The sequence below is a fragment of the Canis lupus genome, chromosome 20, assembly GCF_011100685.1.
Source record: "Canis lupus familiaris isolate Mischka breed German Shepherd chromosome 20, alternate assembly UU_Cfam_GSD_1.0, whole genome shotgun sequence".
In the NCBI taxonomy this organism is placed as follows: domain Eukaryota; kingdom Metazoa; phylum Chordata; class Mammalia; order Carnivora; family Canidae; genus Canis; species Canis lupus.
In genome coordinates, this window is record NC_049241.1 from 16,906,799 (window position 1) to 17,195,156 (window position 288,358).

The 288,358-nt window shown below is 36.6% G+C and overlaps 1 protein-coding gene, 1 long non-coding RNA gene, 1 other non-coding gene and 3 pseudogenes across 6 annotated transcripts; 3 read left to right on the top strand and 3 right to left on the bottom strand.

The window, feature by feature from the left end:
* Positions 1-6,123: 6,123 nt before the first annotated feature.
* On the bottom strand, positions 6,124-201,097 carry CHL1 (cell adhesion molecule L1 like). 3 transcript variants are annotated; one of them, XM_038565829.1, is made up of 29 exons: positions 200,891-201,097; positions 153,939-154,018; positions 96,389-96,430; positions 83,803-83,989; positions 79,595-79,700; positions 76,219-76,406; positions 64,111-64,233; positions 62,921-63,091; positions 61,925-61,972; positions 60,059-60,179; positions 54,510-54,694; positions 48,350-48,481; positions 43,476-43,616; positions 42,796-42,907; positions 40,866-41,032; positions 38,204-38,369; positions 35,421-35,545; positions 30,875-30,976; positions 30,487-30,684; positions 28,948-29,018; positions 25,276-25,498; positions 23,806-23,921; positions 23,465-23,669; positions 23,160-23,282; positions 19,316-19,495; positions 15,882-16,043; positions 15,098-15,229; positions 12,586-12,658; positions 6,124-9,787 (listed from the first exon to the last, which is right to left on the bottom strand). In XM_038565829.1, the coding sequence occupies exons 4-29, from the start codon at positions 83,819-83,821 to the stop codon at positions 9,571-9,573; spliced, it is 3,606 nt and encodes a 1,201-aa protein (XP_038421757.1). In that variant the 5' UTR covers positions 83,822-83,989; positions 96,389-96,430; positions 153,939-154,018; positions 200,891-201,097; the 3' UTR covers positions 6,124-9,570. The 3 variants fall into 3 exon arrangements, with proteins under 3 accessions (XP_038421757.1, XP_038421755.1, XP_038421756.1); XM_038565827.1 differs by lacking the exon at positions 96,389-96,430; XM_038565828.1 differs by lacking the exons at positions 96,389-96,430; positions 200,891-201,097 and adding an exon at positions 199,784-200,055.
* LOC119864824 lies at positions 116,824-116,930 on the top strand. Its single transcript, XR_005375309.1, has one exon. It is a non-coding gene; the product is annotated as a U6 spliceosomal RNA (small nuclear RNA).
* LOC100686968 lies at positions 160,776-161,345 on the top strand (annotated as a pseudogene).
* On the bottom strand, positions 189,096-189,481 carry LOC111091263 (annotated as a pseudogene).
* LOC102154165 lies at positions 199,744-232,626 on the top strand. 2 transcript variants are annotated; one of them, XR_005374710.1, is made up of 3 exons: positions 199,744-199,886; positions 226,059-226,266; positions 232,300-232,626. It is a non-coding gene; the product is annotated as an uncharacterized LOC102154165 (long non-coding RNA). The 2 variants fall into 2 exon arrangements; XR_005374709.1 differs by lacking the exon at positions 199,744-199,886 and adding an exon at positions 225,743-225,804.
* On the bottom strand, positions 226,813-227,172 carry LOC100687133 (annotated as a pseudogene).
* Positions 232,627-288,358: the final 55,732 nt, after the last annotated feature.

The window sequence follows — 288,358 nt, forward strand, 5'->3', positions numbered from 1 at the left end:
ATGAACACTAGGTATCCCCATTAACACAAGAAACATCCGAAAGATTTTGTGAAACAGAAGCTCAGAGAATCCTGGGAAGTAGGATAATTAAGAAGGGGTTTACATGAATCTCTTATAAGCATGCACTTCAACAGCTGCTGGGGGGATAAAGAAATAGCAGATGCACTGAGGTAGGAACTGATTAAGGGTACTGAAGGGTTTAAGAAAGTTCTACGTTGCTTATCCCAGTGCAGAGGGACTTTCTACTCAGATCAAGAGAGAACCCGGGAGCAAATATGAGATTGCTCTGCCACAGAACCATAATGGGTGCTGAAGCAATTTTTCAACCATTTTATAACTTCTTGGAGTCTGTCAAGATGAGCTGTTTCATTTGCTTAATTGAAAAAAAAATCTAATACAACAGGGAGTTGAGCAATTTTTCTTAGACCAGCATTTCTTGGGGTTAAAAAATAAAACATCTGTCAGATATTATGAAACATTGAAACCAGATATTACTGTGTTGTGGATTTTAGCGCATAAATCATGAAGGCAATATGATATTACCTTTCATTCTGAAAGTCAGTATGCTACTTCTCTGAAAAGAATATCCAGAAAGCTGAAGGAACATGTCATTCTTTTTGAATCTTTCTCAAATTTAACTGATTGTTTTCAAATCTCTGCTTTGTTGTAGGTTGGTGGTTCTCAAAGTGCCATCTCAGAACCAGCAGGGCAAGCAACACATCTGGGAACTTTTTAAAAATGCAAAGTCTTGGGGCCTATCCCAAATCTACAGAACCTCGAACTGTAAGGATGGAATCTAGCATTAATGCTGTAACAAGCCCTTCAGGGGATGCTGATGCCTGCTGAAGTTTGGGACTATTAATTTGAGAGGTGCTAATTATGGAAAGGTATTTAACTTTTATGTACTGAAGTTCAAGTTGACTTAGATATTAACACTTCTTTGGTTATATGTCCACTCAGATTTCACCTAATGACCTTTCTTGACAAAATAGTTTATTTCAAATGACACCTTATCTTTATTGCAGAATTATCAACATGAATATAACTATCGCTTCTCAGTTAACAGTAGTTTTATAAAAATATTTAATTACTACATCATAATATGTAATTAGCTTTTTCTAATTTTCTAACTTTTCACAGAGGTATTTACATATTTGAACTCATTTTTATCTTTACAGTAGTCCTATATATGGGTACTACTATTAATATTTAGCTACATGTGTATTCATCAGAAATTATTTTATCATTCACTGTACCTGGGTTATCCATATATTAAAGAAAAGAACTGCAAAATATCAATTTGTTTAGAAATAGATAACAATATAAATCATTTAGAGTTCACTTTTATCTGTTCCTACCAGAAAGAAAAAGGTTAAACTAAGAAACTACTTTTCTTGTTATCCTAAGTATTGTAATTTATCACACTTGGTTAAGATTTGAAAAATACTGATCCCTTCAAAATTAGGAGAGACCTGTATAACTCACAAAACTTGAATTAATGAAGGCCAATAATAATTATAATGAGATCACAATTTAGAAGTGAAGGATGAAGTGCAAAATCCCTAAGTAATACACATGTAATTCATGCTTAAATCTTGAAAACTGCCAAGATAAAAAACGCCTTGGTGATAGGGCGCTTTCTGTACACACAGCTTATATTACTTTGAAACACTCCCATCTAGTGGTTGAGTCTTTTCATTACAGATTTCATTAGAGTAGTACAATTGCAATATGCTTCCACTGTTTAATTTCACGGAAGAGGCATGTTATTTTGTAATTCGTTTTAAAACATAGTTAACTTTCATACTCTACATAGTAATTTATCATTTCATAACATAAACATCTTCCCCATGGAATTACAAACATACAATTTAAATATTTTAATCATCATAACTACCCTAATATATACAGTACTGCAGTTAACTTCTTGATATGGAACTTATTGAAGTTTACCCAAAAGGAAATTTGTACTGATTCTTACAACTGAAATGACTAAATGAATTACTAAGTTACATAACTGCTTTACAAAACGATTAAAAACTTCCTTTCCTCAAAGCAGAAGAAAGGAGGGCTTGGTATCAGCTTTGAAACAATTTTTTTTTTCTTCTATGATCAGACCTTCTGTATACAGCTTTGTGTTTTTGTTGAGGTAGTTGCATTTTTTAGGTATAACTGACATATAACATTTTATTAGCTTCAATTGTACAACATAATGATTTGATATTTCTATATATTTCAAAATGATCAGCCCAATAAGTCTAGTATATTCTAAGTATATGAATATTTTTAAAATATGAAGCTCAGCTCACTATATTTTAATAAGCAGATTAGTTTTCCCATATTATTATTCATTGTCTTGTTTCCCATTTGGTGCTTTAGTTCATTCATTTACCCGACAAATATTTATTTAGAATCTATTAAATGCTGGGGCCGATTCTGGGTGTCAGAGCAATGAAGAAGACAAACAGGGTTGCTGTTCTCAAGGGGCTTACACAGTAGTGGGAGCAGGGATGGAAAAAAAAATCACATGAGTATAAATTAATACGGTAACGATTGATACAAAGGAATAACATAAACACCTGACTACATTACAGCTGACAATCACAAACTTCTTTTCTGAAGAAGTGACATTTAATTAGAACAAAAACCAGTTTATATGAGATTTAGGAGAACATTCCAGGCAGAAAGAACAGCAATTGCAGATATCTTTAGGCAGGAATCAGTTTTAGTGGGCTCTAGAAACACAGAGATGGGTAGAATGGCCTAAGCATAACCTTGGTAGGAACACTGTATGGGATATAGTCAGTAAGGTGGCCGGGGCAGCTCCTACATGGTCATCTGGTTAGGAATTAGGAATTTTAGATAAATTTATTGAGAAACTATTGTTATAATCTGATTTCTATGTTATCAAGTTCCCTGTGATTGTTTTATAGATTGGAGATGAGGAGAGAAAAGGGGGAAATATACATAAATATGTTTTTTATTGCACACATAAATAAAACATATATATATAAATTAAATATATATCTTGAAGTTAGGACTGATAGGAGGTGATGTAGAACAATAAGAGAAAGATGTATCCAAGAATGATTCTAAGTGCTTTGGCTTGAGTAACTGAGTGGATAGTGGGTCATTAAGATGAAGAACACTGGAAAAAATTTGTTTAGGGGTGCAGACGGAGACTTCTTTCAGTATCTGGACTACAAATTGTCTTAAATGCAGTCATTATGTGGACATCTCCTCTTTGTGACTCTCATTCTTCTATTTAATAAATGTTCATCGAATGCCAGACACTACACTAGATGGCTGGTATTTCTAGTAAAAATGAAGATGCATCTCATTCCCCTATAGAATTTCTAGACTAATTGGGGAAATACAGACAGTAATCAAATAACCATACAATAGAGCAAAATTGCAACAGTGTTTGGCACAAAAATGAGAGGTACATAATATTATGACCCACTAAAATAGAGTGATTTGACCTAGTTATGGAAGTCTTAGGAGATTTCCCTGAAGCAACATTAAACTTGATAGCAAATCAGTGATCCTGTGAAGAAGAATCTTCAGGGGCTCCTAACAAGAAGAAATTTGCCAAATACTTGGACCTGACAAAAGATTAAGAGCCGGCCTGGAGTCCTTATCAGCCAAGCCTGCAGTACTCAGCCTACGGGCTATTAACTTATTAGGTTGTGCAATCTTAATAAGTTAGGATTAGGTATGAGGAAAAGAGAGTGATGCAGACAAACAGGAAGAACCAACAGAAGGTGCATTATTGGATTGGCCACTGTTATGTGCAAATGACTGCTTTGATCCATGGGGCCATCCAATATAAGAGAGTGGAGAGAGGCCATGGGAGAGGGCTGGAACTTATCCACTAGCTCCCTTCTCTCATTGGATAAACATCTGCTCCACTGTTGATTCCTCCATGTTTCCATGCTGAGTATGAACAGGCATCAAGCAGGGTCTCCTGGCACCTCATGCCATGGTGTTAAGCGAAAAGCCTCTCAGCAAGAGGTGCATAATGAGCACTACTGTTAATTTCTGTCTGCAGTTATTCTGTAGTAGTCTGTGTGGAGCTCCTCGTGCCACCGGTGGGAACTGACAGTAGAGAGGCCTGGAGAATCTGAGGTATTTGGTACAATTATTATGACAGGATTGGAGAGAGGAAGGGGAGAATGATGAATCATGGGATTCGGAGCTTGGTAAGGGTCTGACCATGAAGAACATTGAAGACTAATTGAAGATTTTTGTCATTATCTTCAGAGCAGTGGAAAGTCATTGGTGGAGGGGGCGGTAAGGGGAGTGGGTTCATCATAGGGACACAGCATGAACCAATACGCACTTCAAATATTGCCCTGCCTGTAGGCTGGTCAGAAGTTTGGAGAGGGAGCCAATGGGACACGGAAAGACCAGTTAGCATGAAAGTGGTCCAGCCAAATGATCACAGTATAGAGTAGTGGGTAGATCCAGGAGATACACAGGCAGTAGTATCGACAGAATTTAGTCATGGATTGAGCATGGGGAAAGGGAGAAAGCTTGGTAAGGAAGATAGGTTTATGGCTTGAGTACTTGGATGAATAGTATTGCTGAAAATCACTTAACTCTCGGTCCTGTTGAGGGGCGGGGCAGGGCGTTGGACAGATTTGGAAGGGGAAAGTTACTTGTTCACCTTTTAAACATTGAGTTTGAAATAGCCTTCAAACATTAGGAGAAGAGAAGTCAAGTAGGAAGCAATAAATGAAAAGCATCAGATATATGGGGAATTCTGGGCTAAACATACCTTGAAGTCATGTGTTTGCATGTGACAATCAAAGTCTGCTGGGTAAGACATGTTTGAGGAGCAGCAGAGTAGGACAGAAACTGGAGATTGAGTCTGCAAAGAACTCCAGGTCCAGTAAGTTCAGATGCCTCTTGACAGAATTGTCAGGTGACACATTTCCAATTACTTCAATTACTACTTTTTAGTTTACACATATTCAGTTGTTTCATACATATAATATTGTTTTCCCCTTTAAAAAAAAAGATTTTATTCATTTATTCATGAGAGACAGAAAGAGAGAGAGAGAGAGGCAGAGATTTAGGTAGAGGGAGAAGCAGGCTCCATGCAGGAGCCCAACGTGGGACTCGATCCCAGGACTCCAGGATCACGCCCTGAGCTGAAGGCAGACGCTCAGCTGCTGAGCCACCCAGGCATCCCACCCCTTTCATATGTTTGATCACATATCTCAAAACCAAGAAGTTTCTAAACATGATCACTAAGTCCACATTAAACTCAAACTTACCTTTCTTTAGCATTTCTAAGCTAATGGGGAGGAGTGAGAGAATAAAAAATATATATACTAATATAACAGTCTAATATACTAAGATAGATTCTGTGTCTGAGTTTTGGAGCCAGACAGCACTGGGTATAATTTCCAGCTCTAGCCCATGCTGGTTACACTCACCACATTATTTAACCATGTTGTGCCTTAACTCTATAAACAGAAGATTGTTTCAGAGGTTAAATGTGATAATGTATGTAAAGTGCTTACTACACATAAAACACTTTTCAAAGATCACAATTTTCAATAGATTGGGTGTCCCAGTTACTCACTAGCCTTATTTGAAACTATAATATACTGGGCATTTTTTAAAATTGACATTTTTACATTGTTCTAAAACCAAATGAATACATATTCATCTTAATTTTACATTTATCATAAGTGCTGAATTTATTGGCATATTACATTTTGTAGATGTGACTATTAAATGGTCTATTTGTAAGTATAGTCATTCAAATCAAAATGTCTGTTTATGTGTCATTTATACTTTATTAATTTATACTTCATTTAGGGATCCCTGGGTGGCGCAGCGGTTTGGTGCCTGCCTTTGGCCCAGGGCGCGATCCTGGAGACCCGGGATCGAATCCCACATCGGGCTCCCGGTGCATGGAGCCTGCTTCTCCCTCTGCCTGTGTCTCTGCCTCTCTCTCTCTCTCTCTCTGTGACTATCATAAATAAATAAAAATTAAAAAAAATTTAAAAAAAAAAAAAAATTTATACTTCATTTATAAGTATTCCACTGGAGGTGAGGTGTATATATAAATTCTTATTCTTCTTATCTGGATACAAAAGAATACAAACATTTTTAGAGTACATGAAGTTGAACTTTTATTTGGAAAGTTGAATTTCTTGTATAATGAAAATATTTTTAAACCATACATATCCATAAGCATAATACAAACACCACCTACAACACAAACACATTTTAATAAAGTTCTGCTATGAGTATTAATCTAAGCCAAAAAAAAAAATAGTAATCAGGTAAACCAGTTCTACATACCTTTTATCTCTTTTGATGATGTAGTCAAACAATTTAAGACACAAAACAAAGTAAGCTTTGGCTCAACCCTACTTATTTCACTATGGGAACACTACAATATATACTACCACAGATTACAAATCCAATCCCTTTATAATCAATTTAAAATTGTTACAAGAATCATATCTTAATGGCATGTAAACATATTTAGGGCTTCAATTGGCAATTATGTTTTAAATGCTTAGAAAAACACACCAACATTTCTCATTATTGTTCTCTCTTTATCTCATCTCTTCCATGAATATAAAATAGGAAAAAATATTATTTGAGACTTCCAGCATAATTTCATTGTGCTTTACACTTTTATAAACATGGGTACATCTAAAATATCAGATGCCTTTATACCAATAGAATAATCCACCAAATTCACATTTTCTTACAAATACACATGCAAAATCAGTGAAAAACACTTCCGTATAGCAAAGACCCTGCTTAGTTGTTTTCTGATTAATAATTGTTGATGGCATGTGCAAATCATACTGCTCACTGAACAGTAGATTTTTCTTTCCTGTAGATTTGTTTTTCTATAAAAATATATTTATGTGTTCACAGGAAAAAAGTTGAGTTGGTATGTGTGGGGTGACTTTTGATACATCATTCGATTAAAGGTTAGTTTATGAAGTTAAAAGGCATCTTAGCTTTTATTGTTTTCAAATTTTTCTTCATAAAAAAGAACACCCTGTGACAAAGATAAGGTAACTGAGATCATCATTAGCACTTTATAGTTCAGACAGTCTGAAGCAAAGGGGTCAACGTGCCTAAGGTTTATGTACAAAATCAGTGCTGGAACCAGGAAGAGAACTTAGATTTTCCCAACCCTTGGACAGTTCTCTAGGAACTCATCCCCACCAACAATCCTTGAGATTATATACAACCTATTACATTAAAATAATATTGACAGTTAACAGAGAAAATTAGTAATGAACCAATTTCTTCTGCACTGAAGATTCCCAGTAGAAGCCAGAGACTATTAAGAAAGGGTACGAAGAATAAAAGCAAAAGGCAGTCATAACTCAGTGTCATTTTTTATATCTGTTAAGTTTTGGTCATTGAGAAAATATGAGCAGGAACATCTGTGTTTCTCAGTCTGCTAAAGGGAAACACCAAGGTCTAGGAAAACCAAACACTTCAGTATATGCATAAACTTCAAACTTAAAGATTATCAAACTTATAATAAATCAACACCTGATGCTTTTTGGAGATTATTTCCAACCTTCATGATTCTCTTCAAACCTTGTTGGCTGATGACAAAGAAGAGGAACTAGAATAACAGCAGAACTAAACTCAAAAGTCCCAACCTTGGCCTCATCGGTAGCTGAGTACCAGAAACTCCTCCCAGAGAAGTCAAAACTTGATTATTCTTCCTTCAGAAAAGTGCTTTAGAAATCAGATGGGATGAAGCTCAAGGTGCGCCGAGGGGTGTGTGGATCCTCACACAGGGTGAGGACCATGATACCATCCCCTTGGGAAGCTCTTACTTCTGGGAGTTTGGTCAGATCCTGAGCCCATGACGCATTGTTTTAAATAAGACATTCTTTTGCTGCTTATGTATTTTGGAGGACACACAAGGTTTAAAATGACAGATACTCCATATAGATTACTGCGTTGACCATTATAAAAACATTCCTAATTTTGGTTCACAAGAAACACAGTGGGCTGCATAAATCAAAGTCCAGATTTAACAATATATGACTGATAGCTACAGTTCAAAAAATAAAGTAAAATCTGTGAGTCACTTTCACTCAGACATAATTAAGAGTTTTGTGGTAAAGTTAACAAATGCTTCCATAAAGTGAGAAGTTGAACACTGAATTTTATTGGCATGCATACACAGTCCTTCATAATATTTTTAAACCATTTTCATGTACAATTTTAGAAGGACTAGTAGCCCACACGCCAGGAAATGAATTCCCTGAATTTGTACTGACTTTGATAGAACAGAGAGATCCCACTCTGAAGATGTCTAAAATGTGAAAGGCAAACATATGTATAGAAATTTCTACTGTAAACAGTTTTTCTTTTGGGGGCTGGGGTAAGAATACACTCAACAATAAAAACTTATTTTGAAAAATATGAAAACATTTCCCTCAATATTTATATGATATTTTATTTTGAGACTGTTGGAAAAAGCAATATAAGAACAAAATGCAAATGCTTTATACAAAGTCTTCATGTTATTGGTTGCAGCTCTGGAACGATGAAAAATGTTATCTTACTATATATTCTAGCTGTACAGACATGCCTGTTAATGTTCTTTTTCTCACTTTAAAATAAAACACATCTATATTTTAAACTGTGTAAATATTAACACAATATGTACAATGCATTCATGAAATATATGCGAGCATACCATTATATAAACATAGAAAAAAGGTAGAAGCAGTCAATTTAGAAATGGGAAATATTAAATAGGTATAGCTATTAGACTCCAGCATCATGGATACCTTGGCCTATTCTTTCATAAGATAACCTTCTGACCACCACTTCCTCTGCAGCTGAATTTAGTCCAAGAAAAAACAAAAAAACAAAGATGGTTTTGATAGACATAAAAAAATTCATGTTGAAACTGAAAAAGTTAGAATTCTATTTAAACATGACCATCTCTGGGCAAATAGTTAGGTGCTCAATAAATACTAGCTGACTGTTCACCTAAGACTCCTGCTACTAAAAATTTAAATAATAGATTTAAGACTGTATAGATTTAATGAACTGCTTTAATAAGACATTCATATCCTTCTTTACATTTTAAATAACCAGTTTGCTTACCATCTTTTTACCTGTTGTGAAGCAAAGTCACTAAGACAGTTCTCAGAGACTGAATACAAATGTGCACACAGAGAAAAACCCACAAGGTAGCAACAACTATGCAAACACAGTGAACAGTAAAATCAGGCAAAAATGGAGTACACAGAATGGATACTTTGGATTCAGTTGAGGTGAATCTAAATACAGGATTTGTTTTGTGTTCTGAATTTTCAGCACCTGAAAAACAAAACAAAACAAAACAAAAAACAACATAGGCCTGTAGTGCTTGGTATTTTATTTTTTCAAGGCAGTGCTATTTTTCTCAACATAATTGCAAGATGTTCGAATTCTGGATGAAATCTTTTGTCAATACATTTCTATTCCTATGTCAAAGTTCTTGCTCCCTTGAACAGATAAATATGGAAGGTTGGTGTGAACCACTGATGTTGTTTACATGTGATACATTTACGCTCGGAGTGGAAACGTTGCCGTAGAACTTCCATTGCTTTCAACAGATCCTTTCTCCTTAGATCCAGCATAAGCGCCAATAAATGATCCATCTTCATTGAACAGACCATGGTCACCTTCTCCATACTGGACTAAGCTGTCAGCGCTTTCTGTGGCCTGCATTTCCCTGGTAAGGGATCGAAGGCTACCTTTGAGAGGTTTTTCATCACTGTCACTACAAAACAAAGAATAGTTCAACAAAATCTAATATGGGATATTCACAGAAAACAAGATGCATTCATAAGTGTTAATAGGTCTTATAAATTTCAAGACATTCACATTAGCAGTGCAGACATATAAACCCTAAATGACCCCTTCACAAATAAATGTTTAAAAAGTAATAACCAATTTGTGTCATACTGAGTAATTGAGAAACTCTTTTCTATTATTCACGATACTTCAGCCTCCCTTTAAAATTGGGAGTTTTGAGACATACAGACACTCAATATGCTAACATACATAGAGGATAATTTTACTCCCTTTGATTTCATGAACTTTTAAGACTCACAGTCATCGAGTCTTGATCTTTTGTCTTTACCTTTGATCCTGTACATACTGCTAAATCCTTCCCCAAATTTCTCGTTTGATTAATCAGTCAAATTCTTTTTTCTGGTAACTGAAGAACTTCCTTTAATATAGTTTATAAACTCAAGTTTGTTGAATTTTTTAAAAGTTGGCTGGCATTTTTAGAACAGAAATACTACAAGTATGCTAAATATATAGCTTGGGTTTTATTCTGCAACAAAAATAACTCTTGAGTTAGTAAAATGTCTATAAAATGATATGGTCTTCTAAATTTCTGGATCTGTATTTTTTTTAAGTACTAACTACTATCACACTATAAAGCTGTACACCAAATTAAATGTTTTTATACAATTTGAAAAAAGAAGAATTTGATCAAAAAAATGCATGACTAGAATGTGATTAGCATTGTATAATTTGGTAATCAGTGTTGTTCATCAAATAGGTCCATCTCTCGGTTCTCTGGGAGCAGAGCAGCGTGGCACTTCCCTGACTTTCCTGAGTTACACATTTTTATATGACTTCCTTTGGCCCAAGAAAAGTGAACAAAGGTAGCACGTGTCACCCTAGAGCCAGTGCTCAATTTGCTATGTTCTATTTCCTCTGCTGTGGTGATCCCAGATGCTCATTTACCAGCCAGTGCTCCTAAATGATCAAGAAGAACAGAGCCATCTGTGTTGGACACATAGTTCGAGAAAGAAAAAGATTTCGGAGCTGTTTTTGACAGCAGCATAACCCAGGCTATCCTGATTCCTACAGTAATTGGTTCCAGAAGTGGGATGCTTACAGTTACAAAAACAAAAACAAAAATGTGGCATTAGTTTAGAGACCAGGCAACAAGTAGTGAAAAAACTATTGCCAGAAGCTGGAAAAGTGACAATTTATGTCATGCGTGAGAGCAGCATCCAGTAAAACTGTATCCTGGGATAGCTTGGAGACTAGATAATTTTCTGGATGAACATGTAGTTTTGGGAAAAGATGATGGAAAACATTAAGGTATTAAATAAATTTAATTAAGCTATTGATAATTATATTAATGGGATGCCAGGTGAAATAGAGCAGGGGCTTATTTTTATCTTTTTAAAGAGGCAGCAGAGTCTGAGGGAATGAGTTTTTGAACAAGGCATTATCATAGTTTTCTTGCCTATAAAACTGAACTATTAATATCTGTCTTTCAAATATATTTTAAACAGTTGCCAAAGCCCCTAATGATTTCTGCCTCATAGAAGTTCAGCTACAATTTGTAAATTCGTGAAGTTATAAGTATCTCTCTCTCCCAGTCTCCTTTCTTTCCTTTTTCCTTATCTCCCTCCCTCTCTTCCCTTTCTCCTTTCTTCTTCTTCAATGATCCTTATTCTGGAAAGAACTTAACATGATTAGTAAAGAAATATTAAAAGAGCTTTTAACCAGTGGAAAAAAAAGAAGAATTAATATAGAGCAAAGTAGAGCCTATAATGAGGCTCAGATGCACATCAGTTAATTCAGGACAGCTAATATAATGCTGCTCCAAGTCACTAATTATAGTAATGGATCCAGAGATGGGCCAGTCAGCGTCAATCAGGTCTCTTTTCCAATATGAATTCTGGCCTCCTGGGTGCTAAAGGCTGTATAAGCCCAGGTATTGCAAACTTTCTTGGCTGCAATATGCATAGGACCTGATGGAAAACATGGACATCCCAAACAGGAAGGGCTAAGAAATGGAGAGGGTAGTGGAAGGGGGAAGATGGTGAGCAAAAACAAGGAGAATGGGATATTGAACGTAACCTCCAGAGCTACCTCCCTCATACCAGATACCTCGCAATTTCTCCCAGGTCGGGTATGGCACACTTCCCTATCTTAAGTCTGGCCATGCTCCATACAGTCGTTAACAGTTACACAACCCATTTGGTTCTTCAAAGCCTATCTAAGCTCTTTGTTTGATCCTTTATCAGCATCCCTTCCCCTTTATGCTCTCTTATTCTCTTTATCTAATTGTAGTGATTTGCAGAGATAAGTTTTTTCCTCTGCAGACTAAGTTCCTCTTGAGGACAGGATCTGAAACCTATTCACCTTTGTATGTCTACATAGTAGGTGCAGAGAATACATGTTTATGTATTCAACCTGGGTTCATGATGTCCATGCTGAGGACTTCAAGATGTTTTAATACTCCAAATAGATACTTTAAATAAAAATAGTGAAATTGTGTACTTTGCATAGCACACAGAGCTTTAAGAAAAGTCTCCTAGCACGCACACATCTACCTAGAGTATAGTTACACACATCCTTGCACCCAGAGGTCGGTTGCTATTTCTTAAGTAGGCCCTATTTTTATAAACTATTCCTTAAAAATGTATTATAATAGAGTAGTGTAATCTTTATTTTAAGAATAAATACTTGTTTGTTTTTGTATTTTTAAGCTTATAATCTGATGAATACATGTTTTGATATGTTTTAAAATGGAACACTGTTTACCTGTATTCACCAAAGGTTTCATCTTTTACGGACTGAACTTCTGGATCTGGATGCAGATCTTCCTTTTCTTTCACTGAAAAACAAATAGCAGTGAAAGTGATATAAATAATTTTTAAAGATATATTAATGGTGTTAAAGATGGATAATCAATGAGAACAGCATTCCTCCAATTTTTTGATACTACTAAGTGTGGGTTGTTTTTTGTTTTTGTTTTCGTTTTTTGCTTTGGTTTGTTTTTTGTGATTGTATCTACAACCCATCGGTTACCTCTTTAAGGAAAAAAGGGAAAAGGATCTCCTGGATTCTCCCGATTTATCATCAAAATTACAGCATATTGCAAATCTTCGTGTGGCTAGTCAGTATTGTGTGGGTAATAAATCTTACTGCAAGAGTCACACTTAGGTATGGTTTCTCAATGGAGACCAAATTACTAGGTACACATTTTACTATCCAAAACTTTTTGAAGATGTCACAGGTTCACACCAGATATATGTCACTAAAGCCAAAGTGATTAAGAGTCAACTCCTTGGTTGTTCTGGTCTCTCTCTTACTCATAATTGCCTCAATAATCAGAATATTCAGGTCTGTAGTGACATTTTAAATTTGATTTATTCCAGAGTGGGTGGGACATAGGACAAGGAGGCTCTTTTGTTTCACTTTACTAGGAAAACTCAAAAATGTTTTCCTGATGTGGGAAACAAAGGCAAAAGAAATGTAGCTTACGTTAAAATCTTTTTACAGCTTGCAGCCCGCTGATAGATCCCTGAAACATGCAGAGAGTGACCCTCTACAAGGAACATGTGGCTGCCCTAGTGCCTTCATGTTTCAAAGTAAATTTATCTTAGCAGTAGCTGGCCCCTCATGGTTCTGAGAGCCTTGCTTTCAGATTCCTTGGAGAACTGAGCTATCCCTCACCCCCACCAATTAAAAAATATTTAATCAGTCACTCCTCACAATCCCAGTACAGCTCTTTCTGCCCACAGATCCTGTCCCATGAGTAGGGAAGGAATGAAAGTCTAGGCAGGAGAGATAGGAGGCCCCTGACTCCCCTGAGCAGGCTCCAAAACTATTCCTGGCACATGGAGACACCGGGACAGAGCCAAACAAGAGATAAGGGATCAAACCAAGATGCCACAAGAGTCTGAAGGCCATGAGCTTCCCAGTCAGTTCTCAATAAAAGACTGCCAGTAAAAGCCCTAAGTGGCAACCCATTCAGACACTTCTCACTCTAGAGTGCTTTTTTCCTTCCTTTCTGCTTTCCTCTTCACTTCATAAATTTTCACTTCACCCATTTGTGACTGCAAGATTCATTCTTTGACTCTGTGAGGCAAGAACCCAGGAACCCTGTAACAATCCTTTTTCATGGCATCTTTTACTACTTCTTACAGAGACATAAGAGATTCTTTTACTTGTCCTACAATGTGAAATGCTGGCATTTTTTCTTTTCCATCATTAGAATTTCAATAGGGCCACACTTCACAAGTGACTGTTTGTTGGGGATACTGAAAAGGAAATGCTGCATGTTTTTAAATTTTCCAGTTAATTAACTAGGACATTCATTAATAATTGAAAATCTAATTCATAATAATTCAGTCCTTATAGGAAAAAAAAAATGAAAAAAAAAAATGAGATCTACGACTGCATAAATTTCCATGCATAAATTGCATAGATGTTATAAAAATTTAGAAATTATGCTTTTTTTGTTCAAAATACATATAGGTTCCCAATAAATATTCGATGAATGAATAATAAGCCAGTAAAAGAATTTCTCACTAATCTGAACATCATCAAACTAATAGCAGTGGGATCTAAATCTTTCCCCTTATATAAAAGCATCCTGAACACTAGGCAATAACAACAATAATAATAGCAAAAACACAATATGTATATCTAAAAGAGATAAAATAAATTAGGAAATTGAATTCAATTAAAGCCAACCGTTATACTAACTATGATGATTTTTATTTACATTTTAAGTACATTAACTCAGGAGACAGTGTATCTAATATATGTCATGGTAATAAATGCACTCCCAGCAATGGTTGACTCTAGCAAAGCTGACTAGTGGAGCCAGTACTGTTAGAATGTACTAGTGCAAATATTCTCTGGATCACAAATGCATGACAAGCCATGCTGTAAATATGTCCTTTCCTCTTAAGATGTTAAAATATGCATGTGTGGTTTAGTGATTAGTGTTCTTCACATCTCTGATATTTTACAGACAGAAAAATAGAAACTTGGAAGTATTATAAGCCTCATTAGAGACTATTTAAGTACTAGAAAGTAGAAAACAAGTAGCCACCTGGAAATAATATTCCAGACCACAAATCCTTTAGTTAGCTAATATAGAATTCTTTTTCCTCTCAGTACATTCATTGCATGTCTATTGTGCTCACATAAATTTAACTTAAATGTGTAATTTAAAAAACAAAAGATGTTTCTGAAGACTGCCTCCTAGAAAATACTATTTAATAAAGTGAAAGTATATTACTATATTAAGAAACAGCTTTACCTGAGTACTTTCCACCTCTGTTCCTCTTGACAAAGCAAACAGTTAACAATATTAGTGTGAGAAGAGCAATCGCACACATCAATCCAATAAACCAGCCTTGAGTGGAGATGTCATCATATAAACCAGCGTATTCTGTTATACGAAGAGAAGTCACACATTGAATGCTGGAAATAGTTTTGGGGATTATGCCCCTTTTGGGAAAATGAAACATAATTTTTAAACATACAGAATAGTATCAGTTTTATTTTTCATTTCAGTGACCCTAGAGGCAATGTGATTTAAAGGACATTTCGTTGGAAGAATACTGATAGATCATTCATTCTTTATTTAGAAAGGGCTCCTCAAGTTGCATTTGACTCTGAGAATGAAAACCAAGGGACAGTGGAGGCAGATCAAGTTAAATACAGAAGCAGCACAAGCAAGCAAAAGCACAAGCTGCCTTGGTTATATGCAGATGTCCATGGAGATTCTGTGGGTTTTCTTTTGTTTTTCTTTTTAGTTTTTGTTATTAACATGTGTTAATTGACAGGAGTTTTTTTGTTTTGTTTTGTTTTGTTTTTTTTTAGTCAACTACTCTGATAAAAACAATAAGGGATATGTTGGATCCTTGTGGAACATTTTTCATTTTGATAATTTTAAAATGCTAAGCCAAAACAAACTGAAACTATTATCTTTATAATGTACTATGTATTTTTCTTTAATACAAGAAGTATGTAAAATTAAATAATCTACAAAACATAGATTTATTGTCTAAGAATGCCCCCAATACAATCTCATGTCTCACCTCTCCCTCTTGTCTCAATTACATCTTCAAAAATGCTATTGTTATCAACCCAATTCTTAGTCAATAGGCGAACTATATGTTCCGCTCCCGGCTCAAATACCTCTACTGAGTGAGTCTTTTGAGTAAGATTAACTCCTTCTGATATCTTCCCGATACTTTTACCTAAGAAATGTACACAGTTAAATCATATAAATTGTAATCATTGAAAAGCAGGACATGAAAAGTAAATAAAATAAAATAAAATAAATTAAATAATGTTATTTGAGAGGAGAGCCATTTGTAGCATATTTTTCCTCATATAGTTTTTGAATTATCAGGACATCAAGAAAAGCAACATTTCAAGATTTTCTTTCTTAATATACTGAAATTGCGGAAATGAAATGAACTTATTTCATGTCCTTTAAAGATGATGTACTTCTTGATGAAATGATACTATAAATCTGCTCAGTCATATGAATGGTTAAAAACCAAACACAGCTTCAAAAATTATGCAATGTCATTTTGTGCAATTTGAACTTTTACAGACCCAGCAGGAAGCTGAACGTGGCCATTTTAGCTTATTTTTGAAAGCAAATATCATTATAATTTTAAATATATTTTACTTTTTTTTTTGCCTTGGTCTTCCCTACAAATATTGATGGAAAAGTATCATAATATGGTCATATATTAAATACTTGAAATTTGTAGAAATATAAGCAGGTTTATAGGTAAATTAAGTACAGGTTTCGAGGCACATTTAAATAAAATGCACTGAGATTTTTAAAATGTTATGAGACATTAATACTTTAAAAAAGAAACATGAATATGCCAATATATTAACTCTAGAATCTCATAGTAGCAGATACAAATAAGTCAAGTGTAATTAAATATACATTTAATTTCTGATGTTGCAACAAAATCTGTAAAATATTTTTGTATTTGATCCATAGTTTTGCTAAGAATCAATTCAACATAATAAATGTAAGCCATAAAATGTTAATAATTTACACTGAAAATAAAATAATACATGCCATGTTGAGAATATTAAAAGTTACAAAACCCTGTTTCAAATGGGTATATGTCACACATTATCATTTGATTATAACTTTCAACCCTAGACTAGAAATTGATGATATAATTACTGGTAACAAAAGGGCTTCATTAAAAAATGTTACCATGGGAGAAATATAGCCAGTTATATTAGTTGAGCAAAGCCTTTAAGATTGAGCACCACTGAAATAGAATACAATTAGTTTTGACTTTGAAAAACAGAAATATTAGTATAACATTAAGTAGTGCAAGCTTTTGAAAAATAGAGCAAATCAAGTGTTTTGTCCACACTGGCAATGACACAAATATTTTTTATTAGCTCCATCATCTCCCCCACCCTTTACTATGGAATGTGAGCCACCTAAAAATCAGAGTGACAACTAAAAACAATCAGAGAGAAAAAAAAAAAAAAAAAAAAGCTTGTGTATCAAATCCTGTTCTCTGAATAAATGCCAGATGACCTTAAAGAGTGCCATTCAGGCAGAGCAAAGAGAAGAAAGACACACAGAAATAGATTCCAATTTGCACAAAAGTTAGAGTGTCTTGTGATATCAAGATCTATCTCCTTAGTGGAATATACATTTTTCCTTTCTCAAAGATCATTGCTGAAATCCAGTGGCAAAAGAGATTATAGTTTCTTTCCTGTAAATACAGCGAGATATGCCTACAGAAGAGAAATCAGTGTCAAGTGGGAAAGGGGCAGAAGCTGAAAATGCAGAATCCTGAAAAAGAACACAAACATACTAGTAAGGAACAGTTTCAAATTACTGAGACACAGGGCAGTGAAGAAATATACTGTAAGACACTCAAGCACATTAGCTGCATCTTTAATTTGCAAAGAAGATGCAGCATCATTTATCAAATCACACAAACAGCATTTCTCATCTGCTAAAAACATTTTTTCAAACACGAAAGTGACTAAACCCAGATTTTCTAAATACTTCCATATACATATATGGTAGCTACTACTATTGTAAGAGAATTTTGTGAATATTTTTTTCTTATCAGCTCCAAATTAGCAATAATGGGATTAGCATTTCTCATGCATATTATGGTCTTGGTTCTAACAAAATAGAAACCCTCTCCATGCCTCAAACTCTGTTTTGAAAAAAAGGTAAGTTCTATATTTACATTGCTACTATTCTAACTTCTTTTCTTTGTATCGAACACCTGATGCCACTTTGAACTCTTGAGAAATAAGATTCTTGTAGTTACTAAAAAGTTTTCAATCATCATCTTTAAATCTCTCTTTTGAGTAGGTAAATGAGTCTTCATCTCACTTGGTGCCTCATTTGTTCTTGGGAGTAATTTGTGGGTTTCTTGGGAGAAACTCTTTGAATATACATAGTTTTCCCATAAGAGGGAGTTTTGAGTATTTAGGGTATTTGAGGACTACAGAAATTCTTCATTATGTAGATACAGGAAGGACAATAAGTAAAAACAAACCATAAAGATCAGAGCATATCCATTCGCACACAAACACTGATTTTACAGTGATTCACATACACTTGAATATATTTTATAATAATATTTTATGAGTGATGACTTAGTTTTTCTCATTACTACTTTCTTTTGCCATTGATTCTATCTTTTTTCTAATCTAAAATATGGAAACACATCCAGAGCAGTGTTTGACATATAGTACAAGATAAGCAAATGATTTGATTTGCCTTCCTGCCATCTCACTTTTCCTTGTCCCCTTCCTCAAATATCCTTCTGATCAACCTGCATCCAGCACAAAGCCCTCCTTTTTTTTTTAACTTATGAGTGTGTGCAGCGGTTCCTCTGATTCATTTACCTTTTTAGGCTCTACCTTCTTAATTTCTCTCCTTTTAAGTTGAGCAAGAACACTGCTAAAATCATAATTGTCAAAAAATTTGGGGAAGGAAAATCGGTCTAGGTTTGAAAAAAAAAAAAACACAGAGAAATGCAGATGAATTTGGAGAATTATACGAACTAAACCAGAGATTGATGGGCCATCTCCAAGCCAGTATGGAGTCAAGACATGGAAGTGAAATGTATTAGATTATTGTTATAAAATGTCTACCAGGGCAAGAAGCAAATATTTTTTTCCATGTGAAAACATTTCCAAAAGAAAAATATCCCTCTAGGAACCTTATGAATAACTTCATGACCTTATGTACTCCAATTTTAATTAAGTAAAATTATAGTTCCTGACCTTCTATACACTGAGGCTATAGTTTCATTGCTGTTGTGTAGTAATCCATAAATTGAGTCAACGTGAACTTTACAAACAAGAGAAATAAATTCTGTATCTATATCAATGAAGAACAAAAGGTCAGACAGATTGAGATCACAGTCATTTCTAATTTACAGCGACTAGTATGGTAAAATCCCTTCAGAGCGGTTTAAAAAAACAGCATGCGAGAGCACCCTGCACTTACTCCCTTCTCCTAACGTGGAGCTTTCTTCTGTGATTGGTTTTCCACAGCCCTTCGAAGTGCAAGCCCTCAAGTAGAATTTGTACTTGGTAGTTGCATTGAGGTTTGAGAGACGCCAGCTGGGCTTTGATGGAGTGGTTATGTTGATATCATTTAGTTCTCCAAGTTCATAGGTGTCATTTACTAAAGAAATAAACATGAACAACAGTGCTTCAGATTTCATACCCTTAGCAATTCAAGTTACATTGGCCCCTTACTTTTGATTCTGTGTATGCTTGTGGTATGCAAGGTACTGTCTTAATTATTCATTGCCATCAATTTCTTCAGTTCTATGACATAAATGGAATTTTAGTACAATAGCATACATGGGAAAATTGAAGTCTAGCAAGAATAAACACTCTGCCTAGATTTAGAGCCAGTATAAATGGCCAACCAAAATTTGAATCCTAACTACAGTTTTTCCACTCCAGAGCCCATGCTCTTAATCACTATGCCATCACCTATTAAAACTGATGGACTTTTCCCCATATTATGTTTTCATTGTATCCTTCATTTAAGCACTTTTTATCTTTTTTTAAAATTTCATTTATTCATTTATGAGAGATACAGAGAGAAAGACAGAGACACAAGCAGAGGGAGAAGCAGGCTCCCCACTGGGAGACCAATGTAGGACTTGCTCCCAGGACCCCAGGACCACACCCTGAGCCAAAGGCAGATGTTCAACCACTGAGCCACCCAGGTGCCCCAGCACTTTAAATCTTTTAGTGTAATAAGTTTGGACAACAATTTGTGTCTTCTATGGTTTCTGATTTAATATGAGGCACCAAATAACTACTTATTATATGTAGGATCAATAAACTAATTAATGCATTACATATTTTAATATATCTACTATATATTAAGCACTATGGCAGGCACTAATCAGAAAAAAAGATAAATTAGACAGTGGCTTTCAATGAACTTGCAGCCAGCAAAATCACGGGATTTGTGCAAGAGCACAACATATTGTAAGATTACCATAAGAATAGTCCAAGAAATGAAACATGTCTCAAAATTGTACAACTTTTAGTGACAAGGGAAGGGCTAGAATAAATCCTCTTGACTCTCAATCTAAGATATCATACAGCTGAAAAACTATATATATATATATATATATATATATATATATATATATAACTATATATATATAGTTTTATTATACACACACACACACTCACATAAAAATGCCTTCCTTGGTCTATATAATGCAATTACATCACAAATGAAAAATGAACAAATGATCCAAATGTTGGAAATTAGAAAATTAGAAAGATATATCACTCTTGGGCACCTGGGTGGTGCAGTCAGTTAAGCATCTGCGTTCAGCTCAGGTTATGATCCTACAGTCCCAGGATCAAGCCCCGCATCAGGCTCCTTGCTCAATAGGGAGTCTGCTTCTCCCTCTGCCCCTCACTCTACTCATGCTCTCTCTCACTCTTTCTCTCTCTCTCTCTCAAATAAATAAAAACTTTTAAAAAGAAGGAAGGAAGGAAGGAAGGAAGGAAGGAAGGAAGGAAGGAAGGAAGGAAGGAAGGAAGGAAGGAAGGAAAGAAGGAAGAAAGAAAGAAAGAAAGAAAGAAAGAAGAAAGAAAGAAAGAAAGAAAGAAAGAAAGAAAGAAAGAAAGAAAGAAAGGAAGGAAGACCACTCTTTATAGATTTGAGAGCATTCCTATAAAATACCACAAAGTCAACTGAAAAACTATAATAATTTATAAATTGAGAGAAATACACATACACATACTCAACAACTATTTAGAATATACCAAGCAACAAAAGAGAGATAGATTATTGGGGTGCCTGGGTGGCTCAGTCGGTTAAGCATCTGCCATCAGCTCAGGTCTTGATCCCAGGGCCCTGGGTTCTAGCCCCATGCTGGGCTCTCTGCCCAGCAGGGAGTCTGCTTCTCCCTCTCCCTCTGACCCTCCCGCCCTGCTCATGTTCTCTCTCTCTCTCTCGTACTCTTATGTGCTCACTCTCAAAAAAAAAAATTTTAAATCTTAAAAAAAGAGATAAACTACCTAAAAATATTTCAATCACTTAATAGAAAGCAAAGTAAGTATATGATTATATGATTTCATTTAAAAATCCATATATTATGCATATATTAAGCAGTACAATAATCACTGCAGTTGTTATTTCCCAGACTTTTCTCTCTATATTCTAAGAACTTGTTTTTAAAATAAATTTAAATCTTACATACAGATCAACACAAAGGTTGGAATTTAATTAATGCTAAGTTTCTTTACTATTAGGATAAAGATAAATCAGCTTACCAAACAAATTAACATTTAAAGAGTCTTCAAATATTTCTTCAGTGCTTTCTACATATTTGAAAACCACTTCATGGAATACTGTAGGCTTAAGAGCTCAGCATGGAGAATAAAACTGATTTAGGTTTGAATCTTGCTTAATACTTACTTTACTGCATGGCTCTAGGTAAGTAAATTCTGTATGCCTCAATTCTCACATCCATGAAATAGTGAAAATACATCCCTCCTAGCTTTTCTATTTTAATGAAAAAATATAGGGCTAGCACTTAGTACTGATCCTGCTACATAGCAAACACTCAAAAAATGCTAAAGTGCCACCTCTATTGGGATTATGCCTGTATCTATTTAATCATATGGCCCAACTCAGAACAAGCCATCAGAAGCTAAAACTCATACATAACCTGAATTGTGACAAGCTCTGAACTACCTGGAGGCAGAGTAGCCCATCAAGGTGGCTTTTGCAAGCAGCATAGCCCTAATGTTTCTGTTGTTTGGAACTCATGTCCTCAAAGTCTAAAACTTTCTATGGTTTTAGTTCCCTAATTTCCATTTTGAGATGATGCCTAGATGTGAAGACTGTTAGACATGGAAGGCACTATGATGAAAAATGACCTGATTTTCCCTAAACATGTTATTTTCAACCAAATGGCACAGCAGCACAAAGCAAAGTCCATTCCAAGTAATGGTCCAAAGACAACTCTTTAATGCTCTCGAAGCAACCTGCCTACACCAGTGGGCTAACCATAGAGGATTCTATAAGCAGAAGTACATTTAGGGTTGAGACTAGAAGCACTTGCTGGAGACAAAAGAGGCAATGTAGTGTGGAAGTTATGCACGCTTTGAATCACTGTTACATCATTTATCTACTCTTTTCTTTGGCGTGTTTCTTAATTTTCAAGGCCTCTTATATATAAGAATCAAACACATGTCTTCTGGTACCTACTGACTTTTCTTCTAAAACAGGGATTGGCAAACCATCCTTTTAAAAAGAACTAGATTATAAATATTTCAGCCTTTGTAAGCCACAGAGTCTCTGTCACAGCTACTCAACTAGGCCACTGTAGTGAGAAGACAGCTATAGACAAATGTAAATAACATGTGTGGCCTTTTAATGAAAACAAGCAGCAGGCTGGATTTGGTCTGCAAGCCGGTTTACAGACCCCTTTGTTGTAAGGAAATATGCCAGCTTATAAACTGTGATCATTAGATTCTCAGCATAGCAAATCAAATACTCAATAGAAAATGAAATATTAATAGTAGATCCAGGGATGCCTAGGTGACTCAGCTGGTTAAGCATTTGACTCTTGGTTTCGGCTCAGGTTGTGATCTCATGGGTCATAGGATCAAACTCCACATTGAGCTCCATGCTTGGTGTGGAGTCTGCTTGGGATTCTCTCTCCCTTTCCCTCTGCCTCTCCTGCTCATTCTCTCTTTCTCTCTCTCTCTTGTTCTCTCTCTCTCTCTCTCTCTCAAATAAACAAATAAACAAATAAACCTTTAAAAATAAATAGGTGGATCCAATTCAAATTTCTACTTACTTATCTGATACTGTAATAGATAGCCAGTTAGGTTTCCATTCAATTTCTTAGGCAGTCCCCAGGTTAAAGTGGCAGTGTCTTTATCAACTTTGATGACTTTGAGAAAAGCTGGTTGTTCAGGTACTAGAAAGCAAAAGACCAAGAAGACATACCCATAAATTGGTAAATTTCTTTAAAAAAAAGCTCCATTAGATTCCAGTTTTTCATAGAAATTGAGAAGCTAACTCATATGAAGTAAATATTAATTAACTGCTAATAAGAAGGGAAATGTTTAATTTGGCATTATTCTTCACTATTATTCTTACCTCCTTCTGGTGTTTGAAATATATAAGGCTCACTCTCTGGACCAGCTCCTTTGGAATTATAGGCTAAGACTGTTAAGTGAAATTCACTAAAGGCATCCAGAGAAGGAACCATTCCATAGTTTCTTTGTCCTGAAAATCTCAGAATGTTTACTTCTTTGGGATGTGTTCTTCCATCTAACAGACTTTTTGTTTTCCACCAATTTATCTGTAAAGGAAATAGAAAGAAACCCTGTAACAGATCAATCACAGTGGCAGATTCTCTTCTAGCTTCTTCTGAGATCAGTTCTTATTTGTATTTAAGATATTAATGCAGCAACAACAAGAAAATCTATGATAAAAACCTGGTAGCCTTTCAGATGTCCGTGTACTCTGTCCTTTGGAATCGTTGACCAGGTAACTTTAACTAATGTGCTGTTTATAACGTCCACCCCATGGATCACTGGAGCTGTATCAGGATCTGTTAAGTACATAAAAACGATGAGCTTTCAATAACCCCCAAATGTGATTATTAGGATCATTTTCAAAGGTGATTTTTTTTCCTATTGCTTAATCTGAGCAAAGCACTCTTTTGAAATCAATTCCAAATGTAACCAAGAGAGTTTCTCATTACAGAGGAGTTCTCAGAGCCCAAAGAGGTTTCTAGAAGAGGATAGCTTGCACCACACTGAGAAATGCAGCTCTCCAGGTGGATATAGTCCGGGCAATGGAACTGTAGCCAAGGGCCAGTGAAACATACTGTGGGTAACTTGCCTTTAGAAGCAAATGAACTAAATAATGTAACTATAATTACTTGAGAGTTTGATCAATCTATTAATAACAGCAGCTAACATTAACTGAGCATATGCTGTGTGTAGGCACTGTTCTGAGGGACTGGCTCACATAATCCTTAGAACAACCCTAAAAAGTGGTATTATTATCCCCATTCTACAGGGGATCTAACTGCAAAAGAATGTACCAAATGCAGAGCAGCCAAGATTAATAATATCTCAACTCACAGTAATATGCCCTGTGTAATTTTATTTGGGTAGAAAAATTTAGATAGTTGATGAATAAGGAGGTTGAGAATTTCAGATTCTTAACCTTTTTCCATTCTTGGATCAAAATATTCCTTTGGATATGGGAAAAACAATGAGAATAACTCCTGTGTAGTGACATGGAATACAGCATATTTCCTTCCTTTAATAATCTATTTGTAATAGTTCTTATGGGATAAGAGTCTAATAATGGGCATATCACTAATACCTCAAAACAGTGTGTGTGTGTGTGTGTGTGTGTGTGTGTGTGTGTTTGTGTGTGTATGAGTCTGTGTAATTCTATAGACAAATCTTGGTCTGTATCTTGTCTGCATTAGGAAGGTTCTAGACCAAAAAAAAAAGGAAGGTTCCAGACCTACAACTGAGGCCAGGGCATGACAGCAGGAGGCTGTTGGGAAGTCTTTGACAAGTAAGGACAAATGTAACCAGAAACCTTATGACAGTTATGCTGCTTAACTAATTGCAGTGATGAGTACCGGCCTTTGATTTTTTAATATAGAAATAGTTTTCTTTTTTTTTTTTTTTTAAGAAATAGCTTTACTGGGAAACTGAATAAAATTAAAACTAACATAATTCCTTACCACTTTATAGTGATTGGCCATCCTGCTGTCAACCTTAAGAGTAGGAACCACGTGTTAAATTTCTTTTTATTTCCCACAGCTAGTACATCCTCTTTGCATGCAGTAGTTGCTCAAAAATGATCATCAACAGAAATGCAATGTATACTTGAAAGAAATTGCTCTTGGAGTGCTTAGCAGTTTCAAGTGCATCACTTACAGTCTTCTCCAGAATAGAGAATCACTGACTGAGGCTCAGGGCCAGAGCCAAGATGATTGATGGCTTGGACTTGGACATCATAAGGAGCATAGACAGTAGGTGTCATCACTCTCAAGGTGTGGTTTGTGACTGTTTCTTCTTCCCATTCCACAGGGGCTCCCTGTGGCTTCCAGGTCACCCTGTACTCCAGTCCAGGTCCATTCTGCTCCATGGATTTCAAAGGCTAAGACAGAAGGCAAGTCTCATCTAGTGTGATCATGAATACATTGACTCAGAGATAGTGGCAAACCACTCTAAATGGCAATAAGAAACACTGCAATAGAGGGATGGTGTTTGGAAGATTTTAAATCCCCCTCTTCGGTTTTGAAATACTTGTGAAAATTTTTGTCATTCTCTAAGTACAAGTTTGAAAGTTAGTTCCTCACATCCCTAAGTCATAAGAAGCCCACAATTTAGATGCCTTGATTATTCCCTTGAGTCTCACTGTTCACACATGAAAGAATTTTACTAAGAAATTCCACAGAGGATTTTTGTTTTTGTCTACATTTTCCTCTATACTCTACTTTTTCACTCTCAAAAAACTGGAAGATATAAAAAAGACATGTTGTAAGTTGTGAAAGGGATTTCATATCCATGACTTTTCAGTCAGAACTCTTTCCACGTGACTCTATCCATCTTTTCCACCTGCCTTCTAAGAGAAGAGAGAGATCGAGTAAATCTATATTTCTCAATAATATGCATGTTTATACATTTGTGCCTAAAAGATGTAGCTCTTCTCTCTAATAAAATAATTTCCCAGCTTCTTGACTACTTCTTTAAAAGAGAGTGCCCCCACCCAATCCCATCCCCAGCTTCCACTGTATTTTTCTGTATAGGAAAATTTAGTGGAGGAATTTCTACTAGAGGGAATTGGTTACTTCCACTCTAGTTTTTTTTTAATCAAGCAGTACTTTAATTTAAAAAAGAAAGCATTAAGGTGATTTAAACCACTTGTTTCGTTTCAAAAATAGGAATATGCATTTAAATGAATCAATTATATAGAATACATAAAAACTGTGACGTTAGCCCTAGATTATAATGTTTGCTTATATAAACAGTAATTTTGTCTGTATATATGAGAGATTTAATTATGCCATATATATGAGGGTGCCTGGGTGGCTTAGTCGGTAAGTGTGGTGAAGCGTGGTTAAGTGTCAAACTCTTGATTTTGGCTCAGGTCATGATCTCAGGATTGTGAGATCAAGCCCCGCATTGGGCTCTGTGCTGGGGACATGAAACCAGTCTAAGATTCTCTATCTCCCTCTGCCCCTTCTCCCACTGCTTGTATGCTTGCTCTCTCAAAAAATGAATAAAATAATACATTAATGAATATATTAATGAATTAGTGTCATATACAGTGTTTTCTTACAGAATTTGCAATGCATCTTGAGTCAGTCTAAGTTACTAAAATACTCTTTAGATGGATTAGTTGGAATTAAGTTGAAACTAGTGCTGTATCAGCAAAATGATTTCAAGTTCAAGCCAATGCCAAGGTAAATATTTAAATCAGCTTCGGTAAAATAAATGAAAATAAAACAAAACCTTCCTGAGATTTCACAATCATTGTTTATACTCTGCATTCTAAGTTTTGCAACCAAGATAATTTTTACTACCATAAGGATATAAATTCACCAGGGGCTTTAGCAGTGCCCAGATGACTCAGGCCACAAGCTTTTAGTTTCATACTGCAATCTGGAATTACAATTTCCTTCAGCCTCCACTAACAATAAATGAGTACAAATAAAATTATCCATTTGTTCCTTTGTTCCAAGGAAAATAACTACATTTGATAAAGTTCTTTGGCAAATTTTAAAATAAACTGCCACCATATTTAACACTTTTTAAGAAAAATCTTATCTAAACTACCATGCTCTTTGGTGTCTAGACCCCTGAAGAAACAGAAGGAGTATTTTGTATTTGGTTTTCAGACAACTGGCAACAAAACCAATAGCAACTTTTTAAATAGGCCCCCAACAAAGATAGCAGACCAGAGGAGCAAAAGCAGAGGTGTGGGTGGGAGTCCTCTTTTCATCACTGACATAGTGCATGACATCTGGGTAAGGTCATTAAAATGAGACTCCCAGCGTCTCTATATGAACTGTACGGTTGATACTCTAGCTACTGTTGCCCTTCAGAAGGCTGGTGAGGATTATTGAGCTGATGTTGAACATGGTGTGCTTCTGAGGAACTGACCTGATAATTACACACTATTATTTTCATCTAACCAGTTATGTCATCTATCTTATGGAAATTGCTATGGAACTTAAGAGAGAAAAAGACATATTCTACAAGTTTAAAATATTACCATAATTTAAGAATACAAATTAAGTAATTATGAAGACAGTGTGGTAGCAAATATGTACGGCCACCGATTCAAGGAAAGAAATAATATTCTTAAACATACTTCGATTCTGTCATTACCAATTTTTTTTCAAATTTTAAATTTGCAAAACTTAATTTCACTGAAATAGGAATAATGGGTTAGTTTTTTGTTTTGCTTTGGTTTGTTTTAAAGATTTTACTTATTTATTCATGAGAGACACAGAGAGAGAGGCAGAGACATAGGCAGAAGGAGAAGCAGGCTCCATGCAGGGAGCCCAATGCGGGACTTGATCCTGGACCCCAAGATCATGACCTGAACCACTGAGCCACCCAGGCATCCCAATGGGTTAGTTTTGATATAGAAATATTGATTTAAAATTCAAACTAAATACATCTTAAAATTTTTCCCAAAATCATATTGGGAAAGAGGTTTAGAAGTAAATTAGTACATTCCAGTGTACATTAAAAAATGTTCTACATTTACATAAAATTCAATGAATTTAATGTGAGAAGTATATTATTAATCAGAATTTCTGAATGCTAATCTGCTTTCAAGTAGGTTAAATAATTTGTTCATGAATATGTCCAAACAGAGATGGGGAAATGTTATCTACTGTTACAGAAGTAACTTAGAAATGATAATCAAAACAATGAAAGTCCTCTGAGCAGATGTAAAATTTTACACAAAATTCAAAGACAAAAGTCTATTTTATAATCTTTAATAGAAATATGTAAAGGGGTGAAAAGTGCAATTTGAAGTCCAAAGATATCTATGCAGGTTTGTTGATTTCTAGTGGTATTCCAATGGTATGGTGACCGGCAAAACTGCCCATCATCCTGACCTCAGTTTCTATATCTAGAAAAAAAGTGTTAATGACAAGGGTATTCTCAGAAAGAGTATACAAAATGCTTAATAGTGCTTAACTAGTGGCTATTGTTTGGCAGACATCCTTTTGATATGCAAAATTTATTAGACCATGTACTAACATTTAGGAAAGTTTTTTGGTATTTTTGAACAAGAGAGGATTTAGAATATTAGCTATAAAAATAATAGGAATCTGAAACTTTTGATAATGGATTGCAACTAAATTAGCCTGCATAACCCTCCTTACATTATTTACCAGTGTTTAACTCTATCTCACAACATTCTAATCCCAATGACCTATGAGATATACAACTGAAATATATTTATAAAACATATGTCTTATATCTTTGTTCTTAAAAAATATTTCTCTATCATTACACTTAGCATATAGACCTAAAAGAAAAAAAGAACACAGAGTAGTGTATAACACATTAAAGAATACACACCTCCCATTTTATAATCATTTCCTTGGGTTGAGAGGCTTGAACCCTTATGTTTTGTGGATTCTTGTCGGGAGCTGAAAAATCATAAGTATTAAAATTACTTTTTCAAATTTTATGGTCCATAGGCAAATCAGCATATCATCCCACCTCCCTTTTAAATCAGATTTTTAAAGAACTTTGATTGTATTTATTTCTCTCTGGCCTGGTTTGTAAGAGGACTTATTAACGCAGTTATTTTTTCCCCAGGTTTATTGAGATATAATTGACATATACACTGTGTAAGTTTAAGGTATGCAATGTAATAATTTCATATGTATGCATATCTGTATATATATATATATATCTCCATTATATAGATACATATTTTATATTTATCTGTTATATTTATATTTATGTTTATATATATTATAAAATGATTACCATCATAAGGCTAGTTAACACATCCATGACCTCACATAAGGCAGGTTTTAAATATATAATTTATTTAAAGGAGTAAAATCATTTGCTTGAAGTGATACAATTATTATTCAGTGGAAAGTAGATGATTTATTTTAGATATCTTCATTTTAAACCTGCTCTTTAAATTTTTCAAGCTGTATTTTTAAAAAACCTAAACCTACTTTTAAATATGTATCTTAATTTTAAATCTGCTTTCCTTTTTCTATTAGAATTGTTGTTAGAAATGTGTGTTGTGAATATCTGCCTCTAAGCTAATAAAATTAAACATCACGTATTAATTTCAACAGCCAACTGTTAGGGACAACAAATAGGTAATAGCAGGTAATGTGCTCATGAAATATATTCAAATGAATCCATGTAATAAGAAAGGACTAAGCATGGTTTTAGCGCCAAGTGCAACTTACACTTCAGTCACACAAGTATCTGATTCATTTACGATCCCTTCTTGTTTTTTCCTCAATCCAAAAAGGAAATTATACCCTAGCCTATTTATTTTGCCCGAGAGGAAAAAAAAATACCATGCTATGACCACATTGTTGACCAATGACAATTAAAGTAACACAAATTTTAGTATTATAATTCTTGAGATGAAAAAAAATCCTGGAAATTTAGATATCAGATATCTATTTAGATATTGAGAGACAACAAATATACTAAATGTAAAAAATTAATGACATTAAATATTTTAAAGTGTTAACAAGGTGCCTACAATGAATAAAGTGTTTTATTTTGGGAAGTTGAAATAGAAAAATAAAAGGAGAAAGCTGACCTTCTATATATTGAACCTCAGTTTATAACCTACTCGATATCTGTTAAACATATTTAGTTATCACAAATCACACAAAGTAATGTTTGCTCATATACCTCCCTGTTATTTCCTGCTCTCTATCAAACATTTGTATACGACTTATGAATCTGATGTACTTTGACTATTTGTGTGCTGTCAATTCACAGAACTTTTCAGGTGCTATATTAGGAGAAATCTAAAATCCTACACCATACTATCAATTTTTTTAAAGATGTTGAAAGATGAAGCAAAACTAAAATATTTTTTTCAGAAACCTGGTGTGAGAAGCCACATACCTGCTGGAGGTGTCTCATGATGGTCTGATGGCTGGCTAGGTTGGCTTCTCCCTACTTCATTTACAGCTATGACCCTGAACTGGTATCTCACATATGGAGCCAAGGATAACATAACTGTTGTTTCTTTTCCTTGGACCCTAGTCAATTCTTCCCATCTTCCAGGTTCTTCTTTGTTTCCTTCAAATTCAACAATATACTCTGGCAATAGAAGCATATAAAAACATTAGAAAGGATTTAGTATGTTTAAGTTATACTAACACACACAGTACAAAAAGTTTTAAAGAATGTTTTAAAAAGGATAATCTAGGAATTGTATTTTTTTAAAAGGCTTTAATATTAATTTTGACTCAAGAGTATAAGAAACATAGTTATCCCAAGTCCTCCCTACCGCTAATATGGCTATTGTGGTCATCTCCAGCTTCCCATGTCAGCCGAACACTCCTGTTTTGTCTTTCAGACAAGTGTAGGTTTTCTGGTGGATCCGGAACATCTAAGTAATAATAAAAAAATAAAGGTAAGGAGAATGCACACCATGCCTTTGTCTACCTAATTTCCTCACTGAGGCCCAGTACCATCCCCCTTTCTCTCTGGGCCCTGGTCTCCATGCCCAATTGTCCACATTTCAGCAGCCTTTCTGATTCTATTTCAAGTATAGCTTTCTGAACATCTACTCTCTCCTGTAAGTATTCTCTTCCTCTACTCTGATTCCAGTTCTCAAAGGGCATCTTTAACCATGCTTATCAAAATTCTTTTAGGAGTAGAACATGGGTGGTGCAGTCATTTGGGCAGCTGACTTGGTTTCGGCTCAGGTTGTGATCTCAGGATAGTGAGATTGAGCTAGGGCTCCATGCTCAGCTTGGAGTCTCCCTCTCCTTTGCCCTTCCCCCTACTTTCTCTCTCTCTCTCTCTCTCTCTCTCTTTCTCTCTCAAAAATAAATAAATAAATAAATCTTTTTTTAAAAATTGAGGATTTATTTCTGGGCCCTATCCTCTCTGGCATACTAATGGAGTGGGGCCCAGGAATCTGCATTTCTAAACAATTGCCCTGGGTAATAATTAGGCACAATTTTGAGAAACATTATCTATCTCAAGTGGATCAGTATCTTTCAGCTCATATGCTTATTTATATGCCTGATTCATTTCCTGTATATGACAGATCTTTAAGAATAGGGACTACATTTTATTAACATTTGCATCACGCACAGTGCTTTGCATATAAATGTTTTGTGATTAAATGAATAAGTGAAAAGTATATTATCACTTTAATCATGCATGTAATTAACATATTAAGGTAATAAAATTAGGTCCTCTGACTGTAGGAAAATAAGATAAAGAACATGAACTCAGTTTCTTTTCTGCATGCTCTGGATTTTTATTATAATTTCTAACAATGATTTCTCAGTATATTATAGCAACTTCTACACTCTTGGCTTAGAGTTCTGAAAAAGAGTAGGAAGGCAGTTTATTTGGGAAGAGGAAAAAAATGGTGCTGATAAATCTTATGTCAGAAACTAGAAAATTGAGTAGGTGATAACATTTTTTTTTAAGTTTTTATTTGAATTCCAGTTAGTTAACATTTTTAGCCACTCTGACAGATATGAGGTGATATCTCATTGTGGTTTTGATTTGCATTTCCCTGATAAGTGATGTTGAACATCCTTTCATTTGTCTGTTGGCCAACTGCATGTCTTCTTTGGAAAAATGTATATTTGTGTCTTCTGCTCATTTTTAAGTGGATTATTCATTTTTGGTTGTTGAGTTTTGTAAGTTCTTTAGATATTCTGGATGCTAAGAGTAGGTAATGACTTTAAGAGTGTTAAATTCCATGGAAATTTTTATTAAAATCAAAGCAACGGTAAAACAAAATAAAGAAAGAAATAAAACTTATCCCTAATGGTCTTTACTTCCAAAATTTGGTTTGAATTCTCTCTTGTATTCAGGACATTTATCTTTTCTCAGAGGAGACAAATAATATCTCATTGGGCCTTCCCAGGGCTCTTTATTCTCCAAGTGGGAAACAACATCTATCATCCATGCTGGAAATTTACATTGGCAAAAAAAAAATAAATATATTTTTGATTCAAAAGAGACTTATTTTTAAGATGTGGTCACTGCCAGTGCATAAAACTTATGTGAAATATAAGAAATAGCAAAAGGGATTATAAGGGAAAGGAGGAAAACTGGTGAAAAATTAGAGAGAAAGACAAACCATGAGAGCACCTAACTCTGGGAAACAAAGGGTTGCAGAAGGGGAGGTGAGTAGGCGGATGGGATAACTGGGTGACGGGCTTTAAGAAGGGCACTTGATAGGATGAGCACTGGGTATTTTTTGTTTTTTGTTTTTTGTTTTTTTTTATGATAGTCACACACAGAGAGAGAGAGAGAGGCAGAAACACAGGCAGAGGGAGAAGCAGGCTCCATGCACCGGGAGCCCGACGTGGAATTTGATCCCGGGTCTCCAGGATCGCGCCCTGGGCCAAAGGCAGGCGCTAAACCGCTGCGCCACCCAGGGATCCCAAGCACTGGGTATTATACTATATGCTGGCAAATTGAATTTAAATTAAAAATTAAAAAAAAAACTTTAGGGCCTTAAATAAGAAATGATTTCCTCAACTGTTTTCACATCTGTGAGCTCAGAGAATTTACATTTGTCTTCAGCACTTATAAACAGATCACTTATTTTTAAAGTTACCTGAAGGAACCAATACAGCCTGTGGCATCTGACATTAAAATCTGCTCTCAGAATCATATGGAACTAGAACTGATGGGCTGCAGTTGCTACTTAAAAGACTGATACTCTTAAAAGGTAGTTATGTCAAGGATAGTTACTTGGAATTGAAGTCAGTCAAGCACATGTTTGCAAAAATTGTTTTCCGGGGAAAAGCCATTTTTAAAAGAAACTACACAGGGATATATTTATTATTGTCCATTAGTGAGATAGCGGTTCTTAAGACTGGGGTTGGCCTAAAAAATTAGAAGATAAGCTGCAAGAATTGGTTAAGAAGATGAACTATGTGTCACAGAATATTTTTAAATTAATTTATTTTTATTCTTAAAAAAACTGGTAAAAAAGAACTTCACATGTGAATATTACATATAATTATAGCAACTATTTCTTTAAAATTGTCAAAATTTAATGGTTCTAGAAGATGGCAGCCTAATCACCAAGACTGAAATATTAAATTTTACAAGGAAATTTGACAGCTTGTACCAAGTGGTAAGGTGTCCAATCCCTTTGCTTGGCTCCATGGCTCAAAATACTTAGGGACAAAATCCATGGATCCTAGACTTACCCCTATACTTGTGCTGCCTGGGATAAACTCTACATTATCTGAAGCTCTATTACTTTATTTGATGAGTTACTAGTGAAATAATTATTAGAGGGTTGAACCTTCCTGCTTGTAGTCCATTGAAGCAGCTGAATTCCTAAGGCTATACATCTCACCCAAAGGTACAATTCTACTGAACCAAGTTGATACCCTCTACTACCTGGGAATCTCCTTGTGCGCGCATGCACACGTGTGTAAATGTGTGTAAAGAACCCAGTCTGGTGACCATTTGCTTCATTTGAATACGGTGGTCATTTATTTTCCTTGAAATACAGTGGCCATTTGCTTCACTTGAAGAGCTCCAGCCTGTTTACTCATTTTTTACATCCTACCTCCAAAGAAATGGAATTATTTCCTTTCAGTCTGTACCCTCTGTTAGCAACCTACCTGTGGATCCCAGCAACCAGAGAGCTAAAGATACAAATGCTTGTTAACAATAATGATTAATCTACAATCTAATAAAGGAATTTAGGCAAAATCAAACTATCAGAAAACTAAAAGAAAGACTAAATGGTGTCCATGGAGACACGGTTATTATAAGAGAAAACTATTTAAAAAATATACCAGTCAGGGTCCCAGCAGAAATTAAATAGTTTACACAATTTGGATCGTACCAAGAGTTTAAAAACAAAACAAACAAAAACCTCTTTCAAAAGATCATTGGCAGAATTTCTGGGGTTGAGGGTGGAAGGAGCAGTTAACAGAATCTTATCAGAGAGGATTTTGTGAAGAGAGCCTCCCTGGGAGAAATCAATGACTTTGTACACAGCCTGTCAGGAGGGAATATGGAGAATAAACACACCACACGCATCCTCCTCTACTGCCAGGCTCCCCACTGGCTCAATCAAATGGAAGTTTGAGAGTAAGCGGTTTGTTGATGTTGCCCACATTGGCCAGGTTTCCATATCAGATAGCTTGTGGAGAGTGAATCTGGCAAGGAAACCGGAGGAGAGATGGTCTAGGAGATGGTTCAAGAGCTAATAGTGGCCTTAGAGATGCTCCAGGATGGTCTAAGCACATTAAACAAGAGTGATTGCAGGGCTAACCATGTTGATTACATTGATTACACTAGTGAAGTATGACATTATTTTCTCATTAGCATTATCATTAAAAAAAAATCAAAGGCATTCCTTTGCAGAACTCTTGAGGTTCCTTCGCGCCCTTCCTCGAATGCTGAGAACTTCATCCGTGCCTCTGGTTTAGAACATGAGCACTGAACCACCCCCACAGGACGCCTCACCTGCTCCCCCCATGCTAACCCACCTCCATTCCTTAGCTCTATTTCTCCACGTGCTAGGAAAGGGCAGCTCAGGTGCCCTGACAACTGAAGCATGCTCTAGTTTTCGTTCTGCTAATACATCGCCTACCTCCCACAGCTACTGGCAACATTACCCATGCAGGAAAAGAAATTAAGCATTAATTAATTTCTTTAAAGCCAGAAGAGAAGAGAACGTTTAAAAGTGGAGTAACTATTTAAATGAAAAATTCAAACAAACAGTCTATGTGCAGGGGCTCAAATAATTGTTGATTTAATGGTCCAAGAACAATGGAATTTAATCCATAATGGGAAAGAGATGAACAGAGATTTTTCATTAGCGCACTTACCGAGAACAGTTACTTGAGTTACATCAGTAACACTATCCAGAGCCGTTTGAGCCAAACAGGAGTAAATACCTTGGTCCTCTGAGGTGACATTAGATATAGTCAAATTAGCTCCATCGATAATGATCCTACCAGTAAAAAAAAAAAAAAAAAAGAGAGTATGATGAGGATGAAAACAACAGAAACACATATTCAAAAATTATATTCCCCATAGGAAAAAATATTCAAGAAAGAGTTTTTAAAAAAAGGAAACAAAACACAGCTTTACATAATGGAAATTTTATGAGGGGGTACCATGGTTGAAACTGGAGATGAAGTGCTACTTGAGCATACACAACTGTCTATACAGCCAAGAAAGCTAACAGTTTGTTTAGCTTTGTTTTAAATACCAAGTGCAACCATCCATGATGCATGGGTCAGTGATAGAACTGTGCTGCCTGGTGTTTCTAAAGACTGTACTATACATTATAAGAGTTAAGGCACATTTGGATAATTCTTCTGGTTTAAGGGAATCCCCTACATAGGATCAGCTGGGGTGCTTCTTACAAAGAGACATTCCTGAATCACACTCCAGATAGCAGAGCCAGACTGTCTGACCTGGAGTCTGATAATCTGTCTTCTTGACAAGAGTCCTTTTTCTCCACACCTTTACTTCACAAGTAGGATGCACATTCAATAGATCTGATAATAACTACACTGTGATTTATTTGAACAGCAGAGGGCAGACTAGTACCTCTATTTTTGCAAATTCTTTGCCACTAGCTTTTTATCATTTGTTCTATTTTGCCAATTTGTAATCCGGTTGAGTACATGAAAATTTCTTTACTATAAATTATACCTTTTTACCCTACCCCTATGTATTGTCAACTTAACTATTTAAGCACTTTTAGGAAAATTCAGTTCCACTAAATTTGAAATATATTTACAACAGTTGGCTATTTAGTCAAAATAAATAGTGTCCTTGCAGAAAGGGAGAGAAACTCTTATATAATTGACATCTCTGATGTAAAACTCACTAAAACTCTTCCTATGTAAAAGCCTCTGGCCCCCACCCTACCTACCAATAAGAAGGTGTACCAGCAGGAGGTGAGAGATGGGAGCTTACTAATGGTTCCCTAGAAATTTAGCAGATTCCTGTGATCTTAGCTCTGGACCTCAGTCAACCCCAGCAGCAAGAATTATTCCCAGACTTCCCAACTCCTGAGATCTCTTCTAAGAGAGGGTAAGATTGCTGTTCCTCACCCCTACCCTAAGGAAAACTTGCACTTGCAAGTATCACTTGCTTAGTTTACTAAGATAGCCAGAGGCTCATTTGAGTGTCAGCCTCAGTATCCTACAGAAACTATTCAACTGGGCCACACAGAGGATGTTTGGAGTTTCTGGGATCAGGACCTAAATATACAGGTCATATCACCAACTAGGCACCAGTCTGATTCGCTTTTTGGCTGTAGCCCAGAGACCATATGCAAGACCTAAGGCAACTAGGCAGTAGTGACAAAAGAGGGAGGATATGGAGAGATCTGAGCAGTTGATAAATCAACTAAGAACTAACCAAAGGGTGAAGATCTTTGTTACAATGTGTAGTCTTTTAGGGCCATAATTAATCTCTTCACGTTTCAGTGACAACTGGTTGTAATACATATGTCCCTTTCCACAAACTCTTATGTATATAAAAGGGATAAGATGGAATAAATTCAGTACCAAGCCGAAACCAATGCCTCTGTATAGAGGTGGTGCAAGCACACACATGGCGTGCACACACACACAAACATACCATAGGGTCCACACAGATAAGAGAAATGAGATAAGCCATTAAAAATTTGGAGAAATTAGTACAAATCATGAGACCGAAATTGGACTGAGGACTTAGTATTTTTTGAGCGCTTGGTATATTAACTCATAATAACCCTATGAAGGTGTCTTAGGAGTGTAAAATTAAGGTACAGAGAAGGTAAGCAGCTTGTCTAACATCATAGACAAGATAAGTGATCACGTTGGGAGTTAAATCCAGGCCATTGGACTCAAGTCCATGCTCTTAATTATCACCCTGTCACAGTCTCACCAAGCAATGCATGTCCTACCTTCAGATTTACTTTTTCAGAATGATGAATAACAACATAAAACTAGAGGAGAGATTTGGCTAAGGACGGTCTAACTCCTACTAGTCACAATGCAAAAGACAGGAGAGCTAACCTCTGTACGTTTTCAAAAAATAGCGTAAGCATTCAGTAAATACTGATTCTTTTTCTTTGATGTACTTAATACTGTCTAATGCTATTCAGCTTCTTTTCACACTTCCTTCTACCTTCTCTCTTCTGTATTTTTTTTTTTTGTATTTTTTTTCTGTATTCTCCATACAGAGATGAGGAGGCTTAAAAGTGTAGTTGCCAAAGCTTTCTAACTAGAAGGACAGTAGGTATGACTCAGGTTCTGTCTATTCATGATACAGACTCATCTGAGTTTGGGATGTAAAAGGGTGATAGGCAGGCTCCCCTCTGGGGCCATGTGAGCAGATATGCCTCACATACCTGGAGTAGGGTCTGTTTCATGTACTAACAGGATGATACACATTCTGTAAAAAGTCAGCAGCAAAAAGAAGATAACCATGCAAGAGAAAACTGAAACAGTGCTTTGTACCACCTTTTAAATCCTGCCTTAAAGACTGAAATGTATTAATCACTTTTTGTATTTTTAATTCAGTGCAAATACTTTTACAACTATTTTTTTTCAAGTGCTAGGTGTTCATCCCAAGCAAACATGATGACATAGCATAATACTTTTCCTACCTGCCATCCTCTGTGGCATTAATTTCAAAGGCTTCTCCATTTTTACTCCAGGACAACTTCAAACTATGCCTCAAATGTGGGTCACATGTGCTTTCACAATGTAATTCAAGTGTATGCAATTTGGGGACACGAGGATTCTTGGGAGAAACTTGAAGTTTTGTAGCATCTGTTTTTACCAAACATAGAGACTAGTTAGAAGCATAAATCACAGCTTATTCTGCAATCAAGGGTCTGCAATTTAATCAACCCAAATTGTCGATGGAATAGTCATATCTTCATGCAATGCTTGTTGCACTATAATTTCTTAATATCATATTTCATTACTATGTTCTTTCCATCAGGCCTGGACCTCTGAGAAATTAGGTTGGAAGTACTAATTAATATCTTAGAAATTCCCCCTTACTACTTCTTAGGCAAAAGGAATAAGAAGAGTGGGAGCAAACAAATGTCTCTAGATATTGAGAAAAATATAATTTCTTTCTAGTACTTCTGGCCCTGTGATCAAACCACTGTAAGGAGGGGGGGGGAATTAATTGACTTTCTATTAATGTGTTTATTAATAATTCAGGAGCCAGAGGTTAAATTGTAAAGCCCATGTATATGTGATTTATTAACATGAAAGTGGGAATTAGAACATAAGCTTCATGAAGAAGAGGCTGTGTCTATTTTTTTCTTTTTTACATGAAGTATCCCCACAGCCCAGAAAGGACCCTATACACCGCAAGCACTCAACATATATTTGTTGGATTTCTTGTTGAATGAGATATGGTAAGTGATATTATAAAAGTAAATTAGTAAAGTTGGAAAATTTAGCTTCAAATTAAAATATATCAAATAAATAAAATTTAATTTCCATTCAAATAAAAAGAATCGTATTTGGCTGTCTTAAAAGTGTTTGCTCAGTATGACTATTTCAAAACATAGGATCCTTACTCTTAGAGGCCATATTAAGGGTAGATATACTTTATTTACCCTGCTATGCCATTTGGTGACCCTCTCAGAGACCAAATCTCATGAGCTGACCTCCAATTCCACAAGACATTTTAATATTCACTATCTACATGTCACTCCATGAATGGATTAAAAATTGAAAGTAATAAAAAAAATTGATCATTCAGTATCCCAGGCATGAATCTTGAAGATTATTTAATTGAATTAATTATAAGTGAATTATTAAACATCTACTCCTATCTCTAAATTTAAAACCAGATGTCTCCCTAATAATAACAGATACCACTTAATAAAGCACTTATCCTATTGACCAGGACCTCTGCTAAGAAGCTCACAGTCACATACTTTATAATTATAATTCTACAAATATTAGTATTTTCACCTTATAGAGAATATAGGGCTAAAATGAAATTAAGTAATACTGTGTCCTAACCAACAAAGGGTTTGAGCTGGAATCTGAACCTAAATTTGGTAGAGACCAAAGCTCTTTCCTTCAAACACTGTACTATATAACTTCTTAATCCATTCTACTTTCAATGTTTCTTTTTTATATGCAACAATTGTGTTCTTATCCTTCACTGATAACATTTCTATATGTCTTACACATAAAGTAGGTGTTCACAGCAGATGAAAAGTTCATGACCTTGTCCATCTCTTTGTCAAATGGCAGTTCTGAGGTCCACTCTGGGCCAAGAACTGAGTAGGGCAATAGGAATGTTAAGGTTCATTTGGATTCCAGACTTCCCCCTCTTTGACTTTGAATCTGAATTGCTAAACTTTGATATAGGTTGATTTTATAAAGTATAAAAAGAATCATCTTCACGGACTTCACAATGGCATTTTGAAAATTGTATATGACACATAAATGTGCAGGCAGACATGAGAGTTAAGAGAATATTTATGTACTTTAAAAAATGCAGTCCATAGGTTTGGCGTGTTGGATAACTTAAGGTACAGAAAGAAACAAATACTGTAAAAGAATATAAGACAGAAGAAAAACAAGGAAGGGAGAGTATGTGTGAAGTGTGTGAAGAGGAGAGAAATATCAGTATATCCATGAAAATGGTGATTAAACAAACACACTTGTCATCTCAGTAGTAGTACTAGTAGGCTATGATAATGACAGGTCACCAGTAACATAGATCCTCTCTGCACTTACTGTAGGGTCTCTCTATTATGTTTTCCTGAAAAGGATTCTCAGAGAAATTTTAAAATCAAAATATTAGTGAAACCCAGAACTTTGTTCTGAGGAGAGAAAAAAATAACAAAGCTGTTTATGATGTAAAAAGAAGACAAAAAAAAAAAAATCTCCTGTCCTATAATGCCCTAGTCTTTATGAAGCTGAACTTTAAAGGGTTTGTGAAATTTTTAGCTCACAGAATTGACTGCTGCTGACACTATGTTGAGTTTGTTATTGAAATAAAATACAGTTACGGAAATATCCCCAAATAGAGCATTTTAAATCATTCCCAGCCATCCCCCAAAATACCCAAGTCCCTCTTAAAATTGTAAAAAGCCATGAACACATTGTCAGCACATCCTATAATTTTTGTGATGGTCTTTTCAATGGAACACAACCTGGGAGGTTTGAAATACGATCTAAAATCTTTAACGGACCCTGAAACTTAGATCATATTGTGTCATTTGGGAAAATGAAGACAAACTGAACCCATGTGAAAATTCATGCAAAGTAAAAACAAAATAAAAATACTTCTAATATCCAAGTTGGCTGTGACTGCGGTTTTTCCCTTAGCGTTTTCTACCCAACAAGAGTATGAGCCAGCATCATCTTCTGTGGTTTTATTGATCTGCAGTGTGCCATTTTCATGAATATGGTACCGTCTGCCTTCAAGGGGTTTCGCTTCATCCACCTTCTGCCTATGAACACAGAAAGCATAAATCCATTTAAGAAGTGAAAGAATTGTATCCTCTTTCTGAAGTTGGTTGCTGATGGCATTCAGGCTCCCCCTTTCTTCAGGAGCTCCATAGACCTTATGAAATGTTCCATTGGGGCTTATAGTTCTCCCAGAATGGGTGTTTATCTTATCTACCTTGGTGTTTACCTTATCTACCCAAATAGATTGTGGCTAGAGGAAATCTCGGTCCATGCTCTATGCTTCTGCTGTATTTCTCGTAGCTACAAGGGCCGTTTTTGCATCTATCCTCACAGCTTAATAAATATTATCTGGTATACTGATGGTGAACTCTTTAGCTAATGATTGCTTCAGGGTACCAAATGGGAAAGCTAGTAATTGAAAGAGATAATGAACCTTCTGAACCTCCTGCCGTCCTGGGGGAACATTGGTCATTCAGAAATATTATAGGCCAGGAAGTAGTTCCTGTCCTGTGGACATGGATTACATTTGCCCTGATCAACCAATGTGAGTCATTTTCTCACATTCATCCATTTTCTAAGCTTTTGCTGCCAAAGCTTGATTTACCCGGTACATTTCACAATAAGAGGCTCTGCTGGAGAAAAAAAAAAAAAAAATTCAAAGGGTAAACTCTGGCTGCTGTTCACATAGGATTTTTCAGAGCTGGGACTAGGGTAACGCCAGCAAGGCTCTTGCCTCCGAGACAAAATGTAAGGATTGCCAAAAAATCTCAGGGCTCAAGATAAATACTATTTTAACAGAGTATTTTTAAAAATAAAAACACAAAAAAATCCACAATGAGCAAAATATCCTATTTTTAAATAAAGACAGGATCTAACCCTGCACTTGCGTGACCCTGGCTCTCACTTGTCACTCTAATTTTGGCCCTGCAGAATCACAGCAGACTTACTTAAGAATAGTTCATCTGAGTTTTTCTGGTGAAGTAACAAATATGGCAGATCCACACAAGGCATCTGGACTTACTACACCAACTGATACATTGAAATTAAATTCAAAATACATGTTGGAAAAGTTTTAAGCATATATGTTTGGAATCGAATGCATGCTTAGATTATTATTTAGAAAAGACCCCAAACAACAAGAAAGTATAGTTAAGTATGAACAACATGGGTTTGAACTGTGTGGGTCCAACTACATATGAATTGTTTTCAATAAATATATCCAAGAAATTTTTGGAAATATGCAACAACTTAAAAGAACTCATAACCTGTGTGGCCTAGAAATACAGAAAAACATTTAAGAAAACGTTAGCTATTGTTTTAAGAATACAGTATATGATACAGATAACATACCAAATGTGTGTTAATCAACTGTTTATGATAGGTAAGGTTTCTGGTCACCTGTAGGCTATTAGTAGTTAGTTTAGGGAGAGACAAAAGAAATATACGTTGATTTTCAATTGCATGGGGAATCAGCCCTGACCTCCACAATGTCCAAGGGTCAACTGCAATATATGACTTTCGATCCACTCATAATGAAAACCCAAATTTATCTATAAAATTGTCTTAGTAATCAACTTCAGTTCTTTGCTTTCCTTTGTAAGCAGAAATGGCTCTCCCTAATCTCCTCATGAGAGAAAATTCCACATATCTAGTCAACAGTTCTGGAAGAGGTAGGTAATCAAATTTGCTACCTTATTTCTCAGAGGTCTTGGCTACATATAACAACAGCCTGTCAAATGATGGATGAAGACACAGGTGAAATCTACCACTGACATTCTTTTAAGAAAACCTGGTACTGGCTTACCAGGACACCACTGGGTCAGGTGAAGCAAAGAACTCGCAGTGTAGGAAAGCGCTGTACCCAACCACCGTAGCATAGTGCTCTTCATCTTCTGTTTGTATCAGTGGACGAACATCTGTTTGAAAATAACATAAATACAACTGTAAATGTTCGTGTAAAACATAATATGCACACCCTAGATGTTTCTATATCCTAGTCATATTAACAAAAACAAGAGACAGCTAAATATTGCAGTACATATTCTTGAAGTAGAAAAATATCCAAATTCAATACATTTTTGAAAGTATAATTTTAGGGGTACCTGGGTGGCTCAGTTGGTTAAGCGTCCAACTCTTGATATTAGCTCAGGTCATGATCTCAGGGTTTTAAGATTGAGCCCACAGGGGGCTCCATGCTGAGTGTGGAGCCTGCTTGAGATTCTCTCTCTCCCTCTCCCTCTGCCCCTCTGCACTCCACCGCTCATGCACTTTTGCTCACTCTCTCTCTCTCTCTCAAATAAATAAGTAAATAAATAAACAAATAAAAAAGAAGGCATAGTTTTACTATGAAGGCTAATGCCCAAATGTTAGGTGAAAGGTACTTGGATGTTCCCCCCATGTTTTACCTATCTGGAATTCAATCTACTTGTGTATATGACCTTGAACATCTTCCTTTAGGAAACAGAAGATAAACAGTCTGCTCACCTACAACATCAATATTGGCATTGGCAAGGATAGTACCGTGGACATTTGAAGCTTCACATTGGTACACAGCAGTGTGATTGGGTTGTAGGTTGGTAAAACTGATTTCCCCGGGGGAGACAACATCACCAGCAAATGGATTTTCTGCAAGAGATTAAAGAATGTCAGTTTGATAAAAAATAGGACATAAAATATTTATATACCATTTATTAAATGTGTCACACAGTATTTATATTTTAAGACCAGTTTAGGGTGAATAATAGTTCACTGAAGCAAATTTGTAGAATTTCTTTTCATCAACCATGGGTTTTTCTTTCCAGACCCTTCTCCAATTTCAATCTTTCTTCAAATTAATATTTATTGCTAAAATATTTGTTGATGTCTAGCTCACTGCCTTTCCCTTTTCACACCCATAAATAAAATTTCAGATTTTCTTTTCAGCATTCAAGTCACACTAGAACTAAACCTCACTTATTCTCATAAATTTAGGTCCTGATACTGCCAACACAAATGACATGATCATCATGGAGTGATCCCCCCAATCCACCAACACTGGCTCCTGTGTTCCCCATTTGACAATTTTGTTCCTCTATTTGATTTCTCTGCCCTTGTTCAATTTTCTGATCTATACCATTCATTTCAATTTTCTTGCTTTGCTATTTAACAGCTCATATATTTTGTTTTCACGGTAAGAGTAAACCCTTCTTGAGATCAAGGACTAAATTTTCTACTTTTTGGCAATAAATCTGAGCTTACTCCTGATTCAGGTATAATTCTGGAAATATATTTGGGAAATGAGAAAATCTAACATTTCTGGTGCATTTATTAAGGGCCAGAGAACTCTGTTGGAAGTGGCACATGTGTTGTCTCATTAATGCTGCTCAGAACCTGCTAGATCAGTAGTAATATGTCTATTGTGGAAGGAGGTACTGGATTTTGGAGAAGTGAATGACACATGCCACAGCATTTGGCCATATGCCAAACCTTGTGGCCTTGCTATGACAATACAACCAAGCAGTGTAAAGGAAATATATTAGCCAGGAATGTCCAGTGAGGGGCACAAATGTTAAAGTTTTTAGTTTAAATGACATTACAAGGGGCACCTGGGTGGCCCAATCAGTTGAGTGACTCTTGATTTTGGCTCAAGTCATGATCTCGGGGTCTTGAGGTAGAGCCCTACATTGGGCTCTGCACTGAGTGTGGAGCCTGCTTAAGATTCTCTTTCCTTTTCTCTCTGCCCCTCCCTGCTCACACTGTCTCTTTCTAAAGACAAGCAAACAAATGAAAAAATAAATAAAATCCTTTAAAAAATGACATTACAAGATTACCAATAAAACCATTTTTTTCTTATTTTTTTATTTATTTCTTGTATCTCTATTATACAAAACAGTGACTATACTAAGTTTTGGTTTATAGAAAACACTGAGTACCACTTATTAAAATAGAAGATTTTAAAAAATAAAATAAAATAGAAGATTTTCCCTATACTTTTTTTCTTCTCACAGTCAAAAATGAACATATTTTTACACCTGACTGTGAGCTCCATATAGGCAGGACCTTGTCTGCACGTTGTACACTGGTCTCCAGTGCCTGCTTTTCAGGCACAGAGGAGGTAGTCGGTAAATATTTCCTGAAATGTCTGAAAACCGTTTATGTTGGGTGGCATTTTATTCATAGAAGATCTCTGTGGTAGGCCCCCAATAGATACCCATGTTCTAATCTCTACCACTAGAACATATTTTACCTTCAATGGCAAAAGGGACTTTGTTGAGGTGATTAAAGTTAAGGACCTTGAGATGGAGGGATTATCCTAGATTATCTAAGTGGGCCTAATGTAATCACAGGCTCCTTAATATCAGAGAACCTTCCCTGGCTATGGTTAGTGGAAGGGAGATGGGACTAGGAAAGAATGGTCAAATATGCAATGATGTTGACTTTGAAGATGGAGAGTCATATGCCAAGGAATGTGGGCTCTCTAGGAACTGGAAAAGACACGGAAAGGGGTCCATCCTACTCCCTCCAGAAAGGAACACAGCATGGCTGACACCCTGATTTCAGCCCAGCCCAAAGAGGCTTGGTTGCACTTTTAACACATAGAATTGTAAAATAATTAATGTAGACAGTTTTAAGCCACTAAATTAGTGATAATTTGATAGCAAACAGCAGAAAATTAATACAATCTTGTAGGGGAGTTTATCTCTTCAGAATGCTCAGGATGAGTTGCTCTTTGAAGTTCTTTAAGGCTGCAAAGGACTGAATCAGATATATAAATATTACATAGAATGGAAATGGAGTTGCTAAAACTACAAGCTCAGAGAAAGACTTCAGAACCTTTAGTCAGCCTACTGTCATCAAACATCCCAACCTATGAATGTCTACAATCCATCTGCAGGGGAGCAAGGAGAGCTATGGTCAAGAGCTGTGGAAGGAACACTGAGCTCAGACTCCAGGGATATGGCTTTGGTTCTACACCTGCCATGATTCAGCTGTGCTCTCTTTTGTAAGTTTATTTTCACATCTCCTTATCCATGAACAAACCTATGGCTCTACTTTGAGAATACATCCAGAACCTAATCATTACCACTACCAACGTAGACCTAGGTTCCCAGGTCTTCCAGGTGGCTTTTAGCAGTAGTAGAAGTAGAAGTAATAGAAGTAGTAGAAGTAGTCATTCAGTTGATTCCCCATTCAGAGGTCAGAAAATCCTTGTTAATAGGTTATATCATGTCATTCTTCTGCTCCAAAATCTCCAAGCGCTGCCCGTCTTATTTACAATAAAATCCCAAGTCTCCAGTCTGACTTTCACCTTTATATATAATGTGGCCCTGCACCTGCTGATTGATCGTGTGTCTAGCACTGCCAACTCACTCAGCTTCAACCACACTGGACTCCTTGCTTGACATCAACACTCCAAACATAGCCCAGGGTTCTTGCACTCACTGACCTGTCTACCTTGAAAGCTCTTCCACACATATTTACATGGCTACCTCCCTCACCTCCTCCAGGTATTCTACTTAAAAGTAAATTACTGCGAGAAGCTTACTATTATTATCTTAAAATCAAATAGTAACTCTAGGTCCTGAACTTCATTATACTAAGCCCTTACTCAGCTATTTTTCATTTACCACACTACAGCACAGGTTTATGTGCTTATTCGCCTATTGATTGACTCTCCCTACTGGGTTCATTTTATTCACTGCTACCTCCCATGCAATAAGGCCAGTCAATGTCTGGCACAAAGAAGGCATTCAATAAATATTACTGAAAGAATCAATCTGTTAAATATGAATAATCGTACCTGCATTAAAAATGTTCATTTGGGGATTCAAAGCAATATGCGAATGTCCTTCATAAACTGCCAGGTGCCATTCAGATATACAATTTTATGATTTTATGTTTCAGAGAATCTTCATTCCTTATTTTAGCGTCCTTAACATTCTTTATAAACAACAATTGTTTTCATTTCCTTTGGATCTACCTGAAAACTCATCTTTCATTTCTTAGTCTGCTCTCTAAAGAGATGACAAAAAAACCTTCAAAATTGAGGATATCAATAATGCGGGCTAAGGTTTCCTGAATGCTTGCTATGTGACAATAATAATAAACAATAATTTAGGACTGTCTTGAGCATTCTCTGCATGGTGTTTTCTTTAACCTACATAATAACCCAAGAGTTGGTATAATTCTTCCTCCCATTTCACTGATGAAGCAGGTTTTAAAAGAGTCATTAACAGGCCCAATCACACAACTAGTAAATGGGAGAGCCTAGATGCAAACATCAGCATTCTCACCCCAGAGTTTGTAAACTACCACAGTGTTCTACAGATAAGCCTCTATTCTGGGTGGTTGACCACATTTACCTCATTCAATCTCAACCAACTACCATTAGCTCCCTTGTGCTGTTAAAAAAGTAAAGCTTTGGGAGATTTAGTAAACAGATCAAGATCATACACCTGAGAAGGTGGCATAGCCTAGATGGAACCTTAAGTCTATGGACCACTAGCATGTCTATCCTTGACATGAGTGGGTTCAGGACAAAAGAGACTTATGAAACCAACATATAATGTAAATGTAAACCAACAATAATGTAAATGCTCAAAATTAAGCTAATCTGTCAACAAATAAAATTTGTTTTACCCTACTTTCACAAAAACATTCAAAATGACCAGACCTCTACATTAAAATTGAGGATTTTTGGACTTCTCAGAGTTCTGTGCTGGAACATGGCAGAGTAGGGAAAATCAGCCTCAGCCTTTGTGCATCCTGATCCTTCCATGCTCAGCCCATTTGGGAGGGCTCACAGTTGACTAGACAGAGATTTTTCTAGTTTGGGGTACTTTTAGAGCTCTGTTGAGAACATGTAGGGAGCCAGGGGTAAGGGGCATGGGCCCAAGCTCTACAGGTCTCATCAGACCTATGAATTTCTCAAATAATGGGGGCAGGCATGCCAGAGCAGGTCCTTATAAAGAGCAGAACTCAGGGCTAGGGTCTCTGCTGCCTGGGTCTATGGTAAGTCCTACCTTCCAACCCACACTCTCAACCACTAGGTTGCTGCACCTATTTCTTCTCAGGGAGAAAGAGAATTCTTCCCTGGATTCTCTTTCTCATTCAGTTGCTTTATTTTTTAACCATATTTTTATATACAATTAATGTAATGACCCAACAAATACAAATATCATTTATGGCTTTCCCATAAATCTAAGCATAAATCGAACTGCTTAGAAAGATGCAATTCTGGATTTCTTGGCTGGATCTGTCCTGATTGTCCAGCCACTTCCCAAATGCATTTTACATAAAACCAGGTGTCTGAACATCAAGTGTCCTTGCACACCACTGCCTTCAGCACTGCATCTATCACAAGTGGTGTTTTCACTCACTGTCAATTGGAGAGCCATTGACTCTCCACTTGATTGTGGGTTCAGGTTCTCCTTCTGCCTCACATAACAAGATACCACTGCTTCCGGTGCTATACACACCACTCTGAGGCTTCTTCGTCCAGTGAGGAGGCTCTGGAAGTAAAATGAAGATTATGAGTAATTTTATCCATGTCAGAAGTTCCAAAAATGTTAAGGCCTGTATTTCTATACTGCACCAGCAGATGGCAGACACAATAAGTGTTTCCCTTAGCTCTTTTCCTACTTGTTCTATAAGGCAAGGTGGGCACTGTTTTTGTGTTATATATAGGGTGTGTGTGAGTGTGTGTGTGTGATCTAATTTGGACTCTTAGCATGTATAATAAAATAAACATATATACAATCACTTTATTCAGAAACACACATATCTATCTCATTAACAGAAAATGAAGGAGGGATAAGCAGATGGTTATGTTTATTTAGTGCTGGCTACAGCTTATTTTCAAGCTGCAGCAATACACCTAAAAAGACTGATACTTGATAAATACATTTTGAGAATTTTTTAATGAAATTAAGAGGTTCAGCATTTATTTTAAATATTTCTTAATTAGTAACTTTGTGGCATTTATATATCTCTATATCTACTTATTTACCTTAAAATTTTGGGAAACATTATTTTCCTAAAGATTATTTTTTATAAGGTGGGGAGAAGGAAGCCTAAAAACAACATTTAGCTTCATGTTCTCAAAACAATGGAGGAAAAAATGTATTTAAATTACTTGCATCTTTACATGTCCTAATGTTCCAATATTATAATTCTAAATGGTGTTTCAGTACAGAATGAGACATTTGTCTTTAGTGCAAATATTACTCCCATATCTTGTCACCCTAAGTATATTACAATGTCAGGAGTGAATAAAAGATTTAGATTAAAGTGTGGATGGTTTGGATAATTTGATTCCAAGAAAATTGCACAATATCTGCAGGTAATAATTCCCATCAAGTGTTGCTTGGTTATTTCCCTCAAGACATTTTTGGATTTCCATTTTTGCCAAAAGAGAAACTCTTTTAAAGATACACATATGTGTAAAATGAAAAAAATGTCATTTAAACTGCTTTTTTTTAAGAAAATGGGAAACAAAGGATTATGTGAAAAGAAAATGCTTAAAAATTCACCAAGAAAAGGTACAAATATACAAATATACAAAAATATACAAATAACCCTGGCAAATTCAAGTGCCCTAGTAATTTTTCCATAGAATGGGAGTTTAGTTACTAAATCTGAAATTAAATATGTGTATTAATAATCTACAGTCTGTAAATATTTAGTCGTTTAGGTTAAAATGCAATCGTCCAAATTATAAACTACATAGGACTCTGAGATATGTGTATATGTGCATGTATACGCACATTTCTGATGTTATTGTTACTTTTTTTCTCTTTTCACACAACAACAATCAAATTAAGCAGTTGAGTTAGAAAGAAAAGTTCCATGAACATGAAAATTTCCATGTTTACTATAGTACACTATTGTTTTTCAGTAAACTGCTTTCAGAGCAAAAATTAAATGTAAAATCATAAATCATAGGGATATAATGTACAGCATGTTGACTATAGTCAATAATTCTGTATTGCATATTTGAAAGTTGTTAAGAGAGTAGATCTTAAAAGTTCTCATAAGAAAAAAAAAAAACATTTGTCACTATGTGGCCATGGATATTAACTAGACTTAATCTGGTGATCATTTTGCAATACATACAAATATTGAATTATTATGTTGTATACCTGAAATTAATGTTATCAATGATATCTTAATAAAAATAATAAAATAGATCATGTGATAATGACATTTTTCTAAATATACATGCATAATAAAATCAGGATTTTATTTCTATTCTCATCTTACAAAATTTATTAACTGCTAAGTATCTGCATTAAGCTTAAGTTATCACCCCATTCAACTCTCTCCTTGCAGACCAAGGACTGAGCCTCGGAGATGCCATCTAACTTGCTCAGTGTCAACAAGAAAAAAAGCCCCATTCTGTGTTCTTGCCATTCCATGTAATCTGCAGACCTGTAAAGTGAACAGAACTGAGACTCCAATGTAAATGTGATGTTATTCCTAGTTAATTACTATTTTATTAATTTGGGCCACTGATAGAAACCAGGGCCATATCAATTTACCAACTTTCACTTTGTGCTTCTAAATCCAACCTTTGCCAACTCTATCCACTGGAGGTTGATATCAAGAGATTTTGTATATTCACTAGGAATCATCATTAAACTTGCCCTTAGCCCTTATGGATAAACTATATATATATACACACACACACACACACACACACACACAACGCCTGGACATTTGTTTTTATGCTTCTCAGACAAATAAAGAGCCAAGGCTGAAACTTACTCTTCCTTACATCATCTCCTTATATGAGATCAGACACAGGTGGAGTAATATGAGTTGAGTTGAAATGACTGATCCCCAAGACTCCAGTGAGAAAGGCATGGGGAGTAAAGAAGGAACCATAGATAGAGGCACTCACTGACTTCTAGTAACTCACTATCTCATAATTTCATGTCTTGGTTGAACATATTTATCTACCTGCTACTTTGTTTACAAAAGAACATACTGGGAGCCTGAAAACAGGATATGGATCAGGATAGTTTTGGTAAGTGAACTTAGGCTAGGGACAGGCAGGAACAGAGAACAACAATTTTTTCCAAAGCTTAGAACATGTAACTCTACTCCTGAAGGGTAAGATCTCGTGGAAAGGATGAAAAAAAGCTCAAGAGAAAGGGAAAAAAAAATGGCTAAAATGCAAAATTCTGAGAGACAACTTTATCACTGAATCCCATTCTTTTATCTATTAACCTAACATATATGGTAACTGATGAAAACTACTTACCTTGAAACTTTACTCATTTTGTCATAATTGTAATAAAAAAGATAATTTCTCTATGCTGTTTAAAAGTGAGATGCAAATTACTGAACATTTAGAATATGATAAGCAAGTTAATTAGAGACATTTATCACTGGAAGGAAAATGAAATAAAATAGGAAATTTGGTACCTCTAAAACAACACAAAGGCTATTTTCTAGTAATAGATGCATGCTAAATATCTATATTCTATTAAATCAAAATTGTTAGGTTCATCAAACTTGGATTTACTTGTAACTTTTTAGAAATAACAGATTATTTGAAAATGAAGCTTTCTTAAGTATATCAATGAATTGCATTTGAGTTCATGATATCTTTTTAAACTACAAGACAATTATGGGCATATAATTACATATAAATATTTTACTAGCATATTAAAATTCAAAAGTCTTAAATGATTCAAAAGTTTACTACATGAATGCTGTTGGTGGGAGTTAATTTTTAAATAATTAGCTGAAATGTGATTGTGGTTATATTTTGGTTTTTGGAATTAGAATATTTTAGATGCTATTTTAATATAATTCCTTATTGAATGTATATTATTTATATCATAGACACCTAGAAAGGATAGCTGTGCTTAGTCAAGACATCCTGGCTATTTTGCTTACATGTATTACAGAATTTGAAAATGCACATGGTTTTCATATTTAGGATGCTGTAACTTAAATTACAGAATTTGACTGTGCTTAGTAATAAGAAAGAAATATCACATAGAGAATATAACATGCTTTTACTTAAACACAAATGAGTGTTTTCAGAATGGACTTAATTTTCAAATTTCATAGTAGCATTGCTCTGTGATCATATGGTATTCCTTGTTATTTGAGTTTCTAAACAAGAGACAGAAAAGGGGAAGAAGGTGCAGGAAAGCAGAAGACAATTGAATAAAAGTAAGCTTATGCATTAATGAGGGTTATATTTACTGCTTTCACACTTAAAAAAAACTGGAATCAGAGGAGACAAATCATAAGAAATTCTTTTTTTTTTCTTTTTCTTTTTTTTAAGAGATTCTTAATCATAGGAAACAAACTGAAGGTCGCTGGACGGGAGTTGGGGTGGGTGGGGCAGGGTAACTGAGTGACAGGTATTAAGGAGGGAACGCGATAGAATGAGCACTGGATGTTATATATATAAGACTGATGAATCATGGATCTCTACCTCTGAAACCAATAATATTTATATGTTAATTAATTGAATTTAAGTAAAATTAAAAATATCAAAAAAAAAAGGAAATATTAAGTATAACTTTATGCCAGTAAATTAGAAACTGTGTTCCCAGGAAAAAAAAGAAAAAGAAAAACTGACTTCTTGGGCCCAGTTTGCTTTTCACTTGTATGTGTGAAGAGAAACTCCTAAAACATACAACTGAGGGCACATTTAGTAGCTTCTCATTAAGAAGAAAAGATTAAATGTTCCTAATAAAAACATAATTTACATCTCAATAGTGCTAATAGCTGTTTTATGAATAGTGAGGACAATACCTTCAGGAAACCTATATTCCTTTGGAGTCCTACAGTCAACATTTTAAATTGCATAATTAAGTTTACATCCTTGATTTTTCTTTTTTTTTTTTTCTTGCAACCCTTGCAATTCTTTTGAAAGCTTCAGTCTTACAGTCAAGAAAACCGTGGCCAGATTGTTAAAATATTCAGCTACCGTAGCAATGTTCCAGCCATCTGGAAGGATTTCTAATAGTCAGCAACTTGGATCAGTTAACAATTAGACATGTCTGGTTTGTGGGGATGTGTTTGCACTGGGGCAAGGGGGTAAAAGTTTACAGAAAAATATCCCTGTTGCATGGTGTAGTCGAATTATACAGCAGCATCAAATAATGACGAAAAATACATATGTAAACCTCTCAAACCCTTCCTCTCCGAATTCCTTTGTGAATAATTTAAAGTCAGAGGAATATATCACTTTTGGCTGTTGATATTTATGCATAATATTGGTGATATGAGTAATATTTCTCTCCTAACTAGGTTTTGCTTCTTTTGAATCAAGGAAAATGATATTCTCATCTTTGGTTTTCTGTTCTTCTAACTACTTAACTAATCATATACGTGGTGGGCGAGGTCTTGGAAACGCAGTGTTATTCCAAACTGCAGCATGGCTGAAACAATTACATCGACATTTACTTGTAAGTGGAATTTGTGTCTGAGTCTTCATTTTTCTTTTCCCATTAATTAAAAGTCAGACTTTCGCTTAGGTGTTCCTTACACAAACAGAAGGCTTAAGAGGTAAACTTTATTGGAATATAAATAGAAACCCTAGAGTATCAGTTCACTAAATGGGACCTTGGAAAAGACCATTCTTTTCCCTAGTTAAGCTCGCACATTACTAAATAAGTACAAATGCAGTAATCAATCCATTAATTTGATCAATACACCCAACCAAACCATAGATAGGAGACCTCAATGTAATCAGACCCACAGAAAACGTCTGCATCAATCAGATTCATGAGATGCCTGGATAACCTTTACTTGCAGGGCAGGTATACCTCCAATAATGACCTTGTGTGATACCTAGATTTTTTTTTTAATGATGACATCATGGCCTACTTATTTCTGTGAATACAAGATATAATAGCTAATCTTCTATTGATGAAAAGGCTTGGGTGTACAGAGATGACTTGAATATAATGTGTATTTTGCATATTTGGATAGAAAATTAGTATTTATAGCACCTAGTCTACTCTTTCCTCACAAGTGACATATTGAATGAAGATCATGTGAACCCAAGATATGGACCAAAAAAAAAAAATGTATCTAGGAGAGAACTAAGATAATTTGTCCAACACCCTCATTTCTTTGAGGAAGAAACTGAGGTACAGAAAGGTAAAGTAAATTGATCAAAGACACAGCAAGTTAATGTAGGCTTGGGAAACAAGCTCATGATAATACTCATGATAATTATTCCTTCTTTTGTGATGCTTACTTCTTCTATGATTTAATATTATGCAGCATCATACGTTTATTATAATAAAAATTATGTTGAAGTCATCCGTGTCTAATCTCTGACATGAGATCTTTTCTTACCACTTGTCCCTTTTATAAGGTTTTGTGGTATAAATGACAAATCTGGTTTATTGAAGTATAATATAACCCAGTACCCACTCTAAAATTAAGTTTAAATGGCTTACCTGTTTTAACGTATATGCTTTAGAAGTGTAGGTCTACTACATACAGCAAGTCACCTTTTTTTTTTTTTAATAGAAGAAAAATAAATCAACATGGGGAATGTACCTTCTACTATAACGTGAAAATCATGAGTGGTTGATCCTAAGAAATTGTTGGCTGTACAGCGATAATTCCCTCTGTCCCGGTAGGAGACATTCTCTATCTTCAAAGTCTTGCCATAATTTTCTTTTGTTTCTCTTCCTTTTGGTAAATCACCACCTATTTTGTTCCAATCAACCTGTGGAGTTGGTCTACAAAACAATAATGAATGATAAACATTTTTTAAAGTGCAAAACTAAATTCAAAGAGACTTATAGGACATATCCCTTAACACATTGCTTTTATGTATGCACTTGGAGCTGCGGTAAATAAAATTTAGTCTTCCCAGTGCACAGACCTGCACACCACCCTCAATGGTGAATATCAGATTGGATCAGATCTCCTTTACTGAAAGCCCCTTTAATAATCTGCTTCTGTGGAAATCTTCTGTGGAAATCATGTTTTTTCTACTAAGAGGACTAACTACTTGTAATAGCTGAATAGGTGTGCCTAGGTAAAAGGGTAGATAATTGGACCCACAGAAATATCACAAGATAGTTTTTAAATTTTTAATGTATACAAGACATATTTCAAGGGTTAAATCTCCTTGTGGGTTATTTGAAGTGGCTAATAATAAGTGCCCTCCTCCCTGTATGAGTTTAAAAACAAGATACAGTAGGACACAACAGAAAGCAGAGGGAAGCCTCTTAATCCTAATAAAGCTGATAGTGGCGAACGTGGCTAAGACATGACACCCAAATGTGCTGGCCGGATCTAGGAACAGCCTGATTTAGGGCAAGGTGGGTTCTGCACAGACACAGCTACCCAGATGGCTTTCTGCCTCTGTTGAGGAGCAGAGGAAAGAGGGAATGAACCACATCTACCTTGTTTAGAAGGATGAGATCACCTAATTAAAACAAAGAAAAAAGCAAAAACAAAACAAAATGAAAATAAAACTTAAAACTTGTCACACATTAAAAGAATAACTTTCTCCACCTTAGAGAGGAAAATGGGAGTGGGAATCAACCCAGCTGGGTTTAAGAAAAATCCCAGTACAGGAAAACTAGACAAATGAAGGATGGGTACTTTCTATGACTCTTGTGATTGAAAAACTACGTGGAGGGGTATCTGAGTGGCTCAGTTGGTTGAGTGTCCAACTCTTGGTTTCAGCTCAGGTCATGATCTCAGGTTGTGGGATCAAGCCTCCTGTTGGGCTCCACACTTAGCAGGAAGTCTACTTGAGATTCTCTCTCTCTACGTACCCCTACCACCTGTGTCTCTCTCCCTCTCTCTCTCTAAAATAAACAAATAAAACCTTTTTAAAAATTATATGGAAAGCACTGATGGCTGATTTTAACTGATAATTTGTTTTCTCCTCTTCAGTTGGCTATATGGATGTAATAAACTTTATTTTGCTATTTTTATTGATGCTGCTTTTTCTTCCTCACTCTATTTTTATTATTAATAGCTACAAGAAACTGATATATTCCAAAGACAGACATTATTATCATCACTTTACCAATGAGGATTCTGAGGCTCCAAGAAGTTAGTTCATGTGCTTAATGTCAGTAGGGTAATAAATGACATGTTAAAACTTAAGTCTGCCTAACACTAAACTTGTTCTTTTTACCACTGTGTTCTATTTTATTTGTGAATTTTGTGTTTTTTTCCATCTCCTTTTCCTTCCTGTGTATTCTTGGAATATATGCTTGTAGCCAAATTAATTAGCTACTAGTTGATAACTGAACGATTACCTCAGATTGTTTCTGTCAATTATCTCAGATTGTTTGTATTGATAAGGCAACAGGTAAAATAATTCCATTATTATGCAAATAAATATACTGGAGGTAAAGCTGCAGATCCTTTAATTTACACAGATTTGCTCTCTTCCCCTTGTCCACTCAAGGCTTGAGTGCTTAACTGCCTTATAGATTGGGAACCACTACTTTATATCTGACCAGCCTGCGAGCACAGGGCACACTTCTGTGGGAAACAAAAATGATGCTCAGACAGGCAGCTGTGAGAGGATATTAGCTGCCGGCTCCTGAGCACACCACCTAACAGGATGCAGGGCTCAAGTCTCCTAACTGCTTGCTTTCTACACCATCTGTCAAAATGGCAGTTTGCCAAATAACAGGCTGCTCTGGACCTCGGTTCCTCCAAATCAGTTTTTCCATGAGTCCAGGCTTTAATAGTGCAAGCATCTCACTTTTCGTAGGATTTTTTTTTTCCCTTTGGCCAGGCCTTGAAAACTAGTCTAATCCTCTCTACCTATCCCCTGAAGAAACAATAAAATGATTACCTATTAGTATCAGGTGAACATGAGACCTAATTTACTTAGGACGTACATATCCCATTCCAAGAATGTCTAGTTATATTCTTGTCAAATTTTTTCTTTCCATTTTTAAAGAAAATTAAGGTATATTTACTAACAGTATTTGAGTAATGAAATTTTGAGGGAAAATATACTGCTTAATCCCTTTTAATATACAAATATTAAATACACTACCTCATAATCTCAAATTTTTGTTCAGGTCCTTGTCCAGCCAATTTTTGTTTGTATACTTCCTTATATACTTCCTACATTTTTAGAATGTAACATCTTGCAACAGAATCATACCTAGCTTAAACTCATGACTTTACAAAACACAAAGGAAAGAGAGAGACAAAATAGTTTTAGCCCAATAATCAAAAGAGGGAAGTGACACTATCCCCCTCTAATCCTAATGAAGATTTTACAGGGTGGGGGTGAGTATGAACTAGCACATTAATGTGCACTTTTCACTCACTGCATCTTCTTCTGAATGAGATTCACAGAGTCATTTTAATGATTCAAAATTTCTGCCTTGTTCACAGAATCTATAGAATAGAAACTCTGTTTAGTATTTCCTGTTTTAATTAATAGTATCAACATACTCATTATGACTAACCATTTACTGAAATATCTACTACAGTCTACTTCTTCAGATTCAGAAACAATACCAATCTTTGCTCCCCCCCAACCCCTTACCTCCCTTAACTGAACAAAACAGTTCATTTGGTTGAAATATACTGAAATCGTTAAATTTAGAGGTAGTTTAGGTCTGGAGGAAGACAGGATTGAATTCCAGCTCCACTTTACACTGAGTTTGAAGAAGTGAATCCAAGCCTCTGGGTTTTACTTACCTAACCTGCAAATGGGAATAATGATAGCCCTGACATGTGGTGAGGGTAAAATGAGCTAATGCATGCAAAGTACAAATTACAGTGCCTAACACATAATGAAGAGTACAACATCCAGGTTATAATGACTTTTGTTACTACAGAATATTTATGGCTTAAAACTTCTTAGAAAACAATTTCTAAAGAACTCTAAAAATTTTATATGTAAAATCTTAAAGAGGACCAGGTAAGATAGATTACTCAACACAAACCCAGTGTAAGAAGAAATCAGTTCAGGTGAAAACTCTAACAATCCATCAGGAATCATTCCATCCCAAGAACAACAGACATTTACGTCCTCTTCCTTTTTATATATTGCTTCATGACACTGCATTTTATAAAAAAGCTCACGAGAACATTTCTGTTATTTTGAAAATCCATGCAGTTCCCAGCTAACTTAAGAGGTAATTTAAGGCATGTGTAGGAAAAAGAAAAAAGAATCACTGAAATGTTCAGACTGCCCAAAGAGTCAACCAAGAATAGTGATGAATCCTGAAAGAACTGAATTGCTACTACTGTAAACACTTATAAATAAGAACGACAGAGCAGGTGGTTATCATCATGATTCAACTGAACCTGAGGCTTTCATCTTCTCACATAATACAGAGATCAAACTTTCCCAACAGAAGCCATTATCATAAAGAACATCTAACTAATTAACATCAAATACACTTTGGCAATTTCAAGCAAGTAAGGAAACTGTATCTTTTTTTAAAAAGATTTATTTATGATTTGAGAGAGAGAAAGCAAGCAAGGGGAGGGGTGGAGGATGAGGGAGAGAGAGAAAATCCCAAGCATACTCCCTAATCAGAGGGGAGCTGTATGATGCTGGCTCAATCTCATGACCCTGAGATCATGACTTGAGCCAAAATCACAAGTTGGGTGCTTAACCAACTGAGCCACCCAAGTGCCCTGCAACGTGTATATTTTTGCTAGATGGAAAGAGACATTTGCAAAGCTTAGGGGTTGCAAAACCATTAAAATTGACTCTTTTTCTTCAAAAACCAACTTAAAATCACTCATTGAGAATATATGCTGAATTATGAATGAATACAATTTTTAACATTTCAAATTCTTCACTAACCAGGCACCCAGCTATAAGAAGCCCTTAGCCTCCAAGCTAATTATGTAAACTCGGGTATTGGGATGGTGGAATGTATTTTGCCATGATATTCCCAATGGTAATGGCAAAGGATATGTGGTGGTGGTAAACATATAGGGATGGTGGCAGGGAAGAGGCAACCTTTCATGACTAAGAATTAAATAAGATGGCCCAGGCAGCCCAGGTGGCTAGGCGGTTTAGCGCCGCCTTCAGCCCAGGGCCTGATCCTGGAGACCCAGGATTGAGTCCCATGTCGGGCTCCCTGCATGGAGCCTGCTTCTCCCTCTGCCTGTGTCTCTGCCTCTCTCTAATAAATAAATCTTTAAAAAAAATTTAAAAAATAAATAAATAAATAAATAAATAAATAAAGATGGCCCTTATTTGCATAGACTTAAATACTTATTCAACAAACATAACAATTTTCAAGAGATGATCAAGTGAAATTTCCTTAGTATTTTTTTTGGAGGTTTTGGTAATATGCATTGATTTTTCAGATATGAAAATGTTGAGTTAGTTATATAATTAAGTGAAGCTCTCTAAAATTACATGGTCCAGAGACACCTGGGTGGCTCAATGGTTGAGTGTCTGCCTTCAGCTCAGGGCCTGATCCCGGAGTCCTGGGATCTAGTCCTGCATCGGGTTTCTTGCATGGAGCCTGCTTCTCCCTCTGCCTGTGTCTCTGCCTCTCTCTCTCTCTCTCCCTCTCTCTCTCTCTCTCTGTGTGTGTGTGTGTGTGTGTGTGTCTCTGTGTGTGTGTGTTCTCTCATGAATAAATAAATAAATAAAATCTTTAAAAAAATACATGGTCAGGGCCTCCTTGTATGGAAAGGTCAGCAGGGTGGAATAATAGATAAATAAGGCTCATTGGAAGCTGAAAAGGAATCAGAGCTCATAGCTCAACAAGAAAGAGTGGGGCAAAATGTGAGAGCAGAGAGACAAAAACCGAGCACCAACAGTAAGAGGCTGACAACTAACAACCTTGGGCTCCAAGGATGGCATCTCCCCACTGACTTAGGTAAGGAGAATGTTGTCATTGTCACCTCCATTCACACTATCACAAACTGACAGAGCAATCTAATTATAAATCAATCTCAATCACAGCCTGAAGTCTGTAGAAGTCAAGTGTAAATTACTTTCTCCAGAAATGTAGTAACAGAATTTTTTTTTAAAGAAATCATTTAAAAACGTGTACAGAGGATTAACTGCTTAACTGATGCATTCTTCTTTACAGAAATGGATGGACAAAGTCATGAATAGGGGTCAAGTTACTCACAGGCCTTCGGCAAAACACTCAAGCAGCAGGGTGTCCCCTTTGAGGATGGTGACTGTAGACTCACTGCCACTTTCAACAGGAGGCAATAGCAGTCTGGGTTTTCTTTGCTTGATCGAATTTGCTATAATACAGAAAAAAAAGTCACATATTTGTTCCAAACAAAGAGCGTTCCAAACAAAATCTTGTGGCACTCAATCTTCCTTAAAACATACTTAAACATATTGTACCTCTGTATCTATACGTAGATATATTTTTTAATATATTACCACTTAAATAGTCTCCATTCTTACCATGAAGCATGGGTCATCCCTCAGATGCATTAACTTAAGGTAGCACCAAGTTTTAAGAAGGTTATGACTTACACCACATCTTCAAATTTCGGAAGTTCAAGATAATTGGTTTCTTGATGAAGACCCTTAAAAGTTAACTGATAGCCCATGATTTATAGTCTACGCTTGAATCATACCTAGCCATGTTTGATGGCTGTATATGTATTTTTATTTAATTTAATGTACCTAAGTATTTGATAAGATTCTTGTTATGATACATCTAATTTCCAAGGCCTTGCTCCCAGAAATTCTGATGCAGGAAGTGTGTAGTGGACACCATGTACTTATGAAGGTATCAAGTTCTGTGAAGTGCCTCTATTTATATTCTTAGCTCCTCAAAGAAAAACACTGTTTTAGGGAATGATTAGGGAGCACTCTCACTAACTACATGTTGAAATGTTCCATTTGTTACTTTCTCAAGAATACTTTTCAAATACAACGGCAAATGACAATTTGATTTTTCAATGTAAATTTTAACAATATTTCCAAATGTTCACTCAGATTGTTTTTTTCCATCCAATGTGGATGTGATTTGACATAATATGGAAAGTGTAAACAGCTGACATTCAGAGTAGAGAAATGAAAGGCATAGGTAGCAAGGTACACGTGCTCTGGTCCTTACAAGTATGTTTATTGAAAAATAATTGTTGAACATACACTTGATGCAATTATTTTTACTGAATGGTAAAAAATATAACATACATGACTGGGTTATTGACCTCAATGGTAATGAAGTTGGGGATGTATAATCAGTCTACCGTCAAACAGAGGGCGCAAGCAAAAAAGACCCCGATTCAGCCCTTGTGATGTTGCCAGTATGTATATCAGTTATCTAGATTAAACCACTCGTCCCAGTGATATAAAGGACATGTGTTGCATTCAAGTAAAGGGTTCTTCTCAGCGTGGAAAACTAGCTTACTATATAACTCAGGTTTACTCAGGCATCTTCCATTAAACACTAGTTCTAGTAGATGTTCTGTTGGGGGGGGGGAATGAAGCATTTCACAGACAAATGAGTTTGGAAAATGTTGCAGACTGTATTCTTTCTCAAAGTCACAATGGACAGTCCCATGTTCAGTATTCTGAGAAGTCTTACTAGAAAATAACCACTTCACTTTCTTAAGTCTAGTGTTTCTCTACTTCTGTTGATACACAACCATTTCTTTTTTCTTTCTGCACATAACAGCTATCCATCAAAATGTCACCCGACAATGACAGACATTTTGGGAGATGCAAAATAATTACTCAATTAAAAATATGCATAATGTATGTGAGAGTATGTATATTTATCTATATGAATTATATTATAGTTATAGTTATACATTTACATAGTGATGAATTTATAATATCACTCTTTGCTTAAGTATAAGGAAGGAGGGGATAATAGAAACCTCTATGCTAAGGAGTTTTCCATTACAGAAATATTAGTATTTTAATATGCTAATGAAAGTATTAAAGGAAAAATTTAAATTCTGAGATGACAATGAGCTACTAGAGGTAAAAATAAATGCTAACACTCGTCATGTGATCAACTTACCCTTGGAACCAATTTCTGTGGATGAACTTGAGTCATTAGCATGCCTTACTGAAATAAAAAAAATGAAAGAAAAAACTCACAAACATAATGGTAGATGCTGATATCAATAATGAATGAAAAGTCACAGTTTTCTCTTAGAAAGATTACAAAATGAGATATAGCCATGCTTCACTAGAACATCATCTTAGAGGATATATTGGAAAAAAATTCTAATGAACTTAATCTTGAACTACCACAGATGAATCCAGGTCAAGTGAACATACATTACAGCTTTGTTAAAGAGAATTGAGGCTGCTAAAAGGGATGCTATAGTGAAGCCCTGGCATAGTGTATCTACACATAACAATGGAAAAAACCATGAACCAAATTAGACAATGGAATGGTAATGCCAACTTCCAACTCTACTGGAGCCAATTTTTCAGTCAGTGAACTGTTGGGGATTATCTCTGCCCTTTGAATCTTACAGTTCTTTCTCCCACTAATGACTTTTTCCCATTTGGGAACCCAGACTGGCATCTGCAGAATCAAGTTGGGAAGAGAAGCAATTCAAATAACTTTGCCAATTTGGGAAGGACAACAAAGCTTGATGTGATAAAAATTGTAATAGTTATTCTTTTTATTTTTGACTCTGATTTTCTTCCACATTTGCAGCATGCTGGTTACTCAAGATCACAATGCATCAAAGCCTGAGACTCGTTTCAGAAACCCCGGAATATTGCTGTGTATTTCACCCACTGCAAAGGACCAGATCCTGAAGACGTCAAATGAAATATATACTTGTGCTGTGAATTGAGATTTGATTTTCTGGCTCCGAGAGGCAGAGCTACTGTAGATCTGCAGCTGCAGATGTCTCTTTCATCTGGATGAAGTCTCTAGAGTTGAACTAAACAATGGTGGAAAATATCAACCCAGCTTTAACTGGCTTCAGCCAGAATGAAATTACAGGCACATTTGTATTCAGCATTCACAATGGAACGATAAATTATTTGGACTTACAACTGTTAACTGTGAGTTTCATTGGCATTTTCTGCACAATAGTCCTCAATCTTGGGAATGCGGCAAAACAACAGTAATCATTCCGACTGTCTTTTTCTTCCACATTTGCAAAGTACAGATCTCCCTTTTGACTCATGTATACTCTTTCATCTTGTTCAATGTGTTCTAATTCTGGAAAGAAAGATCTTGTCATTAATAGGGGCAATGGTCCTTTATTGTGCCTCATCCTCCTCCTCCATTTTCCTTTCTTCCCTATTATTTCACTTCATTTTCTTTTTCATGCTTGCTCTTCCTATTCCTCACAAATCTGGTCTTACAATAAAAACAATGAGTGAGAAGTAAAAACAAAACAATAAAACAACAAACCCCCTGGGAGCATGCTTTCCACCATTAACCAAAGAAGTCCACTGGTGGACAACCAGCTCTACAATCTACCTCTCCTTGCCATCGAAGCCTCTGCTTCTGTAATGGCTTATCTGAAAACTGGTTCAATTGGTCCAATCAAACAGATCTACCCAAAAGTTGTGCTTGAGATACTAATCTGTCTTTCCTCGATGCAATCTGGAGAGTTCTAGGGTGATTGGAGTCTGGAATGTCTGGCTGCAGCCAAGAATAGTTTCTTTCAGTTTCTTCCAAGTATTGCACAAATATTATCATTTTCTCCACGGGCCACAGTGAGAAAACATTTACGACACATTGTGAAGGCACATGCCAGAAGGATTTTATAAGAAGCTGGAATTTCAACTCGAGAGTTAATAAATTTTTTTTTGGTGAATTAAACACAAAGGTTAATGCTAGTTTCTCGGTGGGTCACTGTATGTAGCAGGTAGAGCATTATTAAAATAGAAATATAAAGCTAGTAACACAGACCCAGGCCATCCTCAACTTTGACATAATATCCCAAAATTAAGTTATTTGGAATATAGAAAGTATTTTTTTCATAGACATACTTTACCACATCAATAGCTTCTCTCTTTCAGATATGATAAAATCAAGAGATATATTTAAGAGTTTTCTAGTGTTTTCACATATATCCTTAACAGTATAGTTAAAACTTATTCCATATTGATAATGTTTTTCTTTTTTTCCACTTTCATAATCTTACATTATTTTTTAATCTTTGTTCACCTATGCTATCTGACATGATGCATGAAATTAAAATCCTATCGATGGAACAGAATGTTACTTACCAATATTCATCCAGTAAATGTGTAAAGGTGGAAGACCTTTGGGAGGGTTGCATTGGAGGACAATTGGATCTCCCTCCTCCACTTCAAGAGGGTCAATTTTTTCTTTTGGGAATTTTGGAACATCTAGTATAAAAAATAATTTGGGACAATATTTTAAAAATTAACTTTTAATGTTACAAGTAATATATTAAAACCTTCTTTTTTAAAAATAGAGTATTTTTAATAAATTCAATGCCCCAAATCTTGGTTTTCATATCTCCCCTGCAGAAGAAAATATTGTTAAGAGTCTAGGGTACAACCTTATGTAATTTTCAAAGTGCTCCAACAGTGACACCTGAGTTGCTCAGTGGTTGAGTGTCTGCCTTCAGCTTAAGTCGTGATCCTAGAATCCTTGTATCAAGTCCCATATTCAGCTCCCCTCAGGGAGCCTGCTTCTCTCTCTGCCTATGTCTCTACCTCTCTCTGTGTCTCTCATGAATAAATAAATAAAATCTTTAAAAAATAGATAAGTAAAAGTGCTCCTACATTTTACAAATGTAGACAACAAATATTTTTGCTGTGTTACATTGATTGGGAACAATATGCTTGTTCATGTTTCTCTACATGGAGATAAAAAGTGAGTTTAAATTCTGATAGATATCATATCTTTTTTTCTTCAAACACTGTGATTTATTTTCTAGGCAGATATATCTTCTCTGTCTCTGGCTTTATTGTGGAGACTTGAATGTGATGGGCAAATATTCCATTCAAAATATAACCAAGCTAAATTAAAATTCAAAGCCCACAGAAGGAAAATGGTACAAATAACAATGAAAAGACAAACATGATCAGTTTAAGTTTCTAAGAGAAACTTCCACATTGGAATCACTCCCAGGAAATGAAATTTCAAATGAAATGGAATTGATGAAGGAAAGGAGACTTTGCAATATTTTAACATATTGTTTCCCATGCTGGAGACACTTTCCTAAAAAAGCAACACAATTGCAATAGGAATATAAGTCACAATATGCAGAATTTGAAATCCAGCATAAATGTGTGATTATTTTTATGAAATTATTTACAAGGTAGTTTTAAGAATATTCAAAATGGGGCACTTCTGGTGGCTCAGCGGTTTAGCGCCGCCTTCAGCCCAGGGCCTGATCCTGGACACCCAGAATGGAATCCCATGTCGGGCTCCCTGCATGGAGCCTGCTTCTCCTTCTGCCTGTGTCTCTGCCTCTCTCTCTCTCCCTGTGCCTCTCATGAGTAAATGAATAAAATCTTAAAAAAAAAAAAGAATATCCAAAATGTATTCTGCTTTAACACTCTATTGATATGTTTAGATTTTATTAGGGGACTTTGAGTGATAGAATTACTGAGGCTCTTATAGAAGATGAGGACCTTAAGGTATTTATAACATTGCTGGCTTGAAGGAATTTATTATGGGGTATTCTGTCTTTGCATTTCATTCCTAAATGGTGGTTCACAAAAGATTATCATTATTCTTGGAAGTCTAAAGATATATACTCATTTATTATCAAATTCTTCTTGAGGAGCTTTGTGCATTTCGGATGTATTTGTTCTCTTGACCCTCAACCCTGACCCCAATTCCTTAGTGGTTGAAGGAATTTGCTGACATTTCTCTTATCGATGCACCAGCTAGTTACAATGCATTGCTTTTTGTCTAAATTCAAGGACTCTTCAAGGCTTAGCACTGCAAGGACAGTGGGTTATACACAGTGCCTTTGCCAACTTAGAAGGCAGGCTTCAGTAATGTCACAGTCCTCAGTGGATTCCCTCTTTGCCAATCCATTGAAGCAGATTTCTCTTGGCAAGGCTGGAAACATATTTGAAATGGCAAATATCTTGGAATCAGGCTTTCGCTCCAGGTAGCATGAAATTTCCACCAAAAGACTGGAAAAAAAGCAAGTTTAGGGCATTCACTATGGTAAGATCTTATAGATAAAATATCCATGCCACCTATTTGGTAATGCCTTAGCTTTGACTGAGAACAAATGCTATACAAATCATTTTGTACAAAGTATACCTCATTGAAAGTATTGTGCAGAACCTTACAAAACTGTTATGTGCCCAAAGCTCTAAATTCAAATCACTTTTTAGTGTAACTTGCTATAATTGAAGCCCCATGTTCTTTGGTATTGAAGCTAACAGTGGTGTTGGATAGCTACTGAATCTGTTTATACTCAGATACAAGAGGCAACAGAGGAGAGAAACGTAGAACAGACAAAGAAAGGAGCCTGTAATCCTGTTTTATAACAAGCAAACTTTACAATGTCTTATAGGAATACATAGTTCCCTGGGTGATATCTATTGTAAAGTAGCTAATTAATAAGATATATAAAGCCTTAATTGGAGAGCTGCCCCCTCAGAGTATTCAGAAAGATCTAATGATTCAAACAGATAGTACTGCCAGTGAAGCACTATCATCCATGCATTAATTAAATCTGGATTATAAAATTCTAATTCCAAAGACGTAAATATGTAATTCAACTGACTTCCGAGGCATCAATAATAAAAATAAATAAAATAAAATTTATAACTCTATCAAACCCTTTATCACATACCATCAATCTTTGGAATAGTGTTTGACCAAAGATGAAATGAATATCAGGAAACAAGGGAAGGATATTTATATGTTTAATAATTTAAGGTCTGAAATAGATTTATAAAAGACATTAATTTGTCAGTATTTTTTTATGGTCTTCTTTGACTTTGAAACTATTTAGTAAGTCTGATTCCATGCTAGAAAGTGAACAATTTAATGGCGACAGATAAATGTGGAATTTAATTACTGTAACTCAACAGCAGGCATAAAGTTTATCTTAATTCAAATAAAGAAATGACTCCATTTAAAAATAACTCCAGCCAATGACTTTGGCTAATTGTGTTTCTCTAGTGATAAACATTAGCATTGTTGAGTTTGAACAGATGCAATACTTTTAAAAGTGAATTGTAAACATTCATCTTTCTTTTGTGTAAGGTAACTACATTGCTTTAGCTTGCCAACATATTTTAAATGAATTTTCCATCAACAATAAAAACACAATCACTTAATTATGTTTAACTAACGCTGGACTTGACCATGATATGGCCTTTCCACAAAGAAATCAGAATCCATTTGTCCATCAGTATCTACCTAAGCAAAAGTTTAAGAATGTTTGGAAATCCCATAATAACCAAGTCTACATGGAGTCAGTTTCCTTTATGTATAATCTCCCTACCTATCTATCTGCATTAGGAAATCAAGTAATTGATAATACTCATCTTTTTTTTTTTTACTATTCTCCAATAGGCTTTCACAGTTATTATTTAGTGTTGTAGACAAATTTGTAGTAACAACTCCAATGGCATAAGTTTCTAAAAATCCAGCCAGAATCCAGCATGAAAAAACTCTTTCAGAAACCAGTTAGATGGATAGCAGTCTTCTTACTGGAACCATCAATATAAAGTAAAACAGCAAATATAAAATTTCTAGTACCTCTGCAAGTTGAAATGCTGACTGACAATGAGTTTTGAAAGTCACCATTCAATTCTTTTAACCTAAGATATTGAAAAAGTAACATTTTTGTACTTGAAATGCAAATGACTCCTAAAAAATATATTTTGTATTTATAGTACAGTATAAACTAGGTTCTGGCCCAGGCACTAAAACTAACTGGCTATGTAGCTTCAGACCAGTATTTTTCCCCTTCTGTGTCCCCATTTACTTTTTTCTGGGATCCTAGAGTCCTCTGAAACCATCACTCTAGACTCCTCAAAAGTCTCACTAGATTAGAAGTTTCTCAAGGGCAAGGATATTATAAAACCTAAGTTGTAGAGTCTTACCATGCCAATATGCTTAATAGTGAAGGGTAGTCATGAAATAACATCAGGATAATTTAACTTAATACAAATAGTGCCAACTAAACCACTTAAATGAAAAAGGTACAGGCAACTTAACCACTAACAAGTCTATTGCCAAGGTATTTCCAACAAAAAAGTACAATATATCTCAGCTCATTTAGAGGATGTATTACCTGAATTATCAAAGTACAGGCAGCACTGTATGGCATCAGGGTTATACACATAAAACCTGGAGCCAGCTGCTTGAGGATGAAATCAGGTTTCATCACTTACTATGTGATCTGAACCTGTTACTTAATATGCTTCCATTTCATTACTCAAACTGTAAGGACACCTCATTTACTGATTTGTGTCAAAGTTTAAATAAACCATTTCATATAAATCAATTAAATAGCATGGGGCACTTAAAACTCACTCAATATATGTTGGCTATTATTCAAGTATTTCCACTTCGCATGGTATACCCAGTATACCCATGGTATCACCATATAGAGATAAGACGGGCAAAGGGCATAGAACGTTCTTCTGCTGCACCTTCTAATTTTTCTTGTAGTTTACACTGTAACAACTTCTGTAATTTTATGTAAATATCTGGAATTAGCTTTTACAGAGGAGGAAAGGAGGAGGCCAGAAGGAAGAAATAGTATGTTTTTTTCATATAGAAACTATGGTTTAATGATACCCTTCCCCATTATTGGGCAAATCTTCCCATGCCACAGAACTTTATCTATTTTGACTTATCTCTCTATTTACAACACTGGACTGGTGAGCTTTCTGCGTTCCTTACATTTCCACTGAATGTGTTTGGGGAACTGCTTACAGTCTGACAACATTATCATGAATGTATGCCACTGAGCTCACATGTTGTATCATCACCAAGTCTAGTTTCCATCTGTAAAGAAATTTAATTGATTTCCATTTCCTGTAGAGTACCCTATTAATCCATTTAGGACTACAGAAAAATAACATTGCCTTTCAGTGTATAAGCTCGTAATGAATCCACGCTAAGGAAGGACACCCAATCCAGCCCATTTCATTCTAGTCATTCACACAATCTGACAGATGAGAGGAAAATCCTCAGTCTTAATTAAACCTGTAAAACTCAAACTTGTACTCCCAACACTAATATCAACACTAACAAATTGATCTTCTTTAGTTAATTTGCATATATGAGTAAACAAAATTAGCATATGCTACCAGATTCTGCTTCTGCTATCCTACCCCTCCCAAATCTGAGCAGTAAATAGCCAGAGTATGTCTTAAGGGAATTGTCCTGAGGAATCTGAGGAAACTATACAAATGTAGAACCCAGCAGACCAGAAATTCTAATTGGTTTCCATTAAGACTGTATATAGAGGATTGCATCCCTAAGCCTGCCATTTCCTAGATTATTTTAATAGTGTGTGGAAATTGCTTTTGGTACTCTTATTCATTCTTTTATTCTTTGGTCTATGAATCAATAAATCAGTCACTGATAATATGCATTCAAAGCAGCATCTGGAAGCATGCAAGGAAGGGAGAATAGCATAGCACATCTTTACCATTCTTAAGCATCACAATTAGTACACATGACAACCAGAAGACTCCCAAATAGTATATAACTAAATATTTCAAAAAAAACTCTAGAGAATTTACATATGGATTTCCTGATAGCACTATTTGTAACAGCCAAAAGTTGGAAACAGTCCAAATGGACATCTACTAGTGGTTGTGAATGGATAAACAAAGAGTGGTACATCCATATGATATAATATTATTTAGCTATAAGAAGGAGCAAATTACTGATATATGCTAAAACATGAATAAATTACAAAAACTCGCTAGGTGAAAGGAGATAGATGGAAAAAATCATGGTATGATTCCATTTATTTGAAATGTTCAGAAAAAAATTACTGAGTCAGAAAGCAGATTTGTGACTGTCTGAGGCTAATGGGGATGGGAAGAGAGAGTACCTACAAATGGGGATAAGGAATCTTTGGAGGATGATGAAAATGTCCTAATATTGAATTTTGATGATGGTCATACTAAAAATTTATTTTAGAAACTCACTGATATTATATTCAAAACTGATAAAATTTATATCTATATGATGCCTCAAAAAGTTGGTTTAAAATTTCAGAAAGAAAAATCACTACAGGCTGAAACAGAGTAGGGATGCTAAGTGGAAAAGGCTGATTTGTGCTCGGAAGGACAGGCAGTACTGAATAGCCCAAACAGAATCATTTATATCATCATTTTAACTCTGCTGATGGTTGTCAAAATGAAGGCTAGAAAGACCTCCCTGCTCCCCAAACTCACTTGCCACATTCACGGGATAGAAATTTTTTTAGGACAGTCTTTGTTTTGTTCACTGCTATCTCTCAAATTACTAGAAAAGTGGCTGGCACATGAGAGGAGCTTAATAAAGATTTGTTGAATAATTCACTAACTCTCCATGCCATATTGTGGAAAATCCATTTAGTTAAATGATTTTTTTCCATGTTTGAAAACAGTACATTTTGTTTGTTTGGTTGGTGTTTCTTTTACTCTTTCATTTCCTAGCAAACTCAACTGCAGTCTTATTGAAAGCAGAAAGCTGAACATCGGGTATAAAGGTTTCCATTTGTAGGGAGTAATAACAGGATTTTCAGTTATTGTCCTCAGGTGAAAACTTAGGTGCCTAAAGCCATTAAGGCTGGTCTAATGAAAACTTTAAGAAATCAGAAGAAACTCTAAAATTCTAATCACAAATTTTCTATCGATGTAGAAGAAGAATAGACTCTCTATAGCTTAAGAAAAGAATCGATTGATAAAGGTTGTAGGAAGCTTTAAACAGTCTCTGATTTACAAACCCCTAAGAACTAGGGTAGCAGTCTTATTCAACATAGAAATGATTGCAGGAAGCTGTTAGATGATGAAGTAATTTCAGGAGAGACTGGAAATGATGCATAAGAAACCTAATTTATTTTGCTCTTTTCTACAGCAGCAGAAAAACAGGGTAATTACCTACTACATAGCTCACATGTAACTCTCATCTCTTCACTGCAATGCTAGCAGATTCAGGCCAGAATTATCCTCACATTGTTCACCCCTTTACTTGGTCTGCTTAGATAATGAGAGAAAATATTTTTTAAAACACTTTAATTGCAGAATCTTCTACTAACATGTGCCATTTGCTTCTCTGCAAAGCTACTGCCTTTTCCTTTGTGTCTCCATAGCAACCATCAGAGTTCAGGTTAGGGATCACGCTAATGCCTTGCCTTCTACAACAGATTTTTAATATTGCTCTCTCACATACGTATCTTATTTCAGTTCTTTTAGTTAATTAGATGGTAGATTATATGGTTATAGTTAGACTACAATATATAGTTTTATAAAATAAACTATATATATGGATAATTATATCTGTCTAGTTTTATGATCACGACCACAAATTTCATGGTAATGCTTTCTGATCCTGAATTCATGAACATTTCCTAGTGAATATCACTTCAAACCTAAATTCCTGAGTCCAGTTTCCAAGTTTATATGTCAATACTTTATCCATTACCATACTATAATGTCTTATTTTATAACCCAGTTTATCTAATTCAGATAAATAAGTATGTTACTTGTTAATTTTGCATATCTAACAAGGCCATTTGTAAAAAATAAAAAGAAACAAAGAGATACAGCACTCTTTTATCTACCACCCATTATACAAAAAATATAGTATCACTATTACCTTTCTGTCTGCTGCAAAATCCATCCCCTCAATCCATTAGTAGTAACTATTATCCTTAATTTTGTTTCCATCACTCTTGTTTTTATAATAGTTTTCATTATAATTTTACCACATACAACCTTACCCCTAAATAGTTTATCTTTACATATTTGAACCTGTATTAATAAAATCATACTGTATGTATTCTTCCAAGATTTGTTTTTATTGTTCAACAAATTCCTAGGATTCATCAACTTCCACTGCTGAGTAACATTTTTTGTATGACTATACCACAATAGATTTATTCATTCTTACCATGGATAGACGCATGTTTATCCCAATATACTTTTAATTAAAGCAATGGTACCACAAATACGCCTGATGGACATGGATCAGTGGCACACATGCATGATGAAGGAAATGGAATAGCTAGGTTACAGGTGAGAGCATCCCCAGTTAAGGAGGCAATGAAAAATATTTTCCACAGACCAGATAGAAAAGTACACCTGCCACAGTGGTAGATACATATTATAGTAGTTGCACATTCCCACCTAACACTTCATAGTATTTCCCAATTTTGTGAAAATAAGTGCTTTTAGTATTTGGGGCTATAGTTAATCTATTTCTGATTACTAATGATGTTGAGCACATTCTCACTGGCCATTCCAGTCTGAGGAACAAGTTTATATCTTTTGCCATTTCACTTTTTTCTTATAAAATTATTCTTTATTATTTTCTTATAAAATTATTTATAAATACATAAATTTTTATTTTTAAAAATATTTTAGTATATTTTTTATTGGAGTTCGATTTGCCAACATATAGTATAACACCCAGTGCTCATCCCAGCAGGTGCCCCCATCAGTGCCCGTCACCCAGTCACTCCATCCCCTTGCCCACTTCCCCTTCCATTACCCCTTGTTAATTTCTCAGAGCATAACATTATTTTTAGTTATAGTCATTGGCAATGATTTTTTTCCCCTCTAGGTTGTAGCTTATCTCTTCTTCCTGAGGTCTTTTGATAAAAAGGGCTCTAAAAATCAAATGTAGTGAAACAATCCTTAGTGATTTCCTTAACAGAGCATCAATATGTCTTATTTAAGAAAACTTCTCTACTATAAATACACTATTCAAATCATTTTCTAATTTTTTAAAAAAGATTTTATTTATTTTTTGACAGAGAGCAGAAACAGGGAGAATAGCAGACAGAAGGAGAAGCTGACTCCCCATTGAGCAAGGAGTCTGATATAAGGAAGCTCAACCCTGAAACTCTGGGATCATGACCTGAGCTGAAGGCAGATGCTTAAAGGACTGAGCCACCCAGGCACTCCCATTTTCTAATTTTTAAAAAACATTTTTTGCCTTTCAAAGTTCAATCCACTTGAAATGGATTTTTTTTTATATTATGTGGTATAAGACTCCAAATAAATGTGTCTTTACATGGACAATCAGTTGTTCCACCCCATTTTGTTTGGAAGGAAGGAAGGAAGGCAGACAGGCAGAGGGAAGGAGGGAGGGAAAGAGAAGAAGAGAGAAAGAGGGAGGAAAAGAGAGAGTGAAGGAGCAAGAGAGGGGAAGGAATCTACACTAGTGTTTCCATAGTGCTTTCATATGAACAAGGGTTTGTTTCTGGCTTCTATGCTGTTCTATCTATCTAACCCTGTGTAAAGCCATAGTGGCTTAATTACTAAAGTTTTACATTGAGCCTTGTCATCTGATAAGGAAGTTTCTACGAAATTCTGCCCTCTGCTCCTCAAATATATTGTGAATCAGCTGGTTACATTCCACAAACAGATCAAAAACAAATTAAAGATTTGGATTTCAATTATTCTATATATCAAGTCTTGGAGACTTGGCATTTTAGCTTTACTGAGTCTTCAAATTCAAGAAAAAGATATTTTTTCTATTTATCTAGATCTTTTAAAATATTTTTCAATAAATGTGTGTATTTTTCAACTACAAAGGTTTCACATCTGCTTGTTGGATTTATTTTCTGCTTCTGTTATTATTTTATCCCTTCAATCTCTTTTGAATTTATCATGTTACCTTAAGTTAGCTCATGCATTTTCTTTTTTTTTTATTTTTTAGAGTTATTTATTTCTTTTTTTTAATTCATGAGAGACATAGAAGGATAAGCAGGCTCCTCCCTGGGAGCCCGATGTGGGACTCCATTCCAGGGACCGGGACCACGCTCCAAGCCAAAGACAGGAGCTCAACTGCTAAACCACTCAGGCATCCCAGCTCATGCATTTTCATCTTAAAAGCATGTTACCTAAAAAGCTTAGATCATTAATTTTCATCATTTCTCATTTTCTATTGTATGTTTCTAGGATGAAAAATATCCCTCTAAATAATGCTTTACCTGCTTCAAGCATGTTCTGTTATGTAGAATTTCAACTACTGTCACTTCAAAATAATGTTCTATTTTCTTTTGCCATTTCTTATTTGACCTATGAGTTACTTAGACATCTATTTATTAATTTTCAAGGATATAAGACTTCTCTAATTTTGTTTTTATTATTGATTTCTAATTTAAATGCCCTTGGGTCATATTTACTTCATAGCTAACATGTCATCAAGTATTGAAAAAAAAGCATTCTGCAGGTTTAGGTACAATGTTCTCTATATGTTCATTAAATGGACCTTATATGTAGGTTCTTTAAATCTTCCACAGACCTACAGTTGTTTTCTCTGCTTAAACTACCAAAATATGAAATACATTTGTTAATATCTCTCATTATTATGATAGATGTGTCCACTTCCACTTGTAATTTATTTTTGTTTTATATATTTCAATATTACATATGCCTAGGGAATTAATCTTCAAGAAGCCTTTTAAAAATAAATTGTTTTGACTGATAATTAATTCAGATATTCCTATTTTGTTCTGAATCTCATTTATCTAGAACATCTTTTCCATTGTTTAGTCTCAACAATTCTGTAGCTTTATGATTTAGATGTGTTATGCAGTAAACAATTTATATCTTTCTCAAAAAACAAAACAAAACAAAAAACACTTGAAGCATTTAGTCTATTTACTTTCATCTTCAATTAATCATATATTTGTATTTGCATAGTTTTTTTTCTTTCTTTTTCTCACATTTCTTACTTTTTTTCTTTTTCTCCCTCAAACAACACAGTCTGTTAATCATTCATCTCTTATTCTACACTTTTAATGTAATTGCTTTATGAATCTTAAGATGCAGACTTTACTTGTAATACTCTAAATTTGATCTATCTTCTCTCTCCTAGAATAATGTGAGAATTTTATATTGTAATTTCACTCCAGTTACCTGTCCCAATTTTTAGGATAAGACACACATATTTTTCAGTATGTGTTTTTCTAAGATTTGTGTATATACTGACCGGCCCCAGCCACCCCCAGCATAAAGCATCCACATCCTGGAAGGTCTGTGACTTTGAGACTCTCCAGTGTCTACAAGTATACAGGAAGAAATTGCCAAAGAGAAGCTGTTGGCAGTGTTCTACATAAGAATTTACTCAGTAAAGATTTTAGTTAGTCATGTAATCCTGGATATGTTAAGATTAGGGAAAATAAGAGACCAAAAGTGGAATCTGGTCACCAGAGATCCCATGCTACACAGGCAATATATGCTAATGAGGAATTCTCTTAATCTTCATCATAGTTACTGATAAAAAACACCCTTCACAGTAAATCATTTATAGTTTTCCATGATTATTTATGGAAAACATTGCTAATATATACTAATTGCTGGTTCTCCTCTCCTAATGGGCACTTCGTATTACTGAAGTTAAGTAGGGCTACACACAATTTGCTTTGCCCCCCACAAAACAAACTATGAGTAGAAATTGCCTGTACAGTTTCTTGTTGGAAGTAATTTTTCATGCTCTCTGCCTCAAACTCTGACCCATGTGGCATCAGTTGCTACATGCATGCTACAGCTACAAGATGATGCCATCTTCATCAGCCTGGACCTCTAAGAGGCTGCATAGAGAACAGAACATCTGTCCTGCAAAGCTGCCAGGCCCAAAGTCAACTGCGTGATCAGGGAACAAACACAGGGGCCTGGAAAATACTTGTTACTGAACTATAATTTAGCCACATCCAACCAATGTATTTAACTTAATTCTCATCCTATAAGGCAAAGCAGATGCTGGTTTCCCCTCTCCACCCTATGTTAGATATAAGAATACTGAAACACAGCAAAATTAGGTAGCTTTCAAAGATCATTCACTTTTGAGGTGCCTGGGTGGTTCAGTTGAGCATCTGACTCTTGGTTTCAGCTCAGGGTATGAACACAGGGTCATGAGATCAGTCTTCTAGTTGGGCTCCACACAGTCTGGAGTCTACTTGATATTCTCTTCTTCTGCCAATCCTCTCACTTAAGCTCTCACTCTCTCTCTCTCGCTCTCTCTCTCTCAAACAAATAAATAAATCTTTTTAAAAAATCATCCACTTTTAAATATCAAGATCTACAGGATAATTTCACTTATAAGTGAAATATAAGGCATATATAAGCTGGTAATTAACATAAGAATGTGTCATTATTGTGCTCAACCCTGAAACATCTGTAGAGTGAAATCTCCATTGCAACACTTACTTGGAACTATAAATTCTATTTCTTCTGACATAGCAACTCCCAGTTTATTAGAAGCAAAGCAGCGATATTTCCCTTGAAAGTGAGATATGTGCCCCTCATTTGGGATCTTAAAGGTTCCTGAGTTGTTAGACACAATTATCCGAGAGTCAGAGAGATCAAAAGGCTTGTCATCCTTAGTCCATGCAAACCTGTAAGATAAAACTCAAGTCAACAACCCTGAAAAATCAGAATGTATCTCTTAATTTTAAAGCGGTGACAACAAAATGCACAACAAAAATGTCATTTTTGACAAAACCAAGACATTTGATGGTAAAAAACTATATTTTTAATTGACTATATAATAGACAAAAAAGTCTCAGTAGAGTCTGAGAAAGCTTACAAGTTGTTACAGACTGAATGTTCATGTCTCCTTCGAATTCATATGTTGAAGCCCAATCCCTAAAGTAAGATTAGCTGGAGGTGTAGAACTGGGGAGGTGATCAGATCAGGAGGGTGGGGTTCCCACGAATGGGGTTAGCATCCTCATGAAGGAGAGCATTTTTGTCCTTTTCTGCCATGTTAAGTTACAGGCAGAAAACAGCTGTCTATGAACCAGGAAACAGGTCCTCCTCATCAGACACCAAATCAACCCGGGCCTTGATCTTGGTCAGCCCAGCCTCCAGAACTGTGTGACAAATGTACATTTGTTGTTTAAACCACCAAGTCTGTGCCATTTTTGTTATAGCACACTGAACTAAGACCAAGCCATAAAGAAACTGTAATAACTGAGAAAACAAATTGAAGATAGGTTCTGTTCTAAGTTTTTTAACTTTTTAATTGGAAAGGTATTTTACTAATACTTTGAAGATTACTAAATCTAAAAACATATAACATGTCATCACATCATGTATGTATGTGAAGAGCTTGTTCAAAATTATAAAACAAACAAGAACTATTAAATGTGGTCATATTTCCTACCTACATTTTTAGACAATAATGGATTTGAGATCACAAAAAAATATAAAATTTTGAAAATTGAGTTTTTCCAATTGTTACAATGCTACTAAAGACAGTTTCTATGACAACATTATCTTCTGTCATATGATTATTGTTTAAGTTACTTAATGATTTGCATTTTTCCCCTTTTACAAACAAATTGTGGTAAACAACCTTAACATATTTATTTTTTGGTACTTATCCAAATATTTCATTAGATCAAGCTATTAAAAGTAAGACTGATAGACCAATAACATAAGAAAATTTTTATAGATGTTGATAAATGTTGCAGAATTGTATTACAGAAAAAAATACGTGTAGTTAAATTCCCACCCCAGTATGCCACCATATCATTTCTGTGAATGAGGCTGTAAAAAGCATTTAAAAAAAATCTTATCAATCCAGTAATGACTTTCCAATTTGATTTTATTCAGCATTTCATATATGAATTATCAATGAAAATTGTGGAATGTGTTAGGACACCATATTCTTATACTAAACTGAACATTATTTCACCAGGAATAACAAACCTTTATGGGACACATATTTTTGTTAGGAACATGCCTGCCTTCCCCTCACACTATTTCTTTTGTCTTCTCTTTCCATGTGTTTTATATTGTATCAGCTTTACTTACAAAGAACACAGAGAATCTATTCTTTCAAATTCCAGTATGTTGACTGGGATCAATTCACCTATACAGAATTAAACATTTCCACTTGGCAATATGTTATGTCTTTTCATTCATTTAAATCTTCTTTCCTGATTCTAGGTAGAATTTTATAAACACCACCCCCGATTTAAATACTACATAGTTCTTGTTACATAGTATCTGACACTGTTTTTGTTGATGTTGCTAATACTAATTGGTAAGACTGAGGACTTTTTTCCTCTTGCTATTATGATGGGATATTTTCTTCTTCTTGATTCCCAATTATTTTCTAACTGCCTATATGGCCATCCAATTACGTTTTATTGAATTTATTTTTTAATTTTTAAATTAATTTATAATCAACAACTTCAATGTAACCCTCTGTATTTATCAAATCTTGTTTTTGCATAGTGGACAGAATAACAAATTATATAATAATAATCATCATCATCATCATATTAATCATATTTTCTCATATATATATAGATTTTATTTTCTTACATAATTATATTGGACATGGCTCTACTAAAATAAGTAACAGTGATACCAGAAGGCATTCTATCTTTTTTTCTGAATTTATTGTAAATGCTAGCAGTTATTTCATAATTAAATTTGTACTGGTTACAGACATAAGAGATATTTTTGATCATTAATCATCCCTGATGATTGTAGGGTATTATCTTTTGATATAATAATTCAGTTCATTACTATTAATATATATATTATTGATCCAGCCATAATAATTGACTAAATCTTCTTCTTATAATTCTATCCACATTTATATATACTAACTCAACATATTCCATTTGGTAAAATACAGATAATATTGATAATTTAACATGTCAACATGTTAAACATGAATCATTAACATGATTCACTAAGGGTGATTTTTTATTTTTTTAAAGAATGATTTTTAAAATATCAAATTATCAAGCAATAATGTCAGCCACAGTAAAATTCCAAGTAATTAATTTTCATTAAATATATATCTTCTTAGTAAATATAAAAGAATTAAGTGAATCAGTACAAGTATGTAGCTTAGCTGCCCATTTTAGGATCACCTACATTAAAATCTAGACTTCTCCCTACAGCTTCTTTCTCCTCATTCCCAATGCACACACATTTCTTTCTCCCTTCCAAAGTATTGGAAGAATTTTGAAAATACTTCATCACTGATCGTGATCACCCCAGTAACAATTATTTAATTAGTAAAATACTAGATAACAAAATATCATGCAGATAGCATTCAGGATGACTAAATATTTCTATGATAATTTTAAAAATATCAACTAATAACCTATTCACTGAATAAGATATGTGTCACATTAAAAATATGTGTCACATTTTAGACCTGAAATAATACATATGTATTGAATGTCATTTATCAATGTATTAAATTTTGGATTAACAAATGCTAACTTTCATTAAGTAGAACTAAGGATCTTCTGGGTTTTGGCTATGTTGTTCACTTGTAATGTAAGGAATTATTGAATATTTCCACAGTGCCAAAACCTATGCTAAGTATTTAACATAAGGCAATCTATTTTATGATAAAAATAATTTCGACCTGTAGAAGAACATATGGAAAATAACCAAACTTTATTTTCATTAACATTGCTAACATGCTATCATTCTTTTGGCAAGTCTTAACCTTCAAGATTTATAGTTCCACAAGCTTATAATAGAGTACAAAGAAATTTTTAAAAGATTACATATATTTAAACAATTATTTCATTTGAAAGAATACTCACGTTGGTTCTGGATTTCCTTTAGCTTCACATTCAATTTGAAAATATTCATCAAAGGGAAAGGCAACTTGCACTTTTGACTGTTTTACAATTGTTGGAACCTGCTGAACTAAATATCAAAATATGTATTTAAAGAATATGATCTACAAAAACTAGGTGAGTTTAATTTAGCCATAATAGAAACACTTGAAACATGCTCTCTATATTGATACATAAAAGAACTATAAAAAAGTGAAAATTACAGAACAAATCTGACTTTGTCTTTGAAAAATGTATTTTATTAATTAATTTTTGAGGTTTGCCCTTGGGTCATGTTTTTTATGCCAGTGTAGTCAACATACAGTGCTTATTAGTTTCAGGTGTACAATATAATGATTCAACAATTCTTTGCAATACTCAGTGTTCGTGATAAGTGTACTCTTAATTCTTTTCATCTATTTTACTCATCCCCCCACCCACCACTCATCTGGTAACCATTCATTTGTTCTCTATGGTTAAGAGTCTATGTTTTGGTTTGTCTCTTTTTTTCTTTGTTTTCTTTCTTAAATTCTACATATGTGTGATATCATATGGTATTTGTTTTTCTCTGATTGACTTCTTTCACTTAGCCTATAACCTCTAGAACCATCTATGTCATTATAAATGGCAAGATTTCACTCTTTTTGGCTGAATAATATACTATTGTGTATGTGTGTGTGTGTGTGTGTATACAATATATATACATAAATTCTTCATTCACCTATCAATGGACACTTTGGGGTGTTTCCATAATTTGGCAGCAATAAACACAGGGGTGCATATATCTTTTCTAATTAGTGTTATTGTACTTTTTGGGTAAATACCCAATAGTGGAGTTGCTGGATCATATAGTAATTATATTTTTGACTTTTTTGAGGAAACTCCATACTGTTTTCCACAGTGGCTGCATAAGGTTGCATTCCCAACAATCACATACAAGGGTTCTTTTTTCTCCGCAGCCAACATGTGTTGTTTCTTCAGTTTTGAATTTTAGCCATTCTGACAGATATGAAGTGATAACTCATTGTGGTTTTAATTTGCATTTCCCCAATAATTAGTGATGTTGAGCACTGTTTTATGTGTCTGTTGGCCATCTCTAAGTCTTTGGAGAATGTTCATGTCTTCCACCCATTTTTTAATTGAATTGTGCAAAAACTGAGAAACCTTCAAAAAACATGTAATAATCCATTTTAAATAGCCTTCTTTGTTAAAATATCTATTTTATCAAGAACACAAAATATGAGAACAGTGGCATTTTTTTACATCATAGCAAATTTCTAATATCTTCATAGAAGGCAGCTGGATTCTCACATCTACACATTTAATCTGTTCCAAAAGTTGTTCTTCTTAAATATATGAAGAAAATCTAGCTTTACACAGGTATGTATTTGAAAAAGGGTGAGATATTTTATCATCCTTTCTGATGATACACCAAAACTCAACAAGTGGTAGTTTCTCAAACTATAATAGCAGTAGTTTCTTTATTACAGTTTGGAATCTGAAATCATATCAATGAATTTTTCATATTCTATTTTACTAAAATGTTTTACCCATAGTGTTATTTTTAAAGATCTTATTTTGGGGCACCTGGGGGGCTCAGTGGTTGAGCATCTGCTTTTGGCTCAGGGCGTGATCCTGAGGTCTTGGGATCCAGACCCACATCGGGTTCCCCACAGAGAGCCTGCTTCTCCCTCTGCTTATGTCTCTGCCTTTCTCTCGGTATTTCTTATGAATAAATAAAATCTTTTTTAAGACATAAAATAAATAATTTCTTTAAGTAATCATTACCATGCAATGCAGGGCTCAAACTCAATCCTGAAATCAAGAGTTGCTCTACCAACTAAGCCAGCTAGGTGCTCCTATCCATGGCTTCTTTTTAACCATGTATAATTTTGTAACATATAATAATCATTTAGAAAAAAAATACTGTTTCATGGACCCTGAGAGGTCCATGGTCACATTTTAAGCATTGATAGCCAGAATAGTAACTTAAAGCTCTTTCCAATTCTAAAAAAAAAAATTGGCTTGATGAATCTGATCATTGAGTTTTCCTAGTTTAGGTACATTAGTCCAAGTTCAGTCTTTATCCATGGGATATTCATAAACACTTTAAGAACATGCATAGAACACATCCATACCTTCATGCACATTTACCTTATTTCTGATATCTACATTTCTAAGTACAGCAAGTCTTGAGCTTATTGCAAATTCATGTTATTTAAATTTTATTACAGTTATAAAAGGTGAAGGATAATGCACAATAGCAACAGTCCCTAGGATATCAGCTAATAACTTGTGAACAACTTGTTTATTAGAACATTACTCTTCCTTAAATTTGCTAAGGTTGTAAAGTCTCGGCAATAACTAATTACTCAGGGAATGGAACTAATAACCTTTGAGTGTTTATAAGAATATATATTCTACATTATAAATCTTTTCCTCCATAATTAGGCCAATTACTAACACACCAGACTCCTTGACATTCAAATTGGATACCTGCCTTAGTTGCATTTGCTAGTGAGTGCTCCAGAGTACTGAAATAAATGGATAATATTCAGTTGTTCTGAAAACATGTCATTAATATTTCATAACAATTGTTGTCTAAGGACATTGCAGCATGAAAGTACATAAGTAATTGAGACAGCCAGAATAAAAATGTGTGCCATGGATTAATATAAACTTTCAAATTCTTTACCACTGATGACCTAAATGAGAAAAGATGGAAAGAAAACGTATATTCTAAGAGAATATGGTCAGGAATCAGATCAGGAATCCCAGTGCATCTTTGTTGCTATGGGAGGGGGAATGTAAGATTATTAGCCCCTTTTCCACAAGTATCACCAAGAACTTTGCTCTTAATTTGGTACTGCACACTCAAACCAAAAGAATCTACTGAAGATGAATTATTTCCAGCTCTTGACCTGAATGTCTACAATCTAGGTTGATCTATATTGTGGGTAGGCTAGGAGATTTCAGCTTGATTTAAAGAGAACTTTAAATCTGTACATCTACAAATAAGATAGAATTCCTTAAGAAGTAAAAATATTCAAAGAGTAACATGACTATCTGTCAAGGACAATGGAAAGGGATTCTCACTTAGGGCTGAACTAAAGGGCAGGGCTGCCCAAAGTGTATGATGTGAAACTGCTATGTGAAGTAATTTAAGGTGGCCCTCAGAATAATGGCTTAAAAACACATTATACTATATAGTCAGAGACTTAACTGCCTTTTCTATTCACATTCAGATAAAGTACTTCAGAAGAATTATTTAAGTTCAGAGTTAGCACTTCTCTTAATGTTTATTTAACTTGCTAAGCTCAAGTCTAATTGTCTAGAGCCTAGATAATGTGCAAAGGTCATTTCCAGTGCTAAGATTCAAATAAACAAGCAATGCCTCTTGTATTATAAGTTTCCAAATTACATATGATAAAGACAGCAGGGATAATAGAGGAAGCATATGGAAAAAAATATCTAAATAACGTTTCAAGGGTATTTTACATCCCCTCTCCTTATAACACAAATTCTCCAAATCTACATTACAAAGCTGGTGCAGTATTACATAAACTGCATTTGTAAATGTATCATTTTTTGTCTGTTATTTTTTAGGTATGTAAAGATATATACTTCCATCAAACCATTGAATAGCCTCTTGATATAAACTCATGCTATGGAATGCTTAGATTTTCAGAATAGTTATCTTATATTTCAGTTGTATAATAATGGTTTTTTAATATTTTCTTAATTCATTGTTTTCATTCTTAAATATACAATCATTTTGAAAAAGATACAAAATTATTCAGTTCCTTTTTATCATAATTGGTTTAAACTATTAATTTCTGAATCATAACACTTCATAAAATAAGCCAATGAAGTACATAAAAGTAACAGCTGTTGGTAATACTGAAGAATATTTTATATGGCAAAACACCTGATCTATAGGTCATGTTTCCTGTTATATGTTCAGTTTGCATAAGAGGCAAAAAGCCTGAGCTGCAAAATAATTATAGCAAGTAGTCAAATAGAAGACATCCACATTTTTTAAAAGGCAATCATGAATTCTGATGATAGACTGCTGGAAAATAAATAGAAATATGGTAGAAAAATCACATCCTCAATCTACAAGTATTCTACTTAAAAATTAAAACACATATATGAAATTCCATAAAGTAGGTATTAAATGCTGTCATTTTTACCTGAAAGTGGTATTTCCATGGCTGTGGAGAATTTTAACAAGGAAACAAATTAGAGATAAGATTAATCCTCTTCCACCCAACAGCATCTCCATTGCTCTTCAGTATGGAGGCAACTCAGGAAGAATAAATTGTAATGTCTCCTCCTACTTTTGGTTTAAAGCTGAGAAGAACGTAGTACACCTGGAAACTAAAAAAAAAAAAAAAGAAAGAAAAAAAGAAAGAAAAACAAAATGACATATACTTTAAGTTCATATACTCTGAACTTCAACTTTTATTTGGAGAGATTATGCTTTGGCATTTTTCATATATGTATAAAATACTATACATTTAAAAATAGTAACTAAGCCTGCTGTTCTGCTATTTTTTATAATATTGAGAATATAAAGAGACAAAAATGCTATTTATATTTTATTTTGAGAAAAGTTCTGTATGGATCATAAAGAAAAATAATCCCATTCCCTGCTTCTTCCCCCACAAAATGTTGAATTAGAGCAATGGCTTTACTCTGCTTTCTCTGATCTCAATTGACTCATCTATAAAAAATGGGAATTGGGAAAAAATTATCTTTGTGTGGCTTAGAAAATTTCCCTAAATGAAAAATAACTTACGTTGGTAATTAAAAATATTTTCAAATGTACCATTGCGTTGACACATATTTTCTTGATAAAATAAATTATTTGAATCAACAAAACAAAGTGTGGAAAAATTACTTATAAAAATCAGAACATTGCTTAACTACAGTAATTGAATTTTGCACATTTATACACAGTTGGGAGATACTGAACCATAAAGAGAATTCTAAGATGAAAAATCAGAAGAAAATATTAATATCTTTCCTTTGAACTTTCTTTTTCCTTCTCTTTCTCTCTTTTAAAGATTTTATTTATTTCATTTGAGAGAGAGAAAGAAAGAGAAAAAGACACGAGCCAGGAGGGGTAGAGAGGGAGAAGCAGATTCTCTGCTGAACAGCGAGGCTGAGGCAAGGCTTGATCCCAGGACCCTGAGATCATCACCTGAGCCAAAGGCAGATGCTTAACCAACTGAACCACCTAGGAGTTCCCCTTCTCTGTTCTTGAAACACTTTGATAATAGTCATTTCAATTCATTATTTATAGTTATATGTCATCCTTTACCTGTAATCTATTACTTAATATTCTGTCCCATTGATATTTAATACTGATTTCTTTAAGGGCATTTCATAAATTTGTTTAATGATCCTGTCTTCTATTTGTTAGGAGAAAGACTTTGAAAAATACGATGCTTTTAGGTGACCATATTTCCAGATTCATACATCAAACTATAGTGAAATAGAAAATACAAACACTAGATAGCTCAGTAAGTGACTACAGACTCAATTAAAATTAATCTCTTGATTTAGGCTAGTGATTCAATGGTTACTACAATTGCCATAGTAAAATAGCTTGCAGACATGAATTGTTCAATAGTGATGATCTGACTTAGGAATTTTAATGGTCTTAACTACATGGTCTTGATGAGAGAAATTCTTTCCCATAAAAGGATGCCACATTGAACCCCTGGCTTAAAATAAGGTTATAAATTAAGAGACATAACATTGATGACACCAACAATTTCCAGAATATGGAATGGTTAATTCTATGTCTGACCTATTCTCCTGCAGGGATTAGCTTCAATTTACCTGAGACTTATATGTTAGGAGGCTGTTACATAAAAGTCACTGGAAGTTAAAATGTGACTCCTTGCAAGCAAGACTCCATTAGGTGATGTTGATAGCTCCAAAATAGCTTTCATATTAAAAAGGGAATGTCAGTCATAATTTCATTGTCAGAATGCAAAAGGGCATACTGTTTAGTAATTCTATTTTGCAACAGTAAGGTAGCAATAAAATTATATTCCCATTTATCTTTCTTCAAAGAATACGAATATAATGCCTCACACCAGACCTCAAAGATAAAAGCAATTATCGGAACTTAGGATGGAAATGACAGCAAGGCAAGTACAAAATAACACTAAAATATTTTGAGACCTAGTCACATAAAGCTGATGTCTGATTGCTTATGTTAATGACATTAACTCAGATTAAAAAAAGAATCAATGAATTTTCATGGATTTAATCTTCCTTCTATCCTAGCTCATCCTTGGAAAGAAGAAAACCATCTGTGACATCTAACTCAAAAGAAAACAGATAGTATCATATACAATTGACCCTTTCCAATTGACCCAAGCCTTAGCTTGTCTAGTGTGATAGTATGGTAAGGATTAGGAACACACTGCTTCTGAGACACAACAGAAACATGGACAGGCATGTATGTTATTCTCCCAAATAATATTGTCTAATATGCATATATCACTAATACTATAAAATGACCTCAAAGATCCCTCTGATGTTTTGAAAATAGCTCTGCTGGAGTAAGTCTAGAAACAATGTATTCCCTTAACTTAAATTCATCTTCTGCTTTAAGAAATAGAAAAGAGAGTTGGCTTATCCTTCATCTATTTTACCTGGACTTCCAAGTGCATGCAAAGATGCTAGAGCCCACAGGTCAGCGAACAGAAGACAGTGATACATAACGCATAAGAACATGAAAAATAAAACAGAATATCATAGGTTCAAAGCCATCACTTACTACCATGCGGCCTTGGGAAGTTTATCCAACCTCTCTTGCTCATTTCTACAAAGGAATAGAGTAGTTCAGTCCTATAGTGCACTTAAGAAGGTTAAGCACAGAAGAAGAAATGAAATTTACTACTAATAGTGACAGTGATGATGATTTTGTTGTTACTGATAAATAAGTAGAGTAAAGCCTCCAGTAATAATATTCTGATCAAAAGAATATGGTTAATTTGTACGTATTCTAATATAGTTACAGAATCCAATGAAAAATAAAAGCTAGTTCACTATTTAGTGGTGAAATGATACTGTTTTAAAATACTCTATTTTTTTAAAGGTGGGGGATGTGTAGATTGATGACAAAAGTCTTCACTTCTTCTCACCTCTTTGTCTCCATGTGCTTTGCATATAACTTTACAGGTTCTCCCACTAAGAAGCAATTTCCTCACTTCTGGAATCTGGCTGGACTTTGATCAACAAAATGATGTCTGAGCTTAGGCCTCAAGAATTGCACATTTTTGCTCTCTGTCTCTCTTTCTCTTTCTAAAACCCTGCTCAGTTTTCACTCAGCTAGCCTGCTGAAAGATGAGAGACATTACTTCATCACCGCCTATAATCCAGTAGGCAAGCAACCACCAAACATTAAAGGGCAGCCATTCTAGAAGAGCCAGTCCCAGACAACCTGCCAGCTGAACACAGGCGTAAGAGCCAGCCTGACCCACATTAGTCCAGACTGCTTAGAATCAGCAGAACCATCTGACAAGTTTCAGGGTCACCACCCCCAAACACCATGCCATGGTATATGATATATGTTAAGCTGGGGAAATTTTAGAAATGGCAGGCACTAGAAGGACCCTGACCTTCTTCTGAAGTAGGTCTAAAATCCTCCTGTGATAGATGCTTTCCTTAGACCAGAGATAAGGAGCATTCTTATCTCTGAAGATGGAAGGACACTGAGATGCATCCAAAAAAGCAGGTCTTTCTAGGGTTTCCATGCTGAGTAAACTTAGCCCAGGCCCCTTTTGTTCTATTACATTTTCCACAACTTTCTGCTCTTCATAAAATCCAGCATAAAAATGCTTCTTCGGGTCTTCATTTCCTTCTGAAGACTACTGTGTCACATAAAACTTACATTAAATAGATTTGTATGGTTTTCTCACACCATCCTATCTTCTGCTACAGAGACCCAGCTAAGAACCTAGAAGGATAGAAGGAGAAAAGATATTTTTCCTACTCTATGCACCTAAAAACACAGTAGACTTAGGAACAACAGTAAATGTTTCTTGTGTTAAAGCAATCTGCTTTAGTATGATTCGAAATGTAGAAATAGCTAAATGATATAGGAAGAAAAGAATAAAAGCATTCCTACCATATTGATAATTGTGGTAGCTGTATAATAGATACATATGGAGATTCTTTATACTACCGTCTGTATCTTCAGTTATGTTTGAACATTTTCATAAGAAAGACATTTATAATGTAGCAATTCAGTCTACTGAAATCAGAAAAAAGCCTAAATAATCCAGTAAGATAAGGAGACTCCTTTAGCAAAAGGTGGACAGCACCTCCTGGTATACCTTTAATAAAAAACAGAAGGTCTCTCTTAAGGCTACCATGCTATCAGACCTCTTCTGTTTAAACTATATTCAGAAAATTTGAGGTCCCTTTGAATGTAAAGTGTATGTGTTCTACATATCCAGCACAAGTCCATAATTAAATGCAATATTTGTTCCTTTATGTTTTTGGAAGAAATATAAGCCCAACTTACAGTAATTACTTAAACCTGGGTAGCCATAGTACATCCTCTGGATGGCATGCTTTGATACTTAATTCACTGATTTTATACAATGTTTTCATTAGATTCTGTTAAATTCCATTAATTGAGTACAGAAAGGCAAAAAAGCATAAAATACGGTAAGAGTACACAGTCACTTTGGACTATTATTTATATTTATGTATACATGCTGTGCCTCTAAATCGAACAGAAACACACATTATTTTAAAGTAAGTGTAAAGGTCTCCTGCTATTGTTGATATATTCTGGATAATAATCATTCCTAATAACCACTTGTTTTTTATACTTGACAGTAATGCTGTCATAGTGACTCAAAACATTTGACACTATGGTTTTCTAATGGTTTCATTGTATTACAAATCTTTTTTTTTCCCTTTAAGTAATTTGTAGATTACCACAAATACATTATTTCTGAATTCAAAAATAAAGAGAGTATTACTTTTCTGTAAAAAGAATAAAATTTGATGGTGTAGTGAATGGACCAAAAGCAGCTTAAAAAGGTAGATAGTCTGGGATAGTAAATTTCATCTTAGTGATATTTTTCACACCCTTGGCATCTTCTGTCAATAATTATTCACAAACATTTTGAAGTCAAATTTCTCAAGAGAAAATATAACAAGGCAACTCTAAAGAAAAAAAAAAAAAAAAGCAACTCTTAGGATCACTATTTTTAAAACTCTCATTTCCATGGCAGCAGCTTACACAAAGTAGCCATGTCAGCGACAGGCCATCTGCCATTTCTAAAGAAGGCATGGAATGTAAACAGCCCCCCAAAAAGTGCTGTGTTGACATTCCTGTTCAGTAAGAAACAGCATTAAGTTGTTTCAGCCACTATGAATTCTAGAGATTGGAATTAACTTCATGCGTGCTAAATCATTAAACAACATTTTTCTACTCAGGAAGCTTGAAATAGATCAGCAACTTTTATTATAGTCAGCAGGAAAGGATATATTATGACACTGACATCCAAATTGTAGTTTTAAAAATAACTCAATGGATTTGTGTAATAGTCTGGGACAGTGCTATAACTTGAAATTGTTTAAATTTTATTTTCTCTTCACACTAAAATGACTTAAGAATCACTAAGCTGCAAAGAGCAAGTGTCTTATATAAGGCTATTTGACATTTTCATGATGGGATAGATGTCACCTTCACTTCCCTCTGACCTCGGCTGTCCCTTTATAAAACTCCTTTTCATGCGATTGTCAAGCTAGTGTAAACTATTCCCTTGATTCAAGAATTAGGTCTTATGGGGAGGAAGTCCAGCACATTTCCATAAGCCTGAAGTGTGATCTGAATCACTCAACACCTGGAAACTGAGAAAGGATAAACACAAAGAAATTCAAAGGCTTTTGTTCAATCGTCTACTTGGCTAATACCATAAATCAATTTACAAGTGTCATAAACACAGTAATCCTGAAATAACTGTTAATGGCTTTTCCCTCTGAAAACAAAGGAAATATTGTATGTTATGGCCATATCCATTAAAACTCTGTTTCATGTCACCAAGTGACAAGACAAAAGAATTGCTTAGAGTGTTAATTTATCCTCCCTGCAGAAGATCAAAGAAATGTAGATTTTTATTATAAGCAAATTGATTTTATTGGGAAAATGTCAGCTTTAATTAATAATTATGTTAGATAAAGTAATATTATTAATAATACCATTTATTTAACTAAATAGCACAATATAGTGTGGTTGAGCTCTGATAGGAATATAACTGAATATAATCAATATTTTGTTTGTTTTGCCCTTCATTTACCTATGAATCTTAAATTCTTACCAAGTAGCAAGCTGCAATGACATCTAATTCGAATTATTTTATAATGGAGAGAAAGAAAGAAAGAAAAAAAACACACCAAAACTCAAGATCACTTGACTGCAGGGATGAAGAAAATGATCTCACATCCCAACATATAAGGCAAATTCTGAATCATTTCTAACACACCTTACATACCAATGATGGTCATCCAAGGAATTTTTTTTTAATTGAGGAAAACACAGATGTACAAAACACACAAAATTTACGTGAAGTTAATTTTTACATATATATAAATCTGTTTAATCACCTTTCAAATCTTTTATGGAGTTTTTGGTCACCAAAAGCATTCCATCAGCTTCATTCTTAGAGAACTCCAGATGACCAGTTAACAAGAAAGCAAAACCTGTTTGCATTCTCCCAAACCACTGGATCCCAACGAGGGTAGTATCTCTCCCCATAGCTGATGTTTGTATTATGTGGGGGCAGTTTGTGTTGTCTTAATGTCTAGAGAGTGCTACTAGCATTTGCTATGCAGGAATGCAGGAACCAGAGACCCTAAATGACCCCGAGTGTTCAGCACAGTCCTGCCCAATGAAGAAGTGCCCTACCTGAAGGGTCTCCACTACTCAACTGTAAGTTAAAAAAGGCTGTGTGGTCAATAAGCCAGGGATAGGCTATACACACTATTCTATGCAGCTTTGAAAAATTTTCAGTGCACACTAGCATATAAAGGCAGACAAATTTACTTAATTTAGGATTTCATAAACTTTTCTGACTATGAAATTCTCTGTGTGTTTGTGTGTGTGTAACTTTTACCAAAATTCACATGTGGAAGAAACTTCTTTATGAGTCATCATCAACAAATAACAACTGAAATATCAACAGTGATAGTTATCAGCCTTTAACATTTATTGAGCTATTTCTATGTGCCATAATTGCTTTTCATTGTGAAAAATTTGTTTAATTCTCACATCTTCATGATGTAGGTTTAATATCATAACAATTGAGATCCATTTAAATATAGGGAAACTGGGACACAAAATGCCCAAAGTCTTACAAATAAAATGTTGAGTTGAACTTAAATGGAATGGAAGTCAATCTAGAAACAATGGAATCTGTTTCTGGAATCACTGTTCTTAATTATTATAATGATAACTATTTGGAAAAAAAAATAATTTTCAAGATTTAAAGATGTGTATTGACCATCAGAATAAAACTATAATAAAATACATCAAATTAATCAAATAAGAAATATATGAAGCAACTATGGAAAATTTTCTACTGATTAATTCCATCAGATCTTAATGAATATTTCCTAGGAAAATAAGTTAAAATACTCTAATGGAACATTATTTTCAGGGATAAAAAAAATCCTGAGACTAAATAATCTAAAACTTTACCATTCAAAATTGTCTCAACCAGGAAGGTCCCATCACTTCTAATTTGAAAGAAAGGATTCACGGATTACATTCTCATCTAAAATTATCAAACAACAAACTGTCTAAAACTTAAGAACTGCAATATATGGGAGAAAGAGACTATAAGAGATTTCTGAAGTATAATCAAAGATTAACTTCAGGAAATGAGTTCTTACAGAAAGCATCCTCTTGGATCCTTTTTCTTTTTCTTGTTCCCAGCCCCACTTCATAATACCTATAATTACAGAAGATTGTGAACAGTTTTGACAAATAAACTATTGATATCCAGCTGGCAATTAGATCAAAGCTCAATTTGTAGAATTTCTTTTCTCATTCTCTACTTTTCTCCTGTCATTAAGTAATATTCCCTCTATTTACTTCCTCTTTATTTATTCCTTATATATTTCAACTTGGCTCAGTATAAAAAAATTCAAAAAGGAAATGGAGTACTTCCAGACAAATTAAAAGCTCTTTTCTTTATTCCTTTTAATAGACCAGTAATACAAACACATGTGAAAATGTTTCATTGAGTTTGGAAATCAATGATAAAAATTAAAAGCAAGAAATTTGGAATTTTTTTAAAAAGCATAATAAATTATATATAATGTTTGTTTACAACAACTACGTTTTTTTTAATTTGACCTCATGTAAAATTTTTAAGGCCATGTCATTTTTTAAATTTCAATTCAATTAATTAACATATAATTTATTATTAGTTCCAGAGGTAGAAGTGATTCATTAGTCTTAATATAATAACCCAGTGCTCATTACATCACATGCCCTCCTTAATGTCCATCACCCAGTTACCCCGTTCCCCCCACTCCCCTCCCCTCCAGCACCCTCAGTTTGTTTCTTATGATTAAGAGTCTCTTATGGTTTGTCTCCCTCTCTGATTTCATCTTGTTTTATTTTTCCCTCTCTTCCCCTAAAATCCTGTTTTGTTTCTTAAATTCCACATACAAGTGAGGTCATATGATAATTGCCTTTCTCTGACTTATTTCACTTAGCCTAATACCCCCTAGTTTCATCCATGTCATTGCAAATGGCAAGATTTAATTTTTTTGATGGCTTTGTGTATATATATATATATATATATATATATATATCTCCATTCATCTGTCAATGTACATCATGGCTCCTCCCACAGTTTGGCTATTGTGGACATTGCTGCTATGAACCCTGGGATGCAGGTGTCCGTTGTTTCACTACATCTGTATCTTTAGGGTAAATAACCAGTAGTACAATTGCTGGGTCATAGGGTAGCTCTATTTTTAACTTCTTGAGGAACCTCCACACTGTTTTCCAGAGTAGCTGCACCAGCTTGCATTCTCATCAACAGTATAAGAAGGTTCCCCTTTTCCCACATCCTTGCCAGTACATGTTGTTTCCTAAGTTGTTAATTTTAGCCATTATGACCGGTGAGAGAATTCTATATACAAATCAAAATAACAATTAAGTTTTAAAAAAATAGAAAACTCATTTTTAAAATATACCTAAGTTTGGGGTGATTTTAATGAAGTTTTCCACTTTTCTCTATTAACCAAATGCTTTTAATGAGCACACAGTAATTATAACACTAAAATGAGGGCTCAAGAGTTGTTTTTGCACCTGCTTATACACATATATGTAAGAGATTGTCCACTTCCTGAGGCAGGATCCAGATCTTATTTACCCTTACTGTGCCTGCCTAAAATATATGAGATACTTGCTAAATTTTTCTGAATATGTGAATTTCATACATATGTTCACAAAAGAATATACTCTGCAAAAATGTAGAAAGTAAATAAAACTTTAAAAACCACTTCCCCCCCCCCAAAAAAAAAACACTTTCCCCCTTGTTCACCCAAAGATAACTCAGAAATTAAATTTTCTGCCATACTTATTAAAGAAAATGTGGGTCTGAATATGTAAAACATTGATCTGAATATTGCTAGGCTTGTTGCAATAATGAAGGATAACAGAAAAAGAACTTTCAATAAATCTCATTAATTTTATCAGTGTCTATTTGAAGCCAGCTATATTCACAGGTTTTAGTGGTTCCAACAAGTGCCAATGGAAGCAAAGCATTACATTTTCTAAAATTTACTTTAGAATACTTACATCATAAACTGTGTGAGTTATGTAGGTGTGACTGAATTTTATTCCACCACATAGTGTAGTTAGGTAATATTTGAAAGGTTTTAATTAGGACTTTGCTAAACTTCCCATTAAATGTAGCAGAACCGGCTACCTCAAGTGCTTCAGCTATCTTTATGTTTCAAAATATCAGGTGGCTTGTTAATGTTAGAATTTTTCACAGACAAACCAGTGGTATCCAGTATATAGGTGGATTCACTAAAAATGTTTGTCCACACGCAAATACCCTTTCATGAATAGGGTATAATAATCAAGCAAGCCCTACACCTACAGACACTTCCATTGCAAATCTAGGCTTAGGATTCCACTCATTCACACAATGAGACTTTTTTTTATTGTTTTTTTCCTGATTCCGGTTGGAAGGATAGTGAATCCTGTAGCTAGAACACCACATCTGCCACTAGAGAAACTTTCTTACAGAGTTCTATCACAGAACCTCAACATTTTAATGTCTGGGACTCCAGTGAGCTGAAAGAATAGAGTATAAATGTGTGTATACTGTCTGCATGTGTGTGCACCCACATGTGTATAAGCACATGTGTACACTTAATGGCTACTAAATTTTTGTTCATCTAGGGGAACGTCAGCCTAAGACTGTCCTTGTCAGATAACACCTGTGTGGGTTATGAGCAAGAACTAAAATGTTCATATTCGGGGGTAGCCCGGGTGGCTCAGTGGTTGAGCATCTGCCTTTGGCCCAGGGCGTGATCCTGTAGACCCGGGATTGAGTCCCACGTCGGGCTCCCTGTATGAAGCCTGCTTCTCCCTCTGCCTGTGTCTCTGTCTCTGTCTCTCTCTCTGTGTCTCTCATGAATAAATAAATAAAATATTTTTAAAAACTGAAAATAATAAAATAAAATAAAATAAAATAAAATAAATGTTCATCTTCCTCTGAGTCTTAGAAACTACCAATATTTACAAAAAGCACCTAATGATGGAAAAAAATGAACAAATGAGATTAGGTTGTGATCCAATAAACATCAAGAAATCATTACATGCTATATAAACTCCTGTTTGGAGGCCTTGTCTCATAAAAGATAACTTTTTAAATCTGAAAAAGTGACACACCATTAACCTTAAACCTAGTCATTGGGGCGCCTGGGGGGCTTAGTCATTAAGAGTCTGATTCTTGATTTTGGCTCAGTTCATGATCTCAGGGTGGTGAGATCAAGCCCCGAGATGGTCTCCATGCAAACTATGAAGCCTGCTTGGGATTTGTTCTCTCCCTAGCCCGCTGCCCGCTCCCAACCTACACACATGCTCTCTCTCGCTCTCTCGCTCTCTTGCTCTCTCTCTCAACAATTGGTACTGGATGGTCCTTGAGTGTGGTTTTATTTTTCTTTAATCATCATAGGCACTTAAGGATCTTATCATAACTAGGAGGGCCAGCATCATTAACGATTTCTAGTGAATATTAAACACATGAACCAGAGACACTGATGTATTCCTTCAGGGAAGACAAAGCTGTATTATGAAGATAACCAGTTCAAGGTTTGGGGTATCTCATTTTTTATTTCTATCATTATACTATTTTACAACCATTTACTATTTTTTTAAGTTCTTCTGTTTCATCCTCACATTTTCTTTTTCAGTTTTTGAGGCAAAATCCAAAGCAATTTATCAGTTAAAAATGCTAAAGCTTGTATACTAAATTTCAGACTTCTTTTTTCCTTTGAAATTTGGAGTTTATAAAAATATCTCTCATCAATTCAAAACTTTAAGGTGAAACATAATGAAGGAAATCAACTGTAATCAATGAAATATAGGGCATATGAAAGAAATAGAATTCATGCATAATTGCAGTCTAAGTATTGTCCAAGTGGTATGTCTTTACTCAAACTCAAAAGAAAGGCATAAGCAGTTTTGTTATAAATAATCTAATTGATACATGAATACCTCAGAATGTTAGAAATTTTAAGCTTGACACTATACAAATCCTAAAAAGCAATCCTATTCTTTTAAAATCATAAAATACAAAGTGATATTTCTAGGTAGAGAAATTTATAAATAGCTTATAATTTCCTTTAGCTCATCATCACTTTGATGATGGCATTAGACCTGACAAAGTTGATTGATCATCCTTATACTTTTATGAGATGAATTAATGCAAAATCCTAAACCAATGACCTAGATGCTAAACTGTTCAGATCTCGTACTTGTTTCCCATGAATAGGAAATAAGAATAAGAAAGCAGAATCAGCCTTATATGTCATTCTGAACTGTCTTCTTTTATTTGTATAATAACCAGTTGGATACAATTTTCTGGGGTAAAGTTATACAGCTTACCTAAATTCATGTGTTAACAGTAGAAAATAATCTTACAACTTCTGATTCCTTTTTTAAAAGATTTTATTTATTTACCTGACACACACAGAGAGACAGAGAGAGCGTGCACAAGCAGGAGGAGCAGCAGGGAGACAGAGAAGCAGACTCCTTGCCAAGCAGGGAGCCTGATATGGGGCTCAATCCCAAGACCCTGGGATCATGACAGGAGCCAAAGGCAGATGCTTAACCAACTGAGTCACCCAGTGCCCGTGACTTTTGATTCCGATACACACTTATTTTTTTAGAAATTGTACTAAATTTTTATCACATACCATTTTTAAATTAGTTTTTATTTTATAATAAAAACACATCCCTGTAAAAGTCCAAAGGAAAGTAATGAAACTTATTACTATATAGAACTTTAATTATAATTTAGCTTGTTAATTAAAAACAATAATTAAAGATTACACATTTCCCCTCTTCCTTCGCACTCTGGATAACAAGTCCAGAAACTTTTCTGTAGAAATATATATAATATATAATACAGTGTACAATTTATCATTACTACATAAATGCTACCATATATGTATGATATTCTGTTAAGTAAAAAGGCAACTTACAGAGTGATATTCATTGAGCAGGTAAGGTTTATGGGGCTCTTCCTGGGAAAGACAGAATTTATTAGTCATTCTAATTTCAGCTGAGGAAAAAATCATTGAAAGAAAACTATTGAGCAGCCCAGGTGGCTCAGTGGTTTAGCGCCACCTTCAGCCCAAGAGCGTGATCCTGGAGATCTGGGATAGAGTCCCGTGTGGGGCACCCTGCATGGAGCCTGCTTCTCCCTCTGCCTGTGTCTCTGCCTCTCTTTCTCTCTCTCTCTCTCTCTGTCTCTCATGAATAAATAAATAAAATCATTAAAGAAAAAAAGAAAGAAAGATAACTGTGAAAGATTTCAAACTTATCTGGCTATACAATTACAATTTGGATGGAGATCACTGCCAGTGTTATGAATGTTCTTAAGTTCATCAACATTTCACCATTAATTCATTTATCCTGACTTTTTTTTAAGTACCAAAATGGAGTCACTTGGACTAAGCCTCACATCAACAAAAAAAGACTTAATACCTAACAAAACTGTAGTTTCAATCTCTTCCAGGATTGTAATCTTAAAGCAGTTATTTTGGAAATTCCTGGTCAGCAGTAGTGAGGCAATTGGCCTGATAGACCCATTCTAAACCACATAGATGAGATCCATCCACTTTTCCCTTGTTCCTGCACTCTTCTGCCTGAGGTTACCATTTTGTACGGCATTTCAGAGCTCCTTTCTACTTGGTAGATGGGATGTCGCCCCATTCACGAATCATTAAATAAAACCAATTTGATCTTTAAATTTCCTAAACTAAATTTTGTTTGCTTAAAATTTATTGCCCTGAGTACAAAGAATATTCACTCTGGAACAATTTTCTTTTACATTATATTTTATAATTCTAAAGACACTACTATGTTCATTGATATATCTGGAGTCACTAATAAGTGACAGTGACCCCCCAAAAAAGGGTTATGTGTTTGGATCAAACTTCATGTGAACTACAAGTGACTTTTTAGCCCCTCAGTACTTGTTCCTTGTTCTAGAGCTCCTTCTCCTAAATGAGAGAACTCAAACTATCATTCTTTGCTACTAAAATACTATTAATAAATGACAGCTGCATATATACTGTTTTCATAAATATTGTGGTTTGTCAGGCAACCTGAATTCAATATAGCCAACAGAGTCAAAAAGGAAGTAAAGTGAATCCATGACCAGGTGTAATTACAGTACAATGTATTATAGAATAATTTGATAAATAAAAACTGCCACCCAGTCACCCAAAGTGATTTCTTTTTGGAAGAAGATCCCCAGGCAGGAAGGCAATTTCCAAATAGTAGAAGCATAGCAATGACAACTATTTTACGGCAATGAAGCACTTCTTTAGAAGAAGTGATTTTCACAGCAAGAATTTTGCATTTTGTTCCTTATACTTTTAACTAGACAAGGCTGAGTCTCAGCAAAGTGCTATGTAATTGCAGAAGAATCCCTTCTCTGAGCAAACAAAAATCACCTCCATTAAGTGTTGAATCATTCCATGGAGGATAATGGTACTCAAAAGGTAACTGCTGGTTCTAACAAGTCACTTTTGCTTGTTTATCAGGTTTGAATTGCCAGTAGGAGGTTGGCTATGAATTCTCTTAAGCAGGAAAAAAAGTGTTTGTTTGTTTGTTTGTTGTTTGTTTTTGCATTCTCTTGATTTAAAAAAAAAAAATTCTCCAGAGATGAGTCGTCTGCCATCTGAAGCAATAGGTGATACCAAAAAAAGTGGTCTGGAGACCAAGCAAGCCATGTGTATTTGTGCATGAAGGAAAAGCTATGCAGAGGCCTTCTTGAGGCTCAGCCCATTCCTAACACACATCCTCCAGGGAGATGATGAATCCCATCTGTTCATGATCTGGTTCCTCAGCACTCCCTATCTGGGCTGTATTATCTAGGTGTGAAAATTAATAAAGGGAAGCCCCACTAGAATTAAGTCAAGAGGTTTGGCAGGGGGAACTCTCATGTCCTATCATTTTTTGTCAATTGCAGACCCAATTGAGACAGACTTTGCACACTTGGGTGCACACTTGGATTTACTCTCTCAGCAGGAGGAAGAAAGGCTGGCAATAGTGTAGCCAACAAGAAACAATCATAACTTAGCTAATTAAAAACCACTATACTTTAAACTTCCAGTTTACTCCAGTGGACTTTTTGATTATAACAGCCTTCCCAGCTCCCCTTTTCTTTTTTCTTTTTTTTTTTTTTTCCAGCTCCCCTTTTCTTACATAAAAAAGCCTTCCTTTCCTTTGTTCCTCAGACTATGGTTTTGCCATCGCTTGGTTTTACTGGAGGGCCATTCTCTGCTCCTCCTGAGTAAGTTCAACTTTTTTTTTTTTTAAGATTTTATTTATTTATTCATGAGAGACACAGAGAGAAAGAGAGAGAGAGGCAGAGACACAGGCAGAGGGAGAAGCAAGCTCCTTGCAGGGAGCCCGATGCAGGACTGGATCCCGGGACTCCAAGATCATGCCCTGGGCCAAAGGCAGGCACTAAACCGTTAAGCCGCCCAGGGATCCCATGTCCCTGAGTAAGTTCATCTTTTGCTGGTAAAATAACTAACAGTTTTGGGACACTTGGCTGGCTCAGCGGTTGAGCGTTTGCCTTCAGCTCAGGGCATGATCCTGGAGTCCAGGGAACAGGTCCCACATCCGGCTCCCTGCATGAAGCCTGCTTCTCCCTCTGCCTCTCTCTCTCTCATGAATAAATAAACGAAATCTTTTTAAAGAATAACTAGCAGTTTTATTTTAAGGTTAACATAGGTAAAGAAGATCTAGGCCAATAATCTTTTAAAAAGGAAAATCTTCAGGGGTGCCTGGGTGACTCAGTCAGTTAAGTAGCTGCTGAGGTTATGATCCTGCAATCCTGGGATCAAGCCTCATGTTAGGATTCCTGATGAGCAGAGAGTCTGTTTTCTCCCTCTCTTTCTGCCCCTCCCCCCGGCTCATGCATGCTCTCTCTCTTTCTCTCTCAAATACATAAATATATTCTTTAAAAAAATAAATAAATAAAAAGGAAAGTGTCAAAGGCACTGTAAGAGTCAAGGGCAGGCCACTCTAAGATGAGCCACTTTGAAATGAAGATTATTTTATGTTAAAAAGCAACCAAACCCCAGTCGATTCAGGAAAAGCTCTTTACCTCTCCACTTGACTACCTAATCTAGACAGAGGACTTGCTCCAAGAAGAGAGCTATCATTGATAACTGCATTATGATATGAACTTGGTACAGTAGACAAGGGCAGAGTCTTGGTCAAAGTCCTCTGTGTCCATTGTTTCTGAATGGCTCACAAACATTTCTTTACCAAATATTTACTCGTTTTCATCTTCTTGAGGATTGCATTCATTCCCTTTAAGGTCTCAGACCTCTTCTTAGATCAGAATAAGGTATATACCTCATTTTGCCTCATTTTGTTTGGAATTTGCACATTTCTGTGGATTCTCCATACTCACAAAATTAAATTGGACTTTGTCCTATTAATCTGTCTCATGTCAATTTGATTCTTAGTCCAGCTAGAAGGGCCTTAAAGGGCAAGGTAGGTTTTTCTTCCCTGACAGCATCTCACTACTTTTAGAATACAAATCAAAAACGTTCTATGTCCCACAAATTCTGAATGGTCTTGGCCCTGCGCACGTCTCCCTCTCTCTCCTCCTTGCTCATAACTGCCCTCAAACTCTTCACTATCTCTTGCCACATGATTTCCCTCAATCGAAAGCACTGTTTACTCCCTTCGCTTTTTGCCTAGATAACTTTTTTATGTTTCAGGTCTCAACCCAATTTTACTTCTTTTATTTTTATTTTTTTATTTTTTCCCCCAGTTTTACTTCCTTAAGAAGCCTTCTAATATCACAGGGTTTGGGTTATATTGTTTGTTTTTTTCCAGTTTGGAACACTTGACCAATATCTCCCCATTGCCTCCATCCCCAACCCCTGGTAATCACTATTCTACTGGATCTCTGAGTTTAGGCTTTTTTAGGTTCCACATGTACGTGAGAATATACACACAAAGGTTGGAACAGCATTTGTCTTTCTCTAACTTATTTCACTTAACATGATGCTACAGTGTATTATTTGTTTACCTAGCTGTGTCTCCTCCAAGACTGAAAGCTCACAGGATGCAGGAATGTTCCCTCTTACTTATCCTTATGTAGTATCTCACACATGAACAATTGTTTGGTAAATGTCAGCAGAATGGATAAACTTGAAACTTGTACCGATTATATTATATACTAAGATTTTACCTTTCTCATAATATTAAACTATGTTATAGCTTCACTATTGCCTTGAAAATACTATTTTTTTAAATATTACCATCTATGAAGAGACTTATGTGCCATGTACCATGCTCATAGTTTCAGATTCATGATCTGTGGTATTGATTTTGTGTTCCTCTCCTTAGACTATAAAAAAATATGTGAGGGCAAGGGATTTTTTTTTTTTTTTTGGAAAGATTTTATTTATTTATTAGAGACAAAGAGAGAGGCAGAGAGAGAAGCAGGCCCCATGCAAGGAGCCCGACCTGGGACTCAATCCCAGGTCTCCAGGATCACGCCTGGGCTTAGGCAGCGCTAAACCACTAAGCCCCTGGGGTTGCCCGAGGGCAAGGGATTTTTTTAACTACTCTCTGCATCCACATCACCAAGAAAACATGTAGAAAAAATATGGTTATCCAGCAAGACTGCCATTCATTCTATCCCTTTACCAAGGTACCACTCCTCCTGAAATGTAAGGTAATGGCACTGACTGACGGGAAAGTTCTTTTTTTATGAAATGTTGACTGTCTAGCTTTGTCTATGGCAAACAAATTTGGAATCTATGGTTTATGGGGCATGGTGATTTGGAGAAGTTATGCAATTATCTGAATATAAAATTGAGATTTTTATAATCTAAACTCCATTTGTGCAAATAATGAAAATGTCACACATCACTTACAGATCTCCTCTGTAAAAATGGGCCCAGCACATGCTCTGATGCAGCAAGAAAGAACTTGGAAGCTTCATTCACCGGAATTCAAGGACTTCTCCTTTAGGTAATCATATGGCACAGGAAAAACAGGAAGACATTCTTGACCTCCAGTGAATAAAATTCTCAGGTCCTCTCTTGTCAGACCATGCATTGGGACCAGTTTTATAGGGCTTCCTGTGCCTCATGATTAAAATTTTAGCAAATCTAGATATTTGGTCAGATTCTTAATTTACAGGAGGCTGTTTGTAATGTTTTTTTTACTGGAGTTTAATTTTGTTTGTAATAATTTGACCCATTGTATTACCTCAGCCTCCAATAGGTATTTCTTAAAAGAACACATTTTTTAATGTCTATTTAACATAATGGGCTGAAATTCTGAGTTAGACCTCATTGGATATATCTTTTCTTTTAAGATTTTATTTATTTATTTATTCATGAGAAACACAGAGAGAAAGGCAGAAACATAGGCAGAGGGAGAAGCAGGCTCCCTGTAGGGAGCCTGATGTGATACTCAATCCCAGGACCCCAGGATCATGACCTGAGCCAAAGGTAGATGCTCAACCACTGAGGCACTCAGGTGTCCCTCATTGGATATATCTGATGGACATTCATATGTTGTCCCTTTCCAGAATTATATATTGATAATTATATTATTGATATAGTCTCCCTTTCCAGAATTATAACTACTGAAAATAGCAAAGAAGACAAGTTATATACATTGAAATGGAAGTAACAAGTCCACTCAGGAGGTTTACTAACATAATCACAGGTAACTGTCAAGAAGCCATCTAATATACTCTACCTCTGGACCTTATACCTATACCAGATCTACAGAGTTGATTTGTATTTTTTTTAAGATTTTATTTATTTTTTCATGAGAGACATAGAGAGAGAGAGAGGCAGAGACACAGGCAGAGGGAGAAGCAGGCTCCTTGCAGGGAGCCCGATGTGGGACTTGATCCCTGGACCCCGGGATCATGCCCTGAGCTGAAGGCAGATGCTCAACTGCTGAGCCACCCAGGTATCCCAAGAGTTGATTTGTATTTTGAACTCTAATGCAACCCTATAATCACTAAACCACAGAGATGGCCCAGATAACATTTCCTGCATCAGAGTAAAGAATTCACAATATTACAATCAATTTGATTCCTGTTGTTAGCCAAGGGTCTGTTTCTCCAGTCCCGCAGAGATGAGGCAAGAATGGAGCTCTCTTTGAAGCTAACAAAAGCTTAAGGTCAGATCATCTCCATGGGATATAAAGCAAACCAGGGAGAAATGACAGCCAAATGGTATTTGAAGTGTTCCATCAGAACAAGGACTTCCATAATACAGATCATTCATGCATTATTGGATGGCTTTGTTCTCTCACCACAACGTTTGAAGTATTGTATGGTTTCAAAATATATGATGCCTTCCTTCCATTGGCTGAAAATAGCACTATTCTTTGAGAATTGTTATTTTATTTGTTCATACCATATTGAAAGGCACTTACAAATCTAAAATTAATTTTACTCACAATTCTCAAATTACAATATGCCTCCTTATAAAGCCAAAATGTTCTACATGGCAAAAAAAAAAAAAAAAAAAAGCAAATGCAAATATAACATTAATAGTATTATAATAATGATAGTAATATCACTTTAATTTTCTTACCACAAATTACACTTTTCTGATCTCTTCTCTTCCTCTCTTCTTTTTTTTAATTTTTTTTCTTCCTCTCTTCTTGTACTCATGTCATGCTTTGATTCTTTTATCTCATTATCTCTGTCTCTCTACCTCATATTTATTTCCCCATCCTCTAACTAGGACTCGGTTATAGTCCTTTCACTTGGTACCTTTCCAATCCATGTCTTACATATTAATTTCCAGATTCCCACATATCTTTTCATTTTTCTCTAATACACATTTTCTCCTCTACATGCTTCCTATCACTTCACCATATTCCCCTGAATTCACTATCAATTCTACTGTTGTAATTATACACATATGTATTTCAAGAAATGTAAAAAGAGATCTCATGTACATTGGTTTAACTGCTCTGCTCTAATTTAAGTCTGTATTATCTGTATTTTGTTCTTGACAGGATAGACAACCATTATGTCTAATAATATTTTTATGTCTAATAATATTATATATTTTTATTATATGTCCACCTCTTCTCATTTTTTTTAATAGGTTCTAACAGATTTTGTCCCAGGTGTGTGCTCATAGTCTAAAAAAGCACTTAGACTCTCTGACCTCTTCAGGTTACTGTGACAGGTGTAAGAGATGAACCTGTGACTCAAGGGTGGGCAGTGAAAACAATTCCCTAAGAATTTCTATACCTTCTTTTCCTTTGTGGTCATGAATCTATGAAAGAATGAGTCAGAAACTACCAATGACCATGGTTCTACACTCACAGAGAAGTAAATGAGAAAAGAAGGGAGAAGATAAGAAAAGAGAAAAGGAAAAAAAGAAAGAAAAGAAATGTACACAAATGAAAGAGGACTTTAACCACTTCCATTTTGACCTCAGTCTGTATGTTCTAAGTTCTTCTTTCCAGCTTCTTGTTTAAATCTGGCAAAACCCGAGAGAAAATCATTCCATGATGGGAACCCAAACTACCCTTTGTTGAGTTACCTACATGATTGACCTCAAAACAATGATTAACCTGATCTTTACGACCCAGCTGCAGTATCCACCGACCTTTCACCCACATTTTCCTTAACAAATCTAGAAGTACTTTCAGCACCTTGGAGACAGCCTTTAACACATTAGTCCAACTGTCTTCCCAGTGTTGGTTTCACTAAAATAATCCCTTTCTTGCTTCACCACCACTTACTTGTCTCTCTGCCTTTGAATTTTGTCAGTGGTGCATGACGGAGTTTGTCTGTTTGGGACCTCTGGAGCCAGGTGCTCTTAGGCCCTCAGGCCTGAGTCACACAAAGAGAAGCAGAGATGGGTATGAGAGAGGTTAAAAGCATGTGAGTCCTAGTATTAGGTATCTCTAAGGCCAGGTCCACCCATATTTTCACATAGTTTTCATATATGATGAAATGAATTCTGAATTTAGTATTAAGTACTTAAGTTTTGGTCACTTGCAATATCTATAAAAGATACAAAAATCTGTATATTTGAGTACAGAGCGTAACTCAGTGATAGGCCAGGAATAATTTCCAATTTGGAAAAAAACAGGTAAGTATTTATCAATTAAGTAATTGATTGCATAATGGGATATTAAAGTAGAAATTTCAGCTGAGACAACAGAAGCTCAAGAAATAAATTCCAAATAATATGCTACATAAATCTCAGCATTCACCAAAAAGAGGCGAAACTCCTTCCCAAATCAAAGACTTTTAAAAAAAAAGAGATGAAATGTTGAATGGAAATTAGAGGAGTATTTCCTTGGGGAGAGTTGTACTGTGATTCTGATTCCTACCCTCCCCCAGGAAGGAGACATGATATGGCTCCATCTTCTAAACTCAAATCAAATGAGAATTAAGAGTTAGTGATGATTTTATGACCAATCTACAATCATTTCTTAAAACATAAGCCTGGGATCAATGGAACAGAACATACTTCATTCACTAGATAAGTGGCCTGATATTTGGTAAGTAGCAAATAATTAATAGTAAAGGAAGTACAAAAGAAAAGCCAAAGTCATTGCTTTGCTTTATCAGCCTTTTTCATTTGCACAGCAAATTGTGCTTCATTGACATTATAATACTTCCAATTCAAACTGCACATTTAAAGGCAGATAATTTATTTTTCATTGTTTTAGAATAGGACTAACATTTCCCTTTACATTTTTATTTAGGGACCCTTCTAGAAGTGGATGATTCAGAACAGGAAAAAAAAAATTACTTTTGAAGAGAAGTAGAATTTGCCAGCTAATATGCCTCAGTGGCGTAAGGATTATTTTAGGCTTATTATCTTTAAGAAACAGCAGGCAAATGAGAAACTTGGGAGTTATCCTTTTGTAACAGACATTTACATTTATAAGGGAAATCTCCATTTGTAAGGGTGTCGTTTTGGCTGTACCAGGAAGAGGGGGAGGACTCTAAATCTAGAAGCTCTTATCAATATGAAGGCAACAACTTAAATCTGCATAACAACCTGACCTTTGTTTACTGTGTTTTTCCTGGTAAACTTCCAAACAGGCATCCCCTTCCCCCCAACATCTTCTTTTGCTTTAGCTGAAAGAAGGTATTTAAGGTGATGGCTTGGGCTATTTGGGAGAGTTATTCAGTTTTCCTGAGGTATCTCACATATATATATAGAAGGTATACAGGTTATTAAACTTATGTTTGTTTTTTTCTCCTGTTAATCTGTCTTTTATTACAGGGCTTTTCAATCAAGAACCTAGGAGAGTAGAGGGAAACTATTTTACTACACTCACACTTTCAAGGAACAAAACAATAGAAAATTCTGCATCCATAATCTCTTATTATAACTTCAAGCTACTTTTTAATATGGTTTTTGATAGTAGTCGTGGTGATGGTGGTATTACTTTTGTTTAACTTTTACCCACATAAGTCCCATTTAGTGCTTTTGCCCATTAGTAAAAGGGCAAGTGATGTTTAAGCAGCTGCTCCTTTTGCACTTTTGCAGTAGTAGAAACTCTCGCAAATTAAATGCTGTTTGCTCTTTGCCTTCTCTAACCTTCTTGGTGTGGTAATTGTTTATGTAAGGAAAGGAATTCTGCATGGACCTTTAGCTCCTTATTATTCTAATAGACCCTCCCCAAATATGTGTTGAAGTCCAGCTTTGTTTCTCCACTCTGATAGATGCAGAATGGGGATTGGAAGGCAAATTGTGTCCTATCAACAGAAATGAATTGGTGGAATCATATTTATGGCAAACACGAAAGAAAAAAGAAAGAAAGAAAGAAAGAAAGAGAGAGAGAGAGAGACAGATGGGAAGAAAAGGAAAGAGAAAAGGAAAGAAAAGAGTAAGAAAAGAGGGAGGGAGAGAAAAAAAAGGGAGAGAGGACTGGAAGGAAGGAGAAAAAAAGCCAAAGTTCCATTTATCTATAAATTATCATTTTAATAAGTATAATTACAATAATACATAATCTAAAATATCTTAGAATGGCATGACAGTGGCACACAGCAAGCATTCTATAAATGTTTATTAAATCAGTAAAAATGAATAAATTAATGACTTGTAATTTTATGCCAATTAGGCATATATTGTCATGCATTTTCACAGTGAGTAGTCTGAAAGCTTAATTCTGGTTAACTTCACTTCTGAAGGTAAAAATACATTCCATCCTGGGATGTGGTGAATCCAACTTAGTAATTATGATGATTATGTTAGTTTTCACTGTGGTGTACTTTTGTTAATATAATAATTTTGTTTTCAGAAAAAAAGAATAATATATGTACCCCCTTGTTCACTGCAGTGTTATTTACAATGGCCAAGACACAGAAGCACCCCAACTATATATCAATGAATGAAATAAATTGTAGTACATGCACACACATACTCTCTCTCTCTCTCTTTCTCTCCCTGGAATATTATTCAGCCATATAAAAGAATGAAAATGTGCCATTTTCAACAACAAATTGTCTTTTGTACACGGTCATTATTTTTCAAATATCACTCAAAATGTAACCCTAGTTTGTTTTTCTAAGCTCCTACAAATAAATATTATGTAATATGAGTTCTGATTAATTTATATTTATAGTTAAGATAAAAAATAGCCTGCTTGATTCCAACCATTATTGTTAATTCTTTTATAGCCTTTCCCCATATTAGCATCAGGAAGCATAATGTAACACACGTAAATATATTCAATGACATCTTCAAGTCATAGTGGCTCAGAATCATTTGTAACCTTTGACAGCAGCACAAGAGTGAAAGATGTAGGAAATTCACCAGCATCTCAACAAACATTAGAACACATTCTGTTTGACCTTTGATTTCTGAATAAATATTCCACATTGGGGGGGGGGGGGGGTTTGTTTTACATTTGTTTGTTGTTGTTGTTGTTGTTGTTGTTTTTGTTTTGTTTTGTTTTGTTTTTTCAGAAAAACAGGGAAGGATCCAACTGGTTGAAAATACAATCTATTTCTTTCCCAGCCAGTCAAGTTTTCTTTTATAGTTTCTACCTCACCATTTCTAAACATTAACAACTGTATAATAGTTCATTGTTTAAAGGAAGTAAAATTATTTACTTTCTTTTTCAATTATTTACGTTCTAAACTAATCTGAAGTACTGTGCTGTATCTATATATTTATATCCAAATGCAATCAATAAACATTTATTTGGTCTTACTATAAGCCCACAAATCAGGTTGATAATAATCATTAAGAAGCATTGGTACTTCATTTAGATAAGAACATTAATTTTTTCCCCCCTAACAAGATTTACCTCCTGGGGCTTGGGGAATCCAACTTACTAATTATGTTGGCTATATTAATTTCCACTGTGGTGCTGTAGACAGTGTTTCTCATGTAATAATTTTATACTTAGAAAATAATTATTTTAAAAGGATATACTAAATGCTTATACAAGCTGACTCTTGATCTCCACAAGTAAAATAGCAAATTAAATAAGTCTTCAGTAAAGGCAAGCAAAGCTTTGTGATTCAATATGTGCACTTACCACAGATAGTCCCTCAGTGTCTAAAAGATTAGACCCCCATTCAAGCAACAGCTGCCCTGTTTGCACTACCACAACAACCTTTATGGTCCTGACTTAAAGCACTTTTAATAAAAATGATATGTCTGCCACTTAGATATGTTTCCAGCACTTAAAATACAGAGTCAGCATTTCTGGAATGTGAATTTGTAAGGAACGCCTTTATCATTTCCAGAGCTTATACACAGTAGCAAATGCAATAGAGAATGAGACATTGATAACAGATAGTTTTAACATAATGATAAGTGCAAGGTGAATCACTGTCAGCTCTTCCTTCTCCTGTTTAACACTGATATCAAAATAAGCACTTGGATTCAAGGCATAAGTATAAATCCTGCCTCAGAAGGAGTATTTCCAAACATGTAAAGGTTATATTCATAAGCTGAGCTGCAAAAGACAACTTTCCTGCTGTGAGGCTCCACAGGACCAGCACAGTCAGCAGGATGTTAAAAGTCCTGCTGCAGACATATGTTAGCAAAGCTATTGGATGGGTCCAAGGCTCATTATGTTTGCTGACAATCATTTTGAAAAAGCACAGACCAAACACTTCTAAGGCAGCCAGTACAAATATGGATCAGTCAAAATTTCTAAAAGGAGGAAAAAGGTGTTCTTTAAAACTTTCTTATTTGAAGAGTAATTATACGTTAGTAATTGCATTTATCAATGTTCAGAATTTTTTCTCACATAAGACTGCTTATATGAACCAGATTATTTTTATTGTAAGTTTATATTGATGGTCTTAAAACTGCTGTTACAAGAAAACCAACTGTATGGCCACACGGTAGGGCTTCTTTCCACTGCTGGGTATTTAATTCCCTCTGAGGAACAAAGAATAAAAAACAAAACCAAAATCAACATGAGGAAAACTGTATAGTTTACTTATTCAATTTATTTTGCAAGTGACCGCATAAAATGAAAAGATGAAGGTAAACATATCCATAAAAATAAGGAAATAGCATTAGTTATTTCCTTATACTGTTAAAAGCTTACATTTTATATTTCCAGGGGATGAAGCTATTCAAAACTCATTTGTCTTTGCTAACTTCAAAATTAACAGTTTCATTTGTTAACAAATCTTTTCTTTTGCCCTTGCCTTAAGAGAGTCACTAGTTCATTATTATATTTTAAACATGTATTAAACACGCAATTCTCCTCTTATGAAAAATCCTATATTAATGCATTAAACCATATAAATGTCATCTATAAATTAATACAAATGAGAATTACTGTTATTAAAAATAATTACAACTATCTTCATAGCTAACATTTTTGTGTGTGCTTACAGCTGTACTCATCTTAGTGGCATTTGAAGTTCACAGTGATTCCACAAAATTCCCCTTACAAATGAGGGAAGGGGTCCATACAATCCTTGAAAAGATTTAACTGAATGCCTACTATATTCCAGGTACAAGCCAGCGGCTGGAAGTAGAGAATCTGGAGGGCATGGCTCCTTCCCCAATTATATTAGGAATAACTAATTAGAATTTGACACTGAAATAAACCACTTAGAAATCAAGAGAAGAAAGGAAATACTAAACCAAGGTCTTTGATAATTTACTCATTAAGTGACTAAGAGCAACTAATTTTCTTTTCTAACTTAAAATACTTGTACAGCTGGCCCTCATTATTTGCAGATGCTATATGTATAAATTTACCTAGTTGCTAAAGTTAACTTGTTCCCCCTGAATCAGTACTCATGGCACTTTTAAGGTCATGTACAAACATGTACAGAGTACAGGAAAATTCAAGTTACCTAGCACATCTGTTTCAGTTGAAGTTGAACAGGACGATTTTCCATCTTCTTCCAATTCTCGTATTGTACTTGAGTGCCCTTTTCATGGCCTATTTTATTTTTCTTATTTTTATGCTTTTCACTGGTGATTTTGTTATTTAAAATGGCTTGTTTGGGGTGCCTGGGTGGCTCAGTGGGTTAAGCAGCTGCCTTTCTGGCTCAGGTCATGACCCCAGGGTCCCGGAATGGAGCCCCACAGAGGGCTCCCTGCTTAGTGGGGAGCCTGTTTCTCCCTCTCCCTTTGCCCCTCCTCCCTGCTTGTGCTCTCTCTCTCTCTCAAATAAATAAATAAAATCTCTAAAAATAAATAAATAAATAAATAAATAAATAAATAAATAAATAAATAAATAAACAGCAAGCTGTTTTATTGTATTTTTAAGAGATTTTATTTATTTATTCATGAGAGATAAAGAGAGAGAGACAGAGACAGAGACATAGGCAGAGGGAGAAGCAGGCTCCATGCAGGGAGCCTGACGTGGGACTCGATCCTGGGACCCCTGGATCACACCCTGGGCCAAAGGCAGATATGCTCAACCGCTGAGCCCCGCAGGCATCACAAAGGTTTGCTGTTTGAAAGCATATTGCTGAAGCTCTGCCTGGTGTTCCCAAGTCCAAGAAGGTTGTGATATGTCTTGTGGGGAAAATAGTTACACTGAGTCTTATTCAGAAATGAGTTATAGTGTTGTTGGCACCAAGTCCGATGTTAATGAATAAAACAGTATTTACTAAATAAGGTGTCATTAAACAAAACCATACTTAAAACAAGGTTATGAATTGATTACTTGACTAAAACGTTGTGCCCAGGAGCTAACAGAAACCTAACTTTGTATTTCCCCTAGGAGCCAGGGTTCAACATTCACTTTGTATTTGTGACAACTTTATAGAATATAACTACCACGAATAATGAGAATCAGCTGCCAGTGTTTTGGTTTTTAGTTAGATTTCATAACATCTCTTATATTCTGAATGAGTTTCAGAATAAAACCACTTATCTTAATCTGTAAAATATTAAACAAAAAAATTCAAATATTAAATAGCATTCTTAATAAGTACATTTACAGAATTAAACAGGATACTAAGTTTTCATGTCTTTAGGAAAAAAAGAAACAAGTTTTGCAGCAAGTGCATTTTTAATCCCCAAAGTACTATATATGCATTTGTTCCAAAACTCCCTTTTAAAGGAAGAATATGGGAACCCCGGGTGGCTCAGCGGTTTAGCACCGCCTTCAGCCCAGTGCATGATCCTGGAGACCCAGAATCAGAGTCCCACGCCAGGCTTCCTGCATGGAGCCTGCTTCTCCCTCTGCCTGTGTCTCTGCCAGTCTCTCTCTCTCTCTCTCTCTCTCTGTTTCTCTCATGAATAAATAAAATCTTAATAAAAAATAAAGAAAGAATAGTGTTTTCTTAGAGAAGACTAAAAAAATAAAGCAAAAATAAATGTCTATCTATCATTTATCTATTTGTGTTTTTTGAGGTTTTTGTTTGTTTGTTTTGCTTGAATCCTAAGCTTCTAATTCACACATTTTCCCCTAGATCACACCTCACTGTGTCATTTGATCTGTTTTCTGATGGAAGAGATAGTGATTAAAGGTTTTGAAAAGGATGAAATGTAGTAAACCTGATTAAATACTTATCAGTCTCACAATCAAGCTTGACTCTAGCCATGTTGAATGATAAGCTGTTTTCTCTATCTAAAGATGCTGTTCCTGGTCCTGTTGATTTAAAAAAAATTTTTTAATGTCCATTCCTGTGGACAAAGCCTGACATAAGGAGAATACAAAGTTAAAACAGAACACATGCATGCCATTTGTCAGGAAAATGCTGAAAGCCTTAACCAGTAGAAGTGTGGGGTTGGCAGGGAATCACTCACATCCTCCTACATGGCCCCCCAGTGACAAACAGCATTTGTGAAACAGCAGGCCAGGGGTCAGGGTAAAATCTGTAGAAATGGAACTGGGCCAAAAAATAGAGGAACCTTAAATCTGTACCCTTGACCTCATTAGCAACAAACTGTAACCAATTGCTAATTACCTTATGGCTGTATCATAAACTGTGTATGTGTATATGTATGTAAATTGTGTATGTAAATCCTACATCCTTTTGGCACTTAAAATTTCCAAGACAAGATGATGGGACTTAGGGAAAGGAGATACTAGATAAACCATCACCCTTTAATGGAAAATGAAGGTTTAAACTTGAAGAAGTAACCAACTTTCTGGTGGAAAATATACTAAATTGTATTAAATGTATTGACTTGGGCACAATAACAAACCAAAAGTTTGTTTTGTCCTGTATACTGAGGAGGAGATAATTCCAATTAGAATCCAAATTTGTTAAAAAAAAAAAAAAAAGAATCCAAATTTGTTTGTTTTTTAAACTTACTAAAGAACACCAATAAGGGCTCAATAAGAAATCCAGTTAATTCCACATGTAATCAATAAAATGTAAAGGGTTAATTATATCAAATCAAAGATTGGCACTTATAATCTCTGTAGGTGAAATTTTAGGATTGATTCTAAGATCACAAAGAGATGGCTCCCTCATCTCCGAAACACATTTCCATTGCAACAAATTACTACAACACATGCCTTTAGCAACTTGCACAAGTATATACAAGAGAACATGAGAAGGCAATTCAAGATGTAAGTTTGCCAGGGGAGAATTATGGTTTGAAGGAAAAGAAGATCATCAACATCTACCATAAACTGAGTGTCTATATGTGCCTGGCAGATAGCTAGCCAGAGCCAGAGTGATGAGTGAGATAGACTTTATCAATGACCTTTAAAATTTACATTTCAGTTATGGGAGAGAGAAAAGACAAAAAAAAAAAAAAAAAGTGGTTGTGGTAAGTGCCAAGCAGAAGACCAACTGGGTACTATGATCCAGCGTTGGGTGTGCATGGCTATCTCACAAACGGGGCTCAGGAAGGCCTTCCTTTGATGGAAATATCTAATTTGGAACCAAAATTATTAAAAAGGAAGCAAATAACTCTATAAATTATCTTCACTATAAATTTTGTTGTTGGGGATCCCTGGGTGGCGCAGCGGTTTAGCGCCTGCCTTTGACCCAGGGCCCCATCCTGGAGACCCGGGACCGAATCCCACGTCAGGCTCCCGGTGCATGGAGCCTGCTTCTCCCTCTGCCTGTGTCTCTGCCTCTCTCTCTCTCTCTCTCTCTCTCTCACTGTGTGCCTATCATAAATTTTAAAAAAAAATTTTTTGTTGTTTATTCTAATTATTTTCAGTTATGAAAATGGAAGGAAAAACCTACCAGAGACAATGTTACTGGGGAGAACTTAATGAAAGCACCATGAGACCCAAAACTTAGCTCCCCTCTCACGGCAACTGTTTTCCTTTCCTACCTCAAGCACTAATGCAGAGAGTCACATATATAATTAGTAGTGACTACAGAAGCAAGGAAAGATCCTGGGATTTCTGTTGTTGTCATTGTTTTAAAGCCACTTTTGGAGGAAATAAACATTGCTAATAATAAAGCCATTGTTTATCAAGCAATGGCTATGTTATATGTATGTTACATATACTATTGCATTTATTCCTCACAACAACCATAGAAGACAAGGGTTATTATCTACATTTTACAGCTGAGTAAACAGGCAGGATGTAAATAACTTGTCTAAGATTACATAGCTGTGGGGGAGTCAGGCTTGCACTCCAGAGCACAGTTGGCACCTTTGAGATTTTCTACTACCATGACCATGTTAGAAAGGAAAATGAAGAAAAGAATTGAAATGATCACCTTCTCTGGCTCCCTGTACTCTTCTGATTGTACTGAATTTTGCACTCAATTACTTAATAGCAGTATAAAAATATACTTTGGTTTCTCTGGTGACACTACTTTTTAAAGGTCAATGATATTTGTAGAGAAAATGGTGGTACTTCTTCAAAGTTCACCGAAATGCCCAAGCCACTCAGCTGTAATGATGTCTTCATCAAATGAGGACTACCTTATTTTGTATTTAATCTCTTTCCTTTACAGAATTATGCCTTTCATCAAGATGCATGACTTGCAGCTGAGGTTTTGACTTGATCCAGCATCTAGCATAAAAGGTGAAGATCTGATAATGAAACCATTATTCTAATTAATATTTCAATCATGCTTGCAAACAGCCTTTTACTTCCAGTAGGTAAGTCTGCTTTTAAAATGCAAGCATATGCCAAATGGTTTACTCAGGATTTCTATTTATACAGAAAACATCCATGAGCATAAAAATCAAACTATTATTATTACTGGTCAAAGAATGACAGTATGCGTCCTGCTGTATTTTATATTTAATTTAATTATCTACTACCAATGAAATTATAAATGAATCTACATACTCAGAAGTTTATAGGGTTAGCCCCCCCCCCCATTACCACAAAGGCATATAATTATCCATAATGCAAATCAACTTATCTATTATTATGTCCACCTTAAAATGGGTATCTCAATCCAATTTAAATGTATAGAAAAGTTGGAAAGGTCTGAGTAATGGCTTTGAATCTACTAAAGATAGAGAGGATCCATTCTTTTTTTTTTTTTAATTTACTTGAGAGAGAGAGAGAGAGAGAGAGAAAGAGAGGGAGAGTGAGCAAGCATACCTATATACTTATTATACCTATTAGAGTGAGGGAGAGAATCTCAGTCATACTCTGCATTGAGCACAGAGCCTGAAGTGGGGCTTGATCTCAAGACGCATGAGATCATGATCTGAGCCAAAACCAAGAGCTGGACATTAAACTGACTAAGCCATCCCAGTGCCCTGAGAGGTGCCATTGTAAAGATAAACATCATTTCTCTTCTTTATTTTAAATATATCAGAACAGGACTTTCCTTTGAGTAACTTTCTCTGGTTATTTCCAACTCCAGTGATATATTATGAAGGTAGAAATGATATTAGTTGCGTTCTTTTAATAATTACTCATTCTTGACACATGGGATATTTAAAGGTCTGTATACCTCACATTTCATTTTGTTTCTATGGTCCACTTTTCAGGATCCTTAAAGCAGTGAACAGTATTACCTTGGTGGGACTAAGGTTTTGCAAGTAGTATGGAACAGTTTCTAAAGATTCCCACACAAGCACTTCAATGTTGTTCACATATATAGATAAGTACGTCAATATGCCAGAAATTCCTCATCTCTTTATACTCCTAACAAAGTTTGTGTGCCACAAAAAATAAGCAATATGAATAATCCATTCACTTCTTTGCTTTGGTGCTCACATTGAATGCCACCTTAGAGTCCTTGCTAGAGTACTAATCCAGTGTAGCCCCAGTCATTCCCTCACACTTTCGTGCTTGATTATCAACAAAACACTTGTCAGTGTTATCTTTTGTTTAGTTATTTGTTCTTTCTCCACCCACCCTCCACCCCACCATCTGGTTCTTCCCAAAGTTGGTAAGCCCTGTAAGGACAGGGACTTCTATTTCCCTAATGTAGCCTCACTCCTAGTGAGGTATATAATAAGTGCTTACTGAATGATATTAGATGAATCAATGAGTGAGAGAGTGAATGAATACCTGGAAAACACAGATGTAGATACATTAATTCATCAAAGAAATAGCCCATCATCAGTCATTGTTAAAAAGTGATTTTCATGAATATGCATATTACGATAAAAGAAGGAAGGAAAATGCCTTTCTACCAGGAATCCTCCACTGGATGAGGGAGAAAGGGATGTTCCCTCCACAGGGTATTTCACAGTATCTAGACTGTGAAACGGTTTTCACAGACTATGTTTTGTGGTTGTCACAACTGGGAGGGTAATATAGATATCTACTGGGAGGTCAGGGATGCTGCACTAAAGACCTAACATTGCACAAGATAGTGTGCAAGGAAAAAAAAATTACTGAGCCTAACATTTAATAATGGCAATGCTTTCTACTATTGTTTACTCCTTATATGTATTTAATACATATTACATATTACACAACTACCACATGCTAATATTGAATTCCTGTGAAGAAAAATACATGTTCTGAATGGATTACAAACAGATTGACTAATAGATGGTTGGCTGGCTAGACTGATAGATAGATGATAGATGAAAGGAGAGATTAATGGACTTAATAGACATATATACACATACATGAATAGAAAGTAACCCCAGCACTGTGTAAGACTAAAACCATGTGATGGCTTAATTGCAAGAAACTTATACTCTTGCTATCATCTAATCATGTATCCACAGATTTTGTTCTTTTTAAATAATAAAATATTGGACTGTGTAATAAGATACAATTAACAATGGGTAGAAACTATATGGTAATTTTGGAATTAAATGCTAATAACTTTCTAAAATTGAAATTCAATTAATTAACATATAGTATATTATTAGTTTCAGAAGTAGAATTCAGGGATGCCTGGGTGGCTCAGCAGTTGAGCATCTGTCTTTTGCCCAAGGCGTGATCCCAGGGTCCAGGGATTGAATCCTGCATCAGGCTCCCTGCGAGGGGCCTGCTTCTCCCCCTGCCTGTGTCTCTGCCTCTCTCAGTGCATCTCTCATGAATAAATAAATAAAATCTTTAAAAAAGTAGAATTCAGTGATTCATCAGTTATATATAACACCCAGTTCTCATTACATCACATGCCCTCCTTAATGCTAATGACATTTGTGAATAGAAGGCTATAAGTAAGACCTAGTCACCAGTGTTTAGTTAAGTGTGTCACAAAATAAATATTATAATGCCTTCCTTCAAATGAAAGGCATGTGTCTCATTCTCATAAATGAAAATTACTGTTCAAGTGAGATCTGTGTTAACTATGTGGAAGGAATGGTTCTGTAGTATGTAAGGAAGAATAAAACAGAAATTCAAAGAGAGTTTGAGTAGATGCTGTTACAAAACAATCAGAGGCCCAAAGAGTGGGGCTTATACTTAGATCACTGGACAGAAAATAAAGATCTTCTGTTTCCTTAGAGAGATGCTGCATTCTATATAGCATGTTCTATGAAGTAAGTGAGAAGTAGCAAAGGTAGGAATTATATTGAAAGAAGAGAGGTTGCTTCCTCCAAGTCTTTTTCATTTCTACTGTAGTAAGGAGGCATCCAAAGTGCTTGCTTTACCAGCACATATACTTAAATTGGAATGATTCAGAGAAGAATACCATAGCCCCTGTATAAGGATGACATGCAAATCCATAAAGTCTTCTATATTTTTCAGTGGGATAACATATTCAAAGCAGACAGTAATAGAAAAATAGAAAAACAAAAATGTAGACATATAGAAAAAACAGCAAAGTAATAGATGTCAATTCCTCCATACCAATAATTACATTAAATGTAAGTGGATTTAATACTCTAAATAAAAGGAGAGATTCCCAGAATAGTTTAAATAAAATGATCCAACTACATGCTGTCTAGAAGTGAAAAACTTAGGGTTCAAAGATGATGTTATAGGGTGAAAGTAAAAGGATGGAAAAAATACATATGCCTTGGAAAAAGCAACCAAAACAGATATGGGGTGCTAATGTCTAATGGTATCCTACCATTAGACAAAATAGACTTTAAGAAAAAAAATGTTACTAGAGACAACAAGGGATGTTTTATAATGGTAAACAGTCAGTCAGGAGCATATAATGATTTACAAACATAAATATACCTAAAAACAAAGCCCCCAACTACCAAGACAAAAACTGACAAAATTGAAGGGAGAGATAGGCAACTCAACAATAATAGTTGAAGACCAAGATTTCCTTTGCAATAATGGAGAGAACTATGCAGAAGATCAACAAGGAAATGGAAGGCATGGACAGGTCCAAAAATGTCCATGGACTTCTGTGGGAGGGCCCAGGAATTACTGAATATAAAAGCCTCAGGGTCACTGCACCAAGATGAAACAGACCTTTATTAGTAAGAATTCTCCAAAGAGGGGATCCCTGGATGGCTCAGCAGTTTAGTGCCTGTCTTTGGCCCAGGGCGTGGTCCTGGAGTTTCAGGATGGAGTCCCACATTGGGCTCCCTGCATGGAGCCTGCTTTTCCCTCTGCCTGTGTCTCTACCTCTGTGTGTGTGTGTGTGTGTGTGTCTCTCATGAATAAATAAACAAAATCTTAAAAAAAAAAATTCTCCACAGAAACAACAGCAGGTTGACTAGCAGGCTGGAGAATCAGTGTAGAATGACAATTTTTTTTTAATTCTTTTGTTTTTAAAGATTTTATTTATTTATTCATAGAGACAGAGAGAGAGAGGCAGAGACACAGGCAGAGGGAGAAGCAGGCTCCATGCAGGGAGCCCGGCGTGGGACTCAATCCAGGGTCTCCAGGATCACGCCCTGGGCTGCAGACAGCGCTAAAGCGCTGCGCCACCGGGGCTGCCCTAGAATGACAATTTGATTCCAAGGCCATCTGCTCGAATATTTCTTCTTCCCCTGGGGAGGTCATACTCTTCTGTTAGGGCCTCTACTGATAGGATGAGGCCCACCCATATCACAGAGGGAGATCTGCTTTTCTCAAAGTCCAGTAATCTAAAAGTTAATCTCATCCAAAAAAATACCGTGAACAGTATTCAAATTTTAGATCAAATAAATTTTTGTCGTGAGAAGACATTCTGTGCCTTGTAGGATTTTTCGGAGGAACACTGACGTCTATCCAGGACAGGCCAGTGGCACCCCATCCCCCAAGTCATGACAACCAAAAATATCTCTATACATTGTCAGGTATTGGAGGGGATGTGCAAAAGCAACCCAGATAAGAACAACTGGATAGAGATTGTGATACTGTTAATTAGAAACTTACCTAGCCAATAGTGTGTGTGTATGTGTGTGTGTGTGTGTGTGTGTGTGTGTGTGTGTTGATAGGGGTACTTGCTAATAGTTAACTCATAAAACCAGGGAGGAAGGGTTTCCATTCTAGTACTCGTAAGAAAAGATTATTTATTAAGTTTACGTATTAAACTAAATATCCAACCAACAAACAGAAGTTCTAATTCATCTCTTTACCCTTCACTGACTCCTCATATCAAAAAAAAAATTATTTGATTGTAGTCAAGATGATGTTTATGGTGGCACAGCCTCCTGACTATTGACTCCAGTGCCCATTCTTAAATGCTTGCCTTTAAACAGATTCAGGTGTCTTTGTCAGATCCTGCTTACATGTAGTAAAAATACAAGAAGTAGCTATGAATCAGCTTCATCAGTAATAAAAATGTTTCAGTATTTTAAAGCTTACCTAAATTATTTTATAGGTCCTCAGTTTGCTCTTAATAATAAAATTATTTGTCACAAATTGCTCTTTTTTTTTTTTAAGAATGCTTTTCAATTTTCTTGACAAATTTTGTTGGAAAATAATTTAGATACCAGCCATACCAACATCACAGTCTCTTGAAAATCCCCTGAAAAATCTCCCACACTTTTAGGTATAAACTGCCATCACTGTTTTTGGCTTTAAAATAAATACCTTTAGGGCAGCCCAGGTAGCTCAGCGGTTTAGCGCTGCCTTCAGGCCAGGGGGTGATCCTGAAGACCCAGAATCAAGTCCCACATCAGGCTTTCCGCATGGAGCCTGCTTCTCCCTCTGCCTGTGTCTCTGCTTCTCTCTCTCTCTCTCTCTCTCTCTCTCTCTCTCTCTGTCTTTCATGAATAAATAAATAAAATCTTTTAAAAAAATAAAATAAATACCGTTAGTTTACCAATAACATTTTAAACATGTGTTTTATATTTTTACATTTTATCTTTACCTTGACTTATCAAAGATCTGCCTTATGACCAACATAGTATCAGTATAGACCTTTTTTTTTTCTTTTTGTCTAGCAGAAACCTGATTTTATCCCAACATAACCATAATAAGCACTTAAAAAAATAACAATAGCCAATGTGGAAAAAAAATCTATATTTTCATGCAATGATTTTATACTCAGTATGGGGGAAAAAAGAAAAAAAAATGCTTGCCAAGTAAAGGCATTAACACATTTTCAAGGGACTTTTCAAGTGCATTTTTTCCCCTTGGCTCAGCATTTCATTTTTACAGCATCTATTAATCAAGTCTAAGCAGGCTTTAAATCCCCAATCCCTACTTCAGATTATTTTACAATTGCTGTGCTCTTCTCTCTTTGTCTTTAGTACCATCTTCCTCTGATTCCATTGTTTTAGTTCAGCTCTTTGCTCTGCACTTTCAATCATCCCAAGTCCACCATCCTTTGAGAACAGCAGCCATCAATTTCTAAGGCCATACAACAAGGACTAATGTTTATACTTTCAAAGGGAATTCACTGAATAATAAAGACCATTTAAGAAATGCCAGGAAAAATTGATTACTCCAGAATACAGAGCAACCGATCCAAATTGGAGAACGCCATTTAGTCTTGAGAATTGGTAAAGAGAAAAAAAAAAAAAAAGGGAGAAAATGACTAAAATTCATCTTTGTTCTTTATTGTATTTGGATATGAAACTCTCAGAATCTAAGCAGCATTTAACTTAATCAAGAAGAGGGAAAGACACCAGCTATACCTTTTGAGAAGTTAAAGATGTAAGAAGATAAAAAATATGGTAATGCACAGAACCAGATACTTTCTCTGTAGATAAAATAATTTTATCAGAAGGGTTTTACTGTTTCAGTGAGGTGGAAAGGCACAGATAAGTGGTTGCCTATTTTCTTCTCTGTCTTATCCTTAAAAGTAACTGATAAATTGCTAAGGATCTAAAGGCTAAACATCATTAATCTAGTTTTCTCAGATATCTGTCATAATTCTAAATGTTGTTATTCTACAGGTCCATTTTATGCATGCCTCCATAACAATAGTAAGATCTGGGCATGAAAAATGTAGAGAGAAATCAGAGGACTCTCAAGGTGCGTGAAACCATTGAAAACCAGGGCAAACACATATCTGAAACCCAAGCTTCCTGCATTTTTCTTCTACAACAAGATTCAAAATAATATCATTTCTTGCTTTATTCCAATCCTTGATGAAGTTCAAATACTGAAACATTAATCTTAAATTTGCAGACTGCCATTCAGAACTTCATAGAATATGACCTTGTTTGAATAACTGTGTGTGTACCTCTGCAAGGAAATGGTCTGTCTATTCATTAGATCCAGTATCCCAAATCTACCATTATGCTTCTTGAAAGTGGCAATAAATTGCTTCCAAATACAATTTCTTCTCATCTTATTTATGGATATTATTTAAAAAGCAGCAAATCAATGAGTAAAACAGGTTAATTTTATGCCAATCACAAAAACTGGTGACAGGTGTCGCCATGTGTTGCGACAAGATCTCTTGGCCATGGGTCATTGCTTTGAAAGGAACTAACGAATGGCTTGCAGTACTGTGACACACTGAAAAGCCCCCTGGGATCTCATGCAAAGATCGCATGACAGGTATGAAATTAACTCGTGGCATCATGGTATTTTCCAGACATGACAGCTTCCAGAATAGTTGCCACTTAGCACAGTGGGGATTGTGGGAGGAACTGCGACATCTAGTAAATGATTTCAGTGGGATCTCCTAAGGGCCATAAGACAAATCATCCCCCAAGAAAATGTGTAGAAAGTTAAAATTATAGAGGGTGGGGCTCAAATAAGTAGCAGTTAAGCAAAAAATAATTCCGTTTTGGATACTCTTGTAATTTTAATTTGCTTCCTGGACTAATTTCCACAGAGAAGATGAATAAAGTATCCATTATTATAATTTTGAAGAGCTCTTTATTTCTTCCTTGAATTAGAACAAGAGTTTCAGTCATGAGCTGAGGAAGTACTGGAGCAACCATGCCTTTTCACATCACGTGTGCACAGGCACGCACACGCACACACACACACAACAGCCGTGCCATGCAAAATAAAACACAAACATTCATTCTGTAATTAAATCTTATAATTAGGTTACATGCAAAAATGTAAAATCTGGAAACAGTAACCGTAAGACTCTTTGTTATAGAAAAGATGATGTTAAAAGAGCAAAGCAAAACATTTGCATCATATAATAAATAAATATGTCACCAGCTTACTTTACTGACTTCTGAGTTAATTGCCTTTTCTATATCAATTCCAAATGTCACGTCAAAGATAATATGAGGAAAGGAGCAAAGAGAGAAAAGGGAGAATAGGCAAATTTAGCATTCAGAAATAAAGTCATGTAAACATGGTATTTATTTTCTTTGAATTCCTAATTATAAAAACAACATGCAAGTTATGAATGCCACTTTTTTTGCATAATTTTCAAAGTATAAGGTAAGAGAAATAAAACACAAGTACAGTGATTACAGCTTGAAATGCAAGCAATTGTTAGTCCTGAAAAGGATAAAAGGAACATGTGACTATAAATGTGGTAGAGAACCAGAAATTACATGGGATTCAATGTTATGTTCTTCTGCCAACAGACAAATTAAGTGTATTAATGTTATGTGTGTATACAGATATAGACCATTAACTCTGGTTTCACAATCTGGGCACTAGTTGCTAGCTCCTGATTCTTTATTTTGCTTTTTTAATATAAATTTTCCCCAGAATTCCTTTATGATCCTAGCACATGACATTATCATTTATTTCTAGGACTGTGAATATCTTAACTACCAAATAATACCCTTAAATTTCCAAGCAGATGTTCAAAACATTCTTTAAGATCAGTAAACAATTAGCATATATAGTAAGCGATTTCCTAAAATGACTATGTATGTAACCAACAGTATATAACAAATAGCATGTGCCAAGCAATATTCTAGGAACTTTATAAGTAACTCATTTAATCTTAATAATAGCAACCCTATAAGGTAGGTACTATTAATATCTTCAACTTTGAGATGAGATAATGCAGGTACAAAGATGATAAGTCATTTTAACAAGTCTACAGCTGATATGTGGGATACTCTGGAATTGGACCAGAGTCCATAATCATTAACCTCCATGCCATGATGCTTTAGAAGTCCTTTCCAGATCACTGTACAACAACCTTTCTAATCATGAGGTTTCCCTTGGGACTTCCATTCTTCTTGCTATTATCTTATTTAAAACTCATGGTCAAAGAAAATGTAGTCACTAGATTCCAGTAGTTGTAACGACACCATCAACCTTATAAAACTCACGTGTCTTCTAAGCAAGCTAAACTCTGCCCTTTTCTACCCCCAGCATCCTAGGAAATTTCTGAAGGAAGGCTATAAAAATATTAGTATTTTGATGACTTCAGCCTTCAAAACTCAATATATTTAATTCAACGTATTTTCTTGAGTATCTATGAAGTATAAACATCATATATACTATATATGTTAAAAACAGTGGTGAATTAAAGACACATAATCTTTACCTTCACAACACTTTAGATTAGTGGAGGAAAGTTTATAACAGTAGTCATGTCAATGGAAATGTAATTATTCATTTTAAATATTGTTTAAAAGAATGGTATAGGGCAGCCCAGGTGGCTCAGTGGTTTAGTGTTGCCTTCGGCCCAGGGCCTGATCCTGGGGACCCGGGATCAAGTCCCACGTCGGGCTCCCTGCATGGAGCCTGCTTCTCCCTCTGCCTGTGTCTCTGCCTCTCTCTCTCTGTGTGTCTCTCATGAATAAATAAATAAAATCTTTTAAAAACAAAAGAATTACATAAAATATTTAGAAAACTGCCTGGAATACAATAAATACATTCAATTAATAGTATCCTTATAATTGCTCACTGTGTTTATATTTTACATGTTTCCTTTTACATGAGTTTGTCTCTATACTAGTGTTCTTTTCAGATTAGGAACTATCCTTTAAAAAAAATGTTTGAGAGAGTGAGTGTATGAGCCAAAGGGAAATGCAGAGGGAGTGGGAGAAGCTCGGCAGGGAGTCTGACGTGGGGCTCCATCCCAGGAACCTGAGCTGAGCTAAAGGCAGACACTTAACCAACTGAGCCTCCCAGATGCGCCCCCCCACCCCGACTAAACTATGCTTTTGAATAACAGTAATGGCCTTTTTTTCAATTACAGCAAATAAAGATTATTCATTACAGAATGGTAGTAAGCTTATCAAATTTCTATTCAATATTTTCATGAATACATAAAAAATTAGAGTATTTGAAAAAGGCAATACACCTGGTCTTTAAGTGCCAATGTTCCCTGCTCATGACATCAAAGAAACCATCTGCTAGTTCTCTCTGCAGCAAAGTACCAAATATTTCACTATGGTGGCAAAATTTTGTCATTCTACATAGCAACTAACACAATTCATAAGATACGGTTTTTTTTAGAGATGATTTTTTTCATAAACCACTATTGCCATCAATACACATCAACAGAAATAATACAGAAGTTAAAAAGCACCTATATATAACCGGAAAACAAGTAGGACATTTGCTTCTGTCCTGCAGATTATAGATTTATTTTTCAACCTGACAATGGAAATCCGACCAGTGACAAGAAAGTTTAAATAACAAATCATTTGTATAGAATCATATATCCATAATATGTTAGTATGATACTAGATAATGAGTCACACAATGATAAAGAGCTTGGCCAGCCCCACAACTTAATAGCTATGTAAACTTGGGCAGTCACTGATCCCCACACCCTCTCCAATCTCAGGGGCAGTTTCATCATTAGTAAATTGGTAGAATAATTCCAACCCACTGTTGTAAGACTTTAGCACCTACTATAAGCCTGGTCCCATGCTAGGCACTGAAGATACAGTGGTGAACAGGACCAGGCTAGAGTCCATGCTAACAGAATTTACTGTCTATATTGCTTAGTTAGAAAAGGAAGATATTGGGCAGCCCCGGTGGCGCAGCGGTTTGGCGCCGCCTGCAGCCCAGGGCGTGATCCTGGAGACCCAGGATCGAGTCCCACGTCGGGCTCCCTGCATGGAGCCTGCTTCTCCCTCTGCCTGTGTCTCTGCCTCTCTCTCTCTGTGTCTGTGGATAAATAAAATCTTTAAAGAAAAAAGAAAAGGAAGATATTGCTTCTTATTTCTTTTTTTTATATATATTTTTTTTTAATTTTTATTTATTTATGAGTCATAGAGAGAGAGAGAGAGAGGCAGAGACACAGGCAGAGGGAGAAGCAGGCTCCATGTACCGGGAGCCCGACGTGGGATTCGATCCAGGGTCTCCAGGATCACGCCCTGGGCCAAAGGCAGGTGCCAAACCACCGCGCCACCCAGGGATCCCATATTGCTTCTTATTTCATAAAAATGTTGAGGGTAAGCAATATGGTCCACCAGAATGATAAATGAAGACACTGCAAAGATCACAGTGGTTTATATATGGAAAGCATAAAAATTCAATAGAGCATTAATAATATCTCTTGTACATTTTCAATTGGGTAAATCCTCATATAAATAAAAGAAACAAAGAAAAAATGTGCATTGATTAAGGCAGAATATCATCTTGTCCTTCATAAACTGTGGGAAGCAATTTTCAATTGCAGATGTCTTAGCTGTTTCTGAAAATGGTCAAAATTATTCTACTTAAATTTTGAAAATCATAAAAAAATTTTGAAAATCATGCTGGGAGAAACCAATGTGCTGCTTATGATGCAAGGGAACTACTGGTAACATAAACATCAATCCATCTCACACTAGAGTAAAAAATTGTACCAAACAATATACCAGAAAATTCTAGTGCAGTATCTGGGCTTAGAAGATTGTAATAGATTAACTTGAAAGACATATCTTTTCTTATTTAACCTGTCTGGGTAGTGGGCACATTTATTCTCTTTAAAGACAGTTTTAGGGATCCCTGGGTGGCGCAGCAGTTTAGCACCTGCCTTTGGTCCAGGGCGCGATCCTGGAGACCCAGGATCGAGTCCCACATCGGGCTCCCTGCATGGAGCCTGCTTCTCTCTCTGCCTTTGTCTCTGCCTCTCTCTCTCTCTGTGTGACTATCATGAATAAATAAATAAAATCTTAAAAAAAAATAAAATAAAGACAGTTCTAGTTGGCTTAATAGTTTTGAATGTCCTAATTTGAGGATGGTTTATCTTAGGAAACATACTTATACTAAAATAGTAATATGTTTTAATATTAACATAAATGTGTGTGTGTGAATGCAAAATGTTTTACAGGGTTTAGAAATTGTATGTGAGGGGGGATCCCTGGGTGGCGTAGCGGTTTGGCGCCTGCCTTTGGCCCAGGGCGCGATCCTGGAGACCTGCCTCTCTCTCTCTCTCTCTCTCTCTCTCTCTCTCTGTGACTATCATAAATAAATAAGTTGAAAAAAAAAGAAATTGTATGTGATATCATACTCTTTCTAGATTTGCTCTTTACGATATGGTAGCCACTGACCACATATGGCTAATTTTTTAAAAGAGTTATTATGATAGAATACAAGCTTGACCTCAATCTTAGGGATCTGATAATTTCATAACATATGTAATTTTTTTTTCTATCCACAGAAGCAATGGGAGAAGGAATAGACAGGGAAGAATGTGAATATGCTGAATTCACCTACAAACCAATATTGATGACACTTAATGGCAAAACAATAAAAGTCTAGAGAACCCAGCTCTCGAATAACATTAAAAGAGATAACAGGGGCACCTGAGTGACTCAGTTAAGTATCCAACTCTTGGTTTGGATCAGGTCATGCTGTCAGAGCTCCATAGCAATTCACTCAGTAAGGAGTCTGCTTGGGATTCTTTCCCTCTTCCTCTCCCAGGAGAGGAAGAATGAGGAAATGTGCACTGCACATTCTCTCTCTCTCTCAAATAAACAAATAAAATATTTTTTTAAAAAAAACAGGAGATAACAGAGGCTAAGAGGGAAATAATTAAGTTTGGGAATGACAATTATCTCTAAGAAATTAAAGAGCTTAAACATTTGTGGAAAAAAGACAGCTAAACTAAAGCACATTGATTTAGGTTCCTGGATGAGAAACTCTCCCTTGGCCAGGGTCATGCAAAGTAACCACTTTCAGAGGGTGCAGTAACATGGTCACAGGAGGGGCAAACTTCTTTATCGGTCATGAAAAACCCAGTGAGCAAATTCTAGCTATTTTATACCCAGTAAAACAAAAACAAAACTAAAAAAAAACTAAGATAAAAAAGCACAAAACTATAAATTCCTCTCTGCTACTACAATATTTGCTAAGCTTCTGCTTTCCTTTAGCTTTGAACCTACTGCTCCCTACATTTGACTGGCTCCTTCCCAGATATTCACAGAGCTACCCTTCATTCAAATCTCTGGTCCAATGTCACCACTTGAGCGAGGCTTTCCTCAACTAGCCTGTGTAACAGTGGCCCATGTCCTCACTTTTACTTAATAGGAAGTATCACCACCTGGCACCTCATTACCTCTTTATTGACTTGGCTGTTTGTTACCTCCTGATATTAGACTGTAACTCCTACAAAGACAGAACCTTGTCTTACTCATCTCTATCTCCCCAGCACCAAATGCCTGACAATTATTGGAATTCAACAAGTAATGGATATAAGGATGATGGAACGAATAACAGGATGGATCAAGTTGGGAGTAGGAGACCAGCAGTCAGTCATCTTTGGAACTTATGCTACAACATGTGTTGATTGCTGCTTTGAACCATTTCAATATAAACTCTTACCTGATCTTGTAATTTATTTCCACAATAAATAACTCCATAGTCTTTCTAGTTGTGAGACCTAAAATTCTCTTTTGCCTAGAGCTACCTGACATTGAAAGTGCCATGACTAATGCGCTCACTATATAAGCTACATGAGGGAAGAATCTATGTCCAATTTATCTTCCATATTTCCACAGAACGGAAAAAAAAATATTGCCTTGTAACAAAAGAAGCCTGTGTTTTTAAAATGTCTCTGAGAGAAATGAGGAAAAGGGTAATTATTTAAAAAAAACGAAAAGGGGATCCCTGGGTGGCGCAGCGGTTTAGTGCTTGCCTTTGGCCCAGGGCACGATCCTGGAGACCCGGGATCGAATCCCACATCAGGCTCCCGGTGCATGGAGCCTGCTTCTCCCTCTGCCTATGTCTCTGCCTCTCTCTCTCTCTGTGTGTGTGTGTGACTATCATAAATAAATCAAAAAATTTAAAAAAAAAAGATCTAAAAAAAAAAAACGAAAAGGATAATGAAAGAAGGCTTGAGATTTATGAACTAGAATTGCACATATTACTAAACCCAACACTTGGAAGATCATAAAGCCCGTTCAGAAATGACAAAGAACAGTGCGTTGATAAGAATAAAAACAAACAAATTAAGAATTGGAAATACATCTGTCAGTACCCTAAGACTTGGAAGGGTATGGAAGAGTCTGTGCAAACCTCGCAAAGAACTAGATAATAAAAGAATTATAGCAACAACTATAACAGAAATGTAGATGCACTCTAAGACTTTCAAAAGGATAAATAATTTCCCTCATATTTTTGGTAGTGCTTACATATGCTTGGTTAAATGAAACATGTGTTAAATAACAGTAGCAATATTATGGTAAAGCATCAAAACAATGAAAAATTTAAAACAATTAATGGATATAAGAACTTCCTGTATTCATAGCTATTGCTAAAACTATTTACATGCATCTTACTCAGGAGTATAAAAATTTCATTTACCCAATTCTGTTAAAATCCTGCTACATTGCAGAAAACATCTACCATATGACTTCAGTCAGCACATATCAAAACTGTTTTATCACAATGCTATTTTTAATAGCTAGAGATATGACTACCAAGTAGAAATGTCACCAAAACATGATCTCAACTTAACATGAAAGATGACTTTTCATAAGAGGGCTTCAAACACAGCATGTGTATTAAAAGGAAATCAGGATGCATGCTCAAGTACAATAATCCTCCCCACATTCATCAATGTTCACTTCGATTTCCTTTTCCTCTCCCATTGCTCCTCTGAATCTATTTGTCAGATAACCATATCGCACATTTCCTGGTTTCCACAGCTTAGCATGAATACATCAGCTTTTGCAGCTCTGCATCCCTGGCTTCCTATTGATGCCAATGTCCATTCAAAATTAAAAATTGTTGACAGTTTTTCTCCATCTTCACAAATTTCCCCTCATTTCATCTCATGAGAATTTCCCATGTGTTAAATGTATCGAGCAGGTTTGTGTAATCTCCCTGACAACCTCACTGCTTAGGACTGACAAGAAATAATTAGTGGACAGAAGGGTCAACATTCGGGGAAAATAAGATGGGAGGCCTCATGGAGTTCTACAATCTAGCTGAAATTGGTTGATCAAAGATCCTCACCTCAGGTGGAGCATTAGCCTGAAATGATTCCATTTTTCCCCTCAAACGCTGCTTTCAACACGATTTTGCCAAATTCCCCTTTCCTGTCACTCTATGATATCTTGTCATTCCATAAGCTTCATGTCACTTTTTATCACTAAAATTCAGGCTGATTCAAAATGCTCCCTCCTCATTTCTGGCCAGAACTAAGGCTAGATGGGGATTATTAAATGAGGAGAGGAATGCAGTTTCCTCTTGTATTCTTCCTCTTTCTACAGCATCTTGGAATTATAACTGTCAATTCTAGCCTGATTGTGTGTTGGGTCAGCCCCTGCACCAGTCTCAGGCACTTCCACCTCCACTCCCACCCCTCCCCCTTTCCACCACTCCAGATCTGAGCCTCCTGCCTGTGGTGTCAAAGTACTCTTAGCAACCACCTAAGGTAAGGTACCCTCAAGACCGCTCAAACCCAGCCACTTACCACCAGGTCTACTTGATCTATGGGACATTCACGCACCCTTGCTGGGCCCAAAGGTAAAAGTAGGCACTGCTCTACTGGCCCATCCTATGACATCTCCACAAACGTCTCCTGCCCTGCCCACATCGGCACAGGTACAGACCAGGAAGTCCACCACGGATTCAGGTAACCAAACAGGGAAGACATCTCTCAGGCACATCAAGCTGTTCAAATGATGACATTGGACCCCTTGATTTGGCACGTGGCTTTGCAAAAGTTAGAGTGCTACAGAGGGAGCAGAGCCCCTCTTATCACAAACAATGCACAATTTGCACAATTTCAATTTCACTCTCATCTTCCTGCCTCCAAATTCTTCTCTGTACACAGGCAGGAGAGCTGGTGATATTGGGGAACTTTGGCTTCTTTTGGCTCTTAGGAAAACTCTGAGGAAGATTCTAGCCCTAAAATTTTATTTCTCTCTTTACTAGCACTTTATTTCTCTCTTACTAAAGATTAACTGGGCTAATCTGTTTTCAGCTGTGAATTCTAATTAGCCATTTGGCCTCAACAATAATTGAAATACGAAGTCCCACTTAACATCCTTTTAACACTCATCATTAGGAAAGAAGTCTAAATTAAGCTAATACTTTGGCCACCACCTGAATCAGTTTCTTGTCTTCAGACCCTAAATCTGAGAGCATGACAAAAGGGGTAGCATGAACGGTTTCCTAAAACCAACTACCAATAACAGACACAAAATTTAAATTCAAATCTAATTCCAAAGATTGTTTTTTAATTGTTTTTGGTGTGCTAAATGACACTGTAAGATTTATGGCTGCCTCTAATTATATAATTATTAAATTTTGCAACTTATGTTTATGGCATGTCTAATAATCTTAAGGTAAAAGAAAAGGAACCTATATGAACATAGTTCATATAATAATGGAATCATTAACTATGGAACTGAATTCAAAGTAAGTACTGACGGCACAAGATAGTCGTCATTTCTTAATGTATTTTTCATGTCACCACTAGATCTTCCATAAAATCTTATGCTTTATTATTCCAAATTATTTTCCTCACCATTTGAAATTAATATAATATGGAAGCTTGAGAAACCTGCTTTTTTCATGCAAAAGATTATATCTACTGAACATATGCTAGGGCAAAACACATTCAAAGCGTGAGTAAACATACAATGTGATAAGACAACAAATAGGAATTCAATAAGCTACGAGCTGTGATAGAAAACTGAAGCAAGGTTTTTCATAGGAAAGATATCATTTCAGAATTGACCGACAACAGATTTAATCAAACTCATGCCCAAAAATGACAGTAGCAAGGCAAATCCACTTCTATGATAACTCTTACATTTTCTCCAAAAAAAGTACTCAATTTGCTTTTAATTGTTTCTCAGAAATAATTTACATTTTAAATATATTTTCTTAACAAGATAACTCAAATCATAGGGAGGATATTTGTTACCAAAAGCTATATAACATTTAGCATTTTTCTTGAGTTTTATGTAACAGTATAACAAAGGAAATCAGCATGATCCCAACCTTGACTCTGACATACATGGAAGTGTTTAATTAGGTGTTTAATGCTAAACTGATAATGATCATGAGATACAATGGATAAGGTAATTTTAGATCCTCAAAAAAAGAGATTTTACAGATCTTGCTTTCAGTTTTAACTTTCTTGCAAAATAATAACAAAAAAATTTTCATGATTTTAAGGTAATATCGGCCACCAGAAACATCTCAATAACTAAAAATTTCTTAAGAGGTGTACGCAATATTAAGAAGAAGTAAAAACGAACTAAAATATGAACATAAAATAGAGGAAAATGAATAACCCCAACTCGCCCTAAGGCCTAAATCACCTCACAATGGTTAATTTAGATCTTATGCAAAGGAAGTTGCTACCAGGGCAAGGAAACAAATTCTCATTATATTCGGTGCCCAGAGATCACCAGGGAAATAATGATGGCAAGATAGTCCTTCTCAGTGTAATTTCAAAAAGAGATCTTGCTGCCAAGTAAAATGGCCTTAACAAAAATGGTATCACTTGGTTGTTCAGTTAGTCAATAGCCATTTATTTGAATCTTGCCATATACACTGGAAGAACACAAAGTAACAGAGCACAGGGTCCTTAGCTGTAAAATACAAGATACATACTGGAATTAACACAGGAATGAATGCAAGGAACCAGATGTACCAATATGAAAAATAATAAGGACAAATTATTCAGGTGAATGCTATGGGGCTGCTCACACATGCTTTGTGATCAGATAGGTCCCAGTAGACTCAGTTCCTACCATTTCAAGTAGGGGAAGGGTGAGATCCTCTCCTGGATGTCTTAGTCTGCTTAGGCTGCTATAACAAAGTACCATAGAGTAGATGTCTTATAAGCCACAGAAATTTACTTCTCACAGTTCTGGAGGCTGGGCAGCCCAAGATCAAGGCACAAGCAGATGGAAGTGTCTGGTAAGAACTGGCTTCCTGGTTCACAGAGAGCTGTCTTTTTGCTGTTTCCGCACGTGGCAGAAAGGGCAAGAGAGCTCTCTAATGTCTTTCTTGTAAGGACACTAATCTCATTTATGGGGGCTCCCCCACCTTAGGACTTAATCATCTCCCAGAATCCCCACTTTCAAATATTATCACACTGGGGATTAAACTTCAGCATATGAATTTGGTGGGGGGGGTATAAATTTGATACCACTAAATCCTAAAATAATTAGAGAACAACTCGGATTAATAACTATTGCTTTAATACCTATTGTTTTAAATACATACTTAGTTTTAAACTAAAACTCTGGAGGCATTGACTTACTGATTTAGAGCACCTCCATGCCCACCTGACAGGTTAAAGAATCTACATCTAGCTCACATGGTTTCAAAGACTATCCCAATGGCTCTTACCTTACTTGTTTTTTTTTTTTTTTTTTTAAGAATTTGTTTATTTATTCATGAGAGACAGAGAGAGAGAGAGAGAGAGGCAGAGACACAGGCAGAGGGAGAAGCAGGCTCCATGCAGGGAGCCCAAAGTGGGACTCTCCAGGATCAGGCCCTGGGCTGAAGGTGGCACTAAACCACTAGGCCACCTGGGCTGCCCTCTACTTAACTCTTTTTTCTTTTTTAAGATTTTATTTATTTATTCATAGAGACACACAGAGACAGAATGAGAGGCAGAGACACGGGCAGAGGGAGAAGCAGGCTCCATGCAGAGAGCCTGATGTGGGACTCGATCCAGGGTCTCCAGGATCACGCCCTGGGCTGCAGGTGGTGCTAAACCGCTGCACCACCAGGGCTGCCCCGCTGTACCACCAGGGCTGCCCTACCTTACTTGTTCTAAATGATAATAAAGCTTTATCTCATCCTAACCTCCTGATGCAGGAACATCACACAGTCTCTATCACATAGGTTGCCACTGAGGGGCAGCAGCCTGTACTATCCTAAAATGTACCATGTTGGCATGTGGATTATTTTGAGCTAAATGCCATTAAGACCCAGCAGCCTCAGGAAAAGTTTTTTGCCTCTCTCTTAACCGCTGCCTAAAAGAACTTTTCTTTTTTTTTTTTTTAAGATTGTATTTGTTTATTTGAGAGAGAGAGAGAGAGAGAGAGAGAGAGGGCCCATGTGCACAGGCACGCCCACAAGGGGAAGAGGTAGAGGGAGAGTAGAAGCAGACTGCCTGCTGAGCAGAGAAAGCCCCCACATGGGGATCCAATCCAGGACCCTGAGATCTTTACCTGAGCCAAAGGCAGACACTTAACCCTTACAGCCACCCAGGGGCCCCCATGCTTAAAAGAATTTAGATAGAGGGTCTATACCAGGAAGACAGAGCTATTATCAGAGACACTTTTAATATCAGAAAGACTTACCTGCATGGCAGGGCAAACATCTATTTGCCAAACATTTGTTCTTCTCATCTTCCCGTGAATTGTCTTCCTCCCTTTTGAAGTCTGGAACCCTACTCCCTTCTCAACTCAAGGTGGTATACAAGCCTTAATTACCTGACTGCCTGTGAGTCTCATATTTTCATGAATATTTCATGTTCTCATATTTTCATTTTCACACACACATATATATACATTTATATATACATATAAAATATATATAAACCACTGGTCAATTAAATAATTGTTTATTATGCAAATAAGAGAAAAACACAGTTCTTGGCACAAGGTAAATGAATCCAGAAAATAGCTGTCATAGAAGCAGCAGCAGCAGCAGCAACAGTAGTAGTAGCAGTAGCAAGAGTGAACATTAGATATTATGCTTCCATTACATGGCATGACTTCATTAGTAGCAAATTACTAAATAACAACTACCAAAAGCTGTATCTCCCTTGTAGTTCTTTCCTAAAATCCAAACTAAAGGCCTTTCAAAGTGGTTAGGATTGCTGACCAGGAAGCAATGACTGGAAAGGAATGTTTATACAGAGTTGTAGATGTGTATTTCACTTAGCATTCTGCTCTTTTTTGCAAATGGTCCTTTACGAAAAGAGACAGAAGTCTTTGTTTTCTAGAATGACACATTTTTCCTACAACCCAAGACTATTTTATTAATCAGTGTCCCTTGTTAAAAGACCAAGGATCATTCATTCTGAGAGTCAAATAATGACCACTGACTTTGAGCTTCCCAAATAGCCCCTGAGTCTGAGTATCTCAGACAGGAAGTGAGAATTTACCTTGGCAATCTTAATGTACAGCACGTATTAGGTCCATAGCATACATCTATACCATGCACAAATGATACAGGCCAGGAACATTTGTTATTTTGATATGCCTGCATTATTAAAGATGTAAATTGCCAGCAAGCATTCTCATTGTTGTTCCATTCATTTTTTTTTTTTTTAAATTTATTTATGATAGGCACACAGTGAGAGAGAGAGAGGCAGAGACACAGGCAGAGGGAGAAGCAGGCTCCATGCACCGGGAGCCCGATGTGGGATTCGATCCCGGGTCTCCAGGATCGCGCCCTGGGCCAAAGGCAGGCGCCAAACCGCTGTGCCACCCAGGGATCCCCCTTGTTGTTCCATTCAAATACTGTTTTCAAGACTACTTTTCCCTTCCTGTATATTTGAAAAACTATACATTCTTATTAGTACTGAGTTCTTTCTTCTACTGCAATACAAATAGGAGCTCTACAAGTTCATTTTCAGAATGATTCCCAGGGTATAGTAAAGAGCAATAAAGGCAAGGGTTATGAACGGTATCATTTACTGTGTAGGCTTGTTTTAAAAGTACATAAAGAAATAATTCTTGTCCTATTCATGTGGCAATGAATTTAGTGCCATTTGAATAGAGTACATAAAAAGACTCATTCAACTCATTTAACTACTAATTGGTTATCCTTATAGTTAAGTCTGAATGACAGAACTAGAGCAAAGCACCCAAGGGAGAAAAAACTAAAATAAAAAACTGTGGGATATTTTTGCAAGTCTATCCTAAGGCATTGATAGTGCAGCCTATTGATATTATCTATCTTAGATAAGCTGGTTGCTTGGGAAGAAACACATAAGAAAAGCTCATTCTTTTCAAATCAATATTAGCACTTTGTGTTACCACCATCTAGCAGTGCATATGGATCCATTCAAAAGATGTACCTTACATGATTGTGTGTAGCTAAGAACAAAGGAAAAAATATGTGGCATCATTAAAATCACTCTTTCAACATCCACTAAGCCAATACAAATGTGGTGCATGTTCTCTATATGTTCCAAGGGCAGCAAACATTTAAAAGATGCAGAAAAGCAAACACATGCATAAATCAAAAATGTAATATAATTCTCATCTTTGAGAAAATGGACTCAATAAACCAGTTATGTGAATAAATCTTGGCTAGAGAGAAAAACAAATACATAGATATGTGAGTGATTTGGAGCAGTGACAAATGCAAGTTGGAGGCAAGGGACCTCTTATGATGTGCTATGTAGTACATCCTATTATTGGAAGTTTCCAGTAACAAATGAACATTTCCTTTCTCTAACATTATTCTTCCTTAAAAGAAAACAAAATAACAAAAAAGAAAGATGACACAATGGTACAAAGAAGTAGCTGGCAAAATTCAGAATCATCATGGGATAAATGAGAAATTTCCAGTGAAGTATTCAGCAAGTCTATTACACTTTTTTTTTTTTTATTAACTACTCCAAGAGCCATAACCTCTTAATGCATCAATATCACCCTGGGGATGAGTCTGAATTAGCTCTTTCAGATGGCTAGGAGTTCATTTGATGAATTACCATTAGTCTCAGGGCACTAGAGTGGACAGAAGCAGGTTAATGGAACAGCTCATTCCTGTTCCAAGGAGCTTTGGTACTGGGGCTTCTGGATTCTGCTTGGGAGCAACTCATTTAACAGTGAAATCGACAAAAACATTTATTCTCCAAACTTCCTTCACTTTGCATGACACTTATCTTCATGTTTCAGCCATTCTGAATTCCTCAGGGAAGGCCAATATTTAAATATCCAAATGAGATCATTAAAACTTTGTCATTACGGTTTGACAACTGACTGTAGTTTACCTGGTAGCTGAATGAGTAGAAGGCACCTCCAAAGACCCTAGAACCAAAGGCGACAAACTGCTCATAGGTATGTTTTATGTAGCTCGCACAGTGGCTTTTGTGGAGGTTTAAATTAGCTTTCCTCCCTACCTCCCTTTCTTCCTTTCTTCCTGTTTATTTATTTATTTAAGTAATCTGTACACCCCACATGGGGCTTGGGCTCATAACAGCGAGATCAAGAGCCCCATGTTCTTCTGAGTGAGCCAGCCGAGCGCCCTATTAGCTTCTCTTTCCCTTTCTTTCTCTTTCTTTTCTTTCCTTTTTCTCTTTTTCTTTCTTTTTTTCTCTCTTTCTTTCAGAGAATGTGAGAGAGAGACAAAGAGACAGTGTGAGCATGGGATGGGGGAGAAGGAGAGAAAGAAAATCTCAAGCAGGCTCCATGCCCAGCACAGAACCCAACGTGGGAGCTCTATCACATGACCCTGAGATCACGACCTAAGCAGATATCAAGAGTCAGATGCTTAACCAACTGAGCCACTCAGGCACACCAGCTTCCATTTCTCAAACATAAGGAATTTTAACAATAAAATTCAGGTTTCTGTCCTTTTAAAAAATATATAGAAAGTCTGACAGGACAGTCCTGCTTTAGCACTTGGCAATGAGCTGAGTAGTCTCTTTAGAAGAGACTGTTCTTTCCGGTGCTCCAGTCTCCACCACTCCCTATTACCTTGTATTTCTTCTGATGCCTCACTCCTTTGCATTTAAATGTGTGATACCAGCCCCATATCTACCATAGATCATGGCTGTGAATATACTCAAGCTGTTAAAACTCTCAAACTAAATTGCTGACTTAAAGAATGTATTAACATATATTTCTTAATTTCTTAAGAAAATATTAAAGATTGAATTTTAGTCCAGCAATAATTGTACTTCACAATTATCACTTTATTCAAAGTTCTTTTCTCCTCATAAATACTGATTTAGCTCTTTTATAGCCAACTCTTAACTTTGTGACTTATATTTTTAAATATTCTATTTGTTGTGTTCCAAATTTGACAGATATATTAAAAATCAAAGAGCTATACCACTTTAAGGCTGGAATGTTTCTTCAATATCACTGACCTCCAAATCATATATTTTACAAGTAAGAAATCAATAAATTTGTGAACTTTTGAGGACACACAGGTAGTGAATATGAAATTCAAGGATGGAATATGATTTTTTAACCCCAGTTCAATGCTTACTTTTAGTAGTGACTGGCCTTTCCTATTGCATGATGTTTCATGAAGGAAAAATAATACCATTTTTTAAATATAGCATTCTTCTTCTTCTTTCTCGTTCTCTCCTTCCCTTCCTACTTACTTTCCTCTCCTTCCTCTGTCTTTCTCCCCGCTTCTCTTTCTCCCTCCTTCTCTTAAGGCCCAATAGTTTACTTGAAGGTAAGAATTATATAAACACCATGTAAACAGACAGTGTTTCAGTGGACAGCTGCACTGAGTAATTTCGGAGACAATTTTTTTCATTATGCTTATCTTATGTAATATTGGACTTTCTTTTTGTACAATGATCAAAGGTAAAAACATAGAGTATACCCATGTCCAGCTAGCTGAGGGGCAAAACTAAGTGACCAACCAATCGTGGAATTTAACAGCTTAGCTCATCATTCTGATGATCCTCCTTTACTTCTGAAAAACAAATTAAGTATAATTAATTTAATAAGTAAAATATGGGGCAGACAGAATGGCCTCTCAAACTGTCTCAAACTAAAAAACTAGGCTGACTTCCAATAAACTGGTGGTTGCAGAGCTGCTGATGTCTCATAGAAAAGTCTGAGAAGAATAATTTAATTTAAAAACCATTTTGGCTTTCCTAATCTTATTTTTTCCTATTGCTCTTATCCCTTATTTTATTAGTAATGAAGTTTATAGGAAAATAAGAATTTCTCCTTCCATGGAAAGGCTTTATGTAGATTTTTTCTTCCTACTATGCATTGAATTTCTGAGATCAGCATTTTGAACAAGTTTCACAAACTGTAGCCCCACTTTGTCAGTGAGGTAACTTTTTAAAATGATCTGCTGGGGTCTTGTCTAGTAAGCTACAGTAAGTAGTCTGCTAGTTCCCATGTATATACACATCTCTGCTGTCATAATGGCAATGGAACAGGATTTAGGAAGTGGGAGTGAATGCACAAGCTATGATGGCATCATAGTCAAAACAGCATTTTATAGTGATCCTTAACTGGTCACTAATGTGCAAATGCCTTAAATTCTAAGATCTAAATACTTATGCCTTGATATACACGTCTTTTTTATTTTTTTAAGATTTTATTTATTTATTCATGAAAGCACAGAGAGAGAGAGAGAGAGAGAGAGGCAGAGACACAGGCAGAGGGAGAAGTACGTTCTATGCAGGAAGCCTGATGCAGGACTTGATCCCGGGACCCGGGGATCACGCCCTGAGCCAAAGGCAGATGCTCAACCACTGAGCCACCCAGGCATCCCACACATGTCTTCTTTTAAGAATGTAAAGGTAGATGGGCAGTTTACAGTATTTCAAAAATGTGCTCTTCATACTTTGTTTTTGGTTTTGGTGTACTGAACATTGGTGTGCACTTATGCAAAAAGAGCCATGTTAAAATTTTAGAACAGAGATGAATCCCTACAGTCCTGGGCCCCACTGTCAGAAATACTAATTTAGCGGGTACAGCGGGGGGTCTAGGAATCTGCATATGTAATCAACATCCCAAATTATTCTTTTATTTATTCAGTTATTCATTTATTATGCTGCGTGCTAAGTAGTATGCATACAGTAGTGAAAAAAACAAAGTCCCTGGTTTCATAAATTGTTTTAACCCATAAATAAAAATATATAAAATATAGGTAGTGATAAGAGCTATGAATAGAAATCAAATAGGGTAGAGCAACTTGTCAAGCAATGATGGACGAGAGAGTATGGTGGCCTCTCTGATAAGATGCTGCTAATATAAGTGACTCAGAGACCAAACCTAGAGAAATACTCTCTCTAAATGGGCTAAGGAAAAATAATAACCGTGCCTTGCTTTGCAGCTTGAACTTGGTATCAGATATTTCACGTTTTCAAATTTCCCATTTCTCTTGGTACTTAGCAGTTTACTCGTATGTGCCTGCAATTCCTATCCCCGCCCTTTCCATCCGCCCCCCAGCCACCACACAACATAAATCAAACATTTTTATTAGAAAGCTGTTGCCAAAAATTTAAAACAAAGAAAGTTTGTAATAACTAGTATAAAGAGTTTGTTAATAAACAATGTGAAGAAATTGCCAAAAAGTTGGTGATCCTAGGTAAAAGAGGTAGGTACCTAGAATAAAGAATGCGGTTGTAACACTTTGTTTTATTCCATTCAAGAAACTCCTGATAAGTTGTGTCCAGGTCAGGCTTTTATTTAAAATTGATTCAGACGAAGTGAGCTTGTTCAGAGGCAAGCTCCCAAGATGGGAGGAGGAAGCACTATCTCATGGATAGAAAAGTTGAAAGAGCTGAGGATGTTTCTTACTAGAAAACAGATGATGCACATGAGACATAAAATCACTCTTCACACGTCTGAAGGTTGTAGGAAAAGGATGAGATTTTTGTTGTCTGTGGTCCCACAAGGCAGAAGTGAGAGAAACAGATGTAAATCCCTAATTCCAGGTTTGCAATTATACAAATATGGACTCAAAAGCCTCAGGAGGAAGACCCCTTATTAGAAAAGAAGAAGTAGAAGTTGGTGACCACACATGGGGGGAGGGATGCAAAGGTCTTCAAGACCCAAAAGCACAGTGGCATCAAAGGGCCACTGAGGTTTACTAAGGAAACCTGTGACGCACGATTCTTGTTCCATGACTCATAATAGCATGATTGATTTCCCCTATGAAACAATACTCTCTCTCACTCCCAGAGGCCTCTCAAACCAGAAGTGACGTTGATGTTGCCTGGACAGTCAGCCATGTGGGAGGAAAGGAATGCTGTGACCAGAGGCAGGTGGCCTTTACAAGGGTTCCACATGTCTTTTCAGGGCTTTCTCCCTCCCGTGGGGCTTCCCCCTTCTAGCATCCCTTATCATCTCCCACATGGCCCCCACTAATCTGTCAACACATCCCCAGAGCAAGCTGCCTCTTTCAGAGCCACCCAGGCAAGTGTTTCCAAGATTCCATCTTTACCAAGATACCACAATTAATGAAATAAACAACTCCAATGTATCTCAACTCATTCAAATGATATGTTCATGATGTGTTCCATAAGAATGCATTACTTGTGTGTATTTTTAATTAATTTTCCTATTTAAATTAAAATGTCTTCACTGGTTCTCTCACTACTCTAAATGGAAAATCAGCATCATTTTACATGAGAATAAACACACCTGAAACCTAACCAAGTAAGTTCTAAAGAGATATTGTGGCCAGTGGACTCCTGGATTTTGAGGTCTGGATTCTTTTATGAAAAAGAGATGGTAAAAAGTGTTAAAAATATGTAAAATTATGCTAGCACAAAACTAACCTTTGACTTAATCTGAAGTACCAGAAGAAAATTTAAAAGAAAAAACTGTTTGGTTCACATTAAGTCTATTATTTAATCATATTTAATCTTAGATTACCTCTGGTCATCTTCTATCCCATCAGTGGTATTCCATAATTTGGGATATACTGATCAAAGTTAGTATCCCCATGTTGCAAGTGACATGAAGCCTCAAGCCACTGAAATTACCCAGGTGGGCCAAACTTCAAGGAAAAATAAACCAAAGAATGGCAGGCACCACAGGAAATCCATGGAGACATCTTTAATCACCTACCTATGAGGCTCCCCTTGAACTGGAATTTCCACGTTAGAACAACCACAGAATTAGGCAGGACTCGTTCCTAATGTAGTTCCCACTTGCCTAGATTCTAGGGCAGCAATACAAGGTTGTCCAGTTCAAACAGTTCACTCATTCAGTCATCCAAAAAAGATACCCAGCAACTACTGTGTACCATGTACTGTTCTAGATACTGGAAACACAAAGCAAAAAAAAAAAAAAGAGAGAGAGAGAGAGAGAGAGAGACAAGGTTCCTGCCCTTACTTCCAAATGTACACAGTATCATGGAGGGCAAGATAGCTAGTACAAATAGGCCAGGGTTTCTTAACCTGAGTTATGATGGACATTTTGAGAAGGATAATTCTTGTTTTGTAGGAAACTGTCCTGTGCACTTAAAATGGGACTGTAATCACTAGATGTCCATAGCAACAATCTCACTTCCCCCAGCCCCATCCCAGTCGTGACAACAACTAAAAATGTTCTCTAGATATCCCCGGAAGGACAGAATCACCCTTGGTTGAAAATCACTGCTCTGATGCCTTCTTCCCCTACATTTAAAGGCAGACTGCCGCACTGTACCGCTCTGGGGAATACCATTCATTTGTATTCTGTGTGAAGTTACCGCTCAGAGTTGTGCAACAACTGTACACCACTCAAAAGCAGCAGTTCTCCTTTTCTGTGCTATGGGTGGATTTACATGCTCTAGGAGTGATATACGTTGATTCGGAAGTTTAATAAAAAGCTAGGGTAGAGAATACTTATCAAAGTTCTACTGTATTTTTTTTAATTAATTAATTAATTATGAGAGACACAGAGAGAGAGGCAGAGACACAAGCAGAGGGAGAAGCAGGCTCCATGCAGGGAGCCCAATGCGGGACTTGATCTTGGGACCCCAGGATCATGCCCTGAGCTGAAGGCAGACACTTAACCACTGAGCCACCCAGGCGTCTCAGTTCTTCTGTATTTTTAAATTGCATTCATGAATACTGCTTCTCTTTGGTGTTTGCTTTTCTCCGTGATGCATACAGAGACACATACAGAGGCCCAGAACCCTCTTTCTTTGTTTAACATGTGCTTGGTTCTAAGCAGCAGCCCAAAGAAAGCAGCAAAGCAAAAGTATTATTGAATGGTTGCTGTAGAATTCTAGATAATTCACTGTTCTTTTGGAAATGAGAACATGTAGATATTAGAACAGACCAATGCTTCTCAACCCTGGCTGTCCAAAAGAATCACAGGTATAAGCTGAAAAGAACAACCACCACACCACCACCACCAAAACAGCTATGTGGGCTCTAGCTACAGTTTTAGATGATCTTCCCAGAGAACCTCAGATCTAAAAAGTGCCACAGGTGATTATTATAAGCAGTCAAAGGTGAGAACCATTGTTCTAAGTTGTCAAGATACACTGGGGAAAAATAAGGCAGGAAAATAAGGCCTGCAGTACACATATGACCCATTTAATCTCTGTATCTTCCAGACTGCAGATACCACACTGCTTCTTCCAAGCATTGATATTTGTTTCAAATAGATGAAAACCCTTAGCATTTATTTTTTTAAAGATTTTATTTATTTATTCATGAGAGACACAGAGAGAGAGAGAGGCAGAGACACAGGCAGAGAGGGAAAAGCAGGCTCCACTCAGGGAGCCCGATGCGGAACTCAATCCCGGGTCCCCAGGATCACACCCCGGGCTGTAGGCAGCACTAAACCGCTGCACCACCAGGGCTGCCCAACCCTTAGCATTTAGACCTCATCCAGACAGTATACCAAGATAGTGTAGTGTGTGTATGTGTCTGTGTGTGTGTGTGTTATGCCTGTATCTCTCACTCACACACACACACACACACAACCTATCAGTTACCAAACACAAAGATGGTATGGTGCTCATCTGTGCTTCTCTGTGACCTAGAAGTTACTGAATTCCAAGGGTCACTTGAATGACCCCACACTGTAAATCAATGTGGTATAAACCATGATCACTGAAAATTTCTGAAAAGGTTTCTATAATCACATGAATCTCTAGGAAATCTTCCCTGTTGCCTTTGAATCAAAACAACTGGAATCAAGTCTGTTCAAGTGGCTAAAGAAAGTTTTAAACTAGAGACAACTAAGTCACAATGAGTAGCTCAAAACATCCTTTTTTTCCCAGAAAACAACTGCTTTTTGAGACTGTAATTACAGTAGGAAGCCAGTGAGAAGGTTAAAAATGAAAGAGTCTAAAAAAAAATGAGTCTATAAATAGCATTCTGAAAGAAAAATTAAATTCTAGTAAAATTTCATAGGGCAGAAATGGGCCCCAAAGGGCAGATTCATTGTAGCTAGAGACAGTAGTAGGCAGATCCTGGTGCATGAGTATAAAGAAGGACATAAACAATTAAAAATAAAAGTCTAACTTCTTTGCATGCTTTACACAGCCCTGCATGGTCAGGTGCCCACTACCTTCTCAAGCCTCTTCCCTCCCAGCTCCCTGTGTTCCAGCTAAAATTGTCATCTTTAAGATCCTAGAGAATGCCTAGCCTAGCCCTTCCTCCACTCAGACTTAGAGATAAACTTCTTCTAGCAAGTGCAGCTCTAAGCCCGCTCTATCTCCTCAAAGAGGCCTCCTCACTAGCTGGGGCAGAGAGCTTCACAAGTCACCACAGCAGGCTGGTTTTCCTGAAAAGCAGACTCTGGTCTATTAATGAGAGATTAGAAATGAAAGCATAGTGAACAATATGAAGGAAGGTGAACTGGATGAAGTGAGAAGTGGTGCTGTAATACAGGGTGAAGATAGGCCTCAGCCTACCTTACAGGGAGTTCTGGAGTGGGCATGATCCTTAGAGCTGTCCTGAGTTGGGCCTTTGTCCTCCACATGAGGCCTTAGATACGGGCTGCCCTGGAAAGGAGACATGACCTTGAGCAAGGGAGTACTCTCTTCAGCTGAGGCAGCCTAATGGGTCGGGAGGTGACATGTAAGGGCTGGTTGCTGGCAGCACTCCAAGCAGGATGGAGAGCAACTGGTTCTCAAAGGCTGATTAGGGCAGGGCATTACAGAATCTACCACTGTGGCTTTATCTCACTGTCCCTCTATTTCCTCATTTGTAAAATGGGGAGGATACTAATAATCTTAAAAGGTGTACAATACCTAACATGATGACTAGCTCAAAGTAAAGTTCTCAATACATGTTAAATATCCATCTTTACCTAATCTACTTGGGAAAGATTATGGGTGCCATTTTGATCATGAAGCATCTTTTTTTAAAGACTATTCCTTCCTTTCTCCCTTCATCCATTCACTCACCTAATATTTACTGAGTGCCTGTTAGGTGGTAGGGATTTTCTACTACCTGAGGAAAACTGTTGCAAGTTCTTGTCCAAACAGAGCTTACATTTTAGTAATGGGAAGAGAGAAAATAAGCATGTAAATAAATAAGTAATAAGACATTTTTGGGAATATTAAATGTTAACTGAAGGATGAAGAAATGTGTTCCTTAAGATACTACATTATCGGATTCCATTAGTGGGTCACGAAAATCTAAAACAAACTAACTTAATTAAGTGGAATTTATTGGCCTATAAACAAAAACTAGAGAAAAGCCAGTGAAAGAATTAGCCCCAGGGACCTCTGGACTCTGGAATCCAAACACCATCAATGCTGTCTTGCTTTACTATTGTTTCTGTCTTGCTTATATACAGCATTATTTGTTGTGACCAGCTTGTTATTCCAGCTTGAGTTTAATAAATCCTCAGCGAAGAACTCATTACGACCAAATTTGCATTACCTTCCCACCTCTAAAACTGTGGTGCTATGGGAACATGACTGTCTCATAATTTTATGTGTGTGAGTGTGTGTGTGTGTGTGTGTCTCCTTATGACTAGGGCAATAAAATTAATGTTAGTAATAACTATGGAGCTTTTATCATGTATAAAATATAATAAGTTAAATAACTTATCTATTAAAAAACAAACTCTAAGTACTATCATCTCTTTACTGATGAAAAAACTAAGGCTCAAGGAGATTAACTTGCATGAGCACACATTAATAGTACATACTGAAGGTCAAATTCAAGCTCACTTTAATCAGATATCCAAACCACATGCTCATAACCACTAGATAATTAGGTCATACTAATGGTGGTTACTATATAGTTATATCATAATAAGTATAATTATTTCATTACCTTAATTAATGCATGCTAATCAGTCTTCCATCCAACATGAAGGCATAATTGGACACTCACAAATGAAAAGCATATCAATACAGAGGCTGACTAAATGGGAAATATTGTAAGAAAAAATAGCAAGGGAAATCAACGTGAAATACTATTTAATGCTACAATCATTGAGGCCAATCAGATAATGATTGACCAATTTAACCAGATCTGATTCATGTCAGGGTTTGCATGCTTCCATTCAATTGAGTAGGGTCTTAGAGAACATTTGAAAATCAGTGAGGTACTGTGAAGTATGTACTACTCCAAAAGTTGGGAGGTAGAAAATGTAATTCTCATTCAATAAATATGTAGTTGACCTTGAGTCAGTTAACATCTCAGTTCTCTAACTTGTAGATACAGTAGCATCTGGGCTACTTAGTTAATGCATTTAATATGTATCCCTTAAGGGTAAAGATATAAACATGAAAACAGACTGTTTATCAATCAAAGCACAGCAATGAAGTTTTAAAATACTACATGGAAAAAAATACGTATCTGTGATGCTACAAAAAAATTAAATATTTAACAAAATATAGTCAAAAGTAAACTTTGTAAAGAGCTGAAAGAATTGTAATTTTAGTGCCTTCACTCAAGAAGATACCCCAATCAAGCCAAATATTTACAGATTTTAATAATTAACAAGGTATAGAATAAACCATTTTCCCCTTTCTAGATTTAAAAATGTTATGAAATTTCATTTGACCAAAATAACTTTAGAAGTACTCTTATGCATTTAATAAGATAAAAAGAACAGTTTCCTAGTGGTCTATCTAGATGTGATGGTTGAAAACTTTGGCTTGAAGCCTCATTTTTTATCATTTGATTTTACAGTCCTTGGGTTTCAATTTCCAACTCAGCTTGATATTTTTAGTTGGAAAACTAAATTCATTTTAAATAGGACTGTAAAAATGTGACAATTACAAAGGGAATGATTTGAGAAACCAGCCGTAATGGGAAATTAAATGTCCCACCGAAACACTTTAAAGGCCTTTTAGCAGAAGAAATGTGTGCTATAACATTTAATCTAAGATAATAGAAATTTCTAAAATGTGTATTAAAGAAATGTAAGTAAAGTTGCTAAAAAGTGGGATTGTGTTTCCTTTCAAAGTCTACTTCCACAATACAAATCAAAACCACAATAAGATACCACCTCACACCATTCAGAATGGCTAAAATTAACAAGTCAGGAAATGACAGATGTTGGCAAGGATGCAGAGAAGGGGGAACCCTCGTACACTGTTGGTGGGAATGCAAGCTGGTACAGCCACTCTGGAGAACAGTATGGAGGTTCCTCAAAAAGTTGAAAATAGAGCTACCTATGACCCAGCAATTGTCACTGCTAGGTATTTACCTCAAAGGTACAAATGTAGGGATCTGAAGGGGCATCTGCATGCCAATGTTCATAGCAGCAATGTCCACAAAAGCCAAACTATGGAAAGAGCTTAGATGTCCACTGACAGATGAGCAGATAAAAAAGATGTGGTATATATATATTTATATATAAATATATATATATTTTTATTATATATATATATATAAAATAAAATACTACTCAGCCCTCAGAAAGAAAAGAAAAAAAAAATCTTGCCATTTGTAATGATGTGGATGGAACTAGAGGGTATTACGCTAAGTGAAATAATTCAATCAAAGAAAGATGATTATCATATGAATTCACTCATGTGGAATCTAAGAAACAAAACTGGATCATATAAAGAAGATGTGGTCTATGTATACAATGGACTATTACTCAGCCATTAGAAACGACAAATACCCACCATTTGCTTCAACGTGGATGGAACTGGAGGGTATTATGGTAAGTGAAATAAGTCAATCAGAAAAGGACAAACATTATATGGTCTCCTTCATTTGGGGAATATAAAAATTAGTGAAAGGGAATAAAGGGAAAGGAGAGAAAATGAGTGAAAATATCAGTGAGGGTGACAAAACATGAGACACACCTAACTCTGGGAAATGAACAAGGGGTAATGGAAAGGGAGGTGGGTAGGGGGTTGGGGTGACTGGGTGATGGGCACTGAGGAGGGCACTTGGTGGGATGAGCACTGGGTGTTATGCTAAATGTTGGCAAATTGAACTCCAATTAAAAAAAAAAAAAAACAAGATCATAGAGGAAGGGAGGGAAAAAATAAAACAAGATGAAATCAGAGAGAGAGACCATCAGAGACTCTTAATCATATGAAACAACCTGAGAGCTGCTAGGGATGGAGGGGTGTCAGAGGGATGGGGTAACTGGGTGATGGACATTAAGAAGGGCATGTGATGTAATGAGCACTAAGTGTATTATATAAGACTGATGAATTACCGACCTCTACCTCTGAAACTAATAATACACTGTATGTTAATTGAATTTTTTTAAAAAAGTCTGCTTTTAAACAAAGTCTAATTTTCCTAACCTGCCAGGTTATAAGCTTCCCATATATGGACTGAAATTTCCAGCTGTAGATTCGCATGGGAAATGCAAGAAGGAATCTTTAAACCATTTAATCCAACATCCCCCTTTTTATGGAAGTATGAAGTTGAAACTCAAAGTAATGAAATGATATGCCTAAAATCATACCACAAATCTGTGCTAATCCCCCAGGTAAGAACGGTAGTGGTGATGATGATGACGACAACGACGATGATGGTGATGATAGCTAACATTTATTAAGACAATTCTGAGACAAGGATTATGATCAGCAGCTGAGGTTCAGAAACGTTGACTAATATGTCAAAAATATTCAACTGAGATGTTGAATTAGGGCTAGAACTCAAATTCTTTTGGCACTAAAATCCATTTTTTTAAGCAGTAATATTTAAGCACTATTCTCAGCACCGTAGCTGGACTGACTCTCCACTGCCATCACCAGCAACACCCCCCACCCCCGCAGATAAATGAAAGCACATTAATAAAGTTCTCTAACAAAATGCATCCTTCTTACCTTACCTTCTTTCCCAGTTTACTTTCTACGTCTGATCAGACACCAATTCCTCAAAGAATCACTCTCTAACCATAGGCCAAATCTATCTTTGACTCCTTTCTAGGTCTCAGAGCAACAATTTTACATTTGTTTGCATAATAACCTGATTAATATCTGCTTACCTTAGTGGATTGTAAGCTTCATGAGAGTAAAAACTGTGTCTGTTTTAGTTTGCTACTGTATCCTCAACTGGCTTTCAACAGTTAAACAAAAGTAATTGTTGAATGAATGAATGCTGTAAAAAATGTCTAATTCCTACAAATGAATGAAGCATCTTTTATTAGATAATGGAAAAGCAATTGATAAGATTTATTTTACTTTCACTGTCAATTTACACATGGAACAGTAGCAGCTACTCACTATTTCAAAAGTAGAACACAAACATACCATAAAAAATGAGCCAGATTCATTTTCATTTTTCAAAATAATGCATGCTGTACTGAGAAAGGGAGATTATATTGCACGGGATTCTTAGAATGCTTTGATGTATTTCTTCTTTCCCCTTCCTTCTCGTGCTTTCTCTTGCCCCTTTGCAGAGAATGTTGTGGCGTGTGTAGTGGCACTAATCTTTGATCTCTGTGCATGAGGCTTCCTTCCACTGTAGGATCATTTATGCCAGACTAAATTAGCCTTTGATCAGAAGCTTTGATTTACTTCTTAATTCCCTGCTTCATCACTAGGCTCTGAAATGTGTCTGCTCCTGTCGCCCTCCCTAGTTTCAGGTGGTGATAGCAGTGATGTATTTCATTGGTTTGTTTCTTCTCTAAGGCCTCAAATTTTCGCACATGTGTGCAGTTCAATAAAAAATGCTGTTTACGGGAGATGCCTATGATTTGTGTCAATGTTATACAGGATATTTTCCCCCAATATGAAATGCCTTAGGGCAAAAATGGCATTTTGTTGAGAAAACACAATTTCCTCTCCTCAGTGGATTTCACTGTAAGTCATTTATTTGGTTGTGCTATATAATTCCATTGATATCTTATTTGTGCAGTGCGTCACATTGCTACTTGAAAAGTCCTTTTAAATAACAATATAGGATTCAAAGTATCCATTTATTTTAAAAAATCACACAAGTTTCCCTGGGTTTCAGTGTCTCTTTGCCTTGAATATTTTAATGGTTATTTTACTTCAGTCTTCTCTCTGCAATGAAATAGCAACTGTTTTCCTACTGATAAAGGACTCTGCCTTCTGAAATTACCAAGAAAGAAAAAATAAATTAAAAAATTAGGAAATGGGGACACCTGGGTGGCTCAGATAGTTAAGCATCTGCTTTCAGCTCAGGTCATGATCCCAGGGTCCTAGGATCAGAGCCCCACATTGGTCTCTCTGCTCAGTGGGGAGCAGAGCCTGCTTCCCTCTTTCCCTCTACCCTTGCCCCCTGGCTTGTGCTCTCTCCCTTTCTCTCTTTCTGTCAGATAAATACATAAAATCTTTTTTAAAAAGATACTATGTTTTTTAATTAGGAAATGGCTGTAAGACTGAATCTAACCCTACTATAGTCTTAAAAAACAACAGACGGGCAGTTACAACAAAAATCTGCAAAACAACACAGACCTGGACTTACAAACAGAATTTTTCACACACTGCTCATTCCTGATCATTTGATTTTGAGATGCCATTTCCTCATTCACTTAAAATCTTCCTATAGTATTTTAACAGCATGTCTATATATCCTAGCTTCTCTTTGGAGTCCTTACTGAGTTTTCATGGCTTAGAGATCACATTTATTTGTGTACATAATTTGAGTGAAAGCAAATCCAATAAGACTCCAGTTGAAACAAACGTATTTTTGGCACCTCAATACCAAAATTATGTATGCAAATTGGAGGTGGTCCAAAGAACAGCCAAGAGAATGATGAAGGGAATGGAGTGCTTGGCTAAGGAGGAAATGTAAGGCTTTTAAATGTCCCAGAGTGGGTAAACAACAATAAAGGAACACAACAACCCATAAATATTTAAAAGGTGTAAACATCAAATATGGATAGGAATGATTAATTCTGGACAAGGGCACAGAGTTAGTTCTGATGTGCTTATATCATTGAAAAGAAAGGGATAAAAGGAAAAGAAACAGGATACTGTTTAGTATCATCATTTTGAAATATGAAAATTATTTATGCAAAATATTCTAGCATCTAAAGAAATCTTATTACTTTTGAATATCTCATTTCAAAAGATGCTGAAAAATTAACAATTATGCAAAAGAAGAAGAACTTTTTCTGAGGAGGTTGATTTTACTTATCTTCCACTTAGGCTTTCTTTTTTTTTTTTTTCCCCCTAAGATTTAATTAATTAATTAATTAAGAGAGAGTGCAAACAGGGGGGAGGGGCAGAAGGAGAAGGAGAGATAAGATCAATCATGCTGAGATGCCCAAACTGAGACTTGATTTCATGAACCTGAGATAATGACCTGTCCCAAAATCAAGAGTTAGATGCTTAACCAACTGAGCCACTCAGGCGCCCCACCACTTAGGCTTTCTTGAGAGAGATTTCCCTGCTTTTACTTCTACTTCCTAATTGTCCTGAAGTGAATTAGCTATATGCTAATAACAGACCAGGTAGGGATATCAGAGAGATAAGAGTTAAGGGAAAATTAAAATTCATCAGAAATCATGTTTAGGGGTGCTTGGGTGTCTGCCTTCAGCTTGGGTTGTTATCCCAGGGTCCTGGAATGGAGCCCCATGTTGGGCTGGGGGTGGGGGGAGGGTCCCTGCTCAGTGGGGAGTCTGCTTCTCCCTCTCCCTCTGTGCATTATCTCTCTCTCATTCTTCCTCAAATAAATAAATAAAATCTTAAAAAAAAAATGAAACCAAGTTTGAGACTAGAAACTCCTAAGAATATTGTCTAGATTATAGAACCTAGAAAAGCAACTCTGGAATTTAGCATAGAAAGTTTCCAAGGAGTGATCTCTCAGGATAATGTTCCCCTCCCTTCATTCTTTTTTCTTTCTGCCCCCATCTTTATAAAGCATCTAGTGTGTGCTAGGTTCTACACCCAGGGTTGACAGTAAAAATATGTATTTGAACTGGGCATTGCCCTCAAAGATATATTCATAAGACAGATATGTGAACAATTAATTGCAATTGAGTTGAGGGCATATAAACACAAAACAAGAAAGAGGTAGGATCAGCCAAGTAAGCTGCGCTTGTGCAGGGTAATAGGATTTCCAGAGAATCGCAATGAACAGGATATACAGATAAATATAAAGAGATTTATTGTAGGAGTTGGCTCATATGATATTATGAAAGCTGAAAAATCCCATGATCTGCTGTCTACAATCCAGAGAACCAGCAAAGCCAGTGGTGCAATTCAGTATAATTCCAAAGGCTTGGGAACCAATATTGGACAGAATATGGCCATCCCAGCTCAAATACAGAACAAATAGATCCACACTTCTGCTTTTTTTTTTTGTTCTATTCAGGTCCCTCAATGAATTGGATGATGCCCACAGATATTGGTGAGGGAGATCTTCTCTATTCAATCTACCAATTCAAATGCTAATAATGTCTTCTGGAAACAGATTCACAGACACACCCAGAAATAATATTTTACCAGCTGTCTGGGCATCCCTTAGCCCTCGTTAAGCTGACACAAAAAATTCACCATCATATGCAGTGTATATGGCACATTGCACTGAGAACATTTCAAAAACAAAAGGTCATTATATCTTGTCCTCTACAGAGTATAGGAGCCAAGTCGTGACATAACTGAACATGTGAGTGGTCTCTGACAGTGGATCTGGACGTCACTGGAAAATAATCAACACCTTTATGAAAACTTCACAGGCCAGCAAGAGTTGGCAGCTCTAATCTTCTCTCACATAATAGCACTTTGCTAGGACTTAAATTAAAATACTACTCTCCCTTACTTCCCAGGGCATGCAGCCTAGTCTTTGATATAATAGGACCCACCTGAGCCCATAAATCAGTAGGAGGAGCGGTGTGTAGAGATAAGTACCATCAACCAGTCTCAGCAGGTGACCCAAGATGACACACCATATTTAACAAAGCCCATATATTTTATGTGACCTTCTACTGTAAAAATATAGTCTCTGTCATTCAACTACTTAAGGCTTCTGTTAAGATGTATGGATAATATCATCTTTAGATAAATTATACATAGATATGATAACAATTGAAATGTATAGGTGGACTTAATCTGCTATGTACAAACTCAAGCTCATAAAATTTCTAACACTTAAACACAGATTGGGCTGTGAACCAGTTCAGATAAATCTGGGTGTTAGAAAACAGCAAAAAGAGCAAAATTAGAACTCATATATTATAGTCTAATCAGGGCCTTGGAAATCATTTCACTACTTTTTTTTTTTTTTAATTTTTGAGAGGGTCTCTGGAAGGGGAGGGACTCCAAATAAAAATTTTTCAAAAGAAAATTGATACTTGAATGTCTGTGCAGGGGGAGAGAATACATGTCCAAGGACTATGATTTCATAAATACTTCCTGGAAGACACAAAAGCTAAATTTCTCAAGCACTACAATGAAAACTGATGGCAAGAGAACTGATTTTGTAGAACAAAGTAATAATGTGATCATTCATCAAGGAAAACAAGGAAATGAACATATTTCAATAAAATAGAGGGAAGGGTGAATTGTTTTTAATGAATAGCTGTTTTGCAGGCTGCCAACCATTTTCAGGATGTCAAAAGACACAATTATTAAGACATCATCATGATACAACCACAATTAAGGTTTCCCATGGTAGTGTGATAACAACTTTCTAAAAATTTAATACCCTGGACATTGTATTTCATCCTTTAATTTCTGAAATGATTTACATAAGGTTTCTTATAAATTAGAAATTTATTTAGGATGAGATCATACAGTGTTTTAACACAATAAACGTACCCCTCATTACCAGTAATCATCAAAGGATTTGATTAATTAGATTTCAGGAAGGGTTTTCTCCAAGAATATGAGTGTATGTCACAGATGCTTTTTAATCATCCAGTAGACCTGTAAACAGAATCGGAAACCCTGTGCAGGATAGCCCTCTTGAAGCCAGCTCCAAAGGAAGGATCTAAATATGGTAGAGGAACAATGCCACTCCAGTACATGAGACAAAGAGACCAAATTTATTCAAAACACACATACATACGATTTCCTCACTTATTCTCAAAGACAATAAAAAATAATATTATTGTTAGTTTCTCAAGAGCACATTTCATTACCAACAAACTATGTACTCCTGAAGAACTAAGATACTATCTGGTGTATGCAGAATCTTTCTATATGCTGGTTATAAACTAGGATCTTAGTAACTATAAAATAATGAAGAAGCAGTTGAAAATAAAGTGGAAAGGGATGAAACACCTTGATTCTGAGTCCTTTCCCCCAATAATTGGGGAAAAGATACCACTTTTTTCTTAAATCACTTTGTCTTTAAAAACTAATAACGATATTAATTGTTAACATTTATCAAACAATGTTATGGACTACTCACAGCGCTAATAAGTTTATCAAAATAATCCAACTTAACCTGTATCTATAGGCAATTACAATTAATATTATTTCAATTTTATGAACTAGGAAATAGAGGTTTAAAAGGGCTGAAATAGCTTCCCCATAACCACATCACTGTGTGTCTGGCCCTGGAAAGTGGATTTTTCTCACTCTTCCAAGCTCTTTGAAATTAGTTACTATTCAGCCTGGTACTGCACAAAGAATTTGAAAAAACTCCAAAGGAGGATTCAGGTCAGATTTCACATTGATCCAAATCCAAGGGACAGTTACTGAAGCTGAAAGCCCTTCAGACCATAAAGGGGTGAGCTCTGTTTGACCAGTGAAAACACAGGTTTTCTCACTAAAACTCTTAAGAAGCCAACCTTCTCAGATCCCAATGTTGAAATTAATATTCTATAAAAAAATGATGTTTGGATAAATACCAGGATGCAACCTTCAAATATGCCAAAAGGTCAGCTAACAGAAAAGTATTTTTTAGTTAAGAATTTTGTCCTTTCAAAAATAAGCCGGCATTTTAATGAAACTTAACAACCACTACCATCTTTACATGTCATATATCTGGTCTATTCTTTGTGTCACTCCCTCTGGCTACACTCTTCTACCATGCATTGCAATGATTAAATGCTTTCAAAAATGCTTAAGGCAAATAATTAAGAAAAATATTCTTACCAGTAAGTTAAGTTCCTCTTAGTTCTACTACGATACGTCTGCAGTATTAAGATGGGATCATTGTTTGTAGTTTACAGCACCTGGAGATAGATTTGAAAGTTATAGTTATGGAGACAATTTTCATCTAACAAAACACTTTTAGGGGCACCTGGGTGGCTCAGTCAGTTAAGTGGCTGACTCTTAATTTTGGCTCAGGTCATGATCTCAGGGTTGTGAGAGTGAGCCCTGCATAGGGTTCCATGCTCAGCTGGGAGTCAGCTGAGGATCCTCTCTCTCCTACTCCCTCTCCTCCCCTGCTGCCTCCCACTTGCACACATGCACGCTTTCTATCTTTTTAAAATAAATCTTAAAAAATTTAAAAACACTTTTAAATTCATGTTTATCTTTTCCCTGTTAAAAAATATGGGTTTAATTTTTCTTTCTCAAAAAAAAAATAATAATAATAATAATAATTTTTCTTTCTCTCCACTCTCCCCCCCAAATCCCCAAATTCCTAAATCATAACACTGTTCTGTTACTATAGAAAACATCCTATAGATTCCTATCTATGAATAAATGAAGCAGAGAGGGCAGACTCACAGAAAACAGCCACATAATTATACTTCTCATTGAAAAAATTATTGACATGTCTTCTCTCACAAATCCAAGTATTTTGCAACAGACCACAGTTTGTAGGAATTTCTACTTGGCAGTCCTCTATGAACTGTTCTTTACAATATCCACTTGCTTTTGTCTGAGGCTGTGACCAATGTGTCAACATAAAACAGTATAGACCGAACTGATGAGAGCTCTCTCAGGAAGCACTCTCTAAGACCAGAACTCTATGAATTACACAGTTAACATAAGCCTTCAATTCAAGAGACTAGCTCTCACCTAGCTCTACTTCCAAGGCTCCCCTCTTAAAAAGAAAAGAAAGGAGAAAGAAAGAAAGAAGAAAGAAGAAAAGAAAGAAAGAAAGAAGAAAGAAAGAAAGAAAGAAAGAAAGAAAGAAAGAAAGAAAGAAAGAAAGAAAGAAAGAAAAAGAAAGAGAGAGAGAGAAAGAAAGAAAGAAAGAAAGAAAGAAAGAAAGAAAGAAAGAAAGAAAGAAAGAGAATTTCAACCAATATACACAATCCTTTTACTGTTAATTCTTGGATAATTTGAGGATTGGCTCCCAATCCCTCAAAGATTGCTTATAAGCCTTTTTTTTTCAGATGCTGTCCCATAAGTACACCTTTGAAGAGCTAAGATTTTCTGTTGAGCATAAGGATAGTCAAAAAAAGTCAAAGAACTGGTTTTGCATACCAGTTGTCATAACTTCATGAGCATAATTCAGATGAGCTAAATTCCATCTAGTAAGTCTAACTCATTCTCGTAGACATTACTAATTAAAGATAGTTATAAAACTACATTTTTTGGCCCTAGGAAAGAGAAGAATGGTTAAAATATTCAAGCAATTCATTTCCGTTTCTTTGCATTATTTGACAGTATCTTTGGCCTTATTCCAAAAGCTGTTGCCAAAAAGTTATAAACAGATTGCAATGCCTTCCAGAGAACTTCACACCAATACACTGAAGAACAAATTTTACCCTGGCATATATAAAAATAGTCCCTACTGCTGTCCAATTGACCAAGTGGCACACTGCACAGACTGTGCCCAATATACTTTTTGTTTAGTGGCCTCATTTCAAACCCTTTAGGCCTACTTTTGACACCATTATTATTCTGTATTATTATAACACACAGGATTGTTTATGGAAGACTAACAATGCATAAAACATTTAATATGGCTCCCAATCAGTGGATCCATAGTACACATTGCTAGAGTATTTCTGTGTTTATTGAGTTCTACAGACTAATAGAAGAGATTGACCAAACTGGAGGAGCACAGAAAATTTCCATCTTTTTGTTGTGTCCAGCATCTTCAATGTGTTACAACAGTCATTCAACAGGGACAAGAAGAAATGAAATATTTGCATGTTGATTCCAAATGGAATCTGCTGATGTCCTGCCCTATTGACTGAAGCTGAACTTAAATGATGTGATATAGGATATCCTCTATTAGGATGCCTGGGTGGCTCAGCGGTTGAGCAACTGCCTTCAGCTCAGGGTGAGATTCTGGGTCAGGGGATTGATTCCCACATCGGGCTCCCTGCAAAGAGCCTGCTTCTCCCTCTATGTCTCTGTCTCTCTCTCTGTGTGTTTCTCATGAATAAATAAAATCTTAAAAAAAAAAAGATGTCCTCTATTTATCCCAGTGATAAAGAATGTCACAAGTCAGGTACATTCTATAGTCAGTGAGCCACTTTGATAGTTCCAATATTAAATCTCTCTGAGACATCTCTCCAAAACCCATCCATGTCATATACCTACCACAGGTGGCTCTTTCTAGTGGCTCCCATCTTCTTAACACTGTCAATAACATCCATGACAACAGGGACCAGTGCCCATGCTGAATTATCCACACTCTTGCTTAGCATTTTCAAGACTGTTTGGCATTAGGCATGAAGACTGTAGCTACTGATCAAACTTATTTGTATGCTCACAGCAGCAGCATATGCCTGCTGAGGTCTCATCTGCTTCATTCAACTTTGGTTGAGAAAGCATTGCCATTAATCATGGATATAAGTTCTTTGCAACTAATCCAGTTCTTTGCAACTGTGTGTGTGTGTGTGTGTGTGTGTGTGTATGGCATTGGTGTATATATAAAGGATTACTTATTATTAGGTCTTTCATTACTTCATGTTGTAGGTATGATCTCTAAAATGGGCTACATGGACAAACCTTTAGAATGCAACAATTATACATATATTTGAAATTATAATATATACTAAAACTTTTATGTTGATATCACAATATCTATATATACATATGTGTATACACATTATTTTAAAATAATCTTATTCTAATTCTTGTTTTCTGTTTTCTTATAGTAATATTTAGCATACTATGTATCTATACAATTGGGATATATATATATATGTATACACACACACACACACACACACACACACTGGAGATACAGGCTCAAACATTTTTAATGATAAGGGTATGCACACACACACACAAGAATACAGTAGTCCAAGAAAATGTCTTTCTCATTTTACTTCTATGGTATTTATCAGGGTATATAATCCTTTGAATTATTTAATCTATAAGCCTTTACCCTTTCTTCCACCATCACTGATACAGATACCAATATCTTATTTTCTATTCTTAGTGTGTAGTTGTTTCTTCTTCCAAAGTCCCCAAGTCTTCTTTACTTAAGAGATCTGAATAAATATACCTACCAAATGCAAAGGGAGGAATAATAGAAATACTAACAGGAAAATCTAAAGAATTTTGAAGTATATTAAAGCAAAATGGGCCTTTGGGTCCTTGTTTGTTGTTTGCTTTTTTGCTGGGTGAAGAAAGAATCATGAGTGAAAAAAACATAAATACGTAGTGTAGGTATATTGAATGAAACTAGACTCACTTAAGGAAACAAAACACAGAAGGTGAGAGAAAGCACACTAGAGGGAGAAACGAAACTTGCTCAAAAGCAGGAGGTATTAAAGGCGTGTGAGACTTGTCCACTCAATGTACAGCACACCTACAGCAGCTGTTCAGAATGAGGTAAACTCAGGTCCTCAGGCCTTCCTAATACAGACATCTTATGCTCAGGTTATTTAGCATTTGAAAATAATATTTTTCACACAATGTGGCCCCTAAAAGCAAACCTATGACTTCAGTAGGTGCTTAGCAAAGGAAGTAGTGATCTTTTCCAATCCTGGAGGAAAAGTTGGCTGCATAAGAATTATTTAGAGATAATATGTCACAGTGTCATTGGTAAATAAGGGATAATGGTATCTACCTTGCAGGATAGGTTTGAAGGATAAGGAGTAACACGTATAAAATGCTTAGTTCAGGATCAGGATCTAGAAGGTGTTCAGTAACCGGAGGGGCAGCGCAGATCCATCAACATTACCAACCAGAAGCAGTCAACAAGGCCAGGAAGAGCACTTACTTGATCAGACATCACTCAAACTCAGCCAACAGGAAGAAACCACATCACCCCAATGGTGACATAGGAAACTTGACAACTGCTATATAAGCTGCATGTGTGAGCAGTTATATGTCTTATTCTCACAAGACAGGAAAGGATTTCTTTAATAATGTTTTTTTGCAAGCTTGTAAGTTCCTTAAGGCCAAGAAAAAAAAAATCTTAAATTTTTGCATCCCTGGGACCCAAGCACAGTGGCTGTCAAATTGTCAAATACTGGTTGCTTAATAAATGCACATTGAGTGAAAATACCTATTTGATATGTTTGTGTTGTGTGTTTGTCTGTCTATGTGAAGTATATGTATTTGGAATCAAGAGTGGCTATTTTTTGTTTTTGTTTTATTTTATTTTAAAAATGTACCTAATCTCAATGAATCTTCAAACAGTAGAAATTTTTTAGTGATTTTAAAAACAGAATGAGAGCATCTCAGCTTTCTGCCAATATTTGGGTCAATACTCTTAAAAAAATGGGAGAGAAAATATCTCTCTTTCTGTCATCAACTAGCATTTGCCTGGCAGGAATGAGTTCTTGATTCAAATTACTGAAGTCTTTACACTCAAAATGTGTACAAGATGCTCAATTCAATTTTTTTTAAATGAATATAATATCTTTTAAAAAGAAAATGATATATGATGTATATAATATTCCCTAGAATACAAGCTGGTACCACAATGAAAATGAGCACACAACAGAAATTCTTCAATATGCTTAACATAAAATGATGCACAATAAAATGACTATTGGGAAAACTATGATCAATAGAAAAGTTGCTTTGGGAAATTATTTATAAGCAAAACCTTATATAAGCAATATGAAAATGTTGAATTTTGCACTACATGTTAACTAGAATTTAAATAAAAAATTTGGGAAAATATTGAATTTGTTCCTTTTAATATATTTGAAAGAATACTCTGAAGAAAATAGTCTCTATTTCTGACCACTAGTTTCAGTATGTGTTTACTCAAAAACAATTGCTGACCCCCTACTAAAGGTCATATATGATTTTTCTTCTAACATTAATTGAAGACATAATTTGTGCTGCATGTTGCACTAAACAATTTATCTGTTATTCACAAGTGCCCTCTAATTAAGGTACTACTGACCCTAATTTTATAAAAGATGCAAAGAATTCAAATAGATTTAGGTGCCTGTACAATATCACAATGAGAAAAAAAAAAAAAAAAAAAACAAGATCACAATGAGAATGAGTGGCACAGCCATGATGTGAACATGTCCATGTAACTGGAAGCCCATAGCTTAATGTACACTAGCCAGACTTCCTTATTCCATCATTCATATAATATACCTTGAGTTAGAGATATAACTACCATGTAGTCCTTTTCTCAATCTCCTACTATTTTTAAAAGTCATACAACCAACTGTTGAAAGGAGCCTAATAGCATCATGTGAAGAAATTTAGAAAGAATATTCCAGGGCAAGTCAGAAGACCATCTGAATTTTATTGCTAGCTCTATCATTAATTTTGCTTATTAACAGCAAGTTTCTTAACCAATTTTGGTCTCAGGAGCCTCATTTACAATATGAAAATTATAATAATTTCTTTTTGCCTTAAAAGTTTATAATTACAGGAGAGGGGTGCCTGGGTGGCTCAGTTGGTTAAGCAGCCAACTCTTGATTTTGGCTCAGGTCAGGATCTCAGGGTCCTGGGATGGAGCCTTGTGTTGGGCTCCATGCTCTGTAGGGACTCTGCTTGAGATTCTCTCTCTCACTCTCCCTCTTCCCAGCAGATGTGTGTTACATGCATATTCTCTCTCTTTCAAATAAATAAATAAATAATTTTAAAAAGTGTATGATTACAGGAAAATATTGCTCTAATAATGGAGCTGAAGAGAGAAAGAAAATGACAAAATATTTGAAAGGCTGGCATCACAAATTTTTATACAAGATTAAACGATTAGAAATCTATACTGTGGGGCAGCCCCAGTGGCTCAGTGGTTTAGTGCCTGCCTTTGGCCCGGGGCCTGATCTTGGAGACCCTGGATCGAGTCCCACGTCGGGCTCCCTGCATGGAGCCTGCTTCTCCCTCTGCCTGTGTCTCCACCTCTCTCTCTCTCTCTCTCTCTGTGTCTCTCATGAATAAATAAATAAAATATTTTAAAAAAAAGAAATCTATACTGTGGAAAGATAAATACACAGAACAGATAGATCAAAATGAATAAAATCTTGAAAGATACACGAGAGGTGACTGTAGTTATGTTTTCTATAATCTTGGACTTTTATAACTTGAAAGAGGAGAGATTCCTCAGAAATAAATTGAGAGTAAATCATATACAATAGAATTATATTACTAAGCCTAGCTTCCAGAAACATCGTGACCTATTTTTGGCAAGCACACTCAAAGTTTATAAACAGAAAGCAGGGTTTATATCCTACTTTCAGAGTATTTGAGACTCCACCATTTGAGAACATTGTGGAGAACACCTGTCAAGAACCCTTCCCTACTCTATGGATGGCTGACCTACAATGACCTGGATCTGACCAATGCTATCAATTACACTCAGGAACTTTGGGGTTTTGAGCCAGTCCAGCATGTAGCACACAGCAGGTGGTCAATAATTATTTAAATGAATGAGCTCTGCTACTTCCTGGCTGTGTCACCTTGGGGGAAATTATGCAACTCCTCGTTTTCTCTGCAATCAAATGTGGCCAGGATTTATTCTGTTGCTATCTGAGAGGTAAGGATCAACATGACTGATACCCTACAGGATACCCTACAAGATAAACCAAAGGGAGCCAAAACCCCCACAGGATTTTCTTTTCCTGCTTTCCCCCGCTGCCTTCCAGGCTAAGCTCGAGCCAGTGGCCTTCTGGCCTAGCACAGCTTTGGCCATGGCCCTCAGTGATGCTGACGTGCAGAAGCAGATTAAGCATATGATGGCTTTTATTGAACAAGAAGCCAATGAGAAAGCAGAGGAAATAGATGCGAAGGCAGAGGAAGGGTTCAACATTGAGAAAGGTCGTCTTGTGCAAACCCAAAGACTGAAGATTATGGAATACTATGAGAAGAAAGAAAAGCAAATTGAGCAGCAGAAGAAAATTCAGATGTCTAATTTGATGAATCATGCAAGGAGCAAGAGATGACCTTATTATAGACCTACTAAATTAAGCAAAAAGGAGACTCAGCAATGTGGTAAAAGATACAGCCAGGTACCAAGTGCTGCTGGATGGACTGGTCCTCCAGGGTTTGTACCAACTGCTGGAGCCTAGAATGATTGTTTGTTGCGGGAAACAGGATTTCCCTCTGGTAAAGGCTGCAGTGCCAAAAGTGATTCCTGTGTACAAAACTGCCACCAAAAAAGATGTTGATGTCCAAATTGTTCAGGAATCCTACCTGCCTGAGGAAAGAGCTGGTGGGGTGATTTAAATGTGATTTAAATGTGATTTAAAACCTAAGCCATGAATATGTCTTATTTATTAAAACAAAAGGTTTGGGGATCCCTGGGTGGCTCAGAGGTTTAGCACCTGCCTTCTGCTCAGGATGTGATCCCAGGGTCTCGGGATCGAGTCCCACGTCAGGCTCCCTGCGTGGAGCCTGCTCCTCCCTCTGCCTATGTCTCTGCCTCTCTCTCTTTCTCTCTCTCTGTCTCTCATAAATAAATAAATAAATAAATAAATAAATAAATAAATAAATAAATAAATAAAATTTTTTAAAAAATAAATAAAACAAAAGGTTTATGTGGAAAAAAAAAAAAGGATCCCCTACAAGAATCCCTCTCAGAGAAGAAGCTTCCTTATACCAGGGTGGTAGAGCAGGAAGAGAGGTCACATGCCACATTTACAAGGCACAGGACCCTCATGGCACCACCTGTCATCTTCCAACCATGAACACGAAGGTAGCGGAACCATCCCGGAATCCAAGATTCAACCACATTACCTAGTCAAATCACAAAGCTTGGATTAGACCTCCATGACACCAAGGAAGAAGCTGCTATTTTTCCCAATCATACAACTTAATAGTCCTATATATCAGAGGCCGAAGTGCCTTTTATGGACCTTACCCATTCCCTGTTTGTCATCTTGCTGTATGCTGAAGAGAGGCATTGTTTATTTTCTCAATTCTGTCAATTATACTATATCAAATGAAACCATGTTTGAAATGGTTTTGAAAGTAATAAGCAAAAATGTCAATGTTTTATGTTAAGAAATTGAATAATCTTTTGGATCTCAAACAGGATCTAGCTCTGATTTTATATTACTTTCTACTACAATTGTAGATTGTCTCCCTAGGAAGTACAAATGTCACTAACAAATCTGCAATTCTGAACACAATTGACGGAGGAGCACTTTGCTTTTGTATATGATCCAAAATGTATGGGATAATAATCTCATATATAAGAAAAGCAAAGCTCCTTTGACTAAAGACTGATCAAGTCAGGTGGTTGTGGTCAAGTTAATACCAAGGTCAGGCTCATTCAGTAATGATAATAGGATAATTTATGTGGGGCTTGCTGTATGTCACACACTGTTCTGTTTTGTATTATATGAATTCATTTTATCCTTACAACCCTATGAGACAGGCACTTCACTTTTTGCTTTTAAGTTCCTCATTTTAATGATAAGGCAACTGAAGCACAAAGAATTTACATAATTACAAAACCATTTCTCCAGGATACAGCCTTATAATCATGATAGTCTCAAATACTACCAAAGGTATTGTCATAGCCATAGAACATTTTCAAACCAGACTATTGTTCTTTAGGGCTGCAAGCCTAGTGAGCACATATATTTTCAGTCATGACTAAAGAATGAAATTCCAAGTCATTAAAAGTCATACTAAAGTATATATGAAAACTAGCCTGAAAGTCTTTCAGGCACATTTAAGTATGAAAACAAGTCAATATCGCTATTATTAGGACTTTCTGAAAGCATTATACAAGGGCATCTTTGTTCATTCACTCAAAGTATTCATTACTTGACTGCTCTGGAGTCCGGCACTGTGGTCAAGGCACACCCATGAATGGAGAGCCCTATGTCCCTGAATAGGAACTTGTCTAAACAAATCCAATCCCAGGATATTATTCCCAATTTCCTGCTTGAGCCATTCCACCTGTTGCTTTGGTCAGAGTATTTGCTCAAACAGCTTTCAACCCCTGATCAGCCCCCACTGTTCTTGCACCATTGGCCTATGAGGCTCAGAATCTCTGCTTCCCCCTCATCATCCCCAAAGCACACCTAGGGCTATACTCTCCCTCAAAAGAAAACTAAGTTTTAGTACTCTATCCACATTCCCAATATTTTTCAGTACTGTCTGTATTTTAGTATTGATAGTTATTTAAGGTCTCACACCATAGTGAACTTTAGGATACAAATAATTTTCAAGTGATTTTACATGCCAGCCATGAGAAACTCATTTTTTTAACCTATGATTTCATGTTGGAAAGGCTCCGAAGGACATGGGAGTTGGTTAAGGTGGATAACTTGTGGGTTATGTTTTTGTTTCCTTTCTTTCTTTTTTTTCTTTATTTTAAGAGTAATAAATGTCCACTGTAGAGATCTAGTAAAATACAAAGTTATGTACATACATACACACATATGTATGTATGTATGTGTAAATACACACAAACACATATGCATATATACAATAAAATAAAAATCATCTGTCAAAAACTAAGTGCATTCCCCCCAGTTAATATATCAATATTCAGCTACTGTTATACTCACATATGCACATATACATACAAATAGGTAAAAAAAAAATAAATAGGTAAACATCATATACTGTGTATCTTCATATAACATTATAAACATTTTACCTTATTGAAAAATCTAACACACCATTTTATGTTCTTCTGCTTAAGCCAATCTTCGCATAAATAGAAAACTTCCTTGTGTTTAGATAACATATTGATATATGCTCAAACATTAATGTAAAATCATTTTATTTATAACAATAAAATTTTGGTAACAATCTAAATGCTCAGTAATAGAGAAATAATTAAGTACCTAGAATAGACTGTGTATTAGATGACTTTGTAGATCAAAAAACTGTATTTTATTTTTTTTTAAGATTTTATTTATTTACTCATGAGAGACACAGAGAGTAGAGACAGAGAAAGAGAGAGAAAGGGGCAGAGGGAGAAGCAGGCTCCATGCAGGGAGCCTGATGTGGGAGTCGATCCCCAGTCTACAGGATCAGGCCCTGGGCTGAAGGTGGCGCTAAACCGTTGAGCCACCCGGGCTGCCCAGAAAACTGTATTTTTGAGGAATATCACATGCTGAGAGAAATGTCTTATGTTACAGAATTAGATGAAACAAAGCACTACAAAATTTTGGATGGAATATGAGCTCAGTTTTGCCCCCCAAAAAATATGTATCTACAACTTAATGGGAAGTTAACACTAGAAGAGACAAGGAGAGATTAAAGATGATCTAATTTAATAAATATTTTTTAATGATCATGAGTTATTTTTTGCATCAAAATAAACATGCATAAATAAAGCTGCACAATTATTTGAGCTAGGTAAATAAATGGGGCTCAGTTGATGAAGCTATAAAGAATGGCATTCATGGTGGGGGGACTCACTATGGAATATCTGGAGAGAAACTGAGAAGCCTAGGAAATCAGGACATAGTCAATAAGATATGTGAAGTTTCAGAGGCTGAACATGGGGGCTGAGAGCAGGTAAAACAGACAGGAGGCTGAAAAGTTGGATTACAATGACAGTGTGAAGAGCCTTGGGTGCCATGACTAGATAATTAAATTTCATCTTGGAACAGAAGACTATTGTGGATTTTTAGTAGGAAACTCATGTGTCAGGATGGTAATTCCAGTTCATATTTTTGTATTTCTCATAAAACTCAGGTTTCCAAGGATGCTGGATGTCTTGGTTCATTGGGAAGTAAAGAAAAAGGGGAGAAAAGAAGTGAGAAGAGAAAAATTCTTCCTCTAAGGTAAAGGGCTCAACTCAACATCTTAGACAAAATCAGTTGAGTTGAGCCCTTTACCTTAGAGGAGGAATTTTAAGTGTTCCTTAGTTCCTTTCAGAGAAGGTCTTTGAGTGGAGAAGGGAGTAAAATAGCTCAGAAAATTCTAGATATGATGTAAAGTTAAATGATAGGGAACACAAACACCAACTGTGGTACTCACTAGCTGTATCCTTGAGTAGGTCACAACCATCATGAACTTCTGCATCTTCCTTTTTTTTAATTGGTGCTAACAAAATCTGCCTCATCACCTTCACAGAGTGGCAATAAGATTTTATAAATGGTAAACCACATAACAGAGATAATGTCAATGAAATCAGTATGTCAAAGCAATATGTGCATTCCTATGTTAATTGAGGCATTATTCACAATAAGCAAGCTCTAAACTACCTAAGTGTCGCACACACACACACACACACACACTGAAATATGATTCAGCCATAAAAAAGAAAGAAATGACAGATGCATGGGTGGCTCAGCAGTTGAGGGACTGCCTCTGGCTCAGGGCATGATCCCAGAGTCCCTGGATGGAGTCCCACATCAGGCTCCCTGCATGGAGTCTGCTTCTCTCTCCGTCTGTGTCTCTGCCTCTCTCTCTGTGTCTCTCATGAATAAATAAATAAAATCTTTAAAAAAGAGAGAGAAATAAGGAAATGCTGCCATTTGCAACAACATGGATGAACCCAGAGGATGTTATGCTATTGAAATAAGTCAGACATTAAAGGACAAAAATAAATAAATAAATAAGAAATAAAGGACAAATACTGTAATCTCATTTATATGTGGAATCTGAAAAAGTCAAATTTACAGACGCATAGAGTAGAGTGCTGGCTGCCAGGGACTTGGGTGGAGGTGCTTATAAGGAGATGCTGGTCAAAGAGTGCAAAATTTCAGTTATAAAATGATTAAGTTCTGGGAAGCTAATGTACAGCATGGTGACTACAGTTAATAATACTTTATTGTGTACTTGAAATTTGCTAGGAGAGTAGATCCTAAATATTTCTACCACACACACACACACAATGTAACTACGTGGGGTGGTGAATATGTTAATTAGCTTGGTTGTGGTAGTCATTGGCAATGTATACGTAAACAAAATCATACTGCACACTTCAAATATACACAATTTTTATATGTCAATTATACCTCAATAAAGCTAAAAAATAAAACATTTTAATTAAACATAGATAATGTCTAACATAACCATTATTTTATATACACTCACTAGTAAATGGAGTTTGTTGTATAAAAAAAAATCTAAGTACAAAACCTAATTTGTAAAACTATGAAAATAAATAGGTAAGCAGCAGAACATGACTAAGTTACTCAATAACTAAAAAAAAATCTAGAGGCATCTGGCTGCCTCAGTCAGAAGAATACCAACTCCTGATCTTGGCGTTGTAAGTTCGAGCTCCACACTGGGTAGAGAGATGACTAAAAAATAAACTTAAAAGAATCTAAAACTGCTTCAAAAAGATGTAATAAGATGTCTAAAAATTGAAGGAGGCTAGTTATTGATAGACTCTAAGTGTTAACTATTTAACTTCTAACTTACTACAATAAAATGCTAATTCCTATTAAAGGTAATGCAGAACACAATATGCAAATTCAATGACAACTCTCAAAATATCTTTAATGTGGATCAAATTGATACTGTAAGAAGAGCTCTAGGAAACTGTGTGCAAATGGAATGATATACAAACATAATGGTGTTACTCCAAAGACCAAATTAATAATTTGCAACATCCTGCCAATATGTGGGCTGAGACCATGACTCTCCAGTGCCTCCACCAATGAGTTCAGTACAGGATAGATGCCAACTACTCTTGGTTATAGAGATGAGTATGTGAATTCTAAGCATAACTTTCTGGTCAGCCAGTAGAGGTTACCAGGTCTTTCACTCCTGCCAAGAAAGTCAATCAGAAATATAACGAGATTCAAAAATTTTTGACATAAAGAGTAGAATATCATTAGTGGCACTTTGGAAAGTATTTATTAAAATACAATTCCTAATGGGTTAGGTAAGTTGAAAGAATAGTTGAGGATGACACCAACACATTTGTGATGAGATACATTTGAGGTGATAGAGAATAAAAAATTAAAGATACACTGCGAGTTGAAAATTTTAATTAAAAATTTTTTTAGATACTAAAAGTCAACATTTAGAAAAATATTATATTTAATGCAGTCCTATTTCATAAAATGTAGAAGTTCACCTGTGGGGTAGGTCTATTTCAGTTTTCCATAAATGTGCATCTGCAATTATCTACACATTTCAAGCAAAAGAGGAATAGACGGTGGTGGTAGTGGTGGTGGTGATGGTGAGGAAAGAAAAAAAGTATCTGCCTTAATTATGGGAAATAACAAAAATATATTTTTTAAAAATATTGGGGAAAGTTATTCAGATCTCCAATCTGCATTGATTTTCTTCCCCAGTAGAATTTCCATTAGACAAAAACTCTTAAATATAAACCAATAAATGAAACTCACTCTTCAGGTACCCAATTCTACAGTACCAGTGCTAGCAATTAATGCAAAATGGAAATTGGTGATGATTTACCTAGGTAAGGGGTTCTTACCCCCATGAAGGTCACTGATGCATTTGAGAATCTGGAGAAAGCTAAGGACTCTATCCAGAAGCATACACACATCTTCATGCATAAGCTGTATTGAACAGAATTACAATGGTTTCAAAAATTACCTCTGATCTGGATTACTGGAACTATTCAATATAAAAATGAATATTCATCCTCAAAACTGAGAACTATAATCAGTTCTAATTGTCTAATTGAATTTTATTGCAAACTACCTATATTTTAATATAAAACCTTACTTTTTATAACACTCTAACAAAGATTTGTTTCATTTAATCCTTAAAACAAGTTTGTGTTAATTTGTTAGATTCATGTAAAAAGGAGGGAAAATAAAATGTAGAGGGTTAAGTTACTTCTTGAATATCACTCACAGCAAGTGACAAAGGTCAAGTGTAGAACCCAGTATTGTGATTCCAATTCCAGTCCTTTCTCAACGATGTCAAGACCTGATTTCTATGTCAAAAAAACAAGTGGTGTATATACTTTGTGAAGGTGCATAGTTTAAAATGACACAAAACAAACTCAGTCCTTCACTAAGAAAGGAAATCTTTATCCTTTCTCTTTTCTTTTTTCTTTCCTTCCTTCCTTCTTTCTTTCTTTTTCTTTCTTTCTTTCTTTCTTTCTTTCTTTCTTTCTTTCTTTCTTTCTTTCTCTCTTTCTTTTCTTTTTTTGCAAATCATCAGCTGGTGGTTTGTTATGAACCAGTGAAGGAGCTGTGGACCAGAGCTTCCCTACTCAGGATTTTGTCAGTTTTAAGCGTTTGCTTTCATCTATTTCTGTTTAACAGGACACAAAAGCCTGAGAGAACCACCACTTCCTTAGTCTCTCCACATAATCCGGGCATCATACAGGAGCTTAAAAGACATTTTATTCTCTTCATTTTAGAGTGAATGCTCCAAATTTATTATACAAGAGATCCTTTGATCCTTCAGCAGCAAGCCCCTTTTTGAAGTTCTGGTAACAGTGTTTAAGAGGGTTCTTCCAGGAGGGGCCGGTTGGTCACTCAGCACACACTTTAAGTACTCACTTTGTACAGCTCCTTATTGGGCCTTTATAATGCTGCAGAAACTCCCGGTGGGGGAGAAGGGAGAGGGAGGATCCACCCAAAGCAAAGCAAAACAAAACAAAAGCAGCAAAAACTAAGAGGTGTTCAACTCCTTTTATTGGAGGAACCACAGTGATATGAAGGGAGGAAAATTTTATCTAATGGAGTCTTGGATGGGGGTAGTAGCTATGGCCTAGGCAGGTAATTGATTTGCAAGTTCAAGACAAGAAAAGTGTAAGGATTAAGGCCTAAATTGCATGCAATCAACATCACTTTCTGTTTTCTCAACAATGCATATTTTGAATCCAGCTATAATGATCCCACTGAAATCCTAATAGGCATTTCATACCCACAAAGGGTGGGTAAACTGTAGTAGTTAAAGAGCTGACCTAATTACCTGGAAAATTCAAGCAAAAAACCCTTTTCTCTATTTGTTCCGTATAGACAAATATTTCAGGAAATATGAGGTTCTAGAGATCTACATTTTCTAGAAACTAGACTCTGTTCTGAGTAGCCTGCTTGTCTTTGTACACTCACATTTTTGGCTTTGAGAAATGTAATATCCTCAGGTTACTTCTCGCATGAATCATTCACAGTATAGCTGGAATAGATGCAACTGAATTGCCTGAATTGCTTCTCTATTCTAAGGAAAGATTTGGGCAACTTATGGATGGAGGCGTGGGGAAATTGGCCAGTCAGAAAATGTTTTGTGAAAGGCATTTTCTCCTGCCACTTTGTTTCACATCAGTGCTCAAAATTATGAAGTTTCTGGAGGACATAGCAATTGGAAAAAAAATTAGGTAAAACTTATAATAAATTATATCAGGCATAAAACATGTCGGTAGAAATTATAATTAATAAAAAGTGAAATGTTACACTACCTTAAAATAGAAAGCAGAATCTCTCTTACCAACAACACATGGGACTAATACAAAAATCAATGTTCACTGTGCTGGTTGGACGCAAAATTACACAATTAATCCTGTGTAAACTAACCTATCAGCCATGTGCACTGCAGGATTCCTGATAACTATTAGGCTGCACAATCTATTAAAGAAAGAGAACTTTAATGAGATCCCATGAGAATCTAAAAATTTAAATCACTTTTTTTTCCTCTCTAAAAGAACATTTTTACTCCATTTAATGGACATTACTTTCCATATCTGATACACATATGGTCAAATCCACCATTAAAACAATCATCGGGAACCAGAAAGGCAGCCTATCTTGATTTTAAAATATGCTACTGAGGTGATTTCAAAGTAATAGAGGATTTAGAGCTCTCCATGAAAGAGATGCCACCTTATCTTCCTCTTGGCTTTGATAGCAATCTATTGCTATACTGTATCACCGGGCCTCACAAGGGCTAATGAGCCAGTCTAAAATTGTATTACCACACAATATACTATGTGAAGATATGGAGTCCCATGTGCATTTAGTTATGTAAATTATAATCTGCTTAATTCCACTACAAAAATAAATAGAAATAAGGCAACTATTTAGGTATGATCATTTTAAAAATACTGTCCCTGTTACACAGGTACATATATTTATACAACTGAGTATATGTAAAAATGTCTTATTCATGTGTAGGTATCCCACTGAATATTAAACATCTAAATAGACAATTATGCACAATTTAAGCAGAAATATAGTTGAAATATTTTTCTGGTGGGATGCCTAGGTGGTTCAGTTGGTAAAGTGCCTGACTCTGGATTTTGGCTCAGATCATGATCTCAGGATCATGAGGTGGAGCCCCATAATGGGCTCAGTGCTAACGGTGGAACATGCTTAAGGTTCTCTCTCCCTCTTCCTCTATGCCCTACCCCAGCTCACATATTCTCTCTCTCTCTCTCTCTCTCTCTATATATATATATATATATATACATGAGATAAATATAATATATATGATACATAAGATATATAAAGATAAATAAATATATGTTGCATATATATTTATATATATATATAGTATATACACACACACACAGACAGACATACATATTTTTTAAGTGATTGTGGTAAGTCTTCAAGGGCCTTTTTTTTTTTTTTTCAATTCTTAGATTGTATGTAATTCCATCCAAAAGCATGCCACCTAGATGGAGACTAAATGATTCTTCAAACACTCCTCTGTGCTTTCTTTTTTTTTTTTTTTCCTCTGTGCTTTCATTACATACTTAGTTGAATTGAAATTCCTTTGAAGAAAGCATATCATTATTAAAACTACACATTCCAAAAACATCATTAAACTTGGTCTCAACTTCTTCTGAGTCCTGATTCTTTCATCTTAATAGCAGTCTTGATTTATCAAATCCGTTCAGGCATTGTTTATCTTGATTGCAAAGCTGCATGCCAAAATAAATAGATGCACGGCTTAGATCAATCTATCAATTGATAGATGGATAGATACATCAGGGCATTAGCTGCAATAAATCTAAGAGAGAAAATAAGAAGTCCCGTCAATCATCTTCCTTGACCCAGTATGATTTGCTGAAAGAACCTCAACCTGAGCCCACAACTTCCCCTGATGAGCACTGGCTGGTTTCCTTCCCTTTGCCTCACTGCTGGAAGCAAATATGACAAAATGCAGATACTGCAATAAAATCACTAACGGGAAGCCCAAAATAATGAGTGCAGGTATCAATAGTAGACAAATAGTAAAAAGTAGACAGTGAGACCAAAAAAAAAAAAAAAAACTCAGGGGAGAAAACAATGTAGATGCGCAAAGGAGAACAGTGTGTCTAAAAGGCTGGAAAGCCCCTAAACACTAGAAAACAAGCTGACATTTCTGGTGTGATTTGTCTATATGGTAACTGTAGTCCGTGTCCACACATGCTATTGTCACCACAATTCGCTCTGCTTCTGAAAGCTTTTGATTTCAATTCATGCCTTTTGTTTCCTCTCTCCATTCATATTATCACCTACTACATTTCAAAGTGATGTGAACTTTTTGGTCTTTATTTCCATATAAAGCAATTAAGAATGTTAGAGAAAAGACAGGGGTTTTGTTTGTTTTTCTTCACTTAGCTCAGAAGCATAATATTCTCCCAGTCAGTCCTGGGAGCATGGCTCACTATTGCACACACAGTGCTATTCTGGACGCGAGCTCCAGGTCTACCTTTGAGGGACTAATACATCATTTCCTGTTTCCCCATTTCCTTCTCATATAACTTTTCTGTAAAAAGTGAGACAGAAAAAATATTTTTTAAAATGAGTTACAAGACAACTTCCTGCTTTGATTTAATAGACGGACATTCATATGTAGTGGTTATTAAAGTAAAAGTAAGGTGGGCATGGGTAGGAGGAGATAAAGAACATTTATATATTCTCAACCCTGGTAATAACTACATGTGCTACTTTCTTGTGTGACATAAACACTGATTTTTTTTAAAAGATTTTATTTATTTATTCATGAGAGATGCACAGAGAGAGGCAGAGACACAGGCAATGGGGGAAGCAGGCTCCCTGCAGGGAGCCAGACATGGGACTTGATCCCAGATCCTGGAATCATGTCCGGAGCCAAAGGCAGAAGCTCAACCACCGAGCCACCCAAGCATCCCCATAAACACTGATTTTACTAATGAAGAATTCCTGGTGAAATTATTTACCTGAAATGATAGGCATGAATTAAACTGACATACATTTCAGCTTTCACAAAAATTTTCTCTATTTTCAACAAGAAAATATTTTGGACAAGGACTAAGACACCCTTCTTGTTATGTTTTCAAAACTCTCCTATGTGAAATCTATCAGAAAGTACCTACTTGTACTGGATTGTCTACTAAACACTGGGGAAAGGAGGAAACATTTTGGAAAATGGGGGGAAAGAAAAACTACTAGTACTATAAGGTAATTTTTTTTTTCTCTAACAAGTCATAGAAATATTTCCACTTTAAGAAAGGGCATAAAAGTACTATTTATCTCCCTCATTACCTATTTCGCAATCACTCTCTTGATTTTAGATATCAAGAGAAGCACAATCACTGCTGAGTTTCCAGATAATGGTGGTGGCAAAAAATATGGATGTTTGTGTGAGTGTGGGACTATCAGTGTGTGCAGGTGCATAAGGAACTGAACTGTTTTATATTTGAGCCAGCTTTCACTTTGGCTTTATGAGCTTCTTACAAACGAAAAAAAAAAAAGATATGCTTTAAGAATTAATTTAGACTCCGTCTACTGGGCAAATTTCTTACATTCATTTTCAGATTTCTAAAAATGTCAAATTTGGCTTAACTCTAAGAATCGAATAAAAGACAATTTGATACCCTGTACAACTTCCATCCCAATTCTTATTATTCCTCTGTTAACAATCTTCCTGAGTTAGACTGTAGGCTAAGGGTAAGTACCACTCCAGTTGCTCACCATTGTTCCTGAAGTTAATAGACAATGGGGTATCTTAAGTGCCCAATACTGCTTATTGAAAGAATAAAGGGTTTATGATCTTAATCCTCTAGTTAATTAGTACCTCACACAGTCCTTTTGAGTTATTTTAATCCATTTTTTGCACTTTTCTCTTTCATTAAATTTTATTACTTAATGTAGCCAATAGGATTTTTGATAATTCAGTGAATCTAGTAATATTAACAAATGCCACAAGCATATATTTAGCAAAAGCTACATGCCAGTCACCATTTTAACAGTTTTAAAAATAACTCATTTAGTAATTGCAACAATCTTCTGAGATATGTCCTATTCATTATCCATGATACAATGTAGTTACAGTACAAAAATACCACATTCTAAATAGACTACTCCTTTAAAAACAAAAGATAGTATAGTGTCCCTACAAAAGTTATTTTAGCTCTATGGGCCAATACTTACAGAGGTTTACTGTATAATATTAACATCATAATGCAGATTTGCATTCCCATAACACTTAAGTATCACTATGTTATACAGTGATCACCAAAATGTGTTGATGGACCAAAACTTTTTGCCAAAAGTTCATTTAATTTCATGCATATTTCACCAGAAAATAGTTTAAAGGGTGTTGTAATTGTTTGAATAATGGCTTCACAAAATACCTACATCCTAATCCCCGGAACCTGTGAGAATGTTGCCTTACATGGTAAATGGGATTTAGCAGATGTGATTACATTAAGGACCTTGAGACTAAGAGATTATCCCAGATTATGTGAATGGGTCTAATATAATCATAGATTCCTTGTAGGAAGAAGACAGAGGGTGCGAGTCAGAACAGGTAACAAAGGCAGAGCAGAGAAAGAAAAATTGGAAGATGCTACACTGTTGCCTTTGTAGATGAAGAATAGGGCCATAAACTGAGGCATGAAGGTGGATTCTCTAAAACCCAGGCAAAGAAACAGATTCTCCCCCTAGAAGCTCTAAAGGAAAATAGCTCTGCTGACACATAGATTTTGGAGTTCTAACATTCAGAACTGCAAGAAAACAAGTTTGTGTTATTTTAAGCCACTAACCTGGTGGTAATTGTTGACAGCAACAACAGGAAATTAATACAGGTTGAGTAACGCAGATGTGTGTAGATAAGAACTTAGATTTTGATTTTGGGAGCCAATTTTTGGTACTTCTTAGGTTCATACATAATATATGATGCCTTCTAATTATTTTGCAAGGAGATGAAATAATATTATATTCATATACCTAAGTTAAAATTATGCTGCTTCTTATAGAAACCTAAATTTTTAAATAAGATTTGTCACATATGTAGTCATATCATTATTGAGCACATAAAATATTTTCATAAATTAAATAAATAAATAAATATTTAGGTACACTAGACTAGTATCTTGCATAAGTTTAGTATCTTCAGTCTCATTAACTTAATATTAAACACAATTTAAACTCACTCTTCAATGGTGTGCTCATCTATATTCCAATGGTAAGCACACTTACAGAATCAACATAATCCTTGGGAAGATTACCTGATATACCAAGTACTACTCATACATAAATAAATCTTTGAATGGATGTTAAGTACTGAAGTGTGACTATGTGGTTTATCTCTACTCTTGCGAAGATTGAGTTGACTTTTTGTCCAGTCTTTCACAACTACCATGAAATTAAAAATGAAAGGCATGAGATTCCTCTTAGATCTAAGCAAGTTAACCTTTGTTTTTATTTTTAAGATTTTATTTATTTATTCCAAGAGAGAGAGGGGCAGAGACACAGGCAGAGGGAGAAACAGGCTCCATGCAGGGAGCCCCATGAGGGACTCGATCCTGGGTCTCCAGGATCACACCCCGGGCTGCAGGCAGCGCTAAACCGCTGGGCCACTGGGGCTGTCCTACAAGTTAACCTTTGAATGAGGTTAGGGTCTGTTACCTTTAAACACTCTGATAGGCCTATATTGCAGTAAAGAGCTAAGACCATCTTACTTACCTATCTTCAGTGATAATGTTTACACTTGAGGATCAAAAAACACATAATTTATGTTCATAATTTTGCAATGTAGCTTAGGAGTGGTTTTATTTTATAAAGAAATGTAGATACAGAAAATATAATTAAAAATTTTTATATAATTGCCATTTAGAATTTTTAAATATTAACATTTTATCATATTTGCCTTAGAATTCACTTTTTATTTTTACTTATTTTTTTAAAGATTTTATTTATTTATTCATGAGAGACACAGAGAGAGAGAGAGAGGCAGAGACACAGGCAGAGGGAGAAGCAGGCTCCATGCAGGCATCCCGATGAGGGACTTGATCTCAGGACTCCAGGATCACACCCTGGGCCAAAGGCAGGCACTAAACCGCTGAACCACCCAGGGATCCCCTACTTATTTATTTTTTCAGTAGGCTTTACACCCAATAAGAGGCTCACACTCACAACCCAGAGATCACAGAGTCACATGCTTTACCAACTGAACTAGTCAGGCCTCCCCAGAAATCACTGTTTAAATAAAGAAAATACAAGAAATTAAATTGAAAGCTCCTTAAATTTCTCTTCTAAATTCCATTACCCTTTACTCCTACAAAGAACCAATATATTTAATTTAATGTGTAAGCAACACATTTTTATACTATTCTACAAAGATAATATAATGTTGCATGAGTATTTTTTAAGTCACATAATTGATATTGTTAACACTGAGACAATAGGCCCCAAATGGAGTTGCTTATGTTGAGTCTAAACACACCAAGATTTAACTTAGTCTGTCCCAAAAATGGAATCTTACACCAGTCAATCAAGAATTATCTGATCAGCACTCTTGAGGTAATCTGCCAAATAGACCTCCTACTGCCTTCTAAAGGAAAATGACCTTCCCTGAAATAATTCACTTTTTGCTACTACTCCTTGTATGTGTTCCTTTCTGCCTCTAGAAGTCTTTCATTTTGTATAGCTTCTCAGAGCTCCCTTCTATTTGCTAGATGGGATACTGCCTGAGTCAAGAATCATTGAATAAAGCCCATAAGATTTTAAAGACTTACTCAGGTGAGTTTTATTTTTTTAACAGCATCATATACAAGTTATCATTCTGACACTTGCTTTTTATTTCACATAAACTGTTTTCAAAATCTACATTCATCTTTAGTTCACTTGAACTGCTCTCTAGAAGTCAACAGGCATATATTAAATATTTTATATTTTTCAAGCTATTTATCCCCTCTTGATAGACATGTAGGTTGTTTCCATTTTTTAATTCCTACAAATGGTTGCACAAAGGAGCACTTGGCTGGCTCAATCAGGACAGCATGCAATTCTTGATCTTGGGGTCATGAGTTCAAGCCCCACATAGGGAGTAGAGCCTACTAAAAAAAACAAAGAAAACAAATGGTTGCACAGAAGATGCTTGTATTGTAGGGGATAAAGGCAGGCTGCCCTAGGAGGGACCACTTTGGTATGAGGATTATTTTCGAGTTAAAAGCAGTCAAACCAGGCAGCCTGGGTGGCTCCGCGGTTTAGCGCTGCCTTCAGCCCAGGGCATGATCCTGGAGACCCGGGATTGAGTCCCACTTCAGGCTCCCTGCATGGAGCCTGCTTCTCCCCTGCCTGTGTCTCTGCCTCTCTCTCTCTCTCTCTGTCTCTCTGTCTCTCATGAATAAATAAATAAAATCTTTAAAATTAAAAAAATTAAAGCAGTCAAACCCCAGCAGATTCAGGAAAAGATCTTTATTTCCCTCAACTACCTAAGAATAAATCAGATAGAGGATCTGCTCCAAGAGGAGAGCTATCATCATAGATAACTACATTATGTTTGAATTATTATAATAGACAAGGGGGAAACTAGCATGGTCTGTTTGATCAAAGTTCTCTAGGTCCACTGTTATTGAGTGGCTCAGAAACAGTTTTCTAAGCATTTATTCTTTTTCATCTTCCTGAGGACTGCATGCATTCCCTCTGAAGTCGTGGACCCCTAACCCCTTCTCCTTAGTCAGAAGGACATACATGTCTCACTTTGCTATTTCCATGTTTGTGTGGATTTCTCATGTATATGAAATTAAATCTGATTTCCCTATTATTCTCTGTCTTATGCCAATTTGATTCTCTTTTTTTTTTTTTGAAAGATTTTATTTATTCATGAGAAACATAGAGGAAAAAGTAGGCTCCCTGTGAGGAGCCTGCATACAGGACTTGATCCAATGACCCTGGGATCACAATCTGCGCCAAAGCCAGAGGCACAACCACTGAGCCATTCAGGGGCCCCTATCAACTTGATTTTTAGCCCAGCTTTTAGAAAGACCTTAAATAGTAGAGGCCATTCTTCCTCCCTGGTAGCATAGTTCCACTTGAGCACATGTGTGAGTACTTCTCTTGGGTAATCATGCAGGTGCAGAACAGCTGAGGTATCCCAGGGTATAAATGTTTTTAATCTTCCTAGCTACTGTGAATTCCTTCTCCCAAAGGGGGTTCTGATACTTTTTACTCACACCAGCAGAGTATGAATGCTCCCATTTCCTGATAACTTTACAACATTCAGTCCTAGATATTTTCTTTTTTTTTTTAGTCCTAGATATTTTCACTGTTACAGCCCAAAATGTAGCCCAATTACACAGATCCTCAATGCGTTCAACTTAGCTTCACTAAGATATAATTTATATACAATAAAATTAACAAGTGTAAAATGTACAATCCAGTATTAACAAAAGTATAGAGCTGTTTAAACATAACTACAACCGGGGCACCTGGGTGACTCAGTTGGTTAAGCATCTGCCTTTAGCTCAGATTATGATTCTGGGATCCTGGGATCGAGCTCTACATAAGGCTCCCTGCCCAGAAAAGCCTGCTTTTCTCCTTCAGCCTCTGCCATTTCCACTGTTTGGGTTCTCTCTCAAACAAATAAGACATTAAAAAAAATGACTACAATCAAGTTATAAAATATTCCATCACTTCAGCTCCCAACCCCACCCACTAGTCCCTGAAATCAGTGATTTTTTTTTTTTTTGAAATCAGTGATTTTATTTCTGTCTCTCCAGTTTACCTTTTCCAGAATATCCTAATAAATGAAACACAGTATTTGACCTTTTGTGTTTGGCTTCTTTTACTCAGCATGATGCTTTTGAGAATCATTCATGCTATTGCATATGGTCCATTCTTTGTAATTGCTGAGTAGCATTCCATGATGTGGATGAACTACAATTTATTTTCACTCAGATTTTAATTTGCACTGACCTAATTATTATGAGGTTGAGTATCTTTACATGTATTTTTGGCCACCTGAGTTTCTTTTTTCTAAAATGTGTTCTTTCTTTTTGCTTGTTTTTCCATTGTGTTGTCTTTTTTCTTAAAATTTAAAAATTATTCTTTGTTCTCTGTCATTAACTGCATAACTAATAGATTATATCTTTTCCACATAAATATGAAAATAAACATTCAAAGGCTAAACTTTAATCCTCCTAAAAGAACACATTTAGAAGCATTTCATATTATTAATGTATATGACAAAAAATAGGGTGGGAATTTGGGTTAAAAACAACGTAATTGGGGCACCTGGGTGAATAAGTCAGTTAATCATCTGCCTCCAGCTCTGATCATGATCCTGGAGTCGGGAGACTGAGCCCCACAACAGCTCCCTGCTCAGCGGAGAGTCTGCTTCTCCCTCGCCCTCTGTTCCTCTCATTGCTCTCGCTCTCTCTCAAATAAATAAAATCTTTTAAAAATTAAATTTAAAAAATAAAATCAACATAATTTACTTGCTATTCAATAACCCTTTTAATGATAGGTTGGTTCCTTCCTTGGAAAGGGGGAGCTGGGTACTGTGTTCTCTACTTATCTGGGTAAACAAATACATGTTAAAATACAGCTAGGGAAAAAAACGTAATCAAATTCTATTTGATACAATTATCTTGCCATTTTAATCAACACATATCATGCCTGTGATCAATAATTGAATGGAAAATGTCTTTCATCTTCTATACCCAACACAAAACTGCTATAAGAATTAATGAGCAGGTTCCCCCAGTGCAGTGTATCATATTCTTTCAGCAGTGCATGCCCTCCTTCAGACCAGAAGCTCACTAAATGTCATTCACTCCAGCCCTGAGCCCTCCTGGGGCTCATCCAAACCCCTCTGCTAGCAGGCAGCATGGAAACACATATCTCAAACCTCCTTGTCTCACAACTCCATGTTCTGTGGTTGTTTCCTACGTGGGTTTCTGCCTTCAAGGGCTGTGTGCTATTTCTCACAACAATCCCCAAACCACCCATATCATCTTATTAAAAGTACAATAAACAGTCTCACAAATCCCCTTTATCGCACCCTAGCTCAAGTCCGAGTTGTACTCATTCCCCATGTGGAATAGCAACTGATCCTGCTCCCTGTTGCAATCCACTCTTCACACAACAGCTAAAGTGATTTTTTTTTACAAACATAAATCAGATCAACTTGCTTTAACTGCTTGGATTCCTTTGAAGTTCCTATATGGCAATTTAAATTCATATTCTCATCTGTGACCTGTAAGGCCTCACAAGATCTGCCCTAATCTTTCCTGTGCCAATCTCTCCCAAGCTTCCTACGCTCCAGGTTCTAGCCTTCTGTCAGCACCAGACCATGCCAAATCCCTGTCTTCCACAGTGCCTTTCCGCTTGCTGCCCCTCTGCCTGGAACCCTGCTCTTCTGGCTTTCTTCCTGTTTGCCTTCTTCCCTTTCTGGCTTGCCTTGAAAGTCACCTTCTCAGAAAACCCTTTCTAAAAGTAAATTCTTTCATTTTTCTCTCTCATAGCCCTTTGTTTCTTTCCTGTAATGATTTTGTTTACTTATTTCTTGGCTGACATTCTCAGTAATGGTAAACTCCGGAAGGCAGGGAATTTGTCTTCATCTTAGTGCTTAGCACAGTGCCTGGGATTTCTAAACAGCTCGATAAATATTTGATGAATGAATGAATGATTCCTTGGAATCAGAGCTACACACACACACACACACACACACACACACTTCACGTGGAGCCACTGGCTCTTCTGTTTTGTATCTGGAAGCACAGCTACAGACACGTAGGTAAATTTTTTCTGATACTGTTCTTTTCCAGCATGAATCTGGTCAACCAAATTATTCAGGAGTTGCACAGAGGGTAATTCCTTCCCCAGTGAACACAGGACTAAAGAGGAAAAAGAAAAGAACCTACTGAAAATTCCCTTCCTCTGCAGACTTTTAAACTGCTAATCAGCACAAACAGCTTGTAGTAGATTGAGCACAAAAGGCTGCTGAAATGGCACATAACTAATTCCAGGTGATTTAATATCTTACATTGCCCTAGTGAAAATATTGACAAAAAAGAAGAATATGATTTGGAGGCTTTCTGCACTGCTGAATTTGGTGTTAGCTTTTGAGCCTCTATCAGAGCATTTTCATAAATCAACATTGCTAAAGAAAGAAAGTCTGGGTGTGGCATTCAGGAACCACTGTCAAATTAGAAAAATGCTAGCAAACGGGAAAAGGCTAGCTCTTTGGGTGTGAAAGGCCATATGTAGCAGCCCTTTCCCAAATGTATGTTCCACTTTGACAATGTTAAAGGTCACCTCCACAAGGCTCTTTGAGCGTCCAATGGCATCTTAAACCTAAGGAGGAAACAAGCTTCCCAAATATATTGCCAATATCTATGGTTAGGTAGCAATCATAGGGAAGTATGAAATTCAAATACTTCTGATAAATCCACATCTTATACAAGGTATCTATAAACACAAACTAGGGCAGCCCGGGTGGCTCAGTGGTTTAGAGCCATCTTCAGCTCAGGGCGAGATCCCAGAGTCCCAGGATCGAGTCCCGCATTGGGCTCCCTGTGAGAAGCCTGCTTCTCCCTCTGCCTGTGTCTCAGCCTTTCTCTCTCTCTCTCTCTCTCTACTTGCTCTCATGAGCAAATAAATAAAATCTTTAATATATATATATATATAAGCACAAACTATTTTATGGGTTTTTTTATAGACAGGTCTGGTATATGTTGACTATCTTAGGGTTCCAAGGCTATTCTTTCACTCATAAGAGCATTCTCCGGTACATTATTTCAGAATTAATTCCCAATTGCTTTATGAAAGAGAGTATTCATTTTAATCCTTCTCCTGACCACATTAAAAAGAATACACAAGAAGTAAGAAGATTCTTTTCAACTGTCATATAGGAAAGTTGGCTTTAGATTCACAAGAAATCAAAAGAAAACAAAGCAAAAAAAAAAAAAAAAAAAAAACAAACAACTGTAGTATCTAGAATTATTCTGCCATATATTTTCAAAGAGCCAAAACTTTAAATTCTAGTAATATTTTCCCCACAATACCTCAATTCAAATTGTATCATCAGACATTGGTATGTATGTATGCATGTATTTTAAAAATTTTGTTTTTAAATAATCTCTACACCCAACATGAATTCACAACCCCAAGATCAAGAGTCACATGCTCCACTGGCTGAGCCAGTCAGGTGGCTGAGTTTTTAAATATTTTCTGATTAGTATTGTTCCTCTAAACTACAGTAGTGCTTTTTTAAACATCATTTTTGGTTTTTTTAAAGATTTTATTTATTTATCCATGAGAGATAGAAAGAGAGAGGCAGAGACACAGGCAGAGGGAGAAGCAGGCTCCATGCAGGGAGCCTGATGTGGGACTCGATCCCAGGTCTCCAGGATCACGCCCTGGGCTGAAGGCAGGTACCCAATCGCTAAACCAATCAGGCATCCCAAAACATCATTTTTTTTTAACAAAACATCATTTTTGTTTACATTTTCCGCCATATCTGGGCAGGCAGGTCTCAGATCCCACATTCTTGGGTTTAAAATATCTCTAAAGACTTTCATCATACCAATTTCCAAAGCTTTTAGAATGGCAGTTGACAAATTTGATGACACTGACTGATTCATGGAGCCAACAAATAAAAAAAAAAAAAATGAGTGGAAATGCTGAAAGTCAAAAAAAATTCATAATTCATAAAATGGTCACCTCAAGTAAATTTCACTATCATATCATTCAACAGATGGCAATGGCATCCTTGTCAAAAGTCAGATTGTAAAGCTTTTGAGAGATGTGCTTCAATGCACAATACAGTTTTATAATTAGTCACCTAGTATGTGGCCAAGAAATAAAAGTCACTTTTTGCACTGAACATATAGTAGTATAAGCAAATCCATGACAGTTTTCAGAGGTTTCCATTTTGCTGATAAATGCTTGATGAGAAAGCAGAGCCTGAGAGTGAATTCAGCATAAGTAAGGTTATGTAGATTTACCAAAGAGCAGTTATGTATATGTATGTGTATGCCCACACATGCTATGTGTTCAAATTCTCAATTTTATGGTCTCAAAATTATGCCTTGTCAGTATTATTTATTACGTGCACATGATTAATATGTGCAAGGAATAAGTTCAGAAGATAAAGCTAGAATATTTCACATCCCTGCAACTAATGTTTTATCAACTCTACTAACACACAAGTTCTTCCTATTGAACTTTAAGAAGCTCTATTTTCCGTATTTTCTAGGTATTAATGAAATATCTACAGTAATCAAGAGAGGGATGCATTATTCAAGGTGCTATCAGAAGCAAGAATATCCATTACCAATCAATCAATACTGTGGATATTCATTTTCCTATTTTTTAAATAAATTACTGATGTAATTAAAATGCAATGTATAAAAAGATTTAACAAGTCAATTGTTATGTGATGGCCAATAAGAAAGTGATATCCCCCCCAAAAAAGGAGTGCCTAGATAGTTCAGATGGAAGAGCATGTGACTCTTGATCTCAGGGTCATGAGTTCAAGCCCCACACTTGGTATAGAGATTACCTAAATAAATAAAGCTTGACATTTTTTTAAATAAATAAAATAAAATAAGATAAAACTAAAAAAAAATAGTGACATTGATAATGTAGCACATGACTTCAATGTCTCTAAGAAAAAAAAGGCACAAAATATTTTCACTTGAAAAAATGTGTAAATATACAAACATACACAACAAATAAGAAAATCCTGGTATTTCATGGTTAATTCTTAGTATTTAATGACCTTATCATTATTTTACCTTTTTTTTTCTTCTTTTCATTTCACAAGCATATTAAGTGTAGGGAACCAAACACACAGTAGCCTTATCTGCATTATCTAAGCTTCTAGAACTGAGAACCAGGTCCTAGAAAGGGACCACAGAACACAGAGTCAGCAGTACTCTGAGACATAAAGAAGAAATTAACTCACCTGAAAAACACAAAAGGTGCTGTGTTTTTCTGCTGGAGACATCTGATTTCCTGGCCATCTCAGAATTGGAAAGCACCTTCCAAGGTCATAGAACTCAAACATCCTTATGATGGCTCTGGATGTCCACACTTCCTGACTTATCAATCAAGTAGGAATTAGGTTGGCTTCCCATCTTTCACCTAGATTTGGCTTTCTCTAAGCCCACACCATATTAGGAAGGGCTCCTATTTTACAATTTGTGGAAAAGCATTTTGGAACTTGAGAAAAGTAATCAAATCACATTTTATCACCCAAGAAGTTTAACAGCACTAACCTACAGTGTGATAAATAGTGCTAAAAATTAATTGCTCATTAAATAGGGCTTGCATGTTTATTTTGCTTCAGAGAAAATGGTAATTGCAATGGAATTTCTTCCTTGACATTCAAATTCTACCTCTTTCCTGACAATTTTATCTCATTTTTAAAAAGATTTTATTTATTTATTTATTTATTTATTTAAGAGAGAAAGAGAGAGAGTACAAGTGGTGAGGAGGAGCAGAGGAAGGAAGAGGGAGAAGCAGACTCCCTGATGAGCAGGGAGCCCGATGACAATAATGGGCTTGATCCCAGGACCCTGAGATCATGACCCAAGCTGAAGGCAGATGCTTAACCAACTGAGCAACCTGGTGCCCCTTGAGTACCTTAATTAAACTGGAGGTTTAGAATACTTCAGGACTGTCAGGCCCAGAAAATGCATAGATAGATCAATCGATCGGCATGTGTTTGGTGGTAGCTGTAAGCATCTTCAGGCCATTCTGTGTCTAATTCATCTTGGACTTTATCCAGCCAGTATAATGATTTTCACACAGCAAGAACTTCACAAATTTTCATTTAAGGACTAAATGCAGGAACTTAATAGGACAAAGGCAGAGAAGTGTGATGAGTTTTTCTAAAGGATGTCTTCATCCCTTGAAGTTGGGCTGCATGTCCTAGAGCACTATTCTTAGTACCGCGATCATCTTAGGAAGTACTTTGGGCATGACCTAAGTCAACAACCCCTTTGAGTTTTCTTGCAGTCCTTCTCACTGTAAACAAAAAGTGGAAGTCTCAGGTAGGTCCTAATATATCACTAACAACACTTTAACTTTACTAATCTTGCTATTTATTTTATAGAGGGAGACAGGAAGCAGGACTTCAAACTGGAGCCTTCGGCAGCTAATAGTATCCAGCTAGTATTAATGATCTTAGATTGTTTTCATTGTATTATGTTTGTAGTTACCTTTCATTGTTTCTCACTGACGCTAGTGTTTCATTCACAGTAATGAAATAAAATCTCCATTTTACAGCAAAACTTTTTTTTTAATGTGCTATTAAAAATGTAAGTACATTATGAAAAAAAATAATGAAGATGTTGTATTTGGGGGAGTCTTAGAAAATAGAAGATGATCGAGTGACCAGTTGTTTTAAGAAGAAAGAACAGCAGGAAATGTGTCTGAGAAGACAGGAGCTCTAAGAAGGGTGGAACAGCCAGCAGTTGAGTAAAAGGAGAGGGTCTCTAAGGATACAGGGAAGTAGAAGGGAATAATGAAGGCTGAATCTGGCTGAATGTGGAAACGAAGTGTGACAGTTACTTGGCCTGCAAAGCAATGGAGAGCCAGGGGAAATTTTCGGGAAGTAAGTGACATCATGGTCAAAGTGACAAGCGAGAAAAGGGATTTTAACAGTGACATTTAGACCTTAGTGGATAAGAGTGGTTACAAAAAGCAGAAATCCAGTAAGGGGAAGGTTGCAGTGATCTAGTGATTAAAAGACTGAACAAGGAATTATCCAGAATGGCTCATGAGAAATAAATTTCAGTGTGTCAAAGAGAACGTTAGAACAGGCTTTGTGGTCACTTAAAAGTCAAGAAAGGATGCATAAGACAGAAGATGGACAATCGCTAAAACAAAACTACCCAAAAAGTGCTCTCTGCTATAGTAAAAATGTATTTTGCTCTAACAAAAGAAACCATGGGGGAAAAAAATCTGAGGATTGCTTGTGTTTCAACAGTCTCAACAGTTTTTTATATGGGTTTATAGGTTGTATCGCCTAAAAATGAAATCTATTCTGTAAATGTAAGTTTTCTGAACAAGGGAACATTTTATCAACTGCTAAATGGTTTGCCATGAAACAACTTAAGACCAAATCAGACAATCTGATTTCCAGTTCCACTCTCACATAAATGGTGCCATGAGTTCCCTTAACCTCCCTGAATAGGATTAATACCTACCTTGTTTAAACACCCAGTTTTTATTGATTTTATTCATTTATTTAACACCTGGTTTTTATAAGCATCACATTAAATGATATGTGTGTGTGTCTCTTAAAGGTGATTTTCAGCATTACCATTATAGAATTAAATTTGCCACAACAGAGCATTTTAGGGTTACATATATGGCATTTTGCCTGCTGAATTAGTTTTGAAATATGAAACATAGAGTGCAATGCTCTGCACATGCGTTTTGCAAGACTGCAGGAGAAAAACATCTACTCCTGTTTATCAGAAGGGTGGGAAAATGTAACAGAGGAATAAGAATGATAGTGCGTATGGTTCCCAAGCACAAAGAGAAAAATGGCATGCCACAGAAGAATAGGATGGGAAGGTGTGAGGAAATAGAGAAGTAGAGGCAATGAGGGGTTCACAGACTGAACCCCTATCAGACATGGCAGCGGTTGTTCTTCATCCATTACCAGGGAGAATTTGAAGAGAAAACAAACAGCCCAGGACAGCTCCCCTGCTGTATATTCTTGACCTGCTTCTTGTTCTGTGCTTGACAACACTGCAGGAAGACAGGAGAATAATGTTGGTACTCGATCCCCCCCACCCCGCCCCTTCAGTCCCCTTCCTTTATAATCCTGTTTCTGAAAATTACAGGTAAAGAAAGACTGAAGCCAACTGCACAATCATCATTTTGGTGCAAGAAGCCTGCTTCTTTATGTGCTTTTGGCTGTGACAGATCAATAGAAGGACATGAAGCAGCTCTTTCCTCCACCCCCCCCCCCAAGACTGGTGCCTGTGCAATCTGAGTAGTCAATTCCTGCTTCCTGGCATTTGAGTTTTGCCATGGTCCTTCTGACTCAGCTAGGGTACCCCTAGTTCTCCCAAGGCCAAGCCACTTCCAAGTTACATGGTCGAGTAAGGATAAATGCAAATGGATGAGAGGTACAGAGCATCCAAAAAACCCATCCTGCTACGGAATCTCAGCCTGAAGGGTCCTCAGCTGTCCATTCTCTCCTTCTAGCCTCCCTCGCCACACAGCTGCCTTCGGCTATCCAAAGTTCACTGTCCTGTCACACTCCCTTCTCAAAGTCGTGTGTTCTCCTGGGCCCAAGAGATCTAGGAAGTAGGAAGAGAAAGGAGTGTCCCTGTGGGGCACAGGGTTGTTCTACCTGTGTTCCATGTTTTCTTCCACTTTGTAATCAGTCATATGGTGAGTAAATGGTATCATGGCAGGTTTGATAATCCTCTTTATTAGCATGTCCATTTCTTCCTTCCCTGTCTACTAGAATCCTCCAGCACAGCAGGGTAGCTGCACGAATGCTCCTTTTGTATCTGGACTGGTGTTTTATGCTTTGGACTACAGTGGAAGGGACGCTGAACTTGTTCCAGGTCTAGTCTTTACGAGAACTGACAATATTCTAAATTGGACTCTTGGAATCCTTAGCCATCATGTAAGAAGTTCAACAACCTACCTACTGGGTTCAGCCTTTTTTGCATGTGCACAGCACCAGACATGCAAATGAAGCTATCCTGGGGACACTAGCTCAGCCCAGCTACAATCTGCACACTACCATGTCACCTTAGTTGTCACCAGGTGGGGCTGAAGAAAGCATCCATCTTAGCCCTGCCTGAATTCCTGACACACAAAAGCATGAGATTTCATAAAATGGCTGTTTTAAAGTTATGCATTAGTAATGTGGCAACAGATAACCGAACAGTGCCCCTTTACTCACATTTTACATAAATTGCTACATAGTCACAATTCAAACTAATTTTTCATCATTTCCTCTCTTAGCTACACGTAAGTCTCCAGGTACTTATCTTCCAAACGATACACGACTTGTGTATTTCCCCCAAGAATCTGATATGCAAAACACATTCCTACTGAGGTCTTAAACAGTTTAAAGCCATATGGTGAATTCCCCATGCACAATTCAACAAAATAAATGATGAAAATAGCGCGAGCTCAATTTCAGAAGTCAATGGAATGGTGATAGTATTTACAAAGCATGGCCTCCCTAAGTGATAGTAATAAAAAGATACACTGCAATACACTTGCACCGCAAAATCTTATCTGCAAACAATAGCACCTTGGGTAGTTATGAATGTGTTGCTTCTAGAAGGACATCTTGTAAAAGGTTTGGGGATTGTAATATTGCTGTTGTGTATCTGTATGTAACATTCTTAGGTAGATCACCAGGAAAGATGATTTCACTTGATTTTCAGATTAATGAACTATATGCCTATGGGTGAAATACCAAAATCTTTTTTAGTTTAAACTATTTCATAATTTCTTAATGGACCACCCATAGGTCATCATGATTTCTGAGTTGTCTCTTTCTAGCCTTTCCATTCTCTTCCCTTGCTGAAGAGATGCTAGCTATAATTTCTTTTGTCTGTGAACAAATCTGCAAATTTTCCATCGTCTGTTCTAACTTGCAGTTTATACTCAGTCATCCACTAAAATAAAACAGTTATGCTTATTAGAATGGTTCTAAATTAAGAGTGAGCAGTCACTGGATGAGGAAGATCTTTCCATACCAAAATGCTCACAGTGAATTCAATGAATTCACATTGCTATGTGGACTCTTTTGTTCAACTTTTAGATACTGGTTTAGGATTTAGAGACTGGAGGTAGCTAGTGAATTGACTTCAGATTTACTTGTTCTGATTACAGCCATTGATTTATTTTATATTTTTTACTGTTATTTGCAGTAGTAAAATAGCATAAGGGGAAACCTGTTTTGGAAACAGGTGAGAAATATCTATGCTACCTGTATCATGGATTATTTAGGGACATCTACTTAAATAAAAATAAATTAGGATTTATAACACCACATTAATTACAGATTTATTCAAGACCTTCACTTTCATATTTTAATATTTGTGGACTGGAAGTGGCTGAAATAATTCCTTCTGTTTTCTACTTCATGTTTAGCATGAGTTCTAAACAGTGCACACCTGCCCCAGTTTAAACATGTACATAAAACACCATACAACCACCCACATAAACTTGTGTCATTGATGGAGCCAGCCTGAACTATAAAGACACTGGAATACAATCTTCAAAGGCAGTAAATGTGAAGTAAATCCAGTTGAATAAAAATCTAGAACTGGTCATTCCATTCCCTTCATAGAACACAGAAGCAAATGTGTAGTAGCCACATTAGCCTCCCATTAAGGACATAGTCTAGTTTTCAGCAGAAACAATCAAACTACTCTCCACTATAAGCATCCAGTCTGTTAAACCCATTATTTAAATGAACTTGGGAAATGATGACACACACCTTTCTATCCCTCCTCATCAGCTCTGAATTTTGAGGGGCAAAGGAAGTGGAATGCATGCTTAATTGAGGCAGTAAATACAAGGCTGTAGCAGATTGTTTTACTGTTAAATACAGTAATGAGTTTTTAATGGCTGCTGTCCAAAATTACACTGGAGAAAAATGGTTTATTAGTAATAATAATAGCTGGCACTTTTATCTTCAAAGCACTTTACAAATATTAGGTCATTAATCCTCCAACTGCCACTGGGAGGCAGTGGTAAATGTTTCTATCCTTAGTTTACAGCTGGTGAAACAGGAAAATAGAGGTAGTAACCAAGTTTTCAAAAGTAGGTTTTGGGGATAGAGGTCAATTTCCAATTCAAACAACTCATATCTTTTTTTTTTTGTAGTTTTATGATTTTTATTAAAACAACTACAATATGCTCAGAAGCTATCTGTCTATTCATTTTCTTTACTGTGCGGCCTGGCATTGAGATTGGAGATTCCGATGGCCAGCTCTTTCCACAACGGCTTTGTGGTTCTTGGAGGAGACATTGTGAGCAATCTCTGCACGATAAGATTTGTCGCACCGCAGCAGTCCTTCAAGCTCCCTGGCGCTGTGGACTAGGAACTTCTGGAAATCACTGGGCAGCATGTGCTTTGTTTCCTTGTTCCTACCACAGTCAGCGCTGGGCATCAAGATCTGGCCCTTGAATGTTCTGTGCATCTTCTTGTCAATGCCCCTGGGTTTTGGCCAGTTGTGCTTAATTTTGCATTATTGGTCTGGTTGGTGCTGGATAAATTTCTTGGTTCTTGGGCTTCACCAAAGGTCTGAGGGCAGCCATGATGCCAAGTGGAAGATGGCTGCCATCTCCGCAGGAAGAGAGGACTCATATCAATTTTTATACATAATTGGATGGCATTCACTGTGATGACTGCCAGTCCTTCTTTGAGGGGTTAGTGGTTAAGGTCAAATCCTGTTTATCTAAACCTGATTCACAAAGGCATACAGGGGTTGTATCCGAATTGCTCAATAGTGGTCCTTTAGTATTATTTCAAGCAAGTCAACTGTGTTAAAAAATTCAGCCCAAATCAATTACATGCAGAAGCTTCTATGCATGGAAAACGTGATCTGTTGCGACCCTTTGAAATCTATCCCCACTGAGAATTAATTGCTAGAGGTTGCAAAGCAAAATGGAATCAAGGTCAAATTTAAACATATTTATTTGGGTTTTCTATTTTTATTCGTTCATTCAGAACTCCTTTACGGAAAATAGTATACATCTCAAATTAGTGCACAATAATAAGTAATCCAAATAGTCTATTATCCATTCTGATGTACTCTGTAGATTTTAAAATTGTTATTATTTTTGTTTGTTTGCTTACCACTGTGGGCAATGTTTTCAATTTCTGCCCATTGTATAACATCTGAAATATTTTAATCTAATAAATGAATTCTCCACAGTGTCATCAGATGCATCTTACAGAACAGGTTTTAGAAAGTCTCCGGATTTATAACACCAAAACAAATGTATTTCTTGAGAAGCCAAGTACTGTACTCTAAAGAAGCAGACATGGGCCACATAAAAGTCCTATAGCAAATCCATTCCATAAGAACCACGGAAAGGGGATCGGCTGTCTAGCCAAAGTAGAAAGCAAACATTTTTGCCTCTGTTCTAGAAAAAGGGTTGGAATTCCTCAGCATCTGAGAATGCTACTTATATTTTGCATATTAAAAGATAACAGTAATACTTGATTCTAAATACCCCAAACCAAAACATCAAAGACCATACTGGCCATGCCTAGAATTGCATTGATTTTTTTTTCTTCAAAGCCTTATCTTAATTGACAGCTGTTAATAAAGATAGTGCCATCATGACGATAGATGTCATTTTCAAGAACAGTCAGGCTGGCATATGACATCTGTCATTGCCAACTATTTCTATCTTAATCTGGGGTGGCAGATACTCACACCTTTGTGGAAATGCCAACCGTGTAATGCAATTGGTTATATATAACACCCAGACGTGAGGGAAACCCATGCATACTGATATGACAGCATCAGGAACATATCTGCCAAGAAATAAGAAATGGTAATGAAGGCAAGTGAAAGCTTTGGGGAGGGTAAAGGTTGAATTTTACATACACTGGTGCCGAGGGACAGGATAGGACAGTATGCTTTCATGACAAGATTTCGGAGAGAACACAAATGTCCTCCTCTCCCAATGTACTTCCCACATGGAAGTCCCTCACCATTAATCCTTTGCATTAAGGCTTTTAAACAGTCTTTTTAAATGCTGCCATTCTGGGGCACCTTCTGGGGCACCTGGGTGGTTCAGTGGTTAAGCATCTGCCTTTGGCTCAGGGTGTGATTCCAGGGTCCTGGGATCAAGTCCTGCATCAGGCTCTCCAAAGGGAGCCTGCTTCTCCCTCTGCCTATCTCTGTATTTCTCATGAATAAATAAGTAAATAAAATCTTTTTAAAAAAATGCTGCCATTCCTGGGATAAGTATGCATTTTCATGTAATACCTTAAAAGGAATCCTTTATATCTACTTTTCTACATGTTTAACTGAGATAATGAGACACAGAACAGGTAAATCTGGATAAACAACAGGGACAAGTACGAGGCCTTGATGAAGACTATAGTTAGAGAATCCTGCTAATCAACGGGGCACTGATGGATGCTGCACACCTGGGAAATTAAGTCCAATACAGAAGAGAAAGAATGTGCAAAGGACTAAATGTTTGAGTCTCCCCCAAAATTCATACATTGGGACCCAAATTCCAACGTGATGATATTTGGAGCTATGGCCTTTGGTAGATAATTAAGTCATGGGGTGAAGCCCTCATGAATGGGATTAGTTCCCTGAGAAGAGAGACCCCACATACCTCTCTTGTGCTCCTTCTGCCATTCTTGTTGTGAAGATACAAAGAAAAGTCAACCCAGAAGGAGGTCTCACAAGCAGATCATGCTGGCACCCTGATCTCAGACTTCCAGTCTCCAGAACTATAGGAAATAAATCTGTTGTTTCTAAGCCACTCCGCTCTGGTACTTTGTTATAGCACCCTGAATTGACACAGGGTGCTGAAGTTGTATGAGAGACTCAAAGGGTAGCATTTAGGGATTTGGGACAGGAACTCAGATTTTACTTTACTTCTCAGTGTGAGTCCTGGTAAGTCCTAGCTCTGCCACTTCTAAGCCAAACAAGATGACCTTGCACAAAAAGCCCCCTATGTCTATGTCATCCAGCTTAAAACAGGTATTATAACAATAGCACTACACAAATCACTGATGCAGAGAGTGCAAAATATATCAAATAGTCAGTAAATAATATAAGTATCAGCCTGGCACAGCCTTAGTCCTGTCTCTCATATAAAATAATTATTCAGTAAAAGCTCTTTCAATGACTGGTCAACATCTCATAGGACCTACAATCAATCAATCAAACCATCGATCAATACTGTACAATTACAGAAGCTATGGAAAAATCACATCAGGGACGCCTGGGTGGCTCAGTGGCTGAGCGCCTCCCTTCAGCCCAAGGCATGATCCTGCAGTCCCGGGATCGAGTCCCACATCAGGCTCCATGCAGGCATGGAGCCTGCTTTTCCCTCTGCCTGTGTCTCTGCCTCTCTGTGTCTCTCTCATGAATGAATGAATGAATGAATGAATGAATAAATAAATAAAATCTTTAAAAAGAAAAAAAAGAAAAATCACATCTCCCTAACTTTGGGCAGGGCTACATTCAGCCTTGGAAATATATAACTGGTAACATTTTCAATATTTCCCCTAGACTCATTACTTCCTTCAGTATACACATTAACTCTGATTTTTAAAATTTCATCAACTATAGGGATCCCTGGGTGGCTCAGCAGTTTAACACCTGCCTTCAGCCCAGGGCATGATCCTGGAGTCCTGGGTTCGATTCCTGCGTCGGGCTCCCTACATGAAGCCTGCTTCTCCCTCTGCCTATGTCTCTGCCTCTCTCTCTCTCTCTCTCTCTGTCTCTCATGAATAAATAAATCAAACCTTTAAAAAATAATAAAATAAAATTTCATCAACTATAATATATTTGTTTTGCTTTAAATAAGAAAATCTAGGGGCACCTGGGTGGTACAGTCAGTTAGGTGGCTGACTTGGTTTCAGCTCAGGTCATGGGATCAAGCCCCACTCTGGGCTCTGCGCTCAGTACAGAGTCAGCTTAGGACTCTCTCTCACTCTCACCATCACTCCCACTGTCCTCTCCCTCTCTCTTAAATAAATAAATAAATAAATAAATAAATAAATAAATAAAATCTAAAAGCAGTAGTGTGGGCCATGAACTAGATCACAAACAGGATATCTGAGCCTTAATTTTGATTTCACTATTAGACCTTGCTTGTTTTTCATCTATAAAATGGCCTAACAACTTGTCCCTTTTTGTTCATCATGTCACTGTAAAAGGCAAACAAAGCTGATATGGAAAAAAAAAAAAAAATCTCCAAAATGCTGAAAGCATCCAAATAATGCAAGACATTACAATTTTTTAAATAGAAATCTTGAAAAGTAACCTGAATGGATGGAAATGTAGTGTTGAGTGTGTCAAAAAAAGGTCTTCACCATGAAATCTTGCATGTATGAGGTGTGTTTTTTCCTTTGAACACCTCAGCACACAAAACATTCTATAGTAAGCCGATTCTATCACTTTACATTCTTTAGCAAAGGTCTTCGATGTAATAATAAACAATTCACAATCAACTCTAACTGCATCAAATGATCAAAAATCACCACATTTTTCTTACCCACTTACCTTCCATTACGCTGTGGATTACATCCCATAGCCCCAGGGAACACAGATGCCTCATAACACTGTGCTACCCATGCATCTCTGATTATTGCTTCATCCTTCACCCTGCTACCACTACACCAAAGAGGGAGATCCCTCCAGAGATTCAAATGTCCAGGTTACAGTGACTTTAAGCTGTTAAGACTGTTGTTATTTGAGGGCATCTCCACTTTGCAGGCATAACATCTGCAATCTCTGGCATCAGATTTACCCCTTACAGCAAAAGCTTTTGTTAGGGAAGAGCGTCTGCTAAAAATGCAAACCTGTTACCACAGTGGCTTTAATATGCCTTTTCCTTCAGACTCTGCCATCGGCTCTCATCTTGGAAAGAGGATATTATATAGAAGAACATACAAAATTGTCTGGAAGTTTGGAGACTGCAGCTGAAACCACCTCTGAATGGGGACTTGCCCACCTAGGGCAATGAAAGAAGAGAATGATAGAGAATGACAAAGCAAAGTAGAAGAGGACCCTGAATACAAATTTAATGATTTTCCATTTTGTTCCACATTTGGCAATTCAAAGGTTCTCCTTCCTCATTGCTTGTGTTCCATAAATTTTAAGGCTCCAGGTGTGCTAGGTATTCTTCATTAACCTACCAGATTCCAATCTGTTCTCCACAGTCTTCCAACCTACTGTGGGCAGAGGGAGTCAATCTCTGCATACCATCTTTTACCAGGCTCCCCTGCCATCTGACTCCTGGTTACTTTGGCCACTCTAAGGAAGGAGCAGAAGATCTGCATCTGCCACTTGACTACAGGTCCTGGCTGGCAGCCTTTCCGGGAGCTGCTGCTCTCACCTCCTCAGTAACTTCTCTTACCTACTGTCCTACTGGATGAGGGGCAGTAACAGCTCTTCAGCCTGCCCAAAAAGATGTGGTCCCTTCTCGAAACTCCCTTCAATTGTCTCTTTGAGTATGCTTAAAAAATAAAAGCAAGAGGAGACCAAGTGTTACTCAGAGAAGACACAAAACTCTGGGTCCTTGAAGACTGCCAAGGGGACATGTTCTTCACGTTCAGCCAATGGCACTCTGAACACTCAGGTTCAATATTGTGAGAATATCAAGTTTTTAAACATAAGTAAGAAATATGAATTTTTATGTGAAATCCTTGGTATTTATTTATTTATTTATTTATTTAAATCCTTCGTTTTTAAATATTGGCTGAAATACTTCTTAAACATTCCTTGGGCCAAATAAAACACCTATGTAGGCTAGGTTCAGTCCAAAGGATGTTAGTTTAGATCCTACCTAGACTATGCTGCCTCTTCTTTAGAAGAAAAAAAAAAATCTGTTTTTCATTGCAGTGCCTGATTACAAGAAAGAAATTACAAGAAAGATGGAAATTCACATCTATACAACTTTTCTTACACAGTTATTTAGTCCTAAAAAAATAATTCTCTCTCATTTGAAATCTCAAGGCAAAACAGAGAAACATCCGGACTCGAAAGTCACAGGAATCTGGATCTGTTCTAAATGTATGAATCTAATCAAATTATTTAATTCCAGTATGGCTCACTCCATTCATCTGCAAAATCAGGATAATGACTTCTTGCCTACCATCTTCACAGAGACATTTGGCTGAGAAATGAAATCATACACAGTAAATGAAAAGTGCATTTGAGCTCTTCAGAGACTAAAATGCTTTTTAAACCAGAGGGATTAGTAAGAAAAACCTCAGGGGTTTGCTGAAGCTTTTTTTTTTTCTTTTTTTTTTTTTTCTATTCCAACCACGTTTCATGACACCGAGGTAACTGCAAGTCAGTGCCTTAGGCCAACATGACCTTAAAGACTACCCCAACCTAAGTTGGTGGTACTCAACCCTCCAGTGCATTATTCTCACCAAAGCTTCCAAAAAACCCAAAGTCTTTCTTAGTCACCATCCCCAGGGATTATGATTATTAATCATCTGAGTTGGTAGTTTTAAGAATCTCTCCAGGTGATTCTCATGTCAGTCAATCCTGAGAACGAGTACTCTTAGGATCTTTCAAATATGTGTAACAATCACTGTGAGTATATGTGTGTATAATTGATGTAGGTATCAACAATTTTCCATTCAACTGTGCCATGATGACAGTTCACACTTATTCACATACAAAGGGATACACACACACATCTATCTATCTTTATACATTCATATACTGAATATGGAATACATAGATAATTACTGTAATTAAAAGCCAGAATTTATTGAGTGCTCAGTAAGTTCTACTAAGCTGTCTATAAAGATTGCCCCATATTATGCTCACAATAATGCATGCAAGCTGGCATGGATATCAACCTCCATTCCACAGAAGAAATCAGCGTTGGATTAAAATGACTTAGCCAAGGTCACATACCAAGGAGTTAGTCGACTTTGATCTTGAACCCAGGCAGCCTGATTACTATAGCCAGTGCACCAGTTTGTTTCCCACTGTGCCAGACAATATAAGGTTTATGAGATACATAAAATGGAACGTGTGTCCCCAAGAATGTTAAGATATGAGAAAGGAATTTTGATGAGCACTAAAATTCACAGGCTGCATAGGAAAGTGGTACTGTGTAGTCCCTAGAGTTAGGGAAAGTTGGATTAGAAGATGGGCAGCTGATGGTTTTGCTTAGCTCCTACTTTGCAACTATGGAGAAAATGAGATGTACCCAAACATCAGAAGAGAGAACAGTTAAGATCACCAGGAAAGGAAATTCTGTTTAAAGAAGAGAGTACATTTATATAGTTGCCAAATTCAACACATTTATTATTACCATCATCTGGCAGCATCATTTGGATTGGATATTTATGCCTTCTTAAATTTACCTCTATTTTCAGTTTAACCAGCAAACTACAATTTTTGAAGAATTCATCTCAGTTCAAACTCTATCTCTGATTCTTACTGAAAAATTGTGTATAAATATACACATAAACACACATACGTATTCCTAATAATTTCATTTTCAAAGAGATAAACAAGCTATTATAAAAATGAAAATAATACTTTTTTCACAGAAAATTTCAAAAATTGAAAACAGAATATGCATTTTCTTTGTATTTGTATTATCTAAACACAATAGGAAGGTAAGCAGAATCATTTTTTATACACAATACATAAAATCTCAATTAGTTATGGTCTATTTGTGCACTGACTAAAAACATTCGTTAACAAAACAGAATTTTCTAGTTTACTGGATAAATATACCAGAAGAAATTGTAGAATAATGTTAGGTTGCCAAGCAACCACAGCTCTACTCCCTCTTGTTTGTGATCAATCCAACTCATTCATCAAGCTTCCTATCCCAGTGCTAGAGAATTCCAACCAATTTGTTTCTTGGGAAAATTATAGTGACTTTCGGTAACACAATAACACTTTTATTCTCAGAAGATAAACTTAGATGTTCTTTCGATCAAAGGGATGTGTTAATTCATTATTCTCTACATGGTGCTAATGAGAAAGCTATAATTAACTAACTACACTATTGCGACACACATAAAATAAACTGCAGTAATTAGTAATGTTTAAGGTGTTAACCAGCCTCCAAAATTAGAAAATACAGAATCTTTCCTCCAATAAAGATGTAGAGAAAGGAGAAAGCACCATATCTAATTAAATTGGGAATTGTTTCCATTCTCCCTGGCATCCCAAAGAGGGGGAGAGGCATGGTCGCCAAAACATGAGAGATTTTACTTCAATAGCAGAGAAAATGGCTCAATGCCAATTCTACTTGTAGGTAGACATAAAATACTGGCGAATAATGTAATCCTTTCTTTAAAAGAATGCTTAGCACAATATTTTTCCAGGAATGAATAGAAAGAATATTATGCTTTCACTCATTAGCTGTGTTAACTTAGCATATTGTATGTAAATCACCATAATAATTGCATTCTCTTCAGACTGAATTAGTTAGTTACAATGAAGCTGTAATCAAAATGTTCATAATTGAAAATATAGTATTCTCGGTCTCGGTTTGAAAAAATAACAAGCAACGCTGATTAAATCAGATAATACAGCACATCATTGAAAACAGTCTTAGTATAGAGACAACTTCCTCCTCTAGCTTATATCGTTGCATGTCAATTAGCTCCCCAAATTCAGGACTCAATACCTCCAGATCTGTCATGGTTTTCTATGTGTCACCCTTTGTCTTTGGCCTAACTTAAGCTTTCCATGTGCATTACTGCTTAGATTTTCGGGGGAAAATACAAAATGGTAAAAAGCTAAATTTTTGTTTCTCAAATGCATTAGACTCCATGGCACTGTAGGCGGTCATAAATCAAAGTGCAAAGTAATTTCCAACAAATGAAACATTTAATGCCAATGCTCCTGGGAAACAATATGTAAATGATCATATGAATTTCAGGCAAGCTGTCACACTAATTCCTCAAGGTACCTTTTAAAGATGACATATTCACTGTGAAGAAGGGGGTGTTGTCATGCAAAAGTCAAACTTAAAGCAATACTCTACTATCTGAATTGATATTCCTTGGGCTTCCTGACACTCATTCCTTCAAATACGATGCCATCCAGCCCCCTCTATCACTTAATTTTCCTTTATGAGATTAAAACAAACAAACAACAATAAAACCCCCCAAAACCCCTAGCAGAATCACAAATCAGTCTTGATCATTATCCTTATTTAATCCTCCATTTAAAAAAAAAAATGAACCAGTCTAATTATTTCAACAAAGTAATTTTTGGTCAAACAACCTATCTTCAAAATCTTCAAAAGTAAGCTATATTTTATCCAGCAAATATTTTTCGAGGTCAGGTCTATTTTGTAAAAGTCTTAGGGAACTTTGTGATGGGAACACATGTCCAGTTTTAGTTGCCTCAGATCCAACAAGACACGCCTATATTTTAATAAGCAAGTGATATTTCTAAACTGTATTTAAAACCAATCCAGTAAATGAAATTAATTAGCTTAAAGGTAATAAATATATAATGTGCAATATCAAATCTTGTCATTCTTACAATTAGGCCCATGGGATGTTTTGCTCATCACCAGATAAGTTGGAGCACCTAATAAAACCATGAGGTAGCAATAAACATCGGCAGTCTTTTCTTTAAAAGACCCATAAGTATAGATACAACAGAGAACAATCTGAAAAACATGTATTAATCATCATAGTCCTACTCCTCTGCAGTGATGTGGGTAAAAACATGCCCAGAAAGAGATTTTTAATGAACTGCCATAGCCAGTACTCACACTTGCCAAGAAATAACTATTTTTCTTCATTTATTCACTGACAATATCCAGGAGCTTGCAAGGAATGATTATACTCTATACTCTCTGCCTTTACTACAGATAAATCCCACCACAGCACTTAAGGCCATAAAATGGAAAGCTGGGTTATACACTAGACTCCAGAACCAAGTTGAATCATGAAAGCCATAGAGTGGCCCATCACTAGATACTGAAATTAAGACAAACCTAACTGCAACCTCAGCCTGTGAAAGAGGACCTAGTCTTACACACAAAGCTGTAGAATAAACTCGTTTTTTTTTCCCCCCTTGTTACTAAAAGTTTTCCCAAATAGCTTTCTAAGCTTCTCTCTGCATCCATTTACTGACAAGCCAACGTGACCAGCTATTGGTCATTTTATATCTTCCGATCTGCTGCAAACCAGAGCTCTGTAGGAGTTGTACGGGGCAGTAATATTCAATACCCACCCATATTCTCCCAAATTAGGAAACACGGTATTTTGCCTTCTATAAAGGTGCGGAGAAATGAGAATGCACCGTATCTAATTAAATTGAGGATCAATTAATAGTAACAGTAACGCCATCAGCAACCATAGCTAATTTAGGGGGGTTTATTTATTAAGCATTAAACACGAAGCTCAACTGTCTTCTTGCATTATCTCATTCCAGTCCTGCAAAAGCCCAATGAGCAAAGTGTAACTGATACTATCGTTAGTATTGAAAAGGGGAAACCGAGGCACGGAGCAGTTAAATGGCACGTCCAAAAATCACACATCACAGAGACGCTGGAGCTGGAGCCGGGACCCACCTGGGCGCCGCGGGAGACTGTGGGCCTGGCGGGAGGCCAGGTGGCTCCCCGGTTGCCCACCTCCGCGCGCACGCGCACAAGTGCCCCCCCGCCCCCACCGCGGGCGTTCCGGAGGGCGCGCCGCCGCGCACGCGCGTGCCCAGGTGGCCACTTGCCGGCCCCGGGGGCCCCTCCGAGGTCCCCAAGGGCGGGGCTGAGCCCCAGGCCCCTGGCTGAGGGCTGAGCCGCGAGCCCCCCCCCCCCAGCCGCGCCACTAGACACCTGCCCCCCGCCGCTCCATCACCTCCCGGGCCCGCCTGCCCGCGCTCGCCCCAAGGCGCGGCTGCGGGGCGTGGGTACCTGCGCCCGCGCCACGGCGGCGTCTTCTGCCCCGGGGTCCTCGCAGGAATTCCTCAGCCCCGGCCCCGACTCAGAAAGTGCGGCTCTCACGGCGAGCGAGCGGGTAGGAATCCAGGGGCCGGCGTCCCCCAGCCTCCCAGCCGCCAGGCTCCAATCCCTGCTCTCCAAATTAATCACTTTCTCCCTCCCCACGCACACTCTCACTCAAAAAAGAGAGAGAGAGAGAGAGAGAGAGAGAGAGGCACAAAGGAGAAGGGACCATCCGTGACTGGCATCTCTAGCTCCCCCAGCTCTGCTACCAAGGAGCCATGGCAACCACGCCCCCGGCCTGGCCCCTACCCCCCCCACACACACACACACCGGGGAACTCCTGAACCTCCCCGTTTTCTCGCTGCCCCCGCCCCAACCCTGCGGTCCTCAGAGCCTCCCTTTTCGAGCTGGCGGCGGCGAGCGCAGAACCCCAACCAGCACCTGGAATCTTCCCCCGGGAATGGGAGCGAGACGGGGGCGGGGTGCGGTGCGGAGGGAAACGGGGCGCTACGACCCAAGAGATGGTCACGGGCGGGGAGGGGCGCCATCAGGGCTGACCCCAAACCCAGGCCAACCTCGGACGCCCTACTGGAGAGAGGGCTGCAATCCCCGGGCCGGTCTGGGATGCTCCCCAGGGGGTCGGGGGCGCTGCGCGGGGGTGGGGGGGGGGAGGCTGGAGCAAAGGCAGAGGGTTGACCTACCCGTCAGCAGGCGGAGAGAGTGGGAGCTGGGGGATTCGTGGAGCCGCTTCACTGTATCCCGCGGACCCGGCGCTGGGTTCGAATCCGGCCTCAGCCACCAGAGGGCGGGGCTGGGAACGGGGGTGTCTCTTACCGGGTTGGGGTTGAGAGACCTCGGACTACCCCCCGCTTTAGGCAAGGATGGGGCCCTGTTGCGCACCCCCGCCTGTCCGGGGAGCTGACCCCTCCCACCGGCAAAGCCCCAACCCGCCGTGCCTCACGCCCCGCGAGTTGGCTGCCCGGCTGCGGGGGGAACCCGCGGGGCTAGCAAAGCAGGTGCACAGTGACCCCCACCCAGGCACCCCTGAGCCGTCTGCGCCCGCCGAGCTGCGCCCACCTTCCCTCCGGGAAACTTCTCCCCTCGCTGGCTGGCGCCCGGGGACGCACGTGCGGTGTCCAGCGGCTCCGCGCGGACCCAAGGGAGTTTCTGGCCGGCGGAGACCCCCCGGGCCCCTCCCGCCCCGGGCAGTGGCCGCGAGCGCGCGGGACCTGCTGGCTGAGCCCGGATCCACGCCCTCCGGGCCGAGGCTGGCCAGCGCCTCTGCGCCGGTCCTCGCTTCTGCGCCCCGCCCTCACCCACGCGGCTGATTTTCCCTCCCTTTGCACACTCCCTTGGGACACAGAGAGAGAGAGAGGGAGAGGGAGGGAGAGAGGGAGAGAGAGAGAGCGCTACAGGCTTAAGACTTATTTCACGGTGAAAAAGCAAGGGACGAAGCCAAAACTTCACTCGTCATTTTCAACATCTATGGTCAAAAGAGGTAGGATGGCTGTCCCTTTAATCTGCAAAACCGAATTAAAAAAAAAAAAAAAAAAAACGGAAAGAAAAGAAACAACACCTGCCCCTCCCTATGGTTTCACTCAGTACGTATTCCAGACACGGGTCGCCGGTCTGGTTTTCCTCCATCGCTGCCTGTTGGAAGGGTGTGGTACCATGTACCTATTAAAAATACCCTTTTTGCTTTCCTTCCTTATTTATAGGTGTGATGAGGCTTGCTCTTTACAAAAGATGCTGCTACGATAAGCTAACAGATCATTGCCTACAGAAATTTGGGCACCTTCCACTGTTAACCTTTTTTTAAATTTTGTCTTAATACTTAGGATCTGCAATTTCACCACATTGTTCCATAAAGTTTTTCCTATTTATTTTGTATTGATTCACTATTATAGGGTAGAAGAAAGCCCTGTGTGCTTATTTCCACTTACAAAAGGCCATTTCTGATGCTTGATCAATTCCACCGAAACATGTAAATTTTATTTTACGATTCCAAAATTAATGAGGGAAAGTTACAGGCTTTTGCAGACTAAGTTATTTATACACTCCTTTCTTTTTCCGTTTCTTTTTTTTTTTTTTTTTCACACCGTGATATTTTCCAAATTTTTCACACAATGCCACTTTAAAAAATTCTGTTGAATTTAATTTCTCTTTGATGGTAAGAGAATCATTGACTTCCAATTTTTACTCCTCTAAAGCAGTAAAATTGACTTTACAGTCTGGTTTTGTTCTCTTCTGTGCATTGAACAATGAGGACATTTAGAGCTGTGAGCTTCCCTCAGAGTTGGATACTACTATAGTAGCCGATAGAGGAAAGGCAATTCAGAATTCTGCTTCAGAAGCAACTGAATAAAATATTTTGAAAATGAATTAGTGGACTTTTAAACTTTAATAATTGCTAACTTTGGAGCCATGACTCTGTCAGTTCATGTGTGGGCTAAATTCTTACTGACTGCATTGCAAATTGCAAATGCAAGTGAGGGCAGGATTAGTCCTGAGTTTAAATTGTACTGCTAGAGTAATTTCTTTGCCCGAGGCATCATTATTCACACGGAATGTTTTCTAAAGTAGAAACAAAGATAGGATATTGAATGAAATTCCAACAGGGAAAATATAAGGAAACATTTCCAAGGTAAAGGAGACACAAAGCTGAGTTGAACTCAGAAGTTGACCACCTTCTGGGTAAACATTCTCTGACCAAAAGACTCAGAACTCAATCCTGGCCAGACCGATAGAATACTCTTCTCCTCCATATACAACTCTTCTTTTCTCTGTGATTTGTTTTTTGACATTAGGATTATTGTGAGGAGATGATATAGATCATGTCGTAAAGATATATAGATACCTATAGCTATATAGAGAAAGAGAGAGGAAGAGAGATCCTAGTATTTATCAGTCATTGTTCAAGGTGCTAGGGTACAGTAGAAAATACAACAAACAAGACTAGCTGCTTCTTTTAAAATCAAATATCCAAAAATATATCAAGGAATATCAAGGCATCATATCTGAAACAAAAAGATGAAGGGTCAGTTCTTAAATACAAATTTTCTTGAAAGGAAAATAGCATATTTCTGAGTCTCTGACACTGCATATAAATGAGGAAACAATAGCCCAAAAATAAGTCCAAAACTTAGTAGAGGCAGCCATTAAGTCTATACATACATGATATGCTTTACTCGAGGCAAATAAATTTTAAGCGAGGGAGAAAGGAAAAGAAGATAAGGAAAAAAGGAAGAAGGGAAAGAAGGGAAGAAGGAAGGGAGGAAGGAATACAAATGATTAACCAAGATAGGAAAACAGTATTTAAAAGAAAAAAAAATTAGCCAGCTAAGGAGGTCTTTTTAAAGAAATGCAAAATAGAAGCAAATGACTTAAATTTCCACATCCAAACTTCATAAATTTCCACTTCCAACACTTCATAGATGTTACCTCCAGGGATAGGTTCTTTTTTTCTTTTTTAAATACATTTCCAAAGACAGGCCACAAATGCAGCCTTTCTTGACCCAAAGAACTTAAAACAGCTCATTCCCTCAGATTCCTGGAAGGCTGGAACCCGAGACCAGAAGGCAGCCTTCAACCAGAGTGGAGATTCAGTGAAACTGCCTTCTGCTGCTGCTTTGAAACCCTCCCTTGGCTCCCATCCTCCTGTCTGACACTTTGTTCAGACTCAGTTCCCACTCAACAAATAATCCTAATCTATCAGGCATCACACAGTTGCACGGGAGTGCTAAAGAAAGACTAGATTTCTTACAAGTCACATGGAAATTTGGTTGCATTAGCTTTGAAAGGTGTGAATTTATCTCTCACAATTGAGGAAGGCCATGTAAAATGAAAATATGACTATTAGACCACAAATGAAGGGGAGAAAGGAGGTCTTTCATGAATAGAAGCAGAAGGTGAGAGAGATAGGCCAGTCATCTGGAAAAAAAAGAAAAGGTATTAAGAGCTGGGGTATTTTTCAGCTTTTACTGCTGATTTACTGCCTATCCCCAGCTTGAACCATCATTTGGTATCATTCCCAGAGCCAGGACCATTGGAGGAGTATTGCCTTTTGGCAAAGCTGGGTAGCTAGTGATATGGCAATGTTCCTAGAAAAATTGTTCAGCGGAAGAGCTGTAGTTTTCGAAATGGCATTTCAGTCTAGCAGTTCTGAATAGTCACAGATCCATGGGGATTTTCTGGCCAACTACTGTCCTAAAGTAAAGCAGCATGTTCCACTGAGAGGTAAGTCCTCAAAGGCAACCTTGGAAGTACATAGCAGCTACCTTCAGCTTAGATACTAAGAAAGCTAAAGAAGATCATATTAATTCTGCAGAGTAAACTTTGTGTCGATACTCCTTTAACTTGTCCTTTAATACAAGAACAAAAGGACATGTATTAAAAATCAAAGGGCAATCATTTGGGGACAAATAAAAAGGTAACGTCTTGTACTTCACCCCATGGATCATTAATACATGTGATTCAGCCTTAGCAGGTCACAGAACCACATATTTTCACTGGATTTTTTAAAGGGCTAGGTAATTTACAGACATTAATAACAATATACTTATGTAGCTATGATCATACTGTTATCAAATCTCATGCTTTAAGGCATTTGTTGATCACTTCTAAAGATCAAGAAGATTTCTTGCCCTCTAAACAGAAATGCTCAAATGCTCATTATAACTACCTTACCCTCCTGTTGGTGGTTTGCTCCAAAGTCCTGTGCAGTGAAGTCTTATCTCAGTGGACCGAGAACAGTTTTAGAGTATGAATCCATTTATTGGGAAGAGTCTTCCTAGTTTTGGAGGATGGGAATTTCATTTAAATCTCTCTATATCCAACATGATACAAAATCTTTTCAATCTGGAAAGTACCTCAGGCAGCATATTTTCCAATAGCTTCCTTTTATAGTTGAGAAGGGCAAGGTTCAGAAATTTTCTCAAGGGGCATCTGGGTGACTCAGTGGTTGAGCATCTGCTTTTGGCTCAGGTTGTGATCCCAGGGTTCTGGGATCAAGTCCTAAAGCATGCTCCCCACAGGGAGCCGACTTCTCTGCCTATATTTCTGCCTCTCTCTCTATGTGTCTTTCATGAATAAATAAATAAAATATTTAAAAATTTTTTTCTCAAGATTTCCAGGTTAGTGGTCTAGAATTCATATATATATATATATATATATATATATATATATATATATATGCCTAGAATTCATATATATATACTTAATCTTGTTAATAATTAATATATAGATATTCTTGTATGATTTTAGAATATGACAGGACACTGCCATCTTGAAAGATAGTTGTATTTATTCCAATTTTGCCATAGCAAACAAGATAAATGTTAAATAGTGAGATGGTGAATGATAGTAGAAGAATAAGGGATGATCTTTACAGAGACAAATAGCCAAAATGAAGGTCTTAGTTGATTTTCTTCTATTTTGTCCAATTGATTTTGGAAATTGGTTTTCACACTCTTAGAATAAAGAAAATTTGGTAGAGAGAAAGGAGAGACTCAGTGGGTATCCTTAATATAAGAGCTTATGGCAGGCTGCTGGTTGCTTCCCTCCTTGTCCTGACCCCCTCATCCCACAAATATGTTCTTTTTTTTTTTTTTTTTTTTTCCTTCCTGGCCACATAGCCACCTACCTAAAGACTACATTTCAGGGCAACCTCTTGTGTCCTCTCTCTCTTTGTACTATCACTCAACTTTCCTTTACTCTCACTAAAAGAGAGAGAGAGAGAGACTACATTTCACATTCACCCTTGTGACCAAGATTGGCCCCATGGCTAGGTTCTCACCTAAGAGACATGAGGAGAAATGCTATTAACAACGACTAGGTCATCTTCTTAAAGGTAATCTAGATTCATTCTTCTATTTCCTTCTAGTGAGCCTATAATAATGAAATATTCGTGTTGAAGCTGACAAAAGAACCCCCATTATCCTGAGTCCCTCATGAGTCCCTCATGAGTCTAGGAACTATAGCCCACATACTACCATGAAAAAACGAACTTCCCTATTCTTTGAGCCAGTATCTTTTGAGGTCTTTTTATTGTAACTATTTAGTCTTTTCCCTAAGTAATCTGTGTCACCAGAAAAATTTCAAAATAGTCAAGAAAAATAAGAATGAATGATATAGTAAGTATCCATTGTTTTTGCTGGACCAGCATTTATAAACATTCAGACAGCTCAACTAATCCTAGGAAATAATATCTCCTAGGTTTATGTGGCTGAGTTGAGGCTGCTGCCAATACTTCCTATTTACCACAGGTCCAGATATGTGACACAGGTATAAAATCCATATTCCTCATCTTTTCATCTATGGTGATTAGAGCAAAGAAAAGCAACAGACTCAAGACAAGCTAATGAAAGACCTACCTGGGATGTATGCTTGAATTATTAGGAAATAACACAGAATTGCTCAGGAAGCTTGATGTCAGATAGGAGAAGGTAGCTGCTTATCACCACTTAGAGAAAAAAAAAAAAAAACACCACAGGGAAAAGAAAAGAAGACTGTACTTGACAGTTAATTGAAAACTTATGTCTTCAAATAGATGAAAGCTTATTGTTTATTAAAAGCTAAAACTGAAATACATCTTAACTATGTAGCTAAGTGAGTGAAAAACTATTAGAGCAAAATAGTTTGAGTTAGTTTGCTAACATCAAAATCATCTTTTTAAAGATTTATTTATTTATTTATTTCAGAGAGAGTGTGTGTGTGAGTAGGGGGAGGGGCAGAGGGAGAGAGAGACTCCTGAAGCAGACTACCCACTGAGCTTGGAGCCCAATGTGGGGTTTGATCCCAGGATCCTGAGATCATGACCTGAGCCAAAAGTTGGCTGCTTAACAGATGGAGCCACCCAGGCACCTCCCAAAATCATTTTTTTTTAAGATTTTATTTATTTATTCATAGAGACACAGAGAGAGAGAGAGAGAGGCAGAGACACAGGCAGAGGGAGAAGCAGGCTCCATGCAGAAAGCCTGACGTGGGACTCTATCCAGGGTCTCCAGGATCATGCCCTGGGCTGCAGGCGGCGCTAAACCGCTGTGCCACCAGGACTGCCCCCAAAATCATTTTTATTCACTATAGATTCCTAGATAAGATTATTCCCTATGGATAGTTTCTTTAATAAAAGGGATGTGCATGACAAAAAGTCTTTCTTTCATGAAATAACTCATCTGATTGGTAGTGACTCTCTGAAATACCGTGACTGAGGGATTCCAATCTTGTATCTGAGTTCAGCTGGAAAAGACAAAGTGATTATTAATGATGTTTGTCATTGATATGACAGAAGAAATGCTTCTCGTATGCTGGGTATTTGCCATCCTTGCATTCTTAAAGTGTGGCATAAGTCTAGACAATGCATACAGACTTTATTTTTTCTTTTTTATTTATTTTTATTTTTATTTTTTTTAAGATTTATTTATTTATTCATGAGAGACACAGACTGAGTGAGAGAGAGGCAGATTCTTAGGCAGAGGGAGAAGCAGGCTCCTTGCAGGGAGCCCGATGTGGGACCTGATCCCGGATCCCAGGATCACGACCTGAGCCAAAGGCAGGAGCCCAACCGCTGAGCCACCCAGGCGTTCCAATTTTTTCTTTTTTAATTACAATATAATGGTACATTCTTTGGGGACATATTTTTAGCAGTTATAAAAAGAACGATGGAATAAATAGTCCTTTCTATGCAATGATTAGGGGCCATAATTCATGTTCTCAATTGACTTTTCCCACAAAATAAATTAGCAGACATGCACTTAAATCACAAATTGCTAATATGTCATATACTGTGTTAACACAAACTCAGATATGTAATCTGGGTAAGATGTAACTCGGGCCCAAGGGTGCAAAAGCACCTAGTTCCAGGGGTCCCAAACAAACCAGGATCAGTCACTCACCACTGACAAAATTCAAAGGCAGAGAGACAAGGGGTAGTGAAACACGAAAGAAGTTATTTTAGTGAAGCCAACACCAGGATGACACTGAAGTAATGTCTCCAAGACTGTCTTCAACGTGCTGAAAATACTTCTAGGTTTATATAAGGAAAATGCAGAACAAAGGTCAGTGCATACTTGCAGGTGAGCAGTAAAGGTGGGATAGATCATTGTCTCAGGGTAAATCATGTGGGGTCTTGCTCAGGACAGTCATTATTGTGTGGGGGGTAGTTTTGTTTCCCATCGTGGGATACTTTCCCCACCAGGTCTTTTGCTTGAGTTAAAAGATTAGCTAGAAAAAAGAATTTAATCTGTTAGAAATTACAGACTAAGGTCAAAACGGAGGTAAAAATCCTCTCACAAACTCGATTGTTTTTAGGCATTGCATTGGATTTATTGTCTTTCAGGAGTTAAATAAGACCTACCAATCTATTTTTTATTATTAGTATTTTTAGCAATATATTTTTCCATGCTGTTTTTCAGAATATTTACCATATTCATATACAGATAAACCCAATAAGTCATTTAAACCCTATACCACAAAAACAAAAACAAAGACAAAAACAAAATACAAAACAAAAAACCCCCACCTCCATACTATAGTACAATAATTACATTGCAAAGGTTCTGAATCTCCTGCTTGTATTGACAAGAAATATTTGCCTTCTCTTATAGGCATTTGTTCCTTTATCTTCTGCCAGTTTCTCACGCAGGTAGTTCTTTGGTATTTTTTGTTTGTTTTTGTTTTTTCTTTCCCATGGACCAATCTAAGTTATTTACTTAAGCCATCTCCTGCCATGCAAGGGATGGAAGATCAATATACTGGTCATCATTTGATACAAGTAAGGAAGGTGAGCTTAAAATCCCATATACTTTTCTACTCTGTGTGCAGAGTCATGGTCCAAAATAGTGCTGTGGTCCCTACTGGGTAGTTAGGCCCAGGTTCTCTTTATTCATCTTGATAGCCAGTGGGAAGTGGATTCACAGTTATAGAATAGAGTACAATTACCATGTCCCCAGGTAAAGGGCTTGAACCTGATGTGAAGATGGGGGTAGACAGTGAACTTTGGTTTTTCCTACTCTCCCTGGTGTGACTTCAGCAAAAACTTCAGCATGTACACTCCCACACCAGGGAGCATTATGAAGTGGGTGAAGGCCTTCCACATGCCAGCAGAGCCCTCCTTGCATGGAGGCCAATTGTCATGGACCACCCCAGCTGTGCCCAAGACCGACCTAGTAGACCAGGAACCTGAGACCCAGCTGCCACTGCCTTTTTCAACATAGACCTCACTCAGGTAGTTATTTGGCAGCTCATAATAAAACATTTAAGGAGACATCACCAGGCATGAGTTTTACAACACTTATATTGCCCATATATAGTGTTTATCAGCTCATATTCTATTTCCTATAGCTCAGTATATCCATGCAAATATAAATATGAAGCACTCTGCAAAATTTCTTATCATGCATATAGAAGCCATCTTAAAAGTTTCCTAAAATTAAGATTTTGGCGTCTCAAATATGAGTAAAAGAGAAAATTTAATGATGAAAATGTGAAATATTCCAGGATCTAAAATATTCTGATACATTTATCTGAAGAAGAATAAAGTAGTTAATGAGCATAAGGATTTGTAATTCTTTCCAATGTAAAGTTATAGACTTCTAGTAATGGTTTCTTTCAGAATTAATCCTCCTCCAGGTAAAAACTATAAAGTATAGACAAAATATAATACCTGAAAGCACTGTGTAGTGACCCCCAACAGGCAGATACTGGAGAGGGTAGATACTTGGAGAAGGAAACAGCACTGGATAAATTAACTGGTTTACAAGTTGTAGTTGAAGGGCAGGACCCAGTCTGTCCATGCTTAGTGGGTAAAAGAGGGAAAGAAAAGTTTCAGACTTACAGTCTTAAAGAAACAGATAACAGATTTTGCACAATCAGACCAACTGAAAAATAAGAGGAGGAATTCCATAGAAGAGCGTGCCAGAGAGAGGGAGCCCTGGATTCTGTTTTAATGATGCTCAATCTTCAGCTAAGCTTTGAAATATGCATTAATAGGACAGTCTCCAAACAGCTCTGCTGAAGTTCCAAAAGAACTGAATTGAGATGTAAACCATCCACTACAAGGGAGACTATAGTTTGATCTTAGCTACATTAACTGCCTGGTAAGAAAAATAAAAATTGATGTTAGTGGGAGAACCTAGCAGAATCCAGAATCTGTATAGTACTCCGAAAACAATCCAAGATGGTTCAACATATGATAAAATATATGTGATCTTCACTCAAAGAAGAGCCAAGGAGATCAACCCTGAGATGATCCTCGCATTGGACATAATGGATAAGGAATATAAAGCACAATTGTAATTATACTCATGGAATTAAAATATTACCACAACGAATATAAAATTAGGAAACCAAAGCAGAGAGACAGCATCTCTAAAAAAAGAACAAAATGGAAATTCTAGATTTGAAAAAGATACAAGATCAAAAATAATCTTTAAAATTTCAATTTGCTTCATAGCAGTTTAGAGATGACAGAGAAAAGAGTCAGTAGTTTTGAAGCTAAATCAATATAAATTTTCCAGCATGAGAGAAAGAGAGAAGATTAGAGGCAGAAAAATGAATACAGCCTCAAAATATTTAATATGTGGGTAATTGACATCTCAACAGAAGAGGGAGATGGGACATAAAAATATATTCAAAGAAATAATGCCAGAAAATTTACCAAATGTGGTGAAAGCCAGACACTTAGAGATTCAAAGATTCAGCAAATTTTCAGCAGGATAAATACAAAGTGAGCTACCTCAGTGCACAATAATCAAGTTGTTAAAAAGACAAAGATAAGAGGAAAACCTAGAAAGATGACGGAGAGTAAAACAGCACATTACATACAGGTGAATAGCAATTTTAAAATGCTGATAGAAAAAAAGAAAACAACCTAGAAATCTGGATCCAGTGAAAATATCCTTTAAGTATGAAGGCAAAATAGGCATCGGTCCAGATAAAAGAAACTAAATAGGGTTATTGCCATCAGAGCTGCACTATAAGAAATGCTAAAAGTAGTTCTTAAAACTGAGGAGAAATGATACCAGATCAAACTCAGATCTTTTTTCTTTTTTTTTTTTCAAACTCAGATCTTTAGAAAGAAATAAAGAGCCCTGAAAATGAGAAGTAGGTGGGTAAATATAAAAAAATATTTTTCTTTCAATTTACTCAAAGTATTTAAGAATGTTTAAATCAAAAAAGGCCTAGCTCTTGCATCCATTAAAACTGACAATTCCTCTAATTCAGTGGAAAAGGTGAACATTATGACATGCACAGAAATGTCATTTCACATATGAAGATATGTTTTAATAATCTATATTTCCTGAGTAAAATATAGCATATTTCATTATGTCAGTTTCATCTAGTGTTTCATTATTAGTACAACTATAGAAGCCTGCAGAGATTTTGCAGAAGGATCAGCCCAATTAGATAAAAATGAGAATCCTCTTTTCAGATCTAAATTTTGCATCACTATCTTTCTAGGAAGAGATCATTAAATTATGATTTAGTCACCAGGCTCTTTACTGATTAGAATGCAGAATACTTAACCATTTGCATCTGAAAACAAAGTGGAATAAATATAGCTAGTCCGCTTAAAAATAAAATAAAAGAACTTGAAATTTATCTAAATTTGAATGAATTGCTTAAGAGGAAGTACAGAGCAACTCTCTGCCCAGCATAATATAGTTTTTCTATTACGCGTGCCCAGAGGAAAACTGTTTTTGGTGAAAACAGCTAGGACTGATTAACTGATAAATATCTTATACACAAGGTAATTAACAATAATTCTTGTACATCAAACATGTTTTCTTCACTTTATCCTATGAAAATACATTTGAGGGTAGCTCGTTTTTTATTCTCAAAATGAGACTAATGATTATATGAGTACCAGAAACAATTACTATGAATCAAGAAAAGGTTTATCTTATAGTATTCCATCCAATATCATATCTGTTCTATTATGCAACAGTTGAATATCACAAACAGAAGAAAGATGATATTTTAAATTTTTCATAATGACTTAATGACCAGAAATAGGAAAAGCAGAATCCACAATGCATTTTAGTGAGTTTTCAAGGCATTGACAAGTGTCAACACTGCAGTTAAAAGAGAGAATAAGAAAAAAAAAAAAAAAAAGAGAGAGAGACAATAAGGTAGAATAAATAAAAGTGAGTTTATTTTGTAGTCCTAAACATTTTTCTTTATGAAGTAAAAATTTGGAGGATAGTATGATTTTTAACATAACCAAAAATACCAAAAATCTAATGTACAAAGAGAAAACAATTTTCCATTAAATGTTACTCAAATAAAATGCAAATAAAGTTTCTTATAAATCGATATTATCTGGCAACTTAATTTTGTCTTTAATTTACATATCCACTCCCGAATTTAGAGATAATGAAAATCTAAAATGCTCACCAAGATATTTAATGAAGCATAATAATAAGCTTTGAAAAACTTAAAATGCTATTGAAATAAATTTCATTTTGATAATAAATTAATGTATTTACTAGGAATAAAATGCAAAGGTTTACTTACTAATTCTTACTCAACTTATTGAAATATCAAAATCTGGCATCAGATTTTGAAGGTGATAACTAACAATTAACTTCTCCAAAAGTCTGTGAATAAAGCAAGGCATATGTTCCACACTTGACGAATTACACACATTCATTATAAGATCGAGAAAAGAAAGGCATTCCCATGCCAACCTTCAAACCCTCAAGAAGAATTTATTCAAGCTATAACTCTACACTGATGACAGAGCAAACCAACATAAAATGGGGACTTTACCAAAGGGATTGTTTATAGAAGGGCCAGAATAGGTTTTCCCGTAAAATGCTGTAGAAGCCCAATGTTTTGTTCTATTTTATACTTACGGTAATAAACTCCTATCCTTTAAGTTATAGAGTTTTCTCACCATCATGTGATCTAAGATGTAAGGTGAAACAGCCTTTTGTTAGAATTATCTCAAAGAAGGAAAATGCAGTACATTCTCTGAAATAGTGACTGGTTTTGTTCATACTCTTGGCCTGCTTGGGAATTGGTAGTTAAATGAAATTCCACTCGTGGAAAGCATCACCAATTTTGTACTTACTACTGTCAGTAGGTGTAATCTTGTATATTTGTTGGAGATGGATGACTTTATTTTTGCTCTTGATTCCCAAGAGATTGAACTTCAGTAAAATATATAGAAAGTGTTGTTAAATGGGGCAACTATGGTGCATAATAAAGTCAGAAAAATAACAAGACTAAAACATGAGCAAGCATTGCCTCCCTAAATAAACAGATGTATTGGAGAGAGAGAAGAGGGGGAAAAATCGCATCATGCATACTAAAGAATGCTTCATCCAGAAAACAAATTTCTATACCTTTATTTCACATTCCCTGAGAAATAAATAGCCCTGCCAATAAAAATATGTGGTGTTCTGGGGTCAAAGTGGTAAACTTAAAAAGATCATTAAGAGTTTAAAAAGGGAATTGGATAACATGCACACACATGCAATTGACAACCAGATGAATTTTGTGAACCTCAGACTTTAAGCATTTCTTGGGCGCTGCAAGTGAAGAATCAGACAAAATTGTATTAATGATACCATTGTTCACTTAAATTCTCTTAAAGAGGATAGCCTTTGATGTCACCTGAATCATCCAATACATATATATATACATATGTATATACATACAGAATCTGCATATGATAAACATGAAACATGACACCTCTCACTGAACCAGTATAATTAATTTTCCAATATTTGGAATAAATGGAACTTTAATATGTTTTAAATGTCCTCAATGATGAAAGCAGTTAAGTTGAAAATAGCAAAGACCTTCCTGAATACCATAAGGAAGCAATATTTCCTTTCTGTATCTGAAGTTGGAATGATTCAGTGCCTTCATAACAGCCTAATCCTTACCAGAGTGGTATCCAGTGGAGATTTTCAGTATGAGCCATAATAGGGATCCCTTTCATCTCAAACATAGCTCTGATAACTGTACTGCTTGCAGGATACTGAGAAAATGAATAGAAGTAGAACGTCCTGCTCTGAGGAGAGCACAGGTGGGATCCTCAACAATCTGCCAGGCCAATGCCAAACTTTCAAAAATTAAGTGATCTTTCCTATTACTGGCACATACAACTCATACCAGTAAAATACAACCCCTAAAGCTGATTTGTTGTTCCTCATGCATCGGTACAATTACAGTCCAATTCTTTCAAATACCATTTCATTAAGGCCCAGTATAAATGTGGACTTGGCTTAGTAGCTAGCCAAGTTATGAAACAAATATTTATTCTGAGAGATAAACGATTTTAAATATCTCCTTGGCCTTTATAAATATAGTATTTCATCAAAACAACAAAATCGCCAAATTAGAGCCAAATAAGATGTTTTCACTTAAATTAAATGATTTATTCTCACAATGGAAAACACAGTAGTGATGTTTAGATATAAGCGGAATCCAGTAGAATAATCAAGTTCTTAATCATTATGAAGACTGTATCTCAGAATCTTAATCAATTGATTTTGTACTTTAGTTTCACAGTAGTGGAGATGAATTGGCTGATTATCTATAGTCTTGTTGTCTTATGACAAAGCACCACATCATTTTAAATTAGCCTTGATTTAATGGTACAGAATGTTGCCATGGAATAAAGTGACAACATGAATATATCCTCATAAAATGAAGTGATCCAGACATTCCTAAATCATTTGCTTTGATCAGAAAAGTTATATTTCAATAAACAATCAAGTATTTGCTGAATACTTATTATATACTAAAAATAAGAACCCTTATTCCACTTGGGACAATGCAACATATAAATGGGAAAAATTATATAACTGGCCTTAATAGAGGGCAGGTTAGACATGGATACAGGAATAAGGGAATCATTATAAGACTTCAAGTTGTTTTAAAACACTGATTCAAATAAATTAATTTAATTTAATAAAACACTGATTCCATCATATTGCATATTTCCTCATTCAAAAAGCTAAAATGTCTCCACATAGTGAACGGGAGAAAGTCCATGTGTCTTAGTTTATTATTAGAGGACATTACCTACCATTTTCAGTCTTACCATCAACACTCACAAACACCAGGCTTGTGTTTGCATCAGGGTATTTAATAGACTGGCTCTGGAAAAGCCCAGTTTCCCTGAATCACTGTAACTCCAGATGACTCACTCCAATTTCTCTGAATTGCTGTAACTCTAGATGATTCATCTTGGCTCTAAACATGTGAAGCCTTGTTGCAGCAATTTTGCTTTCAGTTTTTATTAATAATGATAGTGACAATAATAAAGGCTAACATTTATTAAAGTTTAGTATATGTTTTGCACAATGTTAAGGCTTGCATGTACCACCACTTAATTTATACTCACAAAGATTCTATCAAGTATGTACTATTATAATCCACATTTGGCAGATGAGAAAATGAGTCATAGAAAGATTAAGTTAAATTGTCTAAAGTTATAGGAAGTGATGAATTCAAGATTTTAACAGAAGTTTGATTCCATAGTATATACCCATGATTATTGTCCTAGTGTCCCCCATGAGAGCATGTATTCTAAAAAGCTAGGAAGGGACTGGTATTTTGTGTATGCCTCAGAACAAAGACTAAAAACTACTTGGCACCATAGTAGAGCCTTAATGATTGTTATATAAATACATGGATAGACACATAGAAGAAGCAATGGAGAGACACTGAGGGCACAAATGAATTCAGAGATAAGATCTGAGATTTTTCTAAAGAAGTTGGGGGAAAAAAGGGTACTTTGAGAGAAGGCCAGGATTTGAGAACTGAGTAAATGTGACAGAAAAAGAAGCAGGAGAGTAGAATGTGACTTAAAATTTGAAGCCTAGGGCAGCCCAGGTGGCTCAGTGGTTTAGCGCAGCCTTGAGCCCAGGGCCTGAATCTGGAGACTCAGGATTGAGTCCCATGTTGGGCTCCCTGCAAGGAGCCTGCTTCTCCCTCTGCCTGTGTCTCTGCCTCTCTCTCTCTCTCTCTCTCTCTCTCTCTCTCTCTCTCTGTGTCTCCTGAATAAATAAATAATTTTTAAACAATTGAAGCCTAGAAAGCTAAAGCAATGGTGGTAAGTAAGAAACATGAGTCAAATTCCAGACCATGTCATAGGTTTGGACATGCTATGATATGCTCATGAAAATATCACAGGTTCACAAAGTGGCAAATGTGGGATTTTAAGGCATTGAAATAAAGAGTTTTGTTTTATGTTTTTCTGGAGGTTGTGGAGAGTTGCTGCTATGAAAGGATCCTCAAGGGTATCAATGTGGGTAGACAAGGAATAGGAATTAGCCACATCTACCATCATATTTTAGAAGTCAGAAGAAGAAAACTCTCAAATTATATGAAGAGTAAAGTGTCAAAAAATAAGAGACAAACAGAAATGTACAATTCCATGAACATTTAGCAGAAAAGTATGGGAGGAAAATGATGTTTTACAATATCAAGTAAATAAAAGGGCTTTAGGAAACCCCCCTCAATAAAAAGTAATTTTAGATTTTGGTGGAATTTTGGGAGAATTAAAGTTTTAGAAATCATATTGTATTATGAATGGGATTATTGAAGGAAATTAAGATGTTAATCAACTATTTTCAAGCTTTTACCAGGTACCAAACAGTGAATTTAGTAGTCTATATAGATTAACTCATTTAATCTATACAGGGGGAAAAAAACAACACAAAAAAAATCCTGAGTTTGATACTGTGATTATTCCAACTTTAAGTATGAAGAAACTGGGCCTCTAGGAGACAAAGTGAAATGCTGAGGCATATGGCGAGACAGCGAAAGATAAGGGACTGGAATTTGCATCTGATTCACACATGCTTCAGTATACGATTTGGAAGATCTGAAAAATGTACTTACTGGAAGCAACAGCCATACCCCCAGATGGCATTTACAATGTGAAGGAGATAGGCCAATAGAAATGGACAAAATGGAGATGATAGCTGAAAATAAGGGTGAACATAAGATTCTTTGGGACTGAAGGAATACTGAAATCAAGAAAAAATAGCCCTTAGGGCACCTGGATGGCTCAGTTGGTTAAGCATCTGCCTTCAGCTCAGGTCACGGTCTTAGGTCCTGCGATGGAGCCCTGCATCCGGCTCTCTGCTCAGTGGAGAGTCTGCTTCTCCCTCTGTGATCTTTCTCATTCTCACTCTCCAATAAATAAATAAAGTCTTTTAAAAATATAGGCAAGTTAGAGCACAGAAAAGCCCATTTTTATGTTACTGCTGGGCAGTCAGCTAGGCTCACTTCCTATAACAGTTAGCTAAGCATAAGACTGAAATTCTTGCAAACGACAGATTACCTAATCTGCTGTATGAATTGTTCACAAACCATGGCCTGCAGGCCAAATCTGGTCTGCTACTTGTTTTATAAACAAAGTTTTATTGGAACATAATCATGTATATTCATTTACATGTTTTCTGTGCCTGCTTTAAAGCTACAATGACAGATTTGTGTAGTTTCAACAGAAACTATATGGTATTCAGTGCCTGAAATATTTGTTGTCTGGCTTCATACAGAAAAAGTTCCTCAACTCCGGTCCTGGAGTTTTTGAGGCTGCCAGCAAATATATACATTGTTAAGAGTAAATTCCCAAATTCAGATGGTCTTGTGAATTACCCTGATAGAAATGTGTATCACATTAGCTATTCTTTCCCTTTCCCCATTCTACATAAGTTTGCAAACTAAAAGTTTGGTAGGCCGTCCACAAAGACTACAAGTGTTAATATTCTATTCTCCTCTTGTTTCTTGGCACACAGCTAGACCACATTTCCCAGGACCCCTTGCATCTGGGTGGAATCCTGTAACTGACTTCTGGCCAATGGAATATTGGAGTCAGAAATATATACCGCTTCCAAGGATGGACATAACACAATCTTTCAAGTTTTCTCTCTTCCTACCCATGTGACTGGAAGAAAAGGAGAAAATAGTGCCATAAGAGGGAAGGGGCTACACTCTCTGGATTTACTCTTAGACAAGAGAAATACAACCTGGAACATTTATAGTGATTTTATGTGAACAAGGAACAGATTTTTATTCTGTGAAGCTACTGGAAGAAGAAAGTTTTGTTGTATTAGCCAGCATTAATTACTCTAACAAATTCAGTCTATAAGTTTCTTCCCAAAATAAATTGATAGCATTATGTTTTAACCTTTATAATATAACTCATATCATAAGAAAATAGTTATTAAATATTTTAATATGTAAAGCATGAGTCATATGGAGATGCCCCTGCTTATAGTAATTATCTACATTTACCTAAATATGCTCTACTTCTATTTTCTCTATTTCTGTGAGTGACATTGTATTAGTTTGCTAAGGCTACCACAACAAAACACAACAGATTGGGTGGCTTAAACAACAAAAATTTGTTGTCTCACAATACTGGAGGCTGGAAGTCCCAAATTAATGTGTTGAGAGTTTGGTTTCTTTCCTTTTTTTTTTTTTTTTTTTTTTAAGATTTTATTTATTTATTCATGAGAGAGAGAGGCAAAGGCACAGGCAGAGGGAGAAGCAGACTCCATGCAAGGAGCCCGACGCGGGACTCAATCCCAAGACTCCAGGATCACGCCCTGGGCTGAAGGCAGGCCCTAAACCGCTGAGCCACCCAGGGATCCCCCTAATGACCTCTTTAAAAGTCCTACCTCCAAATATAGTCACATTCTGTGGTAGTGGGTTTAAAGTTTCAAAATATGAATTCAGCCCATAATTGGCACCAAGAATCATCCAGTCTTTCTTTCACCCTTGATATTTTCCTTTGCATCGCCTCACCTATTGGCCATGTCTGATTAAGTTTATTCCAGACTTATCTTTCATTTCTGTCTCTTCATCCCCACTTCTATCACCACCTAGCCTGTCACCTCATGCTTTTAGTCTCGGCTTTAGTAACTGTCTTTTAAATTGTCCTCCTGTATGTACTTCTCTCCATCTCCAATCCATCCCACCAACTTTTTGAAAATCAACAGTCTTTCAACTGATCTATAAAATAAAGATCATAGCTTTAGGCCTGTCATTCAAGAGCCTAGAAGATTGTGTTTTAAACTGATGTTTGTAGTCTTCTTTCCTAATACTTGCTTTCATTCAAATTTGACCACATTTAGTCCCCCAAATCACATCTGGTTTTCCTAACACTCACTCAGCATTTAATTTCTCCACTCATAGTCCCCCAAATCACATCTGGTTTTCCTAACACTCACTCAGCATTTAATTTCTCCACTCACTGCTTCTGGAACACCTGTGCTGTCATATTGATCAATCTTCAGTCAGGGTACCTTTTAGCTCTCCACTAGAATGCTTCTGATCTCCCAAGGTATTCCATGGAAATTCCCACCTGAACTTCCACAGCAACTTGGATTTCATTCATGCTAGTTGTATTCTATTTTGTATTGTCATTATTGTAATGATTATTATGTTAGGTACTATGTTAAATGTATGACACATACTACCTCATTTAATATTCAAATTCATCCTTAATATCTACAAATACCTCATTTACAGATGAAAAAAAAATCTTAAAGAATTGAATATCTTCCTCAAAAGTCAACACCTAAAAAGTAGAAAGGACACACTTGAATCAGAGCCTGTCTGCTGATTCTAGGGATTTTAAATATTCAGTATATAACCTCTGCATATTTGCATAGAAACTTGTCTCTTTGTGAACATTTCACTTATGGACTTCATGGATGTAGTCAAAGACATTTCACAAAATAGAAGCACATCAATTCTGTCAGCCGCCACCAGACAGTATATGATGCAGTTTCACCTTGGTCTCTGCATGTTGTCAGCATCAGCTCATCTTCAATTGATAGAATCATGTTTCAGTCCCCTTTGTAGCACACATCGTGTCGACTACCTAGTGTGTGGTGCATGTGTATATAATATACTACACAAAATGATGCACAAATCAAGTGGAGAAATGGTAACTATTAACGACTTTATCCAAGAAGACTATCATGCTCACATATTATGATGAATAGCCATTTACTGAAAAAAAAGACAGGAAAAATTATCCAATATTGAAGTCTGTATAAGTTCCACTCGAGATATATATATATATATATATTTCACTCTTAATCATTTCTCTCCCCTTGCATAGGATATGTTGGACACATATGACTATCAAAATTTGTTCTGCTGTGAACAAATTAAATAAAGTACTATAGCCACCAATTATATAAATTACCCATTCATGTTTGACTATATATATCTCTATATATACATATAGATATGTATGTATATATGTCTATATATATAGTTACATAAATATAAAATTAAAAACTATATATATATGAAATTAGGAACTTGAAGTCATCTAAACTAAGTATCTGAAGCATTATACACTTATTTATTCATTTAAAAAATCCTGGCCATTCATTTTAATGCCATGATTTAGACTGTATCTACACCAAGTAAAGTAAATAACAAAGGTAGTCATCTAAATAATTCATACCAAATTTTAGCACACAATATTCAAACAGTTTTCCTTTGTAAATGATCCTGTTAATTGTACTCTGAACTTCACTTTACTTAGAAATAGCATCATTTCTAAATCAATATTACTATTAAGTCTGAATCATTAATTAGTAATATATTTTCTGAGTTCAGTAGGAAATTACACAGTGAGGTGGTGACCTGTGCTTAAGGGGATGCCTCTCGTGAAAGACTAATTTTAAGATCAATGTAGTAACAACAAAAAAATTGAAATGATTATCCAGATTGATTTAGTTGAAACAACAAAATTATATCTGCATGAATACAGTTGAATCTCACTTTTTCCATGGTGTTCTTAGCAAGTTAACAAGAGCTAAAGACTCCATCCATAAAACTTCTTTTCCTCAGGTGTATTCTAGGCAGTCTATAGAAGGAAAATTAGTCTCTGGGCCCAAAGAGAAAATCCTTACATTTCCAATGAACTGTCTTAGTTTGACAAAAATGCATTTGGGCAAAGATGTATGGGGCTGTTGTGGTAAGTTCTTCAGAATGAAGAAATGCTTGCAATGCATTTAGAAAACATGTTGGTGAAAGGCAAATGAGACCTAAATTTAGCTTGAATGGTGGCGAAGTGGATAAAGAGTGATTATGGCTGTTTGTTTTGATGAGGTTAGTAGCTTGGATCATGACCTCTCGAGAAAAATAAGATAGAGTGTTCTAATGGATTTTTCTTAATCTAATGTAGAAATGACATTGAATGATGGTTCTTAATTAGCATCCTCCTCTTCACCTGCATTTGATGCGACACCCCCACATTTGCCTTTATAGCCTGAGTAATGCAAAAGGCAAGCTCCTTTGCTGCATTGAGGACACGAGAATGACAAATTTAAATTGGTTCTGTGCAAATGAAGAAAGAGATGTTGCTTCCAATTTTCCACATGTAACTCAAATTTGTATTAAAAGGTCATAAGAATGCAAGACAATGGACACAGCGTAACACATCTAATTCCTTTACTAAATTAAATTATTTACTCTTGAATCTATTACTCATCAGATATATAACATTAAAAAACACAGAACAGAAAAATCATGGTGGTGAATGTTGATCATTTTCAAAGACAGTAACAACCCCCAAGAGTCTATGCATAATAGTTCATCTTATGCTTAATGATGTAAGGAAAGGTGCAGATTTATTTTCTCCTTATTGCTTAAAGAAACAGCCTGTTGTTCACCATTCCCCTTATGAAACAAGAAAAAATAAAAGACACAAGATAGAAAGAAAATAACATTTTGAAAATCCTTTCTCAATTAACCTAGTGTCTGTTTCTTGACTTTGGCTAACATAGTCTCTTACTCTGAAGTGTTTAAGTTACTTCCAAGATTTTTCTAGTGGAAATCTACTAAAAACCTCAGAAAGATACAGAGTGTTTGGTGGTGGTAGTTGAGGTGGGGAGAATGAGGTGAGGGGGCTTGCTGCTCTGACCCATGTTTTAAGATAATCTCATATCAGGAATTGAATTCGACATTCAGAATCCATTCCAATTCCTTATCTTTAAAACCACCTAGAGCTGGTAATTCGGAAAAGCTGGTTGGATAAATGGAAAACCAGATTCTGATTTCCTCAGGAGAATCAGCTTATAAATCCCTGCTGGATCATGGAAATTAAGCATTTCCCCAAACCAACCTTTTCTTTTGCCCTAGGATAACCTGATCAAATTTCTTGGCTTCATTTTCTCTATTGGGCTAGCAGTAATGTGAAACTGCCGAAGCCTTGTCAGATCTAAAGCCAATTTCAAAGGAAAGCCAGTTCCTTGGGGGAAAGGTGGCCATGCAAAGGCAAGATTGTGCTAATAGTTAAATTCTGTCTTCAAATGCCACCAACTGTCTTAAGAGAAAATGATATAGTGCGAGAGAAAAAGAGAGAGAAGCAACCTGAGGAAAAAAGCAGAAATGAATAACAACAGCATAAAAAGGAGACAGAGGGGAATCAGTGGAAGAAAGCAACGAAAAACAAAAGCTCCTGCATGTTTTCAGAAATATGCTAGCCTGGCATCCGCAAGCTAAATGCAGACTGGTTTTTCACAAATAATTGGAAACATTTTTCATGCTGATTTGTGAATATGTGAAAGAATTAATTCAAGGTGATATTTCATACCACCTTCCAAATGATTCTAGTCACATGCATACACACACACACACACACACAATAAGACTTACTAGGAAAAAGTAGCTCCTTATTTACTTCATATGTCAATTTGTAATACTGACTTAAATTCTTTGTAATTTTGGAGAAAAATCAGCTGGTATATTGATAAGTATTAGCTTTTCTACAGTATCAGCTATTACAGATTACAATGTAGCAGATTATTATTGAGCAGATTACAGACTATATCCAAATATTACATAGAGAAATGTTTAGCAAAGAAATTTTTGGCATTACATGAATATGTATGAGTAAAATATTATTGAGAAATGGTGCAGAATAGAAATATTCCTGTTTAAAGACCTTTATCTCATAAAATTAGCTTTGAACTAAAGAACTGTAAAGTATATGAATGCTAATAAAAAATATGGGTATTGTTTACGTGAAAATTACCTAATGGTCAATCATCTGTTTTCACCTTGAGTGGCCATAAATCCAACATAAATGCAAATTAAAATATAGCAGCATTCATGTAGAAGTTATTAAGAAAATTGTTGGCTTAGGAAACTTCTGAACATAGCTTACCTTGGCTTAATTAATTTTGAAATTTCCAAGTAACTAAAGTAAAAATGAAGGGTTTTGTTTTTTTTTCAATTGTTTAATGACCCAAGTTATGCAATATGCAGAAGATACAAATCACCATTTTATGCCCTCAGACCAGTTACTTCCTCATACTTAGACTAGGACCAGGGATATTAAGGATTTAATTTTTTTTTTTTTTTTAAGTGTGAGTTTGAACTCACAATCCCATAACCCCAAGATCAAGAGTCCCATGTTTTACGGACTGAGACAGCCAAGCACCCCAAGGCCTGTAATTCTTTATCTAAGTCCCATATGCTTTTTGTTTTGGTTTTGGTTTGGTATGTTTTGTTTTGTTTTTTAAGCTTCTGTTTTCTTTGTTTACACTGAATGTGAACATCCAGAATATCAAGTCATGATGATAGTAGCTGCAGGTCTTCATTGGTCATTCTGTCTCCTAATTAGGTGGAACAATGGTAATGATCCTAAATTTTCATCTATCTCAGCCTCATTTCCATTCTTACTTCATTATGGTTATCCAGATAGAGTCAAGTATTTAACTGAAGAGATTATCTGGATATTGCAGGCAAAAGAAATCTTGCATATATGCTTGTGTGTGTGCGTTTGTGTGAAAGAGAGAAGATCCAGTCTTGCATATCAAGTTTGTCTTTCAAATTAATCAAATTTGCCAGAAAATTACTCATTTGATGCCTACAGGGTTTAGTGGAAATATCATTTAATATCCTTTTGATGACAATGAGAAAACACAAAGCTCACATAATTTTTTTAAAGGAAATTTACTGGCTCATTTTTTTGGAATTCCAATAGAGTATCTTGGCATTCTGGCATGGTTGGATCAATGGACTCAAGTAGTCAGCTTTGGCCACTATCTCTTTCTTCACCCCCAAGAAATTACTTTGCTTGCTTTTGCTTTTTTGTTTAGACATTCCCTGTGTGATGAGCAAGATGGTCTCTGAAGCTACAGATGCATAACCTACCATCTTAGCAATCCTGGAAAAAGGTGATACCAATAGTAATAACAATAATAATAATAGCTGGTATTCGGCTATATTTACTGAAAACAATTTATGTTGAGACATTTTTAAGTTCTTTAATATTCATTCCTCATCAAAAGAATGTTATGAAGTGGTGTATTATTCTTCATATTTTACAAATGAGGGAAGAAAAATATTTTCTTAGAAAAATCCATTAGAAAATTTGAAAATCTCTAATTGACCTGATTTGCCTAAATTCCTAACATAATCAAAATGTAAGGCAGCCCAAAAAAAAAAAAAAAAAAAAATGTAAGGCAGCCCAGTTCAAATTTCACCCTCATGACCAAGGGAAATGTGTAATATTCTTGAAAGAGGAAAATGTGCTAAAACTACCAGTCCTTTACAGGTTGACAATTGAATCAGGTTATGATCCACATCTAAATGTCAATGGCTAAATTTGAATTCAACAAATCATTGAGTATTATACGTAAAACCTTGCAAGAAAGGCATAAAAATTTAGGAATGTAATTTTACTCTAGATTTAAGGAGTTATAAGCAAATAGACTAGGAACCAATAAGTAAAAAATGCAGAATTATAAGCAAATGAGTAGAAACAAAGTGCAAATGAAGAATAACAAGGTTGAGAGTTTGCATGCAATAGAAAAAAACCAATAACAATAAAACAATTATAGTAGCCAATTTTATTGAGAACCTATTATGTGCAGCATATTTAACCAACCTGGCAGATACTTACATTTCGCACACTATCTAGAAGAAGTAACTGAAGCTGAGTTAAAATATGTAACTCATGTAAGGTAACATAAGTATAAAATTACTGAGCCTGGATTCAGTCCAGGACATCAGACTCTATGATACTCTCTCACAGATGGCTTTAATTCCTGAATAAAATATGACATCAATAGAATTTACTTAATTTACTTCAGAAAAAAAAATACACCATGAACTATCAGGATTCTTTATATCTTACATATTTAAATAATTCTTTAATATTGCCTTGTAAATTTGTCATTTGTAATTCCAATTTGTAATTTGTAATTCCAATTCCAGAAAATGTACAGTCATATTCTACCATAAATTCAAAATATAATCCCAACATTAGTTATAAATAACATTAATGAACACACAATAAAATCCCAGTGATATTGCTGCAGTCCAGTGTGAAATACAAGCCCAGAAAGTACCATCATATATCAAAATAAAAATACATTTTGCTAAGTTGGTAGGAATGATATGTATATATTATTTCATAGCTACTGTTTAAAGACCAAAAGGTCTACTTGCAGATTGTGGCATGCCTCCTTCAGTGTCAGGTAAAATGTTAAGAACCATCCTTTGAATTTTCAAAAGGTATCTAATAGTTTATCACTGCAGAGTTCATTTGGTATCAGTTAGTCCCTTTTTCTTTACAAGGTTGGAGCTGGGAACAATTCAAGGTCATGTCACTTGGCAAGAAAAAACTTAGAAAGAGAGTATCCCATGCAGTGAACTTCAAGAATAAGTTGTAGTTCACATTCAAAGGCAGAATGATCTGCTATTTTAGCACACTATCCCAGAGTATACTTTATAGCACGTGAGGATTTTACAAGTTTAAAAAATTATACCTTTAAATTTTATTTTCAGGTGAAGTGAAACTGTCTCTGTCTTTGCATAGGAAGAAGTCAGTCGTGAATTTATTTTTTATTATTTATTTGTATTTTTAATTTTTTTAAAGTAGGCTCTATGCCCAGTGTGAAGCCAATGTGGGGCTTGAATTCACGACGCTGAGATCAAGACCTGAGCTGAGATCAAGAGTCGGACACTTAACCAACTGAGCTACCCAGGTGCCCCAATAATAACTTTAATATGATCAATATTTTATTTTATTTTTTAGATTTTAGAATTTTAATTTCTTTTGAATATGTCACTTTTTGCAAGCTACAAAACAAAATCAAACTAAGGCAGCCTAATCCTGTAGAGATCAAGGACAGGTCTTGCAATCTTCCCTAGAAGGACATCAAATACAAGGTGCTAATAGTGGGTTTATAATCTCTAAATAATTACCACTTATCACTTATCTACATTTTTTGTTCCTTAGGAAACAGCCCAAAGTCCAGTACTTAAAGCATGCTATATAGCACATCTCAATCTACAAAGACCAGAATGACCCAAATTATATGCTGGCCAATTTGCTGGTGGAACAAATCAAAGCTGACCAATGACTGGTGAATGGAGAAAGTGTTTACCTTTTGGCAATTTGCTCTGGGGTTTAAATAAAGTCCTGGCTGCTGTTAATAAGAAAGCAGGTAAGAAATGTTACAGATGCACCCTCACATATATGATTTTGCCAAGTCCTTCTACTAGAATACAAAATTAGAGATGAGTGTAGGGGTAAAACACTTAGATGTCTTCAAAACAAATTATCAGTAACATGAAATTTGGCATACTGAATTCTTCCATTTGCCACCAGAACACACTGATAATGAGGATTACTTAAAAGAAATGCTCAACTATGAAAAGGGTGGTAGTATTAATACTTTCTGCTACAGAATAACCTCTGGCTTTCCCATACCATTAACACCGCTACTCTTCCAAGATACATATGCACGTGGAAAAGCTTGTCAGCTTTTGCCAGGGCAAGGAGATGAAAAATAGAGCATGTCCTGATTAGTTAATTTGTGATTGTAAGCTCAGTTGACATCTTGGGGTTAGACTCATAAAATCTGGCCATTTTTTGTTTAACATCTGCAAATGGCAGAAATCTTTAGCTCTTAGTCACAGTTTCTTCTCAATATCTTAAAGCTGGGCTCAGTCCCATCTGTGACTCATCTCCTCAGGCTTGAGGGTGGGAACTAGTCATCAAAATCTGGAATGTCATTGGTAGGAGTAACCCCAGTAGCCTTTGGATGCATAGTAGGAGATATGCAGGTGGTACAATTCTGGCAGGAACACCAGGATGCCAGTGATCAGGACTGAAGGACCCTGGTCTGCCCCTACCGCCCACCACCCTTTTTTGAGATAGCCAGCTAGCAGGAGGCAGCCTATGATGAGAAAGACGTCAATCAAAAATAGTACTATACCTCATATGTGACCCCATGAATGTTTTTCTTAAACTCAAGGTCAATGTAGTCATCATCTGTGCTGGAAAGCCTTGAAAATTTTACTTTACTACTGGGGATTCCAGTAACCAGGTTGGTAGAAGACAGAATCATAACAACACGACACAACTGCAGTCAGAGTACTGCACCAGGCTGCCCCCCACACCAACTGCTTGCTCACAGTTGGCAGTGGAGGCACCTGAGGCCTCATGGCATGTCTCACCTTGTAGCCATCCTCCTTGCCAATATTATCAATATTTTAAAGATCACTTTAAATTTGCCTACATGTGTTAGGTACATTGATATCGAATGCATCCTCTAGGACTCTATCTAGCACGGTGATATTTTGCACAATATCTGAAAACTATAAACACACTAGGAAGACACTAAGAAGAGCTTATGGGCCACAGACCCCAGAAAGGGAGATCTTGGGTGACCTGTTGATAGTTCAGGCTCTATATGAGTAAGACAAACAGTCCAAGGACTGTATTTTTTACTCTGTGTCCTGTTGTCTGCAGCATTTTCTGGCATCATCAACTCAAATTTGCAAAGGTGAAAACGTTAATGTTACCAGAAAGCTTCAAAGAAATTTTGCACCAAGTCATTAAAAAATCAATTTGCAAGCACAGAGAGGATATCAGGTATTAGTAACAGCCAACTCTTATTTATCAAGTTAGATAAATCCATTTTTTTAATAACAAAGAACTGATCCTGCAAGTAGGGAAATTTCAGAGATAAGAATTCCTTTGATTTTTGTTTTGTTTTGAACTTACCCTCACATGAAGTTTTTACTTACAAAATGTTTAAGGATATTACTTTTGGAATAATAGTTTAGAGAAAAAATGCTAATGTGCTTGTTTACAAGTACATACATGCTTGTATCTATAAATACATAACTTCCTGGGGTTTTCTGGAACTTTCCTTCAGTTTCTCAATTCCATATTACCTTGGATTGAGGATGAATATGTAAAAAAGATAAGGAAGAAATATAATATATAATATATATATATATAACATAGTGTGATGTACTATACTATAATAAATATAACATCTAGTGGCAGAAACACTTAAGCACATGCATATAAATGGGCACAATTGTAGCTTATTTATTATACACTGAGAACAGTGAGATATCTAGCATTGAGGGATGTGTTGGAGAAGAAGGGTAACAGGAAGAGAAGTAGTCATTGATGATAAGTATTCAGAATGATGCAAAGGAGTCTGATTTATGTGAATGTCGAGTGGGCACTCATGAAGGATTGGAGCAACAGAAGTGGCATGGCTCTGTAAGTGTGACTTTCCATGGTGAGTAAGATAGATTTGCAGAGAGAGAAGAATCAAGAAATGAGCTAAGAAGATATTGCAATGATCTAATCATGATGTTGATATGGTGGCAGGATGGGGATGGAGAGCATGATGGCATGATGCATAGGAAAAAACACTTCAAAAACAGATTTGAGAGAACCTAGTGTCTTTATCTCCTGTGTACCAAACCTAAACTAAGGATTCAAGTTGGCCCATTATGGAAAATGGGAGAGAAGTCCTCATAGAAACACCAACTGTGAGATTTTGGGCTCATTATGTTTTCCCTTGAGACTCAGTTTTTACATCTTACAGATGTACAGATGTACACATTATCAGTAGAGGCTTTCAGCTCTGATATTTTGTTTCTGTACTACAATACACTGGAGGGATGGCCAGAGTTAAAGAGACTGAAATGAGATAAAGAAAAGGTAAGAATGGGTAGTGGTTTGAATAATGGGCATTTAATACGTACCTGGAATTGTGTTAGTTTTTTTTTTTTTTTTTTGAATTGTGTTAGTTTTTAAAATACTTATTATCTTAGTTCTCATAACAAACCAATAAGAGAAGAGGTAAATAAATCAAAGAAGAAAGAAAGAAAGAAAACTGAACAAAGAGAACTACTTGTCAAGGGAGGCAGCAAAGTATCCTCTGGAGAAAGATTGGATAAACTGGAAAGGGTAGAAATCTGAGGGTTTGGGGGTTGAGTCTGGCTTAAGTGGCTTCGGGTTTAGTTTAATATGAACTCCATGATATCTCTTGTTTATTTAACTCCCAATGGCCCATCTGTAGAGAAAGGGCAGCAACACCCATCTTAGTTTGCAGTTACCAGCAGGGCTGTGAATCTTTTTTTTCCCCCCTGACTTGCCAACCTCAGACCACTACATTCCTGTAGCTGCCTCTTTACTACACCATTTCAGTAGCAAATGCATTGTTTTGCACCTCTCTTGACCAGGAGCAAAGTAGGGAACAATTCTTTAGATGACATTAGCACTTGAGTTTAGACTAACGATGCCAAATCTGATTTATATTGTCTTTCCCCAGCCATATGATCTAGCATTCTCCTTGCCCTTTCAATGCAGCTGTACATTAAGCTGCATGCTTTAGAGGTTTTCTCCAACAACTCCCAGACCACTTTCCTAATCAGTATTCAGCAGTATCTTTCCTTTCAGCAGATGCACATTATTTTCTTCTCCCTTTGTTCCTAAGGTTTCTTCTAAGGTTTATCCACATTGACTGCCTTTGCTGTTTATCATCCTAATTTTAATAATGACCCCAAGACCTATAAAAAAATATACATTTAAGTTGCTTGACAGCAAAACACACCACTGTTTATAGGAAAATGAAGAGATAACATTTATAAGGAACGCCTAAAAAAAAGACATTGTTCTTCAATTGGGTGGTCCAGTATTGACAAAATTTATAAAGTTTCAAGATTTATGATAGAATCTCGTTTTAGCCCCTTAAGAAAACATTTTATCTGAGTGTATATAAAATCATTTTCATCAAGATAGAGACACTGGCTTCAGTTTAATTTTGGAAGAGAAAGAACTAGTACATTCTTGCTTTATGAAGTTATTACAAGACTACTTTTTAGAAAAGGTCTGCATGTTATTTTTTTAAAGACAACATTGCAAAATTGTCGGTGAGTTACTTTTAGGTATATATAAATCATTTTCAGCTTTCTTGATATGAAAATGTGAAGAGCTTCATGAAAAGCAAATAATATGAGGTGTTGGTTAAAGATAATAATCTTTTCATTCCCTGGCTCGCAGACTGTGCCAGGGAGAAAACACAGGCAAACAAAAGCATTAAGTCCCCAGGCTTCCAAATGAGAAATAGTCATGATTACAATCCATCAGTTCACTCAAGTGGTGTTAGCTGTGACTCACCAGTTGAATTCTGGCTCTAATTGCCATTACTCAAACTATGCCTATTTATCACCAGACAGGACAAAATGGCTGTCTTTGTAGCCCAGCTTTACAGCAGCACATTTGCAACAATCAGCACTTGCGATTGTTCTCATTCATGCCTCCAAGAATATAAATTGCACTGAATGGTGAGAAATAGCAAGATGAGTAATGCTTAATTTCTAAGTCAATCAGATTATGCATCCATCCATCCATCCATCCATCCAATATATATGTCCTAGACATTGTGCTGAAATGTTGGGGGAATAAACAGTAATTAAGCGATTTCATTTTCATTTTGGTTGTACTGAAATTAGAAGGATCCAGAGAAGATATACTTGGACTGAGCTGGTAGGTCATGTTGTGACCCAATTACTCAACAACAAGATTTGTCTTATGTGAATAACATAAGAAGGTTGACAACCAAGTTGTCTATTAGCCTCTTTACCTCTGTGACCATAGCACTGGTGCAAACTTTGTTTGCCTGCATTACCTCAAAGTCTAAGTGACCATCCTCCTCTCTTGTTCCTATTCAGTCAAATCCAATAGAACCACTAGAAAGAGCCCATTAAAACATGTCAGAAAAAAAAATGTCAGAAAACAAAAACAAATACAAAAACAAAAAGCATGTCAGATCATGTAGCTCTTCTCTTCTTCCATCTACCTTGGAGTTAAAGTTATCACAAAATGCTTATAATGTTCTAAGAGATCTTCATTCTTCTATTGCTGTTATGTGTCTAATATCACTTCCTCCATATTGCCTTCTCTTCCCCCTGCTCCCACCCCAGCTACCTTGCTATTCTTTGAATAGGTAGACTCTTGCCTCAGAATTTGAACTCAGTATTCCATCTGCTGGATCACTGTTCCCCCAGATATCCACTTTCATGGCTCTCATTTCTTTCAGGTTTTCACTCAAATGTTCCCCTTCTCACAGAGACTAAATCTGATTAGCCTACTTAAATCTGTACACAACTCCATTCATCAGATTCTCACTAACATATCCCTCCATCCCTTCATTTCTTTTCCCTGCAAAACACAGGATAACACTTGAAAACATGACTTGCTTTATTTTTCGCTTTTATTTATCTGTCCCTTCTCACTGAATTTTTTTTTCTGTTGTTCTCTGAATTTCCAGTGAAAAGAAGAGTGCATGATGAATCATGGTTTTTCAACACATACATGTGAAATGCATGATTCTTGGGCTACTATCCAATGCTTCTGTCCAAGAAGTCCATTCAGGAAATTTCTCCTCCAAGTATTTTGTGGCTAGACCAAAGCCTATTTGTCCTCTAACTAGACCATATCCTTTCCACATCAACTACATGTTTTTATTAGACTCATTTATTCATTCGAGATGCATTACTACATCAGGCATTTACAAGGTATCATCTATGAGATGAACTACAAGTGCTATGCTGGGAGTTCAATCAAAATGTGGAGACTCAGACCTCAAATATCACAGTCCTGGTAAAGACTCACATATAGAGCACAGGTGTAGAATAGTATACCAAGTGTTATTTTGAAGGTCAGCCTGCCATTCCTGGAGTGAGGGGAAGAAGCTAGTTTGGGCATCTAGGAAAGACTCCAAAAAGGAAGTTATTTTGACATAAGCTTGCAAACTAGCAATCAGCAGTCTGCCTCCGGACTGCAGATGTATTTAACATGGCATGAAGAATGTTCTCTTTTTCCTTTGAAATAATTAAATGAGCAAATAAGTAAATTCATACACCTTGATTTTAAAATGGGATGCCTCATATTAAATTATGGATTTCTCACTGCTCCTGAAAAAATGTAAAAAGGAAATAGAAGGTATGACAGTACTGTAGCCATATCCCGCATGGCAGTTATGAACCTGGAGAGATTATTGTGTTTCTATCAAAATTCTTTTGTCTAAAAGAATAACCAAGAATAGAAGAAATATTAAAAAGAGGGATAGAACATATCTCTTGTTGCAAGTGTTATTTCTATGTGTTTAATATGCATCCACCAGCACACTCCTCTCATTTACATTGTTTCCCTCTCCCTGTAGATATCTGAGATTGTTTGATGTGATGTAGACCTTGAAAGATGAGTCAAGAAGGACACTACAGGCAGAGAGGGAGCAGGAAGGTCAAGAAGAAGATATTATGCTCAGAACACGTGGATTGCCAGAGAGAAGAGCATATAGAAGAAACTGTGAAGAGTAAGGCCACAGACAAAGGTTGTGACCAGACGAGAAAGGCCCTTTTTTAAAATGCTAAAATATTGAGATTATCTGTTGGGGGAAAACTGAAATGAACGTATTTTCAAGCTGTGGAATGAGTTAAACATTAAATCTGTTAGGATTGTGAAATAAAAAGTCATAAATAAAACAAAATGAAGGTCTGAGGGATTTCCTGTAAATTCAGGGACAGGAACTTGACTAGAGCTCTTCCAGCTAATCAAAGGTGTTTGCTACTCTCTGGTTCAAGAGTATTCTATGATACATTTGAAGCTATGGGAAATAATGAACTCCAGATTTGTTTTTATATTACATTTATCTTACTAGCATTAGTTCATACTTCAATTTACAAACTTAAATTGGTATACAATGAAGAGTAACATACAAAGAAACATGTGCACTGCTTATACACACTGTTGACGGGTACTGAAAAGCTATACACAACTCCAGGCTCCCTTGCTACTCTTACACCAAGGTTGAAGGTAAATATCCACCAAGCCCTTGCACCTCTGTTTAACGGAGCCCAAGTGACACAAACAAATGTCTTGTAGGAAGATACGAGAAGATATTTGCTTCCCTAATAAAAAGGAGAGGCCTAGCTGGCATAGATTCTCCTTCTTCTGTCATCTTGTTCCTATCAAATGCCAATAGATGATTGGCATTCAGCTTTCTTGGCAGCCCTGAAAATTTTTAGCTACTAAACCTCTTTCTAGTTTCTTGTTATGTGAAAAGGAAAAAGCCCTCTTTATTTAAGCCAGTTCTCATTCCTGGCTGTGGTAGGCCATCCCTAAGGTTTCCCTCAAATCTTCTCTTCCTGGTATTCAAATCTTTTTGTAATCTCCTCCCCTTGAGAGTGAGTTAGACTTAGTGGTTTGCTTCTCAAGAACAGAATATATTAAAAGTGATGGGATGTCACTTCCAAGATTAGGTTACATATAACTGTGGCTTTCATATGGAGTACTTTTTCTTGCTCTCTTGCTCACTTGCTCTAAAGGAGGTGATCATATTGTGAACTGCTCTTTGGAGGGGCTCAAGTGGCAAAAACACTGGTGTCTGGCCATAAACCCACAGGGACTGAGGCTACCCAACAACCATGTGAGTGGACTCAGAAGCAGATCTTTCCCCAGGTAAACCTGGAGAGGACTGCAGCCCAAACTGACACCCCAAGTAGAGTCTTTTTTTTTTTTTTAAGGTAGAACCTAGCATTTTATTTAGATCTTCATTAAACTGTTGGAATTGAGAACAAGCCATATATAATAAACCTCCAAAAATAGATCCTGAAAGGCACTTTCTGCTTAGGGCAAGCAGTCATGGAATAAGCATGTAAACAAGCTGGCTTCTCTGTACCATACCAGCCAAGTCAGCCTTCTCCATGGCCAGCTGAACCAGCTCTGCCCTCCCTTCTGTTAACACCAGCCAGACCCCCTGTAGGTCTAACCCAAGGTTTTTCTGTAGGACATCTTGGCCTACCTGGGAATGCTGGAAACATGTTGTTAAAGGAATCATGGTGTTGAGGAAAAGAAAAATCTTTTAAAAGCTGCCGTCTGAGGTGATGGCTTCTCTGTACTAACACCATACCCCAGAATACAATAAATAAGCAATTAGAAAATGTTCAAGTATGAAGGGATTTCCTCCTCCCCACCAAAAGCACTGCTCTCTGAAGGAAGCTGGTTTCTCTGTAGCTACACAAGCTGTTCAGAAAGCTCACTGGACCTGGTTTTGAAAATAAAACAAAGTTAAAACCCTGGGAGGAATTACTGTGCAGTGTGGAGTACTCAGTCTTTCTTATAAAGAAAAAAAAGAAAAAGTTATCTGGTACCAAAGTTGCCAGAACCTGTGCCAGAGGTATCCAGTTTGGCTGTACCTAGATTCATGATCTAAGCATACAAAATAATAATATTTGTTGTTTTAATTTGCTAAGTTTTAGGGTAATTCATTATGCAGCAAGAGATAACTGATACGTAGGCTGATATTAGAATGCCTAAGGGAACTTTTAAGAAATACCTATATAGTAGCCCTGAAGGAGACCAATTCTCCTTTGTTCATTTACCAACTAATTCATATTGAGTGAATTTTCCTTGTATGTAGCTCAATTTCTTCATATATAAATAATAACAATAATGTATACTCAACAGAATTATGAGATTCGAACAAAAAATCTCTGGGTGCTTGAATGGCACAGGTGGTTGAGCATCCAACTCTTAGTTTCAGCTCAGGTCCTGATCTCAGAGTCTGAGATTGAGCCCACATCAGGCTCCATGCTCAGCACAGAGTCCGCTTGGGATTCTCTCTCTCTCTCTCTCTCTCTCTCTCACTCACTCTCTCTGCTCCTCTGCTCATGCTCTCTCCCTAAAACAAAAAAATAAATCTTTTAAAAACATATATAAAACTCAAATAAAGCCTAGACATTTAGTCAGTGCTCAGTAAAGGCTACTTGCAGTTGCTATCATTGATGTTTTTATTTTTAATAAAAAAGAGAATAATTTTATAAAACATAATGTTGTGGATAACTCACCAAGGACAACAACAATAATAATCCTCTTATTTCTAATTTTCTAAAAAGCTCATAAAAGAGGGGGAAAAATGTTTTTAAAAATCATGTCTTTGTAGAAATCATTGCCTTGTAAAAATGTTCTATTTAACTCCAGGGCATAAACCTCAAGGAATTTTAAAGATGGTATATAACGAATATAGTATATAGTTTAAATTAAGAGTCCACAGATACCTTTAAGACTGTGAAAAAATCTAGTAGGAATTAACAGGCACCATATATTTAAGTGAGGCAAAGGAGCTGGACTAATGAGTCCCATGAACATATTTCATTAGGATTTATGTTCATTCTGTTTGGATTCTGCCAAAGTAAATTTCCCATAATGGAGAGAGTAAGATGTTTAACAGAGATTACAGTGTAATAGCAAAACCACTGGACCTTTTCCAGGTAACTTTCTATAAGAGTTACCTGAATTCAGTTCATATTTCTTCAAAAATTAACCACAGTCTGGACTGCCTTATATAATTAATCTAGAGATAAGGGTTATGAACATTAAGAACTAATAAAAATCACAAGAAAAAATAATTAGGAGAATTGAGGATACTGACATTTTATAAAAATTAAGGCATGGGATGCCTGGGTGGCTCAGCGATTGAGCGTCTGCCTTCAGCCCAGGGCGTGATCCTGGAGACCCGGAATCAAGTCCCACATCGGGCTCCCTGCATGAAGCGTGCTTCTCCCTCTGCCTGTGTCTGTGCCTTTCTCTCTCTGTCTCTGTCTCTCATTAATAAATAAATAAAATCTTAAAAAAAAAAAATAAGGCATGATTTAGTTCCTGACAAATATGACCAAGGCTAGAGTTGTCCTCAGCACAAAGAAGTTCCATAAAATCAGCAAACTTGGTATCTTTGTGTAGTTTAGATTCTAATAGAGAAGACAGAGTAGAATAAATAATGCAAATATGTTCAGTGTAACCACGAAGAGGCAGAGTGATAGCTATAGAAAAGCATAATAACCAAACCTAGCCAAGCTAGAGGTAGAGTTAACACAGGCTTTTAGAGGATATGGCTTTTAAATTCAGATCAAAGACACAAATGCTATTAACATGTATATACAGAAGTCACAGGCAATGTGACAGCCTTTTGCTATAAGAAGAATTACTAAAATTAAAGGAACTTTAATTGAAAGAAAGGTTGGAGATTATCCATAGTAGATGAGAATCATGAACACTATGCCTAGGTCCAGAAGAAATCATCTGGTAGCTCCTATCATTCAGTGAACAAAGCTTTGGAAAGTGATAAAAGTGGCAAAGCACAAGAACTTTCTTGCAAGGTACCTAGGGTAACTAGAAGAAGAATAGGTAAGAAACATTGTGAGCTTGGTAACTGGGTTGTCCCTCTAGAGCGGTTTCTGTGACAATGATCTGGCTTAAAGAGGGCATCTGGCCTTATCTGCTTATAACTCTTTGGTCTCAAGGATGCTTTTACTGGCTAAGAGCTTTTTCTTTCTACTTGGTATAATTTCATCCCGGTGGAATGTACAGCTTTGTAAACTTAGGCTTATGAAGAGAGTGTAGGTAGGCATGCACTGGAATTGGGGAATATGGTGAGTCATAGCCGGGTGCCAGCTACAAATTACTATCTAGTTCACCAAGTGACTGAGCTTCCAGGAATGAAGATTTATATAATGCTTACAAGACTTAGGTAGTGCTTCAGGAATTATTTGAAGATCTTCACTTCTATGAACTACCTTATACATGTAGTTTGGGAAACTGAGGTTAAACAATTTGTCCATTGTCACACACTTGGTAATTGTGAGATCTACATGGTAACCTGTTCTCACTCCAGTATCTTAAGCTCTTACACATCTCAAGACTGGGTTTTATTGCTTTTTGTGGGTTTGTTTTGTTTTTTCTTCTTTTTAATAGGCAGATGAGGTGTAGTCTGGAGAAGCAAGGTAATCATTATCCATGGTGATATGAGAAGCTCTAGAGGCCTTTGATAATAAATAGGTGAGTCATTTCAGGATTGTGTAGATATTCTTGGGCTCCATCAGATACCTGTGCAGAGATGATGTCTGCCTGCAATTCAACTCCATCTGGCCCCAGTTAGAACCTAAATTCCATAGCTTTGCAAAGTGGAACTGCCAAAGGCAGCTGGTGATTGTGCAGATTGGGGAGTCATATGGGACCAGGTCTCTAAAGCCGGCAAGAGCTATTAAAATGGATGGGCAAAATCTGTCCTTAATATGTTCAATTATAAGTTTCAGCATTTAAGAGGCATAATTTCATAATGTCTCTTGAGAAAACAAACCCTGTGATTTATGGAATTGTTATTTTTCATTATTATTTATACTGTTATGTCAGTAATTTTTTATGTTCTTATCATCACTGTATCACAGATTTTGCCCCATCATGAGAAGGAATGCAATGCATCTGCTTTGCTCACCATTGTAGACACGGAGTCTCGCAGAGTTCAAGTTTAAAAAATATTTATAAAGTAAATGTATCTTAGTAGAGAGAAATATTTACTTAAAAATCAACTCTAATTTTGGTGGGTTATTTAATAACACAAAATATGAATTAAAAATAATATGAATTAAAATATGTGCTTAAAATCATAGTGGGAGAGAAGAATGTTTACTGAGTATAGAATTTCAGTTTTGTAAGATAAGATAGTTCTAGAAATTGATTATACAACAATGTTAATATACTTAACATTACAGAGCTATAGAGTTAAAATAGTTAAGATGGTAAATTTTGTATCATGTGTTTTCTATTACAATAAAAATATATTTTTAAAAAAGAACACTCTTATAAGAAACTTTTGCAGAGTAAAACTAAAATAAAGATCCTGGTAAATTAAACCAAAACCCAAAAACATACAGATTGTTCTGGAAAAATACAGGCAAGCCTATCAGAGATATTATTCCTTGATAAGTTGATAATAATTTTTTTCCCTGTGTATTTCTGCTAAATGTTTGCTACTACGACTTTCCTTACCTGCTCTCAGATTCCTCATCTATGAAATGAGATTCATAATTGCAACAAATTCATCCCATATTTTTAGGAGACACCACAACAAGGATTGTTGCTGCTTTTAGGTGGAAAAAACCTTTTTTTTAAGGTGGAAACTGTCTTGTTTACTTTGATGATAGAGACTTTACAAGGCGCAGTTTCTATTTATAGCACTTTCTTATTTGATCCTCAGCTAAGATCAGGTTTATAGTTAATTTGAGTATGTTTAAGACTATTCTCTACATATGGCGCCACATTCATTTTGCCACTCTCTGATGACATGCCTTGGGAAAGATAATCTGCTGTGTGAATGTTTATTATTACATTTAACCAGCTCTGCATGCTTTCATACAGAAGAGATTAAAAACGAAATAAACTACTATACATTGAATATATGTGTTTTCCTAAAATTCATATGTTGAAAACCTAATGCCCAAAGTGGTGATGTTAGGAAGTGGGGCCTTTGGGAAGCGACAAGGTCATGAGGTTGGACCCTCATAAGTGGGATTAATGCCCTTATAAAAGAGACACCAGAGAGTTTGCCCCTTCGACTACATGAGGATACAACAGAAAAAGTCTGTGACCCAGAAGGAGGCCCTCGGTTAACCATACTGGCACCTGGATCTCAGACTCCCAGCCTCTAGAACTGTGAAAAAGAAATTTCTCTTTTATAAGCTCTCCAGTCTGTGGACTTTTGTTATAGCAGCTTGGATGGGCTGAGACACAAGCAAATAACCAAGTACAAACAATGCTGAGGAAGCGAGACTAGTGACCTTGGACACAGATCATCTGCATTAACATTCAGTTGGGTTTATGATCTAGTCCACATTCTTACTAAATTTCACTTTTCTCCCCTCCAAACAGAATTGTTCTCCAAACCAGATTTTATTGTTTCTTTGACAAATGTATTGTGACCTCTGAAGCAGCTGCCAGGAGATTTTCAGGGTTTCATTTCTTATTTTGCCAGAAGAATATTTTTGTTCTTTCTTTTGGCATGCACAATTATGCACTTTACACACATTGTGTATACACAAATATATGTATATAACTGTGTGTGTGGCAACAGAGAAGTTGCCTGTGTGTTTAATTTCAGGAACTCTAGGAAGGGCCCTAGATACCACAAACTGTAATGCCTTTCTGCTCTTGATACTGACTTTCTAAAACTAAATCTTCAAGTAAATGGTATCTATTGCAGTTCCAGTACCTGTCAAGGTTTGGGGTCTAGGGCTTTGGTGAGATGGCTTCAGGTTGGAAGGCTAGGAAGGAGAACTCTACAGGCTGCAGGGATCCCAGTAGGAAACAGAAGCCAATCAGATGATTTAAGGAAGGAACTATTTACCAATGTTCAGATGAGATTAGTGGAAAGGACACTGGATGTTCAGACCTAAAGCCTAGCAACAGCCAAGATGCTATTAGCACACATAGGTTTGAAGTAGGAAGAGGAGGAGTGACATTGTTGAAGAACAGCGTGGGATACAACCACGCAACAACACCAGACAAGACGAGCATTGTAATTATGGAGGTATGCAGCCTTTGCCAAAAAATATGGCTTAGGACAAGAAGTAAATGTAGAAAATAAAAAGCCTACCATTCTGCCTATAGATTTCCTGACAGTACTGGCCACTAGCCAAACCCTATTGCAGTGGTCCTCAAGTGTTAACATGCATCAGAATCATCTGAAAGGCTTGATAAAATAGAGATGGCTGGACTCCACCTCCAGAGTTCCTGATTTACCAGCCTTTGATGGGGGGCCTGAAACTGTCAGTGCTAACCAAAAAGTTCCCGTGTGACAGTGACGCTTCTTGGGTAGGGATTCTACTCTGAGAACACGGGTGTACCGGAAACCAGCCGAGGTGATGCTTGCATAAGCAATCATCCTCCCTAGACAGGCACAGAGCAGAGAGATGAGTATGAGTCTAGGAATAGCCAACATAGGGATCCCTGGGTAGCGCAGCGGTTTGGCGCCTGCCTTTGGCCCAGGGCGCGATCCTGGAGACCCGGGATCGAATCCCACATCGGGCTCCCGGTGCATGGAGCCTGCTTCTCCCTCTGCCTGTGTCTCTGCGCCTCTCTCTCTCTCTCTCTGTGACTATCATAAATAAATAAAAATTAAAAAAAAAAAAAAAAAGGAATAGCCAACATAAAATAACCAGCACAGAGAGAGATAATCAGCAAGTGTGAAAGAAACCCAAACGACAAATATAATATGAAGTTTGTACAATATGAAGTTTACATGTATGAATTTAGTAGCAGAAAGCAGGAAGAACTCCATGAATAACTAAGAAGTCTTAGTTCTTCGAATGAAGTTGGGGAACAAGACAAGATCCCAATTTCCAGGCTGGAGACAGAGGTAAAGGATCAAGTGTACTAAAAATAAGAAATCTTCAGTGCAGGATCCAAAACGGTGAAATAAAGGGGAAGCGACTTGGGCAGTGAGTTATAAGCAACAGGCAAGAGATTATAGTAGGAATGATAGCAAGGCTTACATGACGCTCAACTTTGAGCTACTGACTTTGAACTTCTTTTTTAAAATTATTTTTATGTTATTATGTTATTTATATTCAATTTGCCAACATATAGTAAAACATCTTATCAAGTGCCCTCCTTAGTGCTTGTCATCTAGCTACCCCCCCACCCACCCATCTCCCCTTCTGCAACCCTTTGTTTCCCAGAGTCAGGAGTCTTTCATTGTTTATTTTCCTCTCTATTTTTTCCCCATTCAGTTTGCCCCCCCCCTTCCCTTATGGTCCCTTTCACTATTTCTTATATTCCACATATGAATGAAACCATATGATAATTGTCTTTCTCTGATTGACTTATTTCACTCAGCATAATACCCTCCAGTTCCATCCACTATATATATATGTGTATATGTTTTACATCTACTTTATCCGTTCATCTGTCAAGTTTGGACTTCTTATTCTTCCCCTTACTATTGAGCATGATTGGTCCCAAAGTATGGTGTGGGAAGTCCAACTGTTCCAACTTATAGTAGAAATGACAAACTGGGAACATAGATCCAACCAAATAAGTAAAATCCACATTACACACACACACATAAAATATTAATATACACACAGAGTTAATTTTCACCATTATTTAAATTAATGTTACTCCACCTGTACACACAGGACTTGTACCATCACCCTTGTGTGGAAGCTTGCTAAAACTGCAGAGTCAGTCCCCACTACAGAGGTACTGAATCAGTATCTCTGGAGATGTGGTTCACTAATTTGTAGTTTAACAAGTTTTCCAGGTGATTCTGATGCACACTGAAGTTTGAGAAGCACTAGTCAAAATCACTGATCCTCAACTTAATTGCAAATTAAAGGTAACTAAAATGGTTCTTAAAATATCACTGTCCGTGTTCATACCCAGAAATTATAATTCAGTTGGAGTAGGAAGTATAGTAGATTGTTCTCAAAAAGGCTGCAATGGTCCACATCCACTGGGTTTCCCCTCCCAGTGCAGAACCATTTACTATTCTACAAATGAAGCAGTGGAGTTTACTCTTCCAACCTTAAAATCCAGATTTATCATATGACTTGTTTTGTCCAATAGGTAGTTAGGAAACATGATTTCAGCAGTGATTTGAAAAGCCTTGCACATTGGTTCTTGCTCTTTTTGGCAACTTTCAGAAACCTGAGATCATACAAACAAATCCAAACTAGGCTATGAGACAGGAGATGTGGAGGGAAAATGAGGTGTACTTCTCTGATGATTTGCCAACCAGGCATGTTAATGAGGCCATATATAGTCATTCAGCCAGATGACTACATGAGTGACCCCAGGTGAGAGGAGCAGAGGAACCAGACGGGTGAACTCAGCTGGAATAGCAAACAAATATGGTTTTCATTTTAAGACACTAAGTTATAGAATGGGTTGTTATGCAGCAATAAATAGATACAGGGCATGACCTGAGCATTTGGGGTTTTAAAAGCTCTCAAGGTGATTTTAATGCACAGCACAGTTTGAGTATCACTAGTCTAAATTATCTGTCCTTTCACTTGCTTGCATACTGGAATCATCTTGAAAGCTTTCAATACTGATAGTCAGGCCTTACCCCCAAAGTTTCTTATATGATTGATAAGGGATATATACTAGTCATTAGAATTTTTAAAAACTTCCCAGGTAATCTTGTATGCAGCAAAAATTGATAACCACTGCTCTTAAACGATAAGACATTTTTGTTGATATGGAAATGCACAATCATTTGTGCAACCACTTAGTTGTAGTGACTCCATGAGTACAAAGGATAGTGAAAACAGAGATAAAACTCCAGTGGCCAAGAGCTAGCCTTACACACACTTACAGCCATCATCCTCCTTTTTTTTTTTTTTTTTTTTTTTCCGTTTTAAGTAGGCTCCCCGCCCAGTTGTGGAACCAACATGGGTCTCAAACTCATGACCATGAGATCAAGATTTTAGCCGAGATCAAGAGTCAGACACTTAATTGACTGAGCCACCCAGGCACCCCTTCTAGCCCCCTTTTTTTTTTTACAGATGTCCATACATCCTCCCCTCCCCTTCCTGCCACTTCCCTCACTTCTACTGCTTCTGTTTATTGTTTAGGTTACTTGACAGGGGCTCTGTGGGCAAAAGATATTTTGCATTCTCTGATACTTCTTTTCTTGACTTCCCAATTGGTTATATTTTGCTATTTAATTACTTAATTTTTTATATGGTTATCTTCTGGATTACAAGGGCATATCTTCCCCCTCCCACTAGATTGCAAACTCCTTGAAGCCAGAAGCACTGTATAAACTTCTTTGACATCTCTGAAAGAATCCAGCAATGTCAGACAAACAGAAGAAAGCTGAGTAAATATTCATGGAAGTATGGGGGAACAACTTGGAAGAAAGTGGTCATTAGGGGATCCCTGGGTGGCGCAGCGGTTTGGCGCCTGCCTTTGGCCCAGGGCGCGATCCTGGAGACCCGGGATCGAGTCCCACGTCAGGCTCCCGGTGCATGGAGCCTGCTTCTCCCTCTGCCTGTGTCTCTGCCTCTCTCTCTGTGTGTGACTATCATAAATAAATTAAAAAAAAAAAAATTAAAAAAAAAAAAAAAAAGAAAGTGGTCATTAGTAACTTGAAACAACTATAGATCCTTTTAATTATAATTACTATTCAAAATTGAACTAATGATTCTGAAGCTTCACAAAACTACCATGTTAGAGCAGCCCAAATTTGGAAAATAAAAATCATATCTAAAGGAGGGAAAATGATTCACTAGCAAATGCTTCCCAAGGGTTGTTTGCATGACATATGCAGTGTGTTAAACTCTGGTAAGCTATTTCCAGATACTAACTTAATTAATCTGCTTCTGCATCTTCTATCACTGTTTCCAAATCATATGTCTTAATATATCTTTTTCCTGCACTTCAGGTCAAATAATAAAGAAAATTCATTAGACAGCATCTTGGTATGCTCCTAAGTGTACCTCTGCAAGAGAATTTTAATAATCAAAGAAGTTGCTGATGTAGGGATATGATAAATTACTTTGCTACAGGGTAATATAAACCTTAACTAGTATGATGAATATTCCTGCTTCACAAGGAAAACTGAAATACTGCAAACTACTTAAATATGTGCTTCCTGATAAATGAAGACAATCATCTGCAAATATTCTAGATGAGACACAATATGGCTTTCATGTTAAAGTAAAATGTCTCTATAGGAAGAAAAAAGGCTCAAAGGAAGACATTTTGAGAAAGGAGATAGAATCATGGAAGTATTTACTGTCACCAGTGTATTTCGTGGAAACATTTTTAGAACAACGATTTTTAAAAATTCATTTTCCAATTCGTAACCATCAAAGTTAAAAATAATTGGTTTTCAAAATTCTTTCTGAATGCTAATTTTCATGGCTGATAATGAAGAAATGTCTTTAACAACTGAAATCCCTAGGGTTTAAAAGTCATTAACACAAAGAACACTTGTTTTCTAAGCTTTCCTCATATACTGATATTAAAATAAGGCAAGAAGTAGTAATTGAGTGGTCACTGTGCTTGCTTTTGTGTACGAGATATAAGAGAGTAATATTCTGACATCTTACAAAAATATGACCAATAGCACCAGCAAATTCAGTAGCTAGATGGGTATTTGTCCCTGTCAATGTTCAGCTGGTGTCTCTCTCATATTCTTTTTGGGGCATCCCATTTCATTTAGTGTAATTAATTTATGCTTTTAAATTTATTAACGCATCCTCACTCCCTTATTCGGGTTTTCTTTGCTGTTCTCCTACTTTGTTGATGAAATATATATATGTGTGTACATATTTATTTAATCTATAAATAAGTAAACATATTATTTAATCTTTTCTTCAAGACTTACTTAGAAGTATGTACTTGTATCTTTCAAGGCATGATATTTGGCTATTCTTTACTTCTCAATTGTTGTCTCTCTTTTTTTTTTTTAAGATTTTACTTATTTATTTGAGAAAGAGAAGAAGAGCCAGAGAGTACCAGCCAGGGAAGATGCAGAGGGAGAAGAAGCAGACTCCCTGCTAAGGAGAGAGAGCCATATGGGGCTCTGTCCCAGGACTCCAGGATCATGACCTGAACTGAAGACAGACACTTAACTGACTTACCCACATAAGCCCCAGTTTTATTACCTCTTGATTCAATTATCTAGGCTATGTAATTTCTGCTTTGGAGACTATATTGAGATTTTTACTTTATACCTAACACAAGAGCATTTTTAAGCTACTGTTTCACGTGTTTAACATTATGTGTTATGTCTCTTTTTTAGAGTTAAAAATATCTAGATATGGGGGATCTTGTGTGGCTCAGTAGTTGAGCATCTGCCTTTGGCTCAGGTCATGATTCTGGGGTCCTGGGATTGAGTCCTACATCAGACTCCTCAGGGGGAGCCTGCTTCTTCCTCTGCCTATGTCTCTGCCTCTCTCTGTGTGTCTCTCATGAAAGAATAAATAAAATCTTTTAAAAAACTAGTTACATCTATTAATGTTATGAAGCATATCATATTTTTCATATTCACTTTCTTTACTTGCATTGTCAACTTGATATGTCAATTTTTAAAAAGGGAAATGATTCTCATTGTGTTTGGTCAAGTCCTTTTATTTCTATTAGTTTGGCAAACAGTATTTCCATTTTATATGTTCATTAAGATTCCACATTACAAATGAGATATAAAAAATAAAAACTGGAAAACAATGAGAAGACAGCAAAGGAAAGTAAAACTAATTCAAAAACACATTGTATGTAAAATGGTAAAAATTGGTGAAGATTTAGGAATGCTTAGTTTATAGTTGATAAAGACTAGATGAGGGGATGGGAAAAGTGAAAAATAAGCCATCCAAATCCAAATATATAGTATTGTCTCATGACTATGATATGACAACAGCCACCTGGGTCCTAGAACCATGTCTGCTGTCTGCCGTAGAGAAAAATGTTAACAAACATTAAATAACTGTTTGTTATTGTTGTTCCCTTACCAAATGAAACAGGAAGAAGGGTGCCACAGTGATAAAGTCAGTGCTCCTTGACCTTGAGTGAGTTCCTTCACATACAAGCTGTGTGATCTGGGGTCAGTTTCTGTGTCTTCTGAGCCTCGGAGTATTAAATTATTTAAAAATAATAAAGCTTTTATTTTAAGGCTGTTATGAAGATAAATGAGATAACTTATGTGATGAACCTAGTAAAACAAATGTGTCTGGTACATAGTAGGTAATCAGTAAAGGGCAGTCTCTGTAGTTATTGTAGTAAAACTAATAATACTAATATACTTTTATTATTTTTCATGAAGCCTCTTTAGGAGAATTATCATTCAAGCCAGGTTGTGTAGTTTATTATTTATTGCTGCATAACAATATTACAATAAATTTAGTGGCAAAAGACAACACACATTTATTATCTCACAGATTCTGTGAGTCAGGAATCAGGGCATAGCTTAAAAAGACCCTCCACTCTGGGTCTCTTACAACCTACAGTGAAGTTGCTGGCCAGGAATGTCATCTCATTTCAATCTCAAAAGGGAAGGATCTGCTTCCCTGCTCTTGTGTTTATTGGCAAAACTGGGTTCCTTTCAGCCTTTGGTTTATTTTGGGCTATTGGTAAAGGCCACCACGTGGCCGGCTCCATAGGGCAGCCTATAACATGGCAACTTGCTTCTCAATGTCAGTAAGGAAGAGAATGTACTAGCAAGACAGATGTTACAATCCTAAATAACACAACTACAGAAGGGTCATCCCATCACCTTTGCTGGATTCTTTTGGTTAAAAGTTATAGGTTTCATCCACACCAGAGGGGTGAAATTACACAAGGATATGAATATGGGAGTGGTGTCTTGCTGTCTCAGTGGTTGAGCATCTACCTTTGACTTAGATCATGATCTTCGAGGTCCTGGGTTTGAGTCTCACATCAGGCTCCCCATGGGGAGCTTGCTTCTCCCTCTGCTTGTCTTTGCCTCTTTCTTTGTGTCTCTCATGAATAAATAAATAAAATATTTTTTTAAAAATATGAATATGGGATCATGGAGACCATCTCAGAGCTTCTCCATCACAGGTAGAAACTAACAGGTGGGGTGTTTGGTTTCATTTAAAGGGTACTTTAAAATAATTATAACTATTCAAAGAAGGAATGGCTATACTAGGGGGAAGTGCTTCCATTGACTAAATGAGTTTGTCAAAGGTATTAGAGATTAAATGTAGCATAAAAAGTGCTAGACAGCTCATTTTTTTTTAAAGATTTTATTTATTCATTCATGAGAGACACAGAGAGAGAGAGAGAGGCAGAGACACAGGCAGAAGGAGAAGCAGGCTCCGTGCAGGGAGCCTGATGTGGGACTCGATCCCAGGACTCCAGGATCACTCCCTGGGCCAAAGGCGGGCACTAAACCGCTGAGCCACCCAGGGATCCCTAGACAGCTCATTTCTAAGGTATCTCCCCAATATGATATTGTTTCTTTAGAATATTGCTGATAGTGCTTTACTATAATTTTTCTTGAATTATATTCTAATTGTTTGCTTAAAGGAGACCAATGTCTTCTTAAAAAATGGGTGTTCAGGGAAAAATAATAAATGGGCCAACTCAACATCTACTCTGTACTATCCCAAACATTGTGAAACTTAAATATTCTTATAAAATTCTATTGTTTTCCCTGTTAGGTCTCCAGGAAGTCATTGAACAGGAAATAACCTAATAAAATATAGTTCTATGGATTTAAAAAAGCAAATTATTCTGTTGACAGAAGAGGTCTAAACAGAGTTCTGAATAATGAATTTAATGACTGCTATTACCCATTCCATGTTGAGAAAATAGTAATTGAGCTTATTAGATATTTGTTGAATGCAGCACATTTTGCTTGAAGTCAAGAGTGAAAGCTTAGAATCCCAAACAGCCAAAGCAATCTTAAGCAAGAAAAAACAAAACTGAAGGTATCATTATTCCAGACTTCAAGATATACTATAAAGCTGTAGTAATCAAAACAGTAAGGTAGCAGCACAAAAATAGACACATAGATCAATGGAAGAGAATAGAAAACCTATAAATAAATCCACATTTATATGGTCAGTAAATCTAAGACAAAGGAGGCAAGAATATAGAGTGAGGAAAAGATAGTATCCCTAATAAATGGTGCTGGGAAAACTGGACAATTACATGCAAAAGAATGAAACTGGACCTTTCCACACCATATACAAAAATAAGTTCCAAATGGATTAAAGACCTAAATGTGAGACCTGGAACACTGAAACAATATAAATCCTAGAAGAGAACACAAGCAGTAACTCCTGTGATCTCAGTGGTAACAATATTTTTCTAGATATGTCTTCTAAGGCAAGGGAAACAAAATCTAAAATAAACTGTTAGAACTACATCAAAATAAAAACCTCTTGCAAGGTGAAAGAATCCATCAGGAAAATAAAAAGGCAATCTACTAAACGGAAGAAGATATTTGCAAATGATACATCTGACATGGGGTTAAAATCCAAAAAAAAGTAACGAACTAATACAATGCAACACCAAAAAATGAAACAATCTGATTAAAGAATAAGCAGATCTTAATAGACATTTTCCTAAAGAAGATATGCAGATGGCCAAAAGACACATGAAAAGATGTTCAATATCAGTAATCATGAGGGAAATGCAAATCAAAACCGCAATGACATATCACCTTATGTCTGTCAGAATGGCTAAAATCAAAAAGACAATAAATAACAATTATAGGTGAGGCTGTAGAGAAAAAGAAATCTTCCTGCCTTGCTGGTGAGAATGTAAATTGGTACAGCCACTGGAGAAAACAGTATGGAGTTTCCTCAAAAATTAAAATAGAAATATCATATAATCCAATAATTCCACTACTGGGCATTTACCCAAAGAAACCAAAAACACTCATCACAGCATTTACAATAATATATGCAAGCAACTTAAGTGTTCATCAATAGTTGAATGAATAAGGAAGATGTGTTTTATACATATTATGCAGCATTTAAAAAGGATGAGATCATGCTATTTGTGACAACCTGGATGGACCTGGAGGGTATAATGCCAAGTGCAATAAGTCAGACTGAGAAAGACAAATACCATATAATTTCACTCAGATGTGGAATCTAAAACAAACAAAATCAAAAAACAAATGAATAAACAAACAAAAAGCAGAATCAGACCTTTAAATACAGAGAACAACCTGATGGTTGCCAGAGGGAAGGGGATGGGCAAAATAGATGAAGGGGAGAGAGAGATAGTGACTTCCAGTTATGGAAAAAATAAGCCACAGGAATGACAGACATGGTATAGAGATTGCAGTCAGTGATATTGTAATACCATTGTATGGTGACAGGTGGTAGGTACCCTGTGGTGAGCATAGCATTGTATACCTGAAACTAGTGTATCATTGTGTGTCGACTATATTCAAATTAAAACAAACTAAATTTATTTAGAAAAAAAAAAATAAAGAGTGAGGTTTACAGTAAGAGTGGTTCTAAGCCCTTTTCTGAGAATTATTTCCATGCGACCTAGGGCAAGTTACTTAATTACCATGTGCCTTAGTTTTATCATCTGTAAAAGTGGGGGTAATAGTAGTGCTCCTCAAATACAGTTGTTTGATGATTAAATGAATTTATTCCTGTCAAGCTTTTACATGCCATGTCCTTTGTGCTTATTAATAAGTATTAGCTGTTTTCATAATACTATCTAGTCATTGGATTAAAAATAGAGACAAATGATGGCTTTTGAAAATTAGTTTTTTTAACTAATGAATTCTTGCATGTAAGTAGGTAAATAGCATCACGAATTAAACCTTCACACTTCTTTTATAGTGAGTATTTGATCATTTATAAGGCACTTATAGAACTAGCCAATTCCCTTTTGTTGTAGCTTGATTACAATGCTTTTGTTATTCTTAATGAGAACCTTGGAGGAGATTAAAATGCAGGAAAAACAGGTGGTTTCTCACATTTTAATAATAGCAGACTAATGAAGCCTTTGTCTTCCAATTTAATTAATAAATTGTCCCCTTTTGATCCAAAAGCAGTAATAGCTTTTTGTAAATAATCAGCCTGCCAATATTTGTCAAACATTTCACACTAAATTGCTATCATTTGGATTACAGATGTATGCGGTTCACAAACCCTCCTCCTGGTTTTTCCCAGGAGCAGTGTGCAACTAAATCAGCTCAGAAAGAACATGAGGATTTGGAAGAACTCATTTGAATATATTAGAAGACATTTCACAAAAGTGATAGTTTACATTCTTGCACAGACTTGAGCAATGCTAAGAAATTACTCTAAGAAGGCTGTTTCCTTCCTGTTGCCCTTTCTTTGTATGTAGAGATTTATAGAAGAAAAAATTTACATTGATGATAAGAGAATTTCAGAATTAACCCATAGATTGAAATGGTGTAGCTTGCCAATATACCTTCACCATCTTTAGTTTCCTTGTCAAACAGAAGGCTTTTATTTTTAATCTGTCAAAGTCATACTGATTGGCATGAGGCAGTAGACAGATATTGGACACCCATGGGAAGGACCTCACAAATATTTCTGTTCAGAACTAATCAGACACTAATAGTTTCTAAGAGATGCTATTCAATCCTCCATCTCTACCTTGCTATTCTTTTTATTTCTGAGATAGGGACATATTGTTGCATAATTACAGTTACATATCAAGAAAGATACAGAATGGAAAACAATTTGGAGGTTTCTTACAAAACTAAACATACTCTTGTCATACGATCCAGCAATCACACACCTTAGTATTTACTTAAAGGACTTGAAAACCTATGTCCACCCACAAACCTGCACATGGATGTTTATAGCAGCATCATTCATAATTACCAAAACTTGGAAGCAACCAAGATATCCTTTAGTAGGTGAATGGAAAAATAAACTTGGGTACATCCAGACAATGGAATATTATTCAGCACTAAAATGAAAAGAGCTAGCAAGCCACAAGCAGACATATTACCAAGTGAAAGAAAAACCAGTATGGAGGCTAGATGTTTTATGATTCCAACTATGTGACATTCTGGCAAAGAACAAAACTATGAAAAAAAAAAAAGAACAAAACTATGGAGAGAGTAAAAAGATCAGCAATTGGTAGGAGTTGGGAGAAGGAAAGGAGAGGTAAATAGACAGAGCATAGATGTTTAGGACAGTGAAAATACTCTCTATGAAAGGTACTTATGGATATGTGTTATTTTAAATTTGTCCAAACCCATGGAATATAAATATCAAGAGTGAACTCTAAGGTAAACCATGGACTTTGATTATGATGTGTCAATGTAGGTTCATCCTTGGTTTAAAAAAAAAAAAAAAGATCATCATTCTGGTGGGGGAAGTTGATAACAGGGAGGCCATGCATGTGTGAGGATAGGAGACATATAGGGATATTTCTGTACCCTCCTATCAATTTTGATGTAAACCTTAAAAAGTTCTTAAAATTAAGTATTTAAAAAGAAAGCCACAAAGGCAATCTTTCATAAAACAAAAAGAAGAGTAACCTATTCCACTAATCCATGTCTCCAGACAACAGAGACCGCTGCTAAGGGTGAACGTATTCAATTTATGGTGTCCTCACCTTCCTTTCCCTCTTCCCAGTGCCTGCTAACTTAATGTCCATTAAATCTGTGCCACTATTTATTTGTAATGTGAGCACCTGTGTCTTAGTTACTAGACCACAACAACCAGCTGATTTCACATACCATTGAACAGCAAATAGACAACATTATTGTCACAAGCTATAAATTTTATACCCATACACACATGCACGTAACTCTTAAAGGAACAGTGTGTGTTCAGCTAGAAAAAATAAGAGAAGAAAATCATGAAGGACAACAGAAAATTTATTTTCTCAACATATCCCAACTTTAACAGTGAGAAGTAATATAGCATAACAATACTCTGGATACAGACTGTCTGATTTTGTTTCACAGGGGCCCTTAGGCAAGGTATTTAATACTTGGATTTGGATTCCTTAGTTTCCTCATCTGTAAAATGGGAATAATAATGGATCCTACACCAGAGTTGTTATGATAATTAAATTAATGCAAGTAAAGTACCTAACATGGTATCTAGTTCGTTATAAATGACTAATGAATACTAAGTAAAATAAATTTGAAGAGTCAATAGGACTTTATCTTTTACTTTCCTGTGTCCAAAAGGATATATTTTTTTTAATTTTTATTTATTTATGATAGTCACAGAGAGAGAGAGAGGCAGAGACACAGGCAGAGGGAGAAGCAGGCTCCATGCACCGGGAGCCCGATGTGGGATTCGATCCCGGGTCTCCAGGATCGTGCCCTGGGCCAAAGGCAGGCGCCAAACTGCTGTGCCACCCAGGGATCCCCAAAAGGATATTTTATATAAAAGTAAAAATTCTTAAGATTGCAAGACTGCCTTTTTCTATCCTACCATTCAAATGAACTTAAAATAAAAAAATAAAATTTTGGTTCATGTCAATGGTAGATATTCCATTTAAAGTCCTATCTTTTGGTCATAATTTACTTTCAGGAAACAGAAATATCCTTTGGCCCATCAATTGTGAGAAACATTGCTTTCGAACAAGGTGTGAGAACAGTTAAAAGATACTCTGAGGCACATTAAATTTTTCAAGAGTTTGCTTGAGCATCTATCAGTTCGAATAGGGACAGTAGCAAACCAAAGGTGATTTGGAGCGCTCCACCAACAGAAGCGAGGAGCGAGGCTTTTATAGAAAAGACGCTAAAGAAAAGAAAAGCAATTATTTGATTGTTGTTAGCAAATAATTTGCCTTGTTTGAATTGACATTTTCTGACTTGCCGCTCTTAAGTTTTATTTTCTTGGATTTGATTGCACCAACTCTGGTTTAGATTTTGGTTGGCATACATAGGTTAGCAAGGCATTACAGCCAACTCACTATAATGACCTCCTTATTTAAATACTTTAACAAAATTTAAAGCTATTACTTCAGCTATTACTATGGCCATACAAACTCATTCTGGCAGAGAATCCATAGTGCTTTGCATGTGGTCCTTTTTTGATTAAAGCCACATTTACCACCTGTGAACACGACACATGTAGAAAAACGACTTACAATTGGCCCTTTCAAAACCAATTCTGAAATTAATGTGTTTGGAAGGATTTCACGTGTATTTTTCTTCACCAAAGTTGCTTTTGTTGTAACGAACTTTTACATTTAAAAAGTTATTTGTTTGATTTGTTTTTGCTTTAAAAAATAAAGAAACAAAAAAGCATGAGCTAAAAGACAGAGTAATGCAGTAGACAGACATTATTATTTCTCTTTTACCTGCTCAGGGACATTGATTACTGAAGTATAGTAGTATTATTTGATTAAAAATGTTTCTACTGTTATACCTAATGTTCATTGAGCTCCTACTATGGGGCAGATGATGTCAAGTGTTTTCTTTTTTTAGAGAGGGACAGAGAGAGAGAGAGAACATGTGAGGGAGAGAGAGGGTGGTGGGCAGAGGGAAAGGGAGAGAGACAATCATAAGCCAGCTCTGTGCTATCACAGAGACTGATGCAGGACTCCATCTCACAACCCTGAGATCATGACCTGAGCCAAAATTAAGAGTTAGATGCATAACCAACTAAGCTACCCAGGTGCCCTGACGTCAAACATCTTTATATATGCTTTCTTAATCTCCCCGTAAACCTATGAAGTAGGTATTATAATAATTCTAGTTTTACAGATTAAGAAACTGAAGCACTGCAGAGGTAAGTAAATTTACCAACACTTTACCTATTGTAGTGGTTGAATGAGAATTTAAATCAGGCAGTCTTATTCTAGCATCCCCTCTACCCTCTCCCTTATTTGTTAAATCATTGTTCTATCACTAAAAATAATAGTTTCTGACATTATCCTTATACAAGTTATCTCATGACTCCACATCTTGTGGGTGTGAAAATTGAGGCACAAAAGGGTGGAGTTATTTGTTCAAAGCCACTCAGTTAGCAAAAGTGGAGAGCCAGGACTTGAACTCTAGAAGGGGTTGTGCGCCAGCTGAGAGCATGATCATATCTTCCGTTCAACAAGAAAACTTCATTTTTGAGTTTTAGCATTGCAAGGTAAAAAGAGTTTTGGAAGTGAATGGTGCAACAGGAACGTACAGAGTATCTCTGAACTGTACACATAAAAATAGCTGAGATTATAAATTCTATGTTGTGTGTATTTTACCACAATTTTACCCCCACCCCTCCCCCCCCCACAAATGGTTAGTTTGGGGGTAGAGAAGTATTTTCTCCTTGGACTGGCTTTCATTGCTAGCAGAGCAGTTGAGTTAATAGGAGTATCTTATTTTCTAAGTGCTGGCCTTCTAGGTCTACCTGGCCTGAAATGCCCACTATTTGTGTCCCTTCTTACATTTAAGGCAGGGTCACTTTGCACCTAACCCGGTTAATAGAGTATCATCCATTCATCCATTAACATCCATTAGCACATCCTCAGGGAATACCTGTCCATAGCTTTAGAAAACAGTGTCCAAAGATAATGGGTCATTGTGCTCATGAATTTAAACAAGTGTTTGATGGAAGAGATAAGAAAGATTGCAAATAAGGCTTGATTTCTCCCTGGGTCCTGAGAGAGCACAGAAATGGGAAGAGGGGAACATTGCAAGGAAAATCAGGCCCTGGGACGTCCCAGCAGAAAATGACCATAATTTACATCCACCAAGTACAGCACACCCAATCTTCCTCATCTCAAATCCTTCCCACTGCTACAGATTAGCAAAACCCTCGTGTTTTACAAGGCATTGATAGCGTTTCATTTCTTAGACACCAATATACCAAGAATACAAATACTAAATGAAGTCTGCAGTGTGGCTAAATATTTTCCATGAGTTCAGAAAATTTGGGGAGAGTGAAGAAGAGGAACCAAAACACATTTAAGTCCTTCGTTTTAAAATGACACTTCAGGGGGACCTGGATGGCTCAGCAGTTGAGCATCTGCATTTGGCTTGGGGCGTGATCCTGGGGTCCCCGGATCGAGTTCCACAACAGGCTTCCTGCATAGGGCCTGCTTCTCCCTTTGCCTGTGTCTCTGCCTCTCTCTTTCTGTCTCTCATGAATAAATCAATAAAATCTTTTTAAAAATAAATAAAATAAAATGACAACACTTTGAATTGGAACAGTAGTGAGGTAGTGTATAGGAAATGTGCATTAATAGACTATTTTTTCAGTGGCTTGGGAGAAATATTGACATTCATCAAATACTATTTTGCCACTTCTTTAGTTATACTCTGGCCCATTAGGGCTATAATGAGATATGGCTGATGAATCCACAAGCAGCTCAGTGAGTTGTGAGGGGGACAGAACAAACCCAGAAGTGACTGAATGCTCTCAATGACTGGGGAATTCTTTAAACTTGCCAAAGTGCATTGAAAGGGAGGAAAATCTTGCCAGCATTTTAATTCTATGAACACATTTTCAATACACTCATCTTAAGTCATTATTTCTCCTTGTTTGTGAAAGAACAGAGATCTTTTGTGTGCTGGTTTTAAATTGGAATAAAAACATTAGAAAGAAGGTCTAGGGATTTAAGCTTCAGTCTTCTAATTGCATGTTTTGTAAGGGTCTCCAAACCCAATAAAATGAAGTCATAAATCAAAAACCCAAGTGTGTGAGGAATAGTTACAATTGATATATAATAAACACTTTTTGAAGTGATATGAACTTGACACTAATCATATTAGAATCTAATTTCCTCCTAAAATAAGCCAACTCTCTAGGAAAACTAAAAAAAGATAGCACCTCTCCACTTTGGATTTTATTATTCTTCCCTTTTGTTCAGCCAGGGCACTCATAAAAGAAAAAATTCTGTAAATATAAAGAAATGAGATAAGATCATAAATCTTTTATACCTGTTAAATTCTAACAGTGATTAAATATTGAAATAGATTCACTTCATGGGAAACACACACACACACACACACACCCCAAAGATCTTTGCAAAAATAAAAAGTGCTGACCAAGAAGTGTTCTTAATAGTTTCAAAGCTCTAATAAGTAAAATTCCATAATATAATGTACTGTATGATCCACTCTGTAATGTTATAGCTTTTTCTGATGTGACAGATTGCTAATGTGCATTAAAAATAAATCAAATTGCTATAAATTATGGCTGAATCTGTTTCCTTTTAATTATTACTACTTATTCTTTACATATGACTGCCAGCCTATATTGAAAAATGAAGACCTGTTTCCTAATATTTGTGAGATAGATATCAATGTGAACTATAGAAATTGTTGTATCCTTAAATAAGCTTAGCCTTACTCTAGTGCCCTTCAACATATTATTATTATTATTATTATTATTATTAAAATGTTCCTTGCTCTCTACCATTTGAATGACTTTTTGACACTGAGCCAGAAAAATAAGAGCAATCAGAGTAAGTTCAATACTCATTACTGTCATTTTTCAGGGACATATAGAAAAACATGAGATTATAGAAGTTTTATACATGACAAGTTTTGAACACAAATACAAGTTGACATTGTGTTGTATACTGTAAATATATAACAAAAGATAAATTGGAATTTCAAAAGATGTTTTAGCACTTTCTCTTCCTCTTTTTCTTGTCTTTCTCTTCCCTCCTCCTTTCTTTCTCTCTCTTCTAGAACAGTTCAATCTTAAAGGCTTTGGTAGAGTAGAACAAAGTAAGTGTGTGTACCAAAACTGGAAGGGGACCAGAGAGACCCAGAGGGGGATGGCAAGGAAAGTAGAATATCAGCTAGTTACACTCTGGAGTACATTGGAGCCTTATTGGGGTAAGGAAGGCATTAATACAGTAAGGTAGACTGGCAGGAGTATGGGGGCCCACTTGAGGTAATGAGGGTGTTAACATAAAGGATGCCAAGTATGGGGTGTCTCAGTCCCAGGGGATGGAGAAGAGCATTCATCTGGGGGACAGGGTGCTGGCTGAGACAGGACATTAGTTACATACAGAGAATTGATCAAGTAAGTAAACTTAAAACAACAGGAGCTAGATTTCTCATTATAAGAGAAAGGGAGATATAAATAAGGGAAAAAGGAAAACTAGATTGAACTCTTTAGTGTTAGATTAAAACTGCAGGTATGAGCTCATGGTTTTCAATGTATATACGGTGGATACGGAAATAAATATAAATATAATTATGAATGTACTGTGTGTATACATATGTATACTGCCTGGTCCTGTTCATTAAAGGTCCTGGAAATAGTGACTCACCAATAGAAATAAGCACTTTTAGTGCCCAGATATTGGCTTCTAAATACCATTCTGGGGGTCCTTAGAGAAATACCTGATTTCATGGCTGAAGGATGGAAATAAAGTTCACCATGACCATGGAACATCTTATTATGCCAGAAGACATGAAAGCACTGAAAAAAAAAATGTCCAAAGGGTTTAGAAGCCAGCTAGAAGGAATTCTCCCTAGCAGAATGGGACAATAGAGCATCAAAGTAAATAAACCAGCAACTAATTGTATGCTGCTGAGTAAAATAGGAAACCATGAGCCCCTTTTACAGATATAAGCAAATGAATTAATTGAAAGTTTTATGAGAACAGGCTATTAATACAATGTCTAAGTACCTCACAATAAAAATAGTAATTACAAAGAGAAAAGGTATAACTTTACATTAGAGAAATCTAGCAGACATCATCTTAATCAAGTGGTTAGAATGAACAAATAGAATGAGACAAATAGAAATCATGTGCTATGTATGGATCCGATGAAAAGAACACAGCTTAGCTCTGATCACATTCCTGCTAAAGATGCATCACCTAAATCTAATCATGAGGAATATCACACAAACTCAAATTGAGAGACAGTTTCTAAAATACCTGGCCTGTGATCTTCAAAAGTGTCAAGGTCATGAACTGAAGGAAATTTGGACAGAGTACTCCAAACTCAAGAGCACGTAAATCACACTCAAATGTGGCTTTTAATTCTTTAACTGGATTCACGGCTATAAAGGACATTAATGAATCAGTTGGTGAAATTTGAATGGGATCTAAGGATGAGATGGCAGCAATGTATCAATTCTAATTTCCTGCTTTTGATGGATATATTGTGATGATGTAAGGGAATGTCTTTTTTTTCTATGTTACTAGGTGATACTATTGCATAGCCTCTGCAATTTATTCTCAAGTGATTCAGAAAAAGTTCTCTGTTACTGTACTCATAATTTTTTCTGTAAGTCTTGGGTCGTTTCAATTTTTGCAAAAAAATGATAAAATCTTTCGTATGGAATCTCTCAGAGTAAGATCTGTTATTCTCCCAATTTAAAGATAGTTATAATAATTCTGATTGTTTTTACAATCACTGAATTTTAATGGATGTCATAGATTTTTTACCACCCTAGAGAATTTCTATAAAATTCAGTTGTTTTCTAGCTCATTTTATATCTCACTGAGATGTATTTACAAATTGTACCCTGGAACCTAAGGATAATATGGAAAATCAACTGTTTAACAAAATGGGAAGTGGCCCTATGACACCATATATTGTTCTCATATTTGGCTTCAAATGTGCTTATTTAATTCCATTTTAGAGTGAAATCAGATAAAATTAAAATTATATTTAAATATTCTCCAGAAGTTAACTGAGCCCCCGAAGTGATTAGCCACAAAGAAATTTTATTTTATTTTTTTTTTTTAAGAAATTTTAATTAGTTCAATGAAATCTGTCTTTCAAACAGTTGGAAATTTGGAGATCCAAGAAAATGATCTTTTTTTTTTTTTTCTTAAAAAAAAAAAGAAAGAAAGAAAACACAACCCAGGGAATTAAAATGCTTTGTCTGAGTGAAGGAGAGGCAACTCCATGCCAGCACAGCACAATTTGTGTAAAATCGTGTTCCTCCAGTTATCTCTGTCTTAATGTGTGTATTGGGTTCCAGATTACAAAGAGGCTAAGGTAGGCATGATACCGTAATGCGAATAACGGTATTAAGACAAACAATATGGATTACTGACACTGTGTTTTACATAACTCCAGATAAAACAATGTGCCTTGCATAGCAAATCCGTGCTGAAAAGGCACAACCTTATCACATTACCATGGATCAGTGTGACTTTCTTTTTCAAAGCAGAGTTCCAACCAGGGTTACGAGCCAAGGTGGGGTTTTTTTGTTTGTTTTTTTTGTTTTTCCCAACTGTGTACATGCAAAGACTTCATTTCAGACACCTTGGGCTGGAGCAGCAGGTAAATTGTCAGGAAAAAATATTGATACCCTGAAGCTACCAATACAGCCAGTTGTACAGCCAAATGTGCAGATTTGGCAAACCAGCTGTTTTCCCTGCTCAAGGAATTTTCCTGTTGTGTTCCTGCTCAGCAAATCAAACAAGCTTTACATCAGTGGCTTTTATATTATAACAAAACCTGAGGTTTTTGCACAGATTTAAACAAAGCCTACTCAATATTTTCTCTTCTGGTGCTGATTTTTTCTTCACTTGTTTTTTATGTAAAAGGTCCAGATATTGAGAATGACTAGCAGACATAATCGATGTTTTTAACTACCAGGAAAAACAGAGAGAGAGAGAGGTTGGGATTAAGGCAGAGAAGGCCGAGCTGTTACAAGATACAATATTGAGGGGTGCCTGGGTGGCTCAGGCAGTTGAGCATCTGCCTTCTGCTTGGGTCATGAGTCTTGGGATTGAGCCCCTCATCGAAAGGGGCTCTCTGCAGGGAGCTGCTTCTCCCTCTCCTCCCCATTTATGCTCTCTGTCGCCATCTCTGTCTCTCTTTCTCTCTCAAATAAATACATAAAAATCTTCCAAAAAAATACAATGTTGGTTTTTTTGTTCCTTTGTTTCTACAGCGATAGAACCAGGAGGGGAGTGATTTCTGTCTATTGGGCTCATTATCTTTGTATTACCAGCTCGTGTAAAAGTGCTGGGCAGATCTGTGAATTTAAAAGTGCTAATTCTTAGGGTAGAAAAAAAAAGTGAATTATATCAAGTTCTCACTGTAGGTTTAGATCATTACTCTTGGAAAAAGGTTAATTCTGAAAGGATGAAAGCTCACACGATGAAAAAGGGAAACTCTTCTCATTCCTACTTTGTCTTAAAATACAGCTTCCTAATGGAGTCCCCTCCTCAGCTCAGAACACAGTGCAGACTACATGTTTCTTAGAACACCCTGCATTCTTAATGTATTCATTCATTTAATACATATTTATTATGTATCTACTATGTGTCAAACACTGTAATATGTGCTGAGGATTTAAACATGAATAGACAATGCCCCTGTCTCAGGAAGCTCAGTGAGAGTAACTAAAAGAAAGAGATTTTGCAGTACAGGGTTATGAGTGCTATAAAATGCAATGCGAAGTACCAAGATGTGACCTTTGACCCAGGTGATGCGCATCTTCATAGGGAATGAATATAAAATAATATAAGAGGAGTCTACTAAAACAGAAAGACAGGAAGGTTGAATCGTTATGGTACTCGAAGGATAAAAGCCCTCAGGTGATTTAGGGCAGGCATGCTAAATTCTTTCCTTTTAAAAAATTAACTCATAATGGATGTGAAAGTTAAAACATCTCCAGTTTGCCACAGATAAGTAGTTTCTAAAATAAAGCATTTATGGGCAAACACTACTCTAAAAAAAAAGTAAAATAATTAATTTTTTGAAAGTGATGAGACACCTTCTGATTTTATTTTATTCTTCTGGTCTGAGGTCAGTCTGCTGGCTTTGTGTGTGTGTGCATGTGTGTATAAAGATTTTATTTATTTATTCATGAGAGACACACAGAGAGAGAGAGAGGCAGAGGGAGAAGCAGGCTCCATGCAGGGAGCCCAGTGTGGGACTCAATCCCAGGTCTCCAGGATCACGCCCTGGGCTGAAGGCGGCGCTAAACCGCTGAGCCACTGGGGCTACCGGCTTTGTGTTCTACCCGTCTAAAATCTCACTATCAAACTCTTGTCAGTTCCTAAGCTACTTTTTATTAGACATTGTGTTACATGTTATACATATATTAGCTTATAAATTTTTATTTTATTTTTATTGATTGATTGATTTTTGATTAAGTAAGCTTTATGCCCAACACGGGGCTTTAACTCTCAACCCTGAGATCAAGAGTTGCATGCTCTACCAACTGAACCAGCCAGATGCCCCTGTCTCAGTGATTTTTAAAAATATGCTGTAAATTAGGCATTTCTATTCTTAATATATGGAAGATAAAGTTAGGGTTCAGAAAGCTTAAAAACTCAACATTTTACATCTAGTAAGAATCAGAGGCAGCATTACTCAGTGCTCTATGATCTTCACAACTGAAGTAATGCCCTTTAAGAAAATGACCACATTCATGCCTATTCTGCTTTGGAATCAATAACTGTTGCATATTCAGATTTTTTCCAACCTGGGCAATTTAGTTTTTGTGCCACTATTTCTATGGGTAATTACCAATATGGGATTTAAGGCACAACTTCTGTTTTTATAGATATACAAATTGCTGAAAAATATGTTGAAAAGAAGTGTTCTGAGCTCCAGCTCAATCTACTGAACAAGAATTTCAGGGAGTAGATTCATTTAGCAACACATTTACCAAGATAACCATGTAATTCCAATGCAAGTGATCTGCAAACCACATTTTGAGCCGCATTATTCAATTATTTTAAGATGGTAGTTGGAGTGACCCCAAGGGTGGGATAGGGCTATACACCAAGCTTGTGCTTAGGGGCTTTGAGCCAGCTTGACCTACAGGAAGGCGTCAAAGTGGGGGATTGCAGGATGAGTTCACCTAGATGGCCAATGATTCTATCAACCCTATATAACAAAGCCCCAGTATGAGCCCTGGTCACAAAAGCTTGGCAGAACTTCTTGGTTGATGAACACATCAATGTGCTGAGAGAGTGCTGTGCCCTGATTCCATGGGAGGAGGGCTCGGAAGTCTGCATTTGGGATCCTTCCAGACCTCACCCTATGTGTCAGTTGGCTTCAGTTGGCTGGTCCTGATTTGTAGTCTTTATAATGAAACTGTAGTTGAAAACGCTTTCCTGAGTTCTGAGTCATTCTAGTGAATTATTGAACATGAGTGGAGGTCGTGGGAACTTCCCAGTTCTGTAGCCAGTTGATCAAAAGCAGTGGCCTGGGAACCTCCAACTTCACTGCTGGCATCTTAACTGAAGGCAGTCTTATTGGAGACCATGCCCTTCAACCTGGTTATCTGATGTTAACTTCAATTGGTTACTTTCAGAATTGAATTGCAGCGTTCCAGTATACATATATGAAGGATAAAGGTTTGGTACCATGAATGATATATATAACTCCAGATAATGGCCAATATTTCACATACTTTTTAAAAAGCAGTTTAAGACTCTTTGAGAACAATGTACAATGAGGCCCAGATTGCCTCTGTCCATGGTAGAGATTTATAACCAGTGCCCTTTATTTCTTATTTGAATTTAATTACTAAGTGATTTTGGTACTTATTAAATAATACATACATAGGGTGCCTAAGAAAGTGTTCTATATATATTCAGCACTCCATGTTGGTTTTCTTATTTCTCAACTCTTTTGATAGCTCAAAGCATCTTTCTCTCTCTCTTTTTTCAAAGTATCTCTTATTAGCATAGACTTTGAGAAAGTAAATCCTCTAGTGATTAAAAAAAAAATCCCCCTTTTTAACACCTGTTCTGAAAATAGATCTTCAATTGAGGACCCCAATCAGATCAGAGGAGTTGTTATCACCATAGACATATACTATAAATGGATTTGTCTGCACTCTCATGTCTGTTCTCACTCTGATCCCCACAGCTCTACATCCAAGGTAAAACAAATGTCTTTCTGGCAATGGGATCAGGGATTTTAGAACTTATTTTACGAAACCATTAGTGCTTCACCAAAAAATGAAAGACTGGGTGTTAGAGACATGGGTATTTGGCAGGAGAAAGGCATTTGGGATTAACAAACATGAATGGGAGTAGAGTGGTAAATTATTACTAGTATCTGGGGAAGGACTTTAGCCATTATTTGGACTAGCTTCCCTTTGTATTAGAAGACAATTCTGTTATGAACAAAAAATTGGTTTCTTTGGAATTCTTTTTGTCCTAATTTCTTTCCATCTTTGGTGTTTCTGCTCATTTGCATGATTGGCCTACAGAACAATTTATCATCCCTCTTTTACACATCTGATTTTCTAAAGGTCGCCTGGCAAGTCAGGGATGACATTGGGCATATTCTCTTGGGTAACTACTAATAATTGCACTTCCTCCCCAATGCTTTGGGTGTCTGGCACATTTGTAATTGACAGAAGGATAACAATGCAATCTGGCTGGTTTCCAAGACCATCTTCAAATGGAATTGGATGGTATGGGGGTGGTAAAACTACCCATATCCATCCCTTAGCCCTCAGAAAGGCAAGCTGAGAGAATAGGAAGAGAATTTAAAGATTCAAAAATAAAGAAATTCTGATTGAATTACTGCTTGTTTCTTTAATGAAAAAAAAAAAATTACACATTTAGTTAGCCCTGAAGCTGGATAAACAAGCTGCAAATAGCAATAGAAATTTGAGTGCTGCTTAACCTCTCTCTAACTATCTTTAGAAATGCCCAACCTGTTTCTGTCTATGACACCTATTCTTTCACCAGAATTTGTGGATGGAGAAATAACTCTTTCTGCAGCTAAAGGCTATATAGGCAAGTGTACTTGTTTCTGAGTGGTGTTTAACCAGGATGATGCACATATGCAAGTCTGTCTATGGAATGATCCTGGAATGCCAAAGTGGAGAGGATTTCACTGATCACATCTGAGATTAGAGTGGGAAAGAAAGTATCAATGATCCTCTGCCTTTAAAAAGTGGGTTTAAAAAGGTGATATTTCTTTAGGAATGAGTGTCAACAAGGTAATTTACTAACAGACACAGAAGATACTGATATTGTTTTTGTATATCCTTTGACAACCTTGTCTTGGCCTTTTAAAAGACACAAAACTTTTTGTTTAATACCGAGGATTTTTGGGGCAGCTCTGGTGGTGCAGCGGTTTGGCGCCGCCTGCAGCCTGGGGTGTGATCCTGGAGACCTGGGATCGAGTCCCACATCGGGCTCCCTGCATGGAGCCTGCTTCTCTCTGTGTGTCTCTGCCTCTCTCTATGTGTGTCTATGAATAAATAAATAAAATCTTAAAAAAAATACCGAGGATTTTTGTTATTGTTTTATATCAATTCAAGGTGTTATGATAATGATGATGAAAGACTATGTATCCTGCTCCTGATATAGTTAATTATGAACAGATAACTACAGAGTATAGATTTTAAAAATTAGAGTATTATTTGTTTGCTGAAAGTTTGGGTAAAAGATAAATATATGAATCTGATTAATTACACTTCTTTGAAATTGGGTCAATTATAGTACACAATATTCACACCATCTTTCAAGATTAACAAAGTACTTTTATATTTTAACTATTATCCTAAATGTGATAGAATGAATGGCCCAATTATCCACCCTTCCTGGTATGCATGCCAGTCTGAATGTTTTGGGTATGTGGCCCTGCAGTGGTTCTGACTTGACCCATGTTGCTTCCTTTGGCCAACACAATCAGGCTGGAGGGCATATATGCATAATCTGTGCCTAGGGTCGTCAGGATACCTTATAGGTTTTTGGTTCTGCCTTTAGGCTTCAGTTACCACCATGCAGAGGACATTCCTAGACTAGCCTGTTGGTTCTAGGAGAAGGATGGAGCAGAAATATCCCACAAAGCTCTCCCAACCAAACCAAACCTAAGCAGAGCCCTCAGCTGATCTGCAATGGCACACTATAAAAATAAATAATTGCTTTTTTAAGCCCCTGAATTTGGGCATGATTTGCTATGCAGCAAGAGTTAAGAGATTCTGTAGCATGTAAAGCTGGAGTGTCGTGCTCTTCATGGTTTCCTAAAATCAATACAAGGATTGCAAATGGTTAAATGATTTACTCAAAATCACTTGTAATTCAGCATTCCATTGGGCTTTAGACACATCTTTTGATTTTGAAACCCCATCTTCTTTTACTCTGAGAAGCCCTTCTAGAAATTGAGCATGATTTTTAAAGAGTATTAAACCTCAGGGTAGACATCTATCAATGTGATTCAGCCTCTCTGCTGCCTCAGCCCTCTTGCCCCTGGAATGGAGTAAAGCCATGTGATCAACACTGTAGAATGCAAATTTCCACATCCTCCTTTCCAGATTTGGTACCCTGTCTCTGTGAGTACACATGTACCTTGTTCTAAATATACTATCCAGGAATTGATTGGAACATTTAATTTTGAAAATGGCTGAAAAAGAAGTGAGTCATGGTACAGTGGTAAAGACTTTAAACATACACACACACTCTGCATTTTCACCCAAATTTAACTTTCCTAAGCTGTGATGAAGAGCTGTTAAGCTTGAAAGGATGAAGACAGTCTGGCTCCTGGTTACTAAATCCATCCTCACTACCTGGAGCATGGAAAGTCCCACACAACTGGAAACATTAATTAAGTCCACCCTTATAAGAAACTCCTCAAGGGTCTCTCCTAATGTGAATTCCAATGTAAAGTTTTTATAAGGGACAATGAAAGATAAAGAGATGAGGCAAACTGAAGCAACCTATATTTGTACATGGTAGAAAAAAATTCTGAAAAAAAAAAAAAAAAAAAAAAAAAAAAAAAAAGAAAAAAATTCTGCAGTAGAGTACTGGAAATCAATCAGAATTCATCCTCTATCTGAACATCATCTGTGTTTGGGAGAGAGAAGGGATTGCTGTTTATTTTTCTTTTAATTTAATTTATTAATTTAAAATTTTTTTCTGGGGACATATATAAAGAGAGACTCTTACTTAGTCCCTTTTGAGGTCTTTGAAGACACATTTAGAGGCCGAAAGCAATAGAGCTACTTTGGCATCTTGTAACATATTTTGCAGATTCAGCTAACTGGGCAGGCCCCAGTGGAAGAATTTTTAATAATTGAGCTTCCAAAGTTGTGTGTGCACTGACAGGTAATATTCATGCACATAAATTTGACAAAAACAATCTCATTGCTCTCATGGTTTAACTATTACCTACATGCTGATGACTCTTTTTTTTTTTTTTTTTTATGATAGTCACAGAGAGAGAGAGAGAGAGGCAGAGACAGGCAGAGGGAGAAGCAGGCTCCATGCACCGGGAGCCCGACGTGGGATTCGATCCCGGGGTCTCCAGGATCGCGCCCTGGGCCAAAGGCAGGCGCCAAACCGCTGCACCACCCAGGGATCCCCATGCTGATGACTCTTAACTTTTTAGTTCTAGCAGAGACCTCTTCAGTGAATCTCAGACTTCTAGATCAACTGCCTTTTGGCCATCTGCATGAGAATGTCCCAAGGCACCTCCAAATTAACACAAGCAAATCTAAATGTATCATATTCTTCTTTACTACCTTTTCTTCCTAGTTTCCCTGTCTGGGTTAATGACCTTATTGTCCACTCAGTCACCTAAGTTATCATTCCCAGTATAGTCCTGGATGCATTCTATTGCTATACTCTTCACTCTCCTTGGGCACAAAGCCCTGTCACTTTTACCCTATAAGTATTTCTGAAATCTGTCTCCTCATTTATAATTCCCAGTTTCCCAAATTTCTCAAAAGAAATATCACACCTTCAGTCTTACACTTCTCAAATCTCTCTTTAATGAATTGAAAGCTGACCAAGTGGCTCTCACAACTGAACAGCTTCCAGTATTCTATGTTCGAAAATGAAAGTTCCTGGACACCTGAGTGGCTTAGTCGGTTCGGCATCTGACTCTTGGTTTCAGTTCAGTTCATGATCTCAGGGTCATGGGATCGATGGAGCTTGACATTGGGCTCTGTGCTCAGCCGGGGATCTATTTATCCCTCTCTCTCTACTCCCACTCTCCTCCCCCAATTCATGTCTCTCTTAAATAAGTAAATATGTAAGTAAATAAATAAGTATAAAAAATAAAATTCAAGTTCCTTGGCATGATCTTATAGGGCCCGAGGAGTGTGGTCACTGCCTCTCTCTCAAGCCTCATCTATATAGAGGGGACTCAAGAGACTAACTGAGTTCCCATCCCACTTTGCTACTCACTGGTTGCGCAGTCTTGAGGAAGTTTCTCAACACCTTTGTACTTCAGTTTCCTTTTCTGTAAATGGGATTATAATACTGCTTATCTTTAAAAGGTTGTTATAGGGCATTAAAGAAGTTGATATAGTAAATAACTTAGAATACTACTTGATACATAATAAGCACTCTGTAAATATTTCTCAGACCCCAACTTTGTACCTTTCTGGTGGTATTGTTTGTAATGTGACCTATTTGAAGCCTTTTTTTTTTTCGTTTAAGTTGCTGCTTTTAACAGTATGTTTTAGATGATTTGAATTTTTTTTCCAGTCTGTACAATTAGCCATTCAGAGTAAGAGGGCCTAATTGTACAGAAACTCATTGAAAAGAGGTCCAGACGAGAGTACAGGGAGAGTGGGAAGGTACACAATCTGTGTGCCACACCCAGTATTGTGGAAAGATGACTTTCAGTATGTAACTACAGCGCTGTAGTGCCATTAGAAACAGTGAATTTCCAAATAAATCTGAACACTTGTCTTTATTAAAAAAAAAAAAAAGGCATTCAGGTCTACCTGTCACTTCCTACATGAGCCATGTCGTATCCTATGTCCATGCATTTCCTTAAACTGTTTCCTTTGCCTGTATTAAAATTACTCTTTCTTTGAGTATCTCCAAACAATGCTCCATTTCATCATTGAGTCATTCGCTTATGTCTTCACTCATTAATTGAGTTATAATTTGTTGAATAGTGACTTTAGAAAGGTGGCTACAAACAATATGGCCCTCTGGCTTTAAGGAACTTGTAGGAAGATGGCGCTGGGGAATGGATGAATACATAACCAAGGTCACTTAATTACAGGAGAGTGTGTGTGTGGTGAAGAACAGACTAGAGAATACATAAACATATTTGAGGGGCATCCCAGGTAGCTCAGTGGTTTAGCGCTGCCTTCAGCCTAGGGCATGATCCTGGGACCTGGGATCGAGTCCCACATCAGGCTCCTTACATGGAGCCTGCTTCTCCCTCTGCCTCTGTCTGTGCCTTTTTCTCTATGTGTGTTTCTCATGAATAAATAAATAAAAATCTTAAAAGAAAATGGAGCATGTCTCATAAGTAGGAGCTGACTTAGGTTAAAAAAAAAAAAAACATATTTGAGGGACACTAATACAATCTGGAAGAAGCATTGCAGATATCCCCTCCTCTAGGAAATGTCTCTGATGCCCAGATAAAATTAGGCTTTCCTATCCTGTGTTCTCGGAGCATTTTTGGTGTATTAGTCAGCTTGGGATACAGTATAAAAATACCACAGATTGGGTGGCTTACACAACAGACATTTATTTCTCGAAGTTCTAGAGGCTGGACGTCTACGTTCAAGGTAGACTGTTTCCAGTCTGTTTCCTGGTGGGAGTCTTCTTGTCTTGCAGAGAACCACCATCTCCCTGTGTCTTCATATGGGTGAGAGAGAGAGAGAGCAATCTCTCTACTTTTTATAAAGCCACTAATCTCATCATCCTTATGACTTCATCTCACTTAATTATCAAAAGCACCATCTGCAAATAACACATTGGAGGGTAGGGCTTCAACATAAAGAATTTTGGGGGGGACACAAATCAGTCCATAGCACCTGGCTAACCTTTCCCAGAAATCTTACCTTAAGTTACTGAATAAATGTTCCCTTTTCCATATATATTCTCTTGCTTTTAGAATACAAGTGACTTGAGGGTAGACTGTGAATCTTTTAGGTGTGTGACTGCAAGGTCAGATACACTTCGAGATGTATAGTAAGTGTGCAACAAATATTCATTGAACAAAACTGGGGTGCTCATACGGGGTGGTAGTGTTGTTGGGAAAATTTCTGTTTTATCTGAACTAAACTCTGTATTATCTGTTAAAGTGGATGCCTTAGGAAATGTGTTATAATCTCTAAGTGACTTTGAGCAAATCATTCCCTCCCTCCAATGAGCTTCAGTTTTCTCCTCTATAAAAATCAGGATCTTTGAGCAAATCACCCAAGTCCTTTCTGCCTCTCTGATTCTGTGATTCAACCCTCTGGCCACACTCTTTTGGCTTCTTGTAATCCATATCTTTTCTCCTTTTGGCTCCCAGGGAACTTCCTCGTCTGTTTCTCCAGGTTCTCTTCCGGTTTCTGTCACCTCCCCTCTTCAGTCTCCTTCACTGATTTTTTTTTTTTTTTCTTGCAGGCTCTTCTTCTCAGTAATGGGGCAAATCCTAAGCCCCTTTCACTTTCTCCCAGGACCAGGATGGCAAACTAAGACCAGAAGCTGAATCTGCCCTTGCTCCCAGTTTCTGCAGAGAGAGTTGTACTGGAATACAGCCACACCCGTTCACATACTATTGTCCCTGACCTTCCAAGCTACAATAGTAGAATGAGTACTCGTGATAGTCAGTCTGGCCAGCAAAGCCGAAAATATTTGCTATCTAGTCCTTTACAGAACATGTTTTCCAACCTCTGCTCTAGGAGATTTCATCCTGTCCTATGGTTTTGGTTATTATTTACATTCTAATGATTCATAATTTTCTGTCATCAATTTCAACCTCTCTGCTGAGCTTTGCATTCGTATACGCAACTGTTTACTTCATATTGCCACTTGATCTTTAACAGGCATCTCAGAACAGGGTGGAAGGCAAGATGATGACTCTGGGGCCAGGAATCTGGCTTTAAATTCTGCCTTTTGTGGGATCCCTGGGTGGCGCAGCGGTTTGGCGCCTGCCTTTGGCCCAGGGCACGATCCTGGAGACCCGGGATCGAATCCCATGTTGGCTCCCGGTGCATGGAGCCTGCTTCTCCCTCTGCCTGTGTGTCTCTGCCTCTCTCTCTCTGTGTGTGACTATCATAAATAAATAAAAAATAAAATAAAATAAAATAAAAAAAAATAAATTCTGCCTTTTGTAAGTACTAGTAATGTGGCCTCAGCAAGTTATTAACCTTTCTCTGCCTTACACTCCTCATTTGTCCAATGAGGATGACGATCACAGTCACAACTCATAAGGTTGTGATGAAGATTGTGTTTATGAATACATGTAGAGCACTTAGAACACTGGTTGTGGACTCAGATGCTAGTAGTTATCACTGACCTTAACTTTTCCTCATACTCCACATGGAGTATATTAGCAAGTTCTCTCAAGTCTATCTTTAAAGTTTTATTACTCAGGATCTTTACTGTTACTATTCTACACTAAGCTACCATGATTTATCACCTGAACTCCTGAATCTCCTGATTAGTCTTTCTGTATCCTTCTGCATCCCCTCTATGTTCCCTAGTTCTCCACCTGGCTGCAGTGCAATTTTGAGAAATATAATTTTATCACATCACTTCTTTGCACGATATCATCTAATATCTTCCCTACACACTCAGAATAAAGCCGAAAGTCCTTACCATTGAATGGCAAAGCCCTACGTGTTCTGACTTCCTTCTGACCATTCTCCTTCATTTTTCTTTTCCCCTCACCCTGGCATTTTTGGTCGTCCTCAAGTATGGAAAGCTTGGCCATGCCTCAGATCCCTTAGACTTGTTGTTCTCCTCCCTGGACTGCTTTTCCTCCAGATAGTCTCATAGTCCACTCCCTTATTTAAGTCTCTATCTTAAAAAAAAAAAAAAAAAAAAAAAAAAAAAAGTATCTACCTAAATGTCACATCCTCACAGTGTCCTTTCCTGTCTTCTCCATTTAAAATATACCTTCTTGGGGATGCCTGGGTGGCTCAGCAGTTGAGCATCTACCTACAGCTCAGGGTGTGATCCCCGGTTTGGGATGGAGCCCCCCACCAGGCTCCCTGCAGGGAACCTGCTTCTCCCTCTGCCTATGTCTCTGCCTCTCTCTCTGTGTTTCTCTTGAATAAATAAATAAATCTTTACCAAAAAACTAAAATAAAATAAAATCTGCCTTCTTTCAATTTCTATTCCTGTTGACTACTTTTTTGGTCTTCATAGCATTTATCATTAAATCCTGTTACATTATGTATTTATCAAATTTTTTTGTTTGGTGTGTTTATTGTATAAGCCTCGAGAGAAGAGCGATTTTGCTTCCTGGCCACTATTGTACTTTTGGTGGCTAGATGAGTACGTCTTTTTTGTAGGTAGCCAATAAATATGTGTCAAGTGAATGATAATATCCCTCTTCTCTATAACAGATTTGGGCCCACTCAGGACTAATGTGTGTACATCTATTAACACCTAATGGAGATTTTCAGCATCATTCCACAATATCAAAACTTTAACATTTATACAACATGATAAAAAAGAATATATGATTTTATGTCACCTGTCTTGACAACTATTTACTCTAAAAAGATGACTTCAGACCCCAGAGAGAACATTAATCCTTAATCAGTGCTAGAACTACTCTGAATATTGTTTTTGTTTTGTCTTCTCCATCTATTTTTTTATTGTATGCATTGTATTTTGCTGAAATTGGGACTCTAATATAACAATAAAAACATCTTGTTTTTGTGTTAAGGGCATTCTCCCCAAAATGTCTTGCAGTTCAAAATGAGAATTACAATGTAAAAAGGTCTAACTTGCCTGACTAAAGCCAATTTTTAGATATGCCTCTAATCCTTCTTTCATCTTATCCTGCCATTCTGAAATATGTGGGGAGTCAAATTGAAAATAAGATTTCTCAGGGCTCAGATCAGAGCCTATGAACGAATTGTGATTCAGCCTCAGGAGAATCTGACATGTACTCATCTTGCATGTCCGTGAAAAATTGTTGCAAGGGTTCTATCAGAGCAATATTTTCTTTTGGAAATAAGCCCAAACTCCTAGGTTTGCATTTTAACATTGATAGTTCTTTTTTCCTTTGAGTTCATAAGTGAAGTATTTTGTTATGGAAAAAGCAACCAATACAATTATGTGAAAATAAGAATAAAATATCTCTATAACCTCACCTCCCAAAGATGGTCCAGTTAACATTCTAGTGTATTTCCTTATAGTATTGTTTCTCTGCATACATAAAATACACCTTTCTCGTCATGTAAGTCTAAAATGTTATCCAAATAGGATCATATTACATTTATTGTTCAGTAAGCTACCTTTTCAATATAACCATCCATTGGGAATATTTTCTATGATGGGACATATTGTTAGATAAAGTGATTCTAATATCGGCATAGGGCGTTTTTGTTTAGCTGTACCACAATTAATTTATATCTTGGAGAACTGGGTTGCTTCAGTCCTTCCAGCCATATTGCTTATAGTGCTCATGTGTTGTTTTATGTTCTCCCCTGCATTACTTCTTTGAGGGCACTACCACTGCATAATGTCAGTCACCATCCATTGCACATTCCTGGCTACAGGGACCTTGGCTTAACCAATTTTTCCTCTTGGGAAAAGCAATTTGCCTAATATTGAGGACATACCTCATGCAGGTATAATCAGAGCCGTTCCAGAGAATGGTGTATAGATGTCAGCGAGGAGTTTGAGGGAAAGGAAGCTCTTCCTTTTCCTTAGTGTTGTTTAGTTATAGTGATATAAGCCAGGAACTCCCAGAGCTCTCTTCTGAGGTCTCCTGGGAGGAACCTACCTGTGGTTAGGGAGAATGAGGAGAAGACAACAGTGAAGATTGTCGGAAAAGTTAAAGAAGAGAAAAAGGGTCTTCAGTTTTGGAATCAGGCTATGGTTGTAATACTTCTGAATTTCTCACTTTCATGAGCCAATATGTCCTTTTACCATTTATTATTATTATTTTCACTTAAACTAGATTTGGGCAGAATTCCTCATAACACGTGAGTAATAATTCTAATATTGTCATCTGCTAAATTTTCCATGACAAATGTGAATCTCTTCATCTCATTGTATGGCATTATTATTTTGATGCACAAATGATAACTACATATTTTTAACTTGATAATTATGTCCTTAAAGACACCTGGAAAATACATAGTTGATGAGATATATTATTTTTTTATACAGACTTTTCCAAACAGATTAGGTTTTACTCCTACAGACCACTCTTTAAGAGCTGGTTTAGTTCCTTCAGATGAGCACAGCACATGGTAAATGTACAATAGAACTGTGGTTGAGTAGATTATCAAATGATTGAATTTGCTGCATGAGGAGCCCCAAGAGTTTTTTTTAAAGGTGCGCTGATTCCCTCAGGTTATGATCAAACACTGTATCAAACACTTTGAAATGCACACTGTTCTCTTTGGTCCTTCAATTTTATATGGTCGTAAAGAACTGCATTGTGTTTGTTCCAATTTTTCAACATGAAATGTAAGCTGAACTTTAAAAACATGAATTGTGCTCCCAGGAAAGGAGTTATAGAGTTCCACTGAGATTTAAGCATAGATGATGGAACTGTTTGCTAGTTTTTTGGGGGTTTTTTGTTTGAATTCTAAGTATCCACAGAAGTTCTGACAGTCTGATGAAGGAATAATTTGAAGGAGTTAGAAAGCTTTTTGACCTATAGGATCATACTTAAGGTCATAAAGATAGTTGTTTCAGGTCTCAGAGAAACAGAAAAAGGAGAAAGGCTTTCACATTCTATTTTGCTCCTCCATTAGAGATACCCCTCTCTTGTTGTGCCCAAGATTGCGAATCCCAGAAACCACCAAGGAGCCGACACCGATGCAAACACATGAGGGTTTATTTACAAGCTCGAGCTTGGGTCCAAGTACACCCAACACAGCAGAGCAGGGACTTGGACCCCGAGATGGGTTTCAGCTTAGTTTTAAGGGCTGGTCTAGGGGACCTCCAGAAGGGGTGGAGCAATTCCTCAAGTTCTGTTTACATTTTGATATGGGGCCTTCAAGGGCATTGAGCTCTGTTCTTATTCTAATAGGGGCTTCCTGCCACTGGCTTGGGCTCTGTTTTTATTCTAATATGGGGCTTTCTAGGACGTTAAGCTGTAAGCTGTTTTTTTTACTCTAACTGAAGTAAGGTAAAGTTCAGCTCTTCTTCACAGGGGCCTGGGATGGCTGTACTTGTGCTAACGCTGAACTTAAAGTGGAATGGCCTTAATTTTCTTGGCCTCCACATTCCTTTCTCAAAATTCCATTATATTCTCCCCATCGTCACTCTCAACCACTGACCTTGCTTCCTAGTTTATTAGAAAATTGAAACAATCACAGTAGAAATTCTATAAACAGTACCCATCATACTTTCCCACATTCATACAGTTGGGTCATGCACTTACTTTATCTCCTATTAGTAAGGATGGACTATTCAGGGTCCTTACCAATGTTTTGTTTTTGTTTTGTTTTGTTTTTTAAAGATTTTATTTATTTATTCATGAGAAACACACAGAGAGAGGCAGAAACACAGGCAGAGGGAGAAGCAGGCTTCATGCAGGGAGCCGGATGTGGGACTCAATCCCAGGACTCCAGGATCACACCCTGAGCTGGAGGCAGGCGCCAAACCACTGAGCCACCCAGGGATCCCCCTTACCAATGTTTAATTTCCTACTTTATACACTAAATCTAGACCTCTTTCTTTCTATTCTGCTCTCTCAGGTTGCCCTGGCAATTCTCCTGTCTCAGTTTTAAAACAATTTTGGAAATATCTGCAGGACCATTCCCTCAGTCATACAGATATGTTGCCCTTTATCCAATGCTAAAGAAAATTCTCTCCCTGGACCTCCCTTTCCCCTGAAACTATCACCTAATTTCTTTTCTACCCTTGAAAAGATAGTGATATGCCATGTGACCAATTATTCTACAACCATCACTCTTGCCACTACTACAATCAGTTTTTTTATACCACTGCTCCACTATCACTGGCCTCTGAAGGCTGACAATGACCTCTCAGTTACTAACCCAAGGTCCCCTCACAGTCTACCTATTATTTGCCACAACTGATCTATCTCCTGAAAAGCTTCAAGACATCTTACTTTTCTAACTTGCCTCCTACCTTTCTAATCACTTAATCTCAATCTCTTAGATTGGCTCTTCTTCGTTTCCAGCTTCTGCATTTTGGAAGAGTCCAGTGTGCAATCTTAGGGCCACTTCTGTCTTTGCAATCTACAGTCACTCCTAGATGATCTCACCCAGTAACATCCTTTTGAATATTTATCTGTGCTGACATCTTCTCAATTTCTATCACCTTCACAATCTTTCATCTGGAATTTGCATTTGTACATCCTATTACCTATTTGCCACCCCCACTTGAATACTTAAAAGGTGACCCCAATATGAATGTAACTAAAACTGAGCTCTTTAGTTTTCTCAGACTCCTTTTCTCCCTGTCAAAATTTCTTTTTCAACAGGGTTTTTCCTCTTGGTTAATATCTATTCTTTTATTTCAGGCCCAAAACTTTGGTATCTTAACTCTTTTCTTTGTCTTACACTCCATATTCAGTCTAATCAGCAAATGCTCTCAATTCTAACTTCAGAACATATCCAAAATTCATCCCCCTTTCACTGCTCCTACAACCACCCTCCTGAACCAAACTACTACACTCAGATTCTTACAGTAATCTAATTGATCTCTCTGCTTCCACTGTGGCCAAGTCTGTTTGGTCCAGTAATGAGAGTGATCTCCTTAAAAAGTAAGTCAGAGTCTATCAACCCTTTGCTTAAGCTACTCCAGCGTTCTCATTGCAGACTAAAAGTTCTTTTTTTTATTTTATTTTAAAGATTTTATTTATTTATTCATGAGAGATACAGAGAGAGAGAGAGAGAGAGAGAGAGAGGCAGAGACACAGGCAGAGGGAGAAGCAGGCTCCATACAGGGAGCCCGACACAGGACTCGATCCTGGGACTCCAGGATCACACCCTGGCCAAAAGCAGGCACTAAACCGCTGAGCCACCCAGGGATCCCCTGCAGACTAAAAGTTCTTAGTATTATCTCAAGGTTCTACTTGTTCTGACTCTTGTTATCTTTCTAATATAATAGCCTCATCTCTTCTCTGTACTGCCTTGTATTCCAACCATGTCAGCTCGTCGATGCCAGGGACAGCTTAGGACCTTGGCACCTGTCTCCTCTAACTTAAAATTAACTTCCTGAACCATCTGTCTGCCTACTACTTCACTTCCTTCAGAACTTGCTCAAAATTTCCAGTCTCATTAAGGCATTTCGTGACTACTTTTACTAAAATTTCCTCCAACATGTCCTGATTTAAGCTCTTCTTATGCACCTAATTACTATCACACATCTTTTATTCAATTCTCTCTTCTACTGGAATGTAAGAGCTATGAGGTTAGTGATTGTTGAGTTTTCTTCTGTTTATTATTGCTTCCCCAGATCACTGTCTGACATATTGTAGAGGACTGAAAAGTATTTGACAAATGAACAAATCACCTTGAGTTTTATGTAGTAAGCACTAAGATGAATAACTTATTTTTTTCATGTCTCTTAATTGGGGAGTTTGAGACAAATGCCAGTAAGGTTTTAAGGACAAAACATTAGGGTTGTCACCCGGACGTCAGCCAAGTTTATCTCATACCAACTTGAATACCCTCCTTGCTTTCTCTTCTATTCCTTTTTTTCCCCTTAGTGAATAAAATGCTGGACAGGAAGTAGCTGCCATTTCAGCTTTGCTGAAGGTGGGGAGGCTGTATGCACAAATGACTTTGCTTCAAACCTAACCCTTTAAGTATTACAAGAACTTGTTGACTTTTTTACAGTAAAGCTACTCAGACTTAAAATCATTATCTGCTTCCTGAAGCCCTGATTCCTATATTACCCTCACCAGTATCAACTAATGTTTACCCCTTACTCATGGTTCTCTGACTATGGCCCTCATCTCAGTAAGAAGGACAAATGGTCAGAAGCATGGGTTTTTAGATTTCTGTAAATTCTTCTATTGTCAGCAAATTATCTAAGAACTTCATTTGCTCAAAGAATAATCTATGTGTCTATAATGAATTTCTTTATCACTCTCAATCTTACAAACCTTTCCAAATGAAAAATTCATTGGAGGGATGTTTGGGGCTCAGTGGTTGAGCGTCTGCCTTTGGCTCATGTCATGATCCCGAGGTCCTGGGATCGAGTCCTGTATCAGGCTCCCCATGGGGAGCTTGCTTCTCCCTCTGCCTGTGTCTCTGCCTTTCTCTCTGTGTCTCTCATGAATAAATAAATACAATTTTTAAAAAAAGAAAAAAAAATATTGAAACTTGTTCCAGTTAATGTTCTTATTCACTCTTTCTTTCTGGCTCAGTTCCTAGCTTTCCTATTATACCTTGTTAAGGAGACCACAGGGCTCCCAAATTGCTGCTGAGTGTACAGTGTTTGTATAATAAATATCATTTGAGTGCTTCAAGTGTGCACTGAATCATGGAATCTCAGGTTGCAAAAAACATTAAATCATCAAGCTCTGACACTTATCATGGTTTGATTTTTTATTCTAATGCTCCCTTTTGAACACCTCCTGAGATGAAGTACATACTGCCTCTTAAAGAAATGCAAGAATAGGTCTGTTGCAGATGTCTTCTATCTTGAGCTGTAATCTCTATCCCTTTCATTTATACCATTAATTCTGGTTCAGTTGCCTGGTAGAATGATAAAAGAGGAAAAGATTTGGATTAAGAATGAGGTGGCTTAGATTCAAGTCTTATTGAATGACTTGATAGTTTATTTTTGGACTCTGCACTTATCTGTTAAGTTTCACTTTCTGAGTCCAATGAATGAAGAAGAAGAACTACTCCAATAATAGACCTCAAAGTGTATAATGGCTCAAACTCATTAGACATTGAATTCTTAAAAAAAAAAAAAAAAAGAAATTGAATTCTTACTAGATAACAGTACAGGATGAATAAACAAGTTCTTTTTTTTTTTTTTTTTAATAAACAAGTTCTTGAAACACTTCTACACGTGGTCAGTCAGGGACCTAGGCTGATGGAGACTACATCATAATTATCATAATTTTTTTTTTAAAGATCTTATTTGTTTATTCATGAGAGACACAGAGAGAGGGGCAGAGACAAAGGTAAAGGGCAAAGCAGACTCCCCACAGGGAACCTGATGTGGGACTCGATCCCAGGATCCCAGGGGATCACCACCTGAGTCAAAGGCAGACGCTCAATCATGAGCCACCCAGGTGCCCTATCATTAGTTTCTAAGGTTGTTTTGTAACTCTTTATTACAGCTAGCCAGAGGGGAAAAGCACACAGAAGCACACACATAGGAGATTGTGTCTGTGTGTGTGTGTATGTGATGATGTATAGAAGTGGCTTCTGTTTCTTTCACTATTGCTTCACTGACTAGAGAGCCCAGTCATAGGGCTACATCTAACTTCAGCTAGGGCTAGGAAATATAGCCCCTACGGGCAGTCACTTTTTAGAGATAACACTACAGCAAAGGGAAACACGAACTCTATTGTTCTCTGCCACAGCTGTCAAATAGGACAGTAATAACTCACAGGGTTGAGAAGACATACACATGGTGGTATCTTGTAAAATAGCAATTATTATTTTCTGTACTTTGCATGAAAACAGAATGAGCTCCTTTTGTCCTTTGTGCAGCAGTCTTAAAATGTTTAAAATCAACCATCATATATCGTTTGAGTATCCTTTTCTCCCAGTTAAATAATTCCCCATTCATTTTACTATTCCCCACAGTTCATTTTTTCAAGCCCTTTAACGGTTATGCTTTCTTTCTTTGCACATGCTTCAAATGCATACATACCTGGACATAATACTCCAGGTAGAGTGTGAGCAGCATAGAGAAGAGATGGGTTGTTTCTTCCCTTGTTCAAGATTCAATGTCTCTTTTAATGCAGTTAATGATGGAGATAGCTTTGCAGGAAGCCTTATCATGGTGTTGATTTATATTGACCTTGCAGTTGAATAAAACCCTTAAGTATTGCACTGTTATGTTGCTTTGCATTTCAAAGATGTTCTACTGCCTTTTGTCTGAAAAAATATCTGATTTTCATGTCAATATGAGAAGCACTAAATGATCAAGAGAATTTGGGGCTTATCCAAGGCACAAAGCTTTGATGAGAATGTGCAGCCATACAGCACAGTAAGTCCTTGTTTTTACTGAGCTGACTCCTTTTTATTTTTGTCATTGTTTTATTTTTTTAATTATACAAATGTTACATTAATACAATATCATTTTATAATAATCAAACAATACAGGTAAAGTGAATGCCCTCTTTGACTCTCACCAATAGTTATGCTGTCCTACTTATATATGTAGGTAAGGACTATATAGCTCAGTTTGTAGAGATTTCAGACATAAATTTTTTTTTCAGACATAAATTATATTGTGCATAAATCTTTGCAATACATTTTCACTTATCAATGCGTTTTTAACATCTGTGTATGTCAGTACACATAAATCTACCTACTGCTTCTCATTAGGAATATTTGTTATTTGGATATGGATAGTCCATTTAAGAAACAGTTTGTTAAGAGGCATTTAAATTTCATCTGATTTGTCTCCACTGGTATAAACAATATTGCAGTGAACCTTTTGAACTTACCTATTTGTACACTTCTGTAATTTTCCTTTACATTTAGATGTGTTCTGGCTGGGCCATGCTAATGCACATCTTTAGTTTTAAGAGATAAAGAAACACTTTTTTTTTTTTCCTGAAGAATAATACCAAGTTCCAACCCCCCAACAAAAATGGAAAGTACTTGCTTTCCTACAGCTCTGCCTATATAAGGTTTGATATCTCTTTTTCATGCAGTTAATGACTGAGATAGTCTTTCAGGCAGCCTCACCACTTTGTTAATTTTTACTACCAGTCTTTTATTTTTTCCAGTTTTGTGAAAAAAAGTCATAAAGCTAATTTATATTTCTCTGGTGAGCACTGATGTAAGCCTCTTTACCAATGTGTACTGGACATGATTTGTTCTTTCTTGTGTGTAACAAGACCCAACCACCATGACTGTTCTTGGTCTTTTGAATTCATTCTTTTACTAAACTTTTATCATTGAGGGAGGGTTTGATCTCCACCTTGTCATCACAGTCTCTGCAATGCCTATGCTATGTCATCCACTCAACAGATGCTCCAGTAAAGCTTGAGTCAAAATGTATCTCAATTTGTTGTATGCTTATTTTCTCTCCTTCACAAGGAATTTAATTTCTACATGAATAAGGACTTCATCTCTAGTGTTTATGCACTTATAACCAGTAATCAGTAAGCATTCTTATATTCTTGGTGACATACCTTCTCTCTTTTGATTGGTTTTTCTACTTCTTCTATTCCAAGTTTGGAGAGAAGAGGCTTTTGTATCCAACTTTTGGAGATCCATATAGACAAAGAAATCAATGGATCATCTCTCTTTTGGCTCCCAGAAAAATTGTTCTTTAAAAAAAAAAAAAAAAGATTTTATTTATTTATTCATGAGACACAGAGAGACAGAGACAGAGATAGAGACAGATACAGAGAGAGACAGACATATTGTTCTTAATCTTTACCTGAGTTATAACATCCTTGTAGGACCACATTTCCATCTGTGGCACTATGGAAAGCAAAATATTATTTCTCCCCCACCAAAGATGGCCATGTCCCAATCCCCAGTACCTGTGAATGTTATCTTACATGGCACAAGGGACTTTGTAAACACGTTGAAGTTAAAGATCTTGAACTGAGGGACCCCTGGGTGGCTCAGCAGTTGAGTGTCTGCCTTTGGCTCAGGGTGTGATTCTGGAGTCCTGGGATCGAGTCCCACATCAGGCTCCCTGCATGGAGCCTGCTTCTCCCTCTGCCTATGTCTCTGGCTCTAGCTCTCTCTCTTGTCTCTCATGAATAAATAAATAAAATCTTTAAAAAAGAAAAAAAAAGATCTCGAACTGAGGAGATTGGCTTGGATTATCCATGTAAGTCCAATGTAATCACAGAGCCTTTATAAGAGGCAGGCTGGAGGGTCAGAATCAAAGGAGACTTGGTGACAGAGGTAAGGTTGGAATGATTCCAGAAAGAAGCCATGAACCAAGGGATGCAAGCAGCTTCTAGAAGCTAGAACGTCAAGGAAACATATTCTTCCCTAGAGCTTCCAGAAGAAACATAGCCTTGCTAACCCATCTTAGACTTCTGACCTCCAGAGCAGTAAGATAACACATTTGTGTTGTTTTAAACCAATAAACTTAAATAATAATAACAATAATAATAAACCAATAAACTTGTGATTTATTACAGGAGAAATAGGAAACCAATATAGGCATACATCCATTAATAAAAAATTTACATCTGTCTGCTATATAGATAGGTGCCAGTGCACATATTAGTCAGTGTTCTTCAGAAAACAGAACCAACAAGATGTGTGTAAAGATCATTTTATTTTAAGGAATTGCTTTATGTGATTGTAGGGTTCAAAGTCCAAAGTCTGTGGGACAGGCTGCCAGCTGGAGACCCAGGAAGGAGTTGGAGACTCACAGAAAAGCTGCAGTCTGAGTCCAAAGGTGTTCTGATAGCGGAATTCCTTTTTGCTCAGAGAGGTCAGTCTTTGTTCTCTTCAGGTCTTCCCCTGACTAGACAAGGCCCACTCACATTAGGGAGGGCAGCCTGCTTTACTCAAAGTTCACCGTTTTAAATGTTAATCTCATCCAAAAAAAACACAACTTCACAGAAGCATCCAGAATAATGTTTGATCAAATAACTCATAATACACTAACTTTTCCCCTCACTTGCTAAAGTTCAAACCCTATCATCTCTAATGTTTTCTTTCCATGATTATTAATTAAGCCTCTTTTGGTTTGAAACAACAGAAATTAGTTCTTTTTGATGGAATTTATTAAAAGAGTTCTAACATTGTTTTGGGAATCAAAAGAAATCACTGAACAAAGCAGCTTCAGTAAAAGCAAGAACTGAAGCATATCCAGAGAATTTCAGGACCAAGTCTCTGGACTCTCTCTAGAACCCAGATAATTAGGTGAGGAAGTTTTGGTGACCTTCAATCTGTCTCTTCAATATTTTACATTAGTTTATATGTAATTTTAAAGGAAAGCAAATCTTACTATCTGCCTGAATCAGATAGCAAACCTAGGTAACAGACACAAGAAGGAAGAAGAGGCTCATATAGCAAAGACATAGCCACAGATGGCCCCGACCTGGGTGTCAGGGCTATCCTACATACGTGGAAGTTACTTAGGCAACCCCCCTAAATGGGAACTGTGCTACACCAAATATGTTTGGTGGCTGCCAGGGTCTTGCACAGACACTTACCACTATCTTAGTAACGTCCTCGGAATGTCTGCAATGCTGTCAATAATGAATTGTAGCATCTGAGTTGTCAAAGGTAAATGATGTTCTGTTACAGCATGTAGAAAGAATGCCTCTCCCCTCTGTAAGAGTTTCACTCTGTATAAATTGTCTCCAAGAGCTGCTGTTTCTCCAAATATTTATTGGATCTATGAGTTTTTCTTTTCTTTTTTTTAAGATTTTATTTATTTATTCATGAGAGACACACACACACAGAGAGAAGCAGAGACATAGGTGGAGGGAGAAGCAGGCTCCTGCAGGGAGCCCGATGTGGGACTCTATCCCAGGACCCGGGATCACGCCCTGAGCCAAAGGCAGATACTCAACTGCTGAGCCACCCATGCATCCCAGATCTACAAGTTTTTCCTGAGAGTTCCCCTTCCTTCTTTCCATGTGACTCGTACAAGAGGTCAAAGAGGTGGAGCCAGAAAAGAAATCTAAGGACAGCTCCTGCACTGGTTTCACAATCATTTGCTTTTTCCAATGAGCAAAACTGGTTTTGTTTTGTTTTGTTTTTTGGTTGATGATTTGTTTTGTTTTGGTTTTTAACTGGCTCCAGAATGTCATGCCCGCTCCAGTCTCCTCTTATTATGACTTCTATTCAAGCAGGCGCCAGGTCTCTTATGCAAACGACTCCTGGGAGAACTGCCCCACCACTCAGGAGTCATGTTGAGACATGCCTGGGCCCTGGTGATAGGCACAGTTTCCATATCCCTTGTCCCTCCTGGTAATGCTTCATCTTTGCATCATGCTGCTCATTTTACATAGCAATCCACCTGTTACTTCATTTGATTCTCAATGCAACTCTCTGATGGAGTCAGGATAGATAGATTTAACTCCATTTTATAGACTCAAACACTTTCTTAACCAAGTTCACACAGCCAGCAAGTGGGTTAGATCAGGCTCTTTTAACTGCAAGCCAGTGCTCTTTCTATTCCAGTCTACTGTTTCATTTAAAGGGGGGCATGGATTAATTTATTTCCACATGAGAAGTTATCAGGACAAGGAGCAACCAGACAACAAACAATGAGGATTTGCTTTTTATTATGCAGAGAAGCAGGCATTTTGCTTAGTGAATAGCAGGATTTCACTTGTTGCTCCTTTCAATACCCCGTGAATATATATTTTTCCTATTTTTAAATTAAAATAATATTACATAATGTATTGCTCATTGTTTTATACATAAGTGCAGTGGAGTAATTTAGCTGCTTATAATAAAGTGTCAGAGCACCCCTAAGACCTGCTGAGGAACCAAAATGAAAACACTGGGTCTATATTTTGCACAAAAAAAAAAAACAAAACTTTGTACAAAAAGCCAAGAATTCTCAAATGAAGACCTATAAAGCCTAATAAATATGGAAACCAAATTACGTGCCTAGATAGCCCACAAATACAGTGCCACAGACTAAGTGGAATCAACAATATTGTCTTTTTTAATTATCAAAAATAGTCTGAGGTAACAAGAAACTTCTCAAATTATTCCAAAGTCTATACCATTTACTTTTTCATTTCAAAGTATTCACAGAGAAAACATGAAATTTTCCCACCTTTTTTTCCCTACAATTCATGTTGGAATCCTTTACTGTATCTTATTAATAGTTCAGAGTCCCATGATTGTTGAATTGTGAGGGCAAAGATATTCGGCAATTTGCATTGCATTTGAGTCTCATTCCCAACTCAACTTGATCAAGACTGTGAACCATGGAGAGAAGAGTGCTTGGCATACAGGAATCATTCAATAAATAGAATTTATATGTATACATAAATTTAGACTCAGTGTTTGCATCTAAATATATATATATATGTGTATATATATATATATAGCCACAAAAAATCATGTTCATACACACAGTCTTATGCTAACTTGACTTATTTCAGAATCAAATTAAAACTAACTTCTTAAACTCCATTTTAAACTGTGATAATTCTGAAGATATCTTGTATATTAAAATCCTTTTCTGAGAATGGGATTTCTTGGACACTTCCACATAGTTTTTCCCAACCCTAGACAGAATTGAGCACTCTTCCTATTAACTCATGCATCTTTATTTCTAAATTAGTTTTTTTGAAGCGTGTTTTATGACGAATGGTACGGTCATCTCTCTGTACAGTTAGCTCACTTGGAAATCATTTGATTTAATAATAGTACTAATAATAACAACAATAGCAACAATAACAGCACTTATATTCAGGCAGTGCTTTCTCTGAAATTTCTCTAAAATAAATTGTGCTCAACTACTTTATATGTATCATTGCATTTCATCTCCATGTAAACCTTATGAGTTAGGTTCCATTGTCCCCTCTACCACTCCCTCCACAAATATGAAAACTCGTGCTTCAAGAAGTTATCAAATTGGTCCATGGGCACACAGATAGTTGTTATTGAGCCAAACTTTGACCCAGGCAATAAAGCTGGATTCTGTATACTCATACTGAACATGCTATGCTTCAAAGTTTTAGTCTGTAAACTTGTATCATTAGCATAGATATAGGAATAATGTAACACAGAAAATACAAAATTCAATATCAGCATCCCTCATTATTCACTCTAGTGAAGGGACACATGATTCTTCAAGGTGGAGGTGGTAGTTTTTCTTTCTAACACTATTGGTCATTCCCATGAGTTAAGACAATGCAAACACAGTTTAGTAAGATGCAAACCCCAAATTAAGATTTAAATCCAAGCTTTACAAAGGCTGAGTTAACTCCAGGTAGGAAGAAAAGTAGGAAAACGTAAAGTTTCAGGCCTGTCCCAAACTAGCTGTGTGGCTTTGAGCTAATGTCTACCCTTGCAGAGTCTCTGAGCCCAATTCAATAAATTAAGATGGCTTGCAAATCACCCAAAGCCTCTTCCAGCTGTGTGAGCCTCTGCTTCTATCTGGTCAAGCTACTGGTTGTCCTTTCATGGGGAAATTTCTGGTAGAGATAGTGTGGATCTTAAGCTTCTCCATATCCTGTATTTTTACGCATATGATGCTCTGAAACAGTGGTTTTCAGGGGAGGGGACAAGGGCTGTTATGCCCATCAGAGGACACTTGGCAAGGACTGGAGACAGCTTTGATTGTCAGGACTGGGTGGTGCCACTGGCATCCAGTGGGTAGAAACCAGGGATACTGCTACACATAGGTCCTACAATGCACAGGACAGGTCCTCACAACAAAGAATCATTCGGCCCAAAATGTCAAGTGCTGCTGTTGAGAAACCCTGTGCTAGATTAGACTTGAATATGACTGTGCATTGCAAAATGCTGATCTCACATTGCTACACCTCATCAATGATAAATAACTCTAATGCCTCTTTTTCCAGTTCTACTTTCTACTTGTGGGATGATGCCAATAATGCTATATAGTTAGATGTCCCTGCCATTGCTACTGTGTATCATTTGGTCATACAATTATCATTAAGCATAGAAGTGCAGAAGATGAACAGGTTTATTGCTGCCAATTTTATTTTTCCTCCTAATAGTGAAAGGAGACAGTTCTAACTCCCTCTGCACCTGCTGTTCTCCTAACCCTGAATGTATTTTCTTTCAAAATGTGAACTCATGGTCAAACACTACCAAAGCTTAAACATTTTCTGCTTAGAGAATTTAACACTGCAAGATATCACAACGACGTAACTCTTAATGATGCCTTATTTTGTCTGCACAAAAATGAGAATCATGAGTATAAAATATCATGAAAACAAAATAACTCTCGCTTTTCAAAGTGTCTGTCCATTTTAAATTGGCAGCCAAAGATCCACATGGTTACAAGGATGAAGTAAATTCTTCCAACATGAAACGAATTTCAAACAAGGTTTGCTGTGTCTTTTTTTTTTTTGCCTTTCATAAAATTCATACAGATAAAATGGAGGCTACTTATCACTGCTCATAAAAATGAGCCCTTGGTAGAGACAGAAGCAAGTGTTTGAAATGTTAACAATGATGTTCACAGAGGAAAATCATATTGAAAAGAAGTCACATTTGACCACTTGGGCCAAAAGGTGTTGCCCTCTGCTGTCAAATTTGAACCGGGATCTAGAATGTAAACATGTTTCAAAGATTTCTGTGAAACTTTAAATTGGAAATCTAAAGTATTCCAACCTTCCTCCACTCCAGAGAACGGTCCATCAGTCAGCCCCTTTGTTTTTGTTATGAATGACTATAGAGTCAGGCTATTTAAAGCAACTGATGCATTCAGTTGTCAGTTATAAATGTCTGTGGAGAGTACCACAAATGAACCACAATTTGATTTAAATCTTTTTCCTTCTTAACCAAAATGGCTTGGTTTGAAAGAATACAAAACATACATCTGTTATGGTGACAAAGGCTAGGGAAACAAGAGAAAAAGATTAGAAGGCAAAAACACCTGCAAATAGGAGTTAAAGATCTTTAAGAGACAATCAGACGAATGCCCTCCTGCTCATTTACTTTGCTAAGCTAAAGAAACTTGGGACTTATATAGAAAAGAAGGGGTGGCCTGAATCGAGTATGCAAGTATGTCATGTCAAGTTCATCACAGCCACATTGTGTCAAGTAAACTTTTCAAGAATTGGCTGTTTTTATTCTTGCAGGGAAATTATAGTTACTCTTAGTTGTAAATGGACTTAAATGAAATTAAGGAATTTTCTTTAACTACCCTTCCATCTGCTGACATGTCCAACAAATGTTGACTGCCTGCTGTGTGAGAGGTTCTTTCTAAAGAAAGAAAAGAAAAAAAAGAGCATGGCCTTACAGTTAGCAGTGCATGGATATTAGTTATCTATCTGCTGCTGCATATCAAGTGACTCTCAAATTTAGCAGCTTAAAGCAAAATACAAATACAGCCCCAGCACATAATATATGCTCAGGAAATGCTTGTTGAATGAATAAATGAATGGCTGATTAAATGAATAAATAGGGATACCTGGGTGGCTCAGTGGTTGAGCACCTGCCTTCGGCTCAGGTTATGATCTCGGGGTCCTGGGATTGAGTCCTGCATCGGGCTCCCTGCAGGGAACCTACTTCTCCCTCTGCCTGGGTCTCTGCCTCTCTCTGTGTGTCTCTCATGAAAAATAAATAAAATCTTTTAAAAAATGAATAAATAGAAGAGCAGCTTTTGCAGTTATACAAAATGGCAGAAGACAACAATGATAGGAAAGTGATACCAGTTGTCTCAAGTATGAGACACACGAGATTTGTGATGCCTACACTGCATATGCAAATCTCTAGAGAACCAGTTATGGATTTGACTGTAAGAATATTCCTAGATACAGATATAAAAGCTGGCTCCTATGATAGCCAAGAGGTATTCTGGCCTCAATGCTACCTACAGGTTCTCTTAGAATCTTTTGCAAAAGGAATTATTACACAAGATGCAAATATTTGCAGTAATTTGTTGCTTCGGAAAATAGGTTCTGCTGCTCTCTTATGCCTTTTTAAAATTCAATATCTGCATTTTGCCAGCGGAGTTTATAATGACTAGACTCTCTTCTTTAATCTCCATTCCCTTGTAGTTTCTTTTCCTTATATGGTTTTACCTTCTTCTCCAGATGACAATTTCCTCATTGACATTTTCCTCTCCCTGCTTTAAAATTTGAATTTAAGAAATAGACATAATAAATATTCTCTATGATGCATGTTCATCTCATCAGAGAAATAGTGTCATGGAAACATAACAAATGCATAAAATAAATGAACATGATGCAGTTGCACATCAGATATATTAGTATCATTTATTTTAGATTTTAACCATCTAAGCGATAAAGGTCACTGAAGGGTGGCTATGAAGACAATTAAGGTCATTGGGATTTCGTAGGGATTATTAGCTTTCCTTAAAATGGCACCAGACATAATATTGAGTGAGGACTGTAGAATGGTGAGAGCTATTTTTAATTATTAAAAGTAATTTCACATGTGATTTAACAGTCATAATTAGAATTTTGAGTTATGCTTTCCTTGGTAACAACCCATTTCCTTTGTTTGGATAAACCACAGGCATGGAGAGATGAAATATGATGTCCTTTAATATGTGGTACTTCAAGAAATTATGTTTCACTGGCAGGCATTTGGCATTTCTGCAGCTGAAATGAAATTTCAGTAACACACAATAGAAACTTGACCCCATCATTAATGCATCTCCCTTACCAGTTTCAGGGGGGCGGCTTCAGTAAACAAAGGCTATGGGCAGAGCAGGGCGAGCTATTCATGGAAGTACTCACAAAGTCCTCAGGAAGGATTGGCAATATGTGGCTGTCATCTTGAGTGGCTCTGTGGGTCTCCTAGAGCAACAGCAGAAGCAGGTGTGTGGCCGCACCTAGCTTTGCGGAGGGGGGGGGGGGGCTATCAGCTCAAAGCACAATATCCATCCAACAGAACCACCACCACCACCACCACAAATAGAATTGCTCCTGCCACTTGTATCTGGACTGAGCTTCTTTTCTTTCTGTGCCCTTGCCAGAAATCCTACTTAGCCATCAAGGCCCATTTCAAACACTTCACTTTCTTGTGCTGCCTTGGCTGATTTGCAATGACCTTAACTTCGCCTTTCTCTAGGTCCATAGGACCATTTATTTCCTACACAGTGATGCTGCTAATCATCGTTCACTTCTTCATGCATGAACTAAAAACTCACTGAGGGCCTAGCACACATCAGGGCCTGATGGAGGATTTCTACGCTTTCCTTCACAACAGCCCTAATGTCATAGGTACCAGCATTTCTCCCGTTAAACAGATGGAAGCACTGAGGCAGAGAGGGGTGAAGTAATTTACTAAAAGCACACAGCTAATAAGTAGTTAAGCTGAAATTTAAGGTCACGTCGATCCTATCCTAAAACCTAAAGGTTTGTGTTTTTTTTTTTAAACAAGATT

Bases quoted from the DNA above. Each gene is read 5' to 3' on its own strand.
- CHL1 (XM_038565827.1), bottom strand. The intron at 63,092-64,110 runs GTAAGTAACATT...CTTTCTTTCCAG, and splicing joins CATTTACTGGATGAATATTG to AATTAGAACACATTGAACAA. The intron at 23,922-25,275 runs GTAAGTGATGCA...TGTACTTAACAG, and splicing joins TCTCTATTCTGGAGAAGACT to ATCCTGATACAGCTCCAGTG.